The 208,392-nt window shown below is 37.3% G+C and overlaps 2 protein-coding genes across 3 annotated transcripts; one reads left to right on the top strand and one right to left on the bottom strand.

Annotated features, from left to right (window-relative positions):
* Window positions 1–23,396: 23,396 nt before the first annotated feature.
* CCDC73 (coiled-coil domain containing 73) lies at window positions 23,397–176,164 on the top strand. The gene is made up of 18 exons (XM_014863229.3): window positions 23,397–23,527; window positions 55,528–55,680; window positions 74,086–74,157; window positions 91,785–91,856; window positions 93,943–93,978; window positions 94,896–94,970; window positions 114,913–114,951; window positions 120,557–120,692; window positions 120,935–121,014; window positions 137,063–137,191; window positions 137,693–137,752; window positions 139,141–139,245; window positions 149,510–149,620; window positions 154,454–154,588; window positions 166,078–166,264; window positions 167,376–168,839; window positions 170,803–170,936; window positions 175,825–176,164. Exons 2-18 carry the CDS (start codon window positions 55,543–55,545, stop codon window positions 176,017–176,019), a joined length of 3,168 nt encoding a protein of 1,055 aa, XP_014718715.3. The 5' UTR covers window positions 23,397–23,527; window positions 55,528–55,542; the 3' UTR covers window positions 176,020–176,164.
* A 259-nt stretch (window positions 176,165–176,423) lies between these two features.
* Window positions 176,424–192,704, bottom strand: EIF3M (eukaryotic translation initiation factor 3 subunit M). Of its 2 annotated transcripts, none has more exons than XM_044751688.2 (11): window positions 192,549–192,704; window positions 190,836–190,968; window positions 189,729–189,867; window positions 189,304–189,427; window positions 189,051–189,145; window positions 184,255–184,338; window positions 183,216–183,315; window positions 182,509–182,590; window positions 178,055–178,198; window positions 177,082–177,142; window positions 176,424–176,620 (listed from the first exon to the last, which is right to left on the bottom strand). In XM_044751688.2, exons 1-11 carry the CDS (start codon window positions 192,588–192,590, stop codon window positions 176,500–176,502), a joined length of 1,125 nt encoding a protein of 374 aa, XP_044607623.1. In that variant the 5' UTR covers window positions 192,591–192,704; the 3' UTR covers window positions 176,424–176,499. The 2 variants fall into 2 exon arrangements, with proteins under 2 accessions (XP_044607623.1, XP_044607622.1); XM_044751687.2 differs by lacking the exon at window positions 192,549–192,704 and adding an exon at window positions 191,334–191,402.
* Between the last annotated feature and the right edge of the window lie 15,688 nt (window positions 192,705–208,392).

Below are 208,392 nucleotides of genomic sequence, written 5' to 3'. Positions count from 1 at the left end.
GATATTGGCCTGTAGTTCTCCTTTTTCATGCTGTCCTTGTCAGGTTTTGGTATCAGAGTAATGTTGGCCCGTAGAATGTGTTAGGAAGTGTTCCAACCTCCCTAATTTTTTGGAATAGCTTGAAAAGTATAGGTATTAAGTCCTCTCTGAAAGTTTGGTAGAATTCCCCAGGAAAGCTGTCTGGTCCTGGGGGCTTTATTCTTTGGGATGCTTTTGATTGCTGTTTCGATCTCTTTCCTTGTGATTGGTCTGTTCAGATTGTCTGCTTCTGCTTGACTCAGCTTTGGGAGGTAGGAAGAGTCTAAGAGTTTATCCATTTCCTCTAGGTTATCCATTTTGTTGGCATATAGTTTTTCGTAGTATTCTTTTATAATCTGTTGTATTTCTGTGGAGTCTGTTGTTATTTATCCTCTTTCATTTCTGATTTTGTTTATTTGAGCTTTCTCTCTTCTTTTCTTTGTAAGTCTGGCTAGGGGTTTGTCAATTTTATTTATCTTCTCAAAGAACCAGCTCTTTGTTTCATTGATCCTGTCTACTGCCTTTTTTGTTTTAATAACATTTATTTCTGCTCTGATTTTTATTATTTCTCTCCTTCTGCTGACTTTGGGCTTTGTTTATTCATCTTTCTCTAATTCAGTTAGGAGTAATTTGAGTTTGCTTATTTGGGATTTTTCTTGTTTGTTAAGGTGTGCCTGTATTGCGAAATTTCCCTCTTAATACAGCTTTTGCTGTATCCCATATGAGTTGGTATGGCATGTTATCATTTTCATTTGTCTCCAGATATTTTTTGATGTGTTCTTTAATTTCTTCAATGATCCATTGCTTGTTCACTAGCATATTGTTTAGTCTCCACATCTTTGTCCCTTTCTCAGCTTTTTTCTTGTAATTAATTTCTAGCTTTATAGCATTATGATCAGAGAAGACGCTTGTTATTATTTCAATTTTTTTAAATTTATAGAGGCTTGACTTGTTTCCCAACATATGGTGTATCCTTGAGAATGTTCTGTGCGCACTTGAGAATAATGTGTATTCTGTTGTTTTTGCATGGAGTGTTCTATATATGTCTATTAAGTCCAACTGTTTTAGCTTTTCATTTAATTCCACTGTTTCCTTGTTGATTTTCTGTCTGGATGATCTGTCCAATGATGTGAGTGGAGTGTTGAGGTCCTCTACTATTATTGTGTTATTTTTGATATCTTCTTTTAGGTTTGTTAATAGTTGCTTTATGAACTTTGGTGCTCCATTGTAGGGTGCATAGATATTCATAAGCATTATTTCTTCTTGATGTAGTGTCCCTTTGATCATTATATACTGCCCCTCTTTGTCTCTTGTTATCTGCCTTATCTTGAAATCTACTTTGTCTGATATAAATATTGTGACACCTGCTTTCTTTTGTTTGCTATTAGCTTGGAGTATTGTCTTCCATCCCTTCACTCTGAGCCTGTATTTGTCATTGGAGCTGAGGTGTGTTTCCTGGAGGCAACAAATTGTTGGATCTGGTTCTTTAATCCATCTTGCCATTCTGTGTCTTTTTATTGGAGAGTTCAATCCATTTACATTGAGTGTGATTATTGATGTACGAGGGCTTAATGATATCATTCTGTCACTCATTTTCCAGTTTTCCTGCATTTTCTTTGTTTCTTGTCCTGTGTGTTTTGGTCTACCCATTGACTTCTGCAGTTTCTTATGCTGTTTCTTAGCTTTTTCCTTATTTGTTTTTTGTGTCTCTGTTCTGCTTTTTGGTTTAGTGTCTACCCTGATTTTTGTATTCAGAATCTTGTGCATAACATACTCCACTTTCTGATGGCTTCTTATTTCCTTAGTCTAAACTGATTCAGTCCCTTTCCTCCTCCCCTCGTAGGTTATTATTTTCATATCTTATTCCAACTTGTGTTGTGAATTTGTGGTTAAAGTGACATGATTGTCCTTGTTTTTGGTGTTTTCCTTTCCTTTATCCTAATAGTATAGTTGAATATTTGCTATCCTATTCTGATTCTATCTATTTGTCTCCTTACTCTGTTTCTCCCTTTCTTCTTTTTTTCTGTTTTCAGGTATGAGGGCCTTCTTGAAGATTTCTTGTCGGGGGGCATCTCGTGGCTATGAAGTCCCTTAGCTTTTGTTTGTCTGGGAAAGATTTAATTTCTCCCTCACGTCTGAAGGATATTTTTGCTGGCTAGAGTATTCTTGGCTGAAGATTTTTATCCTTTAAAGTTTTGAATATGTCATTCCATTCTCTCCTAGCTTGTAAGGTTTCTGCAGAGAAATCCGCTGAAAGTCTGATAGGGGTTGCTTTGTAGGTTATTTTCTTCTGCCTTGCTGTCCTAAGTATTCTTTCTTTGTCATTCATTTTTGCCAGTTTTACTACTATACGCCTTGCAGTAGGTCTTTTTACATCGACAAATCTAGGAGATCTGAAAGCTTCCTCCACACACATTTCTCTCTCATTCCCTAGATTTGGGAAGTTCTTTGCTATTATTTCTTTGAGCATGCTTTCTTCTCCTTTCTTCTTTTTTTCACCTTTTTGAATACCTATAATTCTCATGTTGCATTTCCTCACTGAGTAGTCTATTTCTTGGAGATTTTCTTCATATATTTTTAGTCTTAGTTCTCTCTCCTCCTGTGTTTGGAGCCATTCAACTTGTCTATCTTCGATTATGCTGATTTGCTCCTCTATGGTGTCCACACAAGCATTCAGGGAATCCATATTTTGTTTTGTCTCTTCCACTATATTTTTCATCTCTAGTATCTCTGATTGATTCTTCTTTATAGTTTCAATCTCTTTTGTGAAGTAGCTCCAGAACTCATTGACTTGTTTCTCTATATTTTCCTCTACCTCACTGAGTTTTCTGACGATAGCTATTCTGAATTCATTGTCATTTAGTTTACTTATTTCCAAGTTCTCAGGACATAATTCTGTGTTTTTATTGTTTTCCTTTTGGTCTGGAGCTTTTATGAATTTGATGCTAGAATGGTTTTTCCACAGTGATATTATTCGGTTGCAGTTACAGCCTGTCGCCACTAGATGGGGGTTGAGAGCTGCATAGTCTGAGCCCTCTGCCTTCAGCCGAGATGGCATGGCACAGCATGGGTTGGGGAGGGTGGCACTTTCTATTGCATGCAGACCTGGGTTTCCCGATCAGCTGTCGCTATCTGATCTCCTGGGGTCTTGGCTTGATGAGGTCACTCCAAGTGAAAGCTTTCGCCTCGTTAGAGAGCTTTCATCTGGGCTGCATGGCCGTGGGAGTCCTGGGTGATCCTCTGGACAGGTGACCCCACCCCAACTCCTTCCCTCATGGAGCCTGCTGTGGGAGCCACCACAGTCCTTAGGGGAAGGAGCAAGGTTCTCTCTTACCCCATTCCAGCTCCTCCTAGGGGTGCTCCAGCCTCTCCACCCTCCGTTGTTTGGCTGCTGTGGGTCTCTGAGGATTCCTGTGCTAATAGGATATGTTTTGTTGGAATACGGTTGCTCCTTTTTGTTGTATGTTGGAGGGGAGAGACTCCCGGGCAAGCTCACTCTGCCATGACTCTGATGTCACTCCTCTTTCTCCATTTCTTTTTAGTCTTAATTCTCTCCTTCTCCTCCATCTACAGCATTTCTATATTTCTGTCCTCTAAGTTACTGATTCTGACCTCTGTAATATCAACTCTATTTTTTAAGGACTACAGATTTTTCTTTATCTCAATCGTTGTGTTTTTCATCTCCAACATTTCTGATTGGTTTTTAAAAATACTTTCTATCTTTTTTGTGAAGAATTCCCTCTATTCATTAATTTTATTCCCGAGATCATTAAACTGTCTTTCTGAGTTTTCTTGAACCTCACTGAGTTTCTTTATGATAACTATTTGAATTCTCTGTCATTTATATTATAAATTTCTGTGCCTTCAGGATTGATTTCTGGGCACATGTCATTTTCTTTTTGGTCTGGAGTGTTAATATACTTCTTCATGTCATTTGATGGGGTGGATTTTTGTTGTTGGATAGTGATAGTATCTGTTTGCAGATTCCACCTGCCGCTGCTGGGGTAGGGGCAGCAGCTGTGCTTTCTGAGCCCCCTTGATTGCTGGCAGATGTGCCTGTCAGTTGGAAGGTGTGCTAACAGGGCCCATCTGCATTTGCCTGCTGCTGCTTTACACACATATGCACAGGTGCTCTGGCAGGTATCCCCTGTGCTGGCCAACCAGCCAAGCTGGTTAGCCAGGGGGGAAGGGAAGAGGACGTTTTCTTCCATGTGCATGGTCCCACATGCCCCACTCTGCACTCACTGCCTGCTGGCCTGGGCTGCTCAGCTTGGTGTGGATGTCCCCATGATTGATTAGCTGCCTCACTGTGGAGCATCCCACAGGCTGGGAACCAACTCCAAGAGAACAAGTGTTCCCACAGAGGGCTGCCTTTTTCTCTTTCTCCTCTCAGTGTCATATGCTGGCCACTGTGTGAGGTCCCATACCCTAGATAGCTGCCACTTTGGAGGGAGAGGAGATCTCCTTACCTCTTTCCACTGCCTCTGGGAAGGGTCCAACACCCCCCTTCAGACATGTGGCTGTGTGGATCTCTCAGATGTCTATTGTGCTGTGTGAATGTCCTTTGTTGGTCTATGAATGTCCTTTTCATTGTTTCTTGGGGAGAGAGACTAAGCGAAGAGCTCATTATGCTGTGATGCTGACGTGATCCAGTTTACAAGTTTTGTGTGGACATATGTTTTCACTTCTCTTGGGTATATATCTAGAATTGGACTTGCTTGGTCACATGATAATTCTGTGTTTAACTTTTTGTGGAACTGCCAAACTGTTTTCCACAGTGGCTGCACCATTTTACATTCCCACTAGCAATGAATTCCAATTCTTTCACATCCTTGCCAACATTAGTTATTGTCTGTTTATTCTTATAGCCATCCTAATAGCTAGCTTTCCTTTCTACTCTCTGAAGTCCTATCTTACTTGTCAGCTGAAATCTGATATTTCACTTATCATTCTTTATTTTAAATAATCTGAGGATGATTGAAACTGGAAGCCTACATGGTATTTTAAAAATCAGGAAATTTCTAGCAAGTCTGGAGTATTTGGAAGTTCTGGTAACATTGGGCAACAATTGGCTAGAGCTGAGTAGAAACCCTCCAAACTTCATCACCTTCTAGCGTCTTACACTTGGGCTGCTTTCTACATTGATCTTCTTTTACATGGCTCTATAGATAATTGAGTTTGCAGCTTCTGGTAAAAGCCACTTGGCATAACTTAGTTGTGAATGTTGACTCTTGGAGAAAAATATAAGGTACTCCATATAGAAATAGATTTAGAAATAAGTCTAAGGAGATACCTAAACTTTATGGAGAAAATTACAAAAGTTTACTGAAAGAAACCAAAGAAGACATAAATAAATGAAGAGAAATAACATGTTTAAGGATAGAAAGATTCAATTCTCCCTAATATAATCTAATTCAGTACAATAAGATAAAAATTTCAACAGGCTTATTCATGGACAATTGACAAAATAATTCCAAAATTGATTTGGAAAAGCAAAAGGCCAAGAATAAACAAACAGTCCTGAAGAAGAATATGGTGGAGGGAGAGTTGCCCTACCTGATTATCACATGATTTACAAAGCTACAGTTATTAAGATGATGTGCTACTAGACAAACAGATCAACGGACAGAATATAGAGGCCAGCAACAGAAACATAGGAAATTTATGACAATATATGATTAAACATAGCATGAAAAATCATAAGGATAGAAGAACTCTTTAACAAATAGTGCTGGGACAAGTTGTTATTCATATGAGAAAAAAATTCAGTCCTCATATGATATATGAAAATAAATTTTAGGCTGTTTAAAGACATATTTAAAAAGTAAAATTTTTAAATTTAGAAACAAATATAGAAGAATATACAACATCAAGGAAGTGAAGGATTTCTTAAGCAAGACAAAAAACACATCCTCAGAGAGGAATATTAATAAATGAAATAAAATAATTTTTTCAGCAGAAGACATAATGAAAAAACTTGAAAAGATCATTCACAAATGAGAAGAAATATTTTCAAAACAGATAATAGACAAAGAATTGGTATTCATAATATATTTTTCAAAACCTCTTACAAGTCAATAAGACAAAGGCAAACAACCCAATAAAAAATGTGCAGAGGAAAAATTAGAAAGGCCAATAAATATATGACAACATGCTCAATATCATTATTATTCAGAGAAATGTAAAATAAAACTACCGTCTGATTGGAAGAAATAATAAAAAAATCCGACACTTCCAAGTGTTAGCAAGATATAGATCAATGGGAACTCATAATCACTGTGAGGTGGAGTGAAATTGGTAAAAATAACTACGGAAAACAATTTGGCATTATCTCAATTTTATAGATGGCCATACCTTACCACTCAGTGATTCCACTCCTGGAATACTCTGCCCCCATGCAAAAGGACAGAGGTATGATAATATTGCCTAGCAGTATTGTTTCTAATAGGTAAAATTGGGTTGGCCATCAACAGAAGAATGGATAAATATATTTTGGTGTATTCATCTAATGGCATGCAATACAGCCTCAAAATCGAATACATAAAACAATATAACAATTTTTAACAAATGAAATGTTGAATAAAAAAAGAAAGTTATAGGGACATATGTATGTTTATGCCAGTTACATAAAGTTTGAAAGCGTGTGCAAAGTAAACAATGTATTGATTAGGGATACATTCACATTTAGTAAAACTATTACGAAAAGCAAAGAAATTATAGAAAAGAGAGAATTGACAGGAGAGTGGCTAGTTACTTCTGAACACAGGAGAGAAGAGGCAATCAAGGAGGGGTAAGAAGAGGTGTGGGTACACCAGGCACGTGTATCTGTGTGTGTCACACATACTGCTTATGCAGGAAATAAAAAATAAAACCTCAGAGGGGTTTTCATGAAGAAGGTTAGTGGGGAGAGAAATGAGTTAATTGGGAACCTGAGTTTGTGTAAGGGTATAAAATGGGGAAGGGGGATTGAAGAGACTCAACTTCACAGTTTTGCCCAATGTTGGCCTTTTCCAAGATAGGGGTTTAATTTCTTTTCCCCTGAACCTCACAAACAGAAAATGGGGAAAAGGTATACATTTTCTTTAGTGATTTTTGCATAAGGGATAACTACCCCTTAGGGCATAGGAACTGAAAACATTACATACACTAACAATGTGAAAGGTTTAAAAAACAAATTTCTTTTTTCCCCCTTTAAATGGCTGAATGAATTAGAAAGAGCACTGGATTCAGAGTCAGACCCAAGTTTCTGGTTTTGCTCTGTCCTGAATTAGTTGTGTGACCTTGGGTAACTAATTTAGTCTCACTGAATCTCAGTTTCCTTAACAGGATGATTTCTAAGGGTTAGCTTTAAGTTTGGTCTTTCTATGAGTTAGAGCCTCTCAACCAAAAAGAAAGTAGGCATGTACATTCATCACTTTAATAAAGATATATTCTATTAATTTGGAAAAGCCCAAGAGAGTATTAATTTTCCTCCCACAGTCTTAATGAAGAAATAAAGAAACTAATTTTCCATTACCATTCAAGGGGCAACCCACTCCTTCACAGATTGTGAAATTAATGTAACAGATCCAACCAACTGAACAGTCTATGCATCTTTCTTCCCTTTTCCAATTCCAGGCCCTGGATGGTATTTTATATAAACAAAGTTTAAAAAGTTAACTAAAAATTAACTCAATTTTAAAACTTAAGTTTATATATAATAATGTAGTTAGAGCAAAATACCAGTAGGCAGTTTCCAGTGTCTCTGACTCTGTAACGTAAATTGAGTGTTATCTATGTCTGAGGCACAGCGGATATTAAGATCTTTACTAATTAGAGTGTTTCAAATTAAAACAACTTGTATCTATTGTATAATGCATACTTTTCCTTAGGTGTTCAGAGTAGTTAGCAGATATTAAATCATTTATCTTTACTACATATCAATGAAGCTAGTAGGAGCAAGTATTGTTCTCATAATTTTGAGGAGAAAATTAAAGTCAAGAATTAGGTCCTCATACAGTAATGTTTTGTCATGAACATTACGACTAGAACTCTCTCCCTCTAGCTATATTCCTCCCCCATCTACTTCCTATGGAGGGGCAAATCTCTATTGTGGGAAACTCTAGTGGGATGCAGGGGCCTGCCTTCCATTGTTGAAACCAAAGAGGGGGATCTTTACTATCTCCGGCTTGCAGCAGCCGAGGTAAGGGCAGCTTCCTCATCTCCAAGATTTGGACACTCCAGCTCAGGGCCAAGAATCTTGAGGGAGTAACACACAGAAGCAGAAACATTAGGAATTATTTGTAATAGCAAAGACAGCAAGACTCCACAATAGTGTTGGGTGTCTGATGCCAGTCACGTCCTGTGATGTGGCCTCTTCCAAGCACCCTCACCAGACATTTCTCTGGTGTCGTCTGGGCTGTGGCTCCTGCACATCCAGTGCTGTGGCCTCTTCCAAGCACCCTCATCAGATGGTTCCGCTGGTGTTGTCTGGGTGGTGGCTGCCACAGTTCAGGCTTCCTTGGCTTCTGCCCATTTTCTGAATCTCTTCCCCTAGACTTCTCATCAATTTCGGGAGCTGCCCAATACCCTTCCCGTAAATTCCACTTCTGCTTACGTTAGCCAGAGTTGATTTCTATTGCTTGCACACAAGAACACAGATTTCCCTAATTCTACTTCTGTAGAAGTCACCATATTTTAATCACTGAATTGTCCTATATACTTATGTCATTTAAGTTTTTCATTAAATTAAAAATTTTTTCTCCCACATTATTTGAAGTCTTGCTATGTAATCATAAGCCTGTGTGTATGGACTTTAGGATAATGTCAAACACATATTTTTTAATGGACCTAATCAATAAAGTTAAAATGGAATTACAGATTGAAAATATTTCCATCATATCAAGCAACAAAAAGCAAGATACACAGCAGTATGTTTAAAATATTCTCAGGGCGCTGGTCTGGTGGTGTACTGGTTAAGTTTGAGTGCTCTGCTTCAGCAGCCTGGGGTTTGCTGGTTCACATCCTGAGTGTGGACCTACACATGGCTCATCAAGCCATGCTGTGGAGGCATCCCACATAGAAGAACTAGAAGGACTTGCAACTAGGATATACAATTATGTGCTGGGGCTTTGGGGAGAAAAAAAAAAGAAAAAGGAAGATTGGCAACAGATGTTAGCTCAGGGCCAATCTTCCTCACCAAAAAAATCATACCTTTAAAGATGTTTAAAATAAAAATGAAAATAAACTAAAATATTCTCAATTTTATAAATGTATATGTGAAGAAAAAAGTACTAGAAGGATAGACAATGAAAATATTAATATCTGGATGGTAGGATTATAGGTTAGATTTCTGCTTTGTGCTTTGTTTTAACATTTAAAAAATTAGCACGGTATTTCATAACTAAGAAAAACTCATAATAATTTAAAAGTCTGTTTCTTATAGAAATTTACAGTTAAAAGAAAATTTTCCAGGGGCCTGCCCTGTGGCTGAGTGGTTGGGGTTCCTTGTGCTCTGCTTTGGCAGCCCAGGTTTGTGGGTTCAGATCCTGGCTGTGGACCTACTCCACTCATCAGCAATGCTGTGGAGGTGTCCCACATACAAAGTAGAGGAAGACTGGCACAGGTGTTAGCTCAGGGCTAATCTTCCTCAAGCAAAAAAAAAAAAAAAAAAAGAGGAGGATTGGCAACAGATGTCAGCTCAGAGCAAATCTTCCTAACAAAATAAAAAAGAAAATTTTCCACAGACAATTTACTGAACTAGTTGGCTTTTATTCAATGATTCATGAATTGGGCAGCATCCAAATCTAGCCGATAGTAAAGGGCTCCAAACAACTGTACAGGGTGAGAGATTTTTATAGATCAAAGGGAGCAGGAACAGGGAAGTCATACTAGGTGTTTGCCGATTGGCTAAAGCAAGGTTAGTTTCCTCACAGGGAGCAAACGGCTGCCTTGGAGCTGGGCTGGTAACTTGCGCTGCGCAGGCAAGCACTGTCTGGTTGACCTCAGACTTCCTCTTCTGGGAGAGCCAAGCATAGAAACCTAATTAAGTTCTGGTTTGCTGACATCGGACTTAGCATGAGCAACTCCATCTTGAGCCTAATCTGGTGACTTTAACATTACAAAAATAGAAAAAATAGTTCTCATTTTACAAACAGAGAAAGAAAAGTAGTCATCACTTGGCTTCAACAATGATCAGTACATGGCCTTTCTTGTTGCATCTGCTGTGTGGCCTACTCCCACTTACGCTAAATTATCAGCTCAGAAAGATTTTTTTCAGTTAATTGATTATTCCTTCTTTTGCATATGTTACTTTCCCTTTTAGGAATTCTTATTCAAGATCCCTTTTTTCCATGCATCTAAACTTTATTCTCATCTTTTTCTCTCCTTTATCCTTTATCTCTTTATTTTGATTAAATTTCTAAGGTTGCCTCCTGCTTTACTAATTCTACTTCCAATTTTGTTGTCTATGGCCTTCAATGTAGCTTTAAATTTGGTAATCGTGTTTTTAAACCCAATCTTTTCTATTCTCAAATTGTTTCATTTTTATGAATGCTTATTTTGTTCTTATGAATGCAATTTATTCTTTGATCTTATTGAGAAAAAAATCAAAAATTTTTCTAAACTTTTCTATTGTTTTCATAGTGAATTTATTTTAGAGGAAGCCATTCCTCTGATTATTCTAGGTCGGGGGTGGGCAGACCACAACTCTCTGCTGTCTGTTTCTGTAAATGAAGTTTAGTTGTGATACAGCCACGCCTCTTCATTTACGTAGTGTCTACAGCTGCTTCTGCACCATAAAGGCCACAGTGGCTGCTTTCCTGCTTCAGCGCAACTCTGTCTAGTTGCCAGAGACTGCATGGCCTGCAAAACCTGGGATATTTACTATCTGGTCCTTTACAGAAAAAGTTTGTGGACCCCTTTTCTACGTGGTTTCTTACTTTTGAATTTCAGAATATTTTCATAGGTCCAGAGATTTTTCTTTGTTTGCATTTCAAGAAGGATTATGAACAAGGGTTTCATACCAGAATCGAATGGGGGCCTTTTCAAATTTTCCCTGCGTGGGGCCCCACATTGGACTTACCAAATCACAGTTGTCTGTTGTGCCAGTCTTCTTCCTCTCACTATGCTGGCTCCACCGTTCACACTGTCCAGATGACACCCTGACCATTCTGCCTCTATGGCCAGCTCTGTGATTTGCACCTGGGGGCCTAACTGCCTGGAAAAGTCCACTTGGAAGAGATGCTTTTCCCTGTTTCTCCTCTATGTTCAGACAAACAATAGGAATCAAAGTGTTATTTTTAGCTGTTTGGCTTGACATAAATAGCTACCACCAGTAACCAAAACAAACTTGCATTCTTAACCTTTAAATGGTTTCCTGCTCACAGCATAGATGATACACATATTAGGAAGTTTATATAGGGCAATGTGAGTTAAACACACATTGGATTATTGTGCTATTATCTTGGGTCAGATTAGTTTACTACTTCATAACGAGAAAAGAGGACTTTCCAAAAGTGAATCTTAGACCCTGAGTAGGCCACAAAATGAACCACAGATTTGGAATTAGTATTAACTTATTTGCCTTGGGAAAATATTTTAATTTTCTGGCCTTCTGATTCCTTGACCATCAGAATTGCAGTTGGAATTGAGAATTTCCCTTCCTTCAGGCTCTAAACTTCTTTAATATTATACCTGCGTACAGTCCTAGAGCCTGTAATAGTGGTCAGCTCAGTGAGCGTCCACAGAGGAACCCTTGGTGGCTCAGGGGAGGTGGGTAGCAGGGGCAAAACCAGAAAGACATAGAAATTAACTGAAAAATAATACTATACTTTTCCCCCAAGACTAGTCCAGGTCTCTCTTGCTAAGTCTTGGGAAACTATTTTTAACTGACTTAATAAGGATGTTTCAAGCCACATTTGACCAGAACACAAATTTGCATGTTAGATAAATTTGATCTGAAGAATTTTCTTCAGAAAATTACCTCAAGTTGGCCTTGTGTTTTATATTTTTATTTAACTTAGATCCACATTTTGGATACAGTTTCTTACACTTGATTTGACTTACTGAACTCTATGAAGAAAGGGGCCCTACAAGCATTTTAGTATATTTTACAGCAGTATGAATTTTAAGAGCTCTTTCATCCTTTTCCTACTTAGGTGGAATTCCTATTAATGTCAGAGGGATTTACTGTGATTGAAATGAAGGGAGTCTGTGTCCTTGAAAAGTTTGTAAGCAGTCTTTAGGTACATAAATGGTATTACATATTTATGAACATCACATAAAAGTTTAAATAGCATTATCATGAACAGAATAAAGTAAGATGTTGAAGATATGTCTATATTAGCAATTGAAGAGAATTGGAGGAGAAATTGAATTAATTATCTGAGTAACTGCCTCATTTTTTCACTTTAAGGTTGGGACAGAGTCTTGGGAGAAGTGCACTAAGGTTGAGTAATGGAAGTGCCTCCTTCCAGAAAAAAGATTCTGTATGTTTGAGTTAGTAGATCAAGGGTTGCAAGAATGGGACTACTTTCTTCCTGATGAAAAATTATTTTTCTATTCTCTTCAGATGGCTTATCTCTGCATCCACTCCTTTATCCTGCAGTTTGAGTGAGGGAAAAACAGGTAGGTATTTTATCTATATTCTATAACTAAGTTTGGAGGAAGAAGGGAGTCAAGGTTGGGCAGAAAAGAACAATCTATTACATGCTTTAGCATTGCATAGTGTCTCTTTTTTATCTCAGTGTAAATGCTCAGTGAGGAAAACCCCTGCTTCATTCATCACATGTATTCAACACAGACAGGGCTTAAGTAAATCTTTGTTTTGAGGTATGGACTAAATCTTTAACCATAGTGTGAAAGAAAGAAGAGGGAAGAGACTGTGGAAGGCTCAGAGTGACACATCCATACTATTTCTGGGAAAATACTTGGCCTATTGAACAGAGGAATAATTCAGTATTTGAAGCCCTAGGCAAAAGGTAACTCCAATATGGGCAGTGAACTGTTAATGGGAAAATGGAGCTAATTCAAATCCCCTGATCCTCTCTGGTGTTTTAAGTAGTTCCAGCTAGTAAAGGAAACTCACAACTATGAAGAGAAGAGACACTAGAAATGATATCTTCAACTGGACGATAATACCATATTTAGTGAATTACCCACAAAACGGTCACATACTGAACTTTTAGGTCATACTTGAATTAAAGAGAGTCAGTCCTAATTAGAAGTCTAGTCTTCAAATATAAAGAAAAATCTATAGCATTATGTCACATTATAATGTCCAGGATAATCAATTAATGGACAGTATTTCAGTCAGGGTAACATGGGATAGCTGCAATTTGATGGCAATGTACAAAGTTCAAAGTCTAGTTCTTTTTTTTCTTTTCTTTTTTTGAGGAAGATTAGCCCTGAGCTAACATCTGCTGCCAATATTCCTCTTTTTGCTGAGGAAGACAGGCCCTGAGCTAACACCCGTGCCTGTCTTTCTCTATTTTATGTGGGATGCCTGCCACAGCATGGCTTGACAAGCAGTGCATAGGTGTGCACCTGGGATCCGAACCAGTGAACCCCGGGCCACTGAAGTGGGACAGTGAACTTAACCACTGCACCACGAGGCCTCGTTCTTAAGTTAAAGGTGTAAAAATTCAGTTTTATCTGTTCCCTCATGAAATTTGATTTGACTAAAGAATTGAATCATATGAGCTAAATTAATACGTGATTCATTAATACTCAAGAGGTTCATGTGGTTTAGTGTATTAGTTTTTGGTGAAAGAAATTAGGATCAGAAGTTTTTCTGGTGAATAGAATTTCAGCAAAAAGTGATGATCTGAAGCTGAGATAGCCAGGTCAAGAGAGTTATTATAGCAGTAGTAATTAGTGAGTGGTTTACAAATTTTGGTGTAATAATCACTAGGAATTGCTTGTTAGAACAATCTTTATAAAGTAGAGTTTTTGTTAGGAAGAATTCTGGATATATTTAGGCCTGTAAACTAATTATTGATGCTTGTAACTTGCTTTTATATTTTGGCATACAACTTTCTCCATGATCTTCTATCACTTCTTTATAAAAGTGTGCAATCCTAGCATAATGGTGTCACGTCATATTAGCCAATATTATCACAAGTGGTGATATTAATGAAGACTCTGAGAGATATAAAGCTGGTGACAAACTTTTTGAGTCATTAAACAAGATTAAATTGTGGTCTATGTGTTCTGATATTAAGCACATTTTGCTGTTTTTGATAATAATTGGTTTCGCATTTATGATGAATAATTCTTTATAAACAGAATATTGAATTAATTAGACATTCCATATAGCAATCATACCAGAGAGAGAGAGAATAATAAATGTTAGTATAGTAGGCAATCATCCATGAACTATGATATTTGGGAGGCATGCCTAGTGGAAAATAACTTTCTATTGTGATGTTACTGTGGCTCAAATTTGACCATCAGAGATATTGGTTAACATATGATTAATAGATATTGAGTGTTTACTATGTATCCATTGCTTTACACCTGTTATCTCAATTGACTCTCATAATAATCCCAAAAGTTAGGTGATGTTATTATCTGTGCTTTAAAGATGATCAGTTTAAGGCCTTCTTCTCTACACTCTTTCTGTGTAGCTCTAATCTATTCCTAAGGATTAAACACTTCCTTTATGCTGTTGATTCCCAAATTTATATCTGTAGCTGAGACACTTCTCTGAGCCTCTGACTCATATTTCCAGTTGCCCTCTTGATCTTTCCATGTGGATTTCTCACAGATATCTTAAACTTAATATATGCAAAAACAGAATCATTGATTTCTATAGCAGATGCTGTTTGTTGCCTATTCAACTACATTTCTCTCTTCTTTCTTATTAGCAGTCTTGATTTTCTTAGGTCTTCCACACCCTCCTCACCATGTGGCTCAGGGGAAGACGACCCTGTCCCCAGCTCTAGGCTAGATCTTGATTGATCTAAGCCAATCATGATTATCTCATTCCTCTCATCAGTAATTGGCTTAAGATAAGCGTGTAACTGAGTTTGAGCCAATAAAAGATGTCTGCTGGGAGGCTTCTGAGAAAGATTTTTCTCCCTTCTAAGTAATTGCTAGACAATATTGCTCTTGTCTTCCTCTTCATATTGTTGTACCTGGATATGATGCTCAGGACTGAAAGCTATCTTGCTCCCAATGTGAGAACAGAGCCAACACAGAATGGGTGAGGGGTCACAAAACAAAGAGAATCACTGAAGAGTAGAGCAGAAGACTTAACAAACCAAATCTGGAGTCTTCCACTTTTGACTTCCTGTCATCTGAGATAATATATTTCCTTGTTGATTAACTCAATTTGAATTGAAATTTTTTGTTATTTGTAGCCAAAGGCATCCTGATAACAATTTTCACCCCTAAAGGGTTGACCTCCCTTTCTTCTCCATTTTCCTAAATGGCCACACCATCTGCCTTGTTGCTCACTAGGAACCCCAGGATTCATTATTTCACTTTCCTTCACAGACCTCATCCAACATCCATCAGTAAGTCCTGCAACTTGGAGGAGAGGAGTAAGAGAGAGGGAAAAAGAATCCGTTACTCTGCAGTTTCTATCTTGAATAACTGGGAGAATGATGCTATAATAATGCATACCATGAGTAACGGGATCAGAAAGAGGATCTGGTTGAGGGGGCAAGAAAGATAAATTTCATAAACTTGCTGAGTTTGTCTTATTGCTTTTCATTAAGATTTGAATTGGAAGTTGAAAGAAAAAGCCAGTATATTAGGAAAAAAGTAAATCTTAGGAAAAATAGGGTTAATGCAAATTTTCTAATAGGAATATCTTTTAAGTTTTTCTCCTATGTAGTGTATATATAAAATAAGGTTGAATAAAATCAACAATCATAAGCTCACAATAACCTGTCCCATAGTATATGTAATACATGTAATGTATCTTCCAGATAATGTCGTGTAGTTGATTAATCCATCATCCTGATATTGACACCCAAAATTCAATAGCTAATTGACTTGTTACATTCTTATATGTGTGAAAGTGAAAGTCAGAGTGAAAACCCAATATATCCAGCAAAATTTACAGAGATTTCTACTACAATTTGTGGCACTATCAACTATTACACTAAATCCTTTGAGTTATATGCAACTTTGACTTTAGGTTTATATCTATAAACATTTATTAAATGTATATCATGTGCCAAGCACTCTGCTGAGGCTGCAGATACAAGGATGAACAAGATATAACCGCTACCCACAAGCATGAAAACAAATAACCATAAGGAAATGTGATGAGTGCTGTAACTGTGACAAGTTATAAGTACTTCTTTTCACTATACCATTTACCATGTAGGCTGTAGAAGCCTGTTCATCTACTTTGTGCATATACCATTACTCTTTGACATAGCTATTATCTCCTGTTATTCTCCTGGGGAGTCATTGTCCTTATTCATGGCAAATTCTAAGTAGTTCCAGGCTTATTAATACAGGATGTGCAACTGTGATTATAGAGAACCCAGTGGGAGACATGTAAATATGCTCACTTCCTTTACAACATCAAGTAAAAATAACATACTTTTACTCTCCGACAATTATGGTTAGGGTTGGATTAAGACATTCTGAAGTCTTAATCTAGTGTAGTGTAAAAATTATTCCACATTATAATAAATACTCACATCCTATTCATAAAAAAGAACACAGACTTTGTAGCGATGAAAGCTTTTACTTTGCACATATGCTAAGTTATATCAGATTAATTGAGAGGGAGAAACGAGGACAGAGAGCTAAATGGAGAGAAAGAGAGGGTACGGAAGATAGAAGAAGAACTTCCCATCAACTGGGCTTGGCCTCAGATACCTGATAGCTACCTAAAATATAGCTCACTCGTTCATTAACTCATTAAATCAACTAATATTTACTGAGTTCTTAAAAATAGCAGCCACGATAATAACAGTCATCACTTATTGAATGCTTACTACCTGTCAGGCACAGTAGTATTACTTCACATACATTATCTATCATATTTATATCTTAGGGGTAGGTACTATCACTATCCCCATTCTATTGATATGGATTTTGAGGCACAGAGAGATTGAATGCCTTGCCCAAGGTCGTTAGCTAGTAAATGGCAGAGTCAGGATTTGTATCAAGCCATTTGCTCTTAACCACTATGTATGTGCCATCCACTGTACTAGCCTTTAAAAGATTTAAAAGTAAATATGACCAGAGTCCCTGTCCTCAAGGAGTTCACAGTCTATTAGAAGAAAGAAAGTGCAAATAATTGTGATGCAGAGTGATAAATACTACAATAAAGATACACAGAAAATAGTGATTGTACCAAGGAGATAATCAATTTTGCTTAGATGGGAGTGGAGGGTTGATGAAATTTCAAAGTGGAGAACTGTGAGCTGAATTTAAAGAATGAGAAGGTGCAGGTAGGTAGAGTGACTATAAAAGTAGAGGGAGAAGCATGTGCAAAAGCTAAGGGAGGGGCTGGCCCCATGGCCGAGTGGTTAAGTTTGTGCACTCCGCTGCAGGTGGCCCAGTGTTTCGTTGGTTGGAATCCTGGGCGCGGACATGGCACTGCTCATCAAACCACGCTGAGGCAGCGTCCCACATGCTACAACTAGAAGGACCCACAATGAAGAATATACAACTATGTACTGGGGGGCTTTGGGGAGAAAAAGGAAAAAAATAAAATCTTTCAAAAAGCTATGGGAACGTTGGATTGGGGTGAGGTACTGGGGAGGGAGAGTCCGGGAAGGAGGACTACAACGACATGCCAGGCAAATGTAAGAAGTATACGGATTTTTAGACAGTTTTAATATGTTTATTAATTTTTTGATAGGGCAAGTCTGTTAGCAACTTATTCAAAGAAAAAAATAGTCAATCCATTAAATAGAATTCACTATAAAATGTAACGTTTTTTAAATTTATTTTTTTATTGTGGTCATAACAGTTTGTAACATTGTGAAATTTCAGTTGTACATTATTATTTGTTGGACACCATAAAAGCGTGCCCCTTCACCCCTAGTGCCCACTCCCTATGCCCCTTCCACTGGGGAACCACTAAACTGTTCTCTTTGTCTGTCAGTTTGTTTATGTTCCACAAATAGGTGAAATCATATGGTGTTTGTCTTTCTCTGTCTGGCTTATTTCACTTAACATGATACTCCCAAGATCCATCCATGTGGTTGTGAATAGGACGGTTTTGACTTTTTTATGGCTGAGTAGTATTCTATTGTATATGTATATACCACATCTTCTTTATCCAATCATCAGTCGAGGGGCAATTGGATTGCTCCATGTCTTGGCTATGGTGAATAATGCTGCAGTGAACATAGGGATGCATAAGTCTCTTTGAAGTGTTGATTTCAAGTTCTTTGGGTAAATACCCAGTAGTGGGATGGCTGGGTCATATGGTATCTCTATTTTTAATTTTTTGAGAAATCTCCATACTGTTTTCCATAGTGGCTCCACCAGTTTACATTCCCACCAGCAGTAGATGAGAGCTCCCTTTTCTCCACAGCCTCTCCAACATTTGTTGTTTTTGTCTTTGTGATTATAACCATTCTAAAGGGGATAAGGTGGAATCTTAGCGTAGTTTTGATTTGCATTTCCCTGATGATTAGTGATGTTGAGTATCTTTTCATGTGCTTATTGGCCATCTGTATATCTTCTTTGGAAAAATGTCTGTTCATATCCGCTGCCCATATTTTGATTGGATTGTTCATTTTTTTGTAGTTCAGTTGTATGAGTTCTTTATATATTATGGAGATTAACCCCTTTCAGATACATGATTTGAAAATATTTTCTCCCAGTGGGTGGGTTGTTTTTTTCGTTTTGATCCTGGTTTCTTTTGCCTTCCAGATGCTCTTTAGTCTGATGAAGTCCCACTTGTTTAATTTTTCTTTTGTTTCCCTTGTCTGAGTAGATATGGTATTTAAAAAGATCCTTTTGAGGCTGATGTCAAAGAGTGTACTGCCTAGATTCTCTTCCAGAAGTTTTATGGTTTCAGGCCTTACCTTTAAGTCTTTGGTCCATTTTGAGTCTATTTTTGTGTATGGAGAAAGATAGTGGTCAACTTTCATTCTTTTGCATGTGGCTGTCCAGTTTTCCCAGCACCATTTATTGAAGAGACTTTCCTTTCTCCATTGTATGTTCTTGGCTTCTTTGTCAAAGATTAGCTGTCCGTAGATGTTTGGTTTTATTTCTGGGATTTCAATTCCATTCCATTGATCTGTGTGCCTGTTTTGTACTAGTACCACGCTGTTTTGATTACTACAGCTTTGTTATATATTTTGAAGTCTGGGATTGTAATGCCACAAGCTTTGTTCTTGTTTCTCAGGGTTGCTTTGGCTATTTGGGGTCTTTTCTTGCCCCATATGAATTTTAAGATTCTTTGTTCTATTTCTCTGAATAATGTCATTTTGGGATTCTGATTGAGATTGCATTGAATCTTTAGATAGCTTTAGGTAGTATGGACATTTTAACTGTTTATTCTTCCAAGTCATGTGCATGGAATATCTTTCTACTTCTTTATGTCATTATCAATTTCTTTCAGTAAGGTCTTATAGTTTTCCTTGTATAGGTCTTTCACCTCCTTGGTAAAATTACTTCCTAGATATTTTATTCTTCTTGTTGCAAATGTAAATGGGATTGTATTCTTGAGTTCTTGCTTTGTTAGTTTGTTATTGGAGTATATAAATGCCATTCCTGAGGTAGCTGGCTGCTGTTGGGAAGAGGAAAGTCCCCCTTACCAGCTTCCACTTCCTCCACAGGATCCAGGCCCACCACCTTCAGATGTAGGGCTGTGTGGGTCTCTCAGACATCTTTTGTGTTGTGTGAAAGTCCTCTTGGTGTCTGAATATCCTTTTGGTTGTACTTTAGAGGGGAGAGTTTAAGGGGAGAGCTCACCCCACCATGATGCTGACGTCACTCCCCATGATATCAAAATGTAACAACTTTTAGTAAAAATTTTAAAATTAAAGGACTTACCCAACCATTATTCTCACTTTGGGGATATCACTTTTTGTACACATGGACATTTAAAAAAACATAATTTCCATCTTATTATACTGAATTAAAATACCTTTTAAGTATTTTGACATAGATGTTTGGACCAGGTAGATTCTATCTGGCTAGTAGAATAAAAATTTTGGTGCTCAGAGAGGAAAAAGCAAGGTAGGCAACATACCTGACAGAATGAAGTCTTAAGGCTTCTGTCTGTAGGGTACATGAGAGAAAATCTCTACCTGGGGAAGGGTGTCTAGCTTACGAGTCCTCACATAGGTCTGGGTCCTACAGGCCCTTCCATAAAGAATCCTAGGCTGGAGTCAGATGAGTACAGTGAAGCCTTCTTTTAGGATTTTTCCTTTTTTGTCTTGAGATGCTTCATTTCACCTCTTCCCCACACAGCTGATTAATACTGTGAATTAGATCCTGACAGATACAGAGGAGTAGGTAGCACTGTTTCTAGCACAAGTTCATTAACTAATCATATGATAATTATGTAATTAATTATGGTAGTCAAATGATAAATAAAAATTCTATACAATAACAAAGTTACTATACAATAAAAAGGTTTGCTCCTTTACAATAATTTCCCTATTATTTTTTGTGTAACCTTCAAAATATCATTTTAGTGCACTGTAATTTACTCCATCATTCTCTTATCTTGATATTCAGGATACTTCTGATTTCTTTCTATTATAGATAATGTCGTGATAAATACCTCTGCAGACATATTTTTTCCTCACGTTATTTCCTTACTACAAATTGTCAGGACTGAGAGAAAAAAACAATACTTTCATACCTTTTCTTGTGTGCTATCATACTGCTTTCTAAAAAGGTTGTACCATTTATAAAGGCACCAAAAAACATGAGTGACCAATTTAAGCACATACTTCACTGGCATTGGGTATTACAATTCAACACCAAAAATTGCTAATACAATAGTAGTAAAACTGTAGCTCAAGTTTACTTTGACCTGCAATTCTCTGAGGAACTACCAGGATGGTCATTTCATGAGTTCTCTTATTGAGCATAAAAGAAAATTTCAACTATGGCTTAAGGCAAGTCTATATAGTCATTATTTGCAAGAATAAGGAGAATTTATCAAGTTTTTCCTTTCTTTTTTTGAGGAAGATTAGCCCTGAGCTAACTGCTGCCAATCCCCCTCTTTTTGCTGAGGAAGACTGGCCCTGAGCTAACATCCATGCCCATCTTCCTCTACTTTATATGTGGGACGCCTGCCACAGCATGGCATGCCAAGTGGTGCCATGTTCACACCCGGGATCCAAATTGGCGAACCCCAGGCCACTGAAGCAGAACGTGTGCATGTAACTACTCCACCACCGGGCCAGCCCTCAAGTTTTGTTAAATACTTTACCAACTAAAAAAAAATAATTCCACAAATTTAAATGATCAATTACATCATGCTAAAGTTTTCTCTGATCTTTCTCAGAATTCAAAGATATACTTAAAAGTTTAATCAGTGTGCCCATTGCAGGGTCTGTCTTTTCCATTTGAGATTACTTACATTTTTATGCATTGAAACAATATATTTATTTTTAAACGTTATGAAGGGTTTGAATTTATTGATATGTAGTTTTCTAAATATCCAACTATTTTAGAATGATTGTTTCAAAATTTTCATTACTGTAAATAGCAATGCTATAAACACCTTTGTACAAATTGTTATTCTCCTTCTCTTGCCTCCATGATTACTCCCCTTGGAATGTCACCTCAAAAGTGGGATTACAGGGTCAAAGGATATGCTTAGTTTTATTGTTCTTGTTAACATAATGTTTTGTGGGGGGTTTTTTTGGTGAGGAAGACCGGCCCTGAGCTAACATCTGTTGCAGTCTTCCTCTTTTTGTTTGAGGAAGATTGTTGCTGAGCTCACATCTGTGCCCATCTGCCTCTATTTTATGTGGAATGCTGCCACAGCATGGTTTGATGAGCAGTGTGTAGGTCCACACCTAGGATCGGAACCTGTGAACCTGGGGCCTCCAAAGCGGAGTGTGTAAACTTAACACTACACCACTGGGCTGGCCCCTTAATGAAGTTATTTTTAAGCAATTAACTAAACTTGTTTTAAAATAGGCACTTCAACTGAAACCAAGGTGTTTTCCATTGAACTAGACATATTTATAAGACATATTTTAGAAAAGGAGAAATGGCAAAAAAAATTCTGAAAACTATTTTAAAACTCTCTTCTAGAAATGTAATATTTTATATTCACCAACCATTGGGAAACTTACATAGAATTAGAAAGGGATCAGAGATCGTTAAATTTAACTCCTTAACCTCTCTACACCTTAGTTTCCTAATGTGCAAAAAGTATATAATACTGGGGTTGTGGAGACTAAAATGAGTAATATACATAAAACACTTACCTCATTGTCTGACACACAGTAAATTATCGGTAAATATTAATAAATATTATAGTATAGCTGTTACAGTTAGCACATACCAAACGGAAGCGGCCGTTGACGGACTCGGGAGTTGCACGCCGGGCGTCGTGCTCGAAGCTGGGATGCAGGTGCGGGAGGCCTGGCGCCCTCGCGGAGCTGGCTCCAGGGCGCGGACGCCACGGGCTCCACGTCAGCCAGTGCCTGTGACGGGACGGCAAGGCGGGAGAGCAGAGAAAGAGTGCGGGCACTCAGGGAAGTTCTGAAGGAAGGGCAGGAGGAAAAAGAGTTCCAGACAGACTTTTCCTTGCAAATATGGTTAAAGTTTTGAGGACAGGGACCATTTCTTTCAGATTTTGGTAGCACGGCATGAACCACGCAGGAGACCTGAAATATACTGCATTCTCTATTAGGGCTAGAGTAGGTGTCATCTTCAGTCTGATGAGAGCTACAGTTTTTCTATTATTTCACTTTTAAAAAATAATCGTGTGACTTTTTGCACGATAACACTTTCACGTGATTCAAACACAAAACCTGTAAAAAAGGTCTTCAGCAAGGTCTTCCACCCTCTCCCGTCTCCATCTGCACAGTGCCCGCTGCTCCCAACACTATCTTGTTAGCTGTTTCTTCATTCTTCCAAAGATTTTCATAAACACGGATGGATAAGCCAATAAACGTTTTACTTAAACTAGGAAACACACGGAGCATCTAGAGCTCACATCCTAAAAGAATATCAATCCCACGTTCCCCGGAGGCTCAAGCCTCCCGGCCTGGCTTCGACGCCCCAAGGCCCCGGAAGACGGCCAAGTAACCCGGAAGTGCCTCAGGGCCCGGAACCCGGAAGCGCCCGTGGGCTGGAAGAGGTGAGCCGAAGCGCCGCGGGGGAGCGAGAGGCGCTCGCCTGAGGTGACTTGTGCTGTTGCCGGCGTGCCCTGGGCTGTGGCGCAGTCACCTGCCCTTTTCGTCCAGGGCACACCTAAGGGTGCGGGCTGCGTCTCCAGCCGCCCAAGCTAGCCCGTCCTCCCTTGGCTGACCGGCGGCGCCTAGAACCTTCGGCCCGGCAGCCCAGCGCGGCGGCTCCTGCGCGCGAGGCCGCGGGTGGTCTTCCGCCGTCCTGCCCGGCGCCTCAGGTCTGTGCGCTTTGCTTCGAGCTCCGCGTGCGCGGCGGGCCAGCGCGGGCCTGGCGGTCTTCGCTGGGGACGGGAGTAGGCCCGGCGCAGCAGCCCCTCACACCTCCAGGCCTGGGGTTGCGTGTAGGACGCCGGCCGACCCAAGCAGGCCCCGCCTCGCCTCCCGGCGGCGCCTCGCGCGCGTGCCGGCTGGTGCACACGCCGCGGGTCGCCGCGGGCCTGCGGGCCCGCCGGGCAGCGGCGCTGCTGCGAGGACAGCGGCTGCGGGGGCCCCGCCCTGGCGCGTCCCGCCCCCAGCAGTGGGCGGCGTCTGGGCGCAGTGGGGTCCGGCGGGGCGCGTGCCGGCCCCGGTCCCGTCGGCCGTAGTGTCCAAGCGCTCCCCGCGGGGCGGCTCCGACGGCGTGGACGCGCCCCGCATGGCGAGGGCGCCGGGTCCTCAACCTGCCCCAGCCCTGGCGATGCCGCGGCCCGGTTCTGCTGACGCCGCGAGGAAGCTGCGGGGGGCGGGCGGGGGCGCGCTGCTCTGGCTTGTCGGTTGTTGCCGAGGCGGCCAGACCGCGAGGGGCGGCCCTCACGGGGCGTCCTCGCGGGCGTCGGCGCGGCTCCTCGAGGCGGCGCTGCCGGCGTGCGTCCCGGCGGCCCGCGCCGCGGTGCTTCTTCGGTGAGGGGCGCCCGGAGGCCCGCGGGGAAGGCGCCCTCAGAGCGCTCCTCAGCTCTGGTTACGCTCCGTTAGCAAGCACTGTCCGTCGGGCCAGAGCAAACACCTGAACGAGGGCCCGAGACAAAGCCCCCGAGGCGCTGCTCACCCTCTCTCCGAGCGGCGCGTTCTTCTAGTCTCCCTTTTATTTTGTTCTAGTCTAGCCTGCCGGGTAGAAAAGCTCTGCTTGAGACCCGTTACATGGCTGGCTTGGCCCGCGGTTGGGGCGCAGGCTGCAGTCGTCGTGCGCGAGGCCGTGGGGTCCCCTTGCTTGCGAACGCTCAGCGGCGGAGCGCGCTGGGAGGTGGGTGTGAGGGCTGCGCTCGGAGGGGCGCTCGACGTGACCGTGGCCTCTTTGTAGAAGGTCTCGCTCCTCAGCCAGTCCTGGGGTAGTGAGTGCTGCTTACTGGCAGATGATTCTTTATGATCAGTTTAGGCGCTAGCGAGGTAAGAATATAGAAGACTCTCATAGGTTATGACCCGTAGGAACTTTCTGTTAGTAATAAGAAAAGCCTTTCGGAAATTCTCTGGTGCTGAGAGTAGTTGCATATAAAACGAAAACTTTTATTTTCAGTTTATGTTCAATGAGCAAAAAATTTCCAGCTGTACTAGTTAGCCTTGTACACCTGCAATTTATATAAGCTTATAAGCCAGTGTTAATCACAATTTAAAAAGAGGGTTTTTTCCTTAAAAAGAAACAGAATCAGCTTTTATGAAGACATTTTGGCAATTTATTCTTGTTTCAAGTTTGGAATATTTGGGAGTTTACTTAAAGGTTATAAGTGTTTTAAGAAATGTTGAAAAGATTTTCCTATATTTTATTTATAAGATGGCCAAAATTAGTGTTTATGTACTTGATCCAAAGATCTCTGTTGTGTTGCTTTAGATTAATTGAATTTATAGTATCTTTAATAGTTTACTTTATGTTTGGTTCCATATGATCCTTATGGAGATAATTTCCAATTCTCATTTCCTTCAAACACCTCAGAATGTCTAGAATATGAATATTTCTAAATTTCTAAAATTTGTTTAGGAAATCACTACTTCTTTTCTTAAAACAAGGAGAAAGTTGACAAAGATTTTACAGTGAATAGAGAATATTTTACTCGTGGTAATTCAAATTATTTTCTTTTAATAAATTCAAAATGTTTTAATAATTTTATGTAATTTATAGTAATTTAATAAAATATTTACTGTGCTCCCAAAGTGTTTTCCATTAGAGCTTAATAAACCTAAAAAATGAAAGAATTAATGAAAAAATAACATTACTAATGGCAGCATTATACATTGACATAATAAAGTGCAAAATTATGTGGAATAGGCAATAAGAATGGGGGAGTATACACAAGAAGGTGCTAATCATATGATAACAGGCAACAAGTACAGTTGAGAAAAGGAGCATTTGATCTGAGCTGGATTCATAAGAAAGCTTCCTGGGGGAGACGGAATTTGATCTGATTTTGAAATGTGTTTAAACATAAAAGATAGAGAAAGGCACTCTATATGAGAGCAGAATGCTGAAGGTATTAATTAGTTCAAGCTTCTTAACATGGATGAAAAACCCCGGTAAGACCTGCCTGCTCCTCAAGCCTCATCTCGAATCTTCTCCCAGCCTTACATGTTACACTCTGAGCTCCTTAAAACTGTTTTTGGTTCCTCATTTAAAATGATGTTTTGTCCATCTATGCCTTTGCTAATGCTGTTTTTCCCTTCTAAGATACTCTTACCTAACTTTTTCACTTTGCTAACTTCTTAACTTTTAAGATTTTTAAGTCTCAGCCCAGAAGTCACCTTCTCCAGGAAGTCTCTGACCTTCTCAAGCCTTCCTTGACTTTCTCTTGCTGGATTGGAAGCTCCTCCTGTCTGCTGCCATAATACTCTCTAGGCGTCTCTACCATTGCATGTGACCACATTGTATTATAATTATCTTTATATGTCTGTATCTCTCTAGCAGAGTTCCCTGAGGACCAGGACTCTATGTTGTTTTTTTTTAATCATTACATTTTGAATATGGAAGGGGCTCAATTAATGTTGAATGAATGTTGCTTTCTGTTTCCTTTATTCGTTTACATTAACATTTTCAGGCTTTAAGATTTTCCTTAGTTCTGGAATTTTGAAATTCATTTAACAAGATCTGGTTTACACTGGATTTCTAAAGTCCTGTTTCTTTCTGGAACCTCAGCAAACTTTGTATCTTGGCCCTTTCACCTTATTTTTCTACTTTCTAAGAAAGAAAGGAGTATTGTTCCCTTTTCTTCTGAGGCTAATCATTCCTTGATATATTTCCCCTCTACTTAACTGTCAGACCTCACTCCTTCAATTATCCTCTCTCTTTTCATATTTAATCATGTGATCTTTACTGGCTTTTTCTATAAAATGTAAAATGTTTGATTTTTTCTACTGTCCCTTCCTGTTCTTGATTACTTATGACCTTAAACTACTACCTTATAATCTCACTTCACATCTCATTTGTGCAAATTGCTCATCAGTGACCTCCTACTTTCCAGATCAGTGTGTGTCAATAAGAACTATCCTCCTATCCTTCAGCCATGTTTGATTTCCCTTGCTTAGGGTCTGTCTCAGAATCCTCCTTTGTGAACAGTTTCTTGAATTCTTCAATAATCTAAAATCTCTTCTCTGTAGGTTAATTAAATCAGAATTTTACTGCTAGAAGTAGTACTAGACAGCAACTACTCCAATTTGCTTTTGCTGTTGTAACTATTTTGGTATTGAGAAAGGATATTTACAAATTAACAATCAAGTAAAAATTTAAACTTAGTTTAGTATCCTTATTTTATATGTGAAGTAAATGAGGCTCAGGCACTGTCTACTTTGAACTCTTTGAACACTTAGAGCACCCTTTTTTATCTGTCATGTCTTATATCATGCCTAGTGTTAATTATGTCTGGGGTTACACTTATTTGAATAAATGCTTTATCTACCTTTCTAGACCTTGAAGATAAAGACTATTGACTCAAAATTTGTATTCCTTACAGTTTCTTGACCCGAGAGATATATTGAATTCTATCACTTTTATTCTTTATTGTCTCTATATAAGAAGGCTTATTTTAAAAATCCACTTGTGGATACTGTTGCATTTTCCTTCATTATATAATTGTTCTTCTCTAGGTCTTTTGTAGTATTGTGATATCTTTCTTAACATTTCTCTATCACGGTTACAGAACACACTCTGCTTGCACATGCTGCCTTATTTAACTTCTGGTTTCCAAGTATCTTCTCCCTTCTTTTCCAAAGGATATGAGTGATCTGTTCCATTCAGTGCAACATGCAGTGCAACAAATATTAATTGAGTGACTGACTTTTGTAAATTATTGTATTAGGCAGTGTGAGGATACAAAAGTGAAACTTCGGCCTCTAGTCAAGGAACTTACAATATATGGCTAACACAACCATTGCTAATAGAAGACAGGCTGTGAGTGCAAATATAATCAATTCCAGTTTGGCAGTGTGCTGTATGGAACATACAAGACCGTTTGGTTCTTCACTTTTAGAGGGGATACACTCTAGGAAATGTAATATTTATAATACTGTTATATTATAGAGCATCTTGATGGAGTTAAGGAGGTTTCCCAATGAATCTTGTAGCAATCCAAGATCAGATAATTAGTGTTTATATATTTTTAGATCATGTTTTAGTAATTTTTTCTCAATCTTTTTTTTCAATCTACACATGCACAAGCTTGTGTATAGTTAATGAATACAGTTTTTCACATAAGACTTCACTTTTTGTGACAAATGTCATCCGCATTTTACGTTAAAATATTATATTAATAATTACTTAAGAAGGAGATATAAGACTGATTTAGCATTCAGTTCAAGTCATAAGAGTATTCCTAAGAATAAAAGGCAATATGATGAAACCAATTTATGGGCTATTTGAGAAAAAAAAGGAAACTTGGGATAATAGCTCTTTAACAAAGACTTTTTTGGGAAAAATTCTTTCAGTTTTAGATACTGAAAAAATCTGATTTGTTTTGTATTTGAAAAGCTATTGTTGATGATTTGGTTTATACTCTTTGAATGTTTTAGCTAATGTCAAGGCCTACCAATTGTTATTATGTGAAATGATAGTGTGAAATTGATGCTGTTATAGTATAACAATAAGGACGTGACTCATGTATTTTATGTACCCATGCATTCAACTGTAGTGACAAATGGCTCCATGCTGTGTGATTAAATGCATATTAGCGTTTGCCCTAGGCATTTGATTATTACCATCTTTACTTCATTACATTACCACACTGTATGGCCATATAATTTATAAGATAATACACACATCACTTTGTTGCTGATGGGAATTATTCTGTTTTATGGATGGTGTCCTTTAATTTTGCCTTTCATGGATTATAAAATTGGTTAATATCTGCTGAAGTGAATCACTGGAGAAGCAAATAAAGATGTTGGCCTCAGGTCACAGTGTCATTTGTGATACTGGCAAAATCTTACAGCCTCATTTATCCCTGCACATGATTGATAACAGCATGGGTTAAATGGAGAAAGCTTTGCTTCTATTAAAGGATCATCACGAATGAAGACCTCCCACTTAAAAGTCAGGCATGATGAGAAGACAAGAGACTATCTACAGGTCAAATTAAATATCTTAAATAATTTAAGTAGAATGACAGTGTAATTTGTCCATTTTGTGTTATTACTCTGACCCTTATCAGGATTATAGGTTACCTTACTTTCTTCTGCAGAGTATTTAAGATGTACTTTTTAATAAATACTTTCAAAGGTATAAAAACCTTTAGAGCTTTTAAATTGAGGCAAAATACAGATTTTTATTATGTGCTTTTGAAAAAGCTGTTTTTTGAAAAAAACTGCAATACTTGTATAGTATAGAATCAGTAATATGCTGAGGTAATGCTTTAAGCATTTTATTATATTGGCTTTGTTTTAAAATATATATATATATTTTTTTTTTTTTTTATTTTTTTGAGGAAGATTAGCCCTGAGCTGACTACTGCCAGTCCTCCTCTTTTTGCTGAGGAAGCCTGGCCCTGAGCTAACATTGTGCCCATCTTCCTCTACTTTATATGTGGGATGCCTGCCACAGCATGGCGTGCCAAGTGGTGCCATGTCCGCACCTGGGATCCGAACCTGCAAACCCCGGGCTGCCGAGAAGCGGAACATGTGAACTTAACCACTGTGCCACCAGGCTGGCCCTAAAAATATATTTTTATAATGAAATTTGTATTATAGATGTAAATAATTATAAGTACATTTATTGTACATATAACATAAATATTTGTAAATAGTGTAAACAATACACTTATTATTATAAATGACTATGGATAAATGAACTATTTACAAGAGTTTGTTACTAACACTTTGAAGCCAAATGTTAAAGGTAGAGTATTTTTTAATGACTGCTTTCCTATATAGAGTCATTGTTTGAGTTTAACTGTTCAGATTGTGGTTCACATAGGGGAAGGCATATACATTTTCGGAGATTCCTGTAATAAAAGCAGTACTGAAATGTGAGTGGGGCCAGCCCAGTGGCACAGTGGTTAAGTTTGCACATTCCACTTCAGTGGCCAGGGGTTTGCCGGTTCAGATCTGGGTACGGACCTATGCAGCACTTGTCAAGCCATGCTGTGGCAGGCATCCCACATAAAATAGAGGCAGATGGGCACGGATGTTAGCTCAGGGCCAGTCTTCCTCTGCAAAAAGAGGAGGATTGGCGGCAGATGTTAGCTCTGGGCTAATCCTCCCCCCCCCAAAAAAAATGTGAGAGTGTTTTGATCTCTTTAGAGTAAAATATGGATGAAACCTCAAATTGAATATTATATATCTCCTTTAAATGATCAAAAAAGCATGTTTTGTACATATAGGCTTCCTCATTTCTTGTTGTCTGGTATTGAACCCTTATGATATGCCAGGACTTTTTACATTACCTCATTCAATCCTCACATCCTGTGAAATAAGTATCATTATCCCTGTTATGTAGATAAGGAAACTGAAACCCAGAGAAGTGACATAGCTAGTAAGAGGAGACAGAATTTGAATCCACATCTGTTGTGTATTCTTTTTTTTTTTTTTAATAAAGATTAGCCCTGAGCTAACGTCTGCTGCCAATCCTCCTCTTTTTGCTGAGGAAGACTGGCCCTGAGCTAACATCCATTCCCATCTTCCTCTACTTTATATGTGGGACGCCTACCACAGCATGGCTTGTCAAGCAGTACCATGTCTGTACCTGCATCCGAACCGCCTAACCCCAGTCCGCCGAAGCGGAACGTGCCAACTTAACCACTGCACTACTGGGCCGGCCTCTGTTATGTATTCTTATAGGCATCTGTGGAAAAGCATATGCCTTTTGCAAAAGTGCATAATAAAAATCTATATTTTACCACAAAACTTCAAAACTGGTATATTTCTCACTTTATCAAGCTTTCTTTAATAGCATTGTAAAAACATTTTGGACTGTGACCCACAGTAAGAAAATATTTCAGGGGCCGGCCCAGTGGCGCAGCAGTTAAGTGTGCATGTTCTGCTTCAGTGGTCCGCGGTTCGCCAGTTTGGATCCCTGGTGCGGACGTGGCACTGCTTGGAAAGCCATCCTGTGGTAGGCGTCCCACATATAAAAAGTGGAGGAAGATGGTCACGGATATTAGCTGAGGGCCAGTCTTCCTCAGCAAAAAGAGAAGGATTGGCGGCAGATGTTAAATCTTCCTCAAAAATATATATATATATTTCACATTGTGAACCAGACACATACATGTATTTACATGTACATATACTTAAAACAAAAGTTTTATGAAACTTATCACATGTGAAGATTGCTAATCTATTCTGTTCTGTTCTATTCTCTTTCATGGTAAGAAATGCTGCTTGCACCTAACTAATTTTGTATCTCTCTGAGGGTTCTCAACTGAAGTAATTCTGTACCAACTTAAAACATAGACAGTTAAGTTTTTCTTCCATTATGGAAGTTATATGTACTCTATGGAAAGCAGAGTGAAGGGGAAGACACTCATATTTTGATCACTGAAAGAAAACTACAGTTAACATTTTGATGTATTCCCTTTCAATGTTTTTTTCTGATGGTGTTTATATTGATATAGCTTTAATCATGATGCGTATGTAATTTTAAATCCCAAGTTTTAAAATTTATTATTTACTTTTATCAGTTATGTGCGCACGTAATGTAGAGAATTAAATTTTTTTTTTACAAGGTTTGTTCAGAAAAACAGTCATTTCTTCTGCCATTTCCTCCTCTCCAGGGCAACTACTTTAAACTATTTTAACTGATTCTTTAGACGTTTACTTCCGCATCTCTAAATAATATGCTTATCATTGCTACTTCTAGATTTTCCAGTTTTAGGCATTATCTAATGACTTTCCATCATGGAAGATGAGGATTTATTTTTATTTTTTAAAATTTATTTTTTAATTTTTTGGTGAGAAAGATTTGCCCTGAGCTAACATCTGTGCCAGTCTTCCTCTATTTTGTATGTGGGATGCCTCCATAGCATGGCTGATGAGTGGAGTAGGTGCGCACCTGGGATCTGAACCCGAAAACCCGGGCTGCTGCAGCAGAGTGTGCAGAACTTTAACTGCTTGGCCAAGAGGCCAGCCCCAGAAGATGAAGATTCAACTTTCCTTGATCTTTTGCCCTAAGTCGTCCCCCTTCACATGCTATCCATCATCCTCATATAGTTATACCATGATCTTGATTATATCAGTATTTAGAGTTATATTGTTATGACTGCATGAATGCTGTTCACAGCTGAACCATTGCAGTATGCTGTGATTATTTTTTCTTTGCTGTACGACGTTCCCCCCTCATTGTTGTGTTTTCCCCCATTGCTTACTTTTTTAATGGATTCATTTCTTATTCAACCTCAGACATTTCTCAGTTATATAAAACTCTTATTAGTGATTCAAAATTAGTTGGTAATCTGTTAATTTCCATCCTATTGAGGAACTTTCTCCCAGAGCCTACTAAATGACTCCAGTCTGGAGTGGTTGCCCTCTAGGTTTTCTGTACAGTGCAACATCCCAGGAGTTTCTTTCCTCTCCCTCTGGTATAAGCTCCCCTGTGTCCTGGATCCCATACCTTCCTCTTTCTTGGAGAAATCCTTAAGGAGCTTCTTGAGAAAAGATGCATGGGAGGTAAATTGTTTTTGGACACTGCATGTCTGAAAATATTGTTTACCTTCACGCTTGGCATGGCTGGTGAAATTTCAGTTTGATAGTAATTTTCCCTTAATTGTGAAGGCTTAGCTTCTTTATTCTAGCTTTCATTGTAGCTGTTGAAAACGCTAATGTTATTCTTCATTCTTTATATGGAAAAAGTTTTTTTTCCTTTCTAGAATCTTATCGGATCTTTCTGTTTTCTCCAGTATTCTGTTATTTCACCATAATGTGTCTTGGTGCTGGCAAACTCATATTTTTTAGTTCTGGGAAAATTGATTTAGAAATTTTTTGATGATTTATTCTCCAGTTTCTCTCTTTGCTTTTTCTAGACTTCTAGGGTACAGTTATTGGACCTTCTAAATTAATCCTGTAATTGTCTAATCCTTTTTTCTTCAGTTCTGTACTTCTTTGTCTTTTTGCTCTTCTTTTTGTAAGATTCTTCAATTTTGTCTTCCAACCCTTCTATTGAATTTTTCATTTTTACTATCTTAATTTTTTAAAGAGTTTTTCTTTCTATGAGTCTTCCTTTTTTGGGAGCATCTTCTTTTTTTCACAGATGCAATATCTATCTTTTAATGAGAATATTAATGATGTTTCTTTTGAAAGAATTTCCTCTGCTTAATCTTTGCTTCCTCTAAGTTGCTTTTGTAATTTTTCTATTTGTTTTTGTCTCTGTCTTTGAAATTAGACACTTTCCTTCAAAAATCTATTGGTCTTTAGCTTTCTGCTCTGTATTTAAGAATGGGGCACTAAAAAAAGTGGATTGGAAGCTCTAGATGTCTGGGTAGGGCTTATTGACTACAGTCTTCATTATTTTTATTTTTATTTTTTTATTTTTTGGTTTTATTTTTTTCCTTTTTCTTCCCAAAGCCCCCCAGTACATAGTTGTATATTCTTCATTGTGGGTCCTTCTAGTTGTGGCATGTGGGATGCTGCCTCAGCGTGGTTTGATGAGCAGTGCCATGTCCGTGCCCAGGATTCGAACCAACGAAATACTGGGCCGCCTGCAGCGGAGCATGCAAACTTAACCACTCGTCCATGGGGCCAGCCCCTTTTATTTTTATTTTTTAAAAATTTTTCCTTTTTCTCCCAAAGCCCCCCAGTACATAGCTGTGTATTTTTAGTTGTGGGTTCTTCTAGCTGTGTCATGTGGGATGCTGCCTCAGCATGGTTTGATGATCGGTGCCATGTCCAAGGTCAGGATTCAAACCAGCAAAACCCTGGGCTGCCGAAGCAGAGGGCACGAACCCAACCACTCAGCTGCGGGGCCGGCCCCTGTGGTCTTCATTTTAGGGTAATCTGACTAGAATATTTTGTCAGGAAACTCCTCATGTAACATTACTTATGTCTTTTCTCTTAGCCCAGTCAAATTCCCTCAAAAACACACTTCTAGTCTCCTGCTTCAAGTGCTGTCTGGCTGTCAGCAGCTGTGGAAGCCCTGTGGAGGAAGAAGGCTGGTGGGGTAGGAGTGTCTCAACGTTCGGTGTATGAACTTTTCAATATAGTAGCCCCCCCACCCCCCCAGACTGTGCCTGTATCTCCTATTCCAGAGACTCTTTGTTTTATCATCTTCGAAACAACTTCTCATCTTATATCCAGGGGAGGGAAGGGTAGTTATCTGGCTAACCAGAAAGAGAGAGGGAACCTATGGGTCTAACTTCTCCTTAAATAGACTTTCAAGCAGTCATCCTGTTTTTGGCCTCACTTTTGCCTTCACCTTTAGAGGTCCCTGGTATCATGAGACCTTTTATGCAGGGGCTTGAAGGAGGGACCAGGGAAGGGATGTCGGGAAAGGGGGCGTGTGTTGTAAATTAAATTGCTTCTCTATTTTCCTTATTACCAGCTTTGCTTTCTCAGGTCTTATAAATATAACTGCTCCTCCATCTGCCTGCCAAAAGCCAAATTTTTGTCTCATGTCATTCTTGCTGTCCAAGGCTTGTGCCTTAAGTTGCCCACTGTTGTTTTAGTGGGGCTGAACTAAATACCTGTGTTCAACCCACTGGCTCCAACAACTGGAACACTGAGTCCTGTTTCTGTTGTTGTTAATGTTTGTTTTTAACAAAACATTGTAATATGAATATTTCCTGTTATTATAAACTATGCAAACACCTTTTTTTTTTTTTTTTTGCTGAGGAAGATTCTCCCTGAGTAACATCTATTGCCAGTCGTCTTCTTTTTGTATGTGAGCTGCTGCCACAGCATGGCCACTGACAAGTGGTGTGGGTCTATGCCTAGGAACCAAACCTAGGCTGCTGAAGTGGAGCACTCCAAACTTAACCATTAGGCTACAAGGGCTGGCCTTACAAACACAATTTTGAGAGGCAATATAATGAAGTGGTTAAGAGTGCAAGACTGGAACCAGATTACTGGGTTTATTTCCTGGTTCCACCCTGTACTGTGTAACCTTGGGCAAGTTACTTAATCTTTTTATGCCTTAGTTTTTTCATTTCTGAAATACCAATGCTAGCAGTAAATATCTCATAAAGCTGTTTGGAGAACTAAATAGTGTGTTAAGAGAGTGTTTTGCATATAGTGCTCAACAAATATTAGGTATTATTAGTTTCCTTTTAAGCAGTTACATATATTTCATCATATAGTGATAACTTAATTGGCTGTCTTCTTTTTATTATCTTTTTTGCTGGGAAAGATTCACACTTGCCAGTCTTCCTCTTTTTTCTTTGCTTTTTCCTCCCCAAAGCCTCAGTACATAGTTGTGTATTCTGGTTGTAAGTCCTTCTAGTTCTTCTACATGAGCTGCCATCCCAACATGGCTACTGACAGATGAGTGGTGTGGTTCCACACCTGGGAACTGAACCCAGGCTGCCGAAGCAGAGTGTGCCGAACTTAATTGCTAGGCCATCAGGGCTGGCTCTCCTTGACTGTTATCTTATTACTGGACCTTTAGGCTGTTTCCAATTTTTCTTTCTTGTTTTTATTAATAAATATTAAGTAAACAACTGTTAACATGAAAATTTTTCTGCATTTAGGATTTTTTCCTTTTGAATGGATTCTTAGAAGTGGAAATCTGTTTAGTTTATGACTCTTAGGACATTCTAAATTGTTTTCAAAGGATTGTTTCCACTTCATTTCTACCAGAACTGTTTGAATGCCTATTTCCCCATCTCTTTACTAGTTCTAAATATTTTTTTAAAAGGCCTTTTAATATGATAGGTTAAGGGGCTGCCCACCTGGCTGAGTGGTTAAGTTCATGCACTCTGCTTCGGTGGCCCTGGGTTTCGCCGATTTGGGTTCTGGGCTTGGACCTGGCACCGCTCATCAAGCCATGCTGAGGTGGTGTCCCATGTAGCACAAGTGGAAGGACCTACAAATAGAATCTACAACTATGTACTGGGGGGCTTTGAAGAGAAGAAGGAAAAAAGAAAAGAAAGATTGGCAACAGATGTTAGCTCAGGTGCCAATCTTTAAAAAAAAAAAGGTAAAAATATGTCATTTTAACATATGTTTTTTAGATTACTAGTGTTTCTCACTTTTAATCTAAAGGTAATTGGCTTATTTAGAGACATGTGATAAGCTATTAGGGAAAGCTGTTTTTATTTACCTGTATACATTCTTCCTCTTTCATGGTAACAGTACCTGACATTTCCCTAAGTAGTCGTTCTCACTTTCTCAAGCATGTGACATTTGTGAAGTTAACCTGGATTGACTTCACCTCCAGCTTCAAAGGTTGAGCTTGTTGAACTGTGCTTGCATCACTCCCAAGCTCAATAATTGGCTGAGGATGGAAAGGTAAACCAAGAAGCCCTAAATGGGTAACCTTAGACTTTCATTGGGACATAGACTCTCTTCTTCTTGCTGGAAGAAGGAACAAGGCAGTGTGTAGCCTTGGTAGCTTCTTGCACCCATGTTGGCCTTATGAAATGATAGCCAATATCAAGGTGTCATAGGCAGAAACTTAAAGAATAACTATCCAGGTGCTGGGCACATCGTTTGCCTGAAGCCAAACCTAGTTCTAGACTTTTTTTTTTTTGAGGAAGATTAGCCCTGAGCTAACATCAGCTGCCAATCCTCCTCTTTTTGCTGAGGAAGACTGGCCCTGAGCTAACATCCGTGCCCATCTTCCTCTACTTTATATGTGGGACGCCTGCCACATCGTGGCTTGCCGTGCGGTGCCATGTCTGCACCTGGGATCCAAACGGGCTAACCCCAGGCCACCGAAGCAGAAGGTGTGAACTTAACTGCTGCGCCACCGGGCCGGCCCCTAGACTTTTTAAAACCAAACAAACCAATAAATTTCCTTTTGTTTTTAAAGCCAGTTTGAACTGTGTTTTCTGTATTTGCAACTGAAAGTATCCTACTCACTGAGTTAGCAGAAATGGTTGGAAGAGTCCTTCCTACTTTCTTTTGCCACACATCATGGCACAGTTGAAAAATAACATAGTATTTGTATGGTGCAGAGGGGCATGTGGACAAAGTTACTCATGACCAATTGCAACCAACCTTGTGTGTTGGGGCTTTCTTGGCTGTGCCTGGCCTTTTGCTCAACTGAGAGGCGTAATGACTCAAACCTGTAACTTATTAATAGTATGCTGTCCTATGACACCAGTTGGAAACCTCTGGGCTGGAACAAAATGCTTATAAACTTAAGTCCATAGGATCGATTTTCATATGCTTTGCTTACTTTGCTGCTTCTATAATAGGCCAAACTCTGATCATAAATTTTAAAAGTGTACCAAATGGGAAAACACTTAATTAAATCTTCTTAATCATTTGCCCTTGTTTATATTTTGGGAATATTTGCAAATTTGTGGGTACTTAGCATTAATTTTCTCTGATTATTAATATGAAAATTCAGAGTTATCACCAGGTTTCTCATTTCCATTGTTGAGGCCTGATTACAGTGCTCATAGTTTTGTCTAGTCCTTTAAATCAGCATTTAGTAAATTAAAGAAACAAAAAACTTTTTCCTAGATAGGCTCTAAATCTAAATTTTCTACTACTTAAAAAATATTTAGGGCCAGCCCCAGTGGCCTAGTGGTTAAAGTTTGACATTCTCTGCTTTGGTGGCTTGGGTTCAGTTCCACAGCACTCCTCTGTCAGTGGCCATGCTGTGGTGGGGCCTCACATTAAAAAAAAAAAAGAGGAAGATTGGCAACAGATATTAGCTCAGGGCGAATCTTCCCCAGCAAGGAAAAAAAAATTCAGTCACCAGGTAAGTATGACATGCTCAGGTTAATTTGTATCAGTGGTTCTCACACTTCAGTTGACTAGTTAAAACAGGATTGTTGGACCCCACCCCTAGTTCTTGATTTAGTAGATCTAAGTTAGACCCTAGAATTTGCATTTCTAACAAGTCCTTAGGTGTTGCTTATTTTGTTGGCCAAGGGACCACATTTTGAGAACCACTGATTTATTTCATGCTTTTATTTGTTTAACACTGTTGATTATTGAATTTAACAGGTAAGTAATATGATTTTATACTCTTAGCATAAAGATAGACTTCCCAAATTTTGCAGGTATTTGGCTAATGATTTTGGTATTTCACGCATTTAAGATAAGTAGTGTTATATGTAGCAAGAAACAAATGCCAGGTCACTAAATAAAAGCACTTTGAAATGTTTTTTGGTAAATGAATAACATTTTGACATTGACTTCCCATATAAAATAGAAGGAGCATTTTGATGGAAATAGTTTAGCCTTCTTTAGTAATGAAAACCACAAAGAAAAATATAGCAAGCCTCTTAAAGAAGTCACTGCATTAAATCTCTTCTGGGATATGTTGGGATATAAGTAACAGATAAGATCTATTTAAAGAAATGTAGCTTTCTGATAAAATATTAATAGTACTTAAAACATTACCATTATTATGTCTAATATTTTTTAAAGTCTCAATAGTATAGAAAATGAAATCAGACATAGTTGTAGATTTTTCTATATTCTCTCCATAATTACTTATTAGTTTATCTGATTGGGGTTGTTAATCCATCTAAAAATATGTCTCAAGCCTTCAATAGTGCTGAACTTTCAAAATATGAACCTGTCTTTTTGGGTTAACTTGAAATTTATTGTCAGATTAGGAAGCTGAGTTTCAGAAAAAAAGTCTTTTTTCCCCCCAGGATTACACAGTTGACGAAACAGTCAAGTTTTTACTCAAGTCTAGGCCTCTGACTTTAAGTTCAGTGGTCTTTTTCTATCATACTATGTAGGAAGTAATACCCTACAAACCTCAGGGAAGCAATTTAAGGATCAAAAGAAAAATATAGGTGAAATTGCTTTGTATTATGTAAGGAGTCATATAAAAATCATTCTAATTTCTAGTTAATTTATTGACTGCTTACTTTGTGCCTAGAACTGTATTAAATGCTGTGGGGGAGTAAATGAAAGAAGTGCAGAACAGTTCTTGCCTCTAAGCAACATCCCTTTTGGAGAGGCAGATTGAACACATATAGAACAATTGGTGAATTACTGTTAAATTTTGTAGTGTTGAATTTAAACACTCAACAGGAAATTAGAGACTGAAGGGGTCCTAATGGTTTAGAAAGGTCAGAGAAGGATTACTGGAGAAAAGGGTCCTTGGGCATAAAAAATGGATAGAATTTAGGTAGGGAGGGAGTAGAAAAATTATTCTAGGTACAGAGGTGGGAATGAGCATGAATTAGGTAAGAGAACGTAAGGAAACTATAATAGAGGACTTCTTGGTCCTCTTTTGGGATCTCTGTTGGGTGCAGAAGAGGATTAAAGTTGAAAAGGAAGATGAAACTAGAAAGTGAGAACCCTTAAAAATCAGGCAGATGCATTTGGACTGGATTTGTAAACAAGAGAAGCCCTCTTGAATTTGGAGATTGATGAGGTTTAAGTGGTGTTTTGCAAAATAATTCTGGAGAAAATATGTCGGATAGATTGAAGTGGGGGAGAAGATTAAATAAAGGGATAACAGGAAAAGGTGATTATAATTCATGTCTGAGGTAATGAGGGTCTGACTAGGTTGATGGCAGTAGGAGTAGTGATGCAGAATGAATTTGAGGGCCATTAGAAGGAAGAACAGGCAGGTCCATTTAGAGATTAGATTTAGGGGATGAAGGGGAGTGAAAGTGAGAGGGGGAACAGAGAGAAGGAGAGAAAAGAGACAGAGATCAAAGATTTAGTGAATGTTCTTTGGAGATTTAAGTAAAATACTTGATACTACTGATAGAAATGAAGTTTAAAAGCTTTTAGGGAGAAGAAAAGTACAAATTTTGGTTTGTTAAATCTGAAGTGGAAACATACAAGCGAGTACTTTGAGATGACTGAAGACTCATTGGGGATTGTTCACATGGTAGTCACAAGATGGAACTTTGGAGCTGGAAGCAAATGTAGAGGTAAAGAAAGTAGATCCAGAAAGGTCCAGCAGTTTGTCTGCAATCACATGACTACTGATGAACAGATTTGTTAATATCCATTCATTCCCAGTCTGTTGCTCTTAGAATGATTATTTGTGTGCCTATAGTACAGGTCACTAAATGCCTTCAAGGACTAGGAAAGTGAGGTAAATTCATTTAGTACTCAACAAATATTTAATCTCTGATATTACTCTATATCGGGCCCTGTCCTAGGTGCTGAAGACAGCATGGCCAAGACAGATGAGACTGGGCTCTCATAAAACTTATTTTTTAAAGGAAGAGACATAATAAACAAACTTAATAGATAACACATAATTTTGGGCAATGGTAACTGATGTGAAGAAAACAAAACAGGATGATGTGCAGAAGAGTGATGGGGTGTAGTACATGCTGAAGAGGTGACATTTGAACTGAGACCTGAAAAACGTGGAGGAAATTCTGTGTAATGTGGAGATAGAGCATTCCAGACAGAAGGAATAGCAAGTAAGTAGGCATTAAAGCTCAAGTAAATTTGGTATGCTTTTGAACTGTAAACTGATTTATTCAGTCCCTATTATGTGCCAGCTGGAAGGCTAGATTCTGGGGGATACCACAGTGACCAAAATAGCAGTACTAGCTCCCAAAGCCAAGTGGCAAATCATCTAGATTTGCACTATGTGGTAGACATTTCTGTTGGTAAATTGATATATTTTATGTAAATGATAAACACTGTTAACATATAACTATCATTTTGCTTGTTATTTTTCCCCCATAGTCTTTGCCCGACAATATTTAAGGCCTAGCACAAATATTATCTTTTCTATAACACTCTCCTTAAGCCCTGTGGATAGAATTAATTGTTTTCTTCTCTGTATTTTCATAGTTACTTTGTATATGCCTCTACTTGAGTGCCATGACACTGTTGGTTTCCATATCTGTCTCTCCAACCAGGTCATGAGCTCATATCCTGAGAAACTAAGATAGTGTGCTGCATATGCTGGGAACCTAATTAAAGTTTCTTTAATCAACTACTCTGTAATTCATCATGTATTCTTTTGAGGACTAACATTGTTTAAGGAGTTGTTCTATGTGCTGCAGAGTTTATATAATTAAATAGGAGATGGGTTTTGAAATCTTGTTTGAGGCTTCTGATTAAACATGATGGATTGACCACATATATTTATTTTACTCACTCGTTGAAACGCATAAAAAGGGTATTAACTCACAGGGACAAGACAGGAATATGCCTTGGGCATAAAAAGGGCTATCTGTTGAAAATCTGTATATAGAATACTTGAACCTTCTCAGGTCTCCTTCTCGACAGGAGATGGGAAATTTATGCTCTGAAAAATTGAACCATGGCAGTTCTAGTCAGGAGTATACCAGACACAGCTGAGGACAGGGATGAGGCATGGGACTACAAGTGAAGATTGAGTAAAAATCTACCGCCTTAAATGTGGAGCCTTCCCCTCCTATCTATCACACTTCTTTCAGAATGTATGCTGCCATATAGAATCCTCCCCCCTCCCCCTGCACTCCAACACCAGAGAATGGAGAGGTTTTTTCTTGAAAAAATGAAAGACCTGAGAGAAAAGATGTCTACATATTGATGTTGGGGAAGTGGTCCCCTAATGAAAAGACTTATCTTGCCACCTGATCACCCAGTAGTGGAAGCTGTTAGTCAATAAGCCCTGCCCCAGGGCTTCCATTCAGGTTTTTAGTATAATATTCCATTTTTAAAAATAATAGCTTTATTGAGGTATAGTTCACATACCATACATTCATTCAAAGTAGTTTTTAGTATATTCACAGAGTTGTGCAACCATCACCACAATCAATTTTAGAATATTTTCATCTTCTGACAAAGAAACCCCAAACTTATTAGCAGTTACTTCTTATTCCTCTCCAATCTCCGCAACCCCCAGCCCTAAGCAACCACCAATCTACTTTCTGTTTTCTATGGATTTGCCTATTTTGGACATTTTATATAAATGGAATCACAGAATATGTAGTATAATGTTTTCAAGGTTCATCTATATTGTAGCATGTATCAGTATTTCATTCTGTTTTTTTTTAAAGATTTTATTTATTTAATTTTAATTTTTCCTTCTTCTCCCTAAAGCCCCCCAGGACATAGTGGTATATTTTAGTTGTGGGTCCTTCTGGTTGTGGCATGTCGGACTGTGCCTCAGCATGGCTTGATGAGCAGTGCTAGGTCCGTGCCCAGGATCTGAGCTGGTGAAACCCTGGGCCACTGAAGCAGAGGGCAAACTTAACCATTTGGCCACGGGGCCAGCCCCAGTATTTCATTCCTTTTTATCGCTGACTAACAGTCCATTTAATGGATATACCTGATTTTATTTATCAGTTCATCACTTGATGGGCATTTAGGTTGTTTCCACTTCTTGGCTGTTGTGAATAGTGCTCCTCATGAATATTCATATGCAGCATTCTCTTGAGTACCTAAGAGTGGAATTGCTGGATCATATGGTAACTCTATGTTTAACCTTTAAGGAACTGTTAGACTGTTTTCTTGTTATTCATAATCAGCCCCTTTCAGCCACACCTGAATTTATGTTAATATGCGACTTTCGGAAAGCCCCTAAGGAATGGGGCTGGTTGCCAGGGGAACCAACAAGATGATTAGAGGGTTGGAACTTTTAGGCCACCTCCTCCCGCCAGACCTCCTGGGAGGGGAGGGGGGCTAGGGATTGCCTTGGTTACTAATGGCTAGTGATTTAATCAATCAAGTCTACATAATGAAGCCTCCATAAAAATCCCTGAACTCCAGGGTTTCGGAGAGCTGCTGGGTTGGTGAACAAGAATGCATCTATGTGATGAGAGGGTGGCACGTTCCAAGCTCTATAAAGACAGAAGCTCCTGTGCTTGGGACCCTTCTGGGTCTCTCCTGATGTGTCTCTTCAACTGGCTGTATATTCTTATCTTTTCATATCCTTTATAATAAACTGGTAATCTAGTTAGTAAACTCTTTTCCTGAATTCTGTGAGCTGCTCTAGCAGATTAATTGAATCTGAGGAGGAGGTCATGGAAACCTCGGATTGATAGCCAGTTGGTCGGAAATACAGGTGACAGCCTGGACTTGTGATAGGCGTCTGAAGTGGTGGTGGGGGCATTCTTGTAGGACTGAACCCTTAACCAATGGGATTTGACGTTATCTCCCAGGTAGTGTCAGAATTGAGTTTAAGTTGGATACCCAGCTAGTGTTGTAGAAATGCCTGGTGTGGGGAAAAACCCCAGGCATTTGGTGACCAGAAGTGTCAGAAGTGAAGTAGAGTATTGTGTGTAGTGTGAAGGATTACTATAGAGTTTTTCTTTACAACCTCCATTCTGCTCCCTGGGAGTGTTTCTCTAGTCTACTGTTTTCCTCTTAGAAACCTCTGGATTCTTGGCCCAGCTCTTTGAAAAGCTCTTCCTTTTCCATAAGAAATGGTCTCTGCACCTGACTAGCTGTTTCGGTCTTGTTTCCTATCTGTAGAACTTTGGTGGCTCAGAAGCCTCTTCATCTTGAACTGTCTCAGTTCTTTTTAGTCAAAGTTGGCAGTGCTCCTACCAGTCCACTGAAACAAACAAACAAACAAATAAACAAAACAAGAACCCAAAACAAAAAACACAAAACTTTCTGGGTTTCCTATGATTTTTTTTCTCCAAAGGCACATTCATAATTCCTTTTGAGACAGACCTCTCTCTACTTAGGAAGTATCAGGCTGCTCTGAGATAATGCCCTTGAGATTCTTATATAATAAGGTTGCTTTGCATTTTTCTGAGGCATTACAGAGTCTTTAGACCCATAACCCTTGGTTTGATATTTATTTTGAGCTATTTTTTTCTGTCAGAATTTCTGTTGATTGGAGAGACTAGAAATGTGAAATGATTTTATTTTCCAGCTCAGCCTGTGCCCTTCATATTTCCTGAAAATTTGACTTAATAAACCTGAAGAATTCCTTCCTTTAATTCACCTCTCTTCACATGCCTTTCATATTCAGCTTAAAAAAAAAAAGCCAGTGTATGCTTCTAACACTCTACTTGGAAACCTCCTCAGATCCACATTTTAATTAGGTGCATTTTTTATCTTCCAAGTTACTGCAGACTACAACATGGCCAGTCATTTCATGCCATCTTTCCAGACTAATGACAGTTTCCGTAGTCTCCATGCCACTCTTCCAGCCTCTGTTTATCATGCAGTCCCAAAGCCAGTGCTGCGTGTTTTAGATTTTTGTATGACATTATTCTATTTCTAGTATTGATTTTTATATTAGTTACCTATTGCTGACTAACAGATCACCGAACACTTAGTGTCTTCAAACAAAAATGATTTATTATTTCTCACAATTTTGTGCGTTGAATGGAATGTTCATCTACTGGTTTCCTGTAGGCTCTTTCATATAAGTTTATTTAGTTGGTGGATTTGCTTGGGGCTGAGCTCAGCTGGAAAAGCTGAAACTCCTGAGTTTCTTTCTTCACGTGGTATATCATCTCAGACTTCTTCACATCATGGTGCTCTCTGAGGAGCATTCCAAGAGTTCAAAGGCAGAAACTGCAAGACTTCTTGAAGCCTAAACTCTGGAATTCATACAATGTTAATTCCACCACATTCTATTGATCAAAGCAAGTTATAAAGCTACCCTAGATTCAGAAGGGTGAAGAAATATATTCCATTTCTGGATGGGAAGAGCAAGAAAATTGTATTATAAAGGGGCGTGGATACTGAATGGGAGGAATTTGTGGCCATTAAATAATACATAACAATATATACACAATATATAAATAAATGCCAGATAAGAGAGGTTCTTATGTTCATAAAACAAAAATGTGATGTTATGAAAAAAACACAACATATAACATGAAAGAACTCTTGGACATTAAAAACGTGAAAAATTTCAACAGAATGATTGGCAGATAAAGGGAAGGAGATCTCTCAGAAAGTGGAACAGAAGTACAATAAGATGGAAAATAGGAGGGAAAAGAAAATTGGATCATCAGTATATGTCATCCGTTGTCCTACTAAAAGGAGTTTCAGAAAGAGAGAACAGAGAACATGTGGAGGATATTATTAAAGAAATTATTATAGGCAAACTTTCCCACAACTGAGACCAAACTATCAATTAAGTATGAGGTTGGAAGAATGTAATTTTCAGACATTTCTACATTTTAAAAATTTACCTCCCCTTCACCTTTCCGTAGGAAGTTGTTGGGGGTTACTGTTTATCAAAATGAAAAATCAAAAAAGAAGAAGGCATAGGAGCCAGGAAACAGAGCTTCCAACACAAGAAAATGTCAGTGGAAAACTGGAACAATGGTGGTGCATCTGCTAACTAGGCCTAGTTCGAGCAGCAGAACAGAAGGATGTGGGAGAGTGATGACTAAAATCATTCGATGTCTTTGAAAATTTGGAAAAATTATTGTTATATGACTGACATTTTTTGGACCACTTGGAAAAAATAAGTGGCAGATACGAAGCAAAATAAGAAATGAGAAAAAAAATCTGAACAATTATTGAAACTTGAGGACAACCGCAAAGGATGTATTACAGTGTTTTACTTGGCTTGGAAGTGAAACTGTATAAGTTTTAATAATTTAAACTAGCAGGTCTCAAAGTTTTGAGAACTTTTTATACTTTTAAAAATTATTAAAGACGTTGAACAGCTTTTGTTTATATGGGATATATCTTTTGATATTTTCTCTGTGAGATGAGAAATTAAAACTGAGAAAATTTAAATATATTTATTCAAGTAAAAATAACAAATCTATGAAATCTTAAATAACATTTTTATAAAAAATAACATTTTCCTAAACAAAAAATTTTGGTGATAAAATGGCATTGTTTTCTATTTCCAAATCTTCATAGCTGGCTTAAAAGAAGACACCTGGATCCTCATATCTGCTTCTGCATTCACTCTCTTGCAATATTATATCATGTAGCTTATGGAAAACTCCACTGTACACTAATGAGAAAATGAAAATTAAAAAGGCAAATAACGCTGTAGTAGTATTATGAAAACATTTTTAACCTTGCAGACTCCCTGGAAAAAAATCTTCTCACACTTTGAGGACCACTGCTGTAAACTGACAGTTGTCAACCAAGAATTGTGCTGTAAGGCTACTGGGAAGATGGAAGGAGGGAAAGCGATGGTGATTATGGGTGATGTAAGTGAGCTGAATTAATTACTGTAACAGGACATAAAAAATACAGTGAAAATTTATACATCCAGAAATAGAATTTCATTATTTATGAACATAAATGTAAATATTAGAAGAAACAGCCAAACTAATTCCAAGTAGCTGACACTGGCTGGTGGGAATGAGGAAATGTAGGCCAGGTGATTGCTATTTTCCAATATGTGCTTATCAGCTTTTTTTAAGTTTTATAACCAAATGCAAATATTACTTTGGTTAAAAAATTAACAAAACAAAGTAAAGAAAGAAAATTAACTGAGACATGGCTCTGCCCTTAGGGGGTCATCTAGTGTGGGTTGTCTTGTATACCAATAACTACTGGCAAACGTAATAGATGCACCGATAGATAGTAGGACGTTGAATTAGTTAGAATTCTTTTGGTATCAGATAATATAAAATCTGACTGAAACTGGCTTTAAAAAGACGGGCATTTATTATCTTACATTTTGGAAGCATGGAGGTTGGGTAGACTCCTGCTAAGGTATAACTCGTGCCTGAATAGTGTTGTCAAGGACCAGGGTTCTTTCCTTATCACTGCCCTGCCGTCCTCACTGCCCTCAAGCTGACTCCCCTTGTGGTCAGAGATAGCTTCAGGACTTCCAGGTGTTAAGATTAGACAAAACAATATCCAGCACAAGAAGGGGTTTATTTCCTCCTGAGACTCTTTCTCAGGAGCAAGGAAAACTTTCTCAGAAGCCTGTCTTCAGAATACACTTCCCTTCAGATCTCTTTGGCCAGGATTGAGTTGCTTGCCTATTTATAAATCAGTCAGTGGCAAGGGTAATGAGATTACCATAATTGGTTTAGTTTAATCTTCTGTAGTAAAGAAGATGTTAGGGAATTAGCTGCAGTGAGTCCAGGTATAAGATGTATTTTAGGATAGTTACGTATTGTTATGGTTGCTCAGCAAAAGGAAAGGACTACTCTAATTAGGCCAAAATGACTTCTTGGAGGAAGAGATATTTTAGTGGACTTTTCAAGGATGGTAACATTTTGACAGATCAAATGGGAATAGGGGTACATACCAAAGAAAGTAATTGCCGGGTCAGAGGGGTGTCTGGTAGATTGCATAAGTGGACACAATTTCTGCCCTCTCTGTATTCACATCCTTTTGTAACGTGGCTTTGCATCTCCCTACGGTAAGAGGTGGAGTGTATTTTTCCACCTCTTGAATCTGGGCTGACTTTGTGATTTGCTTTGTCCAATGGAATGTAATAGAAGTGATGTTATACCATATCTGAGCCTGGGCCTCAAGAAGCCTGGCTGCTCTGCTTTTCTTCTTGGAAGCTGGTCCTGCCACTGTGTAAACAGACGTAGGCTACCATAATATATGAGGAGAGCTATGTGGTTCAGGTGTCCTGGTACCCCAGCTGACGATGAATCCCCAGAAGCAGAGTCATCTGACAGGCAGCTGATCACAGACTCACTGATAAAACCTAGCAGAGAACAGAGAAAGCACCCAGCTGAGTCCAGCCCAAATTGCCAATCCTCAGAATCCTGAGCTAAATAAATGTTTTGTTTTGTTTCCTTTTTTTAATTGAAATATAATTGACATATAACATTGCATATGTTAAATTAACATTTAATTGTCATATAACATTATATGACATACAACATTATGTATAACATGATGCAATATTTGTATATACTGCAAAATGATCACCACAGTAAGTCTAGTTAACATCCATCACCATACATAGTTACAATTTTTTTTCTTGTGATGGGAACTTTTACGATCTACTCTCTTAGCAACTTTCAAATATACAGGACAGTATTAACTGTAGTCACCATGCTATACATTATATCCCCAGGACTTATTTATTTTATAACTGGAAGTTTGTACATTTTGTTCACTTTCACCCATTTCACCCACCCCGCCTCCCATGTCTGGCAACCACCAATCTGTTCTCTGTATGTTTGAGTTTGATGGGTTTTGTTTTGTTTTTTTTTAGGTTGTACATGTAAGTGAGATCATATGGTATTTGTCTTTGTCTGACTTATTTTATTTAGTTTATTGCCTTCAGGGTGCATCCATGTTGTCACAAGTGGCAAAATTTCCTTATTTTTTATGGCTGAATGATATTCCATTGTGTATGTATATGCACCATGTTTTCTTTATCTGTTCATCTATTGATGGACACTTAGGTTGCCTCCATGTCTTGGCTATTGTATATAATGCTACAATGAACATGGAGGTTCATGTATCTTTTCATGTTAGTGGTTTTGTTTTCTTCAGATAAATACCCAAAAGTAGAATTGCTGGATCATATAGTAGTTCTATTTTTTATTTTTTCAGGAACTTCCATAGTGTTTTCCATAATGGTTGCACCAATTTACATTCCCACCAACAGTGCCCAAGGGGTCTCTTTTCTCCACATTTGTTATTTCTTGTCTTTTTGATTATAGCCATCCAAACAGGTGTGAGGCGATATCTCATTGTGGTTTTGACTTGCATTTCTCTGATGATTAGTGATGTTGAGCACCTTTTCATGTACCTGTTGGCCACCTGTATGTCATCTTTGGAGAAAGTGTCTAAAAGAGCCTCTGACCATTTTTTAGTCAGATTGTTTTTTCACTAGTGGATTATGAGTTCTTTATATATTTGGGATATTAACCCCTTATCAGATATATGATTTGCAATTATTTTCTCCCATTTGGTAGGGTGCCTTTTCATTTTGTTGATCATTGGATTTGCTTGTTTGTTTTAGTTTGATGTAGTCCCACTTGTTTATTTTTGCTTTTGGTGTCAAATCCAGAATATCGTTGCCAAGACTGATGTCAAGGAGCTTACCGACTGTTTTCTTCTAGGAGTTTCGTGGTTTCAGGTCTTACATTCAAGTTTTTAATCCATTCTGAGTTAATTTTTGTGTATGGTGTAAGATAATGGTCCAGTTTTATTCTTTTGCGTGTGGCTGTTCAGTTTTCCCAACACCATTTAGTGAAGAGACGGTTCTTTCTGTATTGTATATTCTTGGTTCCTTCGTCATAAATTAATTGACCATATACATGAGGGTTTATTTCTGGGCTCTGTGTTCTGTTCCATTGATCAATGTGTATGTTTTTTTATAATACCATACAGTTTTGATTACTATAGCTTTGTAATATAGTTTGAAATCAGGAAGTGTGATATCTCTAGCTTTGTTCTTCTTCCTCAAGATTGCTTTGGCTATTTTGGGTCTTTTGTGGTTCCATACAAATTTTAGAGCTGTTTGTTCTGTTTCTGTGAAAAATACCATTGGAATTTTGATAGGGATTGCATTGAATCTGTAGATTGCTTTGGGTAGTATGAACATTTTATCAATATTAATTCTTCCAATCCATGAGCATGGAATATCTTTCCATTTATTTGTGTCGTCTTCAGTTTCTTTCATTAACGTCTTATAGTTTTCAGTGCACAGGTCTTTCACCTCCTTGGTTAAATTTATTCCTAGGCATTTTATTCTCTTTGATGCAATTGTAAATGGGATTGTTTTCTTAATTTCTCTTTGTGATAGTTGGTTATTAGTGTATAGAAATGCAGCAGATTTTTGTATATTGGTTTTGTATCCTACAAATTTACTGAATTCATTTGTTAGTACTAACAGCTTTTTGGTGGAGTTTTTAGGATTTTCTATATGTAACATCATGTAGTCTGCAAAAAGTAACAGTTTTTCTTCTTCCTTTCTTATTTGGGTGCCTTTTATTTCTTTTTCTTGCCTAAATGCTCTGGCTAGGATTTCCAGTAGTATGCTGAATAAAAGTGGTGACACTGGGCATCTTTGTCTTGTTTCTGATCTTAAACACTGTCAGCTTCTTGCCATTGAGTATGATGTTAGCTGTGGGCTTGTCCTATATAGCCTTTATTATGTTGAGGTACTTGTTTTGTTTTTTAATGTTATTTTACGTCATTATGTTGTGAGGGGGGTTGTTGCACTGATAAAGAATTTATGTCTTCAACCTTATTCTACCGAACTGTTTTCCAAAGTGGTTTTACCAGTTTGTATACTGACAGTGTCTGGGAATTCCCATTGCTTCACTTCTTCACCAATACCTGGTAATGTCAAACTTACAAGTTTTTGCCAATCTGGTGAGTATGTTCTGGAATCTTGGAGTCTCAATTGCCATATTCCTGACTACAGTGAGACTGAGCACGTTTTCCTGTGTATATTGGCTATTTGGATATCCTTTTTTATGAAGTTCCTGTTTAAATATCTTGTGTACTTTTCTATTGGTTTGTCTGTCATTTTCCTTTTATTATATTTAAAATATGTTCTGTGATATTAGTCCCTTTTTTTGGTTATATGTGTTAAAAATACTTTTCCCACTTTGTGATTTATCTCTTTATTGTCTTTATGATGAACTGACGTTCTTAGTTTTAATAATCAATGTTATTAGTCTTTTGCTTCATTATTAGTGCTTTTTGTGTCTTGTTTAAAAAGTCCTTCCTTAGTTTAAGAGCAACTAATATATTCTGTAGTATCTTCCAACAGCATTATACTTTCACTTTTAAAATTTGGTTTTCTAATCCACTTTGGATTATCTTTGTGTATGATGTGAAGTAGGGTTCAAATTTTATTTTTTTTCTAAAATACACAGTCATCCAAATAAATATTCCTTTCCTTCCTGATATGATATATACATGTTCATACACCCACACCCCCCCCCCCCACACACACACACCCACCTATACACCCATAGGTCTGGGTTCCCTGTTTTGTTTCCTGGGTCTCTCTGTCTTTCCCTGCATCATTATCACACTGTCTTAATTGGTTTAGTGTTGTAATAAGTCTTCATAATTGATGGAACAAATTTTCGTACTATGTTGATTTTCAAGAGTACCTTGGCTGTTCTTGGTCATTTCTATATTAATTTTAAAATCATCTTATTGAGTTTCACAAGAACTGTTGGAATTTTGGTTGAGATTGTATTGATTGAATTTTCAACTTGGGGATAATTAACTTCTTTTCAATTTTAAGGCTTCCAGTCTATCAATATGGTATATTTCTTCATTTATTTAGGTGTTATTTAATCAAGTTTTATATTTTTCTACCTAAAGGATCTTGCACGTTTTGTTAGCTTTATTGTTAGGTATTTTATTTATTTAATGCTATTGCAAATGTTATTTTAAATTTTATTTCCAAGCTTTTTTCTTAGTGTATGGGAATGCAGTTGGTTATTGTATTGTTTCCTTCTACTTTGCTAAATCTTTTTATTAATTCTAATACTTTATCTGTAGTTTTAAAGAGATATTCTGTATTCTCAATTATTTCATTAGTGAATGACAGTTTTATTTCTTGCTTTTTGGTCTGTGTACCTTTTATTTCTTTTCTTGCCTCATTGTGCTGCTTTGAATAAAATGTAGTGGTAATTGAAGTTCTCATTCCTCATCTCAGGGAAAACGCTTTCAACTTTTCACTGTTAAGTATGATGTTGCTGAATCATTGTTATAGATTCTGCTGATCAAATTAAGGAAATTCCCTTCTGCTAATTGTTTTGAGAGTTCTTTTAATATCATCAGGAGTTGTTGTGTATTTTCAGATGCTTTTTCTTTATCTATGATCATGTAATTTTTTCTTTTAACATCTTAATATAGAGTTACATTAATTGATTTTAAAGATTGGCACCTGAGCTAACAACTTTTGCCAATCTTTTTTTCTTTTTCCTGCTTTTTCTCCCCAAATCCTCCCAGTACATAGTTGTATATTTTAGTTGTGGGTCCTTCTAGTTGTGGCATGTGGGATGCTGCCTCAGTGTGGACTGACGAGCAGTGCCATTTCTGCGCCCATGATCAGAACCAGCGAAACCCTCGGCTGCTGAAGCGGAGCATGCAAACTTAACCACTCCGTCACGGGGCTGGCCCCACATTAATTGATTTTACAGTGTTAAACAAATCTTACATTCCTGTAATAAAGCCAACTTTGCTATGATATATTGTTTTTATCCATTGTTAGCTTCAGTATGCTGTTGTTCTGTTTAGAATTTGAATCTACTTTCGTGAGCTATATTGCTCCGTAATTTTTCATTCTCGTATTTTCTTTGATTCCTTGTTCTGGCAATATCTATATGCTTTAAGTCTTCTGACATTTAGTTGTATTCTTGTAAGATTTTTCAGGGTTTTTTTTCTGTCACTTTACTGTGATATCTATAGATATGTTTTTTTAATCCATTTTGGATTTGCTGCAATTTTTTTCTCTGTGTAGAAAAATAGAATTTATGTGAATTAAATGTACACACACATAACACTATGTTGAAAGGATAACTATAGATTCAAGGGAGCATTACGGGTGGTCTATAAAGGTTGGGAAGGGGAATGGAATTAGAAAACAAGTACAAAAAAGAATAAAACCATATTCAAGTATGATGCTTTACATGGACTAAAGGTGTTTGTAAACCATGAACTAAGTACAATTCAACATGAGATTAAAACAAAAAAGCAACCCCTTTCTCTTCAGTTTCTCAATACAACCCAATGCTTCTTTCTTTTCAGTCAGAATTGAATAAATGCAGCATTTTTGAATTCACTGGGATTCTTGATCTGAAGCTTGGTGTTTTCTTCAGTTCTGCAAACTCCTCAGCTATTATCTCTTCAGAATATAGCCTGTGTCTCTTTATTTCTCCCTTCTTCTTTTTGGAACTGTATTATTGCCTCTCACTTTATATTCCATCTTCCTTAACTTTGCTTCTGTACTTTCCATTTTTGTATTTCCTTGCTGTATCCTTGATATTGTACCTGACCTGTTTTCTAGTATACTGTTTTTCTTTTCAGCTGTGTCCAATCTTCTGCCAGACATATTGATTGAGTTATTAATTGTTGATTATATTTTTCAAATCTAGAGAGTCTACTGGGGTCTTTAAAAAATCTGCTATTCTTTACAGATAGTTTCAACCTTGACTTTATTTCTTTAAACAGAGTAAGGATAGTTGTTTTAAATTCTGTTTGTGATAATGCCAAAATCTGCAGTTGTGTGTCTGTCCATTTCTCTTGTCTATTTCTTCTTGCTTGTTCTTGTAATACAGTGTTTTCTTCCTGCCTGGTTATCTTTGTGTGCTGTTTATTTTCCTTGAAAAACTATTTATGAAGATTCCTAGATTACCTAGAATAAAGTTACATTCCTCTAGAAAGAATTTTCGTTTGCTTCTGCCAGGTTCTTATGGGCACTACTAGTCTGGAAGCATTTTAAATCATATGGATAGGTTGAGGTTTCTTTCACCATCCTATGAAGCAAATTTTGTTAACAAATTCATTTAAAATTAAGTTGTTTACAACTTTATGGGATGAAACTTTTTTTTATATTCTCTTTCCTTGTCTCAGCCTCCCTTTTCTTCTCCTTTATGCTTTATCTGCTCAGCACCAAGGCAGCTCTCCTGTAGAAGGTGGATTATTTTTGCTTTAACCTTACCTGAGAGTTTAACTCTTCTGATATACAGTGGGTCTCGTATTAGACCTCCTACTTTGGCAGGCCCTAGGTTTGAATTCCGTATCTCTCACACCAGAGGCCATTAAAGCTGTTATTTAATTTTTCTCAATTTGGCAAATGCTCACAGGGTAAGGATGGCTTTCTATGCTCAGTTTATTTCTTGATTCTTGGTCTTTTTTGGAATTTAGAATTTGGCTTCATAATTTTTTATTATCTTTGACACTTTTATAATTTTATATTTATATTTATATTATAATTTTATAATTTATAATATAAAATTTCATAGTTTTTATTATCTTTGACACAGGTATTTGACACTTTTAAGAAGATTAAAAAATATAAGAATTGTTACTTGTTTTTAGTTGGAGGATTGGTCCAAATAACACAGCCCATCATTTTTAAGAATGGAAGTTTCTCTTTTAGAAAGTTTCTTGCATACACACTTGTGATGGTTAATTTTATGTGTCAAGATTGCTAGGCTACAGTCCCCAGATATTTGGTCAAACACCTGTCTAGATATTGCTGTGAAGGTAATTTTTGGATGAGATCAACATTTAAATCAGTAGACTTTGAGTAAAGCAGATTTCCCTCCATCTGTGGGTGGGCCTCAGGCAATCAGTTGAAGGCCTTAAGAGAAAAAGACTGAGGTTCCCCAAGGAAGAAGGAACTCTGCTTCTAGATTGCCTTTGGACTCAAGTTGCAACATCGACCTTTCCCTGGGTCTCCAGCCTGCTGACCTGCCCTGAAGATTTGAAGATTTCAAACTTGCCAGACCCCACCATTGCATGAGCCAATTCTTTAAAATAAATTCTCTCTCTCTGTCTCTCTGTCTCTCTCTCCATATATACACATCCTATTGCTTCTGCTTCTCTGGAGAATGATTAATAATAGAATACCTATCAGAATGGCTAAAATTAAAAAATAGTGATAACATCAAATGCTGGTAGGGATTTGGAGAAACTAGATCACTCATACATTGCCAATGGGAATGTGAAATGGTGTAGCCACTCTGGAAAATAGTTTGGCAGTTTATTTTACAACTGAAAATTGACTCAGTTTTCATTCATTCACCCCAACAATTGCACCCTTGGACATTTATCCCTAAGAAATGAAAACTTAGGTTTGTGTAGAAACTTGTACATGAATGTTTGTAGCAGCTGTATTTGTAAGAGCCAGAAACTGAAAACCACTCAGTTGTCCTTCAGTGAGTACATGGTTAAACAAACCATAGTACGTCCACACCATGGACTATTACTCAGAAAGACTTAAATGAACTTCAGGGTAATTATTACGAGTGAAAAAATCCAATCTCAATAGATTACATGATGTATGATTCCGTTTATATAACACTCTTGAAATAACAAAATTATAGAAATAGAGAAAAGATTAGTGTAATGAGTATGGAGACAAAGCAGCTGCATGAGGGACCCTGTGTTGATGGTACAGTTCTGTATCTTGAATGTCGTGGTAGTTACAAGAAGTTGTGTATATAATAGACATGCACAAATTGTACACACAGACGCATGCACAAATGAGTGGTAGAATCATTATAAGCTCTGTGGATTGTACTAATGTCAGATACACAGTTTTTATATTGTACTGTTATAGTACAAGATCTTAACATTGGGAGAGGCTGAGTGAATGGTGCTTAGGACTCCCCGTATATTTCTTTGCAACTACTGTGAATTGATAATAAAATGAAAAGTTGAAAAGTTTCGTGCAGCCTACTTATGAATTTTTGGGGATGAGAAAGATATTTAAGTGCCTTGGTTTTTAATAAAAGGCAGTTACCCTAGTCCTCTTCTTCCAACTTTGTTGGGTTTAAAGATTGCATTCCTATTAATTAGTATTCACACCATCCTTACGAAATGCTTTATATCAAGGTAAAGTTCAGGAAGCATTATGTCTGTCTCAGCCTTGGTATGAAGCAGTTCGTGAAGGGCCAACCCTTGCCTGCAATATTAGGCAGCCAACCTTTAGGAGACGGGTGCTGGGGGCAAAAAATTTAGTCTCCGAGGGTACTAAGGTTAACAGAAAAACAAAAGAAACAGAATGGCATCATTGTTGCTAAATGTTCTGTGTATCAACATCAGAATAGGAGTGATGACAGCTGTTATTCAGTGTTAAACCTGGAGGATTATAGGATACAGGTTGTTATATTTTTATGGTAACTGTGCTGCACTTGAAAAACCTAGATAGATGATTGTTTTCAGTTAAAACTTTTTTATATTACAGGAAATAAATGTTAATATGGAGAATGATTTTAAGACTGAGTCATCATCATCTACCTTTACTCTCCAAAGTTCTTCAGAGACATTGTTTTCTGTTCAGCTATTAGATTTCAAAACAAGTTTACTGGAGGCATTAGAAGAATTACGTATGAGAAGGGTAAGTTCTTTTCTACAATGCTTTTTTTTATCAGAGAACTTGATTTTCTCTGGTTTTTTGGTTTAAGGAAAATAAAAGACATAACAAAATGACCTCTTATTTAGAAAGAAGAAATACAGTCCAAATCATGAAGTAAAAGAGAAAAGGACAGATTTAGTTGACATCTGGGAATGGGAAAGAAGAAGAATTTATAAACTAAAGCAAAAAATAAAAGATTTTCAGATTGTTAAGTATTTGATAAGTCAGCTAGTATTTACTGAGTGCCTTGGAATGCACAGATAACACTATAATTAGACACTATGACTGATAAAAAAACAACTGCTCTTCAGGAGGTTACATTTTGGTAAAGGTTATGAGATAGGTGCCTATGAAATGATTAAATAAAGGCATGAGGCACTACATGATTAAGTGACAAAATATGTGTAGTAAGTATTCTGAGTTCAAAGAATTAAATATCCTTATATTTTTAAAGTGATAACTCTGAGATTTTTAGAAAGGAGATATCTAATATAAAATTGTAAAAGATAGTTGGTTTCAGCAGATCTATATTGTGCAAAACTCTTTGAAAGCATTTCATTTCTGAAACTCTGTGGGTCTAAATTTGAAGAGTATGTTGTCAGTTCTCTAGAAGATAGATTGGAGTTGGTAAGGGTCTGGAGAGAATAAAATAAACTATAAAACTGTTGTAATAATGATCTAGAGATGAGGTCACTAGGACTTACATATAGTTGTGAAGATAGAACAGAAGAGACAGAAAAGAGAATCCTTAGAATTTGATGACTTCCTGAAAATAAACTATAAGTGAGAGAAAAAGAGATCTGAAACATTTTTATTATGTGAACCTTGCTCTAAGATTTAAAAATATTGAAATTTGTTATAATAAGAAAATTTGATTACCACAATGTTCAACTTATATAAAGCTATTTATTATCAGTATAAGAAAAGTCTATTTAACAAGGAAGAAATCCTGCTAAAAAGGATATCTTGGATAAGCATTAAAAAGAACTATTATTGTAAAATTAGTTTTAAATGGTATCTTTTCTAAGTATAGCAACTTTAGATAACTATTTAAAACTTTATATTGTTTTATTATTCCAGAAACTGGCCCAGCTAGTCTACATTTGTCCAGTCAGTTTTGATACTGAAAGGTCTACTAATGGCAAGGCTTGCTTTCTTTTTTGACAGAAAATGTCTTATTTTGCCTTGGAATTGTAGATTGATATTTATGTTCTGTCAGTATTTTAAAGAGATTTTATTGAATTCTTTTGTTACTATTGACAAGTTTGGTGTTAGTTTAATTGTTCCTCTGTAGGTAATCCATCATTTCTTTCTCTTTGCTCTTAAGATCTTCTCTTTATCTTTAATGGTGTCTAGTTTTAATGAGTCAAGGTGTGAATTTATTTACATTTCTTGGGACTCATTTTGCTTCCTGAATCTTAGGAAAATTTTCAGCCGTGATCTTTTTGAGCATTACCTCTCCCTTATTTCCTCTGTTATCTCCTGGAAATCCCATTAAATAGCATCTTGGACCATGTCATTCTGGATTTTATGACTTAACTCTCTTTTATATTTTCCATCTATTTGTACTTCTGTATTGCATTCTGTGTAATTTGTTTCGTTGTTTCCTAATTGTCTCTTCAGATGTTTTTACTTGCCATCTAACCTTGCTTAGAGTTTTTAATTTCCATGATTACATTTTTCATTTCTAGAGGTTCCTTCAATGGATCTGCTATGGTCTGAACGTTTGTGTCCCCCCCAAATTCATATGTTGAAACCTAATGTCCAATGTGATGATAGTAGGAGATGGAGGCCTTTGGGAGGTGATTAGGTCATGAGGGCAGAGTTCTCATGAGTGGGATCAGTGCCCCTATGGAAGAGGCCCAACAGATCTCCTTAGTCCCTTCTACCATGTGAGTTATAAATTGGGAAGCAGCTCTTACCAGACACACAACTTGACCGTGTAGGCACCTTGATCTCAGATTTCCAGTCTCCAGAACTGTGAGAAATAAATTTCTGGTTATAAGCCACACAGTCTGTGGTGTTTTGTTATAGCAGCCCAAACGGACTAAGACAGGATCTGAAAATTTAATGCACTGCCAATCAAAACCCAATGGAATGTTTTTCAGAATTTGGCAGGATGATTCTAAAGTTATGTCTATAAGAAAAATGTATGAATATGTACATATATCAAATCATTATATTGTACACCTTAAACTGATAAAATATTATATGTCAATTTTATCTTAATAAAACTGGAAAAAGAAAAAGAAAAATGTATGAGTATAGACAAAAAATTTTCAAAGAATGAAGTGCTACTTGCTCTATCAGATGTTAAAACATGCTCTAATGCTTTTATAATTAAAAATATGACACTGTTGCAGGAATAAATAGATCAGTAAGGGAATAAATCAATCCAGTGGAGGAAAGGAAGGACAGTCAATAAATGAAATTTGGACAGTTTGGACAAAAGTTGGACAATTTTGGACACAAAAATCAAAATTTAGGAGAAAAAAACTAAATGCAAAGAAAAAATATATACAAATACTAGAAATTATAAGAAATAATTTTTACAGTCTTGGGAATAGAGATTATCTTTCCTATGGGAAAATATGGCTAGATATGGTGATATACAAATTACTACCTTCCATGGGATAAAAGCCACTGTAAATCAAGTTAAAAAACAAGTGACTGAGAGAAAATATTTGCAACATGCAAAATGGAAAATAGGATCAATAATCTTATTTACAAAACATTTCTACAAATCAAAAGACAACCCAGGGGCTGGCCCATGGCTGAGTGGTTAGGTTTTCAAACTCCGCTTTGGCGGCCCATGGTTTTGCTGGTTCAGATCCTGAGCATGGACATGGAACTGCTCGTCAGGCCATGTGGAGGTGGCGTCCCACATGCCTCAACTAGGAGGACCCACAACTAAAAATACACAACTATGTGCTGGGGGGATTTGGGGAGAAAAAGCAGGAAAAAAAAAATAAGATTGGCAATAGTTGTTAGCTCAGGTGCCAATCTTTAAAAACAAAAGACTACCGAAAAGAAAAAATGAAAAGAAAGAATGCAAATAACCATAAAATATGAAAAAATATGCTTAACTTTACTAATAACATAAATGCAAGTTATTGGAAAAATATTAAAAATATGAATAACTTAGTGTTGGCAAGATTTTTCAGGAATGAGTACTGTTTTTCAGTGAGGAAGATTTGCCCTGAGCTAACATCTGTTGCCAATCTTCCTCTTTTTTTTTTTTTTCCCTTGAGAAAGATTAGCCCTGAGCTAATACCTGTGCCAGTCCTCCTTCACTTTGTATGTGGGGTGCCTCCACAATGTGGCTGATGAGTGGAGTAGGTCTGCTCCTGAGATCTGAACCAGCAAACCCAGGCTGCCTAAGCAGAGTGCCCAGAACTTTAACCACTCAACCACAGGGCTGGCCCAGGAATGAGTGCTGTTATATCCTTATTGGTGTAAATCAGTAGAGTTGATAAATAGAATATGAGTTTTATCTGTGTAAATTAATGTAGAGTTTCCTGATGATTAAGTATGAACAGTTTACATTTTTTCTAGGATAATTTCTTATGTGGGCTTAATTGGACAAAGATTTTTCTACAATGATATTTACTATCTTGTTGTAAAGGGAAAAATTGTTAACAATTAAATGTCTATCAACAGGCAGTAAATAAGTGATACTGTTACATTAGTGGCTTCCAATAAACCACATTTCTCGGTATTCATGCCCTTGAGTAGATTACTCCCACACTAACTTAGCCCTGGTCATGGCCGTGTGACATCGGGACATTAGCAAGTGTACAAGCAGGCTGAATGAGTACTTGCACATGAGGGCTTGTGCTCTTGAAATATACCCTCTTGGAAGCAAGCTGCCATGCCGTAAAGCTCTGAATAGATTATTTAATGATAACAAGCCATGTGGGGAGAGACATCGGAATGAGAGAACATCATGGACATTCCAGCCACAGCCAAGCTACCAAGTGACTACATCTGCATGAGTAACCTGATTCACAGCATGTGAAGCAGAACTGCCCAGCTAAGCCCAGGCAATGTACACAATTGTGAGATCTAATAAATTGTTTTTTTTTTTTTTTTAAAGATTTTAATTTTTCCTTTTGCTCCCCAAAGCCCCCCGGTACATAGTTGTATATTCTTCGTTGTGGGTCCTTCTAGTTGTGGCATGTGGGACGCTGCCTCAGCGTGGTTTGATGAGCAGTGCCATGTCTGCGCCCAGGATTCGAACCAACGAAACACTGGGCCGCCTGCAGCGCAGCGTGCGAACTTAACCACTCGGCCACGGGGCCAGCCCCATAAATTGTTATTTTAAATCACTAAGTTTTGGGGTGGTTTGATATGCAGAATTAGGTGGCTGAATCAGGCAAATGGAATATTATGTAGCTCTTAAAAAAGAATAAAGTAGGTACATATGTACTAATATGGGAGATGTACATGGTACATGGTAGCGTGGGACCATAAAAATGACCCTGCAAGCTGAAAACATGCAAAAACCATCTTAATAATAAATGGTAAAAGTTATGATTGTCCTGTGACTTAAAAATATTTGTGAAAACATTACATACTCTCTTCTGTTACAAATGTAAAGGAAAATGAAAAAATATTTAGTAACTGTGATTTAAAACATTAGACACATTGAGAATTAATGTGTTTTATCTCTTTGTAAAAAAACTTATCAAGATAGTTTGAACAGTGCTTGCCTTATTCTTGTGTAACTTACAATATGGAGTGAGCATCATTTTTCTGCCTTTGCAAATTATAATACAGGCAGAGATACTGCAGGTTCAAGTCCAGACCACCACAATAGAGTTAATATTGTAATAAAGCAAGTCACATGAATTTTCTTGTTTCCCAGTTCATATGAAAGTTATGTTTACACTATACTGTAGTCTGTTAAGTGTGCATTAGTATTATGTCTAATTAATTAGAAAATACTTTATTGCTAAAAACTGCTAACCATCATCTGAGCCTTCAGTGAGTCATAATCTTTTTTGCCGGTGGAGGGTCCTCCCTCAGTATTGGCGGCTGCTGACTGATCAGGGTGGTAGTTGCTGAAGGTTGGGGTGGCTGTGGCAATTTCTTAAATTAAGACAGAAATGAATTCTGCCATATGGATTGACTCTTCCTTTCATGAACAATTTCTCTGTAGCATGTGATGCTGTTTGATAGCATTTTACTTACAGGAGAACTTTTTTCCAAAATTGGAGTCAGTCCTCTCAAACCCTGCTGCTGCTTTATCAGCTAAGTTTATGTAATGTTCTAAATCCTTTGTTGTCATTTCAGTAGTCTTCACGACATTTTCACCAGGAGTAGATTCCATCTCAAGAAACCACTTTCTTTGCTCATCCATGATAAGCAACTCCTCAGCCATTAAAGTTTTATCATGAAATTGCAGCAATTCAGTCATATCTTCAGCCTCTGCTTCTAACTCTAGTTCTCCTGCTATTTCCCCACATCTGCAGTTACTTCCTCCACTGAAGTCTTGAACCCCTCAAAGTCATCCCTGAGGGTTGGAATCAACTTTTTCCAAACTCCTGTTAATGGTGATATTTTTACCTTTTCCCATGAATCAGGAATGTTCTTAATGGCATCTAGAATGGTGACATCTCTCCAGAAGGTTTTCAATTTACTTTGCCCAGATCCATCAGAGAAATCACTGTCTGTGCAATCTACAGCGTTAGGCAATGTATTTCTTCAATGAAAAGACTTCAAAGTTGAAATTACTACTTGCTGCATGGACTGCAGAGTAGATGTTGTGTTAGCAGGCATGAAAACAACATTAATTGTACATCTCCATTAGAGCTCTTGGGTGATCAGGTTCATTGTCAATGAGTAGTAATATTTTGAAAGGAATCTTTTTTTCTGAGCAGTAGGTTTCAACAGTGTGCTTGAAATATTCAGTGAACCATGTTGTAAGCAGATGTCCTGTCATCCAGGCTTTGTTGTTCCGTTTATAGAGCACAGGCAGAGTAGATTCAGCATAATTCTTATTAAGTGCCCTAGGATTTTCAGAAGGGTAAATGAGCATTGACTTCAACTTAAAGTCACCAGCTGCATTGTTAGCTCCTAACAAGAGAGTCAGCCTGTCCTTTGAAGCCAGGCACTGACTTCTCTCTAGGTATGAAAGTCCTAGATGGCGTCTTCTTCCAATATAAGGCTGTTTTGTCTACATTGAAAATCAGTTGTTTAGAGTAGCCACCCTCATTAATTATCTTAACTGCATCTCTAGGTAACTTGCTGCATCTTCTATACCCGCACTTGCTGCTTCCCCCTGCACTTTCATGTTATGGAGACAGCGGCTTTCCTTAAACCTCATGAACCAATGTCTGCTGGCTTCAAACTTTTCTTCTGCAGCTTCCTCACCTCTCTCAGCCTTCATAGAATTGAAGACACTTAGGGCTTTGCTCTGGATCAGGCTTTGACTTAAGGAAATGTGGCTGGTTTGATCTTCTATCCAGACCACTGAAACTTTCTCTGTATCAGTAATAGGGCTGTTTGCTTTCTTTTCATTCATGTGTTCACTGGAGTACCACTTTTAATTTCCTTCACGAACTTTTCCTTTGCATTTACAACTTGGCTAACTGTTTGGTCAAGAGGCATAGCTTTTGGCTTGTCTTGGCTTTTGACATGCCTTCCTCACTAAGCTTAATCATTTCTAGCTTTTCATTTAAAGTGAGAGATCTGTGACTCTTGCTTTCACTTGAACACTTAGAGGCCATTGTAAGGTTATTAATTGTCCTAATTTCAATATTGTGTTTCAGGGAATAGGGAGGCCCAAGGAGAGGGAGAGATGGAGGAACAGCCGGTGGGTGAAGCAGTCAGAGCACACACAACAATTAAGTTCACTGTCTAAAACGGGCACTGTTCATAGCACCCCAAAACAATTACAATAGTAACATCAAAGATCACTGATCACAGGTCACCATAAAAAAATACAATAATAATGAAAAAGTTTGAAATATTATGAGAATTACCAAAACATGACACAGTCATGAAGTTAAACAAATGCTGTTGGAAAAATGGCACTGATAGACTTGCTCAATGCAGGGTTGCCAAAAACCTTCAATTTGTAAAAAACACAACATCTGCAAAGCACAATAAAGTGAAGTGCAATAAAACAAGGTGTGCCTGTACTCCTGTTCGTGTTTGGATCAGCTTTCCACATTTTATCCCTTGCATTTTCAGTGTTGTCAAATGTCTTTGAGAGCTCCTTTAATGTGATATTTTTGCTGGTGTCACTTCCTCTGGGACATACTCATCCTTTTTGTCATAGTCACTTTCCTCATTTATGTTGATACATTTGCCTTCTCTGTGTTCCTCTGGCTATGTTTCAAGGGTCTCTTAGATGGCGGCACTTTTAATATTCCTGTGGTCAGCTGTTTCTTCTATAACTCCATTTATATTTGATTTGAATTTCACTTCCAGTGTTATCTTTTCTCTCTCTCTCTCTTCTTTTTTCTTTTTCTGTGCTTTCATCTTTGTTGGTCAATTCCCTTTTTTGATTATCTTGACATCTGATTATATGACATTGTCAAATGTCATATGGATTTATCACTGGGAAGCAAGAAAGGAACACACCTCACACACTTTACTGTCTTTGCCTAGACTGAATAACGGATATACAGTGACCAGCCATTGATAGACTGTGAAAGAAGTGACATGAATGATCACTGATTGTGATCCACATGTGTTATTATGTAGTGATCTGTGGATTGAAGAGTTAACAGTGAAGTTTGTGTGATCACTAACAGTAAGGTACCATGGCACCTGAAATTTGAACCTTGTTGTTGGGGAACTGGTAGTGTTTAACCAAACTACGGTAACTGAAATTTGTGTGTATTGGTCCTATGCAACATGAGGACTGCCTGTATATTGTTAAATGAAAAATGAAAGTTAAAAAAATCGAAATAGAAAATCTTTGTACAGCCAGAGAAAACAGTTCTAGGATATATGTTAAACCATTCATCGTGGTTACTTCAGAAGAGTAAAGTTCTTTATACAATCATACATCCCTTAATGATAGGGCTAATTTCTAGGAAATGTATCATTAGGCCATTAGATTTTGTGCCAACATCATAGAGTGTACTTAACAAACCTAGATGGCATAGCCTACTACACACCTAGGATATATGGTACTAATCTTATGCGACCACTGTCGTATTATATGCTGTTCATTGTTTGCCAAGCATTACACAGTGCATGACTTTAGTGTTCTTGCACCTTTTCTATGAATTCAAGGTTGTTTTATTATAAAAAAATAAAAATGATAAAGTATCAGGCATGCCAAGAAATACTATGTGATCAACACCAATATAAGAGCCAGACAATAAAAATAAAACTATAGTGATTTGAATATTGGAGTTTAAACTGGAGAGGAAATTTAATATTATGATTAATAGATTGAAGAAATCAGAGAATTGAGAAAATAGAGGAAGAGATGGAGAATTTTACCAGAGAGTTGAAATCTATAAAAAAAAGAATCAAATGGAAATTCTGGAAGTAAAATATACAGTATCCAAAATTAAGAACTCAGTAGAATAAACAGCTGCTTAGACCCAGCAGAAGACACGATTGGAGAACTGGATGATAGTAGAAAATATCCAAATGATAAAACAACACTCATAGATTTAGGAAGCTCTGCAAAATCCAAGTAGGATGAATACAAAGAAAACCACACCCGGGTACATCATAGAAGGACTACTGAAAAACCAAATGGAACATCTTAAAAGCAGCCAGAAGTGGAAAAATATCAATTATTTTCAAAGGAATAATAATACAATTGATAGTGGACTTCTCAATAAGAAATATTTCGCCCAGAAGACAATGGAATGACACTTAAAAGCGTCACTAAAAGAATAACTACCAACCTAGAATTATATTCCCCAGGAATATTCTCAAAAACAAAAGTGTGAATCTTAAATGAATTTTTCTAAATGAAAGAAGCCAAATCCAAGAGGCACTACATATTATTCAGTGCATTTATATGACATTCTGGAAGACAAAACTAAAGAGATGGGGAAAAACTCAGTGATTGCCAGGTGTTGAAGGATGGGATGAGGATTGACTGTAAATGGAATGCATAAGAGAACTTTTGGGAATGATGGACCTTTCTGTGTGGTATAGTGGTGGTGGAAACATTACTCCATGCTTGTGTCAAAACGTGTAAAACTGTACACAACAAACAGTGAACTATACTCTATGCAAACTTTATAAAAATTCAGCCAGAATGTGGGGAGAATTCCAGGATGGAATGTAGATTGTGAAAATGTATAACAGTTTCACCAACATATGACATCATTTCAGTGAAAGGAGTGGGTGGGAAAAGAAGCTGACTTCAGTAACTTTGGAAAACAGTATTTTGACTAGTACTGTAAGGGTAAAGACAACAGGAAAGGTCCATAAATACTCTCTTCATTTGGTAAATTTGTTTCTCATAGGGGTAAGATTGAAACTCAAATACACAAATTGTAGATAGAGCTAGGTAGGATTTTTTTCTCTTTTGAAGGAAGAAGCTAGAAATAAGCAAGGAGAAGGCCAGAATGAGCTCTGTGGTGCTAATTAGAATTGGAGATCAGTATGAACTCACGCTTTGATTACATATAGATAGATACAGAAATATAAACGTGTGTGTACATGGGTTAGTATACATACGTACAATTTCTAACTCTACTGAAAGGGCCAGAAGTAATGAAACCCCAGCAGCAGCAACCATATACAGTGCCCAGATCTTGCTTCTAAATGTCATTATATAATGAAAGGAACCAGGACTCTTTGGAGAAATGGCTTATTCTAGGGCGCCTTTTAGTGCTGGAAAGTAAGGAAGTTCTTAAAATAACGTCAAAAACATGAAGAAGCCAACCTGAAAGAGCTCCCCATGGACAAAGCTGGAACAATTTGAGCAACAAAATAAATAATGATAGTATTCAGTATAACCCAAAGAGTAAAATAAGTATCCATTATTCCCTTCTGATATAAGTAGATGATTGAACAAATGAGAGAGATGGGACAAATCTTTTAGAAGATTCCAATTAATAAATATAGGAGGAAGGAGAGAAATAGAAAATCACCCTTAGAACATCATAGTAATAATTGCTGCAGGCAAGATCCACTGCTGAATACTAAAATTAATGGATGAAACTTTAAGGAGAAACAGAATAGTTGCATAGTCACACAGCATCTTTCCCAAATTATTTGGTAAGTTACTGTGATGATTTTATGCATGTTGAAAAATTGTTCGATACTCCTTCCTCTAGAAAGTGCAGATTAATTTCTCTCACCTTGATTGTGGGCTAAGTTCTAATGACTAGAAGATATAGAGGGAAAAATAGTTGTTTACTGTGGAGAAACCTGGCAGAAACCACCTGGCAGTAAATGATTAAAGTTAACAGCCCAGAAAAAATTCATGTGGTCTCATTGATTCATATGAATATCAAATACTCATGATATGATATCATGAGAAGGGAACTTTACGTCTGTGGTATTCCAAACCTAATCTAATCATGAGAAAATAGCGAACAAACCCCATATGAGGGACATTCTACAAGATAGTGTCAACAATACTTGTCAAAAATGTCAAGGTCATGAAAAACAAGAAAAGACAGAAACTATCACAGATTGGAGGAATCCAAGGAAGCATGATAACTAAATGTAACATGTCCCTGGTTGGATCCTGGAACAGATATTGGAGGAAAACTAGTAAAATCTGAAAAAAACTATGTAGTCTAATTAATAGTACTGTAACAATGTTATTTTCTTGACTTTCATAAATGTACCATAGTTATGTAAGTTTTTAACATTAGGGAAGCGGGTAAAGAGTATACATGAACTTGACCATCTTTGCAAGTCTTCTGTAAACCTAAAATTATTTCAAAATAAAAAGTTTGTAAAAAAAAAATTAGGACTTTAAAACAGTGAAAACTCAAGAAATATTGTAGTACACATTAATATGCTTCCTTTTTTTAATTTTTAGGAGATATTAAGCAAGTAAAACTATATTTGGTCATTATTTAATATTTCCTGAGCACTTACTATAGCAGATTTTAGAGATTATAATACCATGTAATAGCAAAGGAGTGCACAATATACTCTGAGAGTGTGGGTAAGGAAATGCCTAACTTTACTCGGGAGAGTGAGGGAAGCTTCATGGGGGGAATAACTTGTGCACAGACATTATGAATGAGTAGGAATTTTGAATCAGTCTTTCTAAGGGCTTATCAATTGTGTTAGTCTTTTTAAGGAATTAAATTTTGACTTTGCTGATTCTCTCTATTGCATATTTGTTTTACGTTTTATTAATATCTGCTCTTACCTTTGTTACTTCATTATTTAATTTGCTGTTCTTTTTGTTTTGAACTTTTGGAGATGAATATTTAGTTAATGAATTTTAACCTTTTTTTCTTTTCTAATCTAAAGCATTTAAAACTATAAACTCCTCTTTCAGCATGGCTTTCGCTGGATCTCACAAGTTTGTATATATTTTATCTTCATTATTGTTCAGTTCAAATTATTTTCTAATTTTCCTTGTAATTTCTTCTTTGACCTATAGTTATTTAGAAGTGTATTACTTCTTTTACAGATATTTGGGAATTTTCTTTTACTTTTTGTTAACTTTAAAAAATTGATTTCTAGCATATGAGCTAATATGCTCTATATAATTTCAATCACTTTTTTTTTCTTTTAGATTTTATTTTTTTCCTTTTTCTCCCCAAAGCCCCCCGGTACATAGTTGTATATTCTTTGTTGTGGGTCCTTCTGGTTGTGGCATGTGGGACGCTGCCCCAGCGTGGTTTGATGAGCAGTGCCATGTTCACTAATATTCTCTTCAGTTTATCTAATCTGCAGAGAAAGTCAGTCTATTGAGTTCTTAATTTCACTTCTAGTATTTTTCAGTTCTAAAATTCCCATTTGATTCTTTAATAATTTTCAGCCCTCTGCTGAAATTCATTTTGTCATAGTTCTTGAGCATATTAGTTTCATGTATTTTAAAGTCTGTGTCTCTAACTCCAGTATCTGGACCTCTTGTGAGTAGGGTGGACATTGTGTTGAATTGCAGAGCCTGTATCTTCAATTCCACCTGTATCTGCCGTTCAGTTTCAAAAAATTCTTGCCATATAGAAAAATGGGCGCAGTACTATCAGCTCTTCCAATTATTGAAGAAAAACTAGACATCCAGACTTTAATATGACATCTATTAGATTCTAAAAATTGGAAGTAGGTTGAAAGTTTTTAAAGAAAATATATTTCTAAGCCAAATCTTCTATACAATGGAGATAAAAGACCTCTACCACAGAACTTTCAAACTTAAAATATCCATTTATTTGATAACCTTTGAAAAGTTGCTACTCAATCTTGTTCTGAGAGAATTTAAAATTTAATATTTGCAGCATACTATGCAAATTAATTACTGTACTCTCATGTAGTATATATTACATATCATAATAGAATTATGAAGAAAGTACTATGGGAGTTCAGAGAAAGGACACATTAAATTTATTAAATATCTAAATATAAGTGAGTCCTGGAATTTTAAATTAGCAGTAAGTAAAAGCCAAAGGAAATTTGGGTATTCTAAAATAGCAATGATTTGCTAAGGAAATTGTGAAGGAAAACTGGGTAATTAATGGTATAATATGTGGTAAATAACATTAAGAAGTGTTTATGTGTCCCGTAAAATTAGTTACGCTATGAGTGGAATCATATCCCTTTGTAATTAAAATGATTTGTAGAATGTATGTTTTTAAACTGAATGGAAAATTGATAAAATAGATGTTATCCACATTGCCAAAAGGTAACATTATATAATATGCTTCTTCTATATTAGGATTTTAACTTAACTTCATGCTTTCTATTAAAAATTATTTACCTTTTTATTGGAATTTTTCATCTTTATCTTCCATTCATTCTTCAAGGAGCTTTTGAAAGTTATTAATAATTCTTACTAAATTGTCAATGAAAAGATATATTAAATTTGGTAAGAAAATCCCATCTGTAACTTCAATAAAGTGCCAAGAATATAGAACCTTAAAAGTGTTTATTTTTTATTAGCTGCCTTAGGACTACAAGGATTTAAGTGTTTTTACAAAAACAATAAGAGAGGAGTAATTTGATGGTTTATTTACTCTTTATACCCTTTAGGAAGTGTCCTGCTGTTTAAAGTGCTTGCTTCAGGCTGTGGTTTTACAAGATGGGCTCTGTGATGGTCAGGCCTCTTCAGTTCTTGACCCTGAACAGATTTAGGGATATAGTACATCGAGCAGGCACATGTCCAAGCAGCCAAAACTGTAACTGGATACTTTTATTCTCCTTTTCACACTCATAATCCACTCCTACGAAATTGCCCAGTTCAGTTTCTCATGTTTTCTAATCAAATATTAACTCGTCTTTCAGATAGTTTCTTTGTTTGATTAGCTACAAAGTAGTCAAGGTAAATTTCTCTAATATGCATGGGATTGCCTAAAAGTTCATATTTTTAAAAATCTGTTTCCTAATTAGTATTTAAACTACTATTTTCATGTAAGTCAACTTAATCTATTACAAAGATTTCTGAAATAGAAAAATACTAATATTAGGACATTTGTAGCAATTTTTAAATTCTTTTGCTTTTCCATTCAATAAATATTTTTAGTTCTTATTTTGGAATGTTCTAGCAAATAATCAGAATGGACTTGTATATTTAAAATAGGTAATATGATTTTGAATGGTTTTCTAACTTTTGTGGGATGTGAAGATTAAATTCTGAAGTTTTTGAATGAAAGGAGTATAGCATCACAATCCATACTGTCTGTCAGCACCCAGAGTCTCTTAAAGGTAGTATAATGGTGTGTTTGGGAGACTCAGCGGACAGATCATCTAGGTTCAAATACTGGCTCTGCTGTTTACCTGCTATGTGACTTTAGGCAAGTTACTTATCCTCTTGCTAACCCAGTTTCCTCATCTATAGAATGGTGATAATGAGAGTACTTACTTCACAAAATTATACCTAGGGTTAAATTAATCAATACATAAGAATTCTCAGAACAATACCTAAATCATAGTAAGATCTCAGAACTCACTTTAGCCACTAAATAGAAGTGTGTAACCAGGCCTGTGAGAAGAAAGTATCTTGCACATTTTCAATCCAATTGCTTTGGGAAGATATGCGTGTTATATGTACCCCCCCCCCAAAAAATGTGTATATGCTTATTTGCTTTTTCAATTTGTTTTGACTGTAGATATGTATTACTCAAGAGCTTCTAATCTCTCCTCACTGTTTATCACAGAGCATACCCTGTTGGTGTACATTCCCTCCCTTATTCCATGTTGTAAGAACCCTGATTGTGTCTTAGGGTCCGCCTCTCACCACGGTGAGTCAGATATATCCTGACTGGTCTTAACCATTCATGAAGTTCCCGTGCACTCCCCCTGCCAATGACTGGTTGAGGAGTGGGTATGTGACCTAGTTACAACCTGTGAGATATTAGAAGATGTGTGTTGGGAAGCTTCTGGGAAAAGTTTTGTTACCCTTTAATTAAGAGATTACACTTTTTCTACTGCAGGATGATGTCCTTTCTGTCCTTAATTCCTGCATTTAAAGTAGTGGAGGGGTAAAAAGCCTAAGGAAAATCACTTGGATAATGGCAAAATGGAAAGATGGCAAAATCATAATCCTTGATGATATTGTTGAGCCAATGAAAATCAATTCTGGAAGCACTCTGCCTTTAGACTCGTCATGTGAGATGATATGTCCTATAAGCCATTGTGAGTCGGGATTTGTTGTTGCTACTTGCTGCTGAAAGCATTTTAAATGAGACGACTTTCATGAAAGCCTATCTTTGAACACCATAGCATAAGTGTGTGTGTGTGTAATAAAGCAAAGAATATGTAAGAGAGTCATAAGGAAAATATTTCATAACAAAAAAATACATATATATATATATATATTTGAGGAAGATTAGCACTGAACTAACATCTGCCGCCAATCCTCTTTTTGCTGAGGAAGACTGGCCCTGAGCTAACATCCATGCCCATCTTCCTCTACTTTATATGTAGGATGCCTGCCACAGTTGGCTTGCCAAGTGGTTCCATGTCCGCACCTGGGATCTGAACTGGCGAACCCCAGGCTGCCAAAGTGGAACGTGCACTTAACCGCTGTGCCACCGGGCCGGCCCCACAAAAATATATTTTATCTGTTAATATCCACTCTGACTTCTCCCAAACATTTTGTTATGAAAATTGTCAAACACAGCAAAATAAAATAATTTGACAGTGAACACTCATACACCATTAACAGTTTACTATACTTGCTTTGTCACATATCTATCTATCTATTTATCCCTCCTTCAGCTTCTTTTTTGGTGATTTCAGAATAAATTGCAGGCATCAGTGCACTTCCTCCTAAATACTTCAGAATGCATATTATTAAGGAGAGTTCGATATTTGTTTACAGCTTTTTTCTTTAGAGTAAAATTTACATACACTGAAAGGCAAAAATCTTAACTGTACATTTGATGAGTTGTGATGGATGCGTACACCTGTATAAGGCAAACCCTTGTCAAAATATAAAATGTTTCCATCAACCCAGATGTTTTCTATGTATACAATCATGTCATCTAGAAATAGAGACAGTTTTACTTCTGTCTGATCTTTTCTCCCTTCCTTCCTTCCTTTCTTCCTTCTCTCTCTCTTTCCCTCCTTCCCTGCCCCTCCTCCTCCCTCCCTCTTTCTCTCCTTCCCTCCTCCTCTTCTCTCTCTCTCCCTTTCCCTGTTTATCCATTCATCCATGCCTTATTGCAGTGGCTAGAACTTCATTGTATGTTGAGTAAGGACAGTGAGCATAGATATCCCTAACTTATTCCTGATCTTAGAGGGAAATCATTCAGTCTTTCATTGTTAAATATGTTAAATTTAGTGGGTTTTGTTTTTTGTTTTTTGTTTTTGCTGAGGAAGATTCGTCCTGAGTAAACATCCGTGCTGCTCTTGTCTATTTTTCAGTATGTGGACCACCAGCACAGCACAGCCCCTTAGCAGAGTAATGTAGGTCTGGGCCCAGGAATTAAACCCAGGCCACTAAAGTGGAGCGTGCTGAACTTAACCACTAGGCCACTGAGGCTGGCCCAAATGTAGTGTTTTTATAAATGCTCTTTATCAAATTGAGGCAATTTCCTTTATTCCTAACTAGCTGAGAGTTTTTATCGTGAATGAGTGTTGGATTTTGTCAGATTCTTTTTCTGTGTCAATTGATACAATCATATGATTTTTCTTCTATAGCATATTGTTATGGTGAATTACATCAGCCGTTGAACCAGCCTTGCATGCCTGTAATAAATTCTACCTAGTCATGCTGTACAATTTTTTATACATTGCTGGATTCCATTTGCTAGTATGTTATCGAGGATTTTTCCATCAAAACTTGTGAGAGATATTGGTCTTAGTTTTCTTTTTTTGTACTGCCTTTGTCTGGTTTTGGCATCACAGTAAACAGGGCTTATAAAATGGGTGAGGATGTGCTCCTTCCTCTTCTGTGGACCTGGAAATTTCTTTTTGAGGAGCTTTTTAATTAATAGTTATAGAGCTGTTTAGATTATCTATATCATCTTGGTTAAGGTTTGGTAGTTTGTGGTTTTTTGAAGAATTGGTCCATTTTTCTAAGTTGTCAAATTTATGAGCATAAACTTACTAACTTTTTAATGGCTGCAGTATCTTTGTGTGTGGGTTCTTTTAGCTCATTGAACATACTTAAAATTGTTGATTTAAAGTCTTTGTCTATCAAGTCCATGGTCTGCACTTGCTTAGGGACAATTTCTATTAGCTTTTTTTCCCTGTGTATGGATCACACTTTCCTGTTTCTTTGCATGCCTTGTAATTTTTTTGTTGAGAACTGAACATGGACATTTTGAAAATGTAGCAACTCTGGAAATCAGGTTCTTCCTCCTCCCCAGAGTTGCTGCTTGTTGTCGTCATTGTTTGTTTAGTGACTTTTCTGAAATAATTTTGTAAATTCTGCAGTTTTTGTCATGTGTAGCCACTGAAGTCACTGTGTGCTTAGCTTAGTGATCAGCTAGTGCTTTGTTTGACAGAGATTTCCTTAAATACCTGGGACCAAAAGAAAAAAACCTCCCAGCCTTTGCAGAAGAGCTCTCTGTATGTGGTGGGGCCCACCATCGGTGCTCATCCGGGCAGTTTTCAAGTCTGCCTGTAGAAGTTTTCCATAAAAGCTTCAGACTTCTCTAGTGATACCTTGTGTTTATGGCATGGGCTAGTTCAGGAGGATTAAATTATTTTAAACAAAATCAGAGGGTTTTTCCTAAATAATTGCTTTGTGCTTGGCCCTGGGCCTTTCCACTTGACTTAGGTCTTCCTTTTGTGCTGATTCTCAGAGAGAGTCTATCTTTGCAGCTCTCCCTGTTCTTTTTACTTGATGCTTGTTGCTCAGGTGTGGTGACAGTGGAGGAATGGGGTCATTCTCTGATGTTCTTATTAAAGCCTCTGCTTGTTGGTCAAGTGGTAGGATTATTAACGCCTCCACCTTAGAGTGAACCTGGGTCTCAAGGTAAGATCTTCACAAGAGTTCCTGTTGTCCTTTATATTTAATGCTGGGCCTAGTGTGTATTCCTGCTCCTCCCCAACAAAAGAGCTGTTGTTGTATTTTCCTAGCCTCTCCTCCCAGTTGCTGTGGGTTTCCACAGGTGCTCTCATGCTATAGTTTTCATTGTCCTCCCCCTGTAGACTAAGGCCTTTGTTTTTTAGGGGGATCAGGAGAACAGGTCTGTCTTGGTAGAGTTTTCAGTGGTGGCTGTTGGTTCCCTTTCCCGGTTGCAGAGGGTTTCCACGAGGGTCCTTAGGTAGAGTTTTTGTTGCCCTTTCCCCTGCAGATCAAGGTTCTTGGTCTGTAGGGGAAATAGGGAAGATGGCTTTCGACAGCTCCTCTCCTCCCCAGCCAGCACCACAGGGGCAAGCTTTCTCAGATTCTTCCCATCCTTTCCTGTAAGCACCTGGTGGGTATCTGGAAGAGGAGCCTAATAGGAAGTATAAGTCTCCTTATTTCTGGGGCCCACAGGGGATTCATGTTGTTACCCTAGCCTATGTTCTGCCTTTAACAATTTATTAAGGACTTTTAGCTGAGTTTTCTCATCAGTACCTAGTGGCTTATGTCCTAGGTAAGTAAACGCTGCAGTTCTGTTCTCTCTGCAGGCACCTTTCTCTATCCACATTTTGGATTACTTGATTGATCTGGAACCTCAGTTCTCTGATGGGTTTGTCTATTTAATTTGTAATTTGCCCAGCTTTTTTCTTGTTGGAAGGGTGGCAGGATGCTCTTTTTATCTCTTTAAAAGTGCTGAAACTAGAAGTTTTAAAGTTTTAATTTTCCTAGCATTTTTATTATTTTTATTGATTTAGGAAGCAGAAACTCAATATGAAGAGCAGATTGGTAAAATTATTGTGGAGACACAAGAACTTAAATGGCAAAATGTGAGTATTTTTTCCCTCAGATTACCATTTTTAGCATCTATTTAAAAATGTATTCTGATCCTTAATTGCAAAGTTAATTTTTATATTTCCTAAATGTATTCAGGGGATTGTGCATCATTTTAAATGAAGTCTCAAGAAAATTCCAAGTAAAACTGTTAATAACGTTTGGGCTTCCAGAAAACTGAGAATAAAATTTTTTTTTAGACTTTCTGATAACATAATAGCTAAGAATAACACTGAAGATAACTCTGAAAACTACTATGAACTATTTCATATCTGAGAAATATATTGTGTGTTATAGAGGAGCTGTTTTTTTTTTTTTTTGAGGAAGATTACCCCGAGCTAATATCTGTGGCCAATCCTCCTCTTTTTGCTGAGGAAGATTGGCCCTGAGATGACATTTGTGCCCATCTTCCTCTACTTTATATGTGGGACACCTGCCACAGCATGGCTTGATAAGCCGTGCATAGGTCCACGCCCGGGATCTGAACTGGCAAACTTGGGGCCACCAAAGTGGAGTGTGCAAACTTAACCACTGTGCCACCAGGCCGGCCCCCAAAATATTTTTTAAGAAGTGAAACCTTAGAATTGTACCATATTTTCCCGGCTGGTGTTACATACTGTAACTAAATATTAAAAAATAGTATCAGATCTGATTCTCTCTCTAACCTCATCTATAAAGAAACTGTTTTTTTTTTTTGAGGAAGATTAGCCCTGAGCTAGCATCTGCTGCCAATCCTCCTCCTTTTGCTGAGGAAGACTGGTGCTGAGCTAACATCCATGCCCATCTTCCTCTACTTTATATGTGGGACACCTGCCACAGCATGACTTGCCAAGTGGTGCCATGTCTGCACCCGGGAACCAAACTGGCGAACCCCGGGCTGCCAAAGTGGAACGTGCCAACTTCATGCTGCGCTACCAGGCCAGCACTAGAAACATTTTTGATGGTGCTTTTTTCATGCCTTTCCACCAAAGTAATCTTAACAGCTAAAAATTGAAAGTTTAATTACGATGTCCCCTATTCTCACTATTTCGCAGCACTGAAACAGGAACTTTGAGATAACATATCAGAATCAGAGCTCAAGTAACAGAGGAAAGACAAAACTAGAAATGTTGGGAATTTTGAGGCCAGACAGACCTACAAGGTTGTGTATGGGAGTAAAACTAGAGTTGGGTTATAGGAGGCACAGGTCTGAAACAGAGACCTGACTCTGGAGAAAAGAAACAGGTAAACACCAAGTACAAGCTGAAGCTCCAAGCACATTTCAAAACATAAAGTCACATCTTGTTTTTGGCTAAGAGAGTCAACAGTATAAGGTTATCAGAATCCTTAGTAAGTTTAATACAATCCAATTTAAAATCCCAAGAGCGTGTTTGTGGTACTTAAGCTGATTCTAAGGTTTATGTGGAAATAAACATACAAGAGTGGCTGGGAAATTTCTGAAAAAGAAGCTTGGCATAGTGTACATGAATACATAGGTATTCCTTAGAACATAATAGAACCCAGAAATAGATCCAAATACATAAGATAAATTAGTGAATGATAAAGGTGGCTTTTCACATCAATAGGGAAAAATAGATTATTCAAGAAATGGTGTTAGAACTGAGTTCCATCTGAAGAAAAATAAAGCGCCAGATTCCTACCTTACTTTACAAACTTGTAGAAAAACAGGAAGTTTCTTATATTCTTGTTAGCAGTGTAAATTAGAAGTGCCTCATTGAATTCCCCAAAATATCACCAAACAAGTTGTTAATAAAGCAACTCTGTGTTTATTAGGACTCATTTCAGGAAGTGAGAACACTACCTTGACCAAGTCTTAGTAGTGTCTCAGAAGGGACAAGTCAGAATTGGAATATATAAAAGGTTATGGGGTCTAGGCTCAAGCGCCTTTAGGAAGATTTTTTTCCCCAATATTTTTTATTGTGGTAAAATACACATAAAATTTACCATCTTAACCATTTTTAGGTGTACAGTTCAGTGGTGTTAAATACATTCATAGTGTCGTTCTGCCATCACCACCATCCATCTCCAGGAGGCTCTTTATCTTGTAAAACTGAAACTCTATACCCATTCATTAAACAGTAACTCCCCATTCCCCTGCTTCTCTCCAGCCCCTAGCAAACACCTTCTGCTCTCTGTCTGTACGATTTTGACTACTCTATGTTCCTCGTATAAGTGAAATCATACAGTCTTTGTCGTTTTGTGACTGGCTTATTTCACTCAGCATAATATCCTCAAGCTTCATCCATTTTGTAGCGTATGTCAGAACTAACTTCCTTTTAAAGACTGAATAATATTTCTTTGTATGTATATACTACATTTTGCTTATCTATTCTTTCGTAGATAGACACTTGGGTTGCTTCCATGTTTTAGCTGTTGTGAACAATGCTGCTGTGAACAATGCTGCTGTGAACATGGGTGTACACATATTTGTTTGAGGCCCTGCTTTAATTTCTTTTTGGTATATATCCTGACATGGAATTGCTGGATCATATGGTAATTCTATTTTGAATGTTTTGAGGAACCTCCATACTATTTTCCACAGGGGCTATACCATTTTAGATTCTCACCAAAAGTGCACAAGGGTTCTAATTCCTACACATCCTCACCAACACTTATTTTCTGTTTTTTTGATAGTAACCTTCCTGATGAGTGTGAGGTGGTATCTCATTATAGTTTTGATTTACATTGCCTTAATTATTAGTGATGTTGAGGATATTTTCATGTGCCTATTGCCCATTTGTATGTAGTCTTTGGAGAAATGTCTGTTGAAGTATTTTGCCCATTTTGAATCAAGTTGTTTGTTTTTTGTTGTTAAGTTTTAGGAGTTCTCTGTATATTCTGAATATTAATCTCTTATCAGATATATGATTTGCAAATCCTTTCTCCTGCGAGTTGTCTTTTTTACTCCGTTGATGGTGTCTTTTGATGCATACAATTCTTTGTTTTAATGAATTGTTTTGTTGCCATATCCAGAAATCATTGTCAAATTCAATGTCGTGAAGATTTTACCCTATGTTTTCTTCTAAGAGTTTTATAGTTTTAGGTCTTACATTTAGGTCTTTGATCCATTTTGAGTTAGTTTTTGCATATGATGTAGGTAAGGGTCCAGCTTGATTCTTAGCATGTGGAGGTTCAGTTTTCCCAGCACTACTGGTTGAAAGACTGTCCTTTCCCGATTGAATGGTCTTGGTGCCCTTGTCAAAAATAATTTGACCATTTATGTGAGAGTTTCTTTCTTGGCTCTCTGTTCTATACCATTGGTCCATGTGTCTGTCTGTATGCTAGTACAACACAGTTTTGATTATTAGAGTTTTCTAGAAAGTTTTGAAATAAGGAAGTGTGAGTTCCCAGATTTGTTCTTCTTTTTTGAGATTGTTTGCCTTTTTAGGGTCCCTTGAAATTCCATATGAATTTTAGGACAGGTTTTTCCGTTTTGCAAAAATTGTCATTGGGATTTTGATAGGGATTGCATTGAATTTGTAGCTAACTTTGGGTAGTATTGACATCTTCATAATATGAAGTTTTCTAATCCATGAGCAGAGGATGTGTTTCTGCTTATTTATGTCTTTTAAAAAATTTTTCAGCAGTGTTTTCTAGTTTTCATTGTGCAAGTCTTTCATTTCCTTGGTTAAGTTAATTCCTAAGTATTTTATTCTTTTTGTTGCTATTGTAGATGGGATTGTTTCCTTAATTTCATTTTCAGATTGTTCATTGTTAATGTAGAAAAATGCAACTGATTTTTTTGTGACTTTGTGTCCTGCTACTTTGCTGAACTCATTTATTGGTTCTAACAATTTTTTTGTAGGCTCTATAAGGTTTCATATCATCTGCAAAGAGATAATTTTATTTTTTTCCTTTCTAATTTGAACGTTTTTTATTTCTTTTTCTTGCCAAAGTTCTCTGGCTAGGACTTCCAATACTATGTTGAATATAAGTTGTGAAGGTGGGCATCCTTGTCTTGTTCCTGATCTTAGAGGAAAAGCTTTCAGTCTTTCATTGCTGAGTATAAGATTTGCTGTGTGTTTTTCACATATGGCGTTTATTATGTTGAGGTAGTTTCCTTCTGTTCCTAGTTTGTTGAGTCTTTTTATCACGAAAGGGTGTTGAATTTTGTCAGATGCTTTTTTTGCATAATTGAGATGATCATATGTTTTATTTTCCCTCCATTCTGTTGATATGATGTATTACATTGATTGATTTGTGTATGTTGAACCATCTTTTTATCTCAGGTATAAATCTCACTCAGTAATGGTATATGATCCTTTTAATATGCTGCTGAATTTGATTTGCTAATATTTTGTTGAGGATTTTTGCATCAGTGTTCATCAAGGATACTGGTCTGTAGTATTCTTTTCTTCACTTGTCTTCGTCTGGCTTTGGTATCAAGGTAATACCGGCCTCTAAGCATGAGTTAGGAAGTGTTCCCTCCTGTGCAAATTTTTGGAAAAGTTTGAGAAGGATTGCTGTTAGTTCTTTGAATGTTTGGTATAATCACCAGTAAAACCTTCAGGTCCAGGGATTTTCTTTGTTGGGAGATTTTTGATTACTGATTCAAACTCTTCACTAGTTGTAGGTCTAGTCAGATTTTCTATTTCTTCGTAATGTGGTCTTGGTAGGTTTTGCATTTCTAGGAATTATGCATCTCATTTAGGTTATCTAATTTGTTGGTGTACAATTGTTCTTAGTTCTCTTATAATCCTTATTAATTCTACTGAATCAGTAATGTCCTCACTTTCATTTCAGATTTTAGTAATTTGAGTCTTTTTTTTCCCTTAGTCCATCTTACTAAAGGGTTGTCAATTTTGTTGATCTTTTCAAAGAAACAACTTTTAGTTTCACTGATTTTCTCTATTATTTTTCTATTTTCGATATTTCATTTATCTCTGCTCTAATCTTTATTATTTCCTTCCTTCTGCTACCTTTGGGTTTGGTTTGTTCTTCTCTTTTTGGTTCCTTAAGATGTAAAGTTAGGTCGTTGATTTGAGATCTTTCTTGTTTTTTAATGTAAACATTTATAGCTATAAATTTCCCCCTTAGCACTGCTTTTACTGTATCCCATAAGTGTTGGTATGTTGTATTTTTGTTTTCATTCATCTATAAATATTTTCTAATTTCCCTGGTGATTTCTTCTTTGATCCATTGGTTGTTTGTGAGTTTGTTGTTTAATTTCCACACATCAGCTGGTTTTCCTTCCCTTGTTGAGTTCTAACTTCATCCCATTGTGGATGGAGAAGATACTTTGCATGATATCCATCTTTTGAAGTCAACTGAGACTTAATTTGTGGCCTATATGATCTATCCTGGAAGATGTCCCATGTGCACTTAAGAAGAATGTATATTCTGTTGTTTTGGAGTGGAGTGTTCTGTATGTGTCTGTTAGATCTAGTTGGTTTACTGTGTGTTCAAGCCCTTTATGTCCTTAATTAACTTCTGCCTGGTTGTTCTATCCATTATTGAGAATGGTGTATTGAAGTCTACAACTATTACTGTAGAACTTTCTCCCTTCAGTTCTGTCCATTTTTGCAGTCCAGTTCTGTCATATGTTTTTATGGTCTGTCATTAGGTGTGTAAATGTTTATAATTGTTATATCCTCTTGCTGTATTGAACCTTTTTGAATATATGATGTCCTTCTTTGTCTCTTGTAACCTTTTTAGGTTATAAGATTTTAGGTTACAAGATTTAAAGTCCATTTTTCATTGTGTCTTTTTTTTCTTTTTGGATGTTATTTGCATGGAATATCTTTTACCATCTTTCACTTTTAATCTGTTTGTTTCTTTGGATCTAAAATGCATTTCTTATAGACAGCATATAGTTGGATAATGTTTTTTATCTATTCTGCCATTGTTTGTCTTTGGATTAGAGAATTTAATCTATTTACGTTTAAAGTAATTCGTGATAAGGAGGGGCTAACTTTGGTCATTGTATTATTTGTTTTCTATGTGTCTTATGGCTTTTTTGTTGCTTAATTCCTGCATTACTATTAGCTTTTGTATTAGTTGATTTTTGTAGTGTAACATTTAAATTCTATTCTCATTGTTTTTTATTTATATTTTATAGCTATTTTCTTTTTACCAAGGGGATTCAAGTTACAAGGGGAGTACAGTTAGCATCATTCCTAACACTCTAATTTGAATTTATACCAGCTTAACTTTAATAACAAAAAAGAAATCTGCTACTATCTAGCTCCATCTATGCCCCTTTCAGTTGTTGATATTACAAAATTACATCTTTATATATTGTATGCCCAAAAGCATAAACTAATAATTTTAAGAAATGCATTAGTCTGTTAAACTATGTAGAAAACAAAATGTGGAGTTACAAACCAAGGTTATCATAATGTTAGCTTTTAGCTTAAGAATTGTGTTTTTTAAAAAAAGTATTAGTTTCTTAAATCATGTGGAAAACAAAAAGTGGAGTTACAAAACATTGTTAGAATAAAATTAGCTTTTATAATTGCCCATGTATTTACCTTTACTGAAAGCTATTTCTTCATATGGCTTAGAGTTACTGTCTTGTGTCCTTTCATTTCAACCAGCAGGACTCCTTTTATAGTTTCTTGCAGGGTAGGACTAATGGTAATAAACTCTCCTGCTTTTGTTTATCTGGATTTTAGATCATGTAGAGGAAAGGCAGTTTATATCAGTTGGAGATAAGTCTATGAAGCATATTTCATGAGTCCCTTGGAGTACTTTGCCAGGTTTGTCTGATGTAAAGAAATGTCCAAAATCAAGGGGAGAAGTATCCAGCTTCATGTGGCAACCTCTAGCAAGTGTGTATGGTGGAAGCCAGAGAGTGTAGGAGAGTGTGGACTTCATGGTTTTGAGAGGTAGAGGTAACCTTCTTGGTCATGGAAGTTCAAGAGTGTCAGATTTGGACATCACCAAGATAGTGGAGTGAGTAGTCTTCTTTGTCTCTCCCCTTTCGAATCTACAACTAATTGGACATTCATTGGTTAACAAAGGATATCCATATAGCATCTCAGGACACCTGAGACACCCGTGCTGCTATACATCGGAAGGCAGACGGACTTCCCCCCGGGAGGAGGTGGAGATAGGTGAAAACTCTCCTATCCCTGACCCCCGGACAGCCTAGTACCTGCAAGCGGCTTTCTTTCAGCGGACACGCCCATAGCATCGCCACGCACCAAGGGCAGGCGTGTGCGCGCACCGGCAGAGCAACGGTGGAAACAGGTAACTACAGCCCTACCTAAGCCCCCCGTGATTACCCCTAAGCCCAGGGGGAAACTCCACGGTCCTGCACCAGCAGCAGGGAAAGCCTCTACACGTCATTAGTGCAGAGGCCCTGCCCAGCATTCAGAATGTCGGAGGCTCCCAAAGAGGAGGATGCCGGGCAGGACAGCAGCCTGCCAGCCACAGCTGGCTCACAGACTCCGGCTGTGTCCCAGAGGGGGCAAGGGACACCCAGAGATCCCGTGGGAGTGGTCGGGGGCTGGGTGGAGCTCCAGCAGCCCGGCTGTGTGCCCTAGGGGGAAAATCCAAGGTCCCACACCAGCGGCAGAGAAAGCCTCTACTTGGCGTTAGCAGAGATGCCCTTCCCAGCATTCAGAACACTGGGAGGCCCCAGGAGAGGAGGATCCCAAGCAGGGCAGCAGCCCGCCAACTGCCTCTGACTCACGGACTCCGGCTGTGTCCCAGAGGGGGCAAAGGACACTCAGAGATCACGTAGGCATGGCCAGGGGCTAGGTAGAGCTCCAGCAACCTGGCTCCACAGCCCAGGGGGAAACTCCATGGTCCCGCACCAGCAGCAGGGAAAGCCTCTACTTGGTGTTAGCGGAGAGGCCCTGTCCAGCATTCAGAACGCTGGGAGGGTCTGGGAGAGGAGCATCCCGGGCAGCAGCCCGCCAGCTGCCTCTGACTCACGGACTCCGGCTGTGTCCCAGAGGGGGCAAAAGACACCCAGTGATCCTGTGGGAGTGTCCAGGGGCTGGGTGGAGCTCCGGTGGCCTGGCTCCGTGGCCCAGGGGGAAAATCCAGAGTCACACAGCAGCCACGGCGAAAGCCTCTGCACAGCACTAGTGGAGAGGCCCCAACCAGCAATCACAAGGCTGGAAGGCCTTGGGGCAGAAGTAGCACAGATAGGTGAGCTAACCACAGACTGCAGAAGATACCCATAGCTCTGCTGTTTCCTATAGTGGACAAGTGAGAACTTGTGGGCCCTGACAGTGACAGAGCTGCAACTATAGGTGATCCTGCTCCCGGCCACTGGGAAAGCCCATAACACCTCTGCAGACCCTAAGGAGGGAGCGTGTCTAGGTGGTCTGCAACAGTAGGCACCAGCAGCCTGAGGCCCCCTAGCAATTGCCCCCACAGCTGATGAGGGACCCCACAGGACCACTGTGACTACAAGGAGGGGCCCAGGTCCAGTCAGAAACAGCTGACAGGGTTCCTGGTTGGTGCAGTCTAAACAGCTTCTCCCTCCCACACACCAGTAGAAATAAGAGGAAGCAGTAACTAAACTCTGTCTCTATGCAGAGGCACAAATCCACACCATCAAGCAGTATGAAAAAATATATTAAATCTCCAGAACAGAAGGAAAATAACAAGTACCCAGAAAACAATCCCAAAGACAATGAAATCTGTAACCTAAATGACAATGAATTCAAAACAGCCATTATTGAAAAACTCAACGAGTTAAAAGAGAATACAGATAGACAGCTCAACAAGTTCAGGAGCTATGTCACAAAAGAGCTTGATACTATAAAGAAGAACCAATCAGAAATACTAGAGATGAAGAACACAATGGAGGAGATTAAGAAAAATCTGGACTCTCTGAACAGTAGGGTTGATAATATGGAGGAGAGAATTAGCAATTTGGAAGATAGGAATATAGAAATGCTACAGACAGAGGAGGAGAGAGAACTAAGACTAAAAAGAAATGAAGAAACTCTCCAAGAATTATCTGACTCAATTAGGAGATGCAACATAAGGATTATGGGTATACCAGAGGGAAAAGAGAAGGAGAAGGGGGCAGAAAGCCTGTTCAAAGAAATAATGGCTGAGAACTTTCCAAACCTGGGGAGAGAGATGGAACTCCATGTGACAGAAGCCAATAGATCTCCAAACTTTATCAATGTAAGACGACCGACCTCAGGGCATATAGTAGTGAACCTAGCAAAAGTCAATGACAAAGAGAAAATACTAAGGGCAGCCAGGTAGAAGAAAATAACCTACAAAGGAACCTCCGTAAGGCTATCAGCAGATACCTTACAGGCTAGAAGAGAGTGGAAGGATATATTCAAAACTCTGAAGGACAAAAACTTGCAGCAAGAATACTCTACCCAGCAAAAATATCCTTCAAATACGATGGAGAAATAAAAACTTTCCCAGATAAACAAAAGTTAAGGGAATTTGTTGCCACAAGACCTCCTCTTCAAGAAATGCTCTGGAAGACCCTCATACCTGAAAAATTAAAAAAAGGAAAGGGGTTACAAAACCCAGAGCAAAGGCGGTAAGTAGAAGGACAATAACAGAAAGTAGCAGCTCTCCATCAGAACAGATTAGCAAAAGTTAAATAAAACATTAAAGATAAAAGGAAGGGAAACACCAAGAATAAATAGAATCCTGTCATTTTAACCACAAACTCACAACACAAGAAGGAAGAGAAGAGAAAAATCTGACAATAACAACCTAGAAGGGGAAGAGAAAAGCGATGGAACGTTTTAATTTAAGGAAATGAGAGGCTATCAGAAAATGGACTATCTCATCTATGAGATGTTTTATACAAACCTCCTGGTAACCACTAAACAAATAACAAGAATAAAGACACAAATTACAAATAAGAAGAAAGCCAATACAGAAATTTACCTAGCTGAATTAGTAGTCCAAAAGTCATGGGACGAGAAAGAGGAAATGCATGAGAACTGGAAAACAAGTGATAAAATGGCAGCAGTAGGCCCCCACATTGCAATAATCACTCTAAATGTAAATGTATTGAACTCTTCAATCAAAAGACACAAAGTGGTAGGATGGATCAAAGAACAAGACCCAACAATATGCTGCCTCCAGGAAACAAACCTCAGCCCCAAAGACAAACAGAGACTCAGAGTGAAGGGATGGGAGACAATACTCCAAGCTAATAATGAACAAAAGAAAGCAGGTGTTGCCATACTTATATCAGACAAAGTAGATTTCAAAGCAAAACAGATAAAGAAAGACAAAGAGGGGCAGTATATAATGATAGAAGGGACGCTCCACCAAGATGACATAACACTTCTAAATATAGATGCACACAACACAGGAGCACCAAAATTTGTAAAGCAGCTCTTAACAAAACTAAAAGGAGACATCAACAACAATACAATAATAGTAGGGGACCTCAACACCCCATTAACACCAATGGATAGATCATCCAGACAGAAAATCAACAGGGAAATTATAGAATTAAATGAAAAATTAGACCAGATGAACTTAATAGATATATATAGAACACTTCATTCAAAAACAGGAGGTTACACATTCTTCTCAAGTGCACATGGAACATTCTCAAGGATAGACCCTATCTTGGGAAACATAGCAAGCATCAATAAATCCAAGAGGGTTGAAATAATATCGAGCATCTTTTCTGATCATAATGCTATGAAACTAGAAATCAACTACAAGAATAAAGCTGGGAAAGGGGCAAAAATGTGGAGACTAAACAGCATGCTATTGAACAAACAATGGATTATTGAAGAAATCAAATATGTGGAGACAAATGAAAATGAAAACATGCCATACCAACTCATTTGGGATGCAGCAAAAGCAGTCCTAAGAGGGAAATTCATTGCAATATAGGCTCACCTCAAAAAACAAGAAAAATCTCAGATAAGCAACCTCCAGTGACACCTAACAGAATTAGAAAAAGAAGAACAAACAAAGCCCAAAGTCAGTAGAAGGAGGGAAATAATAAAAATTAGAGCAGAAATAAACGATATTGAAACAAAAAAGGCAGTAGAGAAGATCAATGAAATAAAGAGTTGGTTCTTCGAAAAAACTAACAAAATTGACAAACCCTTAGCCAGACTCACTAAGAAAAAAAGAGAGAAGACTCAAATAAATAAAATCAGAAATGAGAGAGGAGAAATCACAATGGATACCAAAGAAATACAAGGGATCATAAGAGAATACTATGAAAAACTATATGCCAACAAATTGAACAACCCAGAAGAAATGGATAAATTCCTAGACTCTTACAATCTCCCCAGACTGAAGCAGGAAGAAATAGAGACTCTGAATAGACCAATCACAAGTAAAGAAATAGAAACAGTAATCAAAAACCTCCCCAAAAATAAAAGTCCAGGATCAGATGGCTTCTCTGGAGAATTCTACCAAACATTCAAAGAATATTTAATACCTATCCTTCTCAAACTATTCCAGAAAATTGAGGAAGATGGAGCACTCCCTAACACATTCTATGAAGCCAACATCACCCTGATCCCCAAACCTGACAAGGACAACACAAAGAAGGAAAACTACAGGCCAATATCACTGATGAACATAGATGCAAGAATCCTCAACAAAATTTTGGCAAACCGAATACAGCAATACATCAAAAAGATTATACACCATGATCAAGTGGGATTTATACCAGGGACACAGGGATGGTTCAACATCTGCAAGTCAATGAACGTGATACATTACATTAACAAAATGAGAAACAAAAACCACGTGATCATCTCAATAGATGCAGAGAAAGCATTCGACAAGATCCAACATTCATTTATGATAAAAACCCTCAATAAAATGGGTATAGAAGGAAAGTACCTCAACATAATAAAGGCCATATATGACAAACCCACAGCCAACGCCATACTCAACGGACAAAAACTGAAAGAGAGCAGTTTGGCAGGAAAAAGAAATAAAAGGAATCCAAATAGGCAGTGAAGAAGTAAAACTCTCACTGTTTGCAGACGACATGATCTTATATATAGAAAACCCCAAAGAATTCATAGGAAAAGTATTAGAAATAATAAACAGCTACAGCAAAGTTGCAGGGTATAAAATCAACATGCATAAATCAGTAGCATTTCTATACGCTAACAATGAACTAACAGAAAAAGAACTCAAGAACTCAATCCCATTCACAATCGCAACAAAAAGAATAAAATACCTTGGGATAAATTTAACCAAGGAAGTGAAAGATCTATACAATGAAAACTACAAGACTTTCCTTAAAGAAATTGATGACTACATAAAGAGATGGAAAGACATTCCATGGACATGGATTGGGTGAATAAACATAGTTAAAATATCCGTACTGCCTAAAGCAATCTGCAGATTCAACGCTATCCCAATCAGAATCCCAATGACATTCTTTACAGAAATTGAACAAAGAATCCTAAAATATATATGGGGCAACAAAAGACCCCGAATTGCTAAAGCAATCCTGAGAAAGAAGAACAAAGCCGGAGGCATCACAATCCCTGACTTCAAAGCATTCTACAAAGCTACAGTAATCAAAACAGTATGGTACTGGTACAGAAACAGGTGCATGGATCAATGGAATAGAATTGAAAGTCCAGAAATAGAACCACACATCTATGGGCAGCTAATCTTCGACAAAGATGCTGAGGACCTACAATGGAGAAAAGAAAGTCTCTTCAACAAATGGTGGTGGGAAAACTGGACAGCCACATGTAAAAGAATGAAAATTGACCATTCTTTTTCATCATTCAAAGAAATAAACTCAAAATGGATCAAAGACCTAAAGATTAGGCCTGAAACAATAAGTCTTCTAGAAGAGAATATAGGCAGTACACTCTTTGACATCAGTTTCAAAAGAATTTTTTCAGACACCATAACCCCTCAGATGAGGGAAACAATAGAAAGAATAAGCAAATGGGACTTCATCAGACTAAAGAGCTTCTTCAAGGCAAGGAAAAACAGGATTGAAACAAAAAAAACAACCCACTAATTGGGAAAAAATATTTACAAGTTATTTATCCAACAAAGGGTTAATCTCCATAATATATGAAGAACTCACACAGCTCAACAACAAAAAATCAAACAACCTGATCAAAAAATGGGCAGGGGACATGAACAGACATTTCTCCAAAGAAGATATAAGGATGGCCAATAGACACATGGAAAGATGCTCATCATCACTAATCGTCAGGGAAATGCAAATCAAAACTACACTAAGATATCACCTTACACCTGTTAGAATGGCAAAAATATCCAAAACCAAAAGTGACAAATGTTGGAGAGATTGTGGAGAAAAAGGAACCGTCATACACTGTTGGTGGGAGTGCAAACTGGTGCATCCACTATGGAAAACAGTATGGAGATTTCTCAAAAAATTAAAAATAGAAATACCTTATGACCCAGCTATCCCACTACTGGATATCTATCCTAAGAACCTGAAATCAGCAATTCCAAAAGTCCCATGCACCCCTGTGTTCATTGCAGCATTATTTACAATAGCCAAGACGTGGAAGCAACCTAAGTGCCCAGCAACTGATGATTGGATAAAGAAGATATGGTATATATATACAATGGAATACTAGTCAGCCATAGAAAGGACAAAATCGTCTCATTCACAACAACATGGATGGACCCTGAGGGTATTATGTTAAGTGAAATAAGCCAGATAGAGAAAGACGAACTCTGTATGACTCAACTCATAGGTGGAAGATAACATATAGACAAAGAGAACTGATTGGTGGTTACCAGGGGAAAGGGGTTTGGGGGAGGGCACAAAGGGTGAAGTGGTGTACCTACAACGTGACTAACAATAATATACAACTGAAATTTCACAAGGTTGTAAACTATCATAATAAAAGAAAAAAGTGTCAGATTTAATATTCTATTAGCTCTGTTTTTCCTCAAGATTGAAGATGATGGGGGCAATGACATTTCTAAATAAATGACAAGGCTTTGCAAAGTTCTCTAATAGCAGTCTCAGTAAAATGAGTGCCTCTGTCACTGGAGATGCGTAGGTTGGGAACACAAAATCAAGTTATTTTTTCTACTCTCATAATTGTAGCTCTCTGGCAAGAAAAAGTTTCAGTCCACCCAGAGAAGTAGCAAGCAATGGTCAGAACACATTCAGAACCCACTGCATGGGTTAATTTTAGGAAATCCATTTGGACATGTTCAATGGGATCCTGAAGCTTGGGTTTCCAAGGATAACAGTTTATACCAGGATTGTGCTGGAGACAAATGAGACGTGTCCCAGAGACATGTTCAGCAGTCCTAGAAGAATTTTCTCGCCAATGCTAGTAGAATTTTAGTGTGTCCTTGCTCTGATGGGCAGTTTCTTGTAAAAATTTTTGCGAAGTTCCATTGAGGTTCTCTGGTGCCACAAATTGTCTCTCCTAAAAATGCCAGAGATTATTTTGTAATTTGCAATCATGTATTTTTTTCAAATTCTGAAGCCAGTCATGGGTATTCCAAAATAGCATTTTGAAATCTCTACAAAGATTTGGCTTTTTGGAGTATCATAAGGGCCAGGTCCTGACTGAGAGCTGCCCATGTGTCATAAAGATAAATGAGGACATTTCCTTTAGCCTTCATGTTATCCCTTTTAGTATGGCTTTATGACAGCTACCTCCTTAGGAAGCATTAGAGCACTTAAAACGGTTGGCCGTTTTACATTGGGATTCCTACTGAGGTTGGAAACCTTCATTGTTTCTACAATATTCCAGAATCATGGACTACTCCAAAAGGCATATCCTGATATTAGTGTTATATTAACTGTCATTTCTCTTGACAATTGGCAAGCTCTGCTAAGTGGGATAAGTTCTGTCATCTGGGCTGATTTTACCTCTGGTAAGGAGTCCTATTTTAGGAGTTGTTTGAGACTGTTGCAGTGTATTCTGCCTGATATTTCCCCATTTCAGTTTCAAAAAATGATCTGTCAACAAGCAAGATTAAACAGATTTTCCAGATGGAGTTTCTCATAGATCTGTTTGAGGCAGAGTCATTGCTTGGCAGAGGCTAGATCTCATAGAATTCCCTTTCTTTGGGTAATGGGGAAAGAGTAGCAGGCTTTAAAGTATAGCACTGAGTAGGAATACATAAGAGAGAAAGTAATAAAAGTTCATAGGAGGTAAGCCTGCTTGCTGAAAATGTGTTTTCATTAAGCAACAAGGATTGTACGTTATACAGAACCATCAGACCCTTAAACCAAGGCAATAGAGGCCTCTACTAGTTTGGCTACAGCTAATATTGTCCTTAGATAAGGAGTAGGCTTTTGCCCTGGGTCCAGGGGAGATTGTAGTAAGAGCTGGACCCTGATGATAGCTTTGGTGTTGTGTTAGAGTATTAAGGGCTTGCCAACATTGTTGAGACACAAATAGAAAGTTTTATGACAATTAGAAAGGCCTCAGTGGCGGGGTGGGGGGGGGGGAGGAGAGGGGGGTGACTATTGAACAGTTACTTTTAAATAAAAAATTCGTGTTCATGTTTAAGTTCCTAAGGGAGAGGTTCCATTATTGAGGACTTAAATTATATAGAGATGTATCAATTTTGGAGATGTTTGGAACTCAATGTCTGCAGTAGCCAGTGAAATCCAGAAAATTTCTTAATTGTCTCTTAGTAACCAGCCTTGGAAAGTATTGAATGGCTTATTATTTATCAGGAATGATAGATTTACCTCCTTGGGATACATCATACCCTAAATAATGTACTTTATTATGACAAAATTCTAAATTTTCTTTGGAATTTTCATGCCTTTTCTGAGCTAAAACAGTAAGTGGATGACTGGAGTCAGTCTTAGAGCTCTCCTCATCTTTAGAACATAGCAAAAACTTGCCCACGTATTGTATAAGGGTAGAGTTACAGGGAAATTTAAGGTCCTTAAGGTTCCTCAGTAAACCCCTGAGCCCTGACTCTCCAGGTAAATTGTTGACTATCCCAGGACAAAACAAACAGGTGAAACTAACTTGATCTAAAGGGACAGTATAGAAAGCAGAACACATATTTATAGTGGTAAAATCTGTAGAGTCAGGTAGCACTGAAGATAAAATAGTATTTGGACTCACTATTACAAAGAACTGGGGCAATGGTTATTTTACTTATGACTTTGATGTCTTGAACAAATCTTTATTTTCACCCAGTTGAGTTTCTTGACTGGGGGAGAACAGTATTTGAAGACTGATAAAGGGTAGGACTCATCCTTTCTGTATTAGGCTTTGGACTGCAGTTCTGCTTATAATAAGCGTCTACAAGTACCTTTACCAAGACACTCACTCCTCCGGTGCTTGATGACTGCAGTTGGGAGCATTAAGTTTGATCTATAAGGCCATCCATTTATTCTGCCTTTGTTCTAAGTCTTTTTGAAGATTTGGCTATTTCTCATGCCAGTTTCTGTTGCGTAGTAAAGCTTCTATTGCTGGATTTAAGGCTGTTCACAGAAAGTGAGGAGAGAGCTGGAGGTTACATGTACCTTCAGAATCTAGTCTTCAAAGAACATATCCCTGAGGTCTCCAATAAACTTATTCTTTTCCTTGCTTACAGGAGTGGATTAGGTCGAATTTATTTTCACAGGAAAAACTTTGGGCAATCGCCTCTGAAGGATTTTGTCCAACATCTACAGCTTTTCTAAATCTGTCTAGTTTCCTGTACAGTTTGGGATTCCCTCAGCCATTCTTGGGATCTTCTCACCTTGCCTTTTCCATTCAATTTTTTTTTCCTCTGAGAATATGAGCCAGTTGATACAGATCTGGGAACTGGCATTATTATTTTTTAAAATTAGCTGTGGGAATGATAGTATTTTAAAGTAATTGCTAACTTCAGGAAAAATAAAACTTTGAGAATAGAAATGTAGTCATGGTATACTGTATGGCTCAGCACTGAATAAAAATTGCATAGTCATAATAGTATAAATACTGACTATATATTTAAGCCACAATTTTTATATCACTTTGTTGGAAAAATAGAGGGAGGAGTTGCAGGGTAATGGTTGTACAAGAAAGCTAAATTCCCAGCTATCATAATAGAAGGTCAGTAGGTAAATTTTTTAAATTGATAAATCAATGTATATTTAGAAACAGAGAGTCAAAAACAAACATTTGGAAAGTTTTTGCCACTTTTAGATCTATTTTTTAAAATTATAGAATTATTTGATAAAAATAGAAGAAAAAATTTAAGATCGTCCTGAATCTAAAGGACAGAACATACAACTTCTACCGAAAATGGGGAGCAGGGAGAAAAAAAAGAAATGGAATCATGTATTTTTTTTCAAGAGTGACCTTTGGTAGTTTTGGTTTCATAAAAATTATTTTGGTGAATTTAAAGAATCATATGTTGCCGTGTGAACATTTGTGCTTAGATAATAAAATAGGTTTCTTTGGTAACTAAGAATAGTCTGCTTGTGTACTAGGATTGTTCATTTTAATACCTTTGATGAAAGATATTTTCTTGAAGAAAACTTTGGAGCAATCTATGTTCAGAGTTTAAAAATTTAAAAAGCAATGTATTTTATCATGAATAAGCAACTGGGAGCAATTTTATTGTATGCTAATTCCGTGACAGTTAAAAACTCATAAAATTGGTTTAAAGTTGCATTTCAAGAGCATAAAATAATATATACAAATATGTTTAATTTTTGTTTAAATTGTTAATTAAAATTTAAAAGAGTTGCTAGAATTTATGTTTTAACTTTTCATAATTTTTAAAATAGGAAACTCTTCGGAATCAAAAGGAAACATTAGCAAAGCAACACAAAGAAGCAATGACAGTTTTTAAAAAGCAGGTAATTTCATAAGGATAGACAAACACTGCGGTTTTAAATACTGCACTTCCCCCCCCCCCGCAATGAATATTATAAGTTGTTCTCTCTACTCACTGAAGACGAAAAGGATATTATTGGAAGCAGGAAATGAATAAAGTTATTTTGCATCACAACTCATAAAAAAAGTGTAATGTAGAATGAGTTAGTTAAGGAGAGAAATACAAAAAACTATGTTCTTGGAGGTGTGTTTTTGTCTGTCCTAAATAAATCAGGTTAGTGATGTGTGTGTTCTTGTTCTTTCTTTATCTTCTCCCTGTCTCTCTTTGATAAGAGTACCTAGGATCTTAATCTTTTCCACATTACTCCTTTACCCATGCCAGAATTATAACACTGATGAAAAGCTGAGAGGCAAGTAGGGAGATGTGAAGGATGAGGAGATGCGATTATCATGCAGTGAAGCCTCCATAAATACTGTCAGCAATGAAGAAATAGTAGAAAATAGAAAAGAAAAAGATGTTAAAGAAATGAATAGCAGCTCCTTCAGTTATTTTAAATTCTATAGCTGTTCTTTACTACCTCAAATTTTTCATCAGTCCTAGTTAGAAAATGTAAGTGTAAGAAGTGTGCTCATGGAACATGTCCTCTAGAAATGTTTTCCCTGTGGTCATCTCAACATCACCATTTTTTCTTCCTTTTTCCTTCCCTCTTTTTTGTCTTCATCTCCATACAGGTGTGTATTTAGAAAGAGAAATGCATAAAAAGAAATAAACCTATATAATATAAATCACTGGTGGGTTAGGGTTATTGGTAATTCACACCGTTTTGTTTAAGCAGATGATAAAATTTATTTCTTTTAGTCTGAGATTGGCCTCACCAAAGTAATGGGAGTTTTAATTGAAGGGTAAGGAAGCAGAATCCAAATATACAGCCTAGTATTCTCTAGGAGAGACCAAGTCTATGTTTCTGTTATCACAAGGGACTTTGGGGAAAGGTAAGAATATTTAGGTATCTGAAGGGTAGAGGAGAAAGTGCTTGGGTCCTTTTTTTCCTTGCTTTTTTTTGTTTTCTTTCTTTCTTTTTTTTTCTTGCGGAGGAAGATTCACCCAGAACTAACATCTGTTGCCAATTTTCCTCTTTTTGTATGTGAGCCACTGTGACAGCATGGCTACTGACAGATGAGTGGTGTAGGTCCACACCTGGGAACTGAAACCGGGCTCCTGAAGAAGAACACACTGAGCTTAACCACTAGGCCACTGGGGCTGGCCCATTGTTTTTTTTAAAGAAAGGATTCTTGAATGTAAGTGAGGAATATGGAAAATGAGATAGAGAGGTTCCAAAGAAAAATGTTATTTCCTGACAGCTTTGCCTAGTATGCTTGCGTTGCTTGGAATATTTAATTAGCTTTCTTTGGCATGTTCACTTTTGTTTTTCTGTTGTAAAATGTCATTATTTATTTCTTAGACTGCCACATGGATTTTTAAGGAAGATTAGCCCTGAGCTAACTGCTGCCAATCCTCCACTTTTTGCTGAGGAAGATTGGCCCTGAGCTAACATCTGTGCCCATCTTCCTCTACTTTATATGTGGGATGCCTGTCATAGCATGGCTTGCCAAGCGGTGCCATGTCTGCACCCGGGATCCGAACCGGCGAACCCCGGGCCGCTGAAGCAAAATGTGTGTACTTAACTGCTGCGCCACTGGGCCAGCCCCGGATTTTTTTTTAATTTCAGAAAATACAGTCAGTGCAAATACAAATGATATTTTTTTTTTTATAAAAGTATGCCTGCAGAAAATGTTACATGTTATTATTTGTGAGTAGATGGCAAAATATTGAAACATTTAAGAAAAAAACTTCTGGAGAGAAAAACTAAATTTTCAGGGATGATTGGTATCTCTAATCAGTGTGATTAAATTGTTCATTTCCTTTGGTGACTGGCTTCCCCTCCCCCTTTTATATCTTTTATTATCTTCTCAATGTAAAAGCATATTCATATTGTCTTAAGTTAAAACAATATAGAATGTAAAATATTTCTATAGTTTCACTGACCAGTTTAAATCACTGTTAACAGTTTACTTACCTGTATTTTAATTTTTAAAATTGTTTATCAGTTGCAAATGAAGATGTGTACCTTGGAAGAAGAAAAGGTATTTATTAATTTTTTAATAATTTAAAGTATTGTTAAATGCGTTTAATTATCAATTCTTCACCATAATGGAAAGGAGCATTAGTAATAAACTAAGGAAGGTTGTTACTTGCTTAAAATCTTAGAAGCAGAAAGGACTCAAGGGAATTATGTTACCTGACCTCTGTTAGTTTACACTTGAGAATACTGAGGCCTAGTAAGATTAAATGACTTGCTGAAGCTCCCATTTTGAAGAGGCACAGTTAGGACTAGAACTCACATCTCGTCAGCCCCCAAGTTAATGCTCTTTCCATTTTACTGCAATGTTTCTATCAAGTATAATATATTATTAGTGCTTTTTCAATGTAATTACCTTCTTTAAAAAACATTAAAATGATTTGCATCTGGATGTAGACAGACTGGAAAAGGACACAACTCCAAACAATCCTAGAAATTCATCTGCATTAAATATTTTCTCTAGTATTTAATAGTTAATACATGGTTTTATTATATTAAAGGACATATCATTTAGAATATTAATAATTTATAGTTTTTTATTTTTAGCAAAAGACTTTAAAAAATTCTCCCATGTATTTATAAGACAAATGTACTTATATGTTACTAATTAGAATGTATTTATTCTTGCTATATGAATTAAATAATTATATTGTGTCTGTAAGTTATCAGGAATGCTCTACTGATAAAATGATTTGTTGTTGTAATAATTCCCATTTCATGATATTTGTGATCTTATATAGGTCTTATTGTAATTTTATGATATTTTGAAGTCATTAGAAATGTATGTTGTAGTGCAGATACAGGTTTAAAGCCTGTGAAGTTTTGGGTTTAAAGTTGAGATTTTGCTCCTTGAGCCTTTATATTTTCCCCATGAATAATGTCATTTACATTGGAAGATACTGAAATAGTTTTTTAATTAAGGGAAAATATCAACTTGCTACAGAAATAAAAGAAAAAGAAATAGAAGGATTGAAGGAAACATTAAAAGCACTACAGGTAAAGTAACTTAGTATTGCTTAAAAAGTAGTTCGGTATTTTAGCATTGTATCACTAAAACATCATTAAACATGTAAGCTAGCAAAGCAGACAAAAATTCATATGTCATATAATACATTATTTAATGATTTTTCCTGAAAACTTTGAATTTCAAATTAGGATTTTTGCTTCATCTTTCATTTTAAAAAGAAATATTAAAATAACTTTCATTATTCTTACAGTAATGTAATTAGATATATATTATTTTTGACACTTTATAGATGAGGAAAAGAAGTCAGTCCTATATATTATGACTGATTTACCATAGTCTGTAAAAATTAAAATAAAATAGCATTAATTTAGTCATTATTATTTGCTAAGTACTGTGCTTATTTTCTGCAAATATAAAAATGAAGAAAACATCACTTTTGCCTTTATGTTGTTCCTGGTCTCATAGAGAATACAGAGGTATACAACTAACAATGATTCATTCACTGAATATTTATTGAAGATCTATGTGCCAAGCACTGTTCTAAGCACTGGGGATACAGCAATGAATAAAAAGGACAAAAATCTCTGCCCTTGTGGAGCTTATGTTCCAGTGAGGAAGACAAAAAATAAAACGAGAAAAAGAGTAAAATAAAGATTGTTGGGGGAGAAGATAGTCACATGATTTCAAAGTATCACCCTAAAGATAACATTAATGACAGAGCAAAATCTATTTTTACAACGGAAGGATTCTGATGGCCACTCCCTTTACCACGTAATTCACACCATAGTGTGAATTTGTTTAAGCAGATGATGAATTTTCTTCCTTTAGTCTAATTAAGGTAGTATAAGGGTTCCCTTTTCTCCACATCCTCACCACCTCTGTTGTCTCTTGTTTTTTGATCATAGCCGTTCTAATAGGTGTGAGGAGAATACCTCGTTTTGGGTTTGATTTGCATTTCCCTGATGATTAGTGAGGTTGAGCACGTTTTTATATATCTGTTGCCCATTTGTATGTCTTCTTTTGAGAAATGTCTATTCAGTTCCTCAGCCCATTTTTTAATTGGATTATTTGGGTTTTTTGCTGTTGAGTGTGTGTTTTTGGTATATGTTGGATATTAACCATTAATCATATATATGGTTTGAGAATGTTTCTCCCATTCTGTAGGTTGGCTTTTCACTCTTGATTATTTTCTTTGCTGTGCAGAAGCCTTTTAGTTCTGTGCAATCTCGTTTGTCTATTTTTGCTTTTGTTGCCTGTGCTTTTGGTGTCATATCCAAAAAGATCATTGCCCAGATTAATGTCAAGAAGCTCTTTTCCTGTGTTTTCTTTTAGTAGTTTTACAGTTTCAGCTCTTATATTTAAGTCTTTAATCCATTTTGAATTGATTTTTGTATGTGGTATGAGATTTGTATATGGTGTGAGATAAGGGTCTAGTTTCATTCTTCTGCATTTCGATATCCAGTTTTTCCAACACCATTTGTTGAAGACTATCCTTTCCCCATTATTTATTCTGGGCACCGTGGTCGAAGATCAGTTGGCCATAGATGGATGCATTTGTTTCTGGGCTGTTTATTCTGTTCCATTGGTCAATATATCTATTTTTATGCCAGTACCATACTGTTTTGATTACTGTAGCTTTGAAATGTGTTTTGAAATCAGGAAGCATGATACCTCCAGCTGTTTATCTTCCTCAAGATTGCTCTGGCTCTTCAGGGTCTTCCGTGGTTCCATATGGATTTTAGGATTGCATTGTCTATTTCTGTAGAGATTGCTGTTGTGATTTTGATAGTGATTACATTGAATCTGTAGATCACTTTGGGCAATATGGACATTTAAACAACATTAATTCTTCCATCCATGAACACAAGATGTCTTTCCATGTATCTGTCTTTTTAAATTTTCTTCATCAATTTTTTATAATATTTGGTGTACAAGTCTTTTACCACTTTGATTACATTTATTCCTAAATATTTTATTCTTAGGATTTTCTTTTTCTGTTCTAAAAAATTGTTTTATTGAGGTCGTAATGGTTTATAACATTGTGAAATTTCAGGTGTACATTCTTTATCAGTTTCTGTATAGACTGCATCATGGTCACCACCAATAGTCTAATTTATCCATCACCATATATAGGTGCCCCTTTACCCCTTTCACCCAACTCCCAGCCCCCATCCCCTCTGGCAACCACTAATCTGTTCTCTTTGTCTAAGTGTTTGTTTATCTTCCACATGAGTGAAATTGTGTAGTGTTTGTCTTTCTCTGTCTGGCTTATTTTGCTTAACATAATACCCTCAAGGTCCATCCATGTTGTTGCAAATGGGAAAATTTTGTCTTTTTTTAATGGCTGAGTAGTATTCCATTGTATATATGTACTACATCTTTATTCAGTCATCAGTCAATGGGCACTTGGGTTGCTTCCATATCTTGGCTGTTGTGAATAATGCTGCAGTGAACATAGGGGTACATAAGTCTCTTTGAATTGTTGATTTCAAGTTCTTTGGATAAATACCCCCTAATGGGATAGCTGGATCATATGGTATTTCTATTTTTAATTTTTTGAGAAATCTCCATACTGTTTTACATAGTGACTTCACCAGTTTGCATTCCCACCAGGAATGTAAGAGGGTTCCCTTTTCTCCACATCCTCTCCAACATGTGTTATGTTTTGTCTTGGTAATTATAGCCATTCTAACAAGTGTAAAGTGATATCTCATTGTAGTTTTGATTTGCATTTCCCTAATGATTAGTGATGTTGAACATCTTTTCATGTACCTGTTGGCCAACTGTATATATTCTTTGGAAAAATATCTGTTCATATCGTCTGCCCAGTTTTTGATCGCGTTGTTTGTTGTTGTTGAGTTGTATGAGCTCTTTATATATTTTGGAAATTAACTGCTTGTTGGATATATATTTGCAATATTTTCTCCCAGTTGGTGAATTGTTTTTTCATTTTGTTCCTGGTTTCCTTTGCCTTGCAGAAGCTCTTTAGTATGATGTGGTCCATTTATTTTTTCTTTTGTTTCCCATGCCTGAGTAGACATGGTATTTGAAGGATGCTGCTAAGACTGATGTCAAAGAGTGTACTGCCTATATTTTCTTCTAGGAGTTTGATGGTTTCAGGTCTTAACCTCCAAGTCTTTAATCCATTTTGTATTAATTTTTGTGTATGGTTTATTTTCATTCTTTTGCATGTGGCTGTTCAGTTTTCCCAGCACCATTTATTGAAGAGACTTTCCTTTCTCCATTGTATGTTCTTGGCTCCTTTGTTGAAGATTAGCTGTCCATAGATGTGTGGTTTTATTTCTGGGCTTTCAGTTCTCTTCCATTGATCTATGTGTCTGTTTTTGTACCAGTAGCATGCTGTTTTGTGTACATTTTGAACTTAGGGATTGTGATGCCTCCAGCTCTGTTCTTTTTTCTCAGGATTGCTTTGGCTATTCAGGGTCTTTGGTTTTGTATTAATTTTAGGATTCTTTGTTCTCTTTCCATGGAGAATGTCATTGGGATTCTGACTGGGATTGCATTGAATCTGTGGATACGTTTAGGTAGTATGGACATTTTAACTATGTTTATTCTTCCAATCCATGTGCATGGAATATCTTTCCATTTCTCTATGTCATCTTCAGTTTCTTTCAATGATGTCTCATAGTTTTCAGTGTATAAGTATTTCACCTCTGTGGTTAAATTTATTCCTAGATATTTTATTCTTTTTCTTGCATTGTTTATGGGATTGTATTCTTGAGTTCTCTTTCTGCTAGTTTGTTATTAGAGTATAGAAATGCAACTGATTTTTGTAAGTTGATTTTGTGTCCTGAAACTTTGCTGTATTTCTTGGTTATTTCTAATAGTTTTCTGATGGATTCCTTAGAGTTTTCTCTAAATATAGAATCATGTTGTCTGCAAACAGCGAGAGTTTCACTTCTTCCTTTCCAATTTGCATACCTTTTATTTCTTTTTCTTGCCTAATTGCTCTGGCCAAAACTTCCAGTACTATATTGAATAAGAGTGGTGAGAGTGGACCCCCTTGCCTTGTTCCTGTTCTCAGAGGGATGACTTTCAGTTTTTCCCTGTTGAGTATGATGTTGGCTGTGGATTTGTTGTATATGGCCTTTATTTTCTTGAAGTACTTTCCCTTTATACCCATTTTATTGAGATCCATTTATTTATCATGAATGGATGTTGGATCTTGTCAAATGCTTTCTCTCCATCTATTGTGATGATCATGTGGTTTTTATTCCTCATTTTGTTAATGTGGTGTATCACATTGATTGATTTGTGGAGGTTGAACCATGCCTGCATCCCTGGTATAAATCCCACTTGATTATAGTATATGATCCTTTTAATGTATTGCTGTGTTTGGTTTGCCAATATTTTGTTGAGGATTTTTTCAGCCATGTTCATCAGTGATATTGGCCCTTAATTTTCCTTCTTTGTGTTGTCCTTGTCTGGTTTTGGGATCAGAGTGATGTTGGCCTCATAGAATGAGTTAGGAAGCATTCTGTCTTCTTCAGTTTTTTGGAATAGTTTGAGAAGGATAGGTATTAAATCTTCTGTGAATGTTTGGTAGAATTCTCCAGAGAAGCCATTTGGTCCTGGGTTTTGTTTTTTGTAAGGTTTTTGATTACTGTTTCAATCTTTTTATTTGTGATCGGTCTATTCAAATTCTCTATTTCTTCTTGATTCAGTTTTAGGGGGTTATATGAGTCTAAGAATTTATTCCTTTTTTGTAGGCTATCCAGTTTGTTGGCATACAGTTTTTTGTTTTTTTTTAAAAAAGATTTTTTTTTTTCCTTTTTCTCCCCAAAGCCCCCCAGTACATAGCTGCATATTCTTCGTTGTGGGTCCCTCCAGTTGTGGCACGTGGGACGCTGCCCCAGCATGGTTCCATGAGCAGCGCCATGTCTGCGCCCAGCACTCGAACCAACGAAACACTGGGCCGCCTGCAGCGGAGCGCACGAACCCAACCACCCGGCCTCGGAGCCAGCCCCTGGCATACAGTTTTTCATAGTATTCTCTTATAATCCTTTGTGTTTCTGTGATATCTGTTGTAATTTCGTCTCTTTCATTTATAATTTTATTTATTTGAGCCTTTTTCTTTTTTCCATAGTGAGTCTGCCCAAGGGTTTGTCAATTTTGTTTATCTTCTCAAAGAACCAGCTCTCAGTTCATTGATCCTTTCTGTTGTTTTTTGGTTTCAATTTCATTGATTTCTGCTCTAATTTTTATTATTTCCCTCCTTCTTCTGACTTTGGGATTTGTTTGTTCTTTTTCTAGTTCTTTTAGGTGTAGTTTAAGATTATTTGAGATTTTTCTTGTTTGTTGAGCTAAGCCTGTATTGCTCTGTTTCCCTGTTAAAACTACTTTTATTGCATCCCATAAGAGTTAGTATGATGTATTTTCATTTTCATTTTCTCCAGATATTTTTAATTTCTCCTTTGCTTTCTTCCTTAATCCATTGGTTGTCAGTGGCATGTTGTTTAGTGTCCACATATTTGTGACTCTCTCAGCTGCTTTTTGTAGTTGATTTCTAGTTTCATAGCATTATGGTCAGAAAAGATGCTTGGTATGATTTTAATTTTCTTAAATTTATTGAGGCTTACCTTGTTTCCGAACATATGGTCTATCTTTGAGAATGTTCCATGTGGACTTGAGAAGAATGTGTATTTTGCTGTTTTTTGATGGAATGTTCTATTTCTATATCTATTAAGTCAATCTGGTCTAGTTTTTCATTTAATTCCACTATTTCCTTGTTGACTTTCTGTCTGGATGATCTATCCATTGATGTAAGCGGGGTGTTGAGTTCCCCTGTTATTATTGTGTTGCTGTCAATTTCTGCCTTTAGGTCTGTTAATAGTTGCTTTATGTGCTTTGGTGCTCCTATGTTAGGTGCATATATATTTATAAGTATTATGTCCTCTTGGTGGAATGTCCATTTTATCATTGTACGGTGTTCCTCTTTGTCTCTCATTGTCATTTTTATCTTGAAGTCTACATTGTCTGATGTAAGTATGGCAACACCTGCTTTCTTTTGTTTGCTGTTTGCTTCGAGTATTTTCATCCCTTCACTGTGAGCCTGTGTTTTGTCTTTAGAGCTGAGATGTGTTTCCTGCAGGTAGCATGTTGTTGGGTCTTGTTTTTTAATCCATCCAGCCACTCTTTCTTTTCGTTGGTGAAGTCAATCCATTTACATTTAGATGATTATTAATATATGAGAGCTTAATACTGTCATTTTATCTCTTGTTTTCTGGTTGTTCTGTATTTCTCTTGTTTCTCTTCCCATGTATTTCCAACTGCCATTTCAGTTTGGTGATTTTCTGTAATGGTTTTCTCAGTTTTCTCTTTAGTTATAATTTGTATCTCTGTTCTGATTTTTTGTCTAGTGGTTACCATGAGGTTTGTATAAAAGATCTCGTAGATGAGATAGTCTGTTTTCTGATAGCCTCTTATTTCCATTAGCCTAAGCATGTTCCATCCCTTTCCTCTTCCCTGTCTAAATTATTGTTGTCACAACTTACTTCATTTTGTATTATAAGTTTATGATTAAAATGAAGTGTTTATAATTATTTTTTATGCTTTCCTCTCCCTTATCTTTACTGTTATAATTAAGTGTTTGCTAACCTGTTCTGATAGAGAGCTGCAATTTTCTGATTTTATCTATTTATCTCCTTGCTCAAGGCTTTGTAAACCTTTTCCTTTTTGTTTCAGGGGTGAGGCTATTCTTGATCATTTCCTGTAGGGGGAGTCTAGTAGCAATGAATTCCCTCAGCTTTTGTTTATCTGGGAAAATTTTTATTTCTCCATTGTATCTGAAGGATAGTTTCGCTGGATAAAATATGCTTAGCTGAAAGTTTTTGTCTTTTAGTGTTTTGAATATATCATTCTGCTGTCTCCTAGCCTGTAAAGTTTCTGCTGAGAAGTCTGCTGAAAGCCTGATAGGGGTTCCTTTGTAGATTAATCTCTTTTGCTTTGCTGCCCTTGATATTTTTTCTTTGTCATTGACTTTTGCCAGTTTTACTAATATATACCTGGAGAGGGTCTTTTTGCATTAATGTAATTAGGAGTTCTGTTAGTTTCATTTACATGTAACACCAGTTCCTTCCCCAGGTTTGAGAAGTTCTCAGCTATTATTTCTTTGAACAAACTCTCTGCTCCTTTCTCTCTCCCTTTTCCCTCTGGAATGCCTGTAATCCTTATGTTTCATTTTCTAATTGAGTCTGATACTTCTTGGAGCATATCTTCATTTTTTTCAAGTCTTAATTCTCTCTCCTCCACCTGAAGCCTTCCTATATTTCTGTTCTCTAAATTACTAATTCTATCTTCCATAATGTAGCTCTGTTTTTTAAGGTTTCTATATTGTTTTTTAGCTCATTCATTGTGTTCATCTCCAGCATTTCTGTTTTTTTTTTTTTGAGTTTCAGTCTCTTTCATGAAGAATTCCTTGTACTCCTTAATTTTATTCCTGAATTCGTTGAACTGCCTTTTGAGTTTTCTTATAACTTGTTGAGTTTCTTTATGATAACTATTTTGAATTCTCTGTCACTTGGATTGTAAATTTCTGTGACTTCAGGATTGGTTTCTGGAACCTTGTCATTTTGCACCTGATCTGGAGTGTTAATGTATTTCTTCATGGTGTTTGACAAAGTATACCTTTGCTGCTGCATAGTGGTAATATCTGGTTGCAAATTCCACCTGCCACCCTTGGCGGGGGCAGGAGGTGTGTTTTTTGAACTTGCCACATCTACTGGAAGTTGTGCCTGTCTGCTGGAAGCTGTGCTGATAGGATCTGTCTGTGTCAGCCCACTGGCTGCCACTGCCTGGCGGATCACACACACAGGTGCAGGCGTTCTGGCATGGGTCCACTACCCTGGCTGACCAGCGAAGTTGGTGTGCCATGTGGGAGGGAAGGGGAGTGGAGGAGCACCCTTGTTCATGCACACACGAGCTGGCTTTGCACTCACCAGTGCCTGGGCTGCTGGGCTTGGTGGGTCTGCCCACATGGTGACCAAGCTGCCTCAGTGTGGAGCATTCCTCTGGCCTAGCATACAGATCCAAAAGCAAAAGTGTTCACACGGAGGCCTGCCTTCTCCTCACCTCCTCCCACAGTTGCACACCAGCTGCTGCATGTCAACCTGCAACCTAGATTTCTACCACTTTGGAGGAGGAGATCTACTCACCTCTTTCCACTGCTTTGTGGGGATCCAGTACCTGCACCTTCAGACGTATGGCTGCGTAGGTGGTGTAGACGTTCTGTTGTGCTGAGTGGGTATCCTCTGTTGGTTATTGAATGTCCTTCTGGTAGTATCTTAGTGGGGAGAGACTTAAGGAACAGCTCACTCCACCATGATGAAGATGTTACCACACTGGGATTGTTCTCTTAATTTGTTTTTGGATAGTTTGTTGTTTGTGTATAGAAATGTGGCTAATTTTTGTACATTGATTTTGTATCCTGCAACTTTACTGAATACATGTATTAGTTCTAACAGTTTTTTTGTTGAATCCTTAGGGTTTTCTACATATCTGATTGTCAGCTTCAAACAAAGATAATTTTACTTCTTCCTTTCTGATTTGGATGTCTTTTATTTCTTTTTTTTGTCTAATTGCTCTGGCTGGGAGTTCTAGTACTGTGAGAATGGGCACCCTTGGCTCACACTGGATTGATTATCATATCCACTGTGGACTTTTTATATATGGCCTGTATGTGTTGAGATAAGTTCCTTGTATACCTGTTTTGTTGAGATTTCTTATTATGACTAGATGTTGGATTTTGTCAAATGCTTTTTCTGCATCTATTGAGATGGCCATGTGGTTTTTTTCTTTCATTCTGTTAATGTGGTGTGTCACACTGATTGATTTGCACCATTCTTGGACCAAGGATTGTTGGACCATCCTTGCAGCCCAGGGATAAATTCCACTTGGTCATGGTGTATGATTCTTTTAGTGTGCTGTTGAATTTGGTTTGCTAGAATTTTATTGAGGACTTTTACATTCATCTTCATCAGGGATATTGGCCTGTAGTTTTCTTTTCTTTTGGTGTCTTTGTCTGGCTTTTGTGTCAGAGTGCTGCTGGCCTCATAAAATGAGTTTATGTGTTCCCTCTTCGTCTGTATTTTCGAAGAATTTAAGAAGGATTGATATTAATCCTTCTTTGAATGTTTGGCAGAATTCATCCATGAAGCCATCTGGTCCTGGGCTTTTCTTTGTTGGGCAGTTTTTAATTACTGATTCAATCTCCTTATTTGTTATTGGCATGTTCAGGCTATTTCATCTTTCTTCAGTTTTGATAGGTTTACTGTTTCTAAGAATTTATCCATTTCCTCTAGGTTATCCAATTTGTTGGTGTATAATTGTTCATAATGGTCTCTTATGATCCTTTTTATTTCTGAATTTGTTGGTGTATAATTGTTCATAATAGTCTCTTATGATCCTTTTTATTCCTGAGACATCCATTGTAATGTCTCCTTTTAATTTCTGATTTTATTTATTTGAATATTCTCTCTTTTTCTTAATCTAGCTAAGAGTTTGTCAATTTTGTTTATCTTCCCAAGAAACCAACTGTGTTTTGTTGGTGTTTTCTTATTGTTTTTCTATTCACAATTTGATTTATTTCTGTTCTTCTTCTTATTATTTCCTTGCTTCTGCTGATTTGGGGCTTAGTTTGTTCCGTTTTTTCTAGTCCTTTGTTATGTAAAGTTAGGTTATTTGGGATATTTCTTTTTTCTACTTAGGTGTTTATCACTGTAAAATTCCCTGTTAGTATTGCTTTTGGTGCATCCCATTAGTTTTGGTCCATTGTGTTATGATTTTCATTTGTCTTGAGATACTTTTTATAGTCCCTTTTTTTTTTTACAATGATTGTTCAAGAGTGTGTTGTTGTTTAGTTTCCACATATTTGTGAATTTTCCTACTTTCTTACTTTTTATTAATTTCTAGTTTCTCTCCACTGTGGTCCGAAAAGATACTTGGAATGATTTCTATCTTAAATTTGTTAAGACATTTTTTGTGATCTAACATATGATCCATCCTGGAGAATGTTCCATGTGTGCTTGAGAAGAATGCATATTTTGTTCTTGGTTGGAAAATTCTGTATATGTCTGATCTTAGATCTGTAGTGATCTTAGATCTATAGTGATGTTCAAGTCAGCTGTTTCTTTTTTGATTTTCTTTCTGGATGTTCTGTCCATTATTGAAAGTGCAGTATTGAAGTTTCCTACTGTTATTGTATTTTTGTGAATTTCTCCCTTCAGATCTGTTGATATTTGCTTTATATATTTAGGTGTTCTGAAATTGGGTGCATATGTATTTATGTTTGTTATATCTTCCTGTTGAATTGACTCTTTAGCATTACATAACAAACTTCTTTGTCTCTAGAGACAGTTTTGATTTAAAGTCTATTTTGTCTGGTATAAGTATAAGCACCTCTGCTTTCTTTTGGTTATTATTTTTATATCTTTTCATCCCTTTACTTTCAGCCTATGTATATCCTTAAATCTAAAGTCAGTCTCTCACAGACAGTATATCAATGAATCTTGTTTTTTTATCCATTTAGTCACTCTGTGCCTTTTTTTTTTTTTTTGAGGAAGATTAGCCCTGAGCTAACTACTGCCAATCCTCCTCTTTTTGCTGAGGAAGACTGGCCCTGAGCTAACATCCATGCCCATCTTCCTCTACTTTTCATATGTGGAATGCCTGCCACAGCATGGCTTGACAAGCAGTGGCATAGGTCCGCATCCAGGATCCGAACCAGCAAACCCTGGGCCACCGAAGCAGAATGTGTGAACTTAACCACTGTGCCACTGGGCCAGCCCCTCTTCTTCATTTTTTAAATGATAGTTTTGCTGAGCATAGTATTCTTGGTTTGCACTTTTTTCTTTCAGAATTTTGAATGTATCATCCCACTCTCTCCTGGCCTGCAAGGTTTCTGCAGAGAAACCTGCAAATAATTTATGGGAGGGGATGTTCCCTTATGTGACAAGGTGCTTTTCTCTTACTATTGTCAAAATTCTCTCTTTGTCCTTTTGTCCTGTTTAGGGTCCTTTGAGCCTTGTGAATCTGGATGTCCATTTCCCTACCAAGATTTGTGAAGTTTTCAGCCACTTTTTTCTTTAAGTAAGCTTTCTGCCCCTTTGTTTTGACTCCTCTGGTACTCCATAGTGCTTATATTGATCCTTTTGATGGTGTTATATAAATCTTGTAGGCTTTCTTCATGCTCTTTGTTCTTTTTTCTTCTCTAACTGGATAATTTCAAATGATGTCTTCGAGTGTACTGTTTCTTTGTTCTATTTGATTGAATGTGCTGTTCAAGCTCTCTATTGCATTTTTAAAATTGCTTATTTTAAACGCTCTAGAATTCTTTTTGGTTTTTTTATGATGTCTCTTTATTGAGCTTCTCATTTTATTCATATATTGTTTTCCTGATTTCATTGAGTTTTTTATCTTTGTTCTCTTGTAGTTTGCTGAGCTTCTGTAAAACAATTATTTTGAATTCTTTGTCAGGTAGTTCATAGATGTCCATTTTTGGGGGGTCAGTTATTGGAAATTATAATGTTCCCTTGGTGGTGTCATGTTTCCTTGTTTTTTCTTGTTCCTTGTAGACTTGCGTTGGTGTTTGCACATTTGGAGGAACAGTGCCCTCTTCACCCACTGATGGGTGCAAGAGGATGCCACTGGGGGGTAGTGTGTGGTGGCACCAGGTGTGGTGCTGGGTCTAGCTGCTCTGGTTCAATTGGGGGAGCAGTGGCACCTCTGGCTTCAAGGAGGGGCACAGTGGCATGGGCTCCAGGCAGCTCTGTCTGCTGGCATTAACATAGGCATGAGCAAAGACTGTGAGGGTCCTCGGCAGTTATGGCTGCTGGTGTTCACTGTAGTTGTGAGGGCTGCTGAGGTAGTTGGTGACAAGGGTTGCTGGTATCTTCCTGGTTTCCTTATCTCTCATTTGGGGACGAGTTGTGGCTGAGGGCATCCTTTTTGTTGTTGAGCTATGTGAGCCTAGAGGATAGGATGACACAGGTAAAATGCTTCCTACACTTTTTTATTTGGTCATCCTGGTTTTTTGTGCTCTACTAGGTTGCTGTGGCCTCTTAATTGTACTCCAGAGCTCTTCTAGAGCTATTTTCATTCCTAGGTAGTTGTAGTTGTTAAATCGTGTGTGTGTGTGTGTGTGTGTATATGTGAAGAAGGGCTGGGACCTCCTACTATGCCATCTTTCTGATCACGCCCATGAATTTTTTTTATATCTCAGAAATAAGCCCTCTTTGTGTTCTCAGCTTCAAATAGTTTTTTCAGTTTGTCATTTGATTCTGTTTGTTTTGGCTTTTTGTTTAATTTTTTTGCTATGGATTATTTATTTTTCTTTTATGGCTTTTGGGGTTTGTCATGGTTAGAAAGGCATTCACCAATCAAAGTTATAAAGGGATTTGCCCTTGTTTTCTTTTATTACTTCTGTGTACTCAAATTTTACATTAGATCTTTGATTATTTGAACTTTATCTTTGTAACACAGTATGGGATATGAAACTAAGTGTATATTTTTCCAGATTGTTATCCAATTGTCTTAACACTATTTAGATTCTTTTTACTTGAGCTATTAGGCAATTTTTATTTTGGATTTCTTTTGTACTTTGATGTGACAAAGTAAATAAAAATTAAGTACAACAAATGTCAATGAGTTCCAAGAAGAATGTTTCCAATAAAAAGAATAGAATGGATTCCATGCCTCAGGGTGAATAAAAGGCTGGAAGAAATTAGTAATATAGTAAAGAATCCTTGTATCTTGTTTCAACAAAAAAAGTAGGAAGTGATTCGAAATTCCAGGGAAAATAGATGACTGTATAACTAAGGCATTAAAATTGGGGATGGTTTTGAGCAATTGACGGAGTATAAAAAGAAGAGGGGCTGGCCCAGTGGCGCAGTGGTTAAGTGCGCATGTTATGCTTCGGTGGCCCAGGGTTCACCGGTTCATATCCCTGGTGCGGACATGGCACTACTTGGCAAGCCATGCTGTGGTAGGCATCCCACATATAAAGTAGAGGAAGATGGGCACGGATGTTAGCTCAGGGCCAGTCTTCCTCAGCAAAACGAGGAGGATTGGTGGCAGATGTTAGCTCAGGGCTAATCTTCCTCAAAAAAAAAATAAAAAAGAGAGATTTAAGATAAGATATTTAAGTCTTGACACTAATAAAATCATCCTTCAGGTAGTACATTGATCCTATGGAGAAGGAAATGTATTGTTGGCACCCCATTGGGCTCTGCATTAAACAATATCTATGTTGATTGTAATAACGTAAATACCATTGGCTTCCATTTTTTTAGAATTATCCTATAGACAAAGCGTGGAAGACTTAATTATGGTTACAGAACAAAATTTAAATGTTACTGACCTCGCTGATGAAAAAGTAATGGTGTGGTAAGATTAAGTTGATGCTGTGATATCCAGCAGTATTTTTGAAGTTGATGGAACAAGAAATAGAGGTTCAAATCTATTCAGAGTTTATATAGCTATATAGTTTGCTGATTCGTATCATACCTCAGACATCCAGTTTAAAATGACCCCTCTTAGGTATACTTTTTCGTATGATTTAGAGAAATTAAGAAAATTGTTCAGTTAAATGAACAGAAATTGCCATTGTAGCTATTGTAAAAGACTCTTAATTGTTTTTCTTACAGTGTCTGGAACTAGGCATAACTTAGCTCTTGTTTTGCCTAAAATACTCTGTTTTTCTTACAGTGTCTTGAACTAGGCATAACTTATATCTTGTTTTGCCTAATTTCTTATTTCTTGATAAATCTTGGAAAAGTATTACTTTTTTTCCTACTAAAATGTTGTCAGTAAAGAAATATGTCAGTTTTGTTATAAGTGCTTTTTTTTAGCATTCCTTCTTAAATTATTTCATTTGGTATCATTCATGCATGTTTAATTATCTGGATAATGCAGTGAGTATTTTCAAAGCAAAAGAAATTCCTTCATACAGTAGACCCTCTGTGCAAGAGCTGTAAGGATTTGTTTTGTCTTGCTCAACCTGTGACATAGTACAAGTGATGTAGAGTTTACCTCATGGTGTGCTGAACATGATACATGAACAGTGTAGAGCAGTGAAGTTGCTTGTGATGTTTTCCCCTCAAGTTAAAGAAACTTAAAGTTCCTGTTAAGTTATGGATCTGATATAAGTTCACTAGGCACAAGAAGTTGACAGCATCTTAACTATCATGTAGCAACCTTCTTCCCTCCTTTACTTAGGAGTACATAGTAAGGTCATACTTACTATGTGCTAGGTACCAGGAATAAGAAATCAGACAGTGCTTTTTTTTAAACAGTACCTAGCCAAGGGACTCTACTTATTGAGTTCCAAAACAAACAGAAACAAAACCACCACACACCAAAAACTGAATTATTTTTGCTTTAATCGATTCTTTGAATGTTTCGTTTCTATTTAAACATGGTGCCTTGTTACTGGATTTCAAAGGGATTGGTTTAGAGTAGGGCAGCCTGGCTATATTTAAGTTACCTGACAAATTAAACTTTGTTTATGTAAACAGTATGCCTAGGGAGATAAACAAAGAGACTTTGCTGATTGTCCTGTAGATTTTAAGTAAATTGTTTCTGCCTATAAATTACTTAATGCATGATTACATGGTAAGACATTTTGTCTTCCAGAGTCTCAATTTTCCTTAAGGTAAAATGAGGAACTTGAAATACATCAGCATTTCCCAAACAAGATCATTTTGTGAATTAATAACATATCTACATTCTCTACTCTGGATATTAGCAGTAAGGAAATTTGGGAGAGGTCTTCATTCACCCTCCCAGAAGAGGCATAAATAAGAGAGCATAGATAGAAGGTGGTAAAACTGGATTGTGAGTAATAGAATAGATGACCTCTAAAATTTTCAGCTGTAAAGCTCTATGAGGTCATGTTATTTCACTAAATTTTAAACTTACTGAATTTATAAATTAAGGTATTAATTCCTTTTACAGAACTGAAGACCATATTTAATACATAATGTGTTGTTTCTACTTTTAAAACCTAACTTTTATTGGCCTTACCTAACCACGGTGAGAAAAGGGAACTAAATTCCAGGAGCTTTGAGTGGATACATTTGCCCATAAGGAATTCTTGGACATTTGGATAATTTTGCAGTTTGGAGAATCATAAACTTACAGAGATGTTGGAAATACAATACAAAGAACTTATTTTTCCTGAATGAGCTAAGAGTAACATGCCAGTCTGGTGCCCTATCACCCCAAGTACTGTAGTGTATCTTTGCTAGAATCAGGGACATTGTCCTACAAAACCATAGCAAAACCATCAAAATCAGGAAGTTAACACTGATACATAACTACACTCTAATCTTCATACCCCATTCAGATTTCACCACTTTTCCTAGTAAATTCTTTTATATCAGAAGGATTCAGCTTACAATTGTATGTTGCTCTTAGTTGTCATATCTCTGTACTCTCAGTCTGGAACAGATCCCCAGTTTTTTTCATGACTTTTATGACTTTGACACTCTTGAAGATTACAGACCAGTTATTTTTTAGAATGTCCCTCGGTTTCTGTTTGTATGCTGTTTCCTCATGATTAGAGTTAGTTTATGTATCTTTGGCATGAATATTGTAGAAATAATGCCTTGTTCCTATAATTGATTCCTATCAGATAGTTTATGATTTGAGTTTGTCTCAGGATTGGTGATGTTCACTTTGATCATTTGATTAGGGGAATATCTGACAAATTTCTCCATTAGAAAGTTACTCTTTTCTCCTATTTTCTAGGGAGGTGCTTTGAAATTATGTAAATTTTCTGTTTCTCACCAAACTTTTAGTATATTCATTTATTTATTTATATCAGTATAGACTCCCAGTTTCTTCTTTTGTTCAATGGATTAAAATCTATGACTATCATTATTTATTTTGATGCTCTACTTATCCTTTGTGTGTTCAATGGGAGTACGTTCAACTGAGTTTTATTCATCATTCGTTCAGCATTTTCCTGTTTTCAGATAAAAACAAAATATGCCGGGATCACCTAGCAGTTTACCTGACCTTGCTTGCCCTGGAACAAACCATTTCTCCGTGTTGCCCTGGTACCTTTTAGTGGAAAATGGTGTGTAGAAGACAAGATCTGGGAACTGTTACACTCATTACTATTAAGGTGTCACTGCTCTCAGACCCTTTCAGTGGATGGAGCTAGGGAATATATGTATGCATTTATATACCCAGAAATATATATATACACATTTATAATTATGTTTATTTCTCTGTGTATATCAAAACCATGGATTTAAATTACCTCCAGTTTCAGTCCAAAACCACAAGCTTAATTTTAGTTCATTTCCTTCTGTATTTCTACATTTCTTTCCTCTTATGGTGAGAAATGTGACTTTCTTTATCCTTAATCTATTTATTTATTTGATAAATATTTGATAAATAAATATTATTTGATAACCTATTTATTTATTTGATAAATTTATTTATCAAATAAATATAACCAGTATATATATATATATGTATATATATATATATGTATATAACCAGTTCACCATTCTGCTACACCTTCTTTCCTAATACAGATGCCCTCCTTTCCCTGCTTGGACTCTGACACCTTGAGCTGGGTTGCCCTTTTTCAGGGTTGCCCCCCTCACCCTACTCAGCTTCTAACTCCTGCAGTAGATTGCAGGACATCCTCTTTTCCACGTTTGGGCCTGATACTCTGTTTTGGAGTGCTGCCGCCAGGACCCCTTCACCCTTTCCCCAAGGATGCCTGCCTTGTCCCACCTAATGGACTTAGAACTGAATTGTTCAGGAAAGGGAAGGGGTTAAACGTTTTCAACATAGTATTTTGAGGAACTTTATTTCCCAGTAACAAAAATGCAATTAATGTAAAATAAGGTTTACTCTAAAGAAATGTAGTTTACATAAAATTTTCTATAATGTAAGGAATAACTATAATAGGAAAACATTTGTATGGTAGCCTTGAAATTGCCTTCTGTAGTTAATACGTTAATCCGTGTCAGTATAGTTTTGTTCCTGTATTAGATGCCTATATCTGATTTATAAACCAATTTTATGTTATTTTAGAATTTTAAAAAATCATTATATATAGCATCCATAAAAAAATTGCATGTCACTCTAGTTATATTGCTTTCGAATTCAACTTGTATGTCATGAGAGTGCTGCTACCTGGTAGTTTTTTAAGTTGGGCAGTGCACTAGAGGTGTTGATAAAATATAGCTGTGAATCATGATTCAGAAAGAATAAAAATGCAGAGGTGTTAATGTTTGAAGAACAGTGACCTGAAAGGATTTGGTGAATTTGCTTGAGAAGTTTTCTATTCAGGCCCTCAACAGATTGGATGAGGCCCACCCACATTAGGGAGGGTAATCTGCGGTACTGTGTCCACTGCTTCAAATGCTAATCTTATCCAGAAGCACCCTCACAGACACATCTGGAAATAGTTTAATCTGGGCACCCGTTGGCCCAGTCAAGTTGACACGTAAAATTAGCTATCACAGTAGCAGATAATACTAAGTGTGGGATTAGAGTGAAAGTCTTCTGAGTTTTGTCTTTTTTTCCCTCTTATTTTTCTAGATGATCTCTACCCCTATTCTTTTCTTTTTTCTGTATGCCTTAAAAAATATTCTGATCTCATCCAGTCACATGTCTTTAGAATGGGATCTCCGTGCAGAGGACTTCTAAATGTGTATCTCCAACCCCGAATCCCGCCTGGATTGACTATTGGATGTCTAAAAGACATCTCAAACTTGACATGTTCGAAAACAAGTTCGTAAAATCTCCTTCTCCTGAAAACTAACTTCTTTATCTTTTCTTTTCTCATTAATTACAACTCCCTTTTTTCTGTTGCAGATTTTTCCAGCTTTCTCTTCAGATAGATTCAGAATCTGACCACTTCTCATTACATCCATTATTAGCACCCTAGTCCTCTTTCATTATCCTCTTTCATCGAGATTATTGTGGCAGTTTATTAAGGGGTTTTCTTGCTTCCACTTCTGTTTCCCTTTACTATTAACAGTCAGAGCTATCCTTTAAAAAAGAAAATCAGGAGGCCGGCCCCATGGCTGAGGTTAAGTTCGTGCGCTCTGCTTTGGGGGCCCAGGGTTTCGCTGGTTCGGATCCTGGGTGCAAACATGGCATCACTCATCAGGGCACGCTGAGGTGGTGTCCCACAAAGCACAACCAGAAGGACCTACAACTGGAATATACAACTATGTACTGGGGAGTTTGGGGGAGAAAGAAAAGACGGAAAAAAAAAAGATTGGCAACAGATGTTAGCTCAGGTGCCAATCTTTAAAAAAAAAAAACCTACTCAAATGCTGTTTTCTAGAAAATAAAATAAAAAAGCAAGTCAGGCTATATCACATTTGTCCTTGGAACTCTTCAGTGGCTTCCTATCTCATTCAGTGTAAAAACCTAATCTACATTCTGCATTACAAGACCTATGATGATTTGGCCCTCTGTGCTCCCCCTTCTCCTACTCTTTTCTGAACTTATCTTTTGCACTTCTTCCCCTTGCTTACTCCCTTCCAACCACATTGGCATCCTTGCTGTTCTCTGAACACACCATTTTTCCACCTTAGGGCCTTTGCACTTGCAGGAGTACTCTTCCTCACTTCTGTCAAGTCTTTACTTAAAAGTTGCCCTCTCAGAAAGGACTTTCCTGGCCATCCTATGTAATCCCCTTCCCTGATTTATTATTTTTCTTTACTGCTTATCAATTTCTAATAGACCACATAGTTTAATTTAGCTTTATTGCTTATTAATTGTCCCATTCCCCAGAATTGAGGCTGGGCAGGAGTTTTTTGGTCCAATATTGTACCCCCAATGTCTACATCAGTGCTTTATTTATAGTAAGCATTCAGTATTTGTTGAGGAAATGAATCACACATAAACCATTCCACCAAAATGAAATAAAATTATCAGTAGACTATTCAAGGCAGTATGCTGAAAAATTTATTTCACAGGAAATGTGAAATAATTATTGTAGTTTTGCTTAAAATTTAACAAATAAGGAGAGTTTAAGAAAATGGGCACTCATACATGGCTGATTGGAGTTTAACTTGATCAGACACTCTGATTATGTAAGAATTGTTAAAAGTCTATAAAAATGAACAAATCTTAGGATTTCTACTTTTTGGGAATTTGTCCTGCTAAAATGAGTAACTATGGAGTTCTTAGTACAAGCATGTTTATTTCAGAATAGTTTCATAAAACTGAAAAATGAGTAAATCTACAAAAATGAGAGTGATTTGGTAAACTATGGTATAAAGTTAAACAGTAGAATACTATGTAGCCATTAAAAAGTTATATTGTAAATTAATGTCATAGAAAGGGGTTTGTTGTATATGAAGTAAAAATAGTTTACAAATTAATATATATATTATTATTCCACTCCCTGCTATCTCTCTTTTAAAGTGTAAATGCATAGAAAAATATCTGAAGTATCCAAGTATATTTCTGGGTTGTGAGACAATTTGTTTAAATCAACTTTTTTTCCTGGTGCTTATTTGTTTTATCAGATTTTCTTCATGAATAGCTAATATTAGGTGCAAACGCTCCTAGACTGCTCTTGCTGTCCCTCTTGCTTTATTTTTCTTCGGAGTGTCACTTTCTAATTTCTGTCCTTGTTACTTATGTTTTGTTGTCTGTCTACCACCACCCCCACTCAACAGACAGCTTCTTAAGGGCAGGGACTTTGTTTTGTTCTGTGCTATATCCCAGGATCCTAGGAGCGTGGCTGGCATATAGTAGGTGCTCTGTAAATATGTGTTAAATAATGAATGAATGTGTTTGTGTTATAAGGAAGAAACTTACAGTAAATAACATTTTGGAAAAATGTCACTAGAAAAAATAGTGCATAGAAGATAAATGCCATATTTTATAGCATACAATTATAACATCAGGAGGAATTTGTAACAGATAATTCAAGAATTTTAAGGAGATTTTTCCCCTTGTTTTTTCAAGGTTTCTAAATATTCTTTACAGAAGAAAGTGAGTGAAATGGTAAGGAAATTACAAAATATACAGCCACCCCCCAGATTAGTATATAATATGCATAGTATTTTTGTCAATACAAATGTGACATTTATAGTAAAAAAAAAAAAAAAGTTGAAACTGGATGTTAGTATCCGCTATAAAGGCTTGAATTACAATTTCAGATATAGCTTAAATGAGTTTATTTCACAAATTTGTTTCCAATTACATAGTATTTACATATCATAAAATAAATTTAGGCACACAGTTACCAAATTATTGGTAGAGATCTTATATTAAAATGAAACAACAAAAAAAGAACAGCAAAACTCAAAAATCTCTATTTTGATATCTTTTCTAGTTATTTATGCAAACATAGGTATTATAGTTTGAAAAATTGAAATAATATGAAGTAGCATTTGAATACTACACTTGTCATGTGGTACTCATCTTTTATCATTCAACAAGTGTTTATTGTACATTTCTCTTCTTATAGTATGTTAAAAATTAATGTTTGCATTTTTACTGCATAACATTTTATGGATTATTTACTTTCATATTCTTTCTATCCCTGTTTGATTCAGAAGAATTTTTTTTTTTTTCTGTATATTTGATTGAGCAAAATTCTCCTATAGCCACTTAAACTTCAGAGGGTTTCTTAGGTAGGTTTATGCAATTTCAATCCTCCTTTTTTGGAGTAGACTGTAACGTTTATATATTATATATATGAGAAGAAGAAATGAAAGATCAATCCTTATAACATTAAATACAAAAACATTAAGGCTTTTGCTTCTTAAAATGTTTTGGTATGTTAGAAAATAAAAGAGGCATAGAAAGATTGCTAAGCTTGATTGAATAAAAGATGTGAAAATTCTGTTGCTGTTCAACTGGAAAGAAGAAAGATAATATTCTCAGACTATTTTAAACTATGATTTTAATTAAGAAGCTGAAAAACTAGATCCCAGTTTAGCTTTAAGTACCATGACATTTGTATTGAAAGTCATCTTCAACGCTACAGTGGTTTTACACAAAATACAGCGAAATTGAATAATGTGCCCGCTGACCTGGGAGATAAGGCTACACGTTAAAGATCAAAGGCAACATAAAGTGTGTTTTGTTTTATCCCATTTTAAAATCTCATCAAACAGATACTTGTAATCTTAAAAAAAAACAAGGAAACATGCCGTATACTTATGGTCGTTTTTGGTCACTTCTGAGCATTTTGTTATTGTGAACTACAGCCTCTTAAGAACCTACTAAAATGATATTTGAGTTATAGTTATAATTTTTTCTGACAGTCCAAAGGATTAAATCACTTTGAACTAAAATAATTTTATATATTGATATGTACATTTAATATTTTTTGCCCATTTGGCAGAATATTATATGCATTTTAGATAATTTTAGAGTTAAAAATAATCTCTTTTCTAAACATTCTTACATTATTCTTTTTACATTATTCTTATATAATTCAGATGACCTTTTCTTTAGTCAAAGTGCCATATGGTATTCAGTAATTCAGTTAATCTTATTTTATTCAAATCAGTATATTATTTGACTCTATGGGCAAGACAGGAACTAAGATGGTCACGAGTCAAGGCAGGATTTTGGGGAACAATTGATAAAGTGTCCTAAAAGATAATTTTAAAAAGTGGTATTAAAAATCTTTTAAAGAAGTTTATGATTTCCTATAGGCAAGCCCTTAATTACTAGTAAGTTTCTCTTTTGGGAATTCAATAAGCTGATTTTCATTTAAAGGTGGTGATAAGTCTACAGATAAATTAACACAACTATGAATTGAAAGATTCCTCTCTCTCTAAAAGTACCCAAACCTTCCTTTGAATAATGATCACGTTGATCATTACCAATAAAACGAATGCAACAAAACATGTTAAAAATAAACTATAGCATATCAAATTAGCTGTTATTTTGATGTGGTCATTGATGAAAGTCTTTTGTGTTCCTGTGGTTACTGGATAGGTGACTGTGTTGTGTAACTGAGTAGCTAACAGAGCTTAATGAATGAAGTAAAAACTTACCCAGCCATCTCTTAGTTCTATTTTCTTTCTTTTTTGTATATCACTTTCCTCTGAAGAAAAGACTTGTGAGAAAGATTTGTTTTTCTTTATTAAAGTTTCAGTATTGAAGGTTTTGATATAATTTGGAATTACCACCTATTTTCTTTCAGAGTAAGAATGTTTTTAAGACTGAAGACTTGTCTGGAAATAAGCTTCATGATTATAAATATTATGTATATCTGTACACACATACAAAGTGTGTGTAACTTTAGTTTTTTGAAGTAGTGTACACCATATATTTGCAACTAAAAAAGTAAAAGTATCTTAAGAAAGATGCCATAGGTTTTTTTAAAAAGTGAGTTTTATGAACTCCATCGATTTATTTTGGGTTCATGTTAAAGAAATTGAAAGGTAAGTTGCAAAAATAGAAATGAAGAATATATGAAGTTTATTTTGGGGTTATGTTTTCCTCTAAAGTTTACTTGTAATGAACTATTTGTTTTAAGGGAAATTAATTTTATCTCCCAAAGTTTTCAAATTAATCTCTATAAGGAAATAAGGGGGAAATGAGCAGCTATGCCTTTTATTAGTAAATGTAGTTCTAAAAAGCTGTGTATAAACATTATTTTTAAGTTATTGCTATTTTAAATGCCTTGAGGATTTTGAGTAAACTTTTAGACTACACATACATAGTTAGGCATGTGCTTTCTTTTCTTTCTCTAGTCTTTGATTTTCATAGATTAAGTTTGTTTAAAATGATGTACACATGTATTTGGAAAGCAGTGAATCCTGACATTATTTTCTTGTGGACAGAGTCTTCGCATTTAGTAGTAAAATTGTGTAAAAGAAAAAATAACTTGAATCAATTCACAGAGGTAACAAGAACAAAAACAGTATGTACTTAGCTATTCCTTAGTCATACCAATAAAATCTTTATTTATTATGGTATACTATGTAATATTACAGTTTTAATAATAATAACACCATCAATTTATTTGTATTATTCTTTAAAATATTCTTAGGTTTCTCAGGCAGGTGTTACCAATCTACTTTTTGTTGTTGCTTCCTAAAGAATTTAACCATTTTGCTGACAGTCATGCAATTTAGTGGCAAACTTGACAACTGGCCTCTTCATCTCATTATCAAAACTAAATCAGGGCAGCCAACTAGGTTCATATATGAACAGTCCCATATGGGCCTGTATGAGCTAATAAGTTATTGGTGCCCATGTGATTTGATAGTCTTTATAGTATCTGTCACGGCCGTTGAATAGGGTAACATATTTGAAAATCAGATTTCTGTTGTGCAAACAACTTAAACTTCATTTTAATTGAATTCAACTTTGGCCTCAAGCAAAAGATGTTGGAATAGAGTATTACAAATTACTCTAATATGTATAGAGCTCTATATATGAAAATGCCTATGAAGTCACTTTGATCTTTGCTGCATTTCTAGTTATCAGGATTGTAAACCTTTGTTGGCACTGACAGCCTCTTTTATTCACCACTTTTTAACTGGAAGGTTAAGGAAGTATTAATATGTAGTGGACAATATTCTCATGAAGGCTACGTAAAAATTGATTTGAATTGAAAAATTGAAAAATACCTTGAATTGAAAAAATACTTTTAGACCAATTTTCAGTGAACTTGTATTAGGTTTCTACACATCTGCTGAAAGCGAATGTAATTCTCCAGAGAATTAAGTGGTATTTTAGAGGAATAAAATATGATTCATTATTGTTCCTTTTCAGTTATTGATAATAGTGACTTCCCAGGTGGGCGTAAGATTTCAGGAATAAGTACACTTGTCAATTTGTTTGCATTTATAACTGCTACCTGATTAACTCCAATGACTAAGTAGTGAATTTGAAAAGTCCATAGAAGTGTGTGAGAAACTGTCAATTGATCTATCATAATCATTACCAATGGTACTCTCACTTTGCTTAAAATCATTAAAAAGTATCTTTGAAAAAGTTATCATCAGATTTGCCTAGATAATATAGTTAGGTACAACTTAAATTGTAATATGTATTCCTTATTAATATTAGAGAGGGCTGTTCTTATTCCAGATAAAAATTTGTAACTATTGAAGGCAGTTTTATCAGTTAGGGAATAATAATAACAAAACATTATATTGTACTTATTATATGTGAGAGGCTCTGTTCTTAGTGCTTTATATGTATTAATTCATTTTATCCTCACAACAACCTATGAGAGAGATACTATTATAATCTCCATTTTAAAGATGGGGTAGATAATTTCCCAAGGTCACACAGCAGAATTTAAACATAGGCAGACTACCCTTTGACCACTGTACTATACTCCCTGTACTTTAGTTTTAATCAGTGTGAAATGGCTCTGGTTAACTTATGCAAAAGGAAATTTAGTGGAGGCACTTACAGTCCATTAGAGAGAGAATAGGTTTTGAAAGAACAGGGACCAGGGTAATTCCAGACTTTGTGAAGCAGGATGTAGGAATCCAGGACAGAGGTCTCATATCAGTCTGGACAGGATCACCACTAAACTTCTTTAGTTTTATAGTCTTTTTGCTCAAGATTCAAATTCCAAGAAGGTAGAAATTAGTTGGTTTATTTTGGCTAATATTGCTCTTCACGTGGCTAGGGAAGAATAGGACCCCTGAATTTTAATCCTACTAGATTGTAATGAGGAAGAAATATTTCAAGTAAATACTTGAAATTGTAGTACCACTATTGGGTAAGGGAAATAGATGCTGGCCAGGCAAATCTAACAAATTTCCACTGTTGGAACTGTTTGGGACAGTTCATTCAGAAAACAATTACTGAGTGCCACTTGATGGGTCCCCACTGTTCTTTGTTATCATTGCTCATAGAAGCTGAAGCATGTGGCAAAAATGAATAAAGTTGTGAAACCAGTCAATGAGTCTGCTAATGCCAAATCAAGATCAAAAGATTTAAAAAGTATTATTGATTTCACTAACATAATATTTCTTTCTAAAATTTAAAGTCATATTTCTAAGTATGGTAAACAAGCTCCTTTAGCTGAAAGCAGCAGAGGCCCATATTGTGTTATACATAGGGTCCAATTTTTACCAACTATGTCTTCCAGCTTAAGTAGACTTTCTACAATACTTGCCTCCCTGTCACTGATAGATATTGTCCTCATCATTCCATTTTTTAATGCAATGAGAAGGTGCTATATTCATTAAAATTAATCTCAGAAAAATTACCTGAGTTTTGATAGTGCACATCGATGATTATGCCAGCAAATTTAAAGAAAAAAATTTCTTTCCTAAATTATCAAGAGTACTGCTTGAATATTCGCCCCGCTTTGCTTAGTCCTGGAGTGGACTATTAACTTTTCTATAAATAAAACAACCACTTGATTTTGAAAAAGAAATTGTAAACTATTTTGTTACAAGAAACAAAAATGCCTTAATTTTATGTAGATTTAGGAATATCTCCTAACTAACACTTCTTCCCTGTGGTGTACTCAGTACTTTTTCATGACATATTTATGTTAATAGCAAGAATTATTTAAAAAATAATAAAATTTTATATATGTTTAATATATATGTGTATATGTAAATGTGTGTGTGTGTTATATATGTATAACACTTAAAATAACTCTTCAAAATAGGAACAAAAAGTCCAGTTGCATCTTCTGGCTAAAGAAGATCATCAGAAGCAATTGAATGAAATTGAGAAATACTATGCCACAATAACAGGTCAATTTGGATTGGTAAAGGAAGATCACAAAAAGTTAGAACAGAATGGTAGGTGCTATCTTATTTATACTTATATATTTAATAGAGAATATTTAAATGGACTTATTTATAATGAGTAAATTGAACTTACCTGATACTGGTAATAGTAAATGGCAGTTTATGAATATTATTTAAATTCAGTAATAGTTATATACATTACATTGAGAGTATTTTCCTTGTCCATGTTAGTGATACTTTCTTTAAAGTGTGCATTGAATATAATGTTTTCCTAAGTGTCTTTCATATTGCAGTACAGGAAGCAATACAGTTAAACAAAAGACTTTCAGCTTTAAATAAAAAACAAGAATCTGACATATGCAGTTTAAAGAAGGTATGTTGGATACAATTTTTAGTATTATGTAAAAATTATAGTCTAAAATAATTAGTTTTGTGAAATATTACTAGAGAAAGTTGGGTAGATTTTTCTTTTGGTATAAAGATAAAAAAATGTTTTAAATACAGACTCTTAAACTTTGAGTTATGATTCCACTAAATGTAATGAATGAATTTGTTCTAGTCCGTTCAAAATATTGTTTCATTGACTTTTGACTAGTGGCATGAATTCTTATGGTGATATGAATAGCCAGTAAGTGTTTGCTATATGTCAATCTCATTAGCACCACTGATTCATTCATTCACTCATTCATCCAGTATTTGAGTGACTCTACGTGCCAGGTACTATGTGGATACAGGTATGAAGAAGATAAAACATATTCCTGCTTTTTTGAAGTTTAAAGTCCACTGGAGGAGTTAGGCAGAAAACAAATAATCACACAGATCAAATAATTTAGAACTGTTGTAAATGATATGAAGAAAAAGTAAAAGGTGACTATTACATTGGAGGTAAAGGGAAGGGAGATGAAAGAGAATAGTGTTTTGAGTAAGGGGAATAGCATGTGCAAAAATCCTTGAGGCAGGAAAGAGTTTAGTATATTTAAGGAACTAGAAAAAGTCTGGTATGGCTGGAACATCTTGAGCGAAGGAGTGCACTCGACATTTGTTGGTTGCATACAGCATCTATCCTCTTTTCTCCTTCCTAAACTCATCCAGGTTTTTGTTTTGATGCCTTCAGCTTTAGAGATGAGTCCTAAATTGGCAGAAGGTCATAAACATATTTCATTCTTGTGGCTACAGTCATTGGTTCAGGAGTGGACAAATGACCTTAACTAGAGGTAATAAACCAAGAAGAATGTAACCCCCAGTGTGACTGGCAGTCATCGTACAGCCATGAGAAGCCAAAAAGGAGGAACCTGACAAAGTGGATGCCAGATTGGCGTGATATAAAGAAATGGTGTGATATTTTGAGTCACTGGATTGACCTATCCTACATTTGCCCTACCTCTAGACTTTTCAGTTATGTGAAATAAATCCCCATTATTAGTTAAACCAGTTTGGTTAGGGTCAGTTTAGTTTTCCATTATTTGCAACTACAGATATCCCCACTCTTACAAGGGGAGAGTGGTATGAGAGGAAGAAGTAGGCAAAGGCTTATTCTTTGTACAGAGAATGACATCTTATTTCCCTTCCCTACTCCCCTCAAAGCCCCTCTGAAATAATACCACTTTGGACCACCTCCCTATCCCTGAGAGAATTAAGTGCCTATCTTTACTGACACTCTGCAAGTGCCTTGAAATAACATTTACTGAGTGCCATTTAAATAGTTGTTAATAAATTACACTTACTTTGTAGTTATTTAATTTACTGGTTTGCAAAATACCTTCCATTTGTCCCTCCAGATCCAGAGTTATCCATCCTTCTCTCTTTGAAAGGCTTACCTATGTAGAATGCATCAGTGCTCTCATATCTGGCTTCCTGTTGAGTTGGGCCAGTGGAGAGCCTGAGCAGAAGCTAGAAAGAAGGAAAGAGAGTGAATCAATATATTTATCCCCCCCCACCCCGTTCCCTCCTGTGCGGTCACTTCAGGGTGGCCTTGTTCCGCAACACATCATTACTTCTCTTAAATTGGCCTACTCTACAGGACACTCTCTTTTTGGGTTCCAGTAACCTCTCTTATCCTTTTGGGATTAGGGGTGGTGACAGTTCCATTACTGCTATCCTCTAGAACTGGCATCATTTTTTATGGTTCCTTTATATTGTGTCCACACCTTTGCAAATAAACCATCTTTAAATCATCCTAATTTATGTATACTGTCTGTTTCCTGTTGGGATTCTGCCTATATACTTGGTTAGAGTATAACATTGGTGAGGCCAAGGTTGTGAATTCTGTTTCTGTATAGGCTAGTTGATTTAGTAGAGAAATTTCTTTTTGGCGGTCAAAGATTACATCCAGACCTCAAGTAGCCATTTGTCAAATACGTATCTTGGACTCAAAAGATAAATGAATATAAATGATGTTGTTCAGATACATCATTAATTTTGAGGAAAATTTAAATTTTGGGTCACTGTTTTCGTGTTGATTCTAAAGGATTCTCCTTTTAAAGGGAGAAAAAAACACCCAAGCATTTATAGTTTTATGTATACATCGAATTTCACTATTTTTATTTATTTTACTTACTTAAATTAACAAACTCTACTTTTTAGAACAGTTTTAGCTTCACAGCTAAATTGAATAGAAATTATAGAGAGTTCCCATGTACCCCCTGTCCTCACATGCACACTCTCCCCCACTGTCAACATCCTGCACCAGAGTGCTGTATTTGTTAAAGCTGATGAACCTGCACCGACACATCATCATCATCCAAAGTCCTTACTTTGCGTTGGGGTTCACTCTTGATGTTGTACATTCTCTGTATTTGGACAAGTGTACAGTGACATGTATCCATCATTATAGTACCGTACAGAATAGTTTCACTGCCCTGAAAATCCTCTGTGCTTTGCCTTTTCATCCCTCTCTCCTCCCAACCCTTGGCAACCACTAATCTTTCAATGTTTTCATAGTTTTGCATTTTCCAGAATGAAATACAGTTGGAATCACACAGTTGGTAGCCTTTTCAGACTGGCTTCTTTCACTTAATATTCATTTAATTTTCTTCTATGTCTTTTCATCGCTGATAACTTCTTTTTAGTACTGAATAATATTCCATTGTCTGGATGTACAACAGTTTATCCATTCACCTACTGAAAGACATCTTAGTTGCTTGTAAGTTCTAACACTCATGAGTAAAGTTGCTATAAATACCTATCTGTAGGTTTTTGTGTGGACATAAGTTCTTAGCTCCTTTGGATAAATACCAAGGAGTGTGATTGCTCTGTGTGGTAAGAGTATGTTTCATTTTGTAGAAACCGTTAAACTGTCTTCCAAAGTGGCTATACTATTTTGCATTCACATTAGCAATGAATGAGAGTTCCTTTTGCTCCACATCCTCACCAGCATTTGGTGATGTCAGTGTTTTGAATTTTGCAACAATTCCAGTAAGTGCGTAGTAGTATCTCTTTGTTGTTTTGTTTGCAATTTCCTAATGACATGGTGTTGAGTACCTTTTCAAATGCTTACTTTCCATCTGTATGTCTTCTTTGGTAAGGTGTCTGTTCAGATCTTATTTTTTAATTGAGTTGTTCATTTTCATATTGTTGAGTTGAAGAGTTCTGTGTATAATTTGAGTAACAGTCCTTTATCAGATGTGTCTTTTGTAAATATATTCTCTAGTCTGTGGCTTGTCTTCTTGTTCCTGACAATGTCTTCTGCAGAGCAGAAGTTTTTAATTTTAATGAAGTCCAGCTTATCAGTTATTTCTTTTGTGCATCACTTTTGGCATTGTATCTAAAAAATCATTGCTATGCACAAGGTCATCTAGATTTTCTCCTATGTTGTCTTCTAGGAGTTTTATAGTTTTACATTTAGGTCTATGACCCATTTGAGTTAATTTTTGTGAAGGGTATAAGATCTTAGTCTAGATTCATTTTTTTGCATGTGAATGTCCACTTGTTCCATCACCATTTGTTGAATTGTATTGTCTTTGCTCCATTGTATTGTCTTTGTTCCTTTGTCAAATATCAGTTGACTGTATTTATGTGGGTTTATTTCTGGGCTCTCATTTCTGTTCCATTGATCTAATTGTTTATTTTTTCACCAATACCACCTGTCTTGATTACTGTAGCTTTATAGTATGAAGTTAGGTAGTGTCAGTCTTCTGACTTTATTCTTCCCCTTCGATATTGAATTGGCTATTATGGATCTTTTGCCTCTCCATAAAAACTTTAGAATAAGTTTGCTGCTATCTACAAAATACCTTGCTGGGATTTTGATTGGAATTGCATTGAATCTAGAGATGAAGTTGGGAAGAACTGCCTCTTGAAAATATTGGGTCTCTCTATCCATGAATATGGACTATCTCTACGTTTATTTAGTTCTATTTGGTATCCTTCATCAGAATTTTATAGTTTTTTCTCATATAGATCTTATACATATTTTGTTAGGTTTATACCCAAGTATTTTGTTTTTGGGATGCTAATGTAAAAAGTTAATATGTTTTTATTTTCAAATTCCACTTGTTCATTGCTAGTATATAAGAAAGTCTGAAATAATAGAAAATATATATGTATATTTGTCTCTGCCCTCAGTTCCTGGCACAGAGCTCCTAAAACCCTTGTAATTTTCTAAGTGATAAGAGGACTAGGAGCATCTTTTGTTCTAATGAGGTGACTCTGGGTGAACTCCTGGCTGGGTCCTGGATGGGGGCTGGTCAAGAGAAAAATCAAGCCATGATTAGAAGCTTGAAATTTTCAGCCCCACGCCTGCATTCCCCCACTTCTCCAGAGAGGGAAGAGGGACTGGAAATGGAGTTAATAATCAATCATGCCTATGTGAGGAGGCCTCCATAAAATCCCCAATAGTATGGGGTTCTGATAGCTTCCAGATTGGTGAACACATCCACATATGGGGAAGATGACACACACCAACTCCATGGGGACTCCTGTACTCAGGATCCTCCCAGACCTCACCCCGTGTATCTTGTCATTTGGTTGTTCATCTGTATCCTTTATCATATCCTTTAATGAACTGATAAATGTCAGTAAGTTTTCCCTGAGTTCTGTGAGCCACTCTAGCAAATAAATCAAACCTGATGAGTGGGTCATGGGAACCTCTGATTTATAGCCAATAGGTCAGAAGCACAGGTGATAACCTGGATTTGCAGTTGGCATCTGAAGTGGGATGGGAGCAGTCTTGTGAGACTGAGCCCTTAACCTATGGGATCTCATGCTGTCTCCAGATAGATACTGTCCAAATTGAATTTAATTGTATGATACCCAGCTGGTGTCACAGAGAATTGCTTGATGGGGGGAAAACCCCTACACATTTGGTGATGAGAAGTAACAGAAGAGAAGTGTTCTGTGTGAGTAGTAGAGGACACAGACAGGAGAAAACAGGAGGAAGGACTGGGTTTTTCCCTATAAGGAGGGAAGAACTGTGGATTTTTCCAGTACAGAAAGTGATTGACTTTTGTATATTCACCTTGTATCTTGCAACCTTGCTATAATCATTTATTAGTTCCAAGAGTTTTTGTTGATTGTCAGATTTCTACGTAGTCAATCATGTCATCTTTGAACAAAGACAGTTTTATTTTTTCCTTCCCAATCTAAATAACTTTTATTTCCTTTTCTTGTCTTGTTGCATTATCTAGGGCTTCCAGCACAGTGTTGAAAAGTAGTGGTGAGAGGGGATGTCATTGCCTTGTTCCTGATTTTAGTGGGAAAGCATCAGGTTTCTCACCATTAAGTATGATATTAGCTGTAGGGCTTTTTTTACATGTTCTTAATCAAGTTGATGAAACCCCTCTATTCCTAGTTTGCTATGAGTTTTTTATCATAAGCAAGTGTTGGATTTTGTCAAATGCTTTTTCTGCATTTACTGATATGATCATGTGATTTTTTCTTTTGCCTGTTCATGTAATGGATTACATTAATTGATTTTCAAATATTGAACCAGCCTTGCATAACTGGGATAAATCCCATTTGCTCATGGTGTATAGTTATTTTTTCTTACACTGTTGGATTAAATTTGCTATTATTTTGTTGAGGATTTTTGCATCTGACCTCGTGAAAGATAGTGGTGTATGGTTTTCTTTACTTTAATTGTGTTTGTCTGGTTTTAGTATTAGAGTAACACTGGCCTTATAGAATGAGTTCAAAGTATTCCTTCTGCTTCTGTCTTCTGAAAGAGATTGTAGAGAATTGGCATAATTTTATCCTTAAATGTTTGGTAGAATTCGCCAGTGCACCCATCTGGGCATTGTACTTTCTGTTGTAAGGTTATTAATTATTGATTTAATTTCTTAAATGGACATAGGACTATTTAGATTGTCTATTTCTTTTTATGTGAGTTTTGGCAGATTGTGTCTTTCAAGAAATCGGTCCATTTCATCTAGGTTATCAAATTATTGGGCATAGAGATGTTCATAATATTCCTTTAGTGTCCTTTTAATGTCCATGAGATCCATAGTTATGTCTCCTCTTTCATTTCTGATATTAGTAATTTGTATCCCCTCTCTTTTTTTCTTAGACTGGCTAGGCTTACTGATTTTATTGATTGTTTCAAAGAACCAGCTTTTGGTTTTTTAAATTCTCTCTATTGATTTATTGTTTTCATTTTCATTGATTTCTGCTCTAATTTTTATTATTTCTTTTCTTCTGCTTACCTTGGATTTAATTTGCTTTTCTTTTTCTAGTTTTCTAAGGTGGGAGCTAAGATGTTTATTTTAGATCTTTTTTCTTTTCTAATACATGCATTCAATGCTATAAATTCTCCTCTAAGCATTGCTTTCACTGCATTACACAAATTTTGGTGTTATATTTTATTTTCATTTAGCTCAAAATATTTTAAATTTTCTCCTGAGATTTCTTCTTTGACCTGCACGTTATTTAGAAATGTGTTGTTTAATCTCCAAGTATTTTGAATTTTCAAGCTATCTTTCTGTTACTGATTTCTAGTTTAAATCTCTTGTGGTCTGAGTGTAGACATTGTATGATTTCTATTCTTTTAAATTTGTTACGATGTATTTTATGGCCCAGAATGTGGTTTGTCTTGGTGAATGTTCTATTGTGAGCCTGAGAAGAAGTTTTAATTTGCTGTTTTGGGATGAAGTAGTCTGTACATGTCAATTATATCCACTTGGTTGATGGTGCTGTTAAATTCAACTATGTCCTTTCTGATTTTCTGCCTGCTGGATCTGTCTATTTTTGAAAGAGGGATGTTAAAGTCTCCAAATATAACAGTGGATTCTCTACTTTTTCTTTCAGTACTGTTAGATTTGTTTTTGGTGAGGAAGATTGGCCCTGAGCTAATATCTGTTTCCAATCTTCCTCTTTTTTTTTTTCCTCCCCAAACCCCCAGTACATAGTTGTATATCCTAGTTGTAGGTGATTCTAGTTCTTCTATGTGGGGTGTCACCACAGCATGGCCTGATGAGCAGTGCATAGATCCATGCCCAGGATCCGAACCGCCAAACCCCGGGTCACCAAAAAAGAGCAGGCAAACTTAACCACTTGTCATGGGGCCAGCCTCTGTTAGTTTTTGCTTCATGTATTTGATGCTCTGTTGTTAGGCGTATACACATGACAACATTGTTATGTCTTCTTGGAGTATTCATCCTTTATCTTTACATAATGCTTCTCTATGTCCCTGATAGCTTTCCTTGCTCTGAAATCTACTGTGGCTGAAATTAATATAGCTATTTGTGCTTTCTTTTGATTAGTGTCAGCATGGTCTATCTTTCTCCATCCCTTTACTTTCAGTCTATATGTGCTTTTATATTTACAGTGGGTTTCTTGTAGTCACATGTAGTTGGGTCTTGTTTTTGGATCCATTCTGATAACCTCTGTCTTTTAATTGGTATTTGAGGTGATTATTGATATAGTCAGATTAATATCTACCATATTCATTCCTGTTTTCTATTTGTTGTCTTTTGTTCCTGTTTTTGTTTTCCACTCTTTTTCTGCCTCTTGTGGTTTTACTTGAACATTTTATATGATTCCATGTTCTCTCCTTTGTTAGCATATCAGTCATACTTCTTTTTTAACTTTTTTTTGGTGCTTGCCCTAGAGTTTGCTGTATATTTACAATAAATCAAGTCCACTTTCAAATAACACTGTACCACTTCATGAGTAATGCAAGTACCTTAGAACACAAAATAGTCCTAATTCCTCCCTACCATCCCTTGTATCACTGCTGTCATTCATTTCACTAGTATATAAACACATGTGAACATATATATACACATAAGAATACATAATCAAATGCATTGTTGCCCTTATTATTTTGAACAAATGGTTATCTGATCAATTAAGAATAAGAAAAATGAAAATTTTCTTCTACCTTCACTTACTCCTTCTCCAGTGGTCTTCCTTTCTTTAGGTACATCAGAGTTTCTGACCTGTATCATTTTCCTTCTCTTTCAAGAACTTCTTTTAACATTTCTTGCAAGACAGGTCTACTGGCAACAGAATCTCTCAATTTTTGTTTGTCTGAAATAAGTCTTTATTTCTCCTTCACTTTTGAAGGATAATTTCAGAGGGTACAGAATTCTATGTTGGTATTTTTTTCCTCTGAACACTTCAAATATTTCTCTTCTTGCCTGTATGGTTTTGAGGAGAAGTCAGATGTAATTCTTATCTTTGTTCCTCTATAGGTGAGGTGTTTTGTTTTCTTCTGGCTCCTTTGAAAATTTTTTCTTTATCTTTAATTTTCTGAAGTTTGAATATGACATGCCTAGGTATAATTTTTGGGGTTACTTTATCCTTCCTGGTGTTCTCTGAGCTTCCTGGATCTGTGGTTTGGTGTCTGATATTAATTTGGAGAGATTCTCAGTCATTACTGCTTAAATTATTGCTTCTTTTCCTTTCTCTCTTTCTTCTCCTTCTGGTATTCCCATTATGCATGTGTACGCTTTGTATAGCTGTCCCACAGTTGACAGATATTCTGTTCCACTTTTTTCAATCTTATTTTTTTGGTTTTAGTTTAGGAATTTCTGTTGTCATATCCTCAAGCTCAGAGATTATTTCCCCAGGCTTGTCCAGGTATTTTTGAGCCCATTGAAGGAATTCTTCATTTCTGTTGCAGTGTTTGTGATCTGTAACATTTCTTTTTGACTCTTTCTTAGAATTTCCCTCTCTCTACTTACATTATCCATCTGTTTGCACATGTTCTGTCTAATTTTTTCATTATAGGCTTTAGCATATTAATCATAGTTTTAAAAAATTCTTATACTGATAATATTCCTGCTGTATCTGACTTTGGTTCTGATGCTTGTTCAGTCTCTTCAAACTGTTTTTTCCTTTTAGTATGCCTGGTAATTTTTTTGTTGAAAGGTGGTCATGATGTGCTGGGTGAAAGGAACTGCAGTAAATAGGCCTTTAGTAATGCAGTGGTGAGGTGTATGTGGGGTGTCCTATGATTCACTCTCAGTCTTTTGGTGAGCCTGTGCTGCTGGACTGTGAACTTCACCAGTGCTTTGCATTCCCTCCACCCTAGGTGGTACAAGATGGTTGGAGGGGCTGGAGTTGGGTATTTGCCTTCCCCTAGGTAGTTTAGGCTCAGGTCAAATAGTTTCTTCTGAGAGGAGGCCTTCTTAAGAACAGAATGCTCTGGCTATTTCAAAATGATTCCTCTCTTCTTCCTGCTGGCAACAGGAGGGAATTTTTCTCTGACATTTGCTGTGAGAGGACCTGGAGGTGAAATTCACACAAGTGTGGGGGTCCCCCCTATGACTGTCTCCCCTGAGTTTTTAATTCTCAGAGTTGTCCATACTGAGCCTCTGGCATTTCATCAGTTACAGTTCAGGTTTTCTTGCCCTGGCAGTGGTTCCTGGGGGTTTCTGCTCTGGTAATTCATGATTCTCTGTATTTACCTGCCCATCTCTCCAGTTGTTGAGGCAGCAGTTTGCCTGGTGACCTCATTTCTCTGACAGATCTAAGAAGAGTTGCTGATTTTCAGTTTGTTTGGCTTTTTACTTGTTATTCAGATGAAGTGGCGACTTCTAAGCTCCTTACATGCTGAAGCAGAAACCAGAAGTCCCTCTGTTTTTATATTTAGCAGTAATTTTACTGAAATTAGAAATTTATTAAGGATCTAGAGACAGAGGCTTACATTTTGAAGAGGAGTATTTTGTGCTGCCAGGTGAATGATGTATATTTTAATGCATGATTTAAGAAATCAGGAAGTTTTGCTACTTTCTCTTTTAGCATCATTCAAGGAAAGCAAGACCACTTGGCATAAAAATTGCAGTGGTTTCTAAATGTTAAGCCAAAGTTCAAAGACCATTAATATTTCTAACACTATTATATCTAGGTCTTTGGTCTTATAACTGACAATAAATTGGTTTTATATTCCCTGGACTCTTATTTTTATATCCAAGGGATCAGAAAAGTAAGAGCATAGATGTGCAGAACATTAGAATGAGTGGTAATTAGCATGTATTCCTATCCTTTAAAGTCTTGTGTCTTTCTAGCAAACTACCTAAGAGGACAATTTATATGTAGAGAACATTTCTTTTCAGTCACATCCTAGAATATTAAAGATGACTGTTTTTAATATAAAGACAAAAAGGAATAATTTGCAAAAATTTGTCTGTAGTCCCAAATCAGAGAATATTTAAAAGGACCATTCATTTTTGCCAATATAAACTTCAAATGCAAGTATAAATAAATTCTGAGTAGTTGTGAATAAGCATGTTTTCAGTGATGTCTCTTTGGTTCATTTATTCTTTTAATATTTTTATCAATGACTTAAGTGATTAATCATATTAATTTGATGTTTTGTATTAAAATATTCTTATGCTATTTTAATTGGTTTTTGCATTATTATGAAAAGATTATACCTCATACATTTCTGTACTAAATTATGTATTTTTTCCATTAAATAAAGACAAATGTTTCTTTCTTTCTTTTTTTCGAGGAGGATTATCTCTGAGCTAACATCTGCTGCCAATCCTCCTCTTTTTGCTGAGGAAGACTGGCCCTGAGCTAACATCCGTGCCCATCTTCCTCTCCTTTATATGTGGGATGCCTACCACAGCATGGCGTGCCAAGCAGTGCCATGTCTGCACCCGGGATCCAAACTGGCAAACCCCGGGCCGCCAAAGCAGAACATGCGAACTTAACCGCTGCGCCACCGGGCCAGCCATGACAAATGTTTTATTGTAACATAATAGACTATTGTATTTCTAGTGTATAGTTTAAAACTGACCTGTAGATGGAGACGAGGCTCATGTAACTGCATGGAGAGATACCCTGGGTGGATTTATGTGAAAGAGGGAAGAATGTCTCTTTTTATGCATGAATGGAATAGTGTTGCTCATGAGCACTCTTGCCCCTTTTTCCCAGGTCTTTCAGCCTAGGTCAGGGCTACCTAAATGTGCTGATATGTCATGCAGTGGTGGTCTCTGTCACTGTAGAAAGCATTACAGTCAGTGATTGTGCTGCCAGGTAGTTCTTGGAAGAGATATTGTATGGAAGGATAAAGTGAGAGAATTTTGTTACCTTTGAGAGTTCTAGGGCCGAGTAGTTGAAAGGATAGGAACTTAAAAATATATTTTAACAGCCAATTTTTAATATTTCAGACGTTCTCGGTACAATAATTTGGAATTTTGCATGTTTTTATGTAGTCTTGATTTTTAACTTTAAAAAAGTTTTTTCTCTTTTGATTTTCTTTTTCAGAAGCTAATCATTTAGTAACATTGGTTATATAATTCATCTAAAACTTTTAATTACTAATTTTGCCAAGATAATTTTTATTTTTCTTTTGTACTGTTTTATGATTTTGTCCAGAACAGTTAAGTTATTGGTTTGTGATAAGATAAAATTCTTTTTTTTGTGGAGCAAAGTTAAACAGACCAAACTTAGTTGTTAGATTAAACCAGGTATTACAGTTTTGAATGCTGGGTTCACCATTATGGCAATCATGAAGAATTCCCGATGCTATCTGTGAACAACATTCATAACCTCTGCTGTTTGTCTGAGTAAACGTCAGAGCACTCAAGGAGATAGTGATATTTAACAGACTACCCCATACCAGAAAAGGAGGGGTAAAGGAGAAAAGGGCACAATATTTATGACTCTAGGAACTATAAGTTGTAATTTAATGAGATCAAAGCATGTGCTGTTTATTTGCTGCACTAACAACTTTGAATAAAATGGTTAGAAAACAGACAATGTACTAAAAGTTCAGGATATTTAAAAGCTATAAGGGCTGTTAAATCAAAAGCATATTTTCAGTGGAAAATCACTTCATGGAGGTCTCTGATTTTAATTTATTATGCTCTTAAGATTAAGTAAGTAATTTATAAGAAGAAAAGAAAGACATAAGAAATGATTAGTTTTTACTTTTGTCAGCCATATACTGGGTTTTCACCCCTAGTCCCTCTTCCCACTTCCCTGTTGTTTCATAACAATTATTGTAATAGGAATCGATGCATTTTGGAGTGTCTCCTATAAAATTTAGCTGATTACAACAGCTCCATGTTTTCAGTTGTTGAAAAATATGGAAAGACATAGAAGTCTTTGCACTTTGTAATCTTGACTGAAGACAAAATTTTAAAAACCAATCCTCCTTTTTAAATTAGAATTGTAAGCCACTTTATGTGAATATAAATTTTAGCCTTATACCTCACTTTAACTGTACTTTTATCAATAGGACATTGTGTCTTACGAGTAAACCTAGAGCAGATCACTAATATGAAACAAGCCATCTAATAATTTACTTTCTAAGTTGTTTGAATGTTTATTTATTTCATACTGCTGTCTCTTGCTTTAGGAAAATTCAATATAAAAAAATTAAAAATTAAAAAACTTGTTGCAAGTTTTCTTTTAAAAACTATTTTAGTCTACAAAAAACACAGCTTGAAGGCAAGTTTTTTAGGAACACCAGTGTGTAAAGAAAGATGTACATTATTTTAAACCCAATATCATTGGTCTCTTTTTAAAAAAATAGAATCAGTTGAGCATAAAAGATTTATTTTTATTACTCAGATGACGTTTGACTAAATACTGAGTAACAATATAAATACCAGTCAAACATGCTGTAAATCTGAGTTGAGATAAAACTTTTGAGATCCTCTAACAGACATTTTTCCTTTGAATTAATCTCTTAAGTTTTTAAGATGTTAAATTAATTGCTGAAATGACTAGATTTATTTTTATATCCTTCAGTATCCATGGTCAATTTAACTATAATCCCATGTTTTCAAATATTTATCCAAGGTAGAAATAATATGATCAATAAATTCTTTTGTTCAATAAATTTGTTAAATCAGAGACCATCTGGCTTATGAACTAGAGTAATGTCTTATTATACTGTCTTATTTTTGTAATTGTTTTCTAGTGGATTCTTTGATCTGCACTTATAATGCAGAATTAACCTATTTTAGGCTCACAGGCTTAGGGCTTTTGATTATAATAGTCAAGATTATTTTCTAGCCAAAAAATATGCTCTTCTTTTAAATGCCAGTGACTCACCGTCTACTAAGCTTTATTTTTCCATTATCAGTAAGGAAATTGCACTGTTCTGTTCACATTTAAACCAGGAGCATCTGTCTGTAACATGGTGGTCTACAGGGCTGCAGTTGTCACCTTGAAGCCAGTTGGTTCAGTGAGCGATTAAACCCTCAGCACTATACTTAATGGCTATCACTTTCTATGCAATCTTGCAAATTCGCTGTCAACTATTGTGTCATTAACAATAGTCTGTTTGGCTGATATTGACTTCTCTCATCAAATATTTTTATTGCCGTCTACTTTATCTTGAATAAATCAACTTATGAATTCATCAAATTTTATTTTAGGTAAAGATAAGTCACATTCTTTTTTCATATCATGGTCATCACTCTTTTCTTCTTATGTTCATTCTCATCTTTAGTTCCTCTTAGATCCCTGAATGTATTAATGTGCTTTGGGATGAGTATGAATCATGGTGCCTTTCCTATAGGAGAACCCTTACTGTTGTCAGCTATGAAAGAAGAGTCTTAATTCTTTAAATAAAGAAAAGAACAATTATTCACAGCACTATTAAGCATTCAGACTACTTTATTTTAAAAGTAGAGAAAATAATCATAGAATTCCTTTGGATTCACCATAGTAGCAATAATAGATAACAGTGCCTAGCATATAATAGATGATCCACAGTACTTACTGGGTGGAATACTACATTCCAGGCACTGTGTTCATTTTTTAAAAATTATATCCCCATTTTACAGATGAGGAACTTGAGGCAGAATCAAGTTAAGTAAGTAACCTAAAGTTACACAACAAGAAAAATAGAGCTAGGATTGGAATCTAGACAAATTTGGCTCCAGAACCTGTGATCTTAACCATTCTACTAATATAGTAGCAGCATAAGCAATTTATCCACATAAGTTTCTTCTCTCCTTCATCCCCATTAGAAAGCATATATTTATTAAAAGGGAATAACTATTCATACTCTTGCACTGCCAGCTTCTTATATGCATTGAGTCTGCACATCTCTAGTTCTATGTGATAGTTCAGTTTCTAAAGGTCTTTTGGTACAAATAAATTCCTCTGGCTCCCTGATTGTCTTCCTTTTTCTTCCATTCCTCCAAAGCTCTGTCCTGAGGTCTCAGTTTTTCTTTTTTTATATTCTTTTTTTTTTTTTCCAAAGATTGGCACCTGAGCTAACATCTGTGGCCAGTCTTCTTTTCTTCTTCTTCTTCCCAAAGCCCCCCAGTACATAGTTGTATATTCTAGTTGTGAGTACCTCTGGTTGTGCTATGTGGGACGCCACCTCAGCATGGCCTGATGAGCAGTGCCATGTCTGCACCCAGGATCTGAACCGGTGAAACCCTGGGCCACCAAAGTGGAGTGCAAGAACTTAACCACCTGGCCATGGGGCTGGCCCCCATATTCTTTCTTTCAGTTGGCTTATACTCCTACATTCATTCATTCATTCACTTCATTTCATATGTTTATTTCCAGCCTCACATTTCTCTTTATCTCTGGTTCCCTATTTTCAACTACCTGTAAGTCATCTCCTTTAATGACTTATTTTAACTTCAGGATCAGCAGAGCACACCTTGGATTGATTTTTCATTCTCTGCATCCCTTCTCCTCCTCCCCTCCACCCCCCAAAAATTCATACAACTCTCCTTTCGAAGGAAACTATCTTGCTGCCTGTGAAAGTGAACCATCACTGGTACATTGAAACTTCACTTGGGGGAATTCATCAGGTGTAACCTTTTACAATTTTAAAAAATATGAATGAAGGACTTTTTTTTGAGAATAGTTACAATAGGCTCAGGCCTAATAATTTGTGCTTTTCGGCTTTCTTAACAGTCAGTATCAGAATATTGTCCATCGTAGAAAATATATTATGTCATTCTCCTACTCAAAATCCTTCGATGGTTAATTCCTCATCACCTATAGGATAAAATTAAAACTCTTTAGTTTGGCCTACAGATCTCTTTCAGTATTTGAATCCTGCCAGATTTCTAGCTAAAACTACCAATATTCTACTCCTCCCCCTTATCCATAGCATATTAGCTCCAGCCATATCGTGTTAGTTCTGTTTCCCTGAAAAATACCATGCTCTTTCATGTTTCTGTCCCTTTGTGCACATAGAATCTTTTTGCTTGGAATGTCTACTCTTTTTGGTCCTCTTTGCAAATTTATCTGTAAAGACTCAGTTCAGATACCATTTTTCCATGTAATGCCTTTTTGATACCCTCAGCCAGTTTCCTTCTTTATGCTGCTATACATTACTGTAATATAGCACTCATACATAATGTAATTATTTCATACATAAATTTCTTTTTCTTTTTCTTTTTTTTTTTTTGAGGAAGATTAGCCCTGAGCTAACTACTGACAGTCCTCCTCTTTTCTGCTGAGGAAGCCTGGCCCTGAGCTAACATCCGTGCCCATCTTCCTCTCCTTTATATGTGGGATGCCTACCACAGCATGGCATGCCAAGCAGTGCCATGTCTGCACCCGGGATCCAAACTGGCGAACCCCGGGCTGCCGAGAAGCGGAACGTGTGTACTTAACTGCTGCGCCACGGGACCAGCCCCTAAATTTTTCTTATTAGATGCTGATGAACTTGGGAATTGATAATCTTTTTATTATCATTTCATCTGGGAAGATTTTTGTTGAATAAGTAACGAATGAATACTCCCTACTTCTGGTTGTTTAGTTCATTTAGTTAGTGCACTCTTTTTAAGAGCAAAGATCATGCATTTTATCCTTATATCATTGTCCTTGCTATTCCATAGCCACAAATAGCATTCCCACCTTGGCTATTTATCTTGCAAGGGAACTAGGGGAAATAGACCTTGATGGACCAGTAGTATTATCTTGATATATGAAATGTAGTAAATTATAATCATAGGTTTAAAAATGGACTTTAAAAATGTCAGAAAAATACATTGCTTTGATGAAATATGTATGCTGAATTTTCTGTTTGATGTTTTTCCTATGTTAAGGAGCTAAAAAAAGTAACCTCAGACTTGATAAAGTCCAAGATCGCGTGTCAACATAAGATGGGAGAAGAAAACATCAATTTAACAATTAGAGAACAGAAATTTCAAGAACTTCAAGAAAGATTCAACATGGTATTTAATTAAACATATTCATGTGTATAAAATTAATATTTTTGTAAAACTTTGAAGCTCCAGATTATAATACAAAAATGTTCCTTCTTCGTAAAGTTAATATACATAGTAAAAAAAGGTATTATGAATCTTTTTTTTAATTATTAGATAATTTTTGCCATTATCAACATGACTTTAGGACAGTAAAATTTGGCTATAACTATTTTATTTCCACTTTAATATGGTATCAGGTAATCTTCTGGTACAGTGGTGTCTCCAGAAAAGTTTTTGGAGATGAGAAATTCTATAGTTTTTAATATTAACATTTATAAGTTTGTACCAGCCTGTATTGGGTATCTAATACATATTCAGTTCACTAGAGTCACCACTTCAACAGCAAACAGTGTTGGCACTCTGGAGTAATAATAGGTCATGACACTTCCAAATTTGTTGAGCACTGAATTGAATGTAGAACTCGCCAAATTTTGTATCATAACTTTAAAATTATTCAAATTTTTTAAGGAATTGGAATTAAATAAGAAGATTAATGAAGAGATTATCCATATTCAAGAAGAAAAACAGGCAAGCAATCATAAGATATTTTGGAAGCTAGTAAATATTTTAAAAAGCAGATACAATGTGGGAAATAAGTAACAAATGGAATCATGCCTAGGTCAGTTCCTAGCACATAGTAAGTACTCAGTTGGTGCATATTGAATGAATACATGTGTACCTTTTTAACCAGGTCTCACATATACTCCCATTAAAAAACAAATGAGAGAAGAAATGGGGAAATGTTGGTCAAAGGGTACACACTTCTAGTTATAAGATGAGTAAGTTCTGGGGACTTAATGTACACATGGTGACTTTAGTTAACAATACTGTGTTATATATACTTGAAAGTTGCTAAGAGAGTAAATCTTAAGTGTTCTCACCACACACAAAAAAATTGGTAATTATGTGAGGTGATAGAGATGTTAACCTTATTGTGTTGTGATCATTTGGCAATATATACACATATCAAATCATCATGTTACACACCTAAGCTTACACAATGATATATGTCAATTATATCTCAAAAGCTGGAAAAAATGTTACATTAAAATATTTTATAGGGGCTGGCCCCGTGGCCTAGTGGTTAAATTTGGTGCGCTCTGCTTCAGCAGCCTGGGTTCAGTTCCTGGGTGCAGACCTACACAACTTGTTGGCAGCCATGCTGTGGCAGTGACCCACATACAAAATAGAGGAAGATTGGCATGGATGTTAGCTCAGTGAATCTTCCTCAGCCAAATATATATGTGTGTGTGTGTGTGTGTGTGTGTGTGTGTATTTTAAATAAATAGAATGAGTTAAAATAAATCAGCCTTTTCCTTGATGATTTAGACCAGTGTTACCCTAGCAGATAATTATTGAAATGTCTGTATGCTTAGAGCATGCATTTACAGGATATTATACTCTTATTTAAATCTATTTGACATTTATAATTCTTCTATTTTTAAAAAAAAAGTGTGAGAAAGAAAACTTCTCCTGTTTCTTTTTTCCTCCTCTGTTTTTTCCTCCATTTGATTCTGAATGCATGCCATAACATCCTAGCCCATTAGCAATATGACGTTTTAGTAGTGATATATTTACTATTTGGAGAGCAAGCCAACAAACGTTTTAGTTTTGAATTCTTCACCTTTTTCAGTAGTGTCTCAGAACTTATGGTCCATTTCAAAAAAGTTTGTTATTTGAGGAACTCTTGAAAATAGTACTGTGTAAGAAATCATGTAATATAAATTATTCTAGATATTAAATTAGTAAAATGTGTCATTAATTTAGTTCAGTATATTGTTTGTTATAGCATTGAAATTAAACTATAAAGATAAGAAGTTAAGAAACTAGAAAATGTATTTTAAGAATGAGTTTAGAAACATATCTACTATCTTAAAACTTTTTCAATCAATATATATATTTATATTTTTTTAAAGGATATCATCGTTTCTTACCAAAATATGCAACAATTACTTCAGCAACAGACTCAAGCTAATACTGAAATGGAAGCAGAATTGAAGGTGCTAAAGGAAAATACTCAGGTTATATATATATATATATGTTTTAAATATTTTCATCTAATGAGCTTCACCTGTTTAGCTGCATGCATCTGTCCAACTTTATCTGAGGTCATTTTGGATTTTAGGGGTAAAATAATGGCTTCCTTCATCAACTTGGTATAAATGTCCAAAGTAATGAGCAATTTTTTTTTTTATTAATGTTATGATAGATTACAACCTTGTGAGATTTCAGTTGTACATTTTTGTTAGTCATGTTGTGGGTACACCACTTCCCCCTCTGTGCCCTCCCCCCACCCCCCCTTTTCCCTGGTAACCACCGATCAGATCTCCTTATCAATCTACTAATTTCCACCTATGAGTGGAGTCATATAGAGTTCGTCTTTCTCTGACTGGCTTATTTCGCTTAACATAATACCCTCGAGGTCCATCCACGTTGTTGTGAATGGGCCAATTTTGTCTTTTTTTATGGCTGAGTAGTATTCCATCGTGTATATATACCACATCTTCTTTATCCAATCATCAGTTTCTGGGCATGTAGGCTGGTTCCACGTCTTAGCTATTGTAAATAATGCTGCGATGAACATAGGGGTGCAACGGACTCTTGAGATTTCTGATATCAGGTTCTTAGGATAGATACCCAGTAATGGGATGGCTGGGTCATAGGGTATTTCTATTTTTAACTTTTTGAGAAGTCTCCATACTGTTTTCCATAGTGGCTGTACCAGTTTGCATTCCCACCAACAGTGTATGAGGGTTCCTTTTTCTCCACAACCTCTCCAACATTTGTCACTCTTGGTTTTGGATGTTTTTGCCAATCTAACGGGTGTAAGGTGATATCTTAGTGTAGTTTTGATTTGCATTTCCCTGATGATTAGCGATGATGAACATCTTTTCATGTGTCTATTGGCCATATTCATATCTTCTTTTGAGAAATGTCTGTTCATGTCCCCTGCCCAATTTTTGATCGGGTTGTTTGTTTTTTTGTTGTTAAGCAGTGTGAGTTCTTTGTATATTATGGAGATTAACCCTTTGTCGGATAAGTGGCTTGTAAATATTTTTTCCCAATTAGTGAGCTGTTTTTTTGTTTCAATCCTGTTTTCCCTTGCCTTGAAGAAGCTCTTTAGTCTGATGAAGTCCCATTTGTTTATTCTTTCTATTGTTTCCCTCAACTGAGGAGTTACAGTGTCCGAAAAGATTCTTTTGAAACTGATGTCAAAGAGTGTACTGCCTATATTTTCTTCCAAAAGACTTATTGTCTCAGGCCTAATCTTTAGGTCTTTGATCCATTTTGAGTTTATTTTGGTGTGTGGTGAAAAAGACTGGTCAATTTTCAATCTTTTGCATGTGGCTGTCCAGTTTTCCCAGCACCATTTGTTGAAGAGACTTTCTTTTCTCCATTGTAGGCCCTCTGCTCCTTTATCGAAGATTAGCTGTCCATAGATGTGTGGTTTTATCTCTGGGCTTTCAATTCTGTTCCATTGATCTGTGGACCTGTTTTTGTACCAGTACCATGCTGTTTTGATCACTGTAGCTTTGTAGTATGTTTTGAAATCGGGGATTGTGATTCCGCCGGCTTTGTTTTTCTTGCTCAGGATTGCTTTAGCAATTTGCGGTCTTTTGTTGCCCCATATGAATTTTAGGATTCTTTGTTCAATTTCTGTGAAGAATGTTCTTGGGATTCTGATTGGGATAGCATTGAATCTGTATATTGCTTTAGGTAGTATGGACATTTTAACTATGTTTATTCTTCCAATCCATGTGCAAGGAATGTCTTTCCATCTCTTTATGTCATCGTCAATTTCTTTCAAGAAAGTCTTGTAGTTTTCATTGTATAGATCCTTCACTTCCTTGGTTAAGTTTATCCCAAGGTATTTTATTCTTTTCGTTGCGATTGTGAATGGGATTGAGTTCTTGAGTTCTTTTTCTGTTAGTTCATTGTTAATGTATAGAAATGCTACTGATTTATGCACGTTAATTTTATACCCTGCTACTTTGCTGTAGTTGTTGATTATTTCTAATAGTTTTTCTGTGGATTCTTTGGGGTTTTCTATATATAAGATCATGTCGTCTGCAAACAACGAGAGTTTTACTTCTTCGTTACCTATTTGAATTCCTTTTATTTCTTTTTCCTGCCGAATTGCTCTGGCCAGCACCTCCAGTACTATGTTGAATAGGAGTGGAGAAAGTGGGCACCCTTGTCTTGTTCCTGTCCTCAGTGGGATGGCTTTCAGTTTTTGTCCATTGAGTATGATTTTTTAAAAAACATTTAAGTCACTAGTTAAATGTCAATTTTATCAAGTATTTGATTTAATTTTGTAACAGATTGAATGGGATTTTTCTTTTCTTTGTCTTAGAATTGTAGCCAAGATCCAAAACTGAAAATAAAAGGTGACAAGTGTCACCATATTCTAAGAGAGTGGTCAGTGACTCCCAGAAATTGGGGGCAGATCTCTCTTCACAGGAACATGATTGAACTGGTCCTATTACCACAACAATTGTGCTATCATCTTCTTTCCAGTGTATATAAGAAAGTGGCTGGGGAGGGGAAGAAATTATGGCTGTTTTGTGAGTTGAAGGTTCAATAAGAGGCTTTTTCTCTTAGATCCATAGTGGAGGGGGTGTATTTCCCCTCATGAAGCTAAGTGAAAGGGTCTACAGGAAAATCACTTGGATAGATGGGTGTATAAGAAGGGCAGACTGCCATCTTGTTCCTCAGATGGATGCTTGAAATATTGTGGAAACCTGAAGTCCACTCTGGAGTTACCAGTAGAGTAGAATGTGACAAGTTCATGTGGAAGAACTTGGCTTGTATTTCTTGAAGTTTGAAAGTGTACCAAGAACATATAAATTGATGCCCAGTTCTGGTCTAGAAATTTCAAGGAGGAAAGTTTTTGGAGTAATCTGTGCCAATGGGGCTTGAAGTGTGTTATGCTTGTTCCAATAGTATATGGCCCTGGAAGGGTGCAAAAGGGAGAACCTGGAGGTTCCTTGGCTGCACATGAAGGAACATGGAGGTTAGCAGAAGGGCAGGAATTGCCCTGTGTGTCACTAGGCTGAGTGATGGGATGTCCATCTCAAGAGAAGGAGCTGGGGACATGTTCTCCTGGGGTGGCCAGTGGAACATATTTGTGCCCCTCTCAAGGGATTCTTGGTAATAAAGGGTGAAGCTGAACATTTCCCAAGAAAACTAGGATTACCTCTCATGTAAAACCACCATCAGCAGAGGCCAGGACCCGCCTCATTGGTATGTAAATGTACAGTTGCAGAGGGACCCATACTCAGAAGAGCCTCATGCTTCAGGTTTAATATTCTGTGGTCACTGTGTTAAAATTTTTATTAATTTTTTTTTGAGGAAGATTAGCCCTGAGCTAACATCTGCTGCCAATCCTCCTCTTTTTGCTGAGGAAGACTGGCCCTGTGCTAACATCCGTCCCATCTTCCTCCACTTTAAATGTGGGACGCCTATCACAGCATGGCTTGCCAAGCAGTGCCATGTCCGCACCCGGGATCCAAACCGGTAAACCCCGGGCCACCGAAGTGGAACGTGCGAACTTAACCACTGTGCCACCAGGCTGGCCCCTAATTTTTAACTTTGAATGTATGTTTTGTAAATTAAGTCTGTTGGGAAAATGGAGCATGCACTGGGGGCTTGGAGCCTCGGCTCAGACATTCTCCTGTCTCCCACTGTCTCCCACTGTCTCCCAGGACCAGTTCTTGGCTGCTGGCTCTTCCACCCTTTGGTGCCCTTGGCCCTGCCTGGCCTCCTCCTTCCTGCTCCTGTCTCACCACTGCTGTGGGTTGACTGGGTCACACTGATAGAGAAAGGCCTTTGTTCTGCTCTTGCCCTTTACCTCTGGTGGAGGGCTAGATGTAGCAGGGAAGGTCTGGGTCGAGTGCATGTGCATCATAGCATCTTCTGTCCAGGTTGGCAGTGCCTCGGCATGTTAGGTAGGTGTCTTGGCAGGGAGCGAGTCCCAAGTCCAGATACTGAGGTATATCCCTGCCCAGCAGTTGCAATCCCTTGGGGGTTACTCATTTGCCATGGGTTGGGGCAGAGGGCCTGTGGGACAGGGAGATTAACTTCCCCACCCCCAGCCAGGACATAGTACATGGGTCCAGGAGGTAGAACCCAGTAGCTAGTGGATCTTGTTGTGCTGAGTCATGTGGCTAGGCCATTAGGCATCTGTGAAGACTTGCATTTGCCCTGTGAGTATCCCTCTGCCCAAGGGACCATGACGTTAAATAGAAAATAAAAAGCATTATGATAGGTTGACAGGGAGAGAGAGAGAGAAAGAGACAGGGAGAGAGGGATCATGAAGAAAGGAAAAAGTTTTATATTTTAGTATCTTTAATAGTGCTTTTTTCCCTTCCTTTTTTCATTTTGCACTGGTCCTCACAAATTATGCTGAGTCCATCATCATTGAATGGAACCACACTTAACCTGAACAATGCAATTTTATCTCCTTACCATTGATGTTCTATGACTAGTCATGTAAAGAGAGTTTTGCATTTCTTATTTCTCTTGCCTGCCCCCAATACTGTAGGAGTTAGACCTAGAAGAGGGAGAGGGAAGAAGTGTGCTAGAGTCAAACTTCTCCTTCTTCTTAACTCCAATAAAAGGCTAGTAAAAAAATTTCTTTGAAAGTCCAATTATAAGCAAGTATCCCTCCACCTCCTCTACCCACTTTATAGATGGATAACTGGGACTATTTCTCTAATACAGTGTGTTGAACTTTCTCCCAAGAAACACATCATTTACCCAAGTTCTTTATGAGTTGCAGTTAGCAGGACTGTCTCCTAATCCATTTAAAGGAGTTGAAACATAGATTTTTAGACTGAACAAAATATTAGAGATTAGCCAATCCAGCCATTTCATTTCATGCTGAAATAGATATCCAGCAAGTGTAAGTGATGTAGTTCAAGGCTTCATCATTAGTGGGAAGACCATGGTTAAGTCTTGGTTCTGATTCTGCTCCAGCACTATTTCTACAACATTACGTTGTTAATGTATTTTTCCTAGATCTATGAGAGCTCCTACTTTTGTTAGATCAGTTATATGAAGACCACAACTTTTAAACTGCCCTTCATAAGCTCTAAATCCAATATTTATGTATCATTGAATATTCTATAGGGCCTATGGTAGTCATAGATATATATAGTCCTGTGTTTCTTTGAGTTAACAATGACTTAACTGTGGTTCCAGGATCTTTTAACTATAACTGCCAATATCTTAGATAATCCAATTGCCTCTTTCTTTAGCACCATTATTACCTTGACAGTTCATAGAGAAACTAGATTTCATATAGTAAAATTTCAAACCAAGTATTGGCACAAACAGGATAGAAGTGTCAGATTTTTATTTTGACAAGTAAGGACATTAAAAAATAAATAGTACTATCTATCATCACTTTTATTTTATAAAAGAGAACATTTTGACTCCAAAAGTACATTAAGGATATAATCTCAGGATAATGGACAGTCTTTTACAAGAAAAGACATTTGATGACCTTATATTGACTTTTTTTTTGCCATGGACTAGTGAAGTTTTGTCATGGATCAATACTTGTTTGCAGACTGGTGTTGGAGAACCACTGATATATAGTGTAACAAAATATTAATGTTGAACTGTTGCTGAGGATTATGCTGCATAGATATCTCCAGTGTTCTCTTGAGGAGCATTCTCATTCCACCTGTACTAAAAGGGGTCATTACTCTTCCTAGGGGTCTACTGTTTTTCAGTGTTCTGCAATCATGCTGTCATCTATCTTTTTTTTTTTGTTTTTGAGGAAGATTGGCCCTGAGCTAACATCTCCCACCAATCCTCCTCTTTTTGCTGAGGAAGATTGGCCCTGAGCTAACATCTGTGCCCATCCCTCTATTTTATATGTAGGATGCCTGCCACAGCATGGCTTGACAAGGTCTGGTCCACACCCAGGATCCAAACTGGCAAACTCCGGGCCACTGAAGCAGAGCATGCGAACTTAACCACTAAGCCACTGGGTCAGCCCTATCTTATTTTTTTAATAATAGTACAATGTGGAGCATAGAGACCTAAATTCTCATGATAGAGAATATTTTCTACTATGATTTAATTATGGTTTAGTCCACATATAAGTATAGTATGCAGCTGCAGTCATAGTGTTAACAAGAATAATTTACTTAGTGTGCTTTTATAGTCATAGTATTAACATAGTATTAACCAGGATAATTTACTTAGTTTTTGGTATATTAAAGCATTAACAGATAGTTTTATTTTGACTTTCCACAATATCCATTTTTCAGAGATGGGTTTCAGATTTGTTAATCCAGATGCAAATAATGCCAAATAAGAGCCTCAAAGAGTATCTGGCACATAGCAGGAGCTCATTAAATTTTATTAAATGAATGAATGATTGATTAACAATGAATAAATTCAGACTTTTTGCAAGTTCAGATATTGCCAGGTCAGGGCTTCTGGTTATATGTTGAGTTGAAGCCACACATTCCCTTTTTTTTTTTTTTTTTTTTTGAGGAAGATTAGCCCTGAGCTAACTGCTGACAATCTCCTCTTTTTGTTGAGGAAGACTGGCCCTGAGCTAACATCCGTGCCCATCTTCCTCTACTTTACATGTGGGACGCCTGCCACAGCATAGCTTGCAAGAGGTGCCATGTCCGCACCCGGGATCTGAACCAGCAAACCCCGGGCTGCCGAAGCAGAACGTGTGAACTTAACTGCTGCACCACCGGGCCAGCCCCCACACATTCACTTCTATTTCCTTCTCAAACTGCAGTAAAATAACATTCATAAATCTACAAGGACAAGGAAATAGGGAGAGGAAACAATAAAAATAAAGTTTTTAAAGTAGGAATAAGATGCAAAATTAGAAATTTACTTGGAAAATGAGAGAAAGTAGAAACACAAGTCAAAGATGCAGAAATGGTCAGGAATTGCAAGTGGCATGTGCCTCTACAACTAGGGTGCACAACTGAAGCCAAAATCTAGAAGGTCTAGGGCATGCCTGGTGGTGCACTGGTTAAGTTTGCACACTCCACTTTGATGGCCAGGGGTTCGCAGGTTCAGATCCTAGGCATGGACCTACGTACCACTCATCAAGCCATGCTGTGGTGGCATCCTACATATAAAATAGAGGAAGATTGGCACAGATGTTAGCTCAGGGCCAATTTTCCTCACAAAAAAAACCCCCAACAAAACAAAAACTAGAAGATCTATATAAGAACCTATTGCCCCTCCAGATTCTCTTCCCTACCCTGCACAAATAGGCACTGGCTGTCTCCTACAGGCAGAAGCTTGGGAGTTTACGTTGGAGAGTTTGAGTGACCGCTGAGGTTGGGGCGATCCAGTGGTTTGTTGGAGACAGCTTGTACCAGGCCGAGCTGCTTATTAGGGCTGTTGTCATTTTGTGAGGTGGTTGTTAAACCAGTGGTAGCTTAAAATTGACCCTAGTGGGACTATTTAACACTAATGAAATTCGCAAATGCTGCAAATCAGGCGTTTTTGTTTTTTTTTTTTTTTGCCAGTACATTGGTGAGAGTATTCTATTGAAAACAAGTGGAAAGTGTACAGAATTCTGAGACCTCCCAGCCCAGTTTTCCCATTTAGAGGGCAGCTAATTTTATAACTTCCAGGCAGGATAATGGAAGATTCCTTTCTGGAGGAACTAACCTGCTCAAGAGAAAAGCCTATAGCTGCTACAGTTAAACTTTCCTGGTGAAATAGCTCAGCCAGGTCAACCTACAGCGAAGTTCACCATCTGACAAAACTTTCAACCTTATTCTTAAATATGAATAGGCGGTTAAAGATCATTAGACATTTGAAAGTCTCCAACATGAAAAACTGACAAAACAAACAGGGTAATGAAAAAAACTTGGAGAAACTAAGAAAATATACTCAGTTAATAGAAACATATGTATTAATCCCCAAATCAAGAATTAGGAATCTATAAAAAAAAGGAAATCTTCATAAAATAAAAGAGAACCCTTAAAATGAATATACTATCAGACATAAAAATACAATGGAAAGGTTGGAAGATAGTCTTCCAGGAAGCAGAACCAAAAGACAAGAAGATGGAAAACAAGAGAGGGAGAAACTGAGGAGTCAGTCCAAGAGGTCTGATAAGTTTCAGAGTGAACAGAGAAAATGGAAGGAGGAAATGACCAAAGAAATAATACAAGATGGTAGCCTAGAACTGAAGGATTTGAGTTTGTTGTGCCCAACACCAATGCATATCACTGTGAAATTCATACTACACTCAAAGAGAAGATTCTAAAACTCTCTGTGGGAAAAAAAAAAGTAGGTCATATACAGAGAATTAAGAATGGCAGTGTAATGGCTCAGACTTCTCACTGGCAACACTGGAAGGTAGAAGATAATAGAAGTACACTTTTAGAGCTTGGGGAGAAATAGATTTCCAAAGCAGACGTGTACTGTGTTCACCCAAACAAATTGTTAAGTATTGGTAGAATAAAGATATTTTGACATGCAGGGTCTCAAAAAACAGTACTATCCATGCCTCCTTTATCAAGAAGTAATAGAAAGTTTGCTTTACCAAGACAGGGGGATAAAATAGGAAAGAGGGAACCGTGATGTCTAGGAAACAGGAGATCCACCCAGAAGAGACAAGAAGTCCTCAGAGAGAACCTTAGCCGTGTTGCAAATGGAAAGAGCAATAGGTCCAAATTGTAATGGAAGGATGAAATGTCTCCAAAAAACAGAAACTGAGAGAATACCTGATGTAGGCAGTTTCTCTTAGATGGGGATATGGACAGGGACAGGAAATGATTGACATACTTAATACACAGTTTTAGAACGTAATGCTCTTGGTCATTTATTACCAGAATAGAGACCATGGCATATTCTTCCATGTCTCCTCTAAACTTTGATTTGTTTATCTCCCAAAATACACTGTTATCAATATAAAGAGATACTGTAAAATATTTGCTAGAATGTTCAAGTAGTAAGCATCTATTAAATATACACCATTGTAAATATTCAGAATGCCCTATTATTATATGTACCTATAAATTAAGAAGAAAACACGACTTCTGTAAAAATATTTACTTCATTCTGAAGTAGAGACAATCAAAATAGGTGTTCATTGAGTCCTTTCAATAGTGCATAGCTCTTTATGAGATAGAGGAGAATCATGTTGAAATTGTAAAGTACATTTTATTAGATGTTTCCATAATTTTGCGTAATTATTTTTTTTGCATATTGATACTAGATATAATTGAGAAGTCTAAATAGATGCAATACTATGAAGCCTTTAAAATAAGATAGATCTGTATATAATGATATGGACAGTAAACAATACATATTATTTTTTTAAAACATTACAGAATAACATGGTATGTATGATATAGTTTCATCTGTATGTAAAAATATATATTCTATATACTTTTATGCTTAGAGACAATTTCTGGAAGGATACCCACGAAACAGCTAAGTGGTTACCTCTGGGGAGGAGAACTAGAGAACCGATAGAGGAAAACTTTGCTTTTTCTTCTTATATCCTTTGCATGGCTTAAAATGTTTACCCTGAATGTACATAGGTTTCATGGTGATAAACAAATGAACTTAAAAATCCCAGAGGTATCAGACATGTAGGTAGAATTCTTACTGTTTACCCTTTTACAGAAGTTTACTTGGATTATCAGCAGACATTGAAGAAACCTAATAATATTGGTGACACTGATTTAATAGCTTTAAAACCCTTGTCTTAGAAAACACTTGGTAGTATTTTACTTTTAAAGATTTTTGGGGGGGCAGAGGGTGGTGTGCTGGTGATTATGTTAATTTATGAAATAATAAGTTAATATGGTAAATATTGAAGCTCTACTAAAAAGTGTTAATTTGAAAATTAAAATTATATTTAAGGGTTTTCTAGCCAGTTAATTTCTAAAATAAACAGATACAGAAAAAATGTTCTAGGGTAGTTAAAATTTTTTAGTAGTGTTAGGCTGGATTATGCTACATTTCATATTTTTCAGGGCTGTACTTTATATTACTTTTTCAGTACATTAAAACTTATGCAGTGAAACTGAATAATGGCAATGTTTTTATACCCTTTTATAGCCATTTCTTTTTCATAACCTCCCCCTATTTCCTGTTAACTAAACTATAAGCACCTTTCTGTTAATTTATGAAAATTATTGTTGAGATAGCACATTATCACTGATCTGTATGGCACTTTCAGCATGTTAGAAGCAAAGGTCCAAGCAACATAAAACACATCAAAATTCATTAATGTGGTATTGATTATTTTTTGGATAATTAATTTTATTGCAGACCCTTGAAAGAGATAATGAGCTGCAAAGGGAGAAGGTAAAAGAAAATGAAGAAAAGTTCCTTAATCTTCAAAATGAGCATGAGAAGGCACTAGGAACTTGGAAAAAGCATGTAAGTTTATTAAATATTGAAATATTTTAAATAGTTGTAGACATTTAAAATAACTATTAAATGCTAAGAAAATATTGCAAAAATAATATAGGAGTAAAGTCAGACATTTTCTTCTTGCACTTACATTTCCAAGAGGTGAATGCTTTTTAAAAGCTAGATTTAATAAAGTTTTTATAATGCTTTCATGCATGAAAAACCATACATATACACGTGTGTATTTATATATATATATCAAATTTGACTTCCCATATGCGACAAAGAAAAATTAATTTAACTTTTCATAAAACTATTGCATAGTATTTTAGTAAATGATTAAAATAAACAATTACATAGGTACTATTGTTAGCTGATCTATTTAGCTTCCTCAGCAGTTTTGTTGAGATGCATTAAAGCCATGTTTAGAACATGTATACAGTAGTTGAGTTCTATAGTGTTAAGATTTTATCATCAGAGTTGATACGTTATAAACATGACTATTTCCTTAAACCACAGTGGTCTATTTCATACTAAATTTTGATTTCAGTGAACTAGAGAGTGAAAGTGTAAAATGATGTAAATTAATGTTGTGAAATATAAAGGTTCACTTTAGAGATTGTGGATCCCAAAATTGATTCTTCTATTTTAATGTCTATTTTTATTGATTTTCAATTCTTTAAAAGAAGTAACACGATAGAAAGTCACTATTTATGAGTTTATGAAAGCTATATTTTGGGAAAGTAAGACTATATTTTAGACTATTATACTAATTATACTATATTATTCTAATATTTTATTAATGTAATATATATCTAAATACCAGCTTGATAACATTTTCTGTAGGTAATTTTGTTTGATATAATTGTTATATATAAGTAACTCTTGATTTTTCAATTCATTTGCAGCTAACATGTTCTCTTAATTTGCATTTTGGAGAGATCAAGTCTTCACTGATGAATTTGATAAGCTTTACCCAAATCTCAAAAAGTATTTTGTAATTAATTTTATCAGCATACTAAAAAATGCCTAATAATCTCTAATCTAGTAAAGTTTATCATTAAGCAACAAGCATAATAATATTTATTTTAGCTTTAACTAATTCACATTGCACCCCAGCACTTCCTTCTCATTCCTAATGTTTAAAAGACCATGGAAATGGTAGTCAGGATAAGGAAAACTGTAAAATGAAAAGGGAATATAAACTTAAATTTGCCAGCCATGCCAAAAAAAAAAAGATGAGCTAAGAAGATTAAATGTTCATTTTTCCTGATGAAACTACAACTGTGCCCCTCCCCCAAGAAATAAATCAATTGAATTAAGAAAAATATGCATTCAGTTTCACTGGTAAGGCCTCAGTCTATAAATTTAGATAAAATTGGTTTTGTTTTAGGATTTTTAGCATCTATAATCATTTCACTTCCGTATGGTTTAGTGCTAAACAGAACATAATTAAGAAAAAGCTGCTTTGGTTCTATTAGAGTTTTCTTGAATGGGAGATCAGATGTACTCTTTAATTCTATTTCTGTCTCAAAGTTTTTCACCATTCTTCAGTGAAAGACAATTATAGAATTATAGTATTGCTACTGAGATTGGATCAAGATGGCTTAAAAAAAGATACGGACAAAAATAAGATGGAATCGTATAAATGCTGGTTTCAAAAAAGAAAACAGTGAAAGAAAATACCGTACAAATAGAACTTAGTGAATATTATTAGACAATATATTTAAAATTCATTGAAATATTATAAAGAACAGTGTTATGTATATCTGTTTTCATTCGGCTAGTTATATAGCCAGTGGATAGGTATAGACAAAAAGACAGGAAATGAGGATGTTCAGGAATTACTCAGGGGAAGTGGGGGTGGTCACAAACGGAACTTGATTCGCAACATTTGTTGAGCATGTATTATGTGTTAGGCACTGTTCTAGATAGTGGATTTTCAAACATGCTTTAAATACAAATAATAAAGAGTCACACTCTCAAAGGAACAGGTAACTAGGAAATTAACCACAATAGTATGGAGTGCTTTTAGTAGTATTAACAAATTACTATGAAAGCACAAAATAAGCCATGTCATTTAGCTAGGTTGGAGAAAGTTTTAGAGAAAAGATGACACTAGAGTTTGGCCTTGAAAGACGAATAGGGTTTCACCAGGCAATAGGTGCCCATTTCCTACACTTCCCATTCCTTCCTGTTGGCATTGCATTTAAGAAAGAATGGGAGGGGGCCAGCCCTGTGGCCGAGTGGTTAAGTTCGCCCACTCCGCTGCGGCGGCCCAGGGTTTGGATCCTGGGTGCGGACATGGCACTGCTCGTCAGGTCATGTTGAGGCGGCGTCCCATGTGCCACAACTAGAAGGACCCACAACTAAGATATACAACTATGTATGGGGGGGATTTGGGGAGATAAAAGTAGGAAAAAAAAAAGATTGGCAACAGTTGTTAGCTCAGGTGCCAATCTTTGGGGAAAAAAAAAAAGAAAGAAAGAATGAGAGAAATCATGAAGGCACGAAACTTCACTTTCAAGGGTTACAAATAGTCTGATTTGAATAAGCACAGGATGTGTGGAATGTGATTTTAGAAAATGAGTTGAGATCACCTTCTGAAGGGTTCCTTACTAAGGAAGTTGAATTTTATAAGTAATGGGAAGCCACTGAGAATTTTAAAGAAAGAAATAACATAGTCAGATCTGTGTTTTAGAAAAATAATTCTTGCAATAGTGTAGAGGATGGCTTTATGGAAAGAGACCAGTAAGAAGAATATTGCAAATAACCTAACCATCAACCTCTGTGGGTGTGAATTAGGGCAATAGTAATGAGAACAGAGAAGAGAGAGATGCAGGAAGCATTTTGGAGGTAGAACTGGCAGGATTAGTGGCATTTTCTATATACTGAGTGTTAGAAGGGGAAAGGAGTCCAGTGTGAGAGTCTGAGAATCATATAACTAGTAGAATAATACTGTCATTAACCTACATAAGGAATGTGAAAGGAGAAGCAGATTTGGTGGATGGAAATATTGAGTTTAATTTTAGAACTGTTGAATTTATGGGGCCTGCAGGAGATCTAGCTTGAAATGCACACCATGCATTTGGAAATGTGAATCTAATCTTAGGAGAGAAGTTGGGAGATGAGATACAGATTTAAGATTTATTAGCATAAAGATGAAATTTGAAGGTATAGGTATGATAAGATTATCTATGGAAGGAATGGAAGACTTGAAGAGAAGAAGGTTAAAGAAGAAAGAGCCTTGAAGTATGCCAACATTTTGTGAGTGGTTAGAGAGAGAGAGAGTGGGCGGGGGGATGGGGGGGGCGGGAAGCAAAAGGGGAGGAGGGGGACCATCGTTAGAATGTGAGAAAGGGAGGAGGATAAAGAGAGTAGTACGTTAAAGCAGAGAAAAGAGACTCTTTCAAGGACAGGTTGTCAACATAGTCATGCTACGGAGCTGTTAAATGGTATGGTATGAAACTTGGAAAAAATCCTTTTGCTTATAGGCAGGTGATATCTGAGGAAAAAATCAGTAGAACAATGAGGGCAGAAGTCAGGTTGTTAAGGAGTGATAGGAGGTTAGAATTTTAAATCAACAAGTGTGGACTTTAAGAAGTGAGAGAGACAGAGTAATTGGGTCAAGGAGAAAAAAAACTAGGAAGGTGAGAAGAGCATATTTGTGGGCTGAGGAGAACACGCTGTTATAGCGGAAAGAATGTCAGCAGGCAAGAGAGCCTTGCTGGATGGAGCAAGGCTCTCAGGGAGACGGGAGTGAGATCACAGAGAGAGGTGAGCCTTGGAAAAGAAGCACCGCGCAGGGGCTGGCCCCGTGGCCGAGTGGTTAAGTTCGCGCACTCCGCTGCAGGCGGCCCAGTGTTTCGTTGGTTCGAATCCTGGGCGCGGACATGGCACTGCTCATCGGACCACGCTGAGGCAGCGTCCCACATGCCACAACTGGAAGGACCCACAACGAAGAATACACAACTATGTACCGGGGGGCTTTGGGTAGAAAAAGGAAAAAATAAAATCTTTAGAAAAAAAAAAAAAAAGGAGCACCGCGCAGAGATGGACTAAAGATGCTTAAAAATAGAAGAGATGGGGGGAAAGCAATAGGTGAGCTCCTGTCTGTTAGCCTCTATAAGGAATATTACATGCATTTGTGAAATTGTTAGTAATTTTAAACTAGTTGAAGAGAAACTTTATAATCTTTCATGACAAAAGGGAATTTTTCTCCTCAGTGGAACTTACTTTGTCTATGTTTGAGGATTCCATGAAAGAGTACTCCCCAAGAAAAAGATTATGAAATTTTGTTGTCAGTGAAAGCCCAGTGTATAGATGTAAATATTAGGCTGAACTGTCAGTGTCTGTTTTACTCCTTGGTGCTCGGTACTACTATTCATCTAGTCGAGTTAAAATCCATATATCTAATTTGCAACCAGAAAATAAAACTTCAAGAAAGCAATGAAGGTGTAACTTTCATAGAATTTTTATGATCAAAAATAAATCAATAATTTTATATTTGTAACGAGAGGTGGTTTAATGTAGTAGTTAAGAACACAACCCCTAGATTTTGCTTTGGGGTTGAATCCTGACTACTACTTTTATGGACCTGATCTTGGGCAAGTTAATTAAGGTCTTCAAGCCTTATATTTCTCACCTACAAATTGGGGATTAAAAATACATCATAGGACCTTTATGAGTATGAAATTATGTTTATTAAAGACTCAGCACAATTCAGTGGTAGCTCTTAATATTAGTAATTACTTTGGGGTTGTTTTCATTTTTTACTATTTCCTAAAACTTGTGTTAATAAAGTATTTTCATATAGAACACATTTAGTTACCTGCTCATTTTGGTTAAATTTTGTATTAGGTTGAAGAACTTAATGGTGAAATTAATGAGATTAAAAATGAGTTATCATCACTTAAAGAAACTCATATTAAGTTACAAGAACATTACAACGAATTATGCGATCAGAAAAAGTTTCGGGAAGACAAGAAATTTCAGGTAAAATTCAAGTATGTTGGGGGTACCAGCTGTTAAAGAAATTAGGACCATCACTGATGATTTTCTCCCTGCTTTATATTTTCAGTTTCTCAACTTAAAAAAATTAGTATAAGAAGGTGGTCTATAATACATTTTTAGTTAATTTTTGTGTACAGTATGATATAAGGACTGAGGGTCATTGTTTTGGAGGTGGATTTCCAATTGTTTTAGCATGCACATTTGTTGAAAAGGCTGTTTTTTCTCCCATCGTACCTTGGTACTTTCCTTGAAACTTTCTTTGAAAATCAGTTGACCAAATATTTTTGTTGGTGCCATCAAGTGGATTCCAACTGCTAGCGCCCCGCAGAGCGGAACCTTGTCTGGGTCTTTTGGTGCCATCCTCTCACCTGCTGGCACTACATCAGACAGTGATCCCCTACAATTCATAGGTTTTCATGGCCAATTTTTTTGGAAGTGAGTTGGCCAAGTTCTTCTTTCTGGTCTGTCACAGTCTGGAAGCTCTCTTGAAACCTGTCCACTGTGGGTGACCCTGCTGATACTTGAAATAGCAGTGGCACAGCTTTCAGCACACACACGGCTGCCACAGTGTGACAACCAACAGACTGGTGGTGTGGTTCCCTGACCAGAAATGAGTCCAGGCCATGGTGGTGAGAGCACCAAATCTTAACCACTAGACCACCAGGGCTGACCCAATATATGTGGGTCTATTTTTGGACTCTTTACTATGTTCATTGATTATATGTCTATCTTTAAGCCAATACAACACTGTCTTTATTAGTGTAGCTTTATAAGAAGTCTTAAAATGTGGTGGTATAATTTCTTTAATTTTACTTTTTTTTCAAAACCGTTTGGCTATTCTAAGTCCTTTGCATTTCCATATAACTTTCAGAATCAATTTGTCGATTTCTAAAGAAAAGGCTGTGGGATTTTGATTTGGATTGTATTGAATCTATAGATTAATTTGCAAGGAATTAACATTTGAGCAATATTGAGTCCTCCAATTTATGATCTTGGTATATATTTACATTTATTTAGATATTCTTTCATATCTCAGAAATGTTTTGTAGTGTTCATTGTGTAGATCTTGCAAGTATTTTGTTAAATTTACCCCTGAATATTTCGTGTTTTGGAATCCTACTGTAAACAGTATTTTAAAAATTAATTTTTCAAACTGTTCCTCGCTATTATATAGAAGTAAAATTAACTTTTACCTCATATCCTATTATCTTTTGAATTAACTTAATGTTTTAGTAGGTTTCTTATCAAACTTTGAGGTTTTCTATGTACGTGATCATGTCATCTGTGAATTTAAAGCAGTTTTATTTTTTTCTTTCTGCTCTGCGCACATTTTTCCCTTAGCTTACTACACTAGCTAGGACCCTCTGGTACAATGTTGAATGAAAGTTGTGAGAGTGGACCTGCTTGCCTTGTTTCTCATCTCAGATAGAGAGTATTTAGTCTTTCACCATTTCATATGTTAGCTGTAGGATTTTGTATATGCTCTTTATCAGATTGAGAAAGTTTCCTTCTATTCCTAGTTTGCTAAGTTTTTATCATGAATGGGCATTAAATTTTGTCGAATGCTTTTTCTGTATCTAGCGAGATGATCATATTTTTTTCTTCTGTTAATGTGTTAATATTAACCAACTAATTTCACCAATTGATTTCCAAATTTAAAATAACCTTGCATTTCTGTGATATGTATTGTCTTTTTTATATACATCTGGATTTGATTTGCTAATGCTATGTTAAGGATTTTGCATTGATGAGGAATATTGATCTCTAGGTTGTTTTTCCTTTGTACTCTTTTGGTCTGGTTTTTGTATCAGTAATACTGGCCTCATGAACGGAGTGAGAATGTGTTCCTTCTTCCTGAAAGAGTATTGTGTAGAACTGGTGTTATTTCTTTACTAAATATTAGGTAGAATTCACCAAGGAAGCTATCTGGGCTTTTTCTTTGTGGGAATAATTTTAATAACAAATTCACTATTTAGATTATTTGTAGGGCTGTTCATATTCTCAATTTCTTCTTGTGTTGCTGTGCAGAAAATAGCCAACATAGCAGGGCCTGTGAATGCTCTCCTTAGAAAAGCCTGTTTTTAAGGTTGGCCCCTGACTGATAGCTGGAAACTTGGGTTTGGGGAGAGTTACCACCATTTCCTAACTGACAGGAGTGTCTCACTGTGCCTAAACTGTTTGTCAAACAGTGGGGTTTATTCTGAACATCTGATTTCTTTCTGAGAGTCCAGAGTTTTGGTGCGTGCTAGGCAGAGGGTGACTGCGTGACTAGCACCCAAAAGAACCTTGAGCACTGAGTCTCTACTGAGCTTCCCTGATAGACAATAATTCACATGTATTGTCACAGTTCATTGCTGCAGGAATGAAGCATGTCCTACATGACTCCCCTGGGAGAGGACTCTAGGAAGGTAGTGCCTGGTTCTCCCAGACTTCACCTCATGTGCCTTTTCCCTGTGCTGATTTTTCTTCCATGAGTATGACTATCTGTTGAGTCTTGTGAGTCTTCCTAACAAATCACTGAAGCTGGGGGTGGTCTTGGAGACCCCCACACACTTTGAAGGAATTCATCCTTTTCATCTAAGTTGTCAAATTTATTGGCAAAGAGTTGCTCATAATATTCCCTATCATTATATTTCTCTGTAGTACCTACATTGAGGTTCCCTCTTTCATAATATTGGTAATTTGTGTCTTCTCTCTCTCTCTCTCTCTCTCTCTCTCTCTTTTTCTTGATCAGTTTAGCTAGAGATTTTCAATTTTATTGGTCTTTTCAAAAAACCAGATTTTGGCTTCATTGATTTCCCTCTCATTTTTGTTCATTTACTATTTCATTGGCTTTTGCTATTAACTTTATTATTTTCTTCCTTCTACTTACTTTGGATTTAATTTGCTATTCTTTGTCTAGCTGCTTCAGATGGAAACTTAGATCATCAATTTCTGGCCTTTCTTCTTTTCTACTGTAAGCATTTAAAACTATGCATTTTTCTCTAAGCACTGCTTTAGCTTCATCTCACAAATTCTGACATGTAGTGTTTTCATCATTATTCAGTTGAACATATTTTAAAATTTTTCTTGTGAGGTCTTCCTTGACCCATGAATATGGTTATGACCTGTAACTATATTGTTTAATTTCCAGATATTTGAGAATTTTCCAAATATCTTTCAGTTAATGATTTCAAGTTTCATTTGGTTGAGGTCAGTCTCTGTAAGACTTTTTTCCTTTTAAATATATTAAGATTCAGTTTTTGGCCAAGCATTTTGTCTATCTTAGTGATATTTCATGTGCCCTTGAAAAAAATCTGTATTCTGCTGTTGGTTGGTTGAATGTTTTATAAGTGTCAATTAGGTCAGATTGGTTGATGATGATGTTCAAGTCTTCTCTGTCCTTACTGATTTTTCTGTTGTACTTGTTGGTTTCTCTACTTGTTCTGTCAATTAGTGGGAGAAGACTATTGAAATTTTTAATTTTAATAACTGAATTTTCTTTCTCTTTTCAGTTCTGTCAGGTTTTGTTTTTTTTTTTAAAGGTTGGCACTTGAGCTAACATTTGTTGCCAGTCTTCTTCTTTTTTCTTCTTCTTCTTCTCCCCAAAGCAGCCCAGTACATAGTTGTATATTCTAGTTGTGGGTCCTTCTGGTTGTGCTGTGTGGGATGCTGCATCAGCATGGCTTGATGAGCGGGGCCATATCCACACCCAGGATCTGAACTGGTGAAACCCCAGGCCACTGAAGTGGAGCATGTGAACTTAACTGCTCGGCCATGGAGCTGGCCCTGCTGTCAGTTTTCGCTTCAAGTGTTTTAAGCCCTGTTATTAGGCTTAACATTTATGATTGTTATGGCTTCCTGAGTAATTGATCTTTTTATCATTATGAAATGTTCATTCTTATCCTAGTAATACTTGTTGTCTTGAAGTCTGTTTTGTCTGATGTTAATACATCTACTCCATCTTTTATGATCAGTGTTTGTATTATCTTTTTCATCGTGTTACTTTTTTATGGGAATACTCATATTTTCTTTTTTTATGTTGAGTCATAACATGAGGAAGTCTTTTTCTTTGAGAACTATTTTATTGTATTTTTTATTGTGGTAAAATATATGTAACATAAAATTTACTATTTTAACCATTTTTATGTGAATAGTTCAGTGGCATTAAGTTCATTCCCAAATGGGTATGCTTGTGTACCAAAAAATTATGTTTCCAAAAACAGGCAGTAAGCCGATTTGGCTCACTGGCCATAATTTGCCAACCATTTTCCAGAGTTTATTATAGTCTGCTTTCAAATAATATTATACCAAATTCTCTGATTAAGTAAGAAACTTACAATACTGTATTCTCATTTCCTCCTTCTCATCCTTCATGTTATTTTTATCATACGTTTTATTTCTACATGTGTTATAAACTCCACCATATATTGTTATTTATTTTACTTTAGACTGTTAATTACCTGGTAAGAAAATTAAGAATTAGATAAAAGGTCTTTTATATTCACTCATATTTACTGTTTCTGGCACTCCTCATTCTTTTGTGTAGATCCAGGTTTCCACCTATCATATTCCTTCAGCTTGAAGAACTTCCTTTAATATTTCTTTTTATGCACATCTGCTAGTGAGGAATTCTCTCAGCTTTTTTTGGTCTGAAAAAGTGTTTATTTCTCCTTAATTTTTCAAGGCTATTTTCACTGAATATAAAATTCCAGATGGACAGGGATCTTTTCATTAATTTGAAGATGCCATTCCATCGTTTTCTTGCTTACATTGCTCTGGCAAGAAGTCTGTACATATTACATTTATATCCCTTTTTATAAGTATCTTATCATCTCTGGCTGCTTTTAAGACTTTCTTTTATGACTGAGCAGTTTTATTATGATGTACCTTGATGTGGTTTTCTTTGTGCATATCTTGGGATTTATTGAGTTTCTTGAAGCTGTAGATTTATAGTTTTCATCAGATTTGGAGAACTTTTGGTCATTATTTCTTCAAAGATTTTTTTCTGTCCCCTTTCTTTTATGGGACTTCAGTTACACATGTTAGACTGCTTGATGGTGTCCCACAGGTTACTGAGGTGCTGCATGCTTTTTAGTCTTTTTTCTCTCTCTGTTTCCATTTGTTATGTCTGGAAGTTCATTTATCTTTTGTTCTAAAAGTGTTTAATATGCCATTAAGCTTATCCAGTGGCTTTTTATTTCAATACTATATATTTCACCTCTAGAATTTCCACTTGGTTCTTTTTTTTTGGTATATTTAATTTTTTTCTTCATTATATTCATGTCATTGTCCTTTAAATCCTTGAACATTTATAATAGCTATTTTAAAATTCCTTTGCCAATTCCATCTCTTGTCATTTCTTTGTTTCTAGTGACTAATTTTTCTCCTGTTTATAAAATGTGACACTGTTCTGCTTCTCTGTCTAGTAATTTTTTATTGAATTAGAACATTTTGAATTTTATATTACTGATTGCTCAACTTCCTTGTCTTCCTTTCAAGAGTGTTGAAGTTTGACAGGCAGTTAAAAGTTATTTGCAGATAAGCTTCATCCTTTTGAGGCTTAATTTTAAACTTACGGGTGAATCTAGCACAGCCCTTACTCTAGGGCTAGTTCATACCTAATCGAAGGTGTGATCCTCCAGGGGTTTTAATAGAATGCCCAGGTGTTCAGCAAGGTCTTTCCACTCTGGCTGGTTGGAACTCAGACTTTCTGCATACCTGTGGAGTTCTGCGAATTGTTCAGTTTACAGCTTCCCTGTAAGTCCTTGTGGACTTTTACTCTACACATGTCCAGCTTAAAATTCAGCAACAGACCGAATAGGCAGATTTCTGGGGCTCTTTTTCTGCATAGCTCTTTCATGCTCAGTACATTGCCTCACAAATTACTGCCACTTCAGCCTCCCCAAACTCTGATCTTTGTCTTTCCAACTCAGTGAGACCATCTTGCTTTGTGAGATTACTCCTGGTAATCTCTCTCACAAAGCAAGATCGTGAGTTGGTGGTGCACAGAGTGTCTCTAGGCAAAGGCAAAGTAATTAGAGGGTTCGTCTTTTTTCCCCTTTCTCTAAGAGAATGGTTTTTCATTATATGTAGTTGATTGTCTGAAAACTTTTGTTTCATTTATTCCAGTTTTCTAGTTATTTATAGAGGGAAAGCCAGTCAAGTCCAGTACCAGTTACCCTGGCATGGCTAGAAGTAGAAGCCTAAGTTTAAATAATCTTATGTTAAATGTTCTAGGGAAGTATAACATCTTAAAGCTCTCTGATTAGGCCTTCTTCAAGCAAGCAGTTTTATTTTTATAATATACATGTCTTTTTCATAAAGCAGCTATTCTTAATACATGTGCTTATTAACTCATTCATTTACTTCATTCTTTTATCTATGCATTTATTCAACAAACATTTACTGAGTATTGTCAATGTGCCACATGCTTCAGAAGATTATGAGAATATAACAATGAAAAAGACACACATGGTTTTTCAAGGAATTTCCAGTCCAGCAGAAGAGACAGGGTAAAGAGCAGTTGTAGTGCAGTGTGAAAAGTGCTTCCATGGTGGCAGGTCCAGGGCACAGTCAGGGCGCAGAGGAAGGAGAGATCAGCTCTACTCAGGAGGATGGCTGCTCAGGGCAGACCTCACACACACAGACTTTTTGAGCTGAGTTGTTAAAAGTAAGTAAGAATTTTCCAGACAGAGTATTTCAAGTAAATGGAGTAGAATGGGCAAAGAATCAGAAAAGTGAAATATTGTTATTCAACGTGGAAACTACAAGTAGTTAGCATGGTTGCAGGGTAGGAGGCTAGCTGTGCACTAAGTAGCAGAGAGGCTGAGGACAGGCAGAGGACAGCCCACTGAGGTCTGTACCGTCCCTTTGTAGAAGTCTGTTCATCACTCTACCATTTGAGTAAAGTGATCAGATTTACTTTTTTGAAAGATCATTTGGATGACGATATGGGTAGACAAGTGGGATAAAACTAAAGGCAACGATGCCAGCTTGGAGAATGCTGTAATAGTCCAGGCAGGAGATGGTACTGTCATTTTAAGATTTATACTGTAACATAGCCTGAGAGTGATAAATGGCAAGTAATTCCTACAGCATCTGATTGCTTATAGAAGTGAATATAGACTTGTATTCATAAGTAAATCATTTAGCACTCATTCACTTTTAAATTGAAAATAGCTTTTATTTAATCAGATTATAAGTCATAGTTTTCATTTTAAGAAGTGTAGACAATACAGAAACATTAAAAGAAGATCATCCATAATCCTACCACCCAGAAAGAGAGATTGCTAAAAATTTTTTTGTATGACCTTCCAGTTTTTCTATACATGTGTTTGTATGGAGATAACATAGACGTTCATATAAATGCACTCTTTAAAAACTAAAATCATACTTTCTCTGATATTGTGTAGCTTTTTTATTTAGAAATTTCTTTTATTGTGGTAAAATATATGTAACATAAAACTTGCCATTTTACAGTGATTACATTTAAAAATTACAGTTGAGTTGCATTAATTACAAGTACAATGTTGTGCAGTCATCACCACTATTTCCAAAACTTTTCCATCATCCTCAACAGAAACTGTGTAACCACTAACCAGTAACTCCCCATTTCCTCCTCTTCCTGGATCCTAGTAATCTTTAACCTACTTTCTGACTATGAATTTGCCTATTCTATATAGTTTATCTAAATGGAATTGTACAATATTTGTCCTTCTTGTCTGGCATATTTCACTTAGCCTAGTGTTTTCAAAGTTCATTCATGCTTTAGCATGTGTTAGAACTTAATTCCTTTTTATGGCAGACTAATATTTCATTGTATGGATATATGATATTTTATTTATCCATTCACCTGTTGATGGACACTTGGGTTTTTACCTTTTGACTATTGTGAATAATACTGCTATGAACATTGGCATGCAACTCTGTTTGACCTTTTTGGGGGGCATATACCTAGGAGTGGATTTGCTGGGTCATAGGGTAATTCTATATTAAACTTTCTGAGGAACTGCTTTTGTTTTTTTAAACTTAGTAGGTATCTTTCTAAGTCAGTAAAAATTGATCTGTATCACAGTTTCCATTGTGTGAATGAGATGTGTCATAATTTATCCACCCCTCTACTGTAGAGCATCCTTGTAGAAATGTCTTTGTGTACTTTTGTGATTATTTCTTTAGGACAAATTACCAGAATTGGTATTGCTGGGTGAAAGAGCTTGCTCATTTATAATTTTGATATGTATCACCAGATTGCCTTCCAGAAAGGTTGTACCAGTTTATACTCCCACCAACCATATATAACAGTGCCTGTATACTCAAACTCTCTTGATACTTACTTTATCACTTTGTTTGTTTGATTGTTTGTTTTTGCTGAGGGAGATTCACCCTGAGTTAACATCTGTGCCAGTCTTCCTCTGTTTTGTATGTGGGATGCTGCCACAGCATGGCTGCCAAGTAATGTAGGTCAGTGCCCAGGAACTGAACCTGGGCTGCTGAAGTGGAACGCACTGAACTTAACTACCAGGCCACAGGGCCTGCTCTAATGTGCATTTTTATTATGTTAAGCATATTTTCATATATTTGTCATTTATATTTCTTTTTTTCTATTGCTAGTTTATATATTCCCATTTACAATAAAACATGCTCAAGTCTCTCCCATTTTACAAATTAAACAGCAAAAAGCCTTGTTTGATCCCACATCTGTCTCTAAATACAAGTTAACTCACTGAATACCCTTTCCCCTTGTCCCTATTATATTTCATTCATCTGCTTTTTCCCCTACATCTCAGGCTTTTCCTTAAGGCAGTAAGAATAAGAATTATTACTATTATTATCATTAATTGATCAACCATGAGCTATATGCTTTATATACATAATTGAATTTATTCCTCACGTAGAACTACATGAGACCTGAGTCAGATCCATCAAGCCAAGCCATTCCTGAATTCCTGATCCATTGAAACTATGGGAAAATAAATGTTTGCTGTTTTAAATCACAAAGTTTTGGGATAATTTGTTACACAACAATAGATAACTAATATAAGTATCTTTCTAGGATTTCACATTTAATAAGTACTGAACCCAGGATTGGAACCCATATTTATCCAACTCCAAAGCTCCTGGTAAACTACCGGACTGTTTTTCTCAATCTCCTTTGAAAGTGTCTCTTCCTCTGCCTTTCCCTTGGGGATTTACATTAGCATTTTCTCCTTTCTCCTCTTTTCTTCCCAAAATACACTCTCCTTAATCAATCTCATCAACTTACACATCTTCACTTGCCATCCATCTGCCAGTGACTTTCAAATCCACATTTCAGGTCAGTTTTCTCTCATAAGCTCCAGATTCCTACATCTAAATGTTCACTAGACATCTCTACCTAATGTCTTACCAACTCTTCAAACTTAACAGGTCAAACTGAACTCATGATGTTTTCCTGCAAAACTGCTACTCTTCCAGTTTTCCAGCTCAGTAAATGACATCCACCAGTCAGTCACCTAGGTATCTAGTCTGAACTTTGTGAATCAACCTTTTTTTAATTGAGGTCACATTGGTTTATAACATTGTGTAAATTTCAGGTGTACATTACATCATTGTATCATTGTATCTCAACTTCTGTATAGACTGCATTGTGTTCACCACCAAAAGTCTAGTTTCCACCCTTCACCACACACACGTGCCCCTTTACCCATTTCACCCTCCCCCCACCCCTTCCTCTCTGGTAACCACCAATCTGTTCTCCCTATCGGTGTTTACCTTCCACGTGAATGAAATCATGTGGTTGTCTTTCTCTGTCTGGCTTATTTCACTTAGCATAGTACCCTCAAGGTTCAGTTCATCCAAGTTGTTGCAAATGGCACGATTCTTTTTTTTATGGCTGAGCAGTACTGTGCATATATATTTTTATATATATATACACAATACACTTTATCCATTCATCCATTGTTGGAGACTTAGAATGCTTCCAAGTTTTGGCTATCGTGAATAATGCTGCAATGAACATAGGGGAGCATATAGCTTTTTGAATTAGTGTTTTCATATTCTTTGGAAAACTACCCGGAAGTGGAATAGCAGGATCATACAGTATTTCTTTTTAAATTTTTTGAGAAATCGCCACACTGTTTTCCCTAATGGCTGCACCGATGTATATTCCCATCAGCAGTGTATGAAGGTTCCTTTTTGTCCACATCCTCTCCAACACTTGTCATTTCTCATCTTTTTAATAATAGCCATTCTGACAGGTGCAAGGTATCTCTCATTCTGTTGTGATTTGCATTTCCCTAATAATTCTGCAAATCAATCTTAACTCTCCTCTCTCAGCCTTCCTATCTAATCATTCACCAAGTCGTCTTGATAGGAATTCATCATTCATGAATCTGTTCATGACACTTCATCTTTACTGGTCACCTGGACTGCCATGGTACTCTTCTGATGCGTCTTTCTGCCTCATGTGTGGTCTCCCTTTAATTCACTGTTTTTCAGACTTCTAGGTGCAACCTATTAGTGGTTCATGAAAATTAGTTTAGTGGTTTGTGACCAGCATACTCTTAAATATGAAATAAAGTAGCATAGAAGACATCAGAATGTATCTCATTAAGAGCAGGTATTGTTTGGTGTGCTCACTGTATTGTAAAATATATTTCTCATTGCAGGTTTTAATCAAGTTTGGAAACATTACTCTATCCACCCTTTATACTGCAGCCAGAATGGCCTTTCCAATCAGATCACATTAATCACCTTGTCTAAAACCCTTCAGTGACTCCTCACTGTCTTCCTGGTAAAGTTGGAACTCCTTAGCACGCTGTGTTTGGCCCTTAGTGACCTAGACCTCCTAGCTTACTCCAAGTCGCATTTCTCTCCATCTTGTCCCAGCATCTGAGCTCTAGCTGAAGGAATCACAGGTAGTTCCATGAAAAGACCATAATCTTGCTGGCTTTTGAGCATTTGTTCCCCCTGAAGTGTCTCCTTATCCCCATCTGTCCCACTGGACTGCAAGGTTTTTGAGCATAGGGAGTGTTTTGTTCATCATTGTGTCCCAAAGCCTAGTGCAGTGCTTCTATGTTATCTGTGCTCAGTATACATGCTGAATAAATGGATGCTGAATTAATTCACTATTTTAAAGATACATAAAAATACCAAACACTCAAAAGCAATTTTCCTGCCATGACTACCTTGCTTCGAATAAAGGAGTGGTTCTTTTATTACATGTAAGATAATGTGTGGTATTATGTAATATGGAACGCATATTTGAAAACATGTAAGGGTCTCCATTTTGTTTACATATGATAGACTATACAAAATGAACTTCAAGTGATCTTGTTACAAAGACTAATAGATTAAATTTAGTAAAAAAATTATTTGGTTTTCAAATAGAAATTGCTGAATGGTTGAATTGAAACAAAGATTCCACTTTGATCAGCAAAGTTTGTTCAAATGTTTTATACTTTATAGTGATCTGCTTTTATATTAAAGGAATCTTTTCCATTTTAAACTAGAATCTTCCAGAAGTAAATACTGAGAACAATGAAGTGTCAGTGGAAACATCAGAAAACACCGTCCTACAGAAATGTAACTCTGGGCAAGAGACATGGGAAGAAAGCACTGTGCATTTTTGTTCAGATACTGAATACAGAGAAGAGGAGGAACAGAAAGAAGACCCACTTACAGAAGAAATCACTGAAGGTAACCTAAGGTGGACCTGCCGAAGTGCTCTGGAGGCCGCCTGTGGCATTTAGGGGATATCAGCTGCAGTCTTTGCTTTGAGGACCTTGTAGTGTAGTTAGAGAAATAGTCTTTTTCCTTTGTATGTGTCTTAACAAAACAGGCTTCCTATGAGCTATGCTTTACAGTCAGTGTTTTTGGGGAAAAAATACATTTTGCTTCCCCTTCTCATCAGTCCTCAACTTTTTGCATTTTGGTTTTGCCTTCACTGGTTTGCTGAGAATGTTCTCTGGGTTACTGATACCCTTCTGATTACCAGATCTAGAGAACACTTTTCGTAGTTCAAATGACCTTTTTGTAACCACTGAAAAAATTTACTAATCCGCCCACCTTCAAAAAGAGTTGTTTTAAAGACAGTACTGATTGTCTGAAGGTATTCAAACCTTGGCTGAACAACCACTTGGTGGAGGTGTTGTAGAGAGAATGATTGGACTAAAAAGGCTGTCAAGCCCTGGATTTTGTATTGTAGATTACTCTGACTATACTGAAATGTTGAAATCTATGGTTAGAGCCCAGATGAATAAAATTAATGTCTTAAGTAGATAGGCTAGACACTTGCCCACAAGTATTCCAGAATTTAAAAATATTTACAGGGTAGTGAAAGAAAAAGTGATGACTGTTAAGTCTTGAAGAAACCAGCTAGCAATTTCTGGATCTAGGTAGTAATGGAAATTAAGAGTATAACCTGTTAGGATAAATTAATTTTTATCTAATCAGCTATGTATTTATATGGAATTGTACTATATACTCAAAAAGCAGCAACAGAGTAGAAGAATGAAAAGCATTTTGTAATACCCTCAACTTACTCCCCCCTTTTTAAACCAAAAATACTTTTGCTGTTATGAAATAAAAATTTAATATAGGTAGAGCCAAATATTTTAGCATGCTAAATATATGCTTATGATGATAAAGGAAACTCAATAGGTAAAACTGGTGTCATTATGTTTGTGTAGTAATTGGCCAATGAAATATTTAAAGCTAAATGTTTTTATAAAAATAGGCAATACATATATCTTATAAAAGCAGGCTTTAGTGTACAACATCAAAATTTACTGTGTTCTCATCATGACAGATCTGCAGCTTTTTGAAAAAAGCTCCAAGAATGAAATTGATACTACTGTACCTCTGGATGAAAATCAAAGTGAAATCTCCCTGAGCAGAACCCTCTGCAAAGAAAAAGGACTAGTTAGTCAAGGACAAAGCCTGAATGTTACCGACTTTAGAAAAGCAGTCACTACAGAAGTAAAAGATAAGGTGGGCTTGGGAAAAGACAATGGATGTACAGAATTTAAATCTCCAAATAATTCTTTTTTAGTGGTGGATATATCAATAGAAACAGAAAAGATACACATAGAAAGAATTGAAGGATTAGGTCTTCACCAGGCAGATGTACATCTGGAGGCTGAAAATAACAGAATCTCATTTAACAGTATCTTCAATGAGACAGCTCACGATACAGATCAGAAAGATGTTTCTGAAGATGAACAAAATGCCAGAGAGAAGGAAATTACAGACAGTGACCAAACCAAAGCAGATCTGGATTCATCTCTAGATGTAAAAAAGAATCCTGTTGTGTGTCAGAAGTACATTTTAGAGGATTCAAATGATGTTATGTTAGATGATAAACAATGTGAAAAAAACCAAAACCAACTGTCAAATAAAAACAATGACAACATACTGCCATTTAAACAAACTTCCAATTGTCAGCAAGTCTGTGATACTTCAGAGAAACCTGAACTGACGACTGCCTGTCACACAGCAGTCCACCTCCCCACTTCATCTGCTGCTTTCAGTGATAATCTGAAAGTACTTAGGAATTCAGATAAAAATGGTAATGTAATGTCTGTGTTCCTGAAACCCAACTCAAGCCCTGGGAACAGAACTATATGGAAAAATCTGAAGGATATGCAAAACAGTCAATTTAAGAATTGTCTGGGATATTTGGAAAACAATGTGACCACCTCCCATCTTGAGGTTAACAATGAGAATGTACATGCTTCACAAACCAAAGATGTGAACACTGCTGTTCACAAGAAGACTTCCACAGAAACACAGTTTTCCAATGAAGAGAGTCAGACTGATGACAATCAGATAACAGAAGCCACAAAAAATGACCTCTTCCTTTTTGTGACTGTTAATGAAAGACAGCACACACTGTTAAATAATACAGAGAAAACAGAGTCATTAAATGACATCGTTTCAGGAAAAATTTACAGTGAAGGACAGCTGGAAGAGTCATGTTCTTTTCACATAGAGGCATCTGCAGATTTAGTAAACAGAAGTGGAAGGTCAGCCTTTGATCTTTCAACTTCAGATAAAAAAACTGAGAAAACTCCAGTATATGTGAATTTTTTAGACCCCAGTCCTTGGTCAAAAGTAAATCAAACTGAAAGTCAAACAGTGAGCACTTCAACTTCCAGCATTCCTTTGTTGCTGAAGGAGAGACCAATAGGTCCATCAGAAAACAAAAAGACTGTTTCTATGACACTTTGTAAAAATGTTGCTGTCTATGATGGCAGGGAGGATATTGGACCAGGTAAGAAATCAAGATTTATGTTTTAATTCTTTTAAAATTTATATTTCTACTTACTATTCTTGGTAAAAATTCTCCAAACACATTGTGTTTAAAATGAAATAGTATTTTTTTGCCTACACCTAAAATATTCCATGTACATATATATGTAAAAGGTTTTATTTAAATGGAAGTGGATTTCTTTTTATCTAAATCTGAGTCAGTACTACCAACATGTCTTGAGGTACAATTCCATTTTGGAAATTTAAAAAAAATTATTTTCATCAAGGAACTAAAAATAACAAAAACCACCACAGGTCTGGGTCATTAATTTTAAACTCGAACACCTACACCTACCTAATCTTCTTTTTACTTTCTAGAGCAAATGCAGTGAAATTAAGGCTTCTGCCAGTGTGACCGTTTTTTTCTTTCTATACTCAAAAAAACTTCCTTCTCTCAGAACATTTTAGTCTCTTATGTTGTCACTTTCTTCCTGCAGTTCTCTCCCTTTCCTTAATTTTTCTCTTTCATCTGTCCCTTCACCACCACAAATCCAGCTCTTTGTTTTATAAGTGTTACTGAGGTGTAAGAATATATTTTGTATCACTGATGTTTGTCACTCTTTGAAACACTTTAAACTCAATCCTTTAGGGGCCGGATCCGTGGCTGAGTGGTTAGGTTTGCGCGCTCCGCTGCAGCAGCCCAGGGTTCGGATCCTGGGCGTGGACACAGCACTGGTCGTCAGGCCACGTTGAGGGGGCTTCCCAGATCCCACAACTAGAAGGACGTGCAACTAAGATATACAACTGTGTACGGGGGGGTTTGGGGAGATAAAAGCAGAAAAAAAGAAAAAAACCTCAATCCTTTAATAATTATGTACCTATATTGCTACATTCAAATGTTAACTATTTCAGAGAATAGAAGGCCTATTCTATTCTTTAAAACCACATGAAGTAACAATGTGCTCCAAGTTTTGCTTTACAAATGCTCCAGGATAAAAAAATAGGGGGAGGTAAATGGATGAAATACATGACTTAATACTGATGGGTACTGAAGCTGGGTGATGGATACACTGAGGTTCATACTCTCTACTTTTGTGTATTTGAAATTTTTCATATTATAAATATTTAAAAATAAAAATATACTCCATAGCACATATGGTGCTGTATAAATATAACGAAGATAATAAGTATATTTGTTTACTAGCATGAATGAAGTAATGTAGAGAAAAATAGAAAACACTGTAAACCCTCATTTCACAAACTATAATTTTCCTAATAAAATGTATTATCTTCAGATTCCATTACTTTTGTCTGTCAAATGCTGTGGTCAGTCAAGGGCTGGTCTAACATTTACCATTTTCTCACAGATCCTTTCTTCTAAATTAAATCTCAATGATACAAATCATAAGGATGGAAGGGGAGATGTCTAAAATTCTGTAGAAATTCAACTTGTAAAATACTCAAATTCCTAAGTATCTTCTAACCTTCAAATTAGACTTGTTTCTCTACATCATTTTGATCTATTAAAGCCCAGTGACCCTCTACTAGACAGCCCTTTGTTTGCCTTACTATGGCCGGTTTCTTTAAATATATTTTATAAATCTGACTTTTAGTTGGTTTCAGACTTTTCCCATTAATCTGAATTCGTAAGATGTTCACTACATAAATGTTTACATGTGTGGGCAATGCAGTAACCAGGGGAATAAGCATAACATTTTATGTGACTTTTGTTTTATAAGATATTTATATAATTAACATTTTAATGTGAAATCAGGTTTTAGAAAGTAGCAAGAAAATTTTTTCTGAAATGAAATGCCCAATGTAAGAAACTTACGTGAAAACTATAAAATGGTCAAAGTAAAAAGAAAACAGAAAGTTACTCTTTAACTACAACAACATAGGATCAGAGAAAAACAAGTTCAGTCACTAAAATGAGTGCCTGGAGAATAAAATTCAGTTGCTGCCATTTCCTCTTTGTCAACCAGATACTACCAGCATCGACAGAGCTGCTGACACTTTGAATAACTCGAGCATCCATCCAGATCCCAAGGGAGAGCCCAGTGAAGCGAGGAATGCGACTGCAAAGACTTTTTATGATTCTTCTTTTCCCACAGAACATGTAAGTCAATTAAAAATACTGCCGAGCAGACCTTACTGAGCTAATTCTACAGATATGTGTAGAACTGTATGCATCTGGATGCTTTAAGACCTAACTGATCTCCAAAATAATATCAAGAGGGCAACATGGCACCATTTTTCACAATTAAGGTTGATGGAAAACAGCAGGAAAAAGTCACAGTGTATAAATCAAATAGATATAATCCAGCCTGTTTTGGGAAGGAGAGTGTGAGGTAGTGTATTATGTACTTCTATTTTTTAGTCAACTAAATTTAGGAATAGTGGCATTTGAGCATTTATTTAAACTAAAAAAAAAACAGATCACCCATCTGAACATTTAAAATTTTACTTTAATCAAAATTACCTTAACCTAATCAATTAAATTCATTTGTTTTTAATAGTGCTTAAGGTAATTTACATTATTTGGGGAAAATGACTATTGCAAAGGCAGAAGTTTATCTGTTTTAAATTACTTCATTTGGAACACAGTATGTGAAAGGACCCATTAGCCATAAATATATGGTGTGAAGTATGAATATAAACATTAAGCAAAGTATTTGTAGATCATATGGCTCTGGGAGTCCATTTGTTATATGAAAAGCAACTAACTATAACTGACAAGTTCTTTTGTAAAATTTGTAAGTTTTTTCTTCATGTGTAAAACTTCAGCACAAAAAAGGCTGTACTCTTCTAAATCCAAGGAGACAATTATAGGTATAACTGCTAAAATGTAACCTAAAAAGGTTAGGAAAGATTACGTTTAAAAAAAAAAACTGCATAGTGACATGATTTTAAGGTCACTGTATATTTTCAATGAGAATTATGTCACTAACACAGTCTTAACAGCTTTTAACAATCAGGATCTACCTTTTCTAATTGAGCTCAGCAACAGTTTCAGCTTGATGTGTTACACGTGTGTAACCTTTAAACTATGGTAGCCAAAGCACAGTGAACCCGGCACCGGGAAATCTAAGTTCTGGCCAATTGGACAAATCATAGAATCAAAGCAAAAAGGAGACTTGAGAGTATAAAGCTGGACACTCATTTCTAAATAGGTGAATATTTAACACTTAGAAGATGACTGCCCTATTTTCAAACAATTGAAGGGTATGATGGAAATTTCACACCTCGCTTTCAAGCCCATTTTAATTAACCCAATAAGGAAGTTCTTTTTGTTTAATTCCTAATGCTTTTCCTGTAATTAATAGTTTTTAAGAATTTACCTTTATAGAATTTAAAACTTTTTCAAAGAAATATTCCTGCAACAGTCCTGTATGCTACTTCTATCTTACAGATGAGGAAGCAGTGACATAAGGTGAAATAACTTTCCAAAGTCATTAAGACACAATCTGCAATGGATTTAGACTAGATATCTTGGCTTTTAGTCAAATGCTGTTATCAACTTTCATAATCGGAAAAAAATGTTCCTTTTCAAAATACTGGTGCATGTATGGGGCCAGCCTTGTGGTGTAGCAGTTAAGCTCACACGTTCCGCTTCAGCAGCCCCAGGTTCCCCGGTTCAGATCCCTGGCGTGGACCTACTCACTGCTTATCAAGCCATGCTGTGGCACGTGTCCCACATAAAATAGAGGAAGATGGGCACAGATGTTAGCTCAGGGACAATCTTCCTCAGCAAAAGGAGGAGGACTGGTGGCAGATGTTAGCTCAGGGCTAATGTTCCTAAAAAGAATACTGGTGCATGTAAAAGAAACCCAGCTCACTGGCTAAATATACGTCTTCTAAGTGCTTATTATCATGTCAAGCTCTATGCCAAGTAAGCATCACTGTCCTGGCTGAAGCTTGATTACCAATTAACATCCAGTGTGGGACAAATTTAAAAGCAGATTTATTCTTTTGCCTAGTCTACTGAAAATACTATTATCTCTGTCTGGATTAAACTGGACCAATCCAGTCTCTTTATGAAGCCCATTTATACTTAATATTTTACACTTTTCTGGACCAGGGACTGTCAGATGACAGCTGGTGGGACGAATGCACTCCCTTGTTTTAGTTACATTAGAGCACAGCCGCACCCATTCCTCTACCTATTGCCCATGTTGGTCTTTGTGCTGCATGGAAGAATTCAGCAGGGGGAGGGAGGCCACTTGGCCCACCAAGCTAAAAACATTTACTTCCAGCTCTTTACAGAAAAAGTGTGCCAACCTTGTTCTAAATGAAGACAAATGAATTTTATGAAGACTACACCCAGAAAGTGAATGGAAGTTCTTTGTATTTTTATGTGTACTCTCCACACCAATCCTGTTAAATTCTGGGTAGATATTATGAGCTAGTCCACTTTCCCCCTATAGATTCAGAGCAACGTGCAAGGGGTGTTTTTGTTCTTGGAGGGGGTTAAGTTGATAGCCTGCTGCAATCTTGATTATACCCAGGAATGAGGAGGAGACAGAGGGGCCAGAGTAAGCAAAGAAAGCCACTTAATTGTACACATCCAATGAATTAGGTTCACCTGGTTAAATTTTCAAATTTACAGCCTGTCCACCCCAGGCTGAAATAAAAAGGACTAGTACCAGGCTGGGGGAAATTTTAGGCCAAAGAGTAGATCTTTTGAGTCCGACAGAAAGAGGTTAGGAGGTAAGCGATTTTTAAAATGAGGAAAGAAAGGAGCAGCTATGTGACGACACATCTAGAACTAGAATCGCTGCTGTAAGCTGCAACCTCAATAAAGCTAAGTGGGACAGGCTGCTAAGTGTAAATTTTAATCTCCGCTACCTCTTGCTTTCTACTGTACAGCCAATCCCTGCTCATGCCCCTCCCACCAAGTAGGTAGTTAAGAGGAAAGAAACTAAAGCAGCTATATGTAAATGTCTCCTTCCTTTCCATCATCGTTAAGATAAAAAGTCACAGAAACAGGTTTTTAGAAAATTGGGTAATTTGTAGTTGATGTCAAATGCATCAATCAAGCATTTTGATGGCAAAACAGGACCATTAAATCATACACATCATCAAACATTTTACTTCAATATCTGTAGCAATGTTGATTTAGATTTGACATATTTCTCAGGACTGGATGGACGATTTACACTCATTTTGGCCCTGTGAGCTAAATGAGTTATGTTGAACACACTTATATGCCAGACATTATCAGAAATAGACATTTATACATATTTTTATCCATTACCAGTTACTCTTTACAACAGTAGTTACAAAAAGCATTTTGTAACTAAAAGGAGCTGATGAGAAAACTGAGGCCCACAAAAGTCAAGTGACTTGCCTGAGGTCTCATGGTGGTCCCATGCTGATACTTGTTTTCACCTCTATGATTTCATAAGCACACAGCAATCAGACAGACAGATATGAGCACAAGATCACCCGAAGGATCAGGGGCTAAGACTTTGAGGGGATGGTGGCTGACTGTAGAATTCTCAAGAGCCACACAGAGCAGTCCAAAAGGAGTAATTCTTAGGGAACTGAGATTAAATGTAAACACTTGAGCCCATTTAAAAAATTACTACTAGATAATCTCACTTGGAAAACGACATTCTTAGCAATATGTCACTCTTACCAGTGAAACCAGAAAAGAGTTTAATGTAAGACAGTACTCAAAGATCTTCACAAAGATTTATAAACAAATGATATTCCTAACAGTCTAATTTAAACAGCAAATGTTTTCTAACAACTTTAAATGTCCAACAAATATATTCAACTACAGAACATGTCAGAGCCATGTTTTTAAGACTTTTAGAAATAGAGGGAAATGCTAAAAATGTTTTTAACACAGCATAGATGATACATGATTCAATTTTTTTGAGAAAGTGTGTGTGACTGTGTGTGTGTGTCTGTGTGTGTATATATATAGAAGAGACCAGGATATTTAATCCAAATGTTTAGTGGTGGTTGGAATCTTGGGTAATTTTAATGCAATTCTTATTCTGTTGCATATTTCTAAAATATATTCCCTTTTAACACAAGATTTTATCTGGGAATGTATCTCAGAAAATCATGAAAGACTTTTTTTCAAGAAATTAACTTACTTTTGATAGAGATAAATTAGAAATCAATGTTCAATAATAGATAAATTATCACACATCCATAAAAGGAAGTATTTTGCAGCCACTGACAATTGTTTGTAAGAAATTTTAATGACCTAGAAAACAGCTCACACAAGGAAAAGCCAAGATATGAAATTCTACAGAATGAGTATATATGCTAAAAATAGAAAAAAGCGACTAGCAGCAAACAATAACAAAATGTCGACAGGTCTCTCTGGATAGTGGATTACTAGTAAGTTTTAGTTTCTTTATACTTTTCTCCATTTTCTAAATTTGCAAAATTTTATCATCAGAAAAGAAACATTGAAATGAAAAAACAACACAGTATTTTAAGTATGACCCAATGCAGTGCCTTGGAAACATGCCAACTTCCAAATACCTCATTGTTCTTCCTGTTTCTCCAACAATGCTACTCTGAAGCATGAGCGGAAACATGAAGTAAAAGGTAGTTTTTATGTGGCAGTTTACTTCCGTTAGCATTTTTAGTTTTCCCCTGGCTCTGACAGAAGATACAAAACATAGACATGTTTGGGAAGGGAAGGGAGTAGAAGACAAAACAGATTTTTATCTGCACTGTTTAAATATCTTTTCTTTCAATGTAAGCTCAAGACCTTTTAGAAAAATGTTTGTGGTATCCCTGGAATATATTAGGGATCTTGAATAGCTACTAAATAAACCTACAAATTCAATTCACATTTTATAGTTTTTTGGTGCCAAAATTACTAAGATAGTTGTTGGGAATTAGCCAAGAAAACGGTGGCTTTATCACATACTCATACTTACAAAGGCTTAAGGATTTTCTTTAAACTCTTTTGGTTGATGACTATTTTAGAAAGTGAGTAATAATTTCAATGGTAAAACAAGTTTGATCTTTCCTAGGTGAAAACAAAGCCTCTGAAATCAACTCTGCTACAAAGCCATAAGATTAAAGATACTGATTCTGCTAGTGAAGATGACTGGCAGAGCTTGATAACAAATCAAATAAACAAAATAGAAAAGTTCCTAAGCTTAGAAAACGAAAACCAACCTAAAAAAAGAAAAGCAGAAGAGATGTTGGAAAAAACAACAGATTAAAATAATGCTTTGATAAATGCTTTCAGTGGTGAACTGATTTAATAGAAATACTGATGTGGTTTTGACTAGAAAATGACTTTTACATCCTAAGCTTTACATGTGTACTTACTGTTCCAGCTTTTTCTGATGTAAGAATTATATTACTATGTTTTCACTCAGCAAATGCTTCATTTAAGATAGCTAAGATGACAAAGTTTGCTGTTAGCATCTAATACCCCTTAATTAAATGTCTTTCCTCCATATATCCTTTCATCAGAGTTCTTTTTGTACCTTCAAACCTTTCCTTACAGAATACAACTTACCTATTATACAAGATAGACACTGACCCCTCTGTAATTTATTACTTTGTATCCTCTGAAGACTGACTTCTTTTAAATTTGAGACAATAAATGTCCAGAATGTAGTCAAATTTCAGTTTATAATGTTTTACTATGATTTAGATCTTTTTCCAAAAGGAACAAAATGATATAGCATAAAGATTCAGGTATCAGAAAGACTCAAAAGGCTGTTTTTCACTTTGTTCAAGTTTTGTTTCCAGGCATTAAGTGTGTCATACAGTTGTTGCCATTGCTGTTTTCCAAATGTCCGATGTGTGCTATGACTAAAAAATCGAGAAATTAAAAACAAAGTTACTAGTCAACCTTCTATCCTCTGGTATTCTTTCACAATGCTACACTCTTGTATCTAGTTAAAAGCAAGGTTAAATATACATAAAAGACATAATTTAGAATTTTAAAAGAAGAATTAGAAGCTTATTTTTTGTAAAAATCTTTACCATATTGGTCTCAAACCTTCTATTTACCCGAACTACATAAACCAGACACAAAAGTCATTAGTATTCCAGCCAATGCTAAGCCATTAAATGAAATGTGCTGGAAAATAGGACTCTTTCATTAAATAAGCTAATCACATTCAGTCTGAACTTTAATAAAATTATGATAAATAGTTGCTATTTACAGTCAACTGATAAGAACACCACCTTGGTTCTCTAAACATTTAAGTGAAATAATCAGAAAAAACTAAATTGTCTACAAAATGCTGCAAAGTATTAAAATGTCTTACCTGACAACAACTTTTCTCTGGGTCTGATCAATTTTGCAATAGACCATCTTAGTTCTTACCGCTGAAAAAAGATGTTTTACAAGATGTGTTACATGGAAAATTCCCAAGAAAAACAGGCTAAGATATAGGTGTTTCTAAAGAAACTGACCAAGTAGCAGTTTTCTAATATTTTACAAACTAGCTCTTTGAATCTAATAACAAGCACAGCAATATGATTTAACCAAGAGGAAGGTCATATATTGTCCTCTGACTGCTGGGCCAGTCTATCTAAATATCACACAGTTTTCATGAAGAATTCCAGGTGTTCTCCCCAACAATCACATATGGAAAGGAAAACTAGTTTCCTAATAAGGTATTACTTCTTTATAGGACTGTTTGAGACTTAGAACATTAGAAAGAAACCATGTCAACAGTTCTATACATTTTATTAATCTTAATTAAATCTATCCAACTTTCAAACATAAAAAGCTCAGAAAAAATTCCTGATTATCAGTTAAATCACCTTATAACGCAAATGTTGGGGAAGAAAGTTGTTTCTAGGCCAATCATAAAAACTGATAATGATTAATGTTTGCAGATCATTTACTACATGCAGGCACTGGGCTAAGTACTTCATTTAATCCTCACAACCACAAATTAACCCCCACATCCCTTTTTCATAGGAGAAGACCTGGTCTCAAACCCAAGTCTGACACTAAAACCTAGGTGCTTAACTACTATGGTTTACTGCCTAAAGGGCTTTGTTCTATATGATTTCAAGGGACAGAACATACACCCAAAAGCCCACAGTGATTTATAATTCCATTGAATTTTCACTCCATTACAAATATAATCTGCAGAACTACTAAACATACACATTTGCTACAAAAGAATCCAGCTTTGTTGGCATAAGGCTCATTTTCAAGATTAAAACTCTTCTGTTCCATAGGGTAGAAGAGAAACTCTAGAAAAGAAAGCATTCTAATTGTCTTACCATCAATAACAAATGCTTCAACATCATCAGCTCCGATCTGAAGTTCCTGCTGCATTGTGTCGAAAGAAATTTCTTTATTTTCCACTGCCATTCCCATAAAAGTAAGCAGTCTCATTTTTGCCATGTTCTGCTCATGTAACAGACCTGAATAACACAAAAGTCAAGCCTGGTGAGTATACATGCTAATAAAAGACCCGCACGTTACAACTCGTGTAAATGTGGAAATCACTCTTTGAGCACTGTTTACAGAGGAATTTTGATAAAGCCACTTATGTTTGCAAACCATAAACTGACCCCTAATTAAACTATGGAGTGTTTCAAATCATTTCTCTAGAACTACACTTCTTCATTACTATAGTCCCACAGGTGATAGGTTCAAAGAACGGCCTATAAAACAGTATTTTTAGGCCCTAAACATTTCGTACATCTTTCACGTTTTATATTTATACATTTTAGCAGATAAAATGTACAAAGTACATTTCATAAGAACATTTTTATTTAACTGAGTTACTGAAGCTTACTTTTACTAATAGATCTCCAGTGAAACACAGAATTCCTTATTTACTTACTATTTGTTCTGTGTCAGTATTACTGGTAAAATTTAAAAACACTTTCATATACAATCAGTTACAAAAGCATTGCGTTTCCCTTCAGGTAACTCTGGATTAAAATGATTTGTGCTATGGGGGCCAGCCCTGGGGCATAGTGGTCAAGTCCAGTGCGCTCTGCTTTGCCATCTGGGTTTGCATCTCAGGCACAGACCTACACCACTCATCAGCCATGCTGTGGCGGCATCCCACATACAAAACAGAGGAAGACTGGCACAGATGTTAGCTCAGGGCTAATCTTCCTCAAGAAAGAAAAAGAAGAAGAAAAAAGATTAGTACTAGATAAATAATACCATTAACAGTGGTACTTGTTATTTATAAGGCAAAAGTAGAAAACTGTACAAATAACGCAAACTTTGCCTTCTGATTTGTAATGAACCATGCTATTAGAATTACTCAGATCTAAATTGTTAGACCTAAAAGGAAACTTAAACTACCTTGTCCTGATCCTTTCACTTTAAAACACAATAAAACTGAAGAGCAAAGAAGACTCAGTGAGAAAGTGGGAGTACTAGGCCTAGAAAATAGGTTCATTTATAAAATAAATGACTAGAAATACAAATAAATACTTATAAATACTTACAAATCCTGAATATCCAAATTATTACCCATTCCTAAGTAGAAGCTGAATTATAACACATTATACATATTGATTCAATGCTAACTTATTAAAGTTTCTAATAATCTAGCATCACATGGTCCTTTTCTCTGAACTTTCAAATTATGTAAACTCAAATGATTGATCACATGCCCTCTAATAATTAAGAGATTACGTCTGTAGTGTTAAAGTTCTAAGCCTTCCATGAATAAATGTGAAATTTAAAACATATATTAGCGGAAGACTAGGGAAGCCCATTAATATAGGACATAATCATCTGTTAATTACCTATAATTATGATGCAGGCTTTCTATCTGGCACAGATTCAACAAAAACATGCTCATCATAACTCAAATGAATGAGGTACCCAAGTAAGGACTGCTACTCTGATTTAATGGAAATCTACAAGCATCAAAAAATCAATTAGTGCACATTAACCCTAATTAACAAATGCAAATTAGATACTGATTAACTTTCTGAAGCAAGAAGGTAGCAACTGGATCACACCAGATGACATCGGGACATGTAGGGCAATTCAGTTGACACAAGATAATGCTACCACTGGCCCAAGTTGTCACTGTTAATAAAACAATGTGTTTTGATAAACCGATGACACCTGTGGAATCTATACATTGGTAACTATACTTTCAGATGTAATAAATAATACATCTAAAACCAAAAGTATACACATTTAAACAGCTGTTGTCCCCAAAGCATGTTTTATAAGCAAATTTCTAATAAAAGATTGCTAATTTGCATAGATGTTCAAGAAACAAAACACAGAACAGGGAATCTGACTTCCAGTTGGCACAATAAATTAGGAATATTATGTTTTTCCTATCCCAGAGAACAAATACTAAAGATTTTTTTCCTCAATATTTGCAAATACAAGAAAATTCCTTAACATTTCCAGTTCTACAGGCAGATACAGTTCTATTTCAATATGATAAAATGATGGAAACTCCTATAATTTCTAAGATCTAATTAAAAATGTCCTTGAAATTAAATTTATTTTACTGCTACTCTTTATTACAAGCTTACCATAAATCAAAACACTTATCAGAGGAATGAAGATTCTTTCTAGAATGAATTATGTAAAACCATTATCTATCTTACATGTGGAAACCTGCATTTAAAAACATTTCAAATTGATGTTTAAAGTCACTACTTTAAAACAAAGAACCAAAGTTAAAGCCTTGAGGACTCTTGTTCTCAAAATCAAACTATTAAACCCGTGAAGTAGGAGTTAAAGACTTGCAGGAAGCTGTGCTTTGTTTTATGAAAGTAGAACATTACCTTCAAAGAGGAAGTCACAGTGTTCTGTGTCATATTTCAATTTTAAAGTTATAAAAAAATCTAATTTTATGGAAACATTTATTCATTACTAATATGTCAAAACCTTAATGCAGTAATAAAAAAATGTGCATCATTGAGCAATTTCTGCATTGTCACTGACCCCTGTCTTAAAGTGCTGCAATATAGGAAACGTAATTTTAATGCACGCAATAGCTTATGAACCAGTGCTCCTTTGAAACAGTCAATTACACATCAATGGGGGAGTGTCAAAGTGTTAATTACTACTCCTTTTTCCTTGGTGCGTAAATAAAGAGGTTGCTGACATTAACATTCCATCACATAGCTTCATGCCACAAAACAAATTAACTGGGACAGAATGCGGTTTTCTGGGTCTAGTGCACCTGGCAAGGCATTCTACACAAACACACTCGCATCTCCTTTATCTCAGTGTATTTCAAATGCCTTATTATGTTCACAATAATTCCATCTTCCCCAATTCCAATGGCCGCACAAAATTTACAGGTGACAGGAATTAATGATTACCAAATTGAGGACTAATAGTATAATCAAAGTAGATTATAAATGTATTCTTTATCTACACCTCAACCAAGAAGACTAACAATTCAAATTTAATATGGAAAATACAACCAACCTCTAATGTATTTTGATTACTGCCTAGTAGGAAAACAAAGCACTTTAGTTTCATATTTGATTTCACTCTCAAAAAACTTTTTTTAGAACAATTCAAACCTGTTCAACTATAGATTTTCTATGTGCTCTGGAAGGAAAATACTCAATATAAGGAGTTTGTTCAATGAGGATGAGTAAGACTCAGTTCAATTTAGCAAACATTCACCGAGCTCTGATGCTCTAGAAAGAAAACTCAAAGACAAAAATCACAAAGCTAAGACTTACTGCGCTGTCTGCAGCAGACTGTAGTGAGGGAAGTTGCTCCTATCACGTAAAATCACTACAACTCCATTTCTAATTCCATCTACAGCTTCACTTGGATCTGCTTAGCAATACTGTATAACTTCTATAATTTGTTAATGGGGGAAGGGAGGGGCACCAAGCAGAAAATACTGTATTAGAGGGAAAAAAACTATTTGTGTTACAGTTACATGACTATGGCTTAAAAAAAAAAAAAGCACCACAAATATAAATCATGCATCTAAGGAATAAGGTCTTTTACAAAGAAACAATTTTATTTTAAACAATAATGTTTAGCTTAATAAAAGTACCTTTAATCATCCAATTTCGTCAACTCTTAAAATGAGTACAGGGGTGACTGTGTAATGACGTTTTGGTCAACAATGGGCCGCAGAGACAAAGGTGGTCCCATGACATCAGTACCATATAGCCTAGGTGTGCTGTAGGCTGTACCACCTAGGTCTGTTAAGTGTGCACCACAATGTTCACACAACGACAAAATCGCCTAACAACGCGTTCTCAGAACACATTCCTGTCATTAAGCAACTGTACTTCCAAAAATCTCCATTATGATCAAAGTAATGGTGATCCTTTAAGGTGCTTTTCTGCTCCATCCCCCATTCCGAAGTTTTAAAGACACAACATATCAATGGAATTATTTCTATCCAAATCCCTTCTGAGCACCTGCTTCTTGCTAGAACTTTACCTCGAGAATCATGTAGAGCAGAGCTGGAAGGGCCTGAAGTCAAGAAGCTCTTACGCAGGGGAAAAATGCCCAGGTTTTCTGACTCCTAGCTTCATGCTTTCCATCACAAACACTCCCTCCAATACCCTCTTGGGTTCATTCTGAGTCATCTTTTTGATTGTCTGCCTGTGTCTGCTGCTGTGCCATCATACACCGGTCAGGGTAATCTATACACAAGGCCACAACTGTGTTTGCTGTACCCCCCAGTACGTGATAGTTCTGGAGGAGCACGACCCTGCCCTCTCTGCCCCTCCAAAGAAGAAACCCCACAACTTACCAAGTGAGTCAATGAAGTCCTTATTATTCTGATAAAACTTGACATATGAGGCCAATTTAGCACTCACGAAAATGGTTAAAAGCTATACAGATAGACACAAAAAAATAAACATACCATATTCAATACAGAATTAATATTTACACTCAAGACATTTTTAAGACAGTGACTCTGGGCAATAAAACTCTCTACATTTCTTTCATTGCAGAAATTTCAATCTGTTTGCTCAAATCATCATCTAAACCATTTGCTTTCACAAGACTGACTTAGATCACAGAGTCAGTAAATACAGTGAGTTCTAAATGATCTACTCCAAAAGATGGTGGTAATGGCATAGTACAAAAGGAAAGTCATCCAAAATCTATTTAGGTTGGCACTTGAAAAGTGCATTCATGTGTTTTTAAATATCAGATTTAGCTTCCTCACTGGGGCTAGCTAACACTACAGACTCAAGTGGAATCTGTACTAAGTTCCTAACGGCCAGGCAGGCATGCAGATGAAGGCAAGGGAGACAGAAAGAGCGTGTGTCCAGTGGCTGGAGAAAAGGTCGCCCTAAGTTTCAGTCTGTTTCTGATACAAAAAGAACAAACAGTTCTCTTTCCAGATCTCTCTAATAGTCATGTTCATTAACACAAAGAAAAAGAGTTCCCCTTTAGTATGTTAGATTTAGGAAAAGAGAACATTTCTCACATTAAGGATAAACTACTTACATCATGAATGAGCTCGCCTTCCAAAAACTTGACAGGTTTCAAAGTAAGAAGATGGTCAAAAAGAAATGCATTTGGATCTTTCAGTGCTCGTACAATACACCTTAATTGGAAAACAAAAATCCAAGCTCAGTCTTGAAATTCAGGTGATTTTCAGACTGCAAAATACATTTAATTCAGTAAAATATCTAAGAGTTCAATATACACAACATAAAAAAAAGCTATGGATTGGAATTAAAACAAGCCAATAAATCAATTTACCAGATATATCTGCTTTAACAAAATAACAAAATAGCTGTAGACAAAAACAGCTGGAGAGAAAGCACCACCAAAGGAATCAAAGAACAAAGACAACAGCAGCAGCATCTAGAATGCACCAGACACGGAGGTGAGCGCTCACCCGCACCATCTCATTTAACCCGCAGACACCCAGACACACAGTATTACCGTGCTCTAGAAGTTTACTAGTGATGAAGCTCAGAGAGAACTTGCCCAATACGTGCTAATTAAGTGGTGCAGGTGAACACAGGCAGTCTGACCAGAGTCAAAGATCTTGTCCTCTCACTACCCTTTCTACCAAACCCTGTCATGGACAGTTCCCCGTGAAGCCATAACCCTAAAGAAGTTACCATAATTTCCATTTCACAGATTTAAAAAACTGATTCTACTCTTATTGTTACTAAGTAGACCTGGGACTGTTTGAAGACATTATTCTCATTAGCAATGGGCTAATTTTGAGCAAGCCCCCACTGTTCTTCATCTACACACCTTAACACTACGGTAAAACCAACCCGAGATCAGGGTCTGCCTCACGTTGGCATTATCACCCCGTACCAGCAATACCTCAAACGGTAAACACATTATGGCTATTTCACAGGCTCTACGGTTCTTCGAGTATCAAATCCTGAGTTTTAATATCCATCTCAAAACCACCACAGAGCACACAGCATCAAATGGCTTTGGATCACTGGTGGACGTGAGCACAACTTCAGCTCTCTGAATGAATACTCAGCTGTCATTAGCACAGCGCATTTAACGTTACCTGTGGGCATCAACTCGAGCCTGGGAAGCATTGTCCTCCGTGTAACTTCCTAGCAATTCCACCATGACTTTTGAAGCGGCATCACTAAAAAGAAATACTGCTTTAGGAATTTCAGAATATCATTATTACCTTTGATTCATTCAAAAACATTACACTAAGTGTCCAGTACTGTGCTAATGATATATCCAACGGTGACCAACAGAGACATGGTCCTTGCTCTATGGGAAAAGTCATGGAACTTTCCTTCCAGTAGGAAAGACAGATAACTAAGGAAATAAATCAACCAACAGCAAGCACCATGAAGGATGGTGAGGTAACAGAGTTACAAGAGCAGAGACTGGAAAGAGAAGGTTATTTCAGAGAACCAGCAAGGAAAGTGTCTCTCTGAAGAAATGGCATGGGGCTGAGATCTAAAGGATGTAACACAACCAGCCATGAAAAGTGCTGGGGGTGGAAGGTGGGGGCTGGACTGCTGTCCAGGCAGACGGAAGACCAGGTACAAAGACTCGAGGTGGGAGAAAAGTTGTGTGTCCCCAAAACTGTTAGGACAGTGCAGCTGAAGCTGAACCAACACCAAATAGTTACATAACTTCACTAAAGATATCTCTCCAATTAAATTATCCTTAAAGTTATGTAACCAACTTTAACTGTAACAAAAAGCACAAAGTAATTAAAACTCATTCAATTTGAACTCTTAGAAAATGTTTATTTTCACCCTTCATTTCTTCCTTTAAACTGATGAATCTTCAGCTAGTTATAGAAAGCTTTGCTAAGTAAGAGACAGGTTTTTTTTTCTTTTTCTAAGAATAGTTTTTTTCCCCCATATCTGGATTCAACCCAGGTAAAATCAGTAAGAGCCCTACCACTTATTTTAAAAACTTAAAGTTTTCTAAAACTTACTACAAAACTAAGGTTTACCAAAATGTATAAATATAATTATAGGAATGGTAATACAGTATAGTGATACAACTAAGAATTCAAAGAAAAATTTTAAAGGAAAACTATGTTTTACTCATTGTTAATTACTTTGTGTCACACGTCAAGCACAGGTTCATTTCATTCTCCAGTTTTAGCAGCCACAGTATACTTTAATCTAGTTCCTCTTATCAGCTAAAGAAATCCGAATTCACAAAGATCAGATAAAATAACCCACGTAAAGTGCGCAGTATCTGACATATAAGGGCTCAAGAAAACGTTCACAATTCGCTCTCATCAACCACCAATATAAACAAAGTCATTAAGAAGTACCTATAAACCTAAGAATTCTTGCTCAAAGGGCAAGGCCAATCTCAGAATTCAATTTAGAAGCAGGAAAAAACCATACATTTTCTGTGTAGTAGGCAAAAACCAAATCTTAACATTTAAATCAGCAGCATGACAGAAATTTCGTGTTTATATAACCATCCTTGTCTAGTTCCCTAAGTGAGGGCAGCATTTATCCATTCACGTGCCCAACCCCTTGGGAAGATGATGGCTGACAGACAGGTTCCTGGTCTTCACTGAGCCTATGTCACAGACATCTTAACAAATGGTGCCAGGGGCCACGACAAAGGCAGAGGGTGCTGTGAAAGGCAGGCATCAACCTTAAGATGGGAGGAAAGTTTCAGGCAGAGAAGCAGCTGGGCGTAGGTCTAGACCAAGGGGAGGCACACATTCTAAAAAGGGCCAGAGAGTAACTATTTTAGGCTTTGCAGGCCCTCTGGTCTCTGCTGCAACTACTCAAGTCTTGGCAAAGGCAGACAGACAATACGTAAATAAGTAAGCATGGCTGTGTTACAACAAAATTTTACGGATGCTGAAATGTGAATTTCATGTAATGTTCATGTCACAAAATACTCTTCCTTTGATTTTTTCCTCAGTCATGTAAAAATGCAAAAACCATTCTTAGCTTGTGGGCCATACAGAACAGGTGCCGGCTGCTGCTCTAGACTTGGAGAGCACAGTGCTTCTGCAGTGACAGAGGTTCACTGTGTCCTGATGTGACAATCCAGAGGAAGGGTACGTGTGAGCGAGCAACAGAAATGGAGGGAGGGAATACCCATACAAACAAAGCAAAGTTTTGTAGTTTGTCACTGCACCACACAGAAACAGCAAGATGAAGATCAGCACATTCACAGGCCTGTGCTACAGCAGCAGGGAGGGTCCATGTCAGAAAGCTACTTAATGCCACACTCAGAATTCTGTACTGTGTCCTGAAGAAAATGAAAACCTAACAAATGACACGCTGAAACTTTTGTTTCACAAAATCATTGTGGTTGCAGATTGGAAAGAATAAACAGATCATTTTAAGATGTGTTGCTTGGAAACAGACTAATTTAGAGGGAGAAAATGATCAATTCATTTGGTCACATTGAGTTTCAGGCATGTATGGAGCACATTCAAGTAGAAACAGGTAAAAAGCAGTTAGACATTAAGACCTGAAGCTCAGGACAGAAGCATGAGCTAGAGACATGGATTTTCCTTCAGGAAATGACAGAAGCCATGGGAAGAGATGACACGATCCAGGAGAGGGAACAGAAGGAGAAAAAGGTCCTCGGCCCAATTTTTGAGTAGTACCAGCATTTAAAGGAGCAGAGAGTCATTTACAAAGGTGTCTGAGAAGGAGCTGTGCAAGCAGTTGGAAAAAAACAAGGAGTGGTGTGTCGAGAGAAGCTTCTGTGAGGGAAGGGCTAACAGTCACATGCTGCTAAGGGGTCAAAGAAGACAGTGGTCATACAGTGACCACTAGACTGCATCTGTTCTTAAAAATGAAGGAAGTGACACTCAAATACTGGAAACTAATTTTCACAACATCAGAAAACTAGGAGAAAACCAGGGATTTTATACTTGCAAAATGTTTTAAAATATTTTATCTAAAAGCTGTTGGGAAGGGCATACACTCTAGTTCCATAAACCACTTCATATTGTTTTACACGTCTGCTTCTTGTAGCCACTGTTTTTGCACCATGTTTATATTTTAGAAACAGCCATTCATCCAACAAATATATATTGACTGCCTACCAGTGTCAAGACACTGCTCTAGTACTGAACCGAAGTCCCTGCCCTCGTGAAACTTACACTAATGCGGACAGATAGATAATAAACATTAAAATATAGTCTGTCTGTTAGTAATAAGTGCAATGGAGAAATAATACCAATGAGGAAAAAAGCCATTCAAGGCTGGGGGGATATGCTACACATACAGGCAGCCAGAGAAGGCCTTTCTGATGAGGTGACAACTGAGCAGATACAAAGAAGGGAGGGAGCCACGTGGGTACTTGGGAAGCAAACGTTCCAGGAAGAAGTGCCAGTGCCAAGCCTCTGGAGCTGGCTTTGCCTTTCACTCTGAACAAAGCCACTGGAGGGTTCTGAGGAGAGGGACACCACGATCTGACCATCCATATGAAATAGAACGTTCCGGAAGCTGTATTAAGAACTGACTGTAAGGGGCCAGGCCCAAAATGGACTGGTCGAGAGTAAGAAAAATGTAAGAAAAAACAGTAGCTTAGACCACACGGTAGCAACAGAAGCAGGGAGAAGATGGCCTGACTTCAGAATTATCAGAGCTGACAGGACGGGCTGTTGAATAGACATGGGGTAGGAGACGAGAGAGAGAACCCCAGGTCTTATTTTTGAGCAACAGGAAATACAGAAATGGCATTTCTTGAGTTGGAGAAAACAGAAGGAAGAGCAGATTTAGAAGGAAAAATCAATGATTCACTTTTCCAGATGTCAAGTTTGAAATGCCTTTTGAACATCTGAATGGAGATGTTAAACAGGAATAGATATTTGCAGTCCAGAGGAGAAATACGGGAGACAAAGATGTGAAAATCACCAGCAGACATATGGCATGTAGAGGCCTGAGACCAACGATGGCAGGCAGGCAGAGGTGGCGCTCACCCAGGCGCCCTGGGAGCACCTGGACGTGCACAGGAGCTGCTACGACGGCTCTGACGACGGGAAAGCTCTGTGGCATTTGAGTAAGTGAGGCCACGGACGCTGAGTGTCCTGCAGTGAACCTAAGAGTCTAGCAACACAAAGAATCGTCCCACCCAAGATGCAATAGGCACTCAGCCTCCCTCACAATCAACATCATTTTCTTTAACTTATTAATCTTATTGATCCTCTGTCACGTATCAAACACCGCAGCACTGAAAGCCAGTATAAAAATTGTGCGATAAAACTAAACTGAAGACTGATTACTTTTTCTAAAAGTTTTTAACCATTACGGGAAGAGAGAAATTGAAAAGCCAGGTCAAAAAGGTAGGATTGTCTCTTAACACTAAGAACGGGGCCAAACCTCTCGTTCAGTGGGCATCCTGAACTGGGTATAGAGAAGAATCAACACTTTGGGATGAAGTTGCTGGGCTAAATACAAGCCTTAGAACCCAAGGCCTTGCAGAAGCCCCATAGGTACTCATTTACCACAGTCTCTTGCAAGTTTCGCCTCAGGGATACTGTCTATTACGGAACAAAGACACTTCCACTGCTTGGCCCTCACCACCATTAAGCAAAAGTGGCGGCACTCCTGAGCTAGGACGCCAAGCACCATTAAACAACTCAGTCTAATCTTACACACAGCTTTGGGATTAACAGTTGTTACCATTTTTAGAACAAGAGCAAGTTTTGCTTTTCAAAAAGTTTAAAGATGGGGAAAAACTATTTTAAACTTTGCAATTATCTTAACTCAGTAGGCAGAATTTACAGGAATAGATTTAGAGCAGCCCCGTGGAGAACTAAGGAGAGAATCAGTCACCCTGCTTGTCTTTAAACACAGCCTCCACCCCTTAGGGTGCCTGCTCATTAATTCTGAATACCTTTTCTTACAATCCACAAGCGCCTCATAAAGGAGCCTTAAAAGGGTGTGTTTCTTTTCAGTAGTGAGGTTCCAGTCAGAAATCCATTTTCTAACCTACGATGAGATTGACAAAAAGAGGAAATTTAGTGACACAGCTGAACATATTTTCACAATTTAACAGATTATATTTAGAACACACATTTGCTACTTATTTTAGTCATGATATAAAAGTGCACCTTTTAGAAGCAGAATAAGTATTCCACATAACTCACTTGATCCAGCTCAGTTGGAATATACTGGATGGCCCCACAAGATGCTGCCACTTTAATGAGGCTGCAGTAGACTGTGTATCGCACAGGAGTATTCTTATCCATCCCATGGAAAAGGTTGCTTAGCCTGATTAACAAACAAACAATAAAACAATTTTTGAGATCAGTAACTATGGTGATTAATTTGAGCTTATCTGTTCTCACAATAAACCTGAGACAAATACTATTAATAACTTCACATTACAAACACGTTGGTTACAAGGAGAGAACTGGGGTACAGAAAGGTTAAGTGACTTGTCCAAGATCACACAGCTAATAAGAGCCATAGTAGACAGTCGAGTTCCAGAATTCTTGCTTTTAACCATTAAATGACAGTGACATGAAAAGAACCCCTTGAAAAACTGAACCTCTTTCAATTCTTCACTTACAATTGCAGTCTCAGAGAGGGGCGTTCACCTTCCCGAAACTTGACCAGCTTTTCACACAGGCTTTCAATCAGAGCTTCTTGCTTATCTGGTTCCAGGATCAACAGGAGGGATACCACGCTGTTCATCACACTTTCAACATCTACCCATGAGTGCAAAACACAACAGAGATACTATAAGACTTAATGTCTTATAGTTGAATTAATTGAATACATATTTCCAGTGTTTTAAAACACCAAAGACCATTAAACAGAAACAGCTCAGAAAGATGTAATCCAGCTGCTGTAAACCAGTTCTAGAGGACACTCTTCCCTCAACAGTGTGCAGAGTACTAAGAACACGGTACACGCAAACTCAAACTAAACCAGGTCTGCTGTACAACTGACGTTCAAAAAGCAAGTTATACATTTTATTAAAGAAAAAGGAAATTATTACCTAAGATTTTGTTTTCAACTAGTAAAACTAGTTAAAGAGTGATTTACAAGTTTATATATACACTTTCAATTTTTACTAGCAAGACATTCAATTATTTGGAAGTTACTGGTTAGGTCTTAGACTAGGATGCTTTCTCAACTTAAAAAAACTCTGTACAAATAGGAAACTATTTAGAAATAAAATCTGTCAACTTTCTGGTTGGGTCACTAACTTTCAAATCTAAGATATCAATCACATGCCACGTTTAATCTCAAATCTTAACTAGAGATTTCAGGACTCCCAATTTTCAAGATTTTTCATTTTATCTCAATAAACAGACAATCAGCCAAATAATTAAACAGCTTTTAGATTACCTGACATTATATCCCATTAGATACTAATCTAAACCTTCTAAAAAGGAAAGAAGAGCTTCACTTCTTTCCTTCAGTTTATTCTGAAATTAACAGTATTTAGCGTGTGCAACAACACAGCTGATGTAAAAAAGATGTTTTTGTCAAAACAGGCTAACTTCATAGGTATAACAGATTAGAATAAACTGAAAGCACGTGCAATGATAAGATTAAACACAACAGGGCTTAAAAGTTCTAAGCTTTGAAACAAATGCAATTCACAAGAAAGCTTAAAAATTAGGTCCTTTAGATTAGTAAGAAATATTACAAAAAATTAAAAACAAACCTTTGTCATCTTCCTTCAGACATACATCACAGGCTTCAATAATCTGGGCTAAATCTACATGAAGTCCACCTTCGGAGTTCTCCTCTGAAATTTCCGCTCCCTTGGATTTCAGGTAAGCTCGAAGCTCAGCAGCCTGGTGAATCAAACAGGGTTGATATATACCTATGAAACCATGATCGACAAAACACGAGTCCTCAAGTCGTTCTGTTCTATTTCTGAAGAAACAGAACATAAATACTGAATTTAATAATGACTTTAACTTATGCTGAAGTGCCTCTCCCCGACCTCAGCCTCATCACAAGACCCAGTGGCTACACAGACCCACAGGGACCAGTGACATCCTGCCAGACTTACAGGATACAGCAAAAACTTCTCTAATATAACCTAAAGCCTTTTTCTGGGGTGGGGGCGGAACAGATCTGACTTGGTAAATTCAATTTGTTTTATTGTTGTTAAGCGTACATAAGACAGCTACATAAAAAAAGTCACAGGCATTACCTTTGCAAGAGAGTATTCATTTGTTAATTGAATATGTGAGAACCAGAGAAACATTCTGGAAGACACAAAGATGAAAAGATGACACCTTTGAATGTTTCCTTGAATAAAATGTTTATATCAAATTGGAACTACTATGTACTTAATCTTTTAAAATGAAAATGCATATCTGGACCAGCAAGCACCTTTGGACCTATGAAAACAACTACAGCACTGCGCCCAGGTGTGCAGGCATTTCCTACTGTAATGCACATGTAATATTTAATAACCTCTTCTTTTGAGGGCCAGGTATTCACAGCAGCCAAACAAGAATACAAATGGTATTTCAAACAATGAAATGAAGAACTGAAACAGACAGATGTAAAGATACCATTAGAAAATACACAGCTATCACATTTTCTAAACCCACAAGTAAGTCTGGCCACCTAAGAAAAACATTAACTCTGTAGATCTGATACTGCTACCCTTTCAAATAACACAGCGACTTCACGTCTGCGCTGGTACCATAAACAAGGTTTCGTAAGACTGTCACCACATCCAGAGAACAAAAGTACCACTGCAAAGCATCCTTCTCCAGGAAGGAAACATAACACGGTCCACAGAAAGGACATTTACTCAGTTTCTGCTGTGCAGACACAAGGCACCCTTCCTCAAGAACCATGCGATCGAATTTGTTGTTTTACCCGTCATCCTCGCAGGCCACACGCGGCCGCGGGGCGGTGCAAGCGAGGGACAGGCAGCCAGCACCCTCGGCTCCACTGCGTCACTGCCCACACAGGGAAGCCGGCCAAAGCGAAGCCCCGACGGCCCCGCGCCCGCGAGAAGCGAGAGCGCCCCGGGTCCCGCCCGCGACTCTGCAGGCCGCCCGACCGCCGCCGGCTCAGCTCGACCCTCAGCTCCCGCCCGACGCGGCCCTGGGGACGAGAAGCGGCTGCGCGCCCGCACGGGAGCTCCAGCCGCGCGCCGGGTGACCCGGCCCCCGCACGACGGGGTCCCCGCAGCCCGCGGCCGCTCACAACCGCCCCGACCCTTCTCCCAACGCCGCGCCCGCCCGCGCCCGGAGCCCTGAGCCGTCCGTGACGCGGCCTGTAAGGGCCCGGCGCTGCCCGGCAACCGGCCGCCGGCCTCGGAGCAGCGCGGGGCGCCGGGCGGGCGCAACGGCCCCGCCCTCACCCCAGGCCCCAGCGCCGCCCTGGGGCCGCGCGGCCGGGCGCACACCTGGTCCTCCTCACTGATGTCGATGAAGGCCGGGACGCTCATGGCGAAGGCCGGGCCGACGACGCTCCACTCACACACCACGCCGACCGGAAAAGGAGCTGGGCTGCGGGGCGGTGCCTCACAACCGCTTCCGGGTCACCTCGCGCGGGTCATGCGGGGCGGGGTCACCGGGACAGCGGGGGCCACGGGAGCCAATCCCAGCGCGCACTCTGGCCGCGGCTGGGGGCGGGGCTGGGCCACGGGGGCCAATCCTGGCGCGCGCTCTGCTCCCCTCCCCCCCCCGGCCCCCACGCGCCGCCGGCCGCGGCCCGTGACCTCTTCCGAGGCAGTGGTAGGGCCCGCGCGCGCCTCGTCGAGTTCTGCCCGCCACGGGCTAGGCCCCTTGGGTCAGGGATAACCGCTCGTGCCCGGAACAGGCGTTCCTCTCCGGCCACGCGCCCTCCACCGGCGGCCTCGGGCCGTCCCTGAGCCCCGGGATGCGCGTTGTCGCGAGCTCCACGGGTTTCCTCCGGGTTGTAATTTAGCCCCCTTCTCCGCCTTCGCGGCGCAGCAGCCGCAGGCAGTGTGCCCCGGGGGACGGCCTCTCCAGGAGAAGCCGCGGCCACGTCCCTGGCCCACCGCGCGCCGTCCCCGGGGTGGGGTGCGGAGGGCAGCCCGGCGGCGCGGGCGGCGCGGCCGGGGGTGGCTCCCCCTGGAAGTAGAGTCAGCCTTCCCTCGCGGCGGGCGACCGCGCCGATTGACGCCTGACGCCGCGGCACGCGGGGGCGCAGGTGCGAAGCGCTCCTGCACGTGGCTGGGGGACCTGCGCGCGCGCCTTTCGGCGGGGGCCGCGGCCAGGTGGTGTCCGCGAGGCGCGGAGAGAACCAGGCTTGACGCGGTGGAAGCGGGAGGCGCGTGGCCGGTAGGCAGGCGGGCGCGGGCGGCCGGAGGTGCGGAGAGAGCTTGGGGGCCCCGAGAGCAGGTGGAGTGTGCTGGGCGCTGGTCGGTAAACTGGCGAGGTTTACGGCACAGCAGATGCGGGGTGTGAGGAGAAAGGAACTCAAGGGGACGCTGAAGGTTTGGCCTAAATTCAACCCGACGTCCTCTAATATTCTGGGGTAGACCGTCTACTTGTAATTGCAAGTTTGTCTCATTTGAAAACGGGAGAAACACGAGGTCTTGATACACCCTGAGATGGCTGTTTAGGAAATTAAGTTTAAAAAAAAGAGAGAGGAAATTCAATAGTAGGGAAAAGGACAACCGTATTCTAATTCAAATTAAAAACACGAGATACCACTACACACTTACTATAAAAGCTAATTTTAAAAAAGTGACATAGAATAATAAGGATGTGGAGCAACTAGAACTCTTATAAATTGCTAAGAGGGTAGTAAATTGCTAACGAATGCAAAATGGCAATGGTAATCAAGACAGTGTGGTATTGCCACCAAGATAGGTCCATCAAAGGAAGAGAATAGAGAGCTCAGAAATACACGTCAATTGATTTTTGACTAAGATGCAAAGGCAATTTAGTCTTTTAAACGTGGTGCTGGAACAATTCTATATCCATGTTTGAGAAAAATGAAACTGAATCCATACCTTCTGTATGGAAAAATTAACTTAAAATGAATCTTAGACTTAAATGTAAAATCTGAAACTATTAAACTTCTAGGAGAAAACATGGAAGAAAATTGCTATGACCTTGGGTTAGGCAAAGATTTTTTAGATACATCTCTGAAGGCGTGATCCATGAATGAAAATTAGTAGCAAATTGGACTTCCTAAAAGTTAAGAGCTTCTGCTCTCTAAATGACTGTTAAGAGAATGAAAAGACAAGCCACAGACTGGGAGAAAATATTGGCAAACCACACATCTGATAAACACTTGTATCCAGAATATATAAATGTATAAAACTCAATAATAAGAAAACAACCAACCCAATGAAAAAGTGGGCAAAAAATTTGAGCAGATTGCATATCTGATAACTACAAGTAAAGACACCACCATTAGTTGTTAGGGAGATAAGAATTAAAACTACAATGAGATGCCACTATCTACTTCCTCGAATGTCTAAAATGAAAAGACTACCAAATTGTGGCAGGGGTGTGTGGGACTGGGAAGGCTCATGCACTGCTGCTGTGAAAGTAAAATGGTACAATCACTTTGCAAAAGAGGTTTTGCAAAGTGGCAGAGGGGCAGTTTCTTACAAAGTCCAACATACACCTACCCCATGACCCAGCTATTCTACCCCTAAATCTTTACCCAAGAGAAATGAAAGTGTGTATCCATCAAAGACGTGTGCATGAATGTTCATTTGCAGCTTTTGAAATTTGCTAAGAGAGTAGTTCTTAAACATTCTCACCAGAAAGAAAGATAAGAGGTAAGTATGTGTGGTGATGGATGTGTTAACTTGATGGGGGGATCCTTTCACAATGTATACGTCTATCAAATCACCACGTTTACACTTTAAATATCTTAACAATTTTATTTGTCAACTATACCTCAATAAAGCTGAAAAATAGCTTTATTGAAATATAATTCCAATATCATAAAATTCGTGCTTTTAAAGTATACAATTCATTAGTTTTTAATGTATTTACAGAATTGTGCAACCGTTATCAGTATCTAATCAGTATCCAGAACATTTTCATCACCCCAAAAAGAAACCCTGTACTCCTTAGCTATCACCCCCCATCTCCCACCCTCTCAGGCCCTTAGCAACCACTACACTACTTTCTGTCTATGAATTTGTCTATTTTGGACATTTCATATAGATAGAATCATACAATATATGGCCTTCTGGGTCTGGCTTCTTTCGTTTAGCATAATGTTTTCAGGGTTGTGGCATATATCAGTCCTTCATTCCTTTTTATTGCTTAATAATATTCCATCGTTAGGAATACTCCACGTTTTGTTGATCCATTCATCAGTGGATGCCCATCTGGGTTTTCATTATTGCTGTTATGACTAATGCTTCTGTGAACATTCATACGCAAGATTTTGTGTGACCATATGTCTATATTTCTCTTAGGTATATAAGTAGGAGTGTAATTGCTAGGTTATATGGTAACTTTATGTTTAGCTTTTTGAGGAGCTACTTTCCAAAAGGGCAGCAGGTTTATTTTTAATAGCCAAAAACAGGAAACAATCCAAATGTTCAATAGGTGAATGGAGAAACAAATTGTTATATATCCATGTAATAGACTACTACTCTACAATAAAAAAGATGGACTACTGATACATGCAACAACATGGATGAATCTCAAAATAATTTTGCTGCATGAAAGAAGCCAGACATACTTATGATTTCACTTAGAGGAAAGTCTAGAAAATGCAACTGTAGACTGTTGTTGTGTGAGTGAAGGGCATGAGGCAAGGAGGAGGGAGAGATGGGTTACAAAGGGACATGAGGAAGCTTTGGGGGTTATGGATATGTTCATTATCTTGGTTGTGATTGTGTCATGGTTGTATACATATATAAGATTTAGCGAGTTGTATGCTTTAAAATGTACAGTTTATTGATACCATGATTATACCTCAAAATAAACAAATGGTAGGCAAAGCAAAAAAAAAAAAAAAAAGAGTGAGCAGGACAGAAAACATCTGAATAGACTAAACTTGAAAGGATTCATTCCTGCCTGGATACCCTTGATGACATAGAAACTTGTCCTGAAGGCTGGGGAATTGTGTGTGTGTTCTCACTGCTTTGCCTCCACCCGCCTCAGCACCCAGCACACGCAGGCACTCATTGGGCATCTGTTGGATATCTGCTGGTCCTGAAGAAGCAATCTCTGAGGCCCTCCCAAAGTCCCAGGAATACAAACTGAAAAATACATGTACCCTTTCACCAAACATTTCCAAGTCTTAGCCTTAGTCTTTTTGCTATTTTTCTTCATTCCGTGGTCCTTGTGAAGTGAAAGAACATCCTTTCAATGGAAGTTCTTGAGAGGGAGATGGTGAAAGGATACGGGCAAAATTATTTTTTGAAACGTTAAACTCTCATTCTTAAATATATGTTTATCTCTGTCATGTGCCAGGTACTATTTAGGCACTTGGGTACCAGAGAGAACAAAATAAAAGGGGTGCATCTTGAATGGGGATAGGAATGCTTATGTGCCCCAGCTTGAAATCCGTTTAACTTTCTCCTAATTGTCAAAATACAGGAAATTGGGTTCCATTCCTAATAGCTATTGGGTAGGAGAACCACTCCCAAGTGGGCTATAGGGACCAACCTAATGGGAAAATGTGAATATTCTATATTCCTATGCTTTATATTCATTTAAAATGATATCTTATGTCAAATTGATTTTTAAATGAATCAAAAAAGTCTTAGCTTTATTTTTGTTAAATAAAATGTGTCCTGTGGGCTTTTTTTCTTTTTCCTTTGTCTCCCTTAACTCAGACAAGTGGTACAAGAAATGTCCATTCTATATATGGCATGTCCCATATGTGCCAAATGTTTCAGATAAATAAATTTGGAGCCAGTTGAAGAAATGTGGAGCCAGTTGAAATGGAACTGGCCAATTTCAACTTGATCCTATGCCCAAAATAAAATACACGCCCCTGGTGTATTAAAGGCAATAAGATAAGAGTTGTCATTTATACCATCACAATAGCTACCTGTTGTTATTGTATCATATTCTTTAGAGTTCCTTGAAAACATACCTAGAAACTATCAAAAAAGGAATTACCAAGAAGTTGAACAAACTCACAATCTTCTGCAAGGCAATATTCTCTTAGCTGATTTTTACCTGAAAAATAGGAATATTTACAGTTTTTCTTTATTGTTTAATTTATCTGGTTTCCCTCTAGTGCTATCTCTTTGTCCTTTCTCATTAAAACTTCTGGAAAACCTGGATTTAGCTATATTTTTCATATTTCAAAGTTCATATTAATATATTTGCTTGAAATTTTATTATTGGACCAAAAGTACAATTTTTTTTAAGGAGAATGCTTTGCATGATATTGATATCTAAAATTCGTCTTCAGATCTATATCAGGGGACTCAAAACTATGAGATTATTCATCTGATAATGGAAAGTATATTTTAGTGTTAAAATAGTACATGTAGTTGATTACCTAAATAGTAGTGGTATATTATAGAGGGTAACCCATTCTAAGTGGGCATCATTTATAGTGATTAATCATCATCCTTTTACTGAACCAGTGTACTGTGAGCTCTGAGAAGGTGAGGATGTGTTCATTATTGCATCCAGTCACTTATCAAAGTCCGTGATACAAAGATCGTACAATACTTGTTATATTCGTGAATGATACTGTAAAAGTTAACTAAATTGATTTGTAATAAGTTTCAGATAATTCCTTTAAATTTTAATTTTGAATGAAAGGTAGATGACTGATTACAACATTTTAGAAAGTTATTGAAATAGAAAAGAGTAAAAAAAAAAAGGAAAGTGTGGCAAAGACTATGACTTGTCAACCTGCTGTCCATCCTCTTATTCCTTAGTAGCAAACCCTCTGTATAGTGTGGATGTGGCAGTGAACCCCTCTATGTGGCTAAATTTATCAGCCTTATTATGGCTAGGGGTAGCCAATGAGATGTAAATAGAACTTCAGGAAGAGCTTCTGGGAAAGCTCTAGAAAAGGAGCAGACCAGAAGCTGACTCTTTTGCCCCTTTCTCCCTCTTGCTGACTAAAACGTGCACTTGATGTGGGAGCTGCAGCAACCAAGCTAAACCCAAGACGTGCCCTTGAAGGGGAAGCATGATAATGGAGAGGGAAGGTGGAAGGAGCCCATCCCTGATGACGTCAGGGAGATGCAGTGCTGGCCCATGACTGCCTACCTCTGGACTTCTTTCACATGAGAGAAAAATAAATCTCCATCTTGTTTAATCCACCGTAATACTGATTTTCTCTTAAATACAGCTGAACCTAATCCTGATTGACACAGAAAAGTTTGAAGTCTAATGTCATAATTTTGTAAATAAAAGGATTATGTAACTGCAGTTTAACAAGTTTTCATAATGTGTATCTGTGGTGGGAATCTTGGAATCTCAGTGCTGTTGTGGTGTGAAACAATTTACAAAGCAGCTGTCATCTAAGGATCTCAGAGATTTATAGCTAATAATTAAATTTTGCAGTTGTGATGCAACATATGACTATAGAGACCTTATAGGTGAAGCAACTAATGTTTAAACCGGTTGATGGGTGGCTTGCCGGAATACACTGCACCTGAGCTATAGATTCAGCAGTAGAACTAATACAGTGCCTTAAATCTCAAACACGTTGACGATTAGAAAACATTAATCTTCCCCTTAGTCCTTTTTCATAAATTTAACTTCTTCACTTCACATGGCATAGCCAATTATTGAAACATTCATAAATCTGTTGAATTCAAGGAAGACACATTCATCATTTATGTTTTTAAGATGACTTCAGAAAGGATTGTCTATATCAGAGGGAAAAGCTTAATGCACTAGTCAGGAGGCTTGTTGGCTACAAACAGTGCAAACGGAAGAGGAGCATTAGGAGCTAATAATTTTTATATTTGGGGGAAAAAACTTACTATGTTGAGCTCCTGTGTGAGCCACACTAACCAAAACCTGTGAATTATTATTATTTTTTATTTGATTAAAGATGAAGCAACAGAGGCTCAGAGGAGTTAGGCAGCTTTGCCACCAGGAGACACCAGCTGGATTCCTATCCGGGTCTGTCTCACTTAAAAGATGCTGCTCTTGTCTCTTCTTTTTCTGTTGGTTTGTGATGATTTCATTTTAAAAGTAGAATTTAAGGAATCTTTACCTGATGTAGAATATGTACCTTTAAAATAAATTTTTCTGTTGAAGTATAACTTTTGTTCAGAAAAATGTACCAATCATAAGCATACACTTTGATGAGTTATCACTCATCATACACATGTGACCATCATCCAGGTCAAAAAAAGAGCATTCATTAGCCATCAGAGAAGTGCAAATCAAAACCCCTTCACATCCACTAGAATGGCTTTGATAAAAAAGACAGACACATGGTGAGAATGTAAAGTGGTGCAGCCACATTGGAAGACAGTCTGTCAGTTTCTCAAAAGGCTGTCTTTGTGCCTTGATTTCAGATTTATGGCCTCCAGACTATGACAGAATAAATTCCTGTTGTTGTCAGCCAAAAAAAAAAAAAAAAAAAAAGATGATTATGCTACTTCCTAAACAAAAAAAAAAAAAAAAAAAGGCTGTCTTTGGCACTGAGGTGTGTTTCCTGGAGGCAGCATATTGTTGGGTCTTGTTTTTTAATCCATACTTCCACTCTGTGTCTTTTGATTGGACAATTCAATCCATTTACATTTAGAGTGATTATTGAAATGTAGGGGCCTAATGCTGCCATTTTATCACTCATTTTCTGCTTCTCCTGCATTTCCTTTGTTTCTTGTCCCATGAATTTTGGACTACCAATTCAGTTAGGTAGTTTCTATGTTGGTTTTCTCCTTATTTGTAATTTATGTCTCTGTTCTAATTATTTGTTTAGTGATTACCATGTGGTTTGTATAAAACATCTCATGGATGAGATAGTCCATTTTCTAATAGCCTCTTATTTTCTTAGACTAAGTCAGTTCCATCCCTTTACTCTTCCCCTTCTAAGTTGTTATTGTAACATCTTTGTTTCTTCTTGTGTTGTGAGTTTGTGGTTAAAATGACCAGATTATATTTATTCTTGGTGTTTCCCTTCCCTTTATCTTTAAAGTTATACTTAAGCATTTGCTAACCTGTTCTGATGGAAAGCTGCAATTTTCTGATTTTGTCTTTCTACTTATCTCCTTGCTCAGGGTTTTGTAACCCCTTTCCTTTTTTATTTTCATGTATGAAGGCCTTCCTGAGCATTTCTCATTGTGGGGGCAGGGTGTCTTGTGGCAATGAACTCCCTTAACTTTTGTTTATCTGGGAAAGTTTTTATTTCTTCATCATATTTGAAGGATATTTTCACTGGATAGAATATTCTTGGCTGAAAGCTTTTGTCTTTCAGAATTTTGAATATATCATTCCTCTCTGTCCTAGCCTGTAAGGTTTCTGCTGAGAAATATACTGACAGCCTGAAAGGGGTTCCTTTAAGGTTATTTTCTTCTGCCTTGCTGACCTTAATATTTTCTCTTTCTCATTGACTTTTGCAAGCTTCACTACTATATGCCTTGGGGTTGGTCTTGTTACATTGATAAAGTTTGGAGATCTATTTGCTTCTGTGAAATGGATTTCCAAGTTCCTCCCCAGGTTTGGGAAGTTCTCAGCTATTATTTCTTTGAACAAGCTTTCTGCTCCATTCTCCTCTTCTCCCTCTTGGATACCTATAATCCTTATGTTGCATTTCCTAATTGAGTTGGATATTTCTCAGAGAGTTTCTTCATTTCTTTTTAGTCTTACTTCTCTCTCCTCCTCTATATGATGCATTTCTATATTCCTATCCTCTAGATTTCTAATTCTGTCCTCCATATTATCAGCCCTACTGTTCAGGGAGTCCAGATTTTTCTTAATGTCCTCCATTGTGTTTTCCTCTCCAACATTTCTGATTGGTTCTTCTTTATAGTATCGAGCTCTTTTGTGACATACCTCCTAATCTCATTGAGTTGTCTATTTGTATTCTCTTTTAACTCACTGAGTTTTTTAATGATAGCTATTTTGAATTCCTTGTCATTTAGTTTATAGATTTCTGTGTCTTTGGGATTGTTTTCTGGGTACTTGTCATTTCCCTTCTGTTCTGGAGATTTAACATATTTTTTCATACCTCTTGATAGTGTGGATTTATGCCTCCACATAGAGAGTTTTGTTACTACTTCCACTTGCTGCCACTGTGGGGGATGTGGTAGGAGCTCTGTAATCTGTGCCTACCAGGATCCCTGTCAGCTGTTCCTGACTAGGCCCAGGCCACTCTTTGGGATCTCAGTGGCCCTGTGTGTTCTCCCCTAGACTGTGGGAACAATCACAAATGGGGGCTTTGGGTTGCTGCTGCCTGCTCCCACAGACTCACCTAGACATGCTCCCTCCTTAGGGACTCGAGCAGTGTTATGGTCTTTCATGGCAGCCAGGAGCTGGTTCATCCAGACTCGCAGCTCTGCTGCTGTCTGGTCCCACTGGATCTCACTTGCCCCTTCTGGGCTGCAGCAGAGCTATGGGCATCTAATGCAGCCAGACGTTAGCTCACCCAGCCACGCCACTTCTGCTCCTAGCTCGCCCAGCCTTTGTGCTTGGTGGCAGGGCCTCTCCACTAGGGCCGAGCAGAGATTCTTTCTGGGGCCACTGTGGGACCATGGATTTTCCCACTGGACCATGGAATAATCATGCTGGGGCTCCGGATTGTGATTGCCCACTCATGTGGTCTGGCTGGATCTCCCTTGCCCCCTTGGGGCCACAGCAGAGCTGTGGGTGTTTAATGCAGCCAGCAGGTACCTCACCCAACCACACCACTCCTGCTCCAAAGTCACCCAGCCTTTGTGCTTCGTGGTCAGGGCCTCTCCACTAGGGCCAAGCAGAGACTCTCTCTGGGGCTGCTATGGGACCGTGGATTTTCCCACTGGTCCACAGAGCAATCACAGGGGGCTTAGAGCTGTAGTCACCGGTTTCCGCAGTTGCACTGATGTGCACACCCACCCTCGGGGAGAAAATCTATTAGCTTGGCAAGGCTGGGGGCAGAGGCCTCTGGCTTCCAGGGCAGCCATGTCAGTGGTGTTGTCCCCTTAAGTTCCCCAGGGTAGCAGCAGCAGTAATGGTTTTTTAGGCTAGGTGGGCCATGTGGTTCTGGGTGTTGTTTCAAGAACAGCCATGAGCCTGTTTGTCCAGCTCACCCAACAATGCTGTAAGCTGCCCCAGATATTCTTTCTTCTTCTTTTTACCTTTTTGTTGAAACGTAATGTGCATACATATCTGGGGGCATACTGAGGGAGGGCTGGTGGGAGGGGTCCACCTCTGAGTACACACATAGGAGGTGTGTGTCTGTGGATCATCTAGAAACAATAATAAAGCTGATTAATCTGCTTTTGATAACCACCATGCACAGTCACTTCTACATATGTCAGTGATAAAATTGTCCTCCATGAAAAAAATCTTTTTATGCCTAAGTTTTAAGCAATTGGTGCAGTTACTGTTGAATTAAGAAATATATATGTATATACTATACATATACACCTAAATATCTGCAAGTAAAATCAGTACACTTTTATTTCTGATCCTTTAATAAGCATTGTATTCCATAATAAAATTAATTTGGAGGACTCCAAGTTGTACAGTTGGGCCCTGACACACGTGGGCTCAGCCACATTTGAGCATTTCAAGAGTAAGTCTCCAAGGTCTGAAATCTTTTGAGCTGGCTTTCGGCACAGATTGAGGTCCTATATATTTCTGCATGTAAATAGGTGCAAGATGAACGACTGTACGACGATTATGAAGACAACGAAACAGAACTTGAATTCTGTCAATCTATGTGACTATGTGAAGTTTTTATTTCTATTCAAAATTTAAAACATGAAACTCAGGGCCGGCCCAGTGATGCAGCAGTTAAGTCTGCATGCTCCGCTTTGGTGGCCTGGGGTTCGTGGGTTCGGATCCTAGGCATGGACCTAGTCCAGCTTGTCAGGAGAGCTGCAGGGGCATCCCACATACAAAAAATAGAGTAAGATGGGCACAGATGTTAGCTCAGGGACACTCTTCCTCAAGCAAAAGGAGGAAGATTGACAACAGATTTAGCCCTGAGCTAAAATCTGTTGCCAATCTTCCTCACAAAAAAAAATGAAACAAATTAAAAAATAAAGCAGTGAAACAGAGGGAACTGCAAGATATAATATTTTTGTATGGTAAGTGCAAATTATGTGTCATACATAATATATTTTCCTGAATTTGAATAATATCTTTTTTTTTGGGGGGGGGGAAGATTAGCCCTGAGCTAACTACTGCCAGTCCTCCTCTTTTTGCTGAGGAAGCCTGGCCCTGAGCTAACATTGTGCCCATCTTCCTCTACTTTATATGTGGGATGCCTGCCACAGCATGGCGTCCCAAGTGGTGCCATGTCCACACCTGGGATCCGAACCTGCAAACCCCAGGCCGCCAAAAAGCAGAACATGCTAACTTAACCGCTGCGCCACCGGGCTGGCCCCTGAATAATATCTTTAAAGATTGGCACCTGAGCTAACAACTGTTGCCAATCTTTTTTTGTTTTCTGCTTTTTCTCCCCAAATCCCCCCAGTACACAGCTGTACACTTTAGTTGTGGGTTCTTCCAGTTGTGGTATGTGGGACGCCATCTCAGCGTGGCCTGATGAGCAGTGCCATGTCCATGGCTGGGATCTGAACTGGGGAAACCCTGGGCCACTGAAGCAGAGCACACAAACTCAACCACTGAGCCACAGGGCCAGCCCCGAATAATATCTTTAAAATGGAAATTTCTTCTTTTTAATTGTTAATTTTTAAAAACTTATATATAATATATGTGTGTATACACCCATACGTACACACAAACACACATATACAAAATTTAACTAAAGAAAGAGTTTGCTGTATATGTTTCCTTTATGGCCATTACTATTTTAGTTTCATTGAAAATTATTTTGTCATGCAGAGGAGGAACATATTTAAAAATAAATATGCTAGGGACACCCCTGCACGTGTCATAAATGTATGATAATTATGATAAGTCTTCACAAATGCACATCCCAGTGTATCCAGAACCAGATCAGGAGACACTATTATGAGAACCTCAAAGCACGCTGCCTGGTCCCCCCAATCACAGCACCCCTTCCCAATGGTCAACACCATTCTGATTTCAAACTGCATGAATTAGGTTTGCCTGTTTTTGTGTTAAATATAAATGGACTCATACAATATGCGCTCAGTTTCTGGCCTCTTTTGCTCAACCTCCCCTGTGGGAGGTTTATCTGTATTGCTGCGTGGAGTTGCAGAGGGTGCGTTCTCATTGTATGGAGTGTCCTGATGTGTAAATGCATTGCCCTGTATTGACTTTCTGGTGCTAATGGGCATTTTGGTAGTTTCCATTTTTTGTAAGATTCATGGTGCTCCTAAGAGTATCCTAGGACGTGTCCTCTGGGGAAAATACATTGAGTTACGTACAGATCTTGGGGAAGGTTGTTGGTACACAAAGTATACCTATGTTTGGCAAATGATTTTCCAAAGTGGCTTTACTTTGTTAAATATCTTTTTAATAAAGGTATTTTCTGCATTACCATCCAGAATCAGTTTCTGCTCCTTGGGCCTAAGAACTTTATGATATAGTTGTCATTAAATATGGGAGATTCTACATTAAAATATAGTCAGTTTATTGTGAAAAAGTGAACAGTCTGGCAGCACTGGGTTAAAATTCCTACTTGTCAATCATTGATTGAAGCTGCACAGTGGCTGCTCCTTTAGCCAAGGCTGGTGCTCTTTGGTTTGCTACAGTCCCCACGACTCCCTGTCACGTCCACCACAGTCCCCACGACTCCCTGTCACGTCCACCACAGTCCCCACGACTCCCTGTCACCTCCACCACAGTCCCCACGACTCCCTGTCACGTCCACCACAGTCCCCACGACTCCCTGTCACGTCCACCACAGTCCCCACGACTCCCTGTCACGTCCACCACAGTCCCCACGACTCCCTGTCACGTCCACCACAGTCCCCACGACTCCCTGTCGTCCCCACCATAGTCCCCAAGACTCCCTGTCCCCACCGCTCCACTGCTCCCACACCCAGCCTACTTTGTCATTCATTTTATATACCTAACCCATGTAAGCCCCTGAGTTTAGGATCTTGGGCAAGACTACTACCAAAAAAACAACTTTGTAAAAGCAAATCTGATTGTTGGTCCTCTGTATAAAACTTTGAATGGCTCCCCATTGTCTGTAATAACAGACCTCACTTAGGAATCACCTAGAGAGCTTTGCAGGTTCTTGGTTTTTCCAATCTCACCCATCATTCTTCTTGAGATTCTGCATCATTAGAGCCCAAGGATCTGCATTTTAATGAGGAAGCTAAAAAAGTCTGAGACAGGTGTCCCTTGGATCATGATTTGAGAAACACTGGCCTATTGAATGAAATTCCCAACTCCTTACCATGGCATATAAGGGCCATGTGCCTCAATGTCCACAGACACGTGCACACACATGCACACACACAGGCATTCACACACACACATGCATGTAAATACGCAAACATGCATGCACACACGCACAGGCGCACACCCCAGGTCCAGTCCTCCTGAACTGTTTGTGCTTCCTGAACTCATCGCCTGTTTCATACCCTCAAGCCTGCTCTTGTGCTTCTCCCTTTACCTTGAACATCCACTGTCCAGTGTCCACTGATGAGCACACACTAACCTTCAAGACTCCAATCAAGCCTCACTTCTTCTGAGAAGCCTCGTATGCACACTCCATCATGCCCTCCCTTCTTCGTCTGCCTCTGTATCCCGTGCATGCTTCATATTTGATCTCTCCAGTGTTATGTTATACTCATCCTCTGCCTGTCCCTACTGGTCTGTGAGCTCCTCAACAGCTGTGACTCTGAGTCTCTAGTCTCTGTTGCAGGAAGCCTAGCATGGTGTTTGATGCTCATTAGATGACTTAAAACATTGAGTCACTCAAAGAAAGTAAGCCAAGTGCACAAGTTATCTCTAACTAGATATACCTCTAGCTATGGAAATTCTTTTCAAACTATAAAAGGACAAAAAAAAAAGGACCTAATAAAGGAAAACATATCAAATTTCTGCTGATCCAGAGGCTCCATGAGTGAGCAGGATTAATATTTCAAGATATGCACTCAAGGGTTTTCCTCTAAAGCCTCAGGAGATGAAGGTGGCAGGCCCAACTCCAGGCTGCTTTGCTCTCTAGACTGCTAACATCAGAATGAACAATTCCTGGCAGTTTCTTGCTGCAGAGAAAGGGTGTTCTGAAGCATAGTTGTTTTGGCGGTAGAAACAACCCAATTACATTTGAATCGAGCCAAAGACATGGTCCTTTATGCTCAGGAGCTCTGCCACTTCTATACAGATGTAACAGACACTACTTCTCGGGCCTGACGTCCTGCCCCCATATGCACTCTAAGATCAAGCTATAAAGACTCCTTGTAGGTTCTCAAATGCAAAGATTCTCCCCTTCTCTGAACTCGGTGAGCTTGTGCATGGCTCTCAAGGCTCTGTGCACGTATGCTCTCTGGATGAAGCCCAAGGCTTTCCTGCTCACTGTTTTTGACCACACCCTGCCTGGCCCCTGCCTCACTGGCTGCTCCTTGTCCGTGTTCCCGTCTCACGAGGGCTTACCGCTACGGCCCAGCCCACTGGAATGCTTTAGTTCACTTCCCTTTCTCCTAGACCAAGGGGACTGTTTCCTCTCTGTAGCCTCAGTGCTAGAACAGTGGTTGCTTGGTTGATGCTTTCTGAATTCCTGTGCACTCATTATGTGTCAGACACTGTTCTGGGCACGTGGGATACACCAGTGAGCAAACCCAGCAAAGGTCTACCCTGTGGGGCTTCCATTCTAGCAGGGGAGACAGACAAGAAGACTGAATAAATAAGCAAATCCATAGGAAGTTAGAAGGTAATAAGTTCTGTGGGGAAAATAAAGAAAAAGTGGAGCAAGCAGGTGGGGCTGGTGGTCTGCAAATGGGTGGCCAGCTCACCCAGCAGAGGGGAAGCTGGAGCAGGACAGTCCGGGAGGTTTCATCTGACCTCCAAGTACAGGACGGAGCAGGAATCTCTCAGGTTAGAAGGTGGTGGTGAGAGGTTTAAAGGGCGTTCCAGGCAGCGGAAGCCTCACGTCCAGTCCTGAGACTGAGGGGGACGGGGTGGGGGAGGGTGCGTGCAGAGTGCTGGCCCAAGCAGTGGAAGCCAAAGCTGGTGAGGAGCACGGGGCCAGGATGCAGAGGGACTACCCTGCCCTGCTGAGGAGTTTGCACTTTACCCTGCAGACAGAGGAGTCCTGCTGACAATTTTATGCAGGGGAATGTCATGTTTATATTTATTCTCAGGAAGATAATTCTGGCAGATGTACTGGAGTGGTGAGAGAATGGGCAAGTCACTTAACCTCTCTCTTCCTCTGTTTTACCATCTATCAAACGAGACGAGCCGTATCTGCCCTGCTTACCTCATGAGACTTGGGTGAGAAATAAATGAGATAAGAGATGTGAAAACACTTTGGAAAGTATATGGCGCTGTAAGAATGCAAGCGGGTGCTCTTGTTGCTCCAGCTGTGCTGTTTGTGGATGTGCTTTTAGAGAAGTGCAAAGAATCAAGGAGCAGACGACAAACCCTCTTCTGTCTCCTTGAAACAATAAAACCCAGTAATATTTTAACTTATTGAATGCTATTTCAACATTCCGCTGTACAAGACACTGAAGGCGTGAGTGACACTCCAACGGGAAGAGTCGTGTAGTTGCCCTAATGGAGATGATGGTTTGCTAAATGATGTCATCCCTCTGTCGTTCCACTCCCCTTGATGAGGCAGAATGGCCAGAGAAAAGCATGTCACCAGGTAGAAAATTTTATTTCATAACTGGTTGCATCATGCCAGCCATCCTTCCAAAAGCAATGCTTCTAAACAAGTTACAACATTTGGACATTTTCAAAATTATGAGTTACTTGGCAACAAATTTGACAGTCTCACTTCATGGAAATGTCTTGGGTCAGTCTACCAAGTGCCTTTCTCTCCTCGGTATTTGTTGTGTAAAAACAGGTCTGGGACGTATTAAATGATTTCTTTAGGATCCTCCTTGAATGCAAGTTCAAGTTGGCTTCACCGCCTTGGTATCACATCTTTCTATCTCCTGCTGGCCTGTGTAGTTCCATAAACTTTATGTGCATTTGTGTTCTCCTTTGTAGATTATGATGACAAAGTGTATATCTTTGTAAGAGTGGCAGTACCCTCTGTGTTTGGGAAATATTGATAGGGGA

Source organism: Equus asinus, chromosome 20 (genome assembly GCF_041296235.1).
Source record: "Equus asinus isolate D_3611 breed Donkey chromosome 20, EquAss-T2T_v2, whole genome shotgun sequence".
NCBI classification, from domain to species: domain Eukaryota; kingdom Metazoa; phylum Chordata; class Mammalia; order Perissodactyla; family Equidae; genus Equus; species Equus asinus.
The sequence above is the reverse complement of the archived record's forward strand: the minus strand, read 5'-3'. Positions and strand labels throughout refer to the sequence as shown.

Coding starts and splice junctions, on each gene's coding strand:
- CCDC73 (XM_014863229.3), top strand. CDS start 55,543: ATGGAGAATGATTTTAAGACTGAGTCATCATCATCTACCTTTACTCTC. Junction 137,753..139,140: donor ATATTCAAGAAGAAAAACAG/GCAAGCAATCAT, acceptor ATTTTTTTAAAG/GATATCATCGTTTCTTACCA. Junction 168,840..170,802: donor CAGGGAGGATATTGGACCAG/GTAAGAAATCAA, acceptor TTTGTCAACCAG/ATACTACCAGCATCGACAGA.
- EIF3M (XM_044751687.2), bottom strand. CDS start 191,387: ATGTTTCTCTGGTTCTCACATATTCAATTAACAAATGAATACTCTCTT. Junction 189,428..189,728: donor CCCTCTCTGAGACTGCAATT/GTAAGTGAAGAA, acceptor TTTGTTAATCAG/GCTAAGCAACCTTTTCCATG. Junction 189,146..189,303: donor TTCCAACTGAGCTGGATCAA/GTGAGTTATGTG, acceptor ATCTCATCGTAG/GTTAGAAAATGGATTTCTGA.